General features: G+C 40.2%; 2 protein-coding genes across 13 annotated transcripts; both read right to left on the minus strand.

The window, feature by feature from the left end:
* Positions 1-14,356: 14,356 nt before the first annotated feature.
* DISC1 (DISC1 scaffold protein) lies at positions 14,357-218,077 on the minus strand. Of its 10 annotated transcripts, none has more exons than XM_071806308.1 (16): positions 217,949-218,077; positions 197,516-198,253; positions 197,295-197,443; positions 193,498-193,567; positions 156,302-156,452; positions 153,353-153,476; positions 149,133-149,368; positions 133,641-133,695; positions 129,175-129,277; positions 117,127-117,315; positions 61,270-61,330; positions 37,338-37,581; positions 31,579-31,623; positions 21,749-21,906; positions 18,293-20,502; positions 14,357-14,485 (listed from the first exon to the last, which is right to left on the minus strand). In XM_071806308.1, exons 1-15 carry the CDS (start codon positions 218,022-218,024, stop codon positions 20,268-20,270), a joined length of 2,634 nt encoding a protein of 877 aa, XP_071662409.1. In that variant the 5' UTR covers positions 218,025-218,077; the 3' UTR covers positions 14,357-14,485; positions 18,293-20,267. The 10 variants fall into 10 exon arrangements, with proteins under 10 accessions (XP_071662409.1, XP_071662411.1, XP_071662406.1 ...); XM_071806310.1 differs by having other exon boundaries at positions 18,293-18,398; positions 20,450-20,502; positions 197,295-198,253; XM_071806305.1 differs by having other exon boundaries at positions 197,295-198,253.
* Positions 218,078-240,130: 22,053 nt separating this feature from the next.
* On the minus strand, positions 240,131-264,319 carry TSNAX (translin associated factor X). Of its 3 annotated transcripts, none has more exons than XM_065835290.2 (6): positions 264,195-264,319; positions 261,774-261,881; positions 258,610-258,724; positions 256,800-256,930; positions 243,616-243,743; positions 240,131-241,964 (listed from the first exon to the last, which is right to left on the minus strand). In XM_065835290.2, the coding sequence occupies exons 1-6, from the start codon at positions 264,208-264,210 to the stop codon at positions 241,590-241,592; spliced, it is 873 nt and encodes a 290-aa protein (XP_065691362.1). In that variant the 5' UTR covers positions 264,211-264,319; the 3' UTR covers positions 240,131-241,589. The 3 variants fall into 3 exon arrangements, with proteins under 3 accessions (XP_065691362.1, XP_065691363.1, XP_071662418.1); XM_065835291.2 differs by lacking the exon at positions 264,195-264,319 and adding an exon at positions 263,558-264,037; XM_071806317.1 differs by lacking the exon at positions 264,195-264,319 and adding an exon at positions 262,539-263,087.
* Between the last annotated feature and the right edge of the window lie 16,753 nt (positions 264,320-281,072).

The following is a 281,072-nucleotide window of genomic DNA, read 5'->3' on the forward strand; positions in this document are numbered from 1 at the left end:
AACCTTTGAGAATAAACTCACTCCAGACTTATCTATTTGACTTCTAATATTTTTCAGTCTCTGGCTTAGTGCTGGAAGTTCAGGGTCCCATTCCCTGCAGTGGACATCTCAGCTTAGGTTGCTTGCTGGTATTTCACTGTTTGAATCCCAGCTCTTCCTTTTATCTTTGACAAATGCTTGGATATCCCTGACCGCAGCCTTTTAAAAATGTTTTATCTGACATAATTTGCTAATGCCTCTGCCGGGACAGAAGGAGCACTATTTCATATGCTCACCCAAGACTTTAAAAACTACAGAGGCTATTAAGGAGTGTGACTACTTAAATATTCATCTGCAAACAGTACTCAACAGAGGTTGTGGTCAAGCTGAAACACCATGCACATTATTAAATGGTACTGAAAGATAAATACAAAAATCGTCAACCTAAAGGAATCAGGGCATGGGTGGGTTAAAGTATCTGACTCTTCCACCAAGCCATTGAGCATCCTCCATACCTCCTGAACCTGAGGATCCTGGAGACCCTTGTGATGTGAACATCCAACACCTGCAGTACTGAACACTTCATGCTTAACTGGGGAATAGCAGTGAGATAACATCAGCTGATAACTGTAAGCTCATTATTTGTCTGTACTATGTTTTGTGTTACAGAGTTTGCATTACAATGTGGACTGAAAGCAGCCTGTAGAGGTCACATTCCTGTGGGTTCTGCAGCGATAACTTGTTGGACCCTGCATCTATTCAACGTATTTTCTTTAAAGATGTACAGAAACAGGCAAGGCAGATGATTTGTGCTGTGGGGCAACTCACCCTGCAGAGCCTTTCTGAAAAGTTACGTGTTTGTAGGGATCAGTGTTGGGGGAGGAAAAGCATAAAATGCATCTTCCAGCTACTGGGGACAGGGAAATGGCAATATAGTCATGGGGGGTCAGCAGGTCTCACAAGTGCCATTTGGGAAGTGCTGGAACAGCAGTAAATGAATTTTTGAACTTGTGAAGTGCTAACCTGATGTAACTACTTCCTGGTACACAAAGCACTTCAGAAAAAAAAAAAGCTTCAGCATTTGATGCTGCCATCTGCTAGGAGATGGAGACATCTTCATAGTGTCTAACAATGAGGTTTCTCTCAGCAAGGGTTGTGTATTCCTCTTGAAACGTACATGTGCCTTCAGTACCTTCCCCAGGCTGCTCAAAGGCCTTTTGTCAGGCCAAAAGGCAAAAGCAGATCTAGAGCATGGGCAGCCTTTGTCCCAGACACTAGTCAGTAAAGTGCCATTAATTTCTGTGGGACTGGGGTGCATTAATTCTGGTGAGGAGTACGGATGGAGGGGAGAAACAGCTGTACCCACGTAGGCTAACACATCAGGCACCCAGCACAGGGATGCAGGGAGACAACCCTGCCCCACTTGGTTTCACAGAACCGTGGCTGGACCTGTCTAGTGCTTAGCGACCTCCTGACAGCCGCACTTCCTAATTCAGGGTGTAGGGACTGATGAGCGTTAGAGTGAATACTTGTCTGTCAGACCTGGCTTGCTTTAAAATAACCAAATGTTCTCTGTCCTGACAAATTTTAGAAGCACCTTCCCAAGATAAAACATTCCTTCCATTTTAGTCACATGGTCCATTTGCACCAGGCAGAAAATAGTGACTGTTCCTCAATATCACTGCTGATCAGAGAGTTAAGAGAAGTACTGAAACTTCATTAAGAAGTCTGCAATCTGGAAATAGAGAGGAGAGCAATATGGCCTGGGTAGTGGGGGGAAGGTGAGGAGAAATATCATGTTCATGCAGAACATTTGATATTTAAAACTCAGTACCATTTGCAGAGTAAACTGATATCTGTGGTTCAAAACGGCATGTGAAACGCTGCTTTGCCAGCATTCCTGGGGATGTGCATCCTGTTCCCTGGTTCAGTGGGTCTCAACAGAGCTGTAACCTGCTGTCTGCTCACTGTTTGGCACCACCACACGTGACATGGCCACTGAGTCAAAACAGGTCCATGGGTTCTGTGACTCTCACAGAGCTACTTTTAAACTGGCTAAGCATCGTCTGACACAGATGTGGATTTGCCAGAGCCTTCTTACAAAAGATGTCTGATGCATTTGAACTGTGAACTGGCTCAATAGGATGTCTGGGGTGCACAAGTGGAGTGATTTCTGAGTCAGTGCCTTCCTTTGGTCTTGTCATGTCCCCTTGCCTCCCCTGACACAGCACACCCTGTCACCATGTGCACAGCAGCTCTTCAGTATCATGGAGCAGTGCAAAGAGGCAATGTGTGCCCAGCTGTTGTCTGCAGCGACCCTGGTGCAAGAACCACAGCAGTTATGTGTTAAATAACAAACTGTTAACCTAATTTTATCAGCTAATTACTGTGTCAAAATCAGTTAATTAGCCCATGTCATGATGAAAGCAGGGTCCTGGGTGTGCAGATAGGAAGTAGTAGTACAAAGGGGCTGAGAGGTGGGGAAGAAGGAAACAACCCTGTAGATTAATTGGGGATATTGTGCTCTCCAAAGGGGGAACTGCAGGGTCTCCCAGCCAGTACTGGTTCCCTTGCCCTTATCTAGGTAACCTCTGTCCTGATCACTGGAGGAAACATGGTACATTTACCTGTGAGCTGATGTTTGCAGATCTCTACATTCATTTCTTTTGGTTTTAGTGGGTCAGTGGTGGGACAATCTCCCTGGGCCCCTCTTGATGTGAAGCTGATCAGAGTCAGTGGTGGGAACAGTGAGCTCCTCACTCCTGCCTCTGAGTGGGTGGCATGGTGGATTTCTTTGCTGCCTTGGAGTGGGCTGTGGCTTGGCAAGTGCACATTATTCACTTTGTCATCTGGGCTGGAGGATATGCACAGAGTGAGAAAGGTGTCTCCAGTGTGGGCTGCAGAAGAAAAATGAGCAGTAGGTGGAGGAAACCCTTCCAGTAGGAGCTCCCTGTGCAGACCAGGTGAATGGTTGGGCCATCCTTGTTTCTTTGGATTAGCTCCACACTTGGGCACAGGGTTTTGCGCCTTAGTCAGTGAAGGAGACTGTTTGGCTGTTTTACACTAGGTTTGCAAGACTGCAAATTGCCTGAGGGAGAAAAAAAACTACCGTCTTTGGCTTGGTGTAAAGCATGAAACATCCACAAAAAATAGTCCATCAAGAACGGTATTGTTGTTAACTTCAGGTGTGCAAGGACATGGTGGTTCACCCCCTCATGAAGACCAGGGGCTTGTTCTTTTTGTAGGTTTATAGGTTTTTTTTAATTACTATTATTATAAATTTGCATAAAGCAAAGAATGGGAGATACGCCCCTGTTCTGCACTGTCTTGCTGTTGACATAGTGATGCTAGTGACTCGTGGATCAGTGCAGGCAGGCATTGCATATGAATATGTAACCACCTCTGTTGTGATAGGGCTGCTAAAAAGATAGGTCTGTACCCCTTTGTGACTGTCGACTATTTAAAAAGAGAGATGGCTACAGATGGATCCTGTTTTGGAAGAGCAAAGTATTTATTTTTCCTAAATTATCTTTAGCATTGCTGACTTACATTTTATTCTCTTATTGCAGTTAAAAATGAGGACCACATATTTTGTTTTCCTTTTCAAAACTGTTGTGCAGTATCATTACATGAAAATGACTCAAATGCCCTTTACAAAAGGGACTTTGTTTCTGCTGGGGGCAAAATATTCACAATGTTTTTTGGATGAGAGTTGAAATTAAAAATAAATAGTGTTTTCTTTAGCTAATCCAATGATGGCAGTGCTGCTACCTTGAAATGCACAATAGGGCTTGTAAGCTCTCAGAGCCTTACATAGAGGAATGCATAAAATAAGCCATGCTAAATTGTGCCCTTTGATGGGGCCAGCCTCGCATCTCCTGCCTCACTGGATTAAAAGGATCAGACTTGTGTGTAATTTGTAGAAATTCTACAGTGTCTGGCCTGTGTCTGTTTTCTGTTACAAGAAGAGTAAGATCCTATTGCTCTCTGAAAGTTTCACATCGGTCTCTGAGCTAGAGGAGACACGCTTGTACTTTACTTCTGCAATGCCTACCTTCTGGTGCAAAGTTTCAGTAACAAGTGTCCTCATTCCTGTTATTTTATGAGCAAGAAATAGACGAACCAAGAGGACTGTCTTATGCCAGATTCAAAGGGGAGACACACACAAGGACCCCTAGCAGAGTTCAGATGCTGTGGGGTTGTGGTTGCAGACATCAGAGCTCTTTGGCTTGTTGTCACCTTAGGTCAAGCTTTCCTTAAGCAGCTCAGCTGTTATTCAAAAAGGGACAGTAAATTGTTCATTGTGCTTAAATCCTATGCTTGGGTCAGTGCTGCTTCTAAAGATGTAATTCAGAAATGAAATGCACATACTGGCTGCCATGACAAGCATCCTGTGTGAACACTCATGTAATCTCAGGTTTCCCTAACATTTTAAGAGCAGAATTTGGAAGCCATATCGGTGGCATGCCTCTTGCCTCTGTTTTCCCCTAGTATCGCTTTGTTACTCTCCTTGGAGAGCTCTACGTGATCCTGCATGCTGTAATGTTCCTTCCAGCAAAACCTCTTAAAAAATTACTTTGAGTTGTGATTAAAAGTGGCAGGGAACAATTGGCATATCAACAAAACAGTGCAATTTGCTTTCTGGGCTTTTTTTTTGGCCTCTTATTTATGTCTGAAAGCAGTCAGATCGTCTACCAGGGCTAGGAGGGCAGGTGAGTTTTGGTTCAAGACTCAATATTTAGCCTGGAAGCGGATGAGGTGGGAATGTGTGTATTGTGGTACAGAATCATTTCAGCTGGAAGAGACCCTCAGGATAACAGAGTCCTTTTAAACACCTCCAGGGATGGTGACTCCACCACTTCCCTGGGCAGCCTGTTCCAATGCCTGACAACCTTTTCTGTGAAGAATTTTTTCCTAATATCCAATCTAAACCTTCCCTGGCAGAACCTGAGGCCATTTCCTTCAACAGCCATTGATATAAATTCTTATACTGTGTCCCCTGCTAGAGAGGCTGGATTTCTGCAAGGAGAAACTCTGAAGAAGGAGGCAGGGTCTCCAGAGGGCATCAGCAGATTGAAAGAGCAGCTGAAAATCAGTGTCAGGAGCTCAGAAAGCAGCTGAGACTGTGGGAAGTGAAGCTGCTTTGATGGAGTCACCCATATGAGTGGTGCCTGCTGCAACTCAGTCTAGGTCTCTCCCAGGCTGAGATCTGCTCTGGAAAAATGTGATTCCTGCACACAAGCTGTAGTAGAACTTGCTGAGCCCTTCTTTTATCCAAAAATAGCATGGGGGAAATCATTCCACCTCTTGGTGAGACTTGATGTTAGCACCATAACCTGTTGGGCAACAGCTGGAGGTTGAAGTACTGGCATTTAATGTTGTACTTGAGGCTCCTGCTGGGACAACTTGGTCACTCTGGGTGACAAGAGACCTTCTGAGAGAGATTTACGAGACCATATATGGTTGAAATCTTGTCGCCAAGTCATAAGGAAGACTTTAGCTCTAGTAAGTGCTGAATTTTGCAGTTTGTGTAGTCACATGGAGCTTATCTTTTCCTACAGCACATGCTTCATGGAAGATATCTTATGACTATAATTCCTTTTTGCCAACCTAGGGGTTACACAAATCCCTGCCTAACTATAGATGACCATGATGCTTTTTTTTTTTTTTTTTTTTAACCTCAAACCTCCTTGAAGCACTGTAGGCATTTTTCAAAATCAAACTGGTACCCCACAACAGAAGATGTGTAGACTACCCTCAAAAAAGGGTCTGATGAACAGCTTGTGCCAGGGGCACAGTGCATCCTTTCATACAGACTTCCCATAGACTGGCCAGGAGACTTTATTGCCAACAATAAAGAGGCACATGGATTTCATCCTAGCATTAGTGAAGTAAGACTGACTAGAAATTTCAACATGGACAGCCTTGACATCTAGTATGCAATGCCTTTACAGTAAGTATGTTGGTAAAATTTATTAGGGACTTGGATTTACATCCTCAACGTCACTGATGCCCTTAAAAGCCCTCAGGGACAGGGACCTCTGCCCTTTCATCTCCCTTCAGTGAGGATAGTGCTAAGCAGCATTAGTAAATATTTGAGATAGCTAGGAGTTGCCTATCAAGTATGAGAGGTTACCCCCTCTTGCTTCTCTTAATTTCTTCACAACCAATAAGTGAGCTACACAGTAACCACATAAGGATGGATATATTAATTCTAGCTGAGCCTGGAGCACGGAGGTGCAGGAAGCCTGTGATCACACAGCTGAGCTCTGGTAGGGCCAGGTGGAGAACCAGACCATCCTTGACTCTTGAATTTGTGTTGCATGTCCAGGCAGATGAGTTTTCTTTGCCCTTGCAGAGATGGGAAAAATACGTGAACTTGTGTATTACTGCAGCTGATAAGCCTCTGTGAGAGGCTGAGCACAGTAGCTCAGTCATGTGCAGTGCATGGTCACACAGCTCTTCTCCTCCAGGGGCACTACCAGGGCAAGCCCCTGACTGCCCAAATCCTACCTTCTGCTGACTTCTTCAACCAGTGCAACTAAACTTTCCTGTCTATCTGGTGGTGGTTTGTCAGTGTTCTTGCAGTGACAGGAAGGAGACTTGTAGACACTTTGGGTTTGTGGTTAGAGACAAGTGGCTCTGCTCTGTGCCTGGCTGGCCTCAACCTCTGAAAAGGCAGATTTATGTGAGACTCAGCTGATAACAGCTTTCTCTGAGCTGACCTCTGGGGATCCTGAGTCCCTGGCATGCATGCCAGCCTCTCCTGAGCATCAGGCATTCAGCAGGCTTTGACCCAAAGGAGTCAGGATGGAGCATCTAGGCTCTGTTTGTCCCCTCAAACTGTGTGTGTGTGAGGATTCATGTGTGTGTAGAATAGAGACGAGGACTGCTACAATCATCCATGTCTCAGAGCTGAGGTGCCAGCCCATGGCAGAGACAGGATGCTGTGCAAAGAAATCAGAGAGCTGAAATGAAAAGATGACATGCAGTGGGGAAAAAAAAATTTTGAATTCCAGTATGAAGCTTGCTCCTTTCTTCAAAATCTGTGCATTGTTTAGGACACCCATAATCCATATGTTGAAAGGGTGAATGTGGAGCACAGATGGCCGTCGGAGCCTCTACCCAAGGCTGGACTGACAGGAGGGAACAACAAACCCTTGGGAGCTCCTGAGCATAAGACATCAACTAACTTTGCACAGGTCACTGTAGAGGATTGTCCATACACAGGAGTTGGGGTTATTTTCTACTGTTGATTCAAGTCCTGGAGCTAAATACCACCTCCCATAATAAATGGTCTGGTAACCATTAGCAGTTTTAAAGGCAAAACTTGGAGCTTACCAATATCTTTTGTGACAGATAAGCAGTTTCTCTTACCAATTTATAGGGACAGTGAATAAAGAAATCCCTGAATGATTGTTCCCTCTGGCCTCAATATATCTTCTGTGAAGAACTTTTCTAAAGCTTGAGAGCTAAGGCTGTGGAAGAGGAGACATTAACCAGGCCTGGTGATTTATTTATCTTTCAGGAGACAGCATTGCTGCCTCATTTTAATTTTTTTTTTTCCACTACAGATCTTTCTTTTAATAGGATTATTAAGCGTTGACGTTTAAGCAGGCCCAATCAATATTGCATTTCCAATTCAGGATAATAAAAACCAAGCACAGTAGAAAGAAGGAAATAAAGCTGGTGATGCCTTACTGTTCCTATGTCTTAACAAGGGAGTATTACTGTGCTGGAAGAGCTGCTCTGTGTTGCTGCCTTCTGTTCACAACGCTAGGGAGACATTTCAAGGAGAGTTGGGGGTTTGGTACAGCTGCAGCACATATTCACTCAAAGAATTTGGGGCACTTGATGGGAAGACAAAGAAGAAATGTTTCCCGTCAGTATTAATGGAGAAAGACTGGCTTCACTTGCTGCAGCTCATTATAGAAAATTAGCAATGACAAATCACGTATGGCTGTGAGAGCCAGGGTGCTCTTTTCACCTTTTCCTTCTCATTTAATGAAAACAAGGGGCAATAGGTTGATCAAATGCCAACACCACAAGCCAAGACAAGCAGTGCCTGATGGCTGTAGTGCTGCTTGAGATTCTTTGGGGTTGTTTTTCTTTTGCAGAGGATGTTGTGCCTCTTGGGCTGGAACACAGTGTGAGTGCTGTGGTGCTGCCTGAGTTGGCTCCCCAGCCACTGAGCCCTGTTCCAGCATCACCCTGTCCTGCCAGGTGCTGCATTGTGAAATGTGCCCCAGCCTCCTTTTACCTCTCCATCCTGGGAGGGAGGATGTTTGGCTCAAAACCCCTAGGCTCCTGCCTAGTCAGGCTCTAAACTGTTTTGTAATAGCTTCAGTCTTGGCATCCCAGGAAAGATTTACAATAAGCCTTTCCTTAACGTTTGGTTTCACTTGACCTTTTGAGCTAAGGTCAAGATCAGAGAGTAGGTAAATAGGCTTTTCCAGCTTGCAGAACACAGCTGCCCTGTCCTCCAACTCCACCTCTGCAACTAAACAACTGTTTATTAAAACATTTCTTCTGTGTCTTTTTTTTTTTTTTAAAGCCATTAAGGAAAACATCTATATTTAAGGTAAAGCACTGTGTCTGTTCCTTGGTGCTATATGTATCATGTAGGCTGTATGAACCTACATTGTGGTGTTTTCTGAATCAAGCATGTTACATCTGGGATGCAGGAGGGCTTTCTTCAAACAAACAAATCCCAAACTTGCTTTAACTTTGAGGAACAGACTTTCTTGCTGCAACAGTCAATTAGTCTCCCTGCTAGAAATGTCTCATATTTTTGCTGTGAAGGATTCTGGTAGATGAAACAGCCAGTGGGCACTGGAAGTCTTTCCCCAAGTAAACACTAAAGGATATGAATGAGTCCCCCTGTGGTCTTTAGTTGGCTAAGTTACTTCTACTGAGCTTTGCTGGCCTTCTGTTGTAAAGAAGTTAGCTTTTCCTAATCTCCAGTTATTCTTGTGCCTCTTTTCCTGAAACCTTGTCTTCTTTTACTTTGTGGGGACAGTGGAGTTGGCAGTGCATGTGGAGTCTTGTGCCATGTACGGATGGCAATGCCATGTCCCTGCTCTTTGATGTTGCCCATATAAGTGGGGGAAATAGCCTGGTCAACCAGTCAGCTGCTGCTCCGGGAACCCATGTTATTGAAAGTAAAGGAGTATGCTGTGATCCAAACTCATTAGACAACAGCTAAGAACAAATAGGTCTCACTGCTCAACCTTACTGTACTTAAGCCAGGAGAACTTAAACAATCCTGGTCCTTCTAAATTTCAGGTCATGGAGGATGCGTGAGGAACCGCCTGAAAATACACTTTAAAACAAAAACAATAGAAAAAGAAAATGTTAGGTTTCTAGAAAAGCACAGAAACAGTTAGATGGATGTCTCCCTATTGCCCATCACAACCCCCAGGAGCAGAAGAGGTTGGCTTTGGTCTCTCTAACCCTGTCCCTGTGACAGTGACTCCTAGCACAGTCCTGGAGGAGCTCCTACATGCAGAACTGTGCCTGGCTCTGGGCTGCTGCTTCTGGGTCTTCCACTAGAGCTGCTCCTACATGGAAGTGTGAGAGAGGGTGCACAGCTCTAGGTTGTGGGATTGAGCTGATAGACTTAAAATGTCAAGTCAACTCAGCAAAAAAACCCTGGAGTGGCTTCCTTTGGTGTTTCACAGTCTTATTGTCGGAAAAGTAATGAATTTTAAGTTCTTTTCTTCTGCCTTGTAAACTGGCTTGTCACTGTGGAAAGGTCTCTTCAATTTTCCAGTTCTCTGGTGAGATCTATCATGTGTCTTCTAGCTGTGCCCTGATTATTTTAATATTCTCTCTCTTCCTTCACTTAGTATTCCTGTATTGCTGCTTATCATTATAAACTACTTGTTCAACTTTGCAGGCGATCATAAGAACAAATAGCCCAGTGAGTACTGACTTTGTGTGTGTCTTTGACAATGATGTCCCAGCACCCCTTCTTTAAGATAGTGCTCTTCCAGGGAAGAAAACAAGGAGTGACTGAATGCCATGCATGTGAAGATCTCAAACATTTCCTCACTCACTCAGCCCCAGATGTTCTTTTCCCAGGCCTTGCATTCAAGCCTTCATTAGACATTTGAGAGAAATGCTTTACTGTGGTTGCTGCCTTGGCTGTTTTTCAGGTTCAGAAAAAATCTGCTATATTCACAGGCCTCTTTTTTTTTTTTTTTTTTTTCCCTTCCCTCCTTATTTTTAATATCTCTCTAGATACTTGTATTATCTTCCTTAACGGTGTAGAAAAATATCCACATGTATAATAGTTCAGAGTTTCTTTGTACCATGTTAATATCTGACACTTCAAAAAAAAAAAAAAATCTCTTGGTCTCAGTCTTATTTTTAATAGGATACCAAACTGAGAGAATATATGAGGATTATTCTAATCTCACCCTGGAGCTCTCTGCAGCACTACTGCCTATCTGGGACCCATTATTTAACTGCCTTCTCCAGTTCTCTAGAAAATGTGTGCTTATCTTGATTTAACAAATAATGATAGCAAATTCAAGAGCCCAAGCTGTCATGCTTTAGAAAGGATGGATTAGATAATTGATTGCAAAATGAAATATTAGGCTGGAACTAAACACCCTCTGTGTTGTCCCTTCCTTGCTTTCTTTAGTCTCTTGAGACTCTGTATACTCTGTGTGTGTGTGTGTGTGTGTGTGTGTGTTAAACATAACCAACTACTCCTCCTTCAAAGCACATGCAATGGCCTGCTTGAGGTGAACTGCCTCCTGATCTTGCTGCTCTCCTCCAGCTGTCCATTGCATGCATTTTTGAAGCACAACAAAACTGGTGAAGGGTCTGGAGCACAAGCCTTATGAGGAGCATCTGAGGCAGTTCAGGCTGAAGAGAAGGAGGCCGAGGGGAGACCTTATCATTCTCTACAGCTACCAGAAAGGAGGCTGTAGCGAGGTGTGGGTGTTGGTATCTTTTCCAAGGTAACAAGCTATAAGAGGAAATGGCCTAGAGTTGTACCAGGGAAGTTTAGATTGGATATTAGGGAAAAATTATTATTGAAAGGGCTGTGAAGCACTGGAACAGGCTGCCCAGGGAAGTGGTGGTGTCACCATCCCTGGAGGTGTTTAAAAGACATGTAGATGTGGTGCTCAGGGATATGGTTTAGCGGTTTTTGGCTGGACTTGATCTTAAGGAAAGGGGCGTATTTCTGGTGAGACTCATGTTTGCAGATAGTGGGAGACCAGTATACCTGGAGATGGCAAGTCATAGCAAGCACATAGGACACAGCAGGCACTCTCCTACCTGTCATTGTGGCAATGCAGGTGTGTGACAGCATGACTTGGACCTCAGCTACTGCTGTAGCCAGCACACAGTCATACTTCACTTCCCCTGACCTTTCTCCATGGGTGAGGAACTGAGGGAGGCTAGGTAGGAAAGACTTAGTTGCACAGCAAGACTGGCTCAGTCCAGCCAGGACTCAAGTGTGGGTTTACCTGTATCGTTCATGGCATGATATTTCTCTCCCTTTCACCCTGAAAATAGCTACATCTCACTGTGAGACTCTAGTCTTGAATGCATCTTTAGACTGCTTCCAGAAGGCATCACAAAATTTTCTCAAGCAGAGGAACTGCTGTTGTTGACAGCCCATACACATGATTTCTTCATTCCTCTTCTCCCTCCCCATCCACCCCCCTGCACCAGGATGAAACTTATAAAATCTTGTACACTCCACAGAATGCAAACAGACATCGGGCTAGTTAAAAACATACTTCAATTTATTTGAAAGTTTTCTATCCACAGATAAAAGGCAGCTGATACATCATTGCATAGAATACTTTTATTTTCTTTTTAGTATGCTTATTAATCAGCATGTCTGAGAAAAGGAATGATTACTGGCTCTAAGTTCCCACAAAAAACAGTGAAGTTAATGGAATAATAAATTAAAGTAGTAGTAGTCAACATTATGTATAAAATAAATGTTAACAAATACAAATATGACATGAATGATGACTGATTCAGTTTCCCTTTTCCTCAGGAGCTCACTGTCTTATTAGAGTGGTTGCATAAGTTGAGTTTTTATTAAAATGCAGCAGTGCTCTGAATATGAGAAACACAAAAGCTACACAGTTTATTTAATTGAATGGGAATGTCTTGAAGAAATCGTGCTAGTGCGAATGAGAGTGCTCTGCTCCTGCCTATGTGATGGGTGGTTACTGTCCAGGTCGTTGAGCCCCTTGCTGCTGCAAGGATGCATCTTCACACTTCAGCTGTGGCTGATCCTGGCTTTAAGGTACACACAGTGCCCACCCAACTATTTACATTATAAGCACTATGTATTCAAAGGACAAAACTCTGCACACCCCTCAGTGTGTGGGAAAGGAGGGACATGCAACCTTAGTATACTGGCCAGCATCTCTGGGGTGTCCTCATTGTCCTATATAAATGCTCATTACTGGAAATTCAGTGGTGTTAACCCACAAGCAGCTTCTGCTGGTCTTAAGGAAACACCTCTAAGAAAAGTCTATATTGTCAGTGTGCTTTCTTTCCTGTTTACCTGCCCTCACGCAGGTTTCCATGAGTGCTTCTATCTGACAGCCATCTGCAGGCAGCCAGGCTCCCTGTGCCCAGCCAGGGCTTCCCAAGGGAGCCAGCTCTGTGCACAGGCTGCTGCCTGGAGCTGGAGGCACACACCTTGCTCATGTGTCCAGGGGAGCTTTAGAAAGTGCCAAATCCACTATGGGGAGGTAGGTTTTGAACAGGGACTGTCCATCAAAGCCTGGAGGAAGAGAACTGCCAACCAGAGCAGCAGCAGAGCAGGAAGAGACCTGCATTTGAGACTGGGGATGGGAACCAAGTAGCAGAGTCCATGCAAGGTAAAGATCTGAGAGTCTTTACCACAACAAGGGTGCTGACCCATACATTATGTATGGAGAAAAGTCAATCATGTTCTGAATTACAGGGTTGTAATTCTATCCTGAGGATCTGATGACTACAGAAACCAATCCAGATCTGATCCTCTGGTTTGACAACCGTATACTCCTGGATGCAATTATAACCCTGTTGTATGTCTCAGCTGCCTGGCACTTTTTTTTTTCCTCCTCCCTCCTTATGCACTTAATATTGAGGTAGAAGTTTCAACTAGTATTAAAACACACAAAGAAAATGAACATGATGACTTTGAAAAGCTGTGAAAACCTTCACAATGTGGCTATAAAATAAGTAATAGAGATAGCAGAAAAGAGTAATCTTAAAAATGTCAGAAAAATTGTACAAAAAAGTACAGTACTGAGTTGCAATACAGTTTTGTCATCTGCTGGCTTTAAAAATTAAAAAAATTTTTTTTTTTAATTCTCCCTCTGCAATAAAATGACAGAAGCAGAATTTTTTGTGACAAATATATTGGTATCCAAGGCATTAACAGTTTTGAATAATAATCTAAATATAGGTCATTTATATGAGTTGGCTTCAGCTCAACATTGCTTTTATTTCCTATAAAAAAATACATGTTTAAGTATGTGTATATATACACATACACGTCTATTGCAAAAAGTATCTGCATTCCTTCTGAAGTTTATGAGGAAGATCAAAGTAATACAATAGTAGCAATAAACCTTACAAGGAGATTTAAATCACTTATTATTCATACAATATTTAAAAATAATGAACAAAGCTCAAAAATATATAGTATGGGGGGTTTTTGTGCTTTACAACCCCTGTAATACTAAAGCAAGTTTAACTCTTTTCATGTAGGTATTAAAATAGACTACTGCTATTAGTTACTTCCACTGTACTCGATACCACTGTGTAACTGAAGTCCAAATTTCAGTTGAAAGGACTTGGTTAGTTTGAATTTCATCCTATTGATTTAATTATTGTCAGCAATGTGAAAATATATTCAGTGTAAGAAAGCTGCTCAAGCCAAAGGAGGAGGGGATGGGGAAGAAGAGAGCTTATTATTCTTACAGCTATTTTTCAAGAAATACTAGATGTTCCAGGTTTAACACTACATTTTAAAATCAGGCAAAAAAATGCATGAGTAAAGAACACAGATACTGTTTGAGTCTTCAAGGAGAACATTTCACTGACATTAAAGGCAACTTTGCAGACTCACTTGAAATGTATCAATTTGTAATCTACACATTTACAGGGGATGCTCTGCTCTGAAAGCTGTTTCCCAATCTGTGCCAAAGCTTGTGAGGCTGTGTAGAATACTTCTGATGATAGACCTCCAGGCTCTGTTTCTCCATAATTGATTTAGTTATTAGTTATGCAGGGAGAGAAGAGATCCCTGAGGCTTGGTAAAACAGTATTCAGTTGCTAAAAGCAGCCCTTTGTGAATTAATGTCATCCTACCAGCTCTTTCTGCTCATTATTCCTTCACATCTTGTTTTCCTGGACACCAGCTGTCACAGAGGAAGCCTCCAGCCTTTTCTTCTCCTTCTTCCTTGGCTGGCTGAAGTTGCACCAGCACGGTCTGGAGTGTCTCCTTCACCACCTGGATCTCCCTCTGTAGAGACTGTGCAAGCTTTATTAAGGAATAAATCTATAGGTGATTGGCAGTTCCTTTTCTCTTTCCAAGTTATTAAATAAATTCTTGTTCTGCTGCTCACAACAGATGGCCATGGCTATCTAATTGTAGTTTCAATTTCTTTCAAATTGTTTGGATTAAATATTAATACATTTCTCACACTTGCTTTCAAAAAAAAAAAAAAAATCTCCAGGCAAAGTGAAGTTCTCAAGTAGCATTATTAACACTTCAAAAAAGGAAGGGGATGGCATGGCAGACAGTGCTTGGGTGCTGTTCTTGTGGGATGGGAGGAGATGAAGAAATTGCACTATGGAGGCAGCAGCACCAGCCTCGAGTTCCCTCCTGGGTGGAGGGTAGATTTTTTTGAGCCAGAGATGCAGATCTGAGTGGATCAGACCCCTCAGGTGAAGGTACCAGGATAGTGGCCACAGCTCTTGTGACATTAGTGAGCTTGACGATGTGTGCTCTGAAAGGCAGGGTGGGAATCTAGGTAAGCAGCAAAACTAGCTTATAGCAGAGGAAATGTTTCTGCTCTACTTACCTCCAGAAGGCTTTAATCTTAGCTGAATTATCAGTATAACACAGAAAACACAAATATAATGCAACACACAGCTCCACAATGAATACTTTGAACAAGTTGAAAAGCAACACGATAAGCAGCATCAAAGTTGTGCTATCGTGCATTAAAAGGAAAAGGGCCACCAGAAAAATCATCTGATAATTCACTAAAAATACTTCATTAAGAAAGGAGTTTTTCACATTTTATTTGCCATTATCTAGTTCAGGCTTCCTGCGAGGCAACTGGGAAGAAAAAGATGGCAAATGCCTCAGCCTGTTAAGAGACCATCTATTATTTCCCTCCCCCAGCTCTGCAATAACAGAAAGAGGGTGTCAGGTGGTGGCAACAAGATGATGAGGGGTGCAGCAGGGAGCGGACTGGCAGATGAAGATAAGATATGCATGGAGACAGTGGCAACTGTTGAGACATGCACAAGTTTTGAACTGGCCGGGCTTCCTAGGCAGTACAACTTGTTGTTCTGATGACTAGCCTGCCTCTCCTGGAAATAAGCATATTTTGTACTATGGAACACATCAGCCTTTCTTCTGGTAATCTCATGTCAGTGAGACTATCCATTGTTGAATCAAGTGCAAGGACTGGGTGTAGCTCAGTGAGACAACCAACCTTCTTTTCCATGGCTTATACAGAGCACAGCAAGCATGAGAAAAGTCAGACTCTGCGGAAGGTCCAAACCAATGAGTCCAAAGTCTATGTGAACAAGACCTAGGGCCCAACCCATCCACACTCAGGCCTCCAGTACAAGTACGGCTGGAGGGCAAGGACCCCCAAAGGCTAATCCAAGCACGTCAAGGGAGAGAGAAATAAATTAATTTCTAGCAGTAAGTCATCAGATGATGATCTCTGAGAGAGCCAGAAATTCACTTCAAGGGAAATGAAACAGGCTGACACTGAAACAACTGAGTTTCAAAAATCCACCACCCAGGAAGGGTAACACACAAGGACAGGCTTTACGCTTCACAGAGCTCATCCTTTATGAAACATTGTTTTACTTGACCCTGATGTCAATGCAAAGTCAAGAAAAAAAAAAAGGCACCCTCAGGTTATGTGACTGTAAAAAATAAGATGCTACTTTTGAAAAATTGAGACTAGAAAGGACCATGGGGAAGTTACACAAACCACTGCTATTTCAGGCAGTCACAGTTATGCCATTGAAAGCCTTTCAGCTGCTTTTGATTCTGTCATCTGTTCCTCAAAATTTCATATTTCTTTATGTATTTACATGTATTTACTATGATGTCTTTCTTACATTCACCAGGAGTATTCATGCATACTTCTAATTTCTGGACAGCTCTATTAATCTAAAGGGATTCTGTCTCTGATGACCAGTGACAGCAGTATCTTATCCTAGGATCTCAAAGCACTATACAAGGAAAAATTAATTATGCTTTGCATCTTCTCAGAAGAAACATCCTCTCATAAGTGGTACTGGACTGTCCACAACTCTGCAATTTAATCATGATGCTCTACTGAAAACCTAACTAATAAAACAGAAATTCTTTAGTTTATGAACACCATGAAGCCTCTGAAATTTAATTATTTCTTATGCACAGTTTCAGACTACAGGCTGTTTATAATATCCCAAGCAACTACAAAATTCTTTTCAGGTAGAGAGAAAAAGCCCCGTGCTGGACTTGCTCCATTAAGTCCATGTCTTGTACTGTGGAAACCAGAACTGGACCCTGCACTCCAGATGGGACCTCACCAGTGCTGAGTAGAGCAGAAGGATCAGCTCCCTCCACCTGCTGGCAATGCTTTTCTTAATCCAGCTCAGGAGGCTGTTGGCCACCTTTGCCACAAGATGTGTTGCTGGCTCGTGTCCAGCTTTCTGGCCACCATGACCCTCAGGTCCTTCTCTGCAGAGCTGCTTTCCAGCTGTTTGGCCCCCTGTTAGTATATGGATAGAAAAAAAGCAAAACTGAAATGTTTCATAGCCAGTGGATCAGAAATCTTGAAGGCAACAGGGGAGGTTTAGATGGGATATTAGGAAAAAAATTCTTCACAGAAATAATTGTCAGGCATTGGAACAGGCTGCCCAGGGAAGTGGTGGAGTCACCATCCCTGGGGGTGTTTAAAAGTTGTTCAGATGAGGTTCTTAGGGGTGTGGTCTAGTGCTAGAGTTAGGTTATAGTTGGACTTGATGATCCTGAGGGTCTCTTCCATCCAAAATTATTTCTGTAATGGACTGGAGCATCTCCCATATGAGGAGATGCTGAGAGAGCTGGGACTGTTCAACCTGGAGAAGGTTCAGGGGGATCTTACCAATGTGTTTAAATCCCTGAAAAGTGGGAAAGAAAAACAAGGAGCCAGACTGTTCTCACTAGTGTCCACTGACAGAACAAGAAGCAACAAACAAGAATTCCAAAATAGGAAGTTGAATCTCAATAAAAGAAAACAATTTTTTTTTACTGTGAAGGTGGTCAAACACTGGAACATGTTGCTTGGAGAAGTTATGGAGTCTCCATCCTTGGAGATATTTAAAATCTGACTGGACATGGTCCTAAGCAACTTGGTCTAGGTGACTCTGCTTGAGCAGGGAGTCAGATCAGATGATCTCAAGAGGTCACTTCCAACTGAACAGTTATGTGATTGTGTGTGCTATGTGCCAAAGGATAAGCAAAGAGGCAAGACAATTCCCTATCTATTTGGAATGACCTGGGTTTTGGCCTTTTAGAAGAGTGCTCTTGGGAGTGAAGGAAAGACACCAAGTAAATCCCTGCTGCTCCCATATGAGGCCTGCATGTTCTTACAGCAAGAAAGCAAAATGACCTTTGGAAGCCCATCACTTCTTACAAAATACAGGGATGCTCATGATAACGAAACCTGATTAGGATTCTTCCATTCCCCTCACTCCCAATTCCTGCCTACCTCCTTCAGAGCCAGTGTGTTTCTACAAACTATCATAGCACCCCTCCCATGAAAAAAAAATACCCCCTCTCTCCAAAAATACTCAGAAAAAAAAAAAAAAAAACAACAGAACCACCACAACATTTTGAAAAATTGCTCACTTCAGGAATCTGGATATCAGATCTGTCCCTCAATCACTTGTTCCAGCCCAAAAGGGAAGACAAAGAAGCTGCAGTATACGAATGGATATGCACTCACCAACCTTCACCGCGACATGAACAAATAAAACGGTGGAATCCCGTTCTCTCCATGTGATGCACACTGAGAACAGTCCACCCTCCTGCCAACCAAAATAAAACCAAAGAGGATACCGTTGCCTCCTCTCACTCTTGGGGTATCCCAAGATTTCTTACGAGTCCACCCAGAGCGAGATTCCTCAGTGAGGTACAATCCGGACTAAATTCTACATTCCTGATCCTGTCAAAAAACTATGCTGGTATAAAGCAAGACTTGTATGAGAGCCTGACACATGATAAAGGTGAAGGGTTAGCAAAGTGACCTGCTGTGCCTAATGAACATTTAGGCACAAAATTCTGTTCTCAAAATAACTGTTTAAAAAGCCCATTTTAGGGGGAGGAATGGAGATTGCTTTTATAATAATAGTCCAGTCAGGTTTTCTTCCACCAAAAGCATTTCACCAGGAAGAACTATTACACACATTCAAATTGTCTATCAAAATGTAACTGCTAATTAAGAACAAAAATGACTGTGAAATTATAATATAGGCCCCATTTAATTTTTCTGGGAATTCCAGGCCTTTACTGTCAGGAAAGTAACACCTCTCATCAGCTTTAGAGACACCAGAATGAGTCACCGCTTGTCCTTTGGTTTTTCCAATTAATTACGTGGACTGTTTTCATACACTTAACAATGTTTAACCATAATTGAATGTTTTGTGGGTTTATTTGGTTGTACTATATAGAATTATAGGAAATATGTCATAGTGCTACAGAGGAGATCTTCCCTTCCCTCCCCCTCATAGCTTGATGCTTTTTATACAAAAGTGCAGTTTAATATTCGCTGTGAAAAGCCTCAGTAATTAATGAGAATTCCAAGTGGGTCTGTGCCTATACTCAGGACTAAGAAATATAGCTGGATTTCTTCTTTGTTCATGCTGGCATTTACGACAAGCAGCATGGTTGATTTAAGTGTGCTATGCCATCAAAATGTAGAATGAAAAACAATGACATCTGAGATTTTTCTTCTAATACAAACTTAATTATTAATCAGAGCTATGACACACACTAATCACTGGCAAATGGCTCAAGAGCATCAGGAATTTATTTTTCTCAGTGGAGTCTTTAAAAGTCTTTTAATAGTCAGACAACAGGACTAATTTACATCTGTGCAGACCCCAGTTAGACTTTTGACCTAATACAGTTTGTAACATTCATGTGTAAGGCAGTTTTTGGGGGGATGAGAGGAAGGGTGAAAATAACCAGTGAACAAGAGTTTGAAAAAATTATCCTGCATTCATTACAATTTCAGATCTTTAAGCTCCTGCTCCAAGAGTTCTACAGATTTTTAAAGAAGACTGCATCATTATCCAATATTCGGGATAAGAAATTGTTTTACTTAAAGCTAAATAAACTACCATGCAAACAACAGATCTATCTACTAAACATAAATTCTTCTAATTACTTTCACTAATCTCAGTGCTAGTTCCCGCAATATAGAAATGTTACCAATGAGTGAAGGTTTACTTTATAGGCACTGAAAGGTTTTTATTTTTTAAAAAAACCCAAACAAAACAAAAACACCTCAACAAACAAACAAAACCAATCTACAGGTCTATAGCACTGTGGTAGCTATTTTTCTCATCCCTTTTTGAAGTAAAGCGCAGCGATTACATGTACCAGATGGTAACATTTTATGCACATTGATCCGGACTACCTCTGAAATAGCAGCTGAATGTTAATGAAGGGTATCTGAATTCCTGAACTGCTTCTCTGTATGTTCCTATCTTTTAAACATGGTTTCTTATTTTGTGACTGATGGTCTTGCTAGTGCTGGGATATCACACAGTGTGCATTTCTGTGCTTAGATAATGCGAGCTGAATTTCACCAATAGAGGAAATCAGACCTATATCAGACAACTGTGGCTTAGAACCAGACTAAAATACAATTATTCTCAAAGTTTCAATTATCAGACTCCATTTTTTCAACTAACTCTTGCATTTTCAACAGCTACGAAGAAATATGCACTTTCCACAGAAAATACAAATACTACTATTTTACATAGCTGTAGTGTATTTTCTTCAGAAATCAAAAAAGCAGTTTTTCAGCTTATTTCACCTTACCTAGTAAGCTGTAACTGTGATCAGACCTGTCTGCTTGGTTTGAATATGAATATAAGTCCAATGCAAAGAACCCATAACTACAGTGTTCTTCTACTAGGTTCAACGAGAAAAGAAAATTTGAGAGCAAATATACATAAGAGAGGAAGGAAGTAGTTGTTCTGTACTCACATATCCGTATAGCTCTGCAAAGGATGCTCACAAACAGCACCTGGGAATCACAACTGCAACCGAGCACACATGTTGTAAATATAATTAAAAATACTGTAAAATGGACTGTGGTAAATACAAGAAAAAATAATCCTTCTGTACATTGAAATGCTTAGAAAAGAAACATTTGAAGTAGTAACAAATTAGTGACTGGATATGTCCCCTCTGATGCAACCCCCCAGCACCTTCCTCCCCCCCCTCCTTAAAGATTATCATTCTGATACCTTTAAATAAACCAAGAATAAGAATTTTGCAATGAGATCGCATGAGATGCCCAATCACCTAAAACGCAGTGGTATTTCCACGCGCTCCTTTCATTATCCTTTCTCTAAACCCTCTCCTGCAGGACTGCCCACCACTGCTTAGGAGGAACCGAATCCTTCTAGCACCATCATCATCTCAACTCACTTTTAGGTGTCTGTAAGGGCACATCTGCTAATCTCTCCAAACTCAATTTATTCATCTTTCTTTCTTCATTATCCCATTGCCTGCTACTACTTCTCCACTAAAACCTAACCAGCTAAGTACTCTCATCTTCCTCAGCCTTGTTGGTTCTTATTTTTTCCTTTTCTTAAAAGCACAAAATCTCTCTTATGATAAGTTTTCTGTGAAAGTTATGAATGAAAAAATACTCCGTGCTCTTAAATTTTGAAAAAACTGTCCACAGATGTAGGCCCAACAAATGCCTCATGAAGGTTAAGCAATCTTCAGTCAGATATCAAATGACAGATGAGGCACAGAAAGAGATAAGGATGCTGTTCAAGACAATATCTCATCTGGCTGCTTGCACTGGAGTGTCAGAGGTAGATTGCATTGGGTAGGATGACACCTGATGCACCTACTGCTCATTTTTTTAGAAGGAAAAAAACCCAAAATATATGTGGCAATACAAACAGTCTAAGTCAATGACATAGCATTTAATTTAGCTGAATCAGGTTGGAAAAAGCTGGTGCATGGATGCTTGTATCCATGCAGCTTTTGGCCTACTAGGTATTTACTGTAAGAGTATTACAAACAAAAGGATTATAACAACAGAATAAAGGCATTTCAGTGCCTAGTCTCAGTTTACAAAGAACTAATTTCTGTTTAAACCAGTTAAAGCTGGACCAGATGACAGTGAAAACACACTGCAGCAAAACTTGCAACAACAAAAACGCCCACTTCAGCAAGACAATAAATTCTCCCCTTCTTAAGCTATTTAATCTACATTAAGAACTAGTAGTCCACGTGAATCTGAAAGTATTTCACATACATACTTACTTAGATTGATACATATCTATAGCTATATCAAAAAGGATATGAATAACTCCTTCATCAACTCTGCAGGAAGAAGTCTGCAGTTGATCTTCCAGATGCACCAATTTCTCACTTATTGCTTCACATTTTTCTCCCAACTCTGCAGAAAATATGAAGAACTCCTACAGGAAGTTGAAAAAGAGAAGAAAGCATGTTTGCTGCTGACTGCACTCTTCTACATCAAATTTGCATCAAATTAAAGGGAAAATAAAATATTAGTAAGGGGATATGACACTTTGTGGTGCTGAGACATTGCCTGAAAGCAAATTCCCATCAGAGAGACAAAAAGTTGTTACTATATAATAATATGGTGATTTATATAAAATGGAATGAGCTGGTGGTGTCAGTCTATTTCCCAGCAGAAGAGTCATGATCTCAGTTTCAGCGGAGGATTAAAGGGGTGTGAAGACTGAACTGCTCTCCCTCTTCCCTGTTGTCTCACCACAGCAGGGGAGGGAAATCTCACACTGACTACACCATTTAGGTTCCTAAATTTCAAGTTGCTCATATAAATATGATTTACACTTTTAAGCTATTTAAATATTTTAACCAGCATCACTTTTAGTATCTCTTATAAAAACAAAATGTACCTATTTTTTTGAGGAAAAGTCTGGCTAGAATACTTAGGGAGTTTACTCAACTGTTCAGAGAAATGCATTAAAGTCTTAGAGAGTACAAGATGAAAATACACTTTTTTTTACTGTGTTATCATGAAACAAGACTACATTTCAAAACTAGTGCTTCTCCACTTAGAACTTTTGCAGACAAACACTTTTTCTACTTTAAACTGAGTGTTTTAAACCAGTTGCAAGGTCCTTCCCATAAGTTTGTCTGCTTTCGGATATACTGCACAAGGGTAATTTGTGTATTTATATTTTGTATTGAGTACTTCTTCAAGAAAAGACTCAAATAAGCAGCAAATATAAGAGGGGGGAGGGAAAAAAAAATTGTGCAGCACCGAGACAAGCTTTTCCTCTCCCTCCAAAGACATCATAGTGCTGTCTACAAAGAATGACAAGGGTTATCTGTAAATAAAAGATTCTGGTGCCACGATGAAGTTCTGCTGGAGCCATGTTGAAAAAACTAGAGTCACACATCATCTGGAATCCAGAAAAGTGGATTTTCTCTAGACCATAAAGCAAGCTGCACATGTGGCCAGTTTTTCTTGTGTAAAAAACCATTTGGAGTCCTTCGCACTGATCTGTTTCTATAACAGCAACCATCAACGGTTGTTTAAGAGAAATCAAGCCTTCGATCAAAGGCCTTCCAAAGAAATCATGATAATACTTGTTGGAATGCTGCCCATTTTTGGTAAACACATTTACCAGACCTCACAGTCCAAGGTCAGAAGACTTGCTGACACATCCTCTGTTACCGCACAGAGTGCTGATCTTTTTGCTTTCCCAGCTTTTCTGGCAGGCTTGGGTAACTCTGGACCAGCAAGCTGGCTCTGGCTACAAGAAGTTACATTGCAAACACCTGCAGCTTAGTCGCAGAGAAGCACAATGTGAGAACCACCTGGCTGAGTCCCTGGCTCTGTGTAGGAGACCCAAGCAGCCTTCTTCAGAGCCATTACTGAACATCAGAACCTACAGCAGCACTCCATGGAATTTATAGATGTAAAAATGAGCCATTGTTTTTAAAATGAGCACTGGGGAGGATAAAGGTATGCATTCTCCCTATGGCAACTAGGAACGTCCTTCTCTCATGACCAGGGACAGAAAATGAGAAACAAGTCTTCCATCAAGTTGCTAAATCATCATTCAGTACACCAACAGGACTCCGTATCTATTTAAGTAGTGGGATAACCCAGGCAATTTATATCAATAGAAAGTTTTTAGGGAATCGTTCTGTGACACTCATGCAAGAACAGAAGACAGCTGTCTAAAAGAACTTAGGTCTCACGCTAGGAGAGTCAGTAAATTGTAAAAACCTGGTACCATGAAAGCACATCTGGCATGATGACCATCTAGAGTAAGCTCCACCCCGAACCCTGATTTTTCATTAACAGTTAATTACACATAAGAAAATCAGGTTTTCACATGACCATCATCTCAAATGCAAGAAAGACAAGACAAAACCACTCAGTGCTATACAATTATTGAATAGTTAATTTATGAAGAACAGCTTTTCATTAATGCAAAAACTTCCAAGTATTGCTCTGACAAATTTTCAAACCAGACTCTTACTACAGATTGTGTACTTTGACAAAATGTATTAGTCCTGGACAGATCCTGAAGAACTGGTATCATAAAAAGAAGATTCTTGCTCTTACAACACCACCAAGATATCAAATACTTTACTCTGATTCAGTCACTGCTTTTATCAAGAACTATTAGCATATGAGATTTTGATTCACATTCATGCTGCCAAGACATGTTGACATTTCTAGTCCTGGCTTGAAGTCATCTGTTACTACAGACAGCAAATCAAAAAAGCACATGTTATAGTACTCTCCTGAATATGCTCGCCATTAAATATATTTAAATATACAAAGCATTATGAAGATATGCATTACAGGATGTTATCACTTCCTTTTTTGGGATAGTGTTGATGTCAGGAACGTTTATCCAGACAATCGCTCACCCAGTTAGCACTATCGTCAGTTGCTATAAGAGGAGATCCATTTCCTCCACTTTAAAACAGCCCTCATGTTTCCTGTCTTGTATATGCAAATATAAGGAGTTCACTGGGCAGCTAATCTAAATGATAAGCACACTGGCTGGATATGTATAGCACCGCTGTGAAGATCCACAGTGAAAAATCTTTCCCTATTCACTGTGTCTGTGTATGTCCAGGGAAAAACGGGCCCTTCAAACCTACGCCCTCACTGAACTTCAGGTGGGTTGAGAGATGCCAGCAACACAAAAGAGCATTTAGATACCTGGTTGGCAGCAACGGCTCTAATTTGCAAGTGCGGCCTAGCTCTAAGGTGCACAGATCCTGAAAACCCAAGAGAAAAATGTAATGACATTAGAAAATCCACAGTCACAGCACAGCTGGATGACTACACTTATCGCTGGTACTGCTACCTAATCTGATCTCATTTTTGACACCTCCTTTTCCTTTTCAAATAAAACCTTACAGCCAGATAAAGCACCCGAGACTTCAGGTAAGTGCTCGTTCTGTACCAAAGGCATCTCACACAGTGCCTTGCATCGGTACTAACCTGTATTTTGGGGTTCTAAGCTTTAGCTAGTAGCTTCTACCCTGCTGCAATTCCCGGCAAAGACTTCATTGGTCTCACACTAAACATATTTAGAAATAAAAAACTATAGTTTTTAACTCACTGGCTTTAATTTCTTGATCAACTGAATATTTAGATTCCCACTTAACAGAAAAACTCCATTCTCTCATGTGTAAAAAATACAGTGTATTCTTCCCGAATTAACACATTTTGAATACATAATGAATTGTCTAAAAAAAAAGAAATTGTTTACTTTGGAAATAAATGAATAATGAGGACTAAGAAAAAATGTGTGCTTAGAACAGAATTGTTACAACAATATAGGGAGGCAGGAAAATTCAAGTAAAAATCAGATCAAACTTATTTAGGTCTTCCACCACTTGAAACCCATTTAATATTAACACTTAACCCATCATAACTTTAAAGCTATGGTTGCACTGGAGCTTAACTAAAGTATCTCCATAGGGTAGGGGTTATATTCTATTAATCTTAAACTCCTAATATATATTCTGCAGCTTATTTCCTCTAATGCAGAGATAATAGTGTACAGATAAACTATTTTTGCATCTGCATGGCACAGAGCTGCCTTTGTAGTTGAAATAAGAAGTTCCTTCACAGTTTAGAGAAGCAGCATCTCTCAGGAACTTACTTGCAGGCACCACATGAAAAATGCAGGAAGATCATATCTTATAGATTATGATTTTAGAGAACATATATATACAAATATACACTCTTTCTTATTTAGGATTGGAAAAGGGTGGTCAGGCACAGAACTCTAGTTTAACATGAAGAAGAGCAATAGATAGAATTGAAAAAATATACAGTGCTCTCAAAAATATACAAGAATAATTCTAAATATTCAACCAATTCCACAGTTTCTGCCCCCAGACCCTCTTTTGAAAAAAAGTTCAATAACTCAGAGAAGTAGATAGGAAAGATTTCTCCCAGTGCCTTTCATGCCTAGTAACGGCCACTGGTAACATTTTTATTTGACATCTGCTTATGTAGGCAGGGAAAGCGCTGTCAGTGATGCACAAACTACTCAGAACAGGTCCCGGCTGGAAAGGGGCACTTTACACTGATCAACAGCATCTTTGAGAGGAGAGTGGACTCTGCCTCCAGCTCAATAAATTAATAAAATACAACTCATCCAAGCTTGTAGGTTATGTCAATGCTACAAGCTACTGTAAGTCTTATGACTCCTTTGGTTATTGTTGCACTAACAGCACTTCTAGGAGGCAGCCAGGAGAGATTGCAGGAGTCAGGAAAGAGCTGAGATGCAATATTGCTTTATTGATTTTGCTGTGAACAGGCAATGTAGCTGGTTGGGATATTTTTCCCCCCTTTAAATCCTTAAGCAGGTAAAAACAGCTCAAATGTGGGTGTGATTTGTTATTTTTTAAGGTGAAATTCTTCCGTCTTCTCATGCAAAGCAGAATTTCTCGTTTTCTCCCAGAGATGTGAGAGTCTGATGTAAGAAACAGGAAGAACAGACAATGTTCCGGCTGATGCACAGCTGGAGCATGAACACACTGAATTAAGAGCAGAGAGAATGGTTTCCACTTTAGCCTTCTGCATTTCAATTTACTCTTTTACTAGCCACTTCAGTGATCTATGAGCAATAGCTCTGTGACAACATTACTCAAGTTAAACGTTTGATCAGCTTTTCTGGTGCAAACACCTTCCAGGTTCTCTTGGATCTAGTTCGGCAATTTTATACAGAAGAATCAGTATTCTGGTAGCTAGATTAATCTAACTCTATTAGGGATTAGAGTCTCTATTAGAGACTTCCGTGGTTGTACTGAGAAGCAGGATTTCCAGATAGATCCTTAAAATTCATTCTTCCTACAGAGGAACTTTATAAAAAGGAGTTGCCTTACTTCAAACTAGCAATATTATAACCTCAATAAGATACATAAAATAAAAGTCTTAGAAGATCTTCTGGAGAACATCAAAGCCAGATTTGTTTTACCTGTACTAAATCCTCTCTCTCCTATAATAGTTAAAATCATCCAAAATAACAACTACAAAGAGTTGCCCTTACAGATATTTCACATTATGGCACAAGGTCTAGAACTTACTGTTGGCAGAAGTGCTGCATGCTTACCCTCATCCCTTGCAGAAGTCAATGGAAATTGTGAGCACTTGAAACTCCACAAAGTCAGGCCAGGGCATCTCTTAAATAATCTCTAGAAATAAAAGGCAACCATTCATATGTTGGTCCTGGTTGAGCAGATGCTTCATCCACATGCGGGCTAAGTGCATGTGCCCTCAATGAGCTACATGGTGTGGCTACAGTGTGTCCAAAGTGCAGGTGGAAGAAGCATTTGTCCCTCCTCTGAATCCCAGATTTCCTGCCCTGTGTTGCACTGTTCTGGGACAGTGTCACAGATGAGGAGGGCAAAGAGGCCACTGAGATCAGACCTAATCTTTTACTCTGAAAATAATGTGTGTTACTGATGACAAACACCATCCCAGCACCCTGGCAAGGCTCACCAGGAAGCAACCAGGGACCACCAAAGCCCATTCTGACTTGCAGTGTGAACAAGCCCACTATGACTGTCCTCAGCTGGTATCCGTTCACACGGCTCTTAGCAGCTGACTGGGATTTTGTGGTTCTGGTTGCAAGGCAGAGCCTGCTCCAGGGTGAAACTGCCCTTGCAGTGAGCAGGTTTTCCTAAAGCAAACTTTCCTTGCTACAAACTGAGATGGTTACATTTCATTTTACCCTTACAGAGCACACAACAATAACTAATAGTTTTCTTTTTTATAATTATTTTTAAAGTGGTTGAAAACTTTAGCTTTCAACCAGACTAGGACTTTAAAGCTGTTGTTTCTATTCCTTTCCTTCTTTTCTTCCATGTGTTCCTGTCTTATACAGAGTGAGGCATACAGACCACTGCCATGGTCCTCCAGAGGCTTCGACATTCTCAGCTAAGCATAGTAATTATTTCTGTCTTACAACTGACATTCCCATTAATGAGGCTGCAAATGACATTTGCCCTTTCTTGCAACAAGGTAAAAGTAATGAATCCCACTCTATTTGTAGTTCACTATAACCCTAGATTCTGCTTCTGCAGTGGTGTCATCTTAGCTGCTATTTACCATCTGTACACATAAAGACAACTTTTTTCTTTCTTGAATGTAATTTGCACCTGTCTCTTAACATATCCCATCTTATTGATTTCAGGCTATTCTTTCAATCTATCAAGAGCATTTGGAATTCTAATCCTAATTGAAACTATGTTGACTGGCACATAAACTCCTGGCCTACCTCCGTTTCAAAGGCAAATACTAAGTCTGCCTTTTACTGATCCCCTGGGACTTCAAGCTTCCTCTAGTTTTCCAAGAAGCTTGTTAATGGTTTGGAGATTGTTTTTCTTGGCTAATATGCACTCAGAAGAAATTTCATCAGTCTAACCTGACTTGAGTACATCTCACTTGCCTCAGGACGTTTTACTGTGTTTCTCTCTTGCTTCCTTGTAGGGAAGCCTAAGAGCACTAGACATATGGACACAGTTTTTCAGAACAAACAAAAGCAAAGAAAACAAGAAAAAATTATTTCTGCTCTCATTATTTTTTCAATCACCTTTCTTATTAGATGACAAGCTTTCTTTCACCTATCCCTTACATACAGCTTATCCCTGAAGTCCCTTGCACTTCGCATGTCTTTTGCTCAGTGTGTTCAGTGGTCTTGCTGGCTCACTCTTACACTGTGGAGTACCCTTTCAGGCTCATCCTTAAGAACGTTCTTGTCCTTTCCTTTTGAAAATTCTTTTCGGCCACTGAAAAGTCTCTGACATAGTCTGTGTTTGCTCTTTTCTGAACCAAAAGACGATGATGTTGTACTATAAACGTGATGTTTTCTGGAGGGTACCAAAGATCATCCGCTGATTCCTCTTCCAACAGAGTTCGCCACACAGAAACTCACTTGTTGCTTCCCTGATTTTGTTTAGGTGAGTTTTGCTTTCATTGAGGTGATTCCCTGCCTTTTCTCAGAAAAGAAATCAAGGTTATTTCCCAATTATTTTTGCCCTTATCACCTTCCACTTACACACTGCTAGCTTGTTCCATCAGACTGTTTATGTATATTTAGAATACTGCAGCACAACAACACGCTCCTTGGTTTCTCATATGCAACAATTCAGGCATAAAATTTTCCAGACAGCTGTTTGGCAACTGTGACCTACCTCCTCCCCACCATCACACGCTTTTCCCACATTCCCTTTGCTTGAACTGATCCCCTTCCCTCCTCCACAGGAATACTACAACACATGGGAGCATTAAATGACTCATCAAAATTGCAGCCTGATGTTGGCAATTCTTCCCCTCATGTATTTTCCATTACAGCTATGGAGGAGTGTCCTTGGAAAAGCATCTATGCAGGAGTAGAGCTTTCCTCTGCCTTCCAGCACCCTGCTGTGGTCTGTGGGACGGCAGTCTTCCCTTCTGCACCTCTAGTAGACTGAAGAACTTCTCTGAACGCAGACTTCCCGAGTCCGCACTACTGCACTGGCTCATTTAATTAAACTGGGACAATTCCAGTTCCTACTGTGGGAGGATGAGGCTGTTTACTGGCTTATCAATAAAAATTCACAGTGGGCCAGGACTTGGAAAAGAAACAAAAGCATCCAACTGTTTTCCGCTGTCCACACCCTGCTGTGCTAGGAGTCAGCATAGCTGGGTATCATTTATAGGTGGTTCCTAGCATTGTTCACTCCCATCTCTGCTCCCGAGTCGCTAAGATTCAACAATCTGGAACGACTAACAGGGTGCTCTCCTGCAGACAGTGAGGAGACTGACAAGAGTGGATTAGGGGACCAGACCATCAAAGGAACATTTAGGCAAAGCCTTGACATGGTACAGGGCGCTGACAGTTTCATAGTGCTTTTATAGTGCTGTTTACAAGTCAACATCAACTCAGCTGTGGCAGTGTAGCAGAGCCTGGCTTTCTAGCAAATTTCCATTTCCTTTATTTGTATCATTGCTCTCTATTCTCTTTTTGCACCCTTTTTTTTTTCCTCAAAACTTTAAAAGGTCAAAGTTCCTCTGCTCATGAGGCCTCTTAGTGAATACTTGGACAGTGGCAGCCCTCTGCGCCTGGGAGCTCCGACACATTTGTAAACCCAGCACACACGACACACACTACAGGCACATCTGTTAAGCAAAAGAACAACTTTTTCAGTCAAGAGTTGGGCCATATCACAGCTTTCAGTGCATGTTATGCTGGACACAAGCACGTAGTTGTACTCTCATTTGCTTTAGTGCAGATCAGATACAATTCTTAGTTTCCAGCAAACATTCTGCTGTCTTCGCAGCTATCGCTACCAACGTGCCCTCAGTATTTTGCCCTGCTGGCAGTATGTTTTGCTACCTTTATCCTGTGGGACTACCTGCCCCTATTTCATGTTACATATGGACACAAGCACCTACACAGTTTTGCTTTAATTCACAGCAGACTTCACCGATAAGAAAGGCAACTGGCATTTTCTGCACCTTTACTCTCAAGGCTTCCTGTTTTCATTTATGCTGAAATCACATACAGCCAAGCAGTCCACCCTAGGTGTGCTCTTCACATCATAATTTCCTTGTACACAAGGTCAACAATCTGAGTTTGGTCCTATAATTAGATTATCTTTCCTGGAGTGTTCCAGCTGCTCCACAATCTTTGGATTCATTGGTGGGAATCGAAAAAAAAAAAAAAAAAGCCTCATGTGAATAGTTATCCCAAATTGTAATTTTTATTTATTTAATATTTGCTTGGCTGAGCACTTGTCACTTGTTCTTGACAGGTGGCATGTATCCTATTATGAAAGGTGAACTGGGGTTTACTTAGCCATGTAATTAATTTTCTGGCTGGACACAATGCTTGGATACTAAATTTCTTTAATAGTTGCAGCCCAAGGCATACAGATATAAAAATGGACCAGACTGAATCAGCACAGCTCTTAGAACCAGTATAACTCTGCTTACAGATATGTTACCTAAACTCTTAGTTTGTATGTAAGCAGATTTTTCCCATCACTTACTCTCATAAGGAAATGAATCTCACATTATTCAATTACCCTAAACTTTCTTAAATATATAGACTAAGATTTGTCACCTTTTCATTTATGCAAATAGTGCAGAAAGACAAGCATTCAATATTTTTATTCAGGTGAAGCTCCTATTACCCTGTATTCTGCTGCAATATGCCTTTATACTTCAAAAGTAGATTCAAAGGTGTTTTTGGTGGTACACAAAGAAACAAGTAAAGCATTCCATTCCTAAGCATCACTACAGTGCTACAGTGAGGCTGGCTAAATACTACTGGTCCTACTTTTCCCTAACACATTCATTCTGTTGTTGATACATATTAAAGGCACTAGCACAGGATTTAACTATAGGCTTCCTGAAATACACTGCAATTTTGCCATCATGTTTAATGGAAAAAAAAAAAAAAAGAATGGTCCCATGCTGGTTGTGCTTATGTTGCTTTTCTAATTGTTCACACGCTCTCTAGCAATTTTTACCCAAAGGTAATACTATAAAAACAAGTGTCATTAGTTCTGAGACCTGAAAAAGTCTGTACAATATCACCACTTTATGCTATTTAGAAAACACTTACCTCAGATAAATGACCCTCTGCTCCAAATGAAATGTCTTCCATAACCTGTTAGAGATAAATTATTAAGTATACGGTAGATATATGCTATATAAACAGTAAGATTTCAATTCAACTTATAAAAACCATATAGCACATTAAAAAGTTACATAAGCTGAACAATTACATCATTTTGTTTCACATACATGAAACATTTCAATTGCATTTATAATGGAGCAGTGGCAGCCACCCAATATTTAAAGCTAAACTTGAATACATTTTATTAAAGTCTGCCTTTGGCTTCCCAGTTAAAACCCCCAAAGAATACTGCCTCTAGAACTCAAGGACTAACTATAGATTGAAACAAACTTTTCTATCAAGCTCTTACAGCTCTATAAACCATTCAAGAGTCTAAAGAAATTTTTTTGGCACAAACACTGTAAGTGACTTTTGGCATGAGAAATGAGAGACCCCACTGATGTTCTGTATCAGTAACATCTGTTAATTATAGTCAGTTCCTCTCAAAACTTGCTTAATATGTAAAGTCCATAAGAAATTAGCCAACATTTCATTGACTGGCTGAGGAGCAAAGAAATTTACATTAACATTATTGGAAAATCATTAATACTTATCACATGTAACAGTATCGATAATCTTTGAATAAACTGAGATAGGGATATTGCTTTGGTAGGGCAATACTTAGTTGTGCAGGTACGTACATCTATACATAATAAAGTGCAAAATCATTACTTTGCCATAAGATCATTATTATTACTGGGTATTTTTTTCAGTAATCTATCTGAAAAGAGGTTGTTTAGCTTTCTTTTACCTGTAAGATTAGTTTTCTGATTATATTTTTACTGCAAAATATATCTAATCATTAAGCTTACTGAGATGCTACAATCCCTAGGTAGAGTTAGCGCTTTTACCAGTGGATACTACACAACAGTATCACATGCAGCTAAGGTGCATCTTACTGCACAACAACTTGTGTGACTGTACAATGATGATCTGACCATTGTGTACAAACCAGCTGCCTGTTGCTGCAAAAATAGTTTCCAACTTGGATTAATACAAAAAACACTCAAGTGCTGACTTTTCACTGATGCTTAATGCTGACATTTAAAACTAAGATTAAATTTAAAGTTTCCAAATTCTTTGTGAAGCTCTACAAATACAATGTTTAATTAAAACTCAAATGAACGCACAGTTTATTTAGCTTTCTAAAGGCTTAGTCCTTTACACATTGTACGTTTGCTTCCTGGACCACAGGCTATCTCAGTGCACAGTAATGAGTTACAGCCTGCTGACAGAGGCTGTCTTGGGGCTTGCTATTGCCAAATTCTGAAAAACGTTGTGTCATATCCTGTGATGGCTTCTTTTTAATGACAGGCACCACATTAAATATTATTATTTTTTTCATGATTGTCCACTTAATATCACTTAGAACATTCAGTATCTTAAAAGAAGTGAATCAAATGAAGGCTTTGCAATTACAGAACATCTTCCAAACACCAGGGTGCTCTACAAAAGACTCTCAAACATCTCCTTAGATGGCAAAACTGAAGTATGCAGAGGTGAGGAAACACAGCAGCCCTTACTCTAACCCCCACTTTCTGCTTTCTTTTATGATGAAATGTCAGAAATTATCTACAAAGAATTCTGATGGGCTAACTACCAAAAATGCTGACTTAACACTACTGAATTTTTGGTTTTACCTTGTAACTTTAATCACCTCAATTTTCTTGAAATCTAGTAGGTGTTTCTTTCCTTCATAGTGATTAAGAGGGAGCACTGCACAGCATGCCAGATAGCAGAAGAAGAAGAAAAAAGGATAGGTCAGGAACTCAAGACTGCAGGTGCACAAATACTCATGTTCATCAAGATCCTTGGTGTTAGGGAGGTCCCAGCACACACACGTCTCTCTGCTTATTAGTTAGCATCAGTGCTTCAGGTGTTATAAAAGCATTTTGCTTACACATACATTATCAACAAGCAAAAAATAGAGCAAGATTTTATGAGAAGTGGAACAAGCAGGCGTTGATATCTGAAGACAGATGAAATGTTACTATATATTTTAGAAATCACCCAGATATATACGTTACTATGTAATAACGATCATAGCGACTTTCACCTCATTCACACGTCGCCTGAGCAAAATAACTTGCAGTCAGTTTAAAAGTATGGAACATTTCTGGGATGAAAACAAGAACCTATCTCTAATTGTTCAGAGACTTGGGACAAAATCAAAAGAGAAACTAGAACTGCACTGAAGGGGCACCTTAAATTCAGCAAGACAACCACTAGCTGGAGTGTACTTGCTTATACAAAAATTCAAGAATCTATCTCATACGTAACAAACTGACTGTCCGTAACTTTGCTTCAACATTTTAAAAAATACTATAATCTAGTAAGTTATCTGAAATTGAGAGAAGTACATCTTAATTTTTAAGTAACTCAGAGTGTTCTACAGGATGGTTTTTGCTAGCCTCACTTTATGTAGTTCTGACCAAAAAATTAGTAATGATGTTTCAAGAAGCTGAGCTGCAAAAGCATGTGATTGTCTTCACTGGTTAACAGTCAAGTGTTAAAAAGGAAACCTGATTTACTGTTTTATTTTGGGATGCCACAGTCTACCACATAAACAAACGAGGGGAAAAAAAATATTGTACTGCCTTAGAAAACACAGTTATGAAGACTATAAAGTAACTGTTGACAGTTAATAAACCTGTGCTCACACATGACATTAAAATATCTGAACTTTCAAAGAATTTATATGTTACATATTTCATACCAGAACATGTCATATTTTATGATCTAGTGAGGATATTTAATTAAAAATGAAAAACAGCCCCTCTGCAAAGCAGTATCTGAGTATCTAAGTGAAGGGTTCTTTGCATTCATCTATTTTGCTTTTCTTATTATTATGTTTCTTATTTGTTTCTTTGTTTTCTAATGAAGCCTATACAGTAAAATACAGTTATATGCAAGAAAATTGTGTTTATAGCATACATCAATAAAATTGATATCCACTCCACAGTAATCCTTAGCCAGATACAACATGATAAATAACCGGAGAGCTTCATGTCTAGGTATTTCACTGTAAAGTGAATCAATCACCTGGGAATGAAATAAAAGTTCCACAGCATATATGCACAATATGCTATTATTACCCTTTGCTATACTGTTTTAAAGCAGGTAACTCAGTAACCTCTACATACAAAGAACACTCTTTTTTCCTTTTGCTTCAGTGACCAACAGCTGTCTCTAGAAATTCCCCACCGCGGAACAGAGGTGACACAGTTGAAGGGAATAGTCCTTCTAGAAACAAGACAACCACAGCAAGCTACTCCCCTCACAGGAACACCACAGCCTTGTTAAATAATATCAAACCAGGTATTTTTTGCAAATACATGTGTTTCTATCATGTATTCCGACTTTCTGATAAATGGCTACAATAAGGTTCACTACTAATGGATGACAAAGTTTTTTCATGAAAGTCATATGAATGGCTAAATTTAGACTAAAATCCACATCACTTTTTTTTTTTTTTTTGCCACAAACTTTACATTATTTTTAAATAAAAACAAGCAATACCATAAAACAGAGCAAATAAATGCTACAGAAGTGGTTTGTCTTTCAACTAAATCCATTTATAAGTCAAGACATATTCTGTCTTGGACTTCAACACATTCAAAACTAGAAGTTAGCATAATTTGTAAGTCAAGTTTTTTGTTTGTTTTTATATTCTGCTAAGCTACTAGGAGATGTTAGGAAATGTTTTAGCTTCTCTTTGATAATTTAGATACTGCCTGTCACTCGTACTGAGATCCTACTGGCTTTACTACCTAAAGTCTACTTGTTTGGGTAAAACTTCTACACCCCACAACAAGGTAAAAATCCCAGCTCCTGAAAGTATAAAAGCAAGTGGACCAACCCTAATTCCAGAACCAGAATACAGTTTATATTGTGGGGTTTTTTTATGGTTGCAATGGGTTGCAGTCATCACTGATGCACAACTTTGCCTCAATGGTCAAAGCTGCAGCCTGAACTGAAGTCTGAAGCAGAGGAAGGTTAGTTGAGTGAGCTGTGATAAAACAGCTATGCTGCTCAACTCCTTCTGTAAGTTGGAAAACAAATGAACATTCTTACATTAACAAACTGCTGCTTTTTTTCTGTCAAGTTTGTCAGTCCTAGGAGCACTGTGGGAACAGAGACAGAAATACCTCCACAGGTCCTTCACTGATGGGCGTTTTCACATTTATATTTATACGTCAGCTTCTAAATGAATTTTGGCACATTCTCAAAATGGAGTTTATTCAGGATACCAGGATAGGACAGATACGAGGCAAAGGCATTTGTACCACAAAGTTTAAGCACCTAGATGAAGAGTTGAAGTTAGGGGAATAGTCTAAGTTCCCCCTATGGTTGATAGAGCCAGAGAGGAAATGATCAAAAAGCAAGTTCAAAAGGAGGAGCTTAATGAAAGCACTGCAACTATGCTTTCCTCTTCCAAGAAACATATGGACAACCTGCGTGCACCTCTCTCCAGAACCAGAAGTCGCCTCACTTCATTTGCCTAGATGTCATTCCAGGATGGCAATGGCCATTTCCTGGGAAATGATCCAGACTTGCAGGGGTGAAATAGGTCGTCACCTATAGCACAAGTTTCAAGAACACTACAGAAACAGTCACAAACCCCAAACCCTTCAGGGTTTCTCCGCTTCGCTTTTGAAAGGGGAGCACAGCTTTCCACAGCCAACAGAACTCCTCGTATTACTTAGTGGACTCATCAGGAATAAGGAAGAATGAGGGGGGCTGCGGAGGGGGGCAGAATTAAAGCCACAGCTGACTATTAAAAACAAAAAAAATATCTCTAGGAGAGTCAGTCTGTAAACATTTTCCCTAGGAAAAGGCTGCAAGTATTATTGATGCACAGTTTTAAAACATTATTTTACCATCAAGATGAGATTTTGCAATAAGGTAGGGGCCTGCTTTCCACTAAGTTTCAGCCAGTACAAATGGCATCAGCTTTCAGCATAACTCAGTTCAATGGCTCTTAACATCAGGTGCAATTAAGCACATTTTTAATTTTTCTCAACCAAATTCCAAGGTAATAAAACTGACAACTCCTGTTGGATGGTCTTTTCGTCACAATGGTGCTGTTGGGTGATGAAGCTTTTTAACAGCTTGTTTACCTTTGCAATGCAGCTAAAAGATTATTAAGTGACTGTACATTTTTCAAACAAGATGGTATTTCAAAGCAGAACATGAAAACTTTAAAAAAAAAGTCTAATCTTTTAAGCATTGCTATTTATTTCCTCCCTTTCATATTTTTTGGATGCTGGAAGCCTACCAGCATTTGAGCTAGGAAGCCTTTGACCATCTAATGAGGGGAGGAAAACCTAGTCTCTCCTCACTTCAGCTAACATAGATCCAGAACTAAGTCAGCAAAACTAACTCAGACTGAAACTCATCACTGAGATGAGGAACAGCTCATAATTTCTGTCAAATACTTAACTGTTTTTACTTCAGATCCTGATGTACATTCTGTATTCATTGCCTGAATAATTTCCACATTTTAAAAAGACTGATGGTGAAAGGAAAAAGGGTTGAAGAGCTTCTGAGAAGCTAATAAGCTATTTTATTCATATCTCAGATTGGAGGCCAGATGTTAAGTTCATACTTAACTTGCCCTGCTGACCCATCACCCAGCTTCAACTCCTCTCAAAAGCAAAACCAGCAGTATTGCCTGAAACGTAGTTGCGGAATATTTCAGATACCTCTTTTAATTCGCTGTGTTTGGGACAGGGAACAGTCCTCAGCTCTGTGCCCTTTGGAAAGTGGCCTTCTTTTCTTTTTTCAGAATCAGATGGGCCATGAGCAGTCATCTCCATGTCATCCATTTGGTTCTCCTCTTCCTCAAACACACAGCAACTGGTTTCTTTCAGTTGAAACCCTCGGATCAACAACTGACAGGCCTCCAAGTCAGCTTCCCACACTCTTTGGAGCAGCTGGCTCCCGCAGCTGAAATAAAAGCCAAAAGAAAATAAAACTGCAGTTCAGGGAGAATGGTTGCTATTTCAAGTAACTTCAGGGGTGACTGCTTATTATTAGATAGGAAAATAAAAACAACAAAAAAACAACAGCAGCTCAAATACTTCCACAGAGACAACACAAGCTATTTCAAACCGAAAAGCAGTAAAATGATGGCCCTATTACAAAGCTAATGACATAAAAATAACACTTTGTGCTAAGATGTTGCTTCCAACTCTACAGCGCACACTGGCTGTATGTGACCTTCTCCTAATCAGACACAAGTCCAGGGATCTTGCAATCGCAATCAGATTTTTCTTCATGCTATCAGGCCTGTCATCCTAAAAGCAGTCCTGTGGGTTTCCTGAATTTGATGTAGAACATCATGTATGAGCGATCACACTATTTACTGTATTAAATCACCTCTAATTTTTGGAAAACAGGTACACTAAATTTCTTGTTGGACTGAAATGTGCTTGCTTTGACTCTGGTGAATCAAATTAGATTAAACTAAAATACTCTTCCTTTCCTTCAGTCTTACACTTTGAGTGCTGTCCTTATCTCTTATGTGCTTTGTTTTTTCTCGTCTACCTAGTTATCCCACACAAGAAAAAATGAGAAGTATTATGACATCCAAAATACCAATCTTCTTCATACTTTTAATTCATTGATTATCTCTCAGAGATGTCCACAGATACTGCTCCAAAGATCCATCCAACAGATACCTTCACCTGAAGGAAATGGGAATTCTAGGCACACACAGTGTTTCAGAATAAGACACTGCTCATAAGAGATGTGGTGACATCTCCATCTAATACATGTTGTCTCTCAGAAACCGAAAGATTAGATTGCCTGCTAAAATATAGCAAACCAGTGGCAGAGCTTGGGATGGGACTAAGAAGAACTGATTCCCATGGCAATACATGCTTCCAGACAGATTTGAATGCTAATATCTAATAACTGCAATATTTTTTTCAAGGTGCTTTTCAAATTATATCATTTGCTATATAATAGTAAGCAATTATAAGTGAATAAAAGAAGGAAAATTACTATTTGATTTTAACTTTTCTGACTAAATTAAATACCAGCTTATCTTTTATTCTAAATGAAGGATAAAGGGGCTGCACTGCTCACAATGAATTCATTAATCTAACTAAGGTACATTTTTAACTCTACAAATTCTACAAAATGCCAAGCTGTAAAATTCATACAGCAATATTTTGAGACTGAGAGCAAAATTAAGCTTCAGAAGCTGAGCTACTTGGTCTGTGCTTAGAATCACTATATGTTTCTTGAAGGCAGAATGCAGCATGGGGTCCACAAATTGATCTCCCCCAAGGAGTTCAGAGTATCACTAATTAGAAAGAGAAAAAAGTCTTCACTGAATTACACTTCTGTGTTCTATCCAGGTAGCATTTCACTTACCAAGCCAGAAAAATAAAATAACCCCAACTGTTTCTCTACTTGTCATGGTTACACAGTCAGATCATTTCCCTGCAGACATATATAAGGCCACTTAGTTGCTTTTTGAAAAAGTCTGTTTGCAGCTATATATGGCTTATTATTAAAGGCTCAGAAAATACACTAGAGACCTAAATCATGAATTCCAGTGGATAGCTTCTTTTGGTCATTCAATTTAATGAAGAGCTCTATCAAAAAAACTAGGGCAGACATAGTGATGTATGTAGTATTCACAGAGATGATGTATAGCATATTTTAATATAAAAGTACAGTGTAAAGGAGCCTGGGCTGCTGTTATTCAGCCATGACTCAGCTCATTGGTTAACATGCTTTTGATTGCATCTCTAAGTTTCACACCCATTTTAGTCATCAGCAATTAGTGAACATACCACTAATAGCTTGTTTTTATTTTAAGGACATCTTTGCTTTATCATTCTATCTGTAAAACTCTAATACATCTAGAACTAAGACACTAGCGTGTTGCACTGAACTTTTCCCTAGTGAACACCTGTATACTTGTATATTCTGAACATACCCAAGCCCAAGAGACCTCTTAGTATTGTCTTTGTACTATTTTTCAGTATTTTAAAATTCAGTGCCTAGAAGCATTTTTTTAAAAACACTTTCTGAATGAAAATTTATTGAAAGTTGCAAATACCTGACACAGAGACACACAGCAAATAATTTTTTGAAATCATGTTGTCCCCAGCATGCAAAAATCTTTCGCTTTTCTATCAGGTGTAAAATCAAGCTCAATTGAATTTTGGAGTTTGGTTCATTCATATTCAATCCACACTAAAAGTGCATTTGCAGTCTTCATGAAGCCAAAAGTATGTGGATGCCTGTACTGAACCCAGTGTATTTTTTCAGGTATGCAGCTTTTCAAAACGATAGATTTAGATTGGATCAGATTTCATACTATTCTTATACTTAAAAATACTTTATGACATATCAGCCTCTAGGTGTTAGACGCCTGTCTGTACATCACTATCAAAGTGGCATATGTGGCAAGTTCAGTTGAGGTGCAAGGAACAATTTGCTGGGATCCACAACAAATCAGAATCCATCAACCATTTATACAGACCCAGCAAGAGCAAAGAATACCTTAATCACCTACTCATCCTGAGCTTCCAAGTACCAGTGGGCTCATGAGTCTGAAGTGCCAGGTTTTGTAAAAAACACCAGATTACAATGATGGCCCTTTTCTGAGAAAGACATTTAAGTCTACAACAAGCAACAAGAGCTAGGATACACATAAGGATGTTCAGAGAAACACTGAGACAACAGTGGACTGAAGATGGCATGCTAGTAACAGTACCACAGTTCAATTAGTTACATCACTAACTCATTAGTCTAATGACTGTCAAGCACACTGAGGTAGTATCAGAGTGAATGAGCATTTTAAGGACTTGCAGGGGGCCAATGAAACAGGTAAGCGAATACCTAAGATCTCCATCCCTCCATAAAGGAATAATGTAAGAAAGGCAAAAGACGGTAGTATAAAAACATAATGGGCAAGTGATTGATACCAATGTGGTTTAACATCTGTTAATGGAAGTCAGGCTTTTATATATATATATATATAAAAAATAAATAAATAAATATAAGGCTTGTAGTTATGTTTTATGTGAAAGAACAGAGGAAACCAATGGAAAAAAGGCAAACAATGTGAAATGAGGAGAAACACAGAACTGGGGGGTGGGAGGAAAGAAAGAACAGTCATTGCAGTGGTAACAGCACTTTAGATGGATGAGAGTAGGGCAAGGCTGCTTTTGTCAACTCACAGCCAGGTAAACGGATGTTGAAGTAAGTGAGATCCAAGACTCAACCTGAGTAATTTTTTAGCTGGATGGATAGATGGGACAAGGCTTATCTCAAGGACAGTATGCAGAAAGAATCTACAAGAGCAGGTCTAAGTTGACTAGAAGAATGTCTGAGACATCCACAGCAACACAAAAGGACACAGCAGTGAGAATTCTGGATTAGGTCAAGTTGATGATGATTAAAGAGCTGTCAGAGAAACAGAGCTGTTTACGGACAGGAGGAAATGAATGTGGATCAGAATGGTTTATCCTTGAGTTCTCTTCATAAAGTGGCAATTGAAACTGTAATTGCAGAGGCCTTTACCGAGTCTCAAGTAGCTTTCTAGGAAACAACAGCAGAGGCCAGAGTGTACACGGAAACCAGATGATACCTTCAACCTACACGTAACATGAAGAATCCAGCAAGGATTCTCTCTCTCTTCCTTGAAGTCCAAAAAACATTGCTTCTCTGCCTTTTCACAAGATTCCCAGAGATACTAATGGGAGCTCTCTATGTGGCTCTCAGCACAAAATTACTCAAAAGCTATTTTTAGTGCTAACTGGAACACAACTTTCCTATTGAGGGCTCTGCATACATACAAAAGGCACATTCAGTTCCTGAACATTACAGCCTTAATGAAAACATGCCCACATAAAAATAGCAAAAAAAAATTTATATTAAACCCTATTAAAAAAAGTCCCCCGAAATCTCCACAAAAGCAAAACATGGGGAGATGTCGCTGCTTGTAAATCTTATCACCTCTAGTTTCTAGGAATGTCCCTTGGTGAGTGAATTGATGAAAGTGGTTTATAACACCCTCAGGTCAACATTGTGTGTTTGATAGAAGATGTTCCTTATTTTAAGGGAAATCCCTGTAAGAAGCCACATCTTGAAAGCCAAGAGAGTGAGACTGAAGCTAAAAGGCTACAGAGTAAGATATACATTTAGAAACTGGATAAACAAAAGCTAATTTATGAGGGGAGATTAACCTTCACTAAGAAGAAATACTCTAGGAGAGCCACACTAAGGTGCAGAATCAGGAAAGCATGTACTTACCTTTTTCCAATACCTGGCACATGTGTTAACACTGCATTCACTGACCCTAAAGGCAGTTTTCTCTGGCAAGAAAGCAAATGAAATGCAACAAAAATAGTCTGGCAGAAACAACAGGGATTTTCATTAAGACAATTAAAATGACTGGAAAGTTTTGAGGCTTCCAGAAAATGGCAAATGCGAATCAAAAGACTTCGCTTTATATCCCCATTATTTGCTGATCTATTGTACAAACTAGGGAACTTTCTCTATATTTTGTTCACTCAGTTCTATTTATATTTTGCACCACAGGGAAGGAACTAACTCTTCTTACTCTACATTTATTTGTCTTTGTTGCCTTTTCTTGAGGCAACATCCATGCAGTGAACAAAGGAGGCATGTAAAGGAAACTATGGAGTAATAATACTTACAGGAAGGCAGACAACCGTATTACTTTACTGTTAGCAGAAATTCACCCCTCTGATTAGGTTTATCATATTAATTCACAGTCCTGTATTAACAGCCCTTCTTATATTTTACAAGTGTTTACTACTTCAGGAATATGTTTTGCTTCTCTCCTTCACGAAAAACTTTTTCCAGTCTGATCAGTTCTTGATCTTTAACCTTCGCTGTTATATTTGAAGATGCCTACAACCAATCTGTTGAACAAACCAAGGACTGCAATGTTGCTATCAGTGGGTCACACAAGGCTCTAAGGCAAGGGAGGCACATAACCCTGTTTTCCCCATCTGGCTGGTGTGCAATGGCAGATTGCCGAACTTAAAAGAGAGAGGAAAGAAGGTGCAGGAAAAGTGACAAAAAAACCCTGGACCCTGCTCAAATCGCACAACTTTTTTTCTCTTGGCCCATGCACTAGAAAGTCACCTTTTCTAAACATCTGAAACCAAAACCTTTTGGTTTTTTTTTTGTCCAAGTCTCCCTAATCCTATAAACCCCAGGTCCCTTCATACAACCCCAATTTCACAATTCAGTTCCTTGCATTGTGTCTCTTCTCTCCAATCTCCTCAGGAACTGAAAACCTCATGAACTGACTTCATGTTGTTCCCATCATGTGGCTGTCCTCCAGTGCAGGGAACTTTTTTCCTAGTCCATTATTTCAAAGCTCATTAACAGCACTTGTTTGCTGTTGAGCTCTATTATTGTACTTCTCCATGCAAAAACAGGACCCACTCCCAGAACGTCAGGAGACTCCAGGCTCCCCTGTCAGATGACAACCTGCCCTAACACCTACCTTGGAGACTAGCCAGAACCCCTAGGCAAAGTAGCTTGTAGTGCTTTTCTCTTGCACAACAAATTCGCTTCTCTGACCTTGCCTTCTCCCTTATAAAACATACAATAATATCTAGAAAAAAAAAAAAGAAGTAGTTGACTCTCTTTTAATGTGATGTCTGACCTACTGGAGGATACTCTGGACCAGAACCACCAAAGCCCAAGAAAGCAATCCCCACCTAACTTCTCAACTACTACATCTTCACCTAAAAATTTTGCTCTTGGATGACTTTTCTAACATCTGAACCTTATGAGCCGCAGACAAGACCTCTGCACAACAGTCCTATCCAAAAGACATCCAGCACATCCAGATGGGACATGACAGTGCAACACGGAGATCTGGATGTTATTTTCAAGCAGCTGGAAGAACAGGTTACAGCGGTGGCTCTACTTTTTACAGCATCTCGGGAGCAGAGGCAAACACGCAGAAAGAGACAAATTTGAGGAAACAGGTGAACAGAGCACCCAGCCCAGCCCTCAGTGTGGTGGTGGCTATGCTGTCCTCCTCTCCTCTATTCAGGGAGGTAGCAGGGCAGAGTATACCTGAAGGTGCAGAAGGCAGAGTACCCGGAGCCAGGTCTCCTGGGTCTTTGTTGAGTGATCTAACCTCTATGACATTGCTAGGGAACACCCACCACAGTCTTTTAAGTTATGTTGGGATTAGGGGCTATCACTTCTTGGCTTTACAAGCAAAAACAAGAGCAACAGTTCAATTCCTTCCTTGCCAACATTTGCCAGATTTCAGATGAGTCCTAGTGGAGAACCCCAAATACAAGCAGACACCTGCTCATCTGAGATATTTAACACTATAGACATCCTAGACCCGGTATAAAAACATTGACAGAGTGGAGCTGAAGTGTAACAAAACCCCTTTGAAAGGAGAAATGCCACGCTGGAATACAACCACTGAAACGCTGCACAATCTCCTTCAGGCTGCCGCTGCCAGCTGCATAGACCTTGCTGCATTGGCAGCTCTCCTCGTCCCTCTCTGAGCTGTCACTCCAGGGAGAGTGTACTTCTGCAGGTCTGGCTGCAGGGACGAACTCCACACATCTTTATACTGCTTTCAGTTGAAAACTTTTTTCTTTCCTGTCTCTATTTTCTCCCCCTTGCTCTCTGCTGTTACCTAGCAGGTTATGCTGCCATTTTATTACTTGTGGTAGCTCCAGGTAGTGTCTTCAGATGAAGATCCTATGAAAGACAGTGCACAGAATAAGCACGTGCTGCACTATAGAATTAACTAGCTGAGAGCATCTAAATGACACATTATGATTATATGTATTATGTTCTATTTGTAAACTATTTTAATTGTATTGTTTTATCCTTTCATGAAGGACTTCACAGTATGTGAAGATGGATGTATGTGAAGATGTACATACATAAAGGAAATAAACCTTTCTAACTTGTACAAATACTTTGCTTTTAACATAATGGTAGTGACATTGAAGCAAAATCAACGCACCATTTAGATATTATATATTTCACAGTGCTACAAAACAAGGGACAGAGTTTTCAAATGTGCATACCAAATTCTCAAAGCAGGGTAAGCGATGAGGAGCTGTGAGTGTAGGCAGTTTCCTACTTTGGATTTGTCACTGAATGATTCCTATCAGCAGCTGAGATGCACTATTGAGAATACAGTCTTTAGTGCATTTACTTTGCTGGAAGCAAACCACTGCTCAGGACCAACTGCAAGTGGTTCTCTAGTTCCATAGGTTTTGATTTAATGAAGCATTATGCTTTGTAGCAGTAACTGTATGTTAACAAAGTCATGAAACAGATGTAAGTTGTACCCTCGCCCGTAAATCCCACTCTACCTCACCCTAAAGAAAATCTAAATAATATATAATGTGTCAAAATATTTCTCATATGAAGAATCATTACATCCTCGCATTAATATTTTATATCAGGTTTGAGAATTTTGTACATATGCATAATAAGATCACACCACCAATTCTATAAATAGTATAATTAAGTAAAAATGTATAAATGCATTCTATTGTGATGGATGGATTCTAAGATTTCTAAGGAATTTTCTGACACCTTTCAAACTGCTATTAGCTTGAACTGACTTAAAATAACATTTCTTAAAACATTCTTTCCCATTAAGACATTGACATTTTTTATAAAAATAAACTAATAACAACAAATAAGAAATATTAATAATATTAATATAAAAATACATGGCCTCTCACAGTGACCCCAGTAAAGAGAAAAGCAAATATCTGCCAGTATTTTCTGCCAAATCATGTTTTTAAAAAAATATGCTTATCAACCACACTCATTATCCACAACTTAGTCCAATCAATAAAACATTACCTACTGCATCCAGGATACCAAAGGATTATAATCTAAACTGAAATCTAAAAACAATCCGCTAAGAATCATGACATCTTTCTATTGCCCACAGGAAAAAACAAACAAACAAACAACAACTTGATATTAGCATCTTAAGGCTAGAACTACCACCTTGTAGTTTATGTGAAACGTACATGGTTTATGTCTGCTTTTTCTTTCCTGAAAAGCCTGTTCAAAACAAGGAGAAAGAACAATTTCTATACTGCTTAAAACCAATAATGGATGTTTGATTAATGTTATTAAAAAACAAGATACCACACAATACCAAACAATATTTTTTTCGTTTTCTCTTCAATCCTCCAGCCTTTTATTTTACCCAGCACAAAACTTTAATCATGGCCTGTCATCTTTCTATCAATACTCAATGTCACTGTGTTATACTTAAATTATCTCCACTGGAAACACGAAATGATAGACTGCTGCAGTTGATGGGTTTCACTTTGATTCTCAATGCAAGGTGGATGCGGGAATGGGACCGACATGTCGAATGCAGGAAATTAAGTAATTTACAAGGGAAGAGGGAAGGCACCTTGTAGTAAGAATTTACTACTCAATTTTGTCCCTACATCTAGTGTACAATTTATTTTTACTATATTGCCTAATCTATAATGTAAAAATTTACTACATGCTTTGAGGGCTATTTATTTCTCTTTATAAAAATGAATGGTGTAATGTTCCTCTGCCCCTACCTCCACTGAAACTTCTATTATAAATGATCTATTCTAAGAGTAAAAAAATTAACTTTGATAGATGAGGAGAAAGCTACAAGGGAATTCTTCTTATTAAGCAGTCCACATAAAGCCAGCTTCTCAACTCCAGTTTATCATTCACCTCATTCATAATCTGATAAAGCACTTTCAAGTTTGCTACTAACTCTGATAACTCAGTCTGCATCCTGCTTGCCTTTGGCTCCTGCAATAACTGCAGAGCCCCACAATGACATTAAATAGTTGGGTTGTTTTCTTTTCTTTTGACTGGATGGGAATTGCTGTAATAAGATGATTTTTTTTTTCCCACTATTTAATATTTGATCTCAAACCAGATTTAAAGGAGAGGCATTAGGCCATGATTTTGGAAAGCATGCATCTCAGGATCTATGTATTCATCTAAGCTGGGTTCAAACAGTTGAGCTGCTGCACAAGCCTAAATACTTTCATGAGCTTGAATCCCGCAAAGGATCCAACATCTCGTGATTTCCACTGAAACTGAAGCAACTCAGCAGCTTTCAAAGTCACAATCAGTTCTAATCCAGGAAAATACATTTGTTTCCAAAAAGTACACCACTGGAAGAAAGCACAGCATTTGCACTGAGGCAACATTCTCAGCTGCCACACATCAGCACTGTTACAACAGCAGCAATAGCTATTTATACCAAGAGACGAATGTGTTCTTATCTCAAAGCAATTAAAATAATGAGACTGATCTCTTATTGTTCATTACAGTCTCTGACCAAAAGTGTAAGGAAGCACACAGAAGAAATTTACAATTCTCCTATCATTTTTATTCACCTCCGTTCTCCAATATAAAATTTGTTTATAATATATTCCCCTCTCTGAAAGGATAACAGATTTAGACTTTCAGTGTCAAGTGAGTCTGAGAATGTGAATCATTGTATGTACTACTGACTGAGCAGGAACTAAGCACACATAACAATTAAAAACAACAGGACAAAGAAATGCCATTTTAGAAGAGATACAATATGGAGAGATTATTTGTTGCCATCCTGTGGGAATGTACCTTGAAATTCAACCTTTGTAACCAGGAAGACACACCTGGAAAAATTAGAGTGTTGGCCAAATACTGATGTCAATAGCTGTATGCTTACGGAGTTCCTCTGAAATGTCCGCGGGCATGATATGGTCTGTTGTAGCTGCAGGGTCAAAAGATCAGAAGCCAAATCCTGTTCTGGCTCAAAAAGAGCATGAGAGAAAGGGCGAGGTCTACAGATCCTCCCTGGTTGGGCTCTGTCAGCTACAACAAATTCTGTGCTGCTGCTGACAGCACACTTTAAATTGCCAAGGCCTGCGTGTCTTCCCAAACTGGCAGAGTATGTTCCCAGCAGTAAGTACATTAAGTAATGAATGCTTCCACATGTGAGTGGGAAGGATTGTCACAGTTGCATGCAAGATAGAGCTCTCCTACATCTTCATACTCACGCTATGCAGGTGGTGATATTTTTTTTCTACTTTTGTTTGTTGGTTTGTTTTTTTTTTTTTATTTTAACTTTAATTTTCTACTTGTTTAATTATCATTATGCTAGTCAGGACTTTGTGCAAAGTATTGTCCACATAGAGGACAGGAGGATTTAGCAGCACTGCTGGACAGCAGGCAGATGACATCCTCATCTTCCTTGATTCTTCTGCACCCATTACTACTATTGATGGCAATCCTGCACAAGAGAGATGACAAAGCTTCTGAAAAATGCACAAACTGGTCTCAAGTCTTGTCTTCAGGGACACAATCAAAAACAGTAGCAGTAGGAAAATACACATACACCTCTGAACAATTTTCTTGCCAAGTTCAGAAGGGATCAAGTCTTTCTCACTACCTACATTCACCTAAATGTAGCCATCAAGGGGACTTGGTAAGAGAGCAAAAGCTTAATGCCACAGACACAGATGTGACAAACGGCTTTGTGCATCCCTCCATCTCCTGACACCGTCATATCTCCACAACTAAGGCAGATTGAGGTTTGCATGAATTCATCTCACAGAGAATACAATAGCAGGGCAGAGATGGGCAAACAGAAGCACTTTGAAGAGTTTACAGCCATGATGCACTCACCCTTTTCTCCATAAAAATGAAAGACTTGGAGAAGTCCCATGAAATTACTGGAAACAGTCTTCTGCTTAAACAGACACCTTTTTAATAAATTTTCAAACTCAGTCCCCAGTATCTGCAAATAATGCTAGCACCCCCTGTTATTCATTTTCTCCATTATCTGGATAAGATGATGAAACCACTGTCCTTTAGCTTGACAGAGTATCCAAAGGTAACACATCGGCAGCTATAGCACACTGCACATGCATCCTTATGTTGATGGTCTTGAACCTTATCTTCAAACATCCTCTGAAAATCCCAGGATTAGGTCTGTGGCTGAACAATCTTTCTGAAGCACAATGGAGCTGTGAGATAGAAATAACTCACAGCCAAAGCATTTTTGCATAGGAAATGGAAAACTAGTAAAAGCAAATCACAAAAGCTCATTGTGTCAACCTTCCCTTCATTAATGAAAACATACCTTAGCATAGATACCTACAAAAAATTTTGTATAGCCCTCCAGGTGAAAAAGTCATGCAGCCTACTCTCAGGGAAGAGGAAGCCAGTGTGACTGACGTCAGCCATATTAGACACTCACCATTCACAAAATGGGATCCTCTGCACCAGGGCTGTCAAACTCATTTTCACCAGGGGCCACATCAGCCTCGCAGCTGTCTTCAAAGGGCTGAATGTAATCTTAAGACTGTATAAATGTGACTACTCCTACATTCATACAGTCCTAAAATTACATTTGGCCCTTTGAAGGCAACCACAAGGCTGATGTGGCCCACGGTGAAAATGAGTTTGACATCCCTGCTCTACACATTCACAAGTATCACTGATTAAACAAAAAAGTTAATGAATATGAATTTCAAACGCATAATAAAATTCCTGTAATTCAATCAAATAGAAAGAGATGAAAACAGGGAAGAGCACAAGTTATTAAAAAAAAAAAAAAAATATATATATATATATATATGTAAAAACATTACTTCTGTTCCAAAACTGGGAAATCTCAGCACACCAAGGCAGCAATGTGATGTAGAATTACTTATTCTTGATGAGGCAAGAGTTTGCAGCAGAGAGGACTACCATGACGTTAATGAGTTTGGGCAAAGTGTTGAACATGAGCTTTGCAGGCATGACTGAGCAGCACCAGGACAATGCAGCATAAGGATAGGGAATACAGAATAAAAGAAGATCCTAACAAAACTACACAATCACTAACAAGCTAGAGAGGACGTGAACTTTCAGCGCATTTTCTATTGGAAGGGCAACATTTTCTGGTTTTGGAAGGAGGGACACGGCCTTGCCCTCTGATGATTTTTGCTAGGCCAAGTATCAAAGCAATGGAAGACAAAGAGCCTGGAGGGAAGAGGGGGAGGTGAGCAAGCTTTTCCATGAATAAACCGCAAAATCCCCTGTCACCTTGTCTTTGCCAATGCTGGACACTAACGACTGAAGTTAATTCAGTCATAGCCTGCATGAAACCTGAATTAATATGGACAAATACTAAAGGCTGTGTAACCATGTGCTTTGCTTTTTCTAAAGCTTTAAGAGACTGTCCCCAAATTTGACCTCCTTTTTTTTTTCTTTCCCTAAAAAGATCTAGTTCAATGCTAAGATTAGATTTAAAAATAACAGAACTCTCCCCTACTTCTCATAAAACAGTACAGTCATGTGCTACAGTCCCCCCACCTCCCAATTAAAAAGAAAAAAAAAGAAACGAATACTTGTAACCAAGGCAAAAAGACAAAAAAAGACAAGACAACAACAATTGCTAAGCTTGGTATTCTTGTGCCATTCTTCACTTCTTTATGCCTCATATAGAAGCCAAACAGTCTCTACAAAATGTTCTGGGCACAATGTATACCAAATATACACTGGTTTAATACTAACTGTCCACTAGAACATAAAATGGAAAGGTAATTTTTGTGTTATGCTACCTGAGCCCTGGCAACTATTGGACTGAAAAGCCTCCCCATTATATCCTTCCCTTTCTTCAAAAATCTCCTTCAGCAAAAAGATGATTCCTTAGGAAATGAAACAAAGTCCTCCGCCCCTTGCAGCACGTACTGATTTTAACAGTGCAGACTCAGAAGACCCTTGCCACTGCCAGAAAAGATGTTTGGTGTTTTGTGGTGTTTGTGTGTTTGTTTTTTGTTGTTCGGGGATTGTTTGTTTTTGTTTGTTGGTTTGGTTTTGGCTTTGTTTTGTTTTGTTTTTTTTGTTTGTTTTTATATTTTCTCACCTGGTGGAACAAGCAGATTGCGTTATTTACCCTCCTCCATTTTTACTGCTTGTGCAATGTGCATTTCATCTATAAACTGGTAAAAATATTAGTTCTGTCAGTGCTGAAAAACACAAGGTACAGGTTGGGAACCCAAAGTTGCATCCTCATGTGAGCCATGAGTTTGTCTATCGAAGGCACATGGCACCAGATCACCCTGAAGATGAAAGGCATATTATGCTGCAGAGACATGATTACAAACTCAAATCTGCTGCACTTCTAGAGGAATTATTTCAGTTACTAGCCCCTCTGGGCATGAGCTACACTTTCCACATCCAGAAACAAAAATAGCAAAGATTCTCCCCTTTCCTCCAGACACAGCTAATCTAGGCTAATCCATTTCCATGAAGACACACCATCAAATTTATTGTGAGATTTTTTAAATTTACTGAGAACTTACAAGATACTATACCCTATCGGGACACTGCAGATATTTTCAAATATACTGCAAGTGATTGTTGAGACAATAAAAAAAATTAATGACAACCTGCATTGTGGTCATGCAGTCTAAGCTATCTTGAAAAATAATCTCCTGTGTTTAAAAGGAGAGAAAGGTCCTCTATGAATCAAGTGCTTTCTTATATTATTACTATCCAACCACCCCCATGACAAACAAAGAAGAGACAGACAAAAATAGGTGCGCTACGGAATAAAGTTGGGAATGAAAGAAAGAAGGGAAGAATAAATTTACAAAGTGGAAATAAGACACATGGAAGGAAAGCAGAGAAGCCACAATAAAGGACAAGACCAAGAGGAGAATCAGAAAGCCCCTTTTCTAAGAATGCTAACTTCAAGACAGGACAATTAAAGAACAACAAACAAGAAAGCACACAAGTATTAAAAGCAGTGGAAAAAAATAGAGTAAAAAAGGATAGTTAAGTTTTTCTTATTTGTTTATTGGATTCACCATTGTGAAAACTAAATTTCTAAAACTATGAAAAAAAGAGGATGGATCTCCCAAACAAGGCTGGGCCAATACAGCAACCAAAATAATCACCTGTAATTTATTAACTAGCACACTTAGTGCTTGGCTTTTCATTACTCACAGCTCCTTTTATTAATGAATATTTTTAGCAAGTGAACTTTCCCTCGCTAAAATAGTACTAAAAGAAAAGATCAGTGGGATAGTTAAAAAAAAGCTTGAACACTATTTTCTGAGTGTTGAGTGGGAGCAACTCTGCATATACATGCTGGTTTTGCCATTTCTTCCCTCCCCTACAGAAATCTATTTAAAATGCTATTTTTGTTCACAAGTTTATTTTCTCGTTACCAGTTACACAGCTGAAGTGATAATCCTTCAATTCATGATATCATAACCTTTCCGCAGCAAAGTAAGTGCTATGACATAAGTTGCTGTTTTCAGGCTGGAAAAGAATATCAGGAAAACATGAGCCTTTAAGAGACAATACTCCTGTTTTCCTGACAGTGTCTCTCACATAGACTGAAGAATAAGGTTAACTGCAACAAAGCAAATGTATTGTTCACAACAAAGAGAACTGATTCTCTAAAGTGAAGTCTTTGATCGTCCCCATGTGGGTTTGGTGACACTGTAATGCTTTTTGAACATTACTGAACCCAGACAAGTTTTTTGTTGGCAGTGGTGGTTGAAAGCTGTCTGGGAACCCATCGCATGGTAAAACTACACAAAATGTTCAAAAGAGACTGTTGTACTTTAAAAAACAGCAAACCACAGTTGTGGCAGAATGCCTTCAGATGTCACAGAAGTGTGTAAAAATTCCTTCCTGTTTTGTGAATCTGCAAGTTATTTACCATGTTCACTTTCAGTGGCATCAACTTCTAACCATGTTCCCACTTTTCAGTATCTAAGATAATGACTCAGGGCCTGGTGCTGCAGCCCTTTGTTGCAAGGGCAGGCAACCCAAGTGATCACACTGATATCCAAGGGTACTTTTTCAGGGAGATAAGGATCATTCGTAAGCAACAGCTTGAAGTCACAGGCAAATAACACATTTGGGGAAACTATCCCTATAGAATCAATACTATGTTAAAATATATATATATCCCATACAAATAGAAACAGAAGTCATAACCACATGAGAAAGGGGCTTATGCATCCACAAGGACACCCAGCCCTTTTGGTGCATTCTAAGACCATCTTAGACCAGCTTTATCCTTCAGTGTGCTGTGTTATTGAGAACATTCATACCCAACTCTGCTCCCAAAAACATTTCTGAAAATTAGTATGCTATGAAGGAGACCTGAGACACATGTTAAGTAAACTAACAGGACAAATAATAGGGAAGAGAATAACTGTTTTAAGATGGTTCATTTTCAAGTAAACTGGAATGTGGTGTAGTGGCAATTAATCCTGACTTGTCCTATGGCATGGAACTCACAGGACACTGGAGGTCTTGCCTGAAGGAACGGAGCTCGGTGAAGACTACACATTCAAATGCATTAAAAACAGCGTCTGCCTGAGAAAACCACAGATTTCAAATGCAGAATGCATGCATGTGTGCACTAGTAGCCTGAGCAACCATGTTGCAGCCACAACTGTTCTGAACTAGTCAAGTAACATTTGATTGAAACCCTTAAAAAAAAAATAATCACAGATGTGCAAAACCAGGTAAAACACACCTTGGGCTTGACTTCTGTTTTTTCAGTAAATACAAGTTGTCCTAGATACACACAATCCCCTTCACACTTCAGAGAGCAAGGAGCCGTGCAGATGAGCCCACCTTACATCAGGGTAAGACTCCACTACATTTCTTGGACCGTGCATCCATGACTTGAATAAAAGCCACCATTAACATGAAAACAAACACTGTTGAACAGAAAATGAACCAAGACAGTGAAAGAGAGTCAATTAAAGAAGAAAGGTTTTGCATGCATTTGCAGAGTTACCAGGTGCTGTATCATTCACCAATGGCAAAGCATAGTCATTGCAACAATTAAATCTCACTAGCAGGCATGTTTATTCATTTCTCCATTCTTGCAGAATAACACAGAAAATAGCTCAATAAAACACCTTTGTGTAATCATCACCAGTTATTCTTGAACAGTATTATTTCCCCAAAATAATTTCATGATTCCTATCTGGGAATTAGAAAAAACAACTAAAAAGCCCCAGTTTTGTGATGAATGGAAGTCACACCATAATCTTTTGGGGCCTGGAGAACAGCACAATCACATTAAATTCCCTCAGCTCAAGAAATGTCATCTTTACATCAGCTGGTACAAAAAAATTGTTTCCAGCCTGAGGCAGTTATGATAAGGGATTTAGAAGCCATCACCATGTGGGCCATGAGATATAAAAAAATGCATCACCGCATATAAAGTGTCTGCTGCTCACAATTTCACAGCTAATGTTCTCACAGCTGTGTATGACTTAGACCAGCTGGGAAGAAGAAAGGGACTAAATGAGTCACTAGAAGGATCTAGTATTTTCTCTAACCTGCATTTAACATTCCTGCAGCAGAACTGTTGGTAAGCAAAAGAAGATCAGATCATTATGCAGCAAGGCACAGGGCTGCGTGGTCTTTTGGAACTGTAGTAGAAAACACATAATCTTGGGGGGAGGTAGGGAAAAATGGCATTTCAGTCCTACCTGTGCGCTTCTAACATATTAGCAGCAGCTGAAATGTGCAACTTTGGAGGTTCACGGGTTACACAAAGTTACCGCAGGCCACCTGGCACTCCCAAGCACGCTTGCGCTGCTGCGCATACCAGAGGGGAAAGCTTTTGGAAAGCCTTGCTCAGCATCCTGAGCACAGCAGTTCTCCTCTAGCAGACATCAGGCTTTTTACACAACGACATCAAGGACACTCACAGCTCAAGATGAGGTTTTACCCTTACACAGGGTAAGAGTCTGCAGATGACCACAGAGGGGCTTTGTCATTAAAATGTTCGCTATTTGCAAGGTTGTACTTGTAGGTTTGGATACCACAGGCTGCTCTTCAACAGCACAGTGTCAGACTTCAAACAGGGCTCTGGGTGGGTGCAGGAGGCTAAAAAGCTCCAACAGGGATCTCCTCTCCCTGCAGAAAATCATTACAGTCCCAAGAAATGTTTAAATGCCTAATTGTTTAATTAGTGATGAAAGCAGCTCCTTCTGTGGCTTCTGCTGCCTTAGGGTTCAATTCTCCATGACAGGTCTGGATCTTACATTCCGCGTGTGTGCAGAAGGATGAATGACGGTCCCAAGATCTTTGGTTTCTCCTGACATTTTATTTGCTCTCTGCCTCCTTTCCTCTCAACATGTATTTTCATTTGTGAGATGCTCCTTCATTGTATATCGTACCTATTATTAATTGCTCCAGCTATGGTTCAGGCATCACTTTCATGTTAATATGCAGTACCAATCAGGAAGTATTTGGTATGCCAAAAACCTCAGTTCTTAGGGCAAATGTCAAATCATTCACAGTATACAAGAAAGAAATCTTCAGATGACACTCTCTTTTAACAATTCCACCACATTTACTCCATCTGCCTGAGAATGCAAACTTTCACAGATGATCAGTTTCTAATAAGTTTCACAAGGGCAATGTATTCCAAATATGTTTCTGTGGATATCTACCAGATGGACACTTGAAAATAAAAAATAAAAGCATTGTTATTTCATCCTAAATCTCATTAAGCTGATTTGTACCATTAAATGAATCTTAGTTTTCTTTAGTATGAAGAAACCTAAAAAAAGAAAATGTACAGAAATAAAAGCTTTTTTTTTTTTTTAAATAAAATGACTTATTTCCCTCTACTACCGCAAGAATAGAATAGCAGTTTCTCCAAACGTAAGATTGATCTGAAAGCACCAAAACGTTTTGCTGCATATTTCAGCAATGGGACCAAATTCCTGGTTTTGCACAACGCTTTGTAAGATAACTGTATTTACTTTGGAACATTTTCTGCAAGGGCAATGGTCTGAAAGATAATTTTTTTTTTAATTTTACCTTGTTCCACACATTTGTTTTCATTTCTCCAGCTATCAAATACAGTTCTCACACAGATCAATCTTTCTATGCACATGCATTCTCACAAAATTCTCTGCAACGGAAGGGAAATAGACTGAAGCCAGGACAGGGCGCATGTAAAATGTGTCAGACACACAATTGCTCATATCACACGTCCTTCTCTGAGATATGTGAGAGTTTGCAAATAACTCAGATGATGATGACTTTTCATGCAGAAATTCATATGAATGCTTTCTTACCCATTTATAAGGCAGGTGATTTTTTTCATATTTTCAAAAACAAGTGAATATTTACAAACCTCAAGTCTAGACTTGGATTCCCACATCTAAGGACCTAAACAGATGTAACTTCACAGTATCACAGTATGTTTGGGATTGGAAGGGACCTCAAAAGATCATCTAGTCCAATCCCCCTGCTGGAGCAGGAACGCCTAGGTGAGGTCGCACAGGAAGGTGTCCAGGCGGGCTTTGAATGTCTCCAGGGAAGGAGACTCCACAACTTCCCTGGGTAGCCTGTTCCAGTGCTCTGTTACCTTCACTGAGAAGAAGTTCTTTCTCAAATTTAAGTGGAACCTCTTGTGTTCCAGCTTGATCCCATTGCCCCTTGTCTTATCATTGTTTGCCACTGAGAAGAGCCTGACTCCATCCTCGTGGCACTCACCCTTTATATATTTATAAACATTAATAAGGTCACCCCTCAGTCTCCTCTTCTCCAAACTAAAGAGCCCCAGCTCCCTCAGCCTTTCTTCATAAGGGAGATGCGCCACTCCCTTAATCATCTTTGTTGCCCTACGCTGGACCCTCTCCAGCAGTTCCCTGTCCTTCTTGAACTGAGGGGCCCAGAACTGGACACAATATTCCAGATGGGGTCTCACCATGGCGGAGTAGAGGGGAAGGAGGACCTCTCTCGATCTACTGACCACCCCCCTTGTAATACACCCAAGGATGCCATTGGCCTTCCTGGCCACAAGGGCACAGTGCTGGCTCATGGTCATCCTGTTGTCCACCAGGACCCCCAGGTCCCTTTCCCCTACACTGCTCTCTAATAGGTCATTCCCCAACCTATACTGGAACTTGGGATTGTTCCTGCCCAGATGCAGGACTCTACACTTTCCCTTGTTAAATTCCATCAGGTTATCCCCCGCCCAACTCTCCAGCCTGTCCAGGTCTCGCTGGATGGCAGCACAGCCTTCTGGCGTGTCAGCCACTCCTCCCAGCTTAGTGTCATCAGCAAACTTGCTGATAGTACACTCAATTCCCTCGTCTAAATCATTAATGAATATATTGAATAATATTGGCCCCAGTACTGACCCCTGAGGCACTCCACTAGATACTGGCCTCCAACTGGACTCCGCACCATTGACCACCACTCTCTGGCTTCTCTCTTTAAGCCAGTTTGCAACCCACCTCACTACTCTATTGTCTAGACCACACCTCCTCAATTTAGCTGTGAGGATGCTGTGAGGGACTGTGTCAAAGGCTTTACTGAAGTCAAGGTAGACCACATCCACCGCTCTGCCATCATCCATCCACCTTGTTACATTCTCATAAAAGGCTATGAGGTTGGTCAAGCATGACTTACCCTTGGTAAAGCCATGCTGACTGCCCCTAATGACCCTCTTATCCCTGATGTGCCTTGAGATGACACCAAGGATAAGCTGTTCCATTACTTTCCCAGGGACAGAGGTGAGGCTGACCGGTCTATAATTACCCGGGTCCTCCTTCTTGCCCTTTTTAAAGACTGGAGTGACATTTGCTTTCCTCCAATCCTCGGGCAACTCTCCCGTTTCCCAAGACTTGGCAAAAATGATGGATAGCGGTCTAGCAATGACTTCAGCCAGCTCCCTCAGCACCCGCGGATGCATCCCATCTGGACCCATGGATTTATGGTACTCTCTCTCCATCTCCATTGATTTCAAAGGTGTTTATTGGTATCCCACACATTGTGTAAAATGTGGTCAGTTTTATTTAAGTAGTGATTTAGGAGCAGAACTCAGTGGTTCTTGAAAGAGCTGGATCGTTGAAGCCCACTTTAGTCATGGTAATGATATAAAGCCCCAACAGAACCTTCACTTGGAGCCAAAAGCAGTGAGATGAAGAAATGCACTTTCTGTGGAAGAACAAGGATCCCACCAGAGGATGCTCAGCTGACTTTTAGTGATCTAGATCAGACAGCTATAGTAAACTTCTCCCGTACAATCCTTACTAAATGGCTCAAGTGATGAGCTGAAGTTATTTAAGCAAAACTTCTTGCATTTCAGATATTCAGAGACAGATGTGTTCACTGAACACAGTTTCATTATCTTGACTCTGACCCCTCTGCACATCTGTTTACTAAAAAATGGTAAGTGATTTGCAAGGTCTACCATGGAAGCGATGGCAATGGTATTTACACCCTCAAAAGAGCAGCTAGTGAATTAATGTGCAAATTCTAGTAGTGGCTTGATGCATATTAGTGACTGGAAAAGAGACAGCCTGCAGGATTATTGAACATGCTATTTATTCTTTTCTTGAAGGATACTGTTCTCAACAGCTGTCAATCCACTACTCAGAATACAAGCTATATTTTAAAACGATAAAACAATGCTGAGTAATCTGTAAACTTAATGGGTGGTTAGCCTGCTTTGGGGTGAAATTATTAGAAAGTGAACATATTTCCTTCTTTTGTCAATGCATATTTTCCCCTTTTATTCTGTAGATGCCAGGCTATTAAAAAGAGTACTGTTCTTAAACTAAGAGATTAACATTCTATTAAGCTACTTGAGAACAGCAGCATTTTGTAGGCTCCAGTCAAAAGTACTGCAGTTGTTTGGATTTTTGTTTGTTTGTTTTTTGTTGTTGCTGTTGTTTTTAAATCACAAGAGGAATATATTCCAAACTTCAGATAAACAAAAGATAAAAGGGAAGGGGGGGAACATTTTAATTTATAAAATTGATACTTTTAAACTTTAATCTTCATTAAATCTGTTTTGGTCTGAGTTTTTTTCATTAATTCTCTCCTATTAGGAAAGTGGTCAAAAATTATATTTTCGACAGTTTTACATTATTTTGAAGCTATATCTTAAATCAAAGGGTTTTCAATCCAGGACGTTTCCATTTGAAACATTACGTAGCAAAATGATACGTTTCATCTGTAGAAAAACTTAGAAGCTTATTTGAACTCACACTGTACAGACATGATCCTCTACTGGTGTCAAAGGCATCCAAAAAAGAGCACTTATGTGCCAGATGCAAATTCTACCTCTGTCTACAATGTAAACTTGAAACTTATTCTTTAAGCTTTGCTTAGAGAGTCTTTCTTTAGGTTACAATATATATAAAGAAGCAATCTGACCATCCGTATGAAGACCTAAAAAAAAAAAAAAAAAGAGTCTCTCAAGCTTCTTGTCTAAGGCGAGGGGAGGTCTCTTGTGCTCTTGCTTACTTTTTTTAATTACTCCAGCTGTAAAGCAGGAATAGTGAATTAATTAAAGTCCAAAGAATCTTTAAAAAAACAAGCATCTATAACCACTTTATTAGCATAAATATAAAAAGATCATAAAGATGTAGTATTTTAGAGAAGAATTTCTGGTAAAAACATTAGAGATTTTCTCTTCCCACAATATTAAAAGACATTCTTAGCCCTTTATTACTTGGGATAAGCTATTTTTAGAATAATACCACTTGTACATATTGGAAAACTGTCACTGGTTCAGGACTGAATCTTCGCCATCTGGAGGCTTGGCCAGCACTGTGGTGGGTTTTTTGTGGAGTTCTTTGCTGGGTTTATTTAGTGAGTTTTAGGGAGTTTTGTTGTTGTTTTTAATTCTTAAGGGCTGGAAGGGAAACTTTAGAAGCTTGGGAGCACTGCCACAGTTTGTTGGAGACAGAGAAGCTGATGGCAAGCTCTGAAGTACAAGTCAGAAGCACCAGTACAGCTGCAACGATGTACTCGGACTTCATACATTTGTGTCCTCAGCAAAAGCTGGGAAGACCCCAACAGCAAAACTTTGAAGCCTGTAGCCTGGTTGCAATGGAGAACATAGACCAAAACAGGTACAGGTCTGTGCGGTACTGAGAAAGGCAACCCTTGGCATGGAAAAGCAACAAATTATACTACAATATTCGACAACTCTTAAATATGCTAAGAGAAGCTTGAAATGGTCAACTACTTGTTCATTAAAAAATGCTTCCAAAATATAAAGCAGTGCCAAACAGAGGGTTAAACTTTTAATTATTCCTCTGAAATGATACTCCCCAAAGAAGCATGATGAATACCAGCAATTCAACATGGAAATTTCTCCCACAAATGGAACAAAGAGGGGAAAAAAGCATGCTGCAAGTTCATTAACAACACCTATCAAGACACATAAAAATGTGGTGCAATTAAAAAAAAGATGCAGAAAAGTTGGGGTAGAAACCCAAAAATTATATATAAAGACATAAAATAAATCAAACCACAACTGCAAATTCTATTTGATAAATTCTCAGAAGGAGGAAAAAATGTCTAATCAGATTCTCTAATTTAGTTGTTTCTGGAAGTCTGATATGTTAGTTAAATCCATATAGCCCAGAAGCACCAATACAAGTTGTTATATCTTTTATTTTTTTTAAAAAAGAGTACGATTTACAGAGCAAGTTCCTAAGACTTGTCTTACACTTATGGATTGGAGTGTGTTATTAAGAGAGGGATTAGGCAGGACACAGAAACACAGCTTATTCTTTCGAGGTCTGTTTGCATCACTTCTCATTCAGCTCTGAGCTACTTCTAAATTAAAAGTTATGCAAAATAAACAGGTCTATATTCAAAACTATGAGCAAAACTAAAAGATCTAGAACCCTCTCTTTACCAATACAACAAAAAATAATAAGGGCAGCAAGTTTCTTAATTATACCGGCTTCATGATAGAAATGGAAGTGATGCTAATTTGGTGGGTTGCATTTTATTAAGACACAAACTCCAATTACTGTCTATGAAAGCTTTCTTCCATATAAATATACTTGTCCAAGGCAAAGTCCCACTACCACAGAAGATTCCATTACAACAGCACTGCAACATTTGCTAACCAAGTCTCAAAGAGCAGCCTAAATTTTGAGGGGTGATCTTCACACAAAGAACGCTACAAGTGTTAGCTTTTTTTTTTTCTGAAAAAAAAAAAGGGGGGGGGGGCGGCATAAAAATAAGTATATTCTTCATTCAGTTCTTAAAATATCTCCATTGTTGTCTTCGTTTCTATTTGCTTTCCACAATTCCCCAAAGTGGTGTTCTTTCAAAACTGCTATATAAAGAGTCACTACATGTTAAAAGATACCCAGAATTCTGGTAAGGGATCCCTTGGCTCTGCTCAGTTAGGTTTTGCATAGGAACAGATGGGCAATTTTTCAACCAGCTTTCACATCCCCGATACTTCAGGGCTTCCGGGTGTTCAAGAGCTCACATCATGGATTCCCGCACCTGCAGCTGGAGTGATGCACAGCAGCCGCCCACACCATCCCTGTGCTCTGGCCGTAACAAGGCTGCTCCAGAGCCCTCCGACACATGACAGAACACAGCAATTCCTTCTCTTACCAGCATCCATGGGCAGGCTGGTGGCAAAGCTGCCATAGCCATGAACAGAGATCTTAACAATCACACTGACAGGATTTCCAAATTGGAATTGGTTTTAGTGTTATTTTAATGCAGGTTCCAAAGCATTCCCTAGCACTTGAATGCATGTCAGTACTGCATTAAAAAGCATTTTTAAGCTTTAAAAGGTTACCGTGGCATCATCCTTACCTATGTAGTTTATCCTCCAGCAACTCCATGTACTTTTCAGCATTTTCTTTTATGCTGGTTACTGCAAAATAAAAGTCAAAGTTAGGTAGTGGCATAACTTTACAGTTTTCTTGGTTTATTGGTTTGGGGCCTTTTTCTTTTTCGTGCGTGTGTGTTTTAGGGTGGTTTTTTTTGTTTGTTCGTTTTGTTTTGTTTTTAACCAACTTATCTCTTACCCACAAATTTTACATATATCAGTTAAAATGAGAATTCCATTAATCTTTTCCACAATCACAGTGTGGGTGTCTTCTCCCTTTTTTTCTTGAACGTGTATTGTATGTGTATTACATTAATATATCTTGGTCATGCCAGAAAAATGGTGAGACTAACAAAGCCAGAGTTTGTAGAAGTTTCCTCTTGACAAAAACAAACAAACAAACAAATGAAAACAAAACAAAAAACCACCAAACAAACAAAACTGCAGACACCCGGAAAACCTACACAGCTAGGTCCTCTCCTTTACCTTCAGGAGAAGCACACAAGTAAGTCTAATTCTTCAGTCCTCTAAAATATTATGAATCTTGTATCAAACTTCTGATAGAACTGAAACACTACGGAATGGGAAGAATTGCCACTCAATCTTGTTATGAAATTTGGGTTGTTTTTTTGTGGTTTAGTATTTTAGAGATTTCTGTTCAGACCTCAATATTGCCTGTATATGAGTCCCTACCACTTCTTCACTCAGAAGAAACTCCGATCAACTACTTACCATAACACACAATAATAAACCCATTATTTTGGATGACCCTTGGTTCTCCGTCATGGGTATGAATGGGGGAAAAGGTAAATCCCCTCCAGGAAAACAGAGGTTTTTAGAGGATAATAATTTTCATATTATGATTTTTTTTTTTGCCTCCCTAACATCTGCTTGCCAACTCCAAGTCTAGTAGGACTGTCAATCAGTTGCTCACCTTTAAACTCTTAACTCGTCGTACACCAATTAAATATATATTATATATGGAGATCCATTCTACAGAGCAGTACTGGTTTTATGGGCAAAGCTTGCTGCATGGATAAAGCACCCTCTGAGTTTACCCATTCATCTCCCCCTATCTTTCCTACAATACAACACCTCCAAGCACAGCTTGCAAATATCTAGTCCTTCATGTATTTCTCTCTTTTGTCTTTTAGTTTTTGTATTTTTTTTTTTCATTCACAAAGTAGAACATCACACACAAAAGCCTAATCTGAAAACTCAGAGATAAGCAAATCAGCTGTGCACAGCAGTTCACTAACTGAAGCCACTCAGGTAATGCCATTAGCAGCAAGCACCAGGGCCAATGCAACATGGACTGTCTGCAGAAGATGGTGGTCACCTGGTCACACAGCAGCCACACATCACTGAAGTGGTCTGCATCCCAATAGCAAATAAAGGACACATTTTGCAAAGCTAATTCACTTTTTGTTTTTGTTGTTGTTGTTTATTTTATGAGAGAGTTTATCAGCTTAGCAAAAAAAAACCAAACAAACCAACCCACCACCACAATCCTAGTACTCCAGAAAGCACCACAATTTTATGCATAACATCTTTGATCCATGTTCACCATCGGACCAGGTTCTGCAATGCAACATCTTGAGCCAGCAGGATTCTGGAAGACTGCATTGGACATAGACAACTGCATTTATTTATACATTCCCAGAACCATCTCACCACTAGAAGAGCGCTGGTGAATGTTACGCAAAAGGTTGTATAAGGATTTTTGCAATGGCACTGGAGAATGGAGAAGTTTCTTTAGCTTGTAGCAGTTTTATAACAACTACTGGGCTTAGCAGAAGTTCCCAGTTTCTTCACCTTGCTTTTATTCCTACGCTTCCTGCCAAACTGTGGAGAGCCTGCAAGACTGCAAGTCTTCCTTTAATGACACACTACAGTTTTATATAAACTACCCACTTTTTCCAAACTCCCTGCCCGTCAATCCCTAATGTGCTTCAGGCTTTGATAGTGGAGAGTTAAAGGTGCACGGCTGCTGTACTTCCCCTTCTCCTGCCACTGTCATAATGTCCCTCAGCATAAGCTGTTACAACTCAGGGGCTTATTCTTTCAGATAATAAAGTCAGCAGATATTAATTTTTGGAGAGGGATAACAAGAGGCGGAGAATCTGTTTCACACTCACTTTGTTTCTAACCGATATAGTGACTTCTTATGTTACATGAAAGATAAACCTTTCTTTCAATTTCTCCTGCTGGGCTTGTCACTTTTTAATTGGGTATGATCTAATAGAATAATTCGCACTTTCACAGTTCCGTCCTGCCCCTACATGCAATTCTACAATGCCCTTGAAGCACACAGCTTAATACATCAGCATTATTCAATGGACAAGAATATACCACTAGCCAAAAGTAGGTCAGTAGAAAGCTAACACTCATTTGGAAATCACCTCACATCACAAAACTCTACTCTCTCCTGTCAAATGTTTTAACTACATTAAAAGACATGCAAACTTTGCTGCTTAAAGAGAAGGTACCCAGTCTAGCTTTGTCTCCCTGCCACCTTCTACATGTAATTGGAAGAGCTCTGACATGAAGATTTTGCTGGAAGGAAAATACTGCTTAAAAATTTGATAGAGGTTATTTTCCTCGTAACAAACTGCAAGGAGCACTGCAAGAAATACACAAATGCTTTCAGCCTTTTAGATTATCCATTTGAAATAGAAAGCAAGCAACAAATTAGCAGATTTTTTGTTCTAATTTAATGAATCTATTGACCCTCACTTCAAAGCAAAAGAATGCAAACAGGAAGCTCTGCAGGCCTTCAATCTTGCTAAGAAAGTACTAAACGACAGATTAAAAAAATTATGAGATTCTTTTCTGCATAAACATGCCTTTTTTTTTTACGTTTAAGTAAGTGGGATTGTTTTTTCATCACTTCTTTGGTGATTTACATGCTTAGGTCATATTGGCCTTGAGGGGAGCTATTAAAATAAAAAAGTATAAATACTCATGGAAGATCAGACACCAGGGTATTTGCTAAGATTAAAAATAGACTTTTCTGGTGAAAACTCAATTGAAGAAAAGTGATTCAGCATTTCTTTCTCTTATTTTATCATATATTTTTCTTCCTGATTTCAGCAGCAAAGTCTAGTCTTGGAAGCAGTCCTGGTCAGAAAGAGCTGAAGGGCAGCAGTGAGCTCCTCCTCTAGCAGCTGCATAAATCTCTTCCAGTAATTAATGTATACAGAGTTCTTTCAAAATAACATCACTTGTTTTCCACCTGAAAGCAGTCCCACTGGAGTGATGCTATTTCTCTTACTTACAAACATTATTTGAGCCAGCACATAAAGGTGTATCGTCATTTTTATCCTTCAGTCTTGGCCCTCAGAAATTGAAATTACAAAGACCTATGGGCCATGACATATGCTTTGCATTCTGTCATCAATATTTTCAAAATCTTTCTAAAACTGAATACCTGATTGGAGAAACCTTGAACCCAGTGTCCATATGGAAGCTCCAGATGTGGATGCTTGGCACCTCAGAAGAACAGAAATTGAATTAGGTGCCTGAAAATATAGGCAGTCGTATCACTGAAGTTTGTAAATGCCAGCCTACAGCTAGACGTCTTGAGTCCCAGAGATACAAAGCCCAAAGTTAATTTTTTGCCTTTCATTCTAAAAGGCATTATTTCTTTTCTAACTCTTCCAGCCTGCTTCCCTCCAGTCCCCGCCTCCCCCCCCCTTTTTTTTTCCCCTTCTTTTTGGTAGTAAATAGTGACACATATTTTGACACAAAATTAAACATTTGAACAGCTGCAATGGCTGCTAGCAGATCTAGACCCAGCATGAAAAGAACGGTAAGATAGTACCTGACTGCATGACAAACCGGAAGCCTACACACCTAGTCTCTCTGATCCACAAGCATTACACTCCTTCTCAAACACTTTATTAGTCAGGTAGAGCAAAAGTCCCACTGCTTTCAATGAAAACTTTGCCTGACTTAAAGATCTGGGATGAGATTTGGCTCTTAAGAAAAGACTGACAGAACAGTGACAGGGCAAGCAACCTATTTTCTTTTAATGTACAAATTATTATTAATGCTACGAGAGAAGTGAAAGCAGAACATGCTTATTTGAAATTATCTGATCTTTTCTGTCATGGAAGATGTGCTGCATTAATGTGTGACATTGTCTGAAAAACTATGGAAAGGCTTTAATATATTTAAAGGTTAACTTGAAAAGACAGTCAAACTTCAGAGATGACATCTCAGCTACTCAACTACACGTCAAGATGATTTATCAAGCCCCAGTAACAAGATTTTGGATCACAGAATGGCAAGGATTTTTGCATCTTGCAGACAGTGGGGAAAAACTCAAAGAAGCAGCTCTGCGTAAAGAACAACAGCCTCTCTGCAGTGCATTATTCCCAGGGAACTCAAGTAAAAAGAACAGAAAAGGCCAGGATTAAAGTGAGGCAAATAGGTGGCTCAATAAAGGTGTGCAAATAGTCCAAAAAAGCTAACATTATGGGCCAAGTCAATCAACCAAATTCTATTCTGGTTTACTGACTGTCTTCCAGTAATGAAGTAAATACCAAGATACATATTCACTACCTGTCTCTTTCAGCAGTTGTGGTTTGTTCTAGGGAATGTGCTAATCCTCAAAATATCATTACAGAACTGCACAAAATTAAAAAAAAAAAAAGACACCAGAGAGGAGGTGGCCAAAATTTAGGAGGAGACTAAATGGATTGGCTATTCTGTGAATAGGAAGACTACACAAAGAACTGTGAAGACAAAAATTGGTACCGAACATGATGAAATTAAAGACCCACATTTAAAGATGTAACCCAGTCTAACTCAACGGAGTTGGAGATACTATCTGCCAAATAGGAGATGATTCCATAACACAAACACAAGGTTTTTTTCCTCCTGCTGGAAACATCTGGGTCTGGCAAATAGAATATGGTCCTGCCACAGCAAAGCAAAGCTGTTCTTGGCGGTGACATGCCACCAGCAGGGAGCTCAAGCACAGCATTTCTGCTGGGACTGCGCTGTGTGAATGCAGCAGGGCTGCACTGTGCAGGGCTGCCAGACAAGCCTTGGTCCCTCTGCACAGAGGAGAGTATGCAGCAACCACTGGGTAATCAGGTAATGTTGATCTTATCATAATATCATCCCATAAGAGGACGGGGGCTCTCAGAGGGATGCACCATGTTGCATCTTGTCTGTATGAATATTTCCACCACTGGCTTCTGTTGCCTCTCCAGCGCTAGACAGTCAACTGCTCTGATACCATAGGGCAGCTCTTCTGATATATAGAAAGAAAGAATTGAAGGATCTAGCTTTAGCATCACTGTCTTAAAATATTTTGCTTACTCTTACATTTAAAACCTTAAAGCATGGTGCCAGCTTCCACTTCACACCATCAATCTATGTAAAAATACGAGAATAAAAATATACAAAAAGTAATAAAGAAAAACAAATCTGGCAGAACACAAGACAACATAGCGTTTTCCCACATTTGCTGCACTGAAACAGGAAAAGAGGAAAAGTACGGAGTGAACAATTCATCTTCCTCAGGAAGTTCCCTTTGTGGCTGTTGACACAAACGGTCCACTGTTAACTTTCTCTCAAATTCGTGGGTACATCCTGAACAGGAGGAAGAGTACAGTTGAGCCTCCAGACATGCTGGGAGTGGGTGGCCACTGGAGGACCCAAGACAACCAGCTTGCTTTCTTTAGGAAACCCCAGAAAGGCCAAGTACCAGCTCATTTGGAGAGACAGCACTGTTCAACACACAGCAGAAGCAGGCAATGAACATGCTCCATCTGCTTGTCTCTTTGCCTCAACGTATTTACAGCTGGCTTGATTTGCAGGCTTTGGTGCAAAAATGAGCCTGCAATGAGTCAAGTGGGACCCTGCCTTTGATGTAAAAAATTAAAAGCTAAACATATAAAGTATATGGAAATTACTGATTTCAACAGAGAGGCCACGTCCTGCCCTTGGGTTAGATGTCAGGCCAGATATAAGGCATAGAAAATCTCAGTGTGAACGGAAGTTTGACACAGAAATAAAAACCAGAAAACTAGATCTTAAAAAAGAGAAATGACAGGAAGTGCCAGCAGCTCTGCCTCTAACAACTTACAATTCTGTCTCTCTGGGCATGGCATAAAAGGTTTGCAGAGCAGAAGAGGAGGGTGGGGGGAACCACCCTGCATAAAACAGCAAATCTGAAAACAGACATTCCCAGAATTTACCTCTTGAACCTTCTTCATTGTACGTGGTACCTTTCATCCAAAGAGACAGGTGACCCTTCAAGATCTGTGATGACAAAATTGCCTATATTGAAGGAATTATGCCACCCTGACAGGGTTTCTAAGCTTCTTTCAGATTTCTTTAAAATCTGGTGTGCCAGACACACAGCTACATGAAGGACACAGCAGGGGGAAGGAGGCAAATTGCTTTATAAGTACTTTCAATAAATAATATACCTTTAAAAAAAATCAGCTGAAATGTTATGAATTGTTTTATTATGCAATATTAAAGCAAGCACATCACTTCTGAATTAAAGGGGCTGGAGGTGAAATGTTGTCCCAGCAGTGACCAGAACACTGAAGTTAGATGACAACAGATGTGCCTCAACACTTTAAAGGGCTACATAAAGTGTAGGAAAGGTTATAAAGTGATTAGTTCAAGACCACCCACGTGTCCAGCCATGGGTCTGGAGCAGGCTCCAGGCTTTCCAACTTAACATTCTCTCCTGCTCATACCACCTCTGCAGTAACCACAGGCCAGGTGCAGACCCCCTACCACAGGTTTGGTTACTTTTCCACAAATTACTCAAAAGCTACAAATGCTGTGTTTGGGGATCACCAAAAGGAGCTTTAAATTGGCTGCAGATCTGGAGAAAACCATTACTGCCTCTTCACTGTGCTTGGCACCAGACGGCGATGCTCTCAGTGCTGGGGAAGCTGCACTCAACCCCGAACCCAAACTATCCCTCTGCTTTGCACTGCTGACAAAGAAGCCACCTTCTCCCAGAAAGGTTTTCTCCATTACAGACAGGTTTCACTTTGTTTAAAATTAGTTGAGACATGAAACCATGTGCATTTTTTAACTCCAGCATGACTGCACAGCACCATTTCTGGAACGATGCTGAAGTTGCAACTGAACTATTCTATTCTATTTGCACTGAGAACATCCGCAGGGGCAGAAAGCTCCTGAATTCTCCTATGGACAATGTGAGGATTGAGTTTTACTCTTCCATCCCATCACACAGATAGGACCCTCCTAACAGTTTTACTAGCTTCTACAGCTGCCCAAGTGAGTGTTTACCTGAAACAATCATTTATCAATGCACCTTAGCGCTGAAAGTATCATACCCTCTCCAAAAAACATGAGGAAAGTTTCCCTTCCCTTTCCATTCCTATTTCCCTTCCATTCTCCACTGAGCAATTTGGGAGAAATGAAGGGGAAGGCAGAGCTGGGGAGAGAGCAATCTCCTTATATTTTCTTCACATTTTCTCTTACCTGGTTTCCCTCTCTGCCTGTTTGCAACCTATTACTTCAATCCTCTGCTGACCAGCTGTTCATCCAGACTGCTCCAATTCTTTTTTCTCATTTCTCCTCACAAAGCAAAGCCTGAACATCAAGGGGAGCCATGTGTCCAGCTCACCCTCTGTGGATTGTCAGCAGTCACAAGAGATCATCTGGAATCCATTACACAAACTAACATGGCAACCAGACACGATATGTGCATAGGCACCAAGAGAGTTCAAACTTGTGACTTGAACTGCCACAACGTTTTCCTGAAAGTAAGATTTATTTTAACACCGTTAGATAAAACAAAAAGGCCCAGAATGAGCCATTTATGCAGCTATCCAAGACAAACAACAGAGAACAATTAGGCTTTATGCAGAGGCTAAGCTCCATGACAATAACTGACACCACCTAATGCCTACATTATGAAAAGCAGAAACTGTTCAAACTATTTTTTTTTTGGTCTCAGGAGACAAACTATAAGACAAGTGAAATCATCATTGAGTTTTTGGCTTATGGCTAATAGGGATGATCCATAGACCATAGGACGTATGTCACAACCGTTCAACATCAAGGCTTCTAAAACATACAGTAGTTGGTGTAAGATCTCCCATAGCAGATGTTCAGCTGAACTCTCAGTATTCAGTATTACACCTAATGTTTTAGTCCCTGAATTGCAATAAAAAAATTTTATTAAATGAGGAACCCACTTTGGCTTTTTAATTTAAGGTCACAAAGGAAAGATGGTTAAAGATTTCTTTGAATTACCCTAACACCCTCAGAATTGTTTTTTTCAAAAGGACTCTGCAAAATTTCACGCTAGTCTTAATACAGCTAATTACCTTCTCTCCAGCTCAACATGTTTGCTAGTCAGGATATACAAATTAGCAAGAGCTCAGGCACCTACAGAGAGACAGCCCTCAGCCAGAGGATAAAACACACTTTGTACTTCAACAAATACAATTATTTAATGCAGAAGATATTTATGCTCAAAACTTCTTTATGGAACAAAAATGCAGCACTGGAGCACAGCCAAAAAAACCCAAAACAAAACCCAAAACAAAAACCACACCAAAACAAAAGAAAAAACAACAACAAAACCAAAGCAAACAAAAAACCCAAAACAAAAAAAACCAATTGAACAACAACAAAAAATTGTTCCCAAATGCTCTCATAGAATTTGGCTAATAAAACAGATGAAAGGGAAAGTCGAATACAACTATAAGTGCCTTGAAAAGCAACGAAGAAAAAAAAGTAGTAAAAGAAGGCCAGAGTTACCACCGACAAAGAAAAACACTTATCTTCACTCCAGTAGAACAAATGGCTGCTAAGACATCAGTCCTTCAGATTATTTTAAGGAAAGCAAAGTAGAGCTCAAAGGTAGATACTGAAGGTTAGAAGTAATACAAATTGCAATAGCAACAAGAAAGGACTATTCAGCACTGCAAGCTATTTTTTAACAACCTTGAAATGACATCAAATAAAGCAGTGACTTCCTGTACCAAAGCTTACAAACGATAACTGCAAATAGCACTAACTTGCATTTTTGCACTGCTGTTCTCTCCAAGGATCTAGACCAGGTTTTCAAACTACAGAGAAACAGCAATTTCTTTTTTGAAAAATAGCTGACAATGAGCAGTGATACAGAGAAGCAAAGTGCCCCACATAGTCTGATACACTGCAGTTTTCAGAAACCCCCTATGAATTATTTGGCCACTGTTGGCTATACCAGGCATCTTGTCTGCAAAGCAATTACAGGCTTCTAAACAGGAAAAAACGTGAAGCTGCCCAGCAGAGGGGCCACACAGAGCCTGTTCTGTAGCCATTCCAGGCACAAGGATTAAAGCAGACAGCCTTAATATATCTATTTCCTTAATCCTTAATAATCTTTGCCCTGGCCTCCTCCTCCTGGTGTTACACAACCTGCACACAACTGCTTCTGAGTTTCATTAAACCCATCAGTAATATTTGGCTCGATTTGACATATCAATGTAAACATGACGCTTTTGACCAGGAACATGCAGTGACACCTTAAAAGGCTCTCTGTTACTAACATACAAAGCTGGAGCAGGGATTTACAAAAGGTAACTGGGAAAATTACAGCAGCTGAGCAAAACAGATGTAGCTACAGGAATGTATATGCATTAAGTGCTCATATTAATCCCAAGCGCCCAAAAGGGCAGAGCCACAGACAACAAGTGCGCGCTGTTGAGTGGACAGACTTTTTTTGAACTGCTTTCAAGACGGGATCATTAATTTAAATTGGCTGACTTAAAAACATTGCTCACGCTACAAAATCTTTGTTAGCTTTCTTATTAGCTCTCCAGTGCAAAACTCTACCACACTAGAGCACTTGAAAGAAACATAAGGCATAAGACTTCATATAATATGATAAAGTACATTTTATAAATAAGTTGCACACATCACTTCCAACTGCACAATAAACAAGTGATTCCAAGTACATTCCAATAGAAGAAAAAACCTACTACGCTGCAGATGACCATGCAGTTTCCACCTATGCTACTCTGTATTTCATGTATTTTTTTCCTTGATAACCTCTTCTGTCACCAGAGCCAGACAGAAATCTGCATCTTCCCCTTATCTGGATAAACTATAAAATACGTGAGCTCCCTGCAACCACTTTTTTGGAAGGGGGGGGGGGGAGGGGGGAAGGAAAAAAAAAAAAGAAAAAAAAGATACTTATTTCATACTTTGCTTAGAGAGATGATGAAAAAAAGCAACCTTATTACTAATTCAGAATCTCTTTCTAGACTGAAGTAGACAGTTACAGCATCAATAGAAAATCTTTTATGTGAATTAAACTCTAAGACCTCTATTTGAGTAATGTACATAAAGGAAGGGAATTAAAGACCTTGCCCTTCACATGGAGTCTCAGCATTGCTATATTGTAAGTAGGATGAGTGTATTCATTCTTCAAAGCTGCAAAAGGCTTTAATGCAGTGGCTTCTTTAAAAAAAATCCACTGAAAATAACCATGTCTGATGCAGCTGACACTTTTTCTTGACTTTAGACTATGACTTTCTTTTTTGTACATTTTGTCTGCCATATTACCCCAGCTTTCTCCTTCTGTGATTCCTAAGTCTACATTGTTTGTGTCTCATTTTCTCGTCCATTCTTCTTTTTTCTTTCCAGTCCTCTGCCTTTCAAATTTATCTTTTTTCAGTTCTTGTCAGATTTACTCTTTCACTTAAGCTGTAAATCATTCATTACCACAGGGAATTTTACTTCTGGTTTTGCTCTCCATATCAAACTTCCAGTGCTTAAGTTCCTGGCAGAAAATAAAACTTTTAGCACAATCTGATAAGGACTCCCAGGTCGATACTTTGCGGATATTTTACTGGTCATTCTGGTAATGTTGAAATAACTTCCCAGTGACTCTTCCTACAGTAGCTTAATTTAACATTTTCTAATACCAAATGTTCTTTAGGTATGAATTCACATGCTTAGTTGATCTAATCTTCCTGACCCAAACTATTTTTCAAGTGGTACCTGAAAAGTTTTAAGATATTAAGTTTTGAAGACATAAGCTAGAAGTCCAACTCTGGTAAAAGTCAAGGTCCAAATCTCCAGGATATCCCAAAACCCATAGCAAAAGCATCACCAGTATTATGAGGCTGCTCCAATACATACAAAATTAGGATTTTAACTCCTCTCTCAACCTTCTCATCTCACAAGGGTGCAAGAGCAGCAATAGCTCTTACTTTTTCTGGCCAGTCTCAGGAGAAATCCATCCCTTCTTCAAACAACATCCAGCCATTTCTCATCTCTCCTCCATGGAAAAGGTGACCAGGTAGATGGAATTGTCTGCAAGCCACCAGCTGGACCACAAAAAGTTTGGGCTGTGATGCCTAGGGAATGAAATTTTCCACCAGTCTCACAGCCTGAACACAGAGAGGATGACTTGGGTTTCCTGCTCAGTATCTGGTCTAATCATTGGGCAGTGAACAGCGTAAGAGAGACACTTTGCCCAGGAACAGACTGGATTGGTTCCAGAAAGAGAAGTGGATAGAGTCAAATAGGTTAGAAAAAAAAAGTCATAATGAAGAGCAGGTTGTAAAGTGCTGCTGAAAGAACAGAGCCCAAGGGGAACTCCATTGGTCTGAGCTGGTCTGCAGCTGATGAGCATATTGCAGGCCACTTTCTAGGGCACTCTGTTCAAATCTGAGTAGAGCCAAGTGCTACAGAGCACCAGATTGGACAACATTTTTTCAGTTGAGCTGCCGCTTCTTTGCTTGGCTGACTGTCAGTTGGACAGAGTGGTTTGCCTGTCTTCCACCCCCTCCTCCCCTGCTCAACTGAATTTTAAAGGCTGGGCCAAAACATCCACAAGTGGACTTGGAAGTTTATGCAGAGTTGAGAAACATCCAACAGTTTTCTGAACTTTAAGGTCTCCCATAGATTTTGCTCCTTACACTAGTTCACATTATAGCAATGAGAAATGCTCACACAGCAATGCTTCTACAGCACCGGAATGCAAGCACTGTTTGTGCATTTTAGCCGTGGAACTTCCAGTGATATCAGTAAGAGTCACACAGCTAAATCCCCAAGCAACACTTTTGGAAAATGACTTATATTTAAAGGAGGATTAGAAGAAAATACTTCTTATACCATTTTCCATGTAACATTATCAGTCTTAAATTCAGAGAAATATGGAATCATTGGGGGGAAATACATGATTCACTGGGTATCAGTTTTTCCACCCAATTAGGCTGGGCAGCTATGCCGAGTGTTTAACACATACCCATGTTTCCCTCTCCCTTTCCACAGGGTGTATATATTAAACACAAGTTAAGACTTCTGGGTTTTCATCTTTGTTGATTTTACATTCCTTTTGGGATTTAAAGTACTATTTTGTTTAATTATTTTTTCCTGTACTCATCCACAGTATTGAATGACAGCAATAATGAGCTCAGAATCATTGTACAAATCCCAGTAGGAACTATTCATAGTTTGCTAATAGGACATTATATTTGCATTACCAAGTTCAGTTCAAAGCACGTTGTGTAAATTAGCTCTGAGGGTTACTACCACAAATCTAAAAACAGAACATCAGGTCAATTATCACAGCTCTAAAGCACATTAGTTTGGGTGAAAACATAAGGGGTATGATTAAAATTCTAGGAAATCCTCTCCCTTCTTGGGCTAAGTACCTCTTAAAAGAAGTTTGGCTTTGCTTGTGGGAGAGACCAGAATGCCTCAGCTCACAGCAGTGTGGTCTGATGCCAGCGACCTTGATGCCTGATAAGCAAAATAAGCCTGTTCTAAAGAGAGGGCAAAATTAACCTGCAGGAGTGTGGAAACCCTCAGAAACCCACAGAGACACTTTCTTCCCCATCCAATTTAAAAGAACAGGTGAGTATGAGAAAGACTTGGAGGATCTGGGAAATTAACACAGAATATATTGCTTACATGAAAATGCAACTAATGCAGAAAAGCTATTTAGTTTCTACCATAGAGATAAACCAAGCACAACAAAGCCCACAGTCGCAGACCAAAAAGTCATAGTTTCATAATGATGAGAGAAGGCCCACAAGAAATTAAGATAAGAAGTTCCCAGAACAAGTACTGTAGGACACTACTTAACTTTCGGGCAAACTGCATGAATATGTATATGTATGTGTATATGGAGATATATATATATATATATATAGGCACACAACTATGGAAGTAGTTAATGAACTTCATAAACTTGAGAGACCACAAACAGCATCTTTGGATCAAACTGCTAGAACGGAAGCATATAGATGCTAGAGGAAAAGGGGTATCCTAATGGCGTTCTACCTCAGGACTACAACTCTGATGAAGCCAAAGTATATCACATAAAAGAAAAGGCCAAAGGATATTATTTTAGTCAAGTCAGTTGATTGGTCTAAACTCTCTAGTCAAGTCAGGTCAGTCTTATCAAGCCATGAAGTAAGCACAGTACAGGGGCTACATCTCTGCCCAGCCAAAGATGATCTTTAAGATTCATTCCTTGGATCATTTTGAATAATAGTTAACTTCTGAAATTTTAGCTAAACAACTGCCTTATAAAACTGCTAATTCTGTAAATTACTAACTCATAGTAGATCATTATTCTCTGCAGAAACATACTTGAAATAACAGCTAGGCGACTTCAAAAATTATATAATCTTAAAACAAATTATGGTATTTCAGTTGACGCAAAAAGAAATCATTCAACGGACAGGGTTCATAGTCAACTGCATGAGAATGGTTGTTCCTCATACACTACGATGGATATAGATGTGACACAGAGGAGGATTTCATCATTAATATTTATAATTCTTTTCTTTGTACCACATATATACCTGTTTTGCAACTGCCTAATGGATCTCTAGGGGCGAACTCAGCAAAGCTTCTGACAAGGCCTGAAAAGAATGACTGTGATAGACACAGAACCAGGTAGAACCATATTAAAAAAAAAAAAAAAAAAAAAAAGAAATATTGGAAAGTTAATTCAGATGTCTGAATCAAGTTCCTCTGTGAAATGCTTCCAGGTATGTGAACATGAGTGGTTAAATATGTGTAACCTCATTGTGGATAAAGTGGTGAGAATGAAAAGATCTGCCTGTGTGGGACACTGGGCATGCTTTTTGAGAGAAAACATCACAGAAATACGTAACAGATTCCACCCTACCTGCAATGCAAACTGACCTGTGAAACAGAAAATAGGCTTTTAGTGAATTATAAATAGCTGGCAAGGACTTATGAATACTCATCTGGGCAAAAAATGTTTTATATGGAAGACAGTAACACATGAAAGATCAGAAACCATTGAAAGAAAATGAATATATTGTCAGAACACAAACAAACAAAATGCATATTTCAGAAAGTAAGCATTATAAGATGCTTACTATTGCATGAAAACTGAACAGCAAAACCAGATGAGCTAGAGTGCCCAGCAAAGTAAAAGCTATTTGGTATAAGAAGTGCTTCTGGAACCAGGTAGAGTAACATCAATCAATAGACTGCTTATTATATCTACCTACTTAGCAGCACAGGAAGGCTCACATTAGCCTTAGAAGGATTAGATTACAAGCACAAATGAATTTACAGAGGTAGAGAAGCAACATATTACTGCAATATTCAATAGGATCTACTGTGAAGAAAATTCTGCCTTTAAAGGACTATTCAGCTGAATTTGAATTCTCCAAATTTTGTATAACCAACTCAAAAACCGCCCCCCCCAAAAAAACCACAAACAAACCCAAACCAAACCAAAAAACACCTGTCATTCTGCATCCCAGCAGAAACATTCATTAGAAGTTTCTCTTTAACATATACAGATGCACAAATGTGTGGGAATTTGTGTCAGACTTGTCTTCAAGATGCATCCACTCAGGGTTAGGGCAAGTATCGAGGGGAAAAAAGCTTCTCTGCTTTCTCTGTGTTTCACAATAAGATTGTCAGTCTGCTATCACTTCCCTGACAAGTGGTCTATCTACTACTTCTTAATTGTGCATTATTCCAGTTTTCAGCATTTTTAAAACTAAATTACCCAAAGAGAAAGGAGATGTCCAGAGGGGAACCATTCTCTAAGAAAATGCATTGGAGTAGCAGCAATTAAATACTCACTTTCTAAAAACCTGTGAGGCAGAATTGCTTAATAATGATTCATTTCCAATGATCCCAGAGAACCTCAGATTTTTTTCTAATAGCTTCATTCTCCTTGGTCTTCCCTAGAAGATATTTAAACAGGGTACAACACTGCAGTCAGCAGCAGGAAGCGAGCACAGCTTCACTAAAACTGGAAGTGGAACATGTCAGCAAAGGAAAATATATCTGTCTTACCCTGATTTCTGCAATTACATCTTTGCACCAAATATATTCTTGTGGGAAGCTCTTTGACATTTAGACAGCTATGATTCTTTGAAGAGTATTAACATATTTTTGTTTTCATAAATTGTTTTAACACAGTTCTGAACACTTGTTCTCCCACCAAATTGGATGATCTGAACAGTTATTGGCCAGGCGAACTGGTCAAATAGACAACAGGAGGCCAGGTATGGTCATTTTGGAAAACTCTGACACTTCTACTCATACTGCCTGCAGTTATGATCTCTTCCTTCTGGGCTACTCAACAATTTCTTAAAATCCACTCTCAATGGTTTGAGGAGCTCTTCTCAAAACTTTTTCCATCCTGCTTTCATTTACTACCACAGTCATCCATTTTCTATTTGGAAAACAGCAATTTCTCATTCATAAAGATTCAGGACCAGGAGCATCCTACGCAGCAGACACCCTAGGGGACAGTCTCCAGCTCAGAGCACCCTGGCGGGACTCAAGCCCTACAGAGAGTCAACAGTGCCACCTTCTGCCCCAAACTCCTGGGGCACACCAGCCCTCTGCAATCAGCCTGGCATGCAAGGAATTATCCAGATTCCAACAGCCGGGCAGACTTGCCCAGCTCGTACAGTGCAAGGAGGAGTGGAGTGGAGAAGCAGACAAAATGAAAGAGAATGGAAGGAAACCCTTGCAAAAGGGCTTCGGTCACCCACCATAAAAATCACCTTGTAATCTAGAAAGACTCATCTTTGATTATCTCCTGACTTCTTTAGCTAAGAAATTAGCAACCAAGGCATTAAATGACACTGGATTTCTTGTATGTGATTTGTACTGTCTTGAGAATGCATCCATTTTGAAAGGTGTTAATGTAACCTGTTTTCTACTAGAGCATGGGAAATACAACATAGATATAACTCATTTCATCTCTAACAAAAAGTCCTTATCTTGCACGGTGTCAATTATTTGAAGAATATCTGGTGTTTTGACCTAAACTGTCCAAGAAACACAGTTTCAGTGTTAACTTATCACGCATCTTTTATTTAGAGCGATTTCTAGGAAAAGAATGCTCAAGTACATTTTTATGACGAACTTCTGTGTTCCTTGAGGGCACCTTCATCCTGAGAAACAGCACAATAATGCAAAGGTTCTTTAGGCAGAGGAAAAACATATAGGCACCCTAATAGGTTATAAATCCTTCCCACAAGCTTCTGCTGTTTTTTTAAGACTCTTAAATTATCTCTGGTGCTATTGATTGGGTAATCACAGCATTCCAGATGTGGAGGAAAGGACCAGATGGACAACAAAAAAAAATAAATCCTTCACTGTTCAAAAAAGTCTATTTCAGGAAAAAAATTCTTACAAAAAAAGCACAGAGGCAGCAATGTACTTTGGCCACTGCGATGGGAATTCTAGTTGATAGGAACCACAACTATTTCAGATCAAGGAGCTTTGGAGTAGTGTCAGCTTGTATGTCTTACTGCATTTAAGGGCAAATCTCAGCTTTTTCTAAGTGTGATTTATCCTCTACAGCTGGTGAAACAAAGCGAGGATTCCCATTTTTGCTCAAAACAATGAGGGGGTGAAACTTCTTCTGGACTGGCTATGACAATTAATAGAAAACCCCTTTGGGAATTATCTCCTGGCAAAAAGAGAGCAGCTCTCAGGTTACTCAGTGTTCTGCCCAGGATCAGATGATCCCTACTCAGGAGTTTTCGGACAATGTCTGCATCTTATCTCCTCCACAAGGAAGTTCCTACACCAGGGAACTGCTCAGCGTCCCACCTTTAAATGAGCACCATTCGCTGCCAGATCCCAAAAAGTAAGTGATGTTCTTCAAGGAGAGAACTGTTTTGTCATTTCACAGTTACCCGAACAGATCTAGAAAGGTATGGGCACTGTGTGAGGAGACGGGAGCTGAATCCAAGCGTTCAACTGCTCAGTTTGTTGCTCCAAACTGCACACTGCTTCAACAGACCCACAACCTAAGCCTATCAAACACAAAACCAAAATTAAGGCAATTTCTGGTGTTACACTTCTAAAAGCATCACTGAGGTGAAACCAAATTCCACCCCTCAGCTGTAAAAAGGGATATGCTGCATCCTGCCAACATACATTTTCACCACAGGTGATGAGTAAGATAATCATGTCACTTGAAGGACCAGAATGATTCAGAAGCTTAGTGGGGATGTCCTCAATACCAGAAACAGCCTGTGTTCATGGAGACTGCATTCCAGCCTCCTGCACAGGGATATCCCACCTCTCCCCAAAGGAGATCTGAGACATGCCTACAGTTTGTGGAGGGCAGGGCAACCCAAGGTAGTGGATCTGTTGACAGACTGTGACTGACAATTCCTACCAAGGGGGCCCTCTACCTCACCTCAAAGAGAGACTGTAACTTACAGAGGTCAAACCAGAAAGTTAATCTGCTGGTACATATCACAGAAACAAGCTCTCACTCCTCTCATCCTCTCAGCATGGCTCTGCTTCTGACCTGCTTTTTTCCTTATTTTTTTTCCACTTCCATTCACTCTTCTTCAAAAAGACTTAACAAAGGTGTGTCGCCTATCTGCAGTCACAGTATTAAGTATGCACATAAACGGCCTATGTTCCTGTAGCATTAGTGTCAACATTCACCTTAACCCATAAAGCACATGCAGGACATTTGCACCTAATGTGGGCTGACAGGGAAGGAGGCACGACAGGGCATATCACAGCACAGGAACTGCTGCAGAGAGAGGGGTTAGGAGGTACCAGGGCGCTTCATTTTGAATCTGATGCACAGCTGTTAGAAAAGAAGGGGAAAACAGCAAAACAGAAATGGGAAGATCCCTTGGCACAAAAGAACGTTCCCTGTTTGTTCTGCATGGACATTAAGGTCTCTGGATCTTCAAAATAAGAGCCAATATAAATAATTTCAGCAAAATCCTCTTTTAGCTTCATTACTTAATATGCTTCCAGTTCAAACCACTATCCCCTCACAAACTTAACTGGTCAATACACACAAAGGTCCATCTCAGTATGAACAGCTTTTTCTAGTGCCGCATCAGCACAACTCATCACAGGCAAGTTATTTTCCATAGGGCATAACAGGGAACATTCAATCCAAGCACAAGTCAAACGATATTTCAATTCAATGCTGTTGTTTAGATTTCTTTTTATTGCTATCATTTTTCACATTTCCCTTTGTAATTTTAATGGAAATTCTTCCCCCTCCCCTGCACAACGTTTTCAGACTTTGTAGCAGACCTAATCAAAAAAAAACAGAGATCCCTAAAAAAAAAAAAAAAAAAAACACAAAAAAAACCACAAAAAAACAACCAGCCTTAAGAATCAATGCAACACAAAACACAAAGACGAGAGGAGATCCACCTTAGCAGAAGCATCCTCATAACTGACATCTTAAAAACACCAAAATCTCTCTCAAAAAAACCCCCACAAATCAAGTTTCAGATATAAGTTTCAAACAGTTCTATGTTATCTGGGTGTGATATCCATTATAAGAGATAGAAAGCCCCTTCCTTCCAGAGAAGGCGTGTGCACACTTGGAGAAATGAAGAAAAACAAAAATCACCCATCCCATTACTCACCCTGATGTTCATTTTTAGAAAGTCTAGTTACTAATTCTCTCACTGATGGTCTTCTGCTTTTAATCCTTTTTTCTGGTCATCTGCTGAGATCAGCACCTCTCAGCAATTCCAGCTCTTGAGGAACAAAACTACAGCTCCAAGACCTCCCTTTAATTGTTTATCCTGAGCAATTAAACCTTTTCTCCAATAATAACAGATTTTGAGTTCAACAACCATCCATAGCATTCAGTGATGTTACTAAAGTTCTGCTTCAAAGTATCAGCATACTGCATAAAAATAATGACCATTAAAGGTAGCATGCACTTAAAATTGTTAACCGGAACAAGGAGCAAAACTCTGAATTTCTAAGGAAATAAAATCTTTTCATTCCAGGATTTAAAAGGAGTGTCTCATCACTTCCATGAAGATTGTATGAGATTTGACATAGAGAACACCAGAACAAATTACCAATGGGATGAGGCACTGCAGATTGAATCAGAGTTCAAATAGAGAGTGCTCACAGTACTGCCACTGGAAGGGAAAAAAAGAAAGAAAAAAAAAAAAAGAGAGAGAAGCAAAAAATCTCTTTGCCTCAATCACAGCTCCTTTGTCCACCTACATAAAACTCCCAGACCGAGTCTGGAAGCCTACTGCTTCAACTCCTGATGAGCATTCATGGTGCACAGTGGGTGGTTGGCACAAGAAGATGTAACAAGGATAGAGAGAGGGGTCAGAGGGTTGAATCCTCTTAATAACAACCTTTATGGAAGGGGAAGTCAAATACAAAGTGTACAAGTGCTGGGGCTCAACTGGGATACACAGAATGGGCTCAAATGAGGTAGCAAAGCTATGACAATAGTCTTCTTGTATAATACCCTTAACGCTATACTCATGCAACTAATCATAGATGGATTTATGTTTATAATAATTTTACGTAGAAAGTCACAATTTTCTTTACTGAACAACACAGTTTTCTGACTAAACTTAAAAATGTATGTATAACTGTCAGTAGTGTTAATATATTTTTGAAAGAACAGCACTATTTTATTAATACTACCTTTACTTTTTACGGATTTGCTTTAAATTAAGCAATAAACCACAAAACATGAAGATAAAATTATGCTAGTGCAGTTCAAATAGAAATTATTTTCCATTTAAATGCTTTGGAAGCATCTGGAAAAAGCACAAAACAAAGAAAAAAATTCAGGTCAAGCGGGGATAACTTCATCCTTACTAATAAACAAGCCTTTACACATATTGCCTCAGAATGTGTTCTATCTAGTTAACACAAACAACTTTGATATGGGAATTAGGGACAAAAAACAGTGCTTGCTAATCTCATGATTGTTTTCAGTTGAGCTAGACTAAAAACTGTGATGGGTATTTTCAAAACACTACCATCCACTTGTAGAAAACATATCAATTTCCATCTCAAAATATTCATAAAGTTGAACTTAAGCAAGAGGATTTGATAAAGCTTGTTGGAGACCACATTTTAAAGAAAAATGTTTTTAGAGTACAGACACACACAAATAATATCACAGTAATGATTTAAAAGCAAGGCAGCTTCAAAGAAGCCAGATTACTTTTCAAGAAAATAAGTTTATCAATCAGGTTTTCTCTTCCTAATCAAGTCATTCACTATTCTGGACACTATTAACAGAGCAATTCAGCTTAGCAGTAGAGATGCATTAATCTGAATTAAATATTTTTGTGAGTTCAAATCAGCTCATCTGGACTCAGAACACAGGAAAGAGCTTCCGAAAAAGAAACTTAATCAATCTGAAGACACCACTTGAGGCATTTCTGGTTTTAAGGAAATGATAACTGCCTCTATATTGTCCAAGAGCCATGAGATTGGGATAAGCATGGTACTAACCCACATGCTTTCTGACTGCACAGGTAATGTTGACCCCATTTGACCTTAAGATTTCTGGCTGGAGATGGCAGCATCAAAAAATTGAATTTGCCTCTTTGTAACAGACTGATCATGACAACAAGACAATGTGGAAGAGAGAATACACATCTCACAGAGCTTAACTGTCTCACTAGCCTGCAATCTGAGGCTGAGGTGAGCTGGTTGGTTTTGCTGACCTCAGATGTGCAAACTGCTCTAAGCACTGTCGGTACCTGCTGCTCTCAAACCTTCAGCAGCCAGAGATTAACAGATCACTGTGGTACATTCACATGTAGGGCACAGGAAAAAGAAAAGGAGAGGCCTGACTTAATGTACCTCTGCAAGGCAAAGAAACTGAATGAAATGTGACAGTATCTGCTACATTTAGTGAGGAACCACCTGGCTTGACACAGGTTTTTATAACATATCTGTGATTGCCCCTGCACTGCTGCACGACATCCACCACCCCACAGCTGGATCTGTTTCGAGATGAAAAAGAGAGAGAGAAGAAAAGCCAAAACTGGTATTAGAACAAACCTAAGACACAAGAACACTTTCTGGGACATATGGGTAATGACTGACGTATTCCTACTATTTGTCCAACCACCCCTTCACAAGGAGCTCACTCTGTTAAGAAGTCTACAATTGAGTTGCAGAGAGAGTCTTATCCATCCTTACAGATGAGGGGGAACTTTGGGGTGGGGTGAACCTCAGCTGCTTTCCCTCACTGTCTGCCAACTTTCCCAAGGAGCCAACTGTACTGTCAGTGCACCTCAACATCCAACAAAGTCAAACCAGTGTCAGAACAGAAAAATGTGGACATGCACAGGTGGTGCATCATCAGGAGGTAGAGAGCAGCAGAAACTACTCTTGGCAGCGTGTTCTGGAGAAATGCAATCAGACCAGTGAAGTCACAGAAAGTTTACGAGTTTACTAGTAGCAAGTGTTATGGGAAAATGAGAGGAGAAAGGATCTTGCAGAAAGAGGACCAACCCAGCCATGAGATGAGGCCAAGCAGCACAAACCAGTCACCTGGTGGAGCAGAAGGAGACCAAAGAAGCAAAGAGAATAATAACAAGAGCTTTATTTTTGCAGTCACAGTTGTGACTGCAAATTGTTAGGGCAGCATAGTGCTTTAAATCATTGGCATAATATTGTGTATCAAGTGTTCTTGTTCTCCAATCATAACATTTAGAGATGAATCAGAGTTGGTTTTAATGCTGCCCTTTAATACCTGCAAGAAAATGCTGCACTTTTACAAAGTAAAAAAAAAAATACATCCTGACAGATTAAAAGATGGAATAAACAAAACCAGGCAGCATATAGATGAAATCTTTTTGTTGTAAAACATTGGTTGCCTGGAAAACTGTACAACTGTATTTTTTAAATATAAATTCAAAGTCAATATCATAAGAAAATCAGAATTTCCAGTTCACTGTTTCAGAGCCCTCAGAATCCTCTAGTATTAGCCAAGAGACAAATTGTGAGCTCTTTCTTGCCATGTTACAGAAAAGAAATTAATGCAGTTTTGAACCATTCACTGTAGACTATAAAAAAATCTAAGTAGACAGTAATACTAAACAAAATAAACTCACCAATATTAGCATGCAACACCTTGGAGCTAAGCAAAGACCTTCCTCCTGCAACTGATCCTAACACTAAAATGAACTGTCTCCACTTATTGGTGTGTGAAGATGCCGGGAAGGTTTTTACCTACACTCTACACTTCCCAGTTATTCAATTCTTCTGCATCCTCATATTGGCTGAAGGAGATCTAATTAGTACAAAATTCAAATCCATTTCTTTGTAATTATACAGTTCATAAAATTCGTTGCTTTCAGGCACATTTTTACACAGGCACAAGTGAAGTGCCATCACTTCATCTTCCTTACAGCTCTTTTTCCTTAGTTACAGTTGTGAAATTGCTCACCAAGCTACAAAAATTACATTTCCACTAAATTCTAAGACAATTCTGATTTCTTCTGGAAAAGAGCTCTACAGTTTTAGTCCAGTTATAATAATTATTATGCAAATCTCTCAACTCTGCATGGTTACTCAGCCTTAGAACTCATTACAGATTCATTAGAAACACAGTTGCTCCATCTTCTCTTTCAGATACTTTGAAATTTAATAATTACTATGAACTAGGGGATAACGCCGCAATATGAACATTATATTCATCACAAAGCTTTTGTGCTGGTGCACACGATTCTTTCATGCTTAATTTGTTATTAATCATACTTTAGCTTACAGTCACTGTTATGTTTTTTAAAAAAACACTGAAAAAAATTCTTATTTGAAAAAACAGCCTGTATCATCTTCCAAGTATTCCCACACTGCTCACACATTTTACCACAAATATTAAGAGAGATAGGTAAAAATGAATTACTCATTACGGACAATGGAGTGTCAGACAACAATTTTATTTTTTTAAATGGAATATGGAAAAGTTCAGAAGACAGGAAGGCAACTGTGGGTTAGGACATGAGGACACACAGCTTGAAAGGGGCAATATCAGGAACTGTGGTAGTTACTTCTCCCAGGAGTACAGATGCTGAAGTGGGAGAAGCAACCAGGCTACAAGACAGAGAGGATGAAACACAACACTAGAACATTGTGCCTTGATCTATGGAGGCAAGCATTATGTACCAACCTAGAGAAACAGGAAGCACCTTCAACATATTTAAGCTCAAAAGTAAACTGCAAAGACATCTCAAAATATAAAAAAAAGGTCATAAATAATGTGCTTTGATACTGGCGAAGTTCCAAGCTTCATTATTTTTTAGGTTATTACTATTAGCATTATTGCATACATCAATAGTTAAATCTCAAAGGTAAATAAGGAGTGATTCTAAGAATCATATTCTTTACTTCACTGTCACCAGGGCAGGTAAATACCATGGTGGGCTTCACCTACCACATAGTTTGAATCCCCACAATAGCTTCATCCATTACAATCCCTTTTGTTGTTCCAGATAAATGAAGAAGATATCACAGAAGGTACTAAAAACCATTATCAGAGCAAACTGGAGAAGAACAAAAGCAACTATGGCAAGTTCACTGCTGATGGTGACCCAAGCTTGGAGATTATATAATGAACTTCTGCAAAACTTCACAGCCAGGCTGTTTTTCAAGCAATACAAATATGCTGAAGACTGGGGAAAAAAAAAGAAAGGAAGAGGAAGGAAAATAGGGTGATTCATTCAGCACTTTTTGTGTGAAATAAATGGCCTATACTTGTTCACTGAAGGATAACTCAAAATGCATCTATACCAAGCTGCACAAAGCGAGAGTGAAAGCACTACCACTGTTGTCTAAGAGTGACAGAATTAAGAATGAAAATAAAGCAATTAAAAACAAACAAAACCAAACAAATAAACAAAACTAGATATACATACATATGAGAAGATATTCTCTCTTTTTTTTTGTGGCAAAAAGGAGGGAGGGTCTGCATAAAATTGTTTTGTGCATGATTGATACGTTCATACCCATCCCAAAAGTAGTTCGCTCAGTAACATAGTGAAGCATGGGTTTGCATTAACAATTGAATTCTAACCTCCTCCTCCTCTAATTTCCCCAAAGAGATTTGATAAAGCAACTTGATCTGAAATACACCATCTAGAACAATGACTAAAAAGGGCACACTAAAAATAAACTAAAATTGCAGTGCAGAGACTGATCTGACCATTAAATGTAAAGCATGAGAAGATAATTGATACATCCATTTTGAAGTGATAGCAAAGCAGTCGCCAGCGTATTAGAAGTCACTTGATTGCCCAACTACTGTAACATAAAAAGACCTATCAGATGTTAAAAAACATTTCATTGAGATCTCCCTGACATTGGTGTTCTTCAGGAGCGACTGCTCTGAACATACTTCCTTAAGTCATGTATTGAGTAGTTAAAACTAGCAGCACAAGTCTTCAAGCCATAGTTGTTGGGAAAAAATTGTGGGGAAAAAATCAAGTATGAATCCCTCTTTCATAAAATCTAATGTTAGACTACAGTGTTTAACAGGAAGCTTGATCAGTTTAGAAACAGTCTCCTACAGATCATGACAGCTATTCTTTCAAGAGATGACTTTGCAAGGCCTGATTTTTTATTTCTTATGGCATTAACTGACTGCAGTTGTTCATTTACCTTCTGAAGTTGCCATCCTTCACTAATAATGGTATTGATATTTCCACCACAACACTCTTCAGTATCACAGACTGGAATTCAGCAAGGATCCGCAAACTTCATCAGAACCATAAGTTCCGTTTTGCCACAAACCTCATTTAAGTTATCAAAAATAAAAGAATTACACAGTTTGCCTCCTATGGATCACTACAAAATCATTACATGACAATTCAAATGGTACAATAATAATGGAGAAAGGAAAAAAAATAATTACATGCTAACTTTTGATACAATGCTAACAAACTTTTCAAACTTAGAAAGCTTCTGTAATATCAGTTGTCATCATCCTGAAAAGTGATGTTGTAATTATCTCAAATCCCAGAAGTCCCTGCTCCTTAATTATAAGAACCATCTGCTTGCCCAGAGGAACAAACGGGAAAGGAGGGAGAGGAAGGGACTGGTACTGCAATGGACCCTCAAAGTCATTCCAACCAACAGTGTTGAAAAATGTTATTCAAAGGGGCAGGAGTGAAATGCAGTAATTAAAAGGAATTAAAACCAAGCTTAAGATTTTCCACGGGATGCTTCATTTTCATTTTAAATGACATAGATACTAGGGAGTCTAACCTCCACTAACATCCAGAGAGATATCCAAAAGTGCCAAAACTGTTCACTGTATATGACTTCAGCTTCCAAATCCTACTGGACCTTTTGAAAGCCATGACCTCTTTGCTCAGTCGCTAATATGCTTTTGTAAGACATCCTAAACCAGACAAAATTCTTCTCAGAACTGGAGAGATGTGGTTGTGATTAAGACAAACCTCTGCCTCTCCCCCTTTCTCTCTCTACCTCCACCACTATAGCTAAGGTTTTTTGGCAACTGCTTTTATTGAGAATATGGTGACTTTAATTCCTGAGAGAAGTAAAAGCAAGCCTTGTGCAGTATACCCCGATAACAAAGTCCTGCGTCTTATATTAAAACTGCCCTCTTTGCAGGAGATGTTTTTCTACATTATAATTTATTCCATAATGTCTGCAGTAATTTGTAGATAGGATATTAGAGCAGTTACATAAGAAATTTAACACTATCTTAACAAAAACGACAGACAGCTCTGACTCACAGTTGGCAAGAATGGAATAGATTCAAAAGTAATTTACCAATCCTTTGTACTGTAAGTTTTGACAACGTTTCAGCAGAGATTAACTGGCAAAGGTTTTGCTTTAAAAACAAACTTGAAAAATATTTTCAAGAAAAAGTCTAGGCGAAACTAATTTTTTGCAAATATATTCTCTATGTTATTACTTTTTGTTTCTAGCATTTGATGTTTTAAAAACATGTAGGTGTTAAACTGGAAGTAATTAAGGACTTATGAAAACTGTAGCATTGAAACCTTGCAGAAAGCCTTCTAAGCAAGTGATTTGACACAATACACTCTTTGGTCTATCTAACCAAGAGGAGCCATTTCATAGCAAAATATAAAGGATTCATTTCAAACATATTCATCTCTGCTAAAATGTAACCTACTCCACAAGCTCTCTGAGGACACAGAACATATCATCCTGGTAATTTGTTGGTGGTCTAAACTACTCAACACGCCTCCAAGTTCACCAGCTTTTGAGTTCCACCATCAGCTAAAGTCTCCTGGGTTTAGTGTTCCTGTTTTGCCAAGAGCACGATGCTCAATATCTATCTCAGGTGTCAGTCTAGTCAAAATGTTCCACTGCTCATCAAAGAGGAAAACGAGATCACCAGGAAATATTATTGCGTATCTACTTGGTGGGAGACAAGGAGGACTCGTAGTAACTTAGGTTCCCTTTCCTTCCCTGGCAGTCTCGATATTCTTGAATAAAGTGAAACCTGTCAGTGTCTATCCCTCCAGCTGATAAGAGAGATTAAATACTGCCTATACGTTCCAGGACAATCAGATTTGCTTGGGGTTTTGGGGGAAAAAAAAAAAAAAAAAAAAATCACTTTGTCCTGTCTTCAGGACAAGGCTCCAGGCTATTAACTCAAATGGAAAGAAACATTTTCCCTGAAGGTCTGGGCTAAATACCGAAGCTCTGAAGAGACACAAGGCTGAGGCCTCATCACTCTCCTTAACCTTTCTTACTGTCTAGCTCCAAGCAATTGCTGCAGATCCCTGTCCAAGGCACTAATCCTCCCCAAGCACTGTATAGGATGCCCATACACATGACAGGATGCTGTATCATACATTGGAGGCTCTAGCATCTAGAAGCCAGTGCCCTGCCTTGCAGTATACAGTTCCTTCAGATCAAGTCCTCCGTATCTTACTGAAGACCAGTTGGAAACGCTACATTAGGTTGTCTGTGAGAGACATTAAGAGAGCATTTGCCTGGCACACACACACAAGGGGAAGTCAGACTAAACAATATAACAGTCTCTCCTGGCCTCAGCCCCGTGTAAAAGGATCTTTATCTCAGAGGGGCTGAGAGACTAATTAATTTGTGCTTTAAAAATCTCTTCAGAAACTTGGAAGAATGATACTACCCTGCTTGCAAATCATTCATTGTTCCTGGTTAATTTAATTCAGACTCATTTTCCCTTAGCATGTATCAGTGTATCCCCCAGTAAGCACAGAAGTAGAAGGCACTTTGCAGTCAAGGCTGATGATTACATATGTTACTTCAACACATTGTTTTTATATTCTTTATACACTAGGCTGATTGAAAAGCTAAGAAATAAATTAAAACTTTAGACTGTAATGAGGCAAGCAGTTTTGCCTTTTGTTCCTCTCTGTTGTCCTCAACATGCTGTAAGGTTAGGAACAATACATGCCCATTCATCTGTGGTAGATTATGATCACCTATAACAAAAAGATAACTAGGTATAGCTGGCAGGCTTAATTTCCTTTCATATTGCCAGGAGATCCAAGCTTGCCCCAAATTAGTGGAATATGAAACTTTGGGAGCCTCATACCATGCCTTCTACTCAAAACCAGGATCTGCCTCCAACTAGGTACTCAAGGGAGGGTACTAAACACTGAAGAACAACAACAATACTGGGATACTAATCCAGGTGCCCTGAACAAATGAACCCAAAGCCGTGCTGAACAAGGACCATGGCCTACCAGTGTGGGGACCGGTCAGACACTCTACACCAACACTTTTGTGCTGAAGTGAAAGGTACGAGAACAATTTATCCTGCCAGTCATGCAAGACGACAGGCGTTGCACAGGAACACAACGATCAAAATTACAAATCCCACTGCATCAAATACACAACTTGAGAGCAGGCAAAACTACCATGTTGTTCTCTGGGACAGTTTTAATCTTGGATTATAACTAGAACAAAGCCTGGTTTTAAATCAGTCCTAATCCACACTTCTATTTCTTAGCTCATCTTCAAAAGACATGATTCTCTTTAGATAGTAATCATTAAAACATGTTCATCCACAACCAAATCATGCTGTATGCCAGAATATATACTGTATGTTCTAAAAGCACATGACATAAACACTACAGTTATAATCTACCAAAGTTAAATCTTTATTATCTTCATACTTATTTTATTAGAAAAGAGTCAGCTAAGTTTCCATAGTGATCTTAATATTTATACCAAACTCAGCTCAAATGAAAAGTGAGTCCTTTTTAAAATGCATACAAGAACACTGCAGAACAGTGTTAATTCACTAAATAAATTACTTTCAGTGACTTGAGTACATATGGAATGCAAAATTATATTTTAAATTGACCAAAAGGAAACATTGCCTCCAATCAGAAAACAGACACAACCAGTTCTGGGTCCCAAATCCTTCTAAGATCACAGCCCTGAGTGTCCACACATAGCTTTTATTTGCACATTAGAAGACGGAAAACAAGTTTGTTACTAGTTTAACGCAGCCAGTTCCTCAGTGTTCAACAGACCAGCCACAAAACTGAATCAGTCAAACAAACTGAAAGAGAAAACGATTTCGCAGCTCCTGCAGGAGAGGCAAGAAAGATAAGGCGCTGTCAAAAAGTTCAGTTTTTCAAACAAACTCAGATCACAGGTGCTTGGATTCCAAATTCCCTTTCAGATCAGCGGCTGCACTTTCCTGTTAAAATTTTAACTTCTGTGCATGAGAAGCTAAAAATGAAAATGAAAAATGTATTTAAAACATCATAGCAAGCTTAGTGCCTTACTGCTTCATACATAATAATATCAAATCCAATTTCAGACCACTTCTTTTCAGCTTTGGTTCTAAATCCACCCTGGTTTATTGGCGGGGGGTCTGTAGCTGGTGGCTGGGTTCAGTGGCCTGATGTGACGCTGGGCTGCCCAGCGCAGAGGCCTGGGGGACACTGCTAGGACAGCCTGCTTTTCCCCAGCCTCCTCTTCCTCCCCATCACTCTGTACCTTCTGCTACACTGTGGATACAGACCGCAGCTGCAATTCCCTCAATGCAGCTTAGAATAATAAGGGTTTATGGCAGGAGCACTCTTCCCTTTATCCTTCCCAAGGCCTCACATCCTGACTGCAACTCCCCACCCTTTCCAGTGTAAGGGTTTATTTATTTTTAATCATCAAACAAATAAGGCACACCTACAGAGAGCTGGTTCTAGCTGCCACTTCCCCGGGGACATCTCCACCACCAATATATTCAATTTGGTGTTAATAAACCATAATGAGTCAGCAGAAATCACTCGTATCCCAGTCATTTCCCCCCTGAGGCTGCCAGCAGATGTTCAAAGGAGAGACCAGCAGCAGGGCACTGCCAGTCATCTCACAATCTTAACCTCCCTTGTCTGTTCAGCTTTCAACTGTCTGCGTTATAAAGAGGGGATAAAAGAAACAAATCTTTTCTGTGAATATAGTTCAGTCCTGCAGAGATAAAAGTCTAGACAATTCCATTCACACTTGCATGGAAAAAACATACATAATGCGGTTTTATCACCTAAAATGATATAAAGCCATTGTCATCTGAATCAATTGGTCTCCTGTTTGCTACACAATATAGCACAGTAAAGCTCAGGGGGGTTTGTCCACGTTTACAGATGCATCAATTCCCAGAGCAGGGAGCTGAAAGTCCCTCTCCACAAAGCTCTGGTGCAGGCACATATGAAATATTGCATTCAGCTCTGGACACCTCATTACTAGAAAGATAACACATTAAAGAGTTATTAGAGAAGCAACAAAAATGATAAGTGGAGACTGAAGAGATTGATTATATCAAGACATTGAAAGTTAACAGCATGAAGGCTGGCTAAAGAACAACCTTCCAGGGGACACAGTAACAGCCTGTAAATATTTGGAGGATATGTATGCCAACAAGGAAAATGAATTATTTAGGTTGGCAAAAACTAGATACAATTACAAATAACAAGATGAAATTAAGAAAGGTCTAACTCTCAAGAAAAAAAAAGAAGGGCAATAGAAGGCAGGCTTTGAGAAGTCTATCGCCTGGATGACTTAATGGGTCTTTTGTATCTCTGCCTCCTGTAACTCCATGATAATAATGATGGAGCGAAAGAAAGGACTCAAAGTATGAAATCCAATTAATTCTTTGCCAGTAGGCAAACCATCTTTATCAGATATTTTGGCTTAGCAATAAGATTAAGCTTGGCATGATAGATCCTACCTGTCAGTTATTCAGATGTAGCTTTTTGTAAAGTCTTTGGGGAAGCCAGGAGTATTTTTTTTACTTTCATTAAAACACAAACTACATCCATCAAAGAAGGAAGTTATATTAAAAAGATCTGTGGCATTTTCAGACTAATCTGTGCATTTGACCAGTGCCATATTTAGCATTATCTAATCTGTTTTGTGCATCTAACAGACTGCAAACCCTTTGGGGCAGAAATCCTATCCTCCCCTTTCTTTATATTACACAGCACTGAGTGTGTTGACAGCACTCAATGAATAATAGCTAGTTCCAAGGGAGAGAAGAAGTCCGTGCTAGCACACACTGTGCAGTGTTATTTTCAAGGGATGAACTCTTACATTAGTAATGGAGCTGGGAGTCTTCACATACATTCCAGTAGAAGAATAATTCCTGCTTCTCTCAGGAAGAAAAATAACTTCACAAACACAGAAAATGCATCAGAACACGCAAAAAGATCTATTATGTGTGTAGGCATGGAAATTGGCAGGAAGTAGTGACAAAGAGGATGAAAATTATTTAGAAAAGGAAGACAATAAATACTGAAACTAAAATTTAGCATTCACAAGGAAGGACCCTATTTAAAGACACATACAGACAATTTGCATGCATTGTGATATCATCTTTAAAAACACACTCAGGCACCACTTCTCAAATAACAACAATTCATCACTAGTGGTACATTTAAAACAAGCTGTACCAGTGTACTTCGCTATTTCCCAAGCAAATGTGTCATCCAGAGATCACACTATTGACACTACTTTGGTTCATGCAAAACTCTTGTAGAAGCAGGTCCTGTCAGAGGAGCCAGCAAGTCTGCTCTCCATTTTATTATCTGCCAGAGATAATTTTTGAAAGACCACATAGGGGCATACATAGTTACATATTTATATGTTGCCCTTTAAGGTGTTCTAAATCAAAACATAACAAGCCACAGACTATAAGATCATTGGGTGCAAGTTATTGCTGGCAGCCCGCATAGCACACCTGGATACTACTCTGACAAACTCCTTTGAATATTTAATATTTCATCCACATACTCATATATTACAGATTTCTCATGGTTATAAATTCAAGTTTGGGATCACATACCACTAACTACTCTCTATCATTTTCAACATTTGCTTTTGTGCAAAGATGCTGCCTGTGCTGCTTAGGCGAACTTTCTTCTGAGAGGCAATGCCAGTGCCAAATGAAATACTGATGGCCAAGGAAGGGACAAGTTTTAGGGACATGTTTTGTTTTTTAAATGATCCTACTTAAGTTTATGAAGCATCTGTTGTATACTGCTCCCTGTATGCTAAATAGATGTTCAGGGAAGTAATTTACATTAGGTAGTACAGTGAGAGAGATGAACACTCCTACCTCATTTACCACAGCCTGCAAACAGTGTGTACATTTATAGAGCTGCTAACTTCAGAAACATTTGCACTGTAGCTTCTCTTTCCAAGGATAACATTAGCTAGAAGAATTTAAAATACATATTCAGAAAATTGCATTTCTCTGGCTCAGTTTTGGAATTCTTAATACTAGATCAAATGAATCCCAGGTCTTGATGGAAAACTTGGAGATTTTTCTTTTTATAGAAATTTATTTTTCCTGACAAATTTTCATTTAGTATGACAAATACACCTTTAAAATATATTGCAAGGCTTTATTGAGATGGAATAATACATTTTTTACTCATTTTTCATTAAGCAATTAATGATCCAAGATTAAAAAAAAAAAAAAAAACTGTCTGAAAATATATTTGAAGGAATATATAGAGAATAAGATGTAAATCTAATTTTTATAATCACTTGTGTTATTAAACAGCCTAAATATTAGTCCAAGTCAATGGGACTTCACCACTTGGGATTATTTACTCCACTGAACAAGCCAAGCAAAGGGAGACTCTCAAGACACACAATACCAGCTTCAATGTCCCAGCTGTCAAGCAGCACAAGCAGGCAAATATGGTAAATAAATTTTTTTCTGAGCTCCTAAAAGTCAGGGACAAAACCAAACAAAATGACAGATAGAATTTGTAATACTGGTGAGAAACAAGATCTAAATAAAGAAGGATAGGAAAAATTTTGCCATCTCAAGTAAGTTTAAGTATTTTTAATAGTAGTTGTCCAGTATTGGTTAGAAATCCATTCTACACTGCTATATGCCTGCCAGAAAAATCAGAAACCCAACTGAAGACGAACAGCTTCTAACCTTACATTCAGTTTTGTCAAACCTAATTGAATTTTTCACAGAGCCCTGCAACTGACTTAAGACATTTGTGGTAACAGCCACTCAGAAAGTTGCACAGTAGCTGATTTTCTAAATAATTTAGACTAAAAGGAGAATTTAAAATAATTTTGGAAGCACAGCTTTAAATATTTACCTACACCACTGTTACTTTTGGGAGGCTTATTTTTTTTTAAATTTCCTTGCTTTTTAAAATATTTTTTAGGTTGCCTTAAATATAAGCCAGTTGCACTGAAACCAAGTAATTTTAGCATACTGCTACCACAGCGACAAGTAAGGGTGTAACCGCAATGAATTCCACCAAACAAATCTGAGATTGAGACTGCATTGGAAAGCCCATCCTTGCAAGATTCCCAAAGCAATTTTTTGTTTCTTTATTCAGAAATCAGTTAAAGCCCCAAAGAAAATAATCAGTTTCTGAGTGAGTTGATTATCAGGAGAAAGAAGGGACAAAACAATGCAGGGAGGGAAGATGGGTGAAAAGAGAAGTGGCAGCAATTACATAAGGTATTAGATACTACAGACAACATACAAATGAAAAGTTCTCCCTGTGAAGGCCAATATTATTTTGTTCCTTTCAATTCACAACCTTTTGGACTTAAACAAGGAAACTGAACGTTAGTTGGGGCTCTCTGGTTTGGAGCTCAAGTGAGAGCCCCACTCCCACTACACTGGATCTCTCTGAAAACCATCATGCAACAGCTGCATCAAACATGAAGACAATTTTATCCTGAGAAAATCTAAACCAAAACCTACTTGTTCTGCTGTTAATATATACATGTTCTAGCCAAAAAAAAAAAAAAAAAAATAGAAGACAATTCAGAGACAAAGGGAAACTAATGAGCTTCACACAATGGCTGCAAAGCTCCACTAACACTACCGTTTTGACAGCCCCTGCTGCCCTTGGCACACAGTTTAGCCCTTCCGAGTTCGGAGCTATCACACCATCTTCATGATTAAAGTGACAAAAAGCCAAAAATTACTTAATGTTTCATGGAGTCCCCTGCAATGAATGCTAACAAGCATTTTTCCACAAGATTTTGCAGCCCCTCAAACTTATCATGAAGATCAAAACATTATTTTTAGCTTGACTATAACTTTACAACTTAATATCTTGTATGCACATACTATGTTACACGCTAAGGACAGTTTATAAGACACATTAGTTATCAAACAAACTCTGGACACTCCATAAACTCGTCTCCAAAAGCAGTTTTGTCATAAAATCTTTCAAGAGGAGAAGTTTAATTATATTGTGAATTCAAACGACCTCTGTAAATAGTTTCACAGCTTTAACGTCATCCATGCCTGACAGCAAAAGCAGTAATACAACTCCTGCAACGATCTTTCTAAATCTCGACACAAAACCAACCATTTGAGCAAACTACGGAGGAGTGGTGTTGTCTTCACAGCAGCTTCACAGGAACTTGCTTTGCATCCTGGTCCTGAGTAATCAAACCCACCTGAAACTGGGACAGTAACACAGTAACCTGCTTACTAAGAGTTTTCACAAGAGACTAGCAACATCTTTTGTATTAGTATCACCCTCTAACATTTCTATCTCATTCATACACAACTCCCTCATTTCACCCCGGTACTAGAAGTTTCCATCATCTCCATGCAAATCCATAGCCAAGTATTTCAGAGGGTCATGCTGTAATTAAGGGTTGATTTTTTTTCTAAACTGATTTTCACAAATTGTTTTCAGTTGTGCTCACAGCATAATGTTTAAAATTGAGATACAGAAGGATAAATCCTGGTTTCTATGATCCTGGTAGAAATCTTGTTGTTTGTCACAGGTTCATAGGCACACCCTGCTGAAGTACCCGCTGCTGCATGAATAATTGCAATCTGAACAGACAAAACTATTTGCATATATACAGTCAGGGATGTGGATATACGCTTTCCAGTAGCCACACATAATAACACAAATTTAGGTTCATATTCCTACCGTTGTCCTGTCTTGGCATGAGCTGGAGACATAGGGCACAGCAGGGTAGGCACACCGAACAAACTAGATTAACTGTACACATGCACATATATCAAACAAGTACACTTACAGTGGCCTTTTAAGGACAATCACCTAAATTAATGTAATTCCACCTAGGTAATCTTTCTGGATGGAAGACAAAGATGTGTTCCAGCATACGCAAACCAAACAAATTGTACTGAGCATAACAGAGCTGTACTCAAAGCTGATCAGAGAAAAAGGCTTGATGAGAAGTCCATTATAAAGGAGATTTAAATAACTCATGACATGTCACACAAATCCATGGCAAAATAAATTGCTGACTGCAAGGCTCTGGGTTCAAAAAACACAAAGGCTCTAGATCCTGCCCACCGTTTCAAAATTCTCTTATACAATATTTACAGGATAGTTGGGTGATGATGTCTTAATTTTCAAGAGCTATCTTCATTATTTCCTTAGATGTCATTTTAATTGTGCATAAAAGGGGTTCAGAAACTTGCATTCATTAAAACTGTCCACATTCCATCTTATAGCAGGTGTTCTTCTCCAAAGAAAAACAAAAGAGAAATCCAGAGAGCAATGCAATACAACTGCAAGTCCAATGGCAGGTTTTCCTGTCTTCCATGCAATAAAATTAATAAAGTGAACTCATAAAAAAAAAGAAGAAAAATAAATCTCAGTATAGTCAACTATGAAATTCACATTTTCCTCTTATTCCTAAACAAATGGCTCAACACTAGCACTGAAAGAAAAATGGCTGCAAAACTAAACATAACAAATAATATTCTGAAACAGTAATTAATCTGCAACATTTGTATTGATTCTCACAGATAATAATATCTCCCGCTAAAACATATTTCATGTTGTCTTCAGTCCATTGATCAGGAGTGTTTTATAAATGTTTTGATCAGTCTGATGAGGCTTTTAGCTACACATGCTCATCCTGCAATTTTGCTGAGTTCCAAAAACATGCAGGCAGTGCATGGTAAGTAAAGAATCCATATTTTTATTATGGGCTGTTTCCTTCTATAGATCCACTTCCTCGCTAAGAACATGCTACACTAGATTTATCAGCAACAATCAGCTGTGTGTCTTCTCTAATACAAGAGAGTAACTACTGAAAACAAAGGGTTTTCCCAACACATTTTACTTATTTGGCAAATTACTGATATTTTTAGGTTCCTGTTGATACAGATCCAGATATGTTTTCATCTTAGCACACTGCCACTGAGTTCCAGTTGAGACTGATGGATAATACATTAACTTTCACCGACATAGTAAGTCTGACACTATATCAACATGGTATGATGCATGGGCATATCAAGATACAGGTGAGTAATAACACTCATGAAAACTGGAATTGCACTTATAACACAGATCCTAAAATCCCAAGTTTTTTATTAAGGTAAGTAGTCAAGAGACAGACACTTGATGGCTATTAAAATCATTAAAAACATACGTCATCTTAATAGATTACAAATATGTTAAATGTGATACTCTAAAGTCAGTGTATATATCTACCACAACATGAGTATTAGTACTCTCAGCATCCCCCTGATCCCATTTCACTACTCCAATAAACCTAAATCCTGACTCTTAGGGAACAAGACTAAGAGAGAATTCAAGCAACATGTTTACAATGCAGTGCTAGTTCTCACATGCAATTCTCATCAAGGTATTAAATACCATGATAGGTTGAGCTGTAGCAGTAGGAAAGTGGACAATAACCAACAACTCAGTTTATCTAGACTACCAACAACTCAGAAATCTGCTGAGAGTAGATCCATCCTGAAGATGAAAATCAAGACATAGAAGGGCAATTAGCATTTACCCGAATTAGCATAAGCAATTACCTGAAGCAGTTGGCTGTCCTTCTGAAACTAAGCATGGTTGTTATGAACCAAAAAAACTCTTAGCAAGCCCCAATCCCACAAGCAACAAAGGAAAATGGTGCTTCTACCTCTGCCACTAAAAATTAACATGGACAAAAAGCTAAGTTTATGTATACAGCAGCTACACAGAAACAAATCTCCAGCAGTTTCAACGCACCCACTTGTTTCCTCCCTGTACTGACACTTGAGGAGATTTGTCCTCTATGAAAAAGCACTTTATGCAGCTCAATCACTCATTACCACACAGACATTTCAAAATTTGGCTTCATTACATTGCAGCATCACCAGCACTGACCAGGGATAATAATTCAGTTTCAAAGCAAAATTCTGATATTTTGAGGCTAGGTCAGACAATGCCCAGACTCGTCTGGTCACTGTCTCAAGAAACATTAATTCTCTCAAAGTGTCTGTTTACAAGCAACAAAGTGAATCCATCCACCCCAGGAAACCCGGTGCAGAGACAAAGGGGGGTGAGAGGCTCAGCATGACCTCTCTGCTCCTCCACCACCTCATTCTGTGCAGAAATCAGTATCCAAGATCACTCTTAAATCAAGCCACACACAGACCTGCACATGGATATCCCATTTCTGAGACCACTGTATTTACTATCTGGTTTTGCATCCTTTACCTGAGGAAGTTTTAGTCAGAAGTCTCAGCAAAACATTCTGTGATGCTCCAACAAATTAAAAAACCTTAGCAAAATTTTTACAAAATGTCTTCTCACTAGTTCTACCTATTATATAGTCTGTACTGTGCACTTTTCCATGCAGCATCTGAAACAAAAGATGCTTCACACTTCTCAGTATCCTATTTCAGAACTGGTATATAGGAAATGCACAATATCATTATTTCATCATGCAGCAGTAAAGTAGCATGAAATACATGTGTGGTGTAGTATGCTCCCTCTGTGCTCCTCTGATAATATTAAGAGTTTATTATTAGTGCGATTAACAAGGTTCAGCTCAGCTGTATCACTTCAGCAGCAGACACGAGGGCTGTGAGCATACCTGTTTGCGACACTTTCCCATCCAACTACATAAGTTGTTTTTTTCCTCTTGGAATTAACTCTTCACCTGTAAATGCAACTTGAATAAAGTTTGTGAAGCATCCTCCTCCATGTGAAACGGCTCCAGCTCTTCCATACTGCACTATTGCTTTAAAAATTTACCATCAGGAAGGGTGCTGACATAATGTCCTAATTTAAATAGTTATTTTTCTCCTTGTTAAATTCTCAAGTGTTTTGAATACAGCACCAGGGTATAATAGAATGCGAATAAGTAATGAAAGATAAAGAAGTGGATTTAAATAAAATATCCTCTATTACCATTCGTAATTCTTATCTATTGTTAAGACGACAGCCATCTGGAATATTACAGCAAGGTGCACTTTAAAGAAGAACCCAGACAGAACAAAATGCAATTCATAACAGAATAACAATTTAAAATCAGGTTTTAAGAGGCTGCCTGGCCACCAAGAAATACTGCAACTGTGCCGATTTATCTTATTCCAGCGTGCCTTTTGCTGGAGGCGAGGCTGGTGATCCAAAATAGAGGTTAGGACTCTGCAGGAAGCTGCTGGGGGGGTCTCCAGCAAGAGGGGGTGTCTGGCGAGCGGGGCTCCCCTGTCGCTGCCCACTCGCGCTGTGCGACGCGCGTCTCTCTCGGCAATGCTGCCCTCTCGTGCTGCCGGCACGGCAGAGGAGGCTCTCGGCCCCTGAAAAGGCGAGCATTACTTTAATTGCAGATTAATTACAGCTTCTCACCAAGGTCAAAGGGAGGCAGTATAAAGGGTATTACGTAGAAAACACATAATGTTTAAAAGCTTTTTTTTTTTAATGTAAAATTTGACATTTGCTGCCTTAATGAGCACAGAGCTTGCCTCAGTGTAAAAACCCTGCAGCAAGGCATCTCTCCCATGTACGAATACAGTGACCCTTTAACCCACACGCCAAACAAAATTCACCAAACATGAAGCTTTTCTCTAAATTAAATAATTCTTGAAAATACTTTTTTTAATTGAAATTAATTCTTTCCCAAATGAGACTGGCCAATAATTTTACACTACCTGTAATTATATTTATGTGATATTTGTGAGAACATCAAACTTTTAAATGGATCAAATTCAGAAGTAATAGAAACAGCAGTGCAGAGTGGCTGTTGAGTGCAAGCAATAAATCATATAAATTGCATAATTACAATTTCCCACAGCTCCAGAAGACAGTTTGCACTAAGAAAAACAATGAATGATAAAGCAGGATGAGTTTTATAACCCCTAAAAGGAGAAAGCTCTAGTGTGGTAGTTGGGACACAGAGGTTATAGCACAGTCCCTCCTCCAGAGCACATTCAGCTACTGAGGACCCATCACCCTCCTCCAGCCCGGCCCCTGTGTCCTGTGGGTCACTAGAGAGGTGGTTTCAGTCCTAGACAAAATAGGAATTGAATCCAGATACTGCACACTAGAATAGTGCCTTAAACATTGTGCCACTGATCTCTCACATCTTCTTTAAGGGGGGCCGGGGGGGAATAATTGACCTGATCCTGGAGGTTTGCAAAGGGAGAAGACTTAAGCTTTGCTTTTGGTCAAAGGAAACATTTCATGCATTACTACATAAAGAGCTTCTTCTCATTTGCAATACCCTTTTCTTCAAATCTCCCCTGTCCCTGCTGAAATTCTTCCATTGAAGCTTTTTTTTTTTCCTCCCCTCCTTCAATTTTCCAGTTCATTAGACAAAATGAAAAATAAATTATTTGCTGTATCCAAATCACAGCTGCCCCCTCAGGACAACGGAGGAACAGCCCCTTCCCTTTTTCTTCTTCATTGCAGCTGATTTACTACCTGTCACAACAGAGCTGAGCCGGTACCGCACCCTGCCAGGCAGCGAAGTGCCTTCCCGGTGCTCTCCGATAACGCATGCAAAGCAAGCAGCAAAACAAGAACTGGCATAAGGCTTCTCATAATACCTAGTTAAGCTGGCATAGCTGATGATACAAGACTCCAGTGAATGCTACAACAGTTTAACTTAATGTTACTTTCTCTCTGCTAGCAAATTGCTCCCGTTTTCCAACCAATTTACAGCCCACATACCTACTCTGCTGTTATAATAGTTTACAGTAGATCAGATTTGCCTCTGTTTGCTGAAGCAATAACTTTCAGCAACGGAGGCAGCAAGAACATATTTCAATCTAATAAAATAAATGATGGCAGATTAAGCTCTCTTTTAAAGAATGCCTTATCGAAACCTGCAGAGACTCTGATTTCATAGAAGCAGGGTGGGGGGGGTGGTTGCTGAAGATGAGAAGAGTTAAAAAGCTTACTGTCACTCACACATAGCGTGCCAAAATAACAAAAATAATGTGTGAAGAAAGCAATCACCTACAATAGGAACGGGGAACAAAACTAAATGAGTTTTGCCAGCACTAGTGACCTTGAACTGTTAGACAGTCACATAACTTTTCCTACCAACCTCTTATTACAGTTACTCTTGGATAGCAACTGTTCTATTACTGTTCTATTACTGAGGCTATTCCTTGAAGAATATACTATGTACTGAAGCAGAATTCTTCATTAAAAAATCATTTTAGGTAGGTTGTTTCCAGAAATGAATCTTTTTGCCTTTTAAAACTTTACAGCTAATGTAATTTCCAGAAATATCTTGGGTGTACAAGTTTATGACTAGTTCTACTGTTCAGTAGCAAAACAGCACAGAGGAAATGAAGACAGACAGACAGAAAGATAGACAGAACGAATAATTCCAAACCCAAGTCATCTTGGGCTCCCTGATGCTTAACGCAGGAGAAATACTCCTCTGTGGGATCACACTCTGCCTCGACAGCCTAGTACTTCATCACAGTTCAAAATGGTCCTTTTTACCAAAAGAACCAAAGAGAACCTGGAATACTCTGCTGAAGGAAACACACATTTGTGATGTGCAATGGCACAACTAAGTCAGGGTTACCCAGCCTCAAAACCCTTTAAATACCACTTCAAACAGGGAAATATGGGCATGGTAAAAAAAATAGCAGGTTTGTGACAAGGAAACCATACAACAGTGCATGTCCACCTGAGAGCTGCACAGCGTTGTCTCTAGCCTGGCCATCACCAACAAGAGCAGACCACCTGACACAAAGGGAGAGCAGTATTTTGAGTGAAGGCATTTTGTCACAGCATTCACCCTTCCTGGGACAGGAAAAGGACCTGGCAAATACTTATTCGAACAGAGACAGGTCGTCTCCTGCTTTGACAATTTCGGATATGGTGCTGCTGGGAGCAGGGAGTGAAATACTGTGCATTAGATTCTGCTGGCTTACACTGCACAAACAGTCATATACAACCTACAGAAATTCCTTGAGATAGCAAGGAAAAGGTATGTACACAAGAGAAAGAAGCAGAAATAGTTTCCCATTTGGCTTAGTCTCTTACATTAAACTTGTAGGCTGGAAAAATACTTGTCAGCAAGTACTGGCAATTTTTAGAGCAACCACCTAAAAACCAAGTCCACAAATCATGAAATTAGAATGAAGAATCTTTCTGTAATTCATGTTTGCTACATGTGGATTGAAACAAGGGACCAGCCTGCTGTGTTGTTTTGGTGTTTGTTTTTTTTTAAAGTAGTTAAGTATCAAATGTGGAAAGCTCAGTTAAAATGGGGAAAAATAAAGATAACAAAATTAATGAATATAATAGAAAACAAAGTTAAAAGTAAAGTCTATCCATGCAGCTTTCTTCAGGAACCACTTGCATCAGAAAAATTGTTAGACATGAGAGAATAGCATAATAAATTAAATGAAATTATTTTGCACATACACAGATACAAAGAAAAAGACTACAGAAAACACAAAAGGCTTGAACAGAGATGAGGAAAGATAAAAGAAAAATAAAGGAAGAATACACGTCAACTGGACTTAGAAAGTTGATGGCTTACAATGAAAGTAAACATACAACAAAGGTAGGAAGAACAATTAAGAAAAAAGGAACCGTTGTAAGCAATACAATGCCTAGATTTTAGAGGTTAAAACTTTCTTCTGCCGAAAAGATGCATGGTATTTATCAGAGATGGAGAAGTATTAAAGTACAGGCTTTACAAAAAAAGCTCAGTGCTAGAAAGGGCGTATAAAATAAACTTAGGAATAGCAAATACAACAGACTCTGGGGGTTCAGAACGTTGAAAACAACTCCCCAGACCCAAGAGAATTTTAAAAGACATAGATTTTCTTACTACTTTATATTCCTTTGAAAGGCATAAAGGATGGCTGGTACCCTACTTAGGGGGATGTTACAGAAGCAGAACTAGCTAATAAATGTATACCCTGATGGTTCTCAGCTGCAGTTCAGTATTGTAGAGCTATGACAAAGTAAGTGTTCTAACACATGAAAAGATCCCAGTGTCCTGATACTTTATCCTGCAAAACTGAACACATCTTCCATTTAGATCAGAAAATATTGGTTTTCAAGGTTTTCAATGCTCTACACTTTTAGAGGGTTCTGTGTTTTCCTGCCACCTCCATTTCCCTACCCGACCCACTCATACACTACATAAGTAACCTCAGTAGGGGTCACCATGAAAGGCAAAATGCAAGCAGGGTAAGAATGAGATAACACCTACATACTGGGCCTTTGAGGAATTAAGCAAATCAGAGAAGACTTTGACATGGCAGCTTCTTTTAAAAATATATAAATCAGGTAGAGAGAGTGGTCTTGGTGAATTGTGCACTGCCCTAGAAAAGGTGTGAAATTGCGCTTCATGTCATTAGGTGCTCTGATGAGCAGAACTCCAATGAATTATTGAACTGTAAGAAAACAATTTCATATGACGTAAGCTGGACAAGAAAATAAACTACACAGAGACTGAAAAAAGTATCAGGAGCTAGTAAATTAAAAATGAAAGAAAAAAGGGGGAAGGAAGAGAACTAGGAGTTACTCCAGACCCCAGTGAATTATATAACTAATAGAAAATTTTAATAACATGCTGCATTGGGCTTCATTCATCTAAAAATTTCCAAAATAAGAATAGCTTCTCTAGTTATTATACTGATAAAACAACAGTTCCAGAATGCAGGTCTAACAGGGACCATTGCATTTACTGATCGTGGCCATCTGCAAAATACAGGCAGTAAGATATCTCCAAATTCATTCCAGATGGAACTAGATGGATGTTCCTGGGAATTTACAAAAATCTTAGTAAATCTTTACAAAAATCCCTGGCAAAAGCTAGCTGTCCTGTCAGTTAAAAGGTGAATGGCTCATTTTTTAACCTAAAGTTGTCAAGCTTCAATTGCTAGCCATTAGAAGTGATCACTCCTATTTTTGTCATCATAAAGATCTCTCTACCACCAAGCTCTGGTCTCTGAGCAGGCAGTTGCAGACTGTCATCAGTGATCTCAGGCTTCTGCTCATTAAGCTCAGCAGACACACAAGCACCTCGGGCCTTCCATGATACAGCCTGTCTCCCAGGCCTCTCATCTCCCATAACTGCTCTACTAATTCTCTTTGATTTTTGAAAGTATTGACTCCATTCCATCATCGATCACCACCTGTGATGTTCCAAAAGATAAAAAACAGAAGTATTTTTAAAAAAACTACAAGTTCTATATTTTGTTCACATTAGGAAAACAGCTACTCACAATGAAGAAAAGAAAAAAGCAACTATCTAAAATGTTTTCCTTCTTCCAACTGCTGTACAAACCAATTTGGTGATCAGTTCAAATATGCACACATTTGACACAAGACAAACTCCAAGCAATGGAGAATGCTCTTAACTACCTGAACAAAGGTACAATACTGTCTCAGGTTGCCATGATGGCACAGCAATGAGGGCAACTGGTTTTAACCAGCCTCATTGACAAAAAGTATTCAGATACAGGAGCTTTATTTTTCAATTTCCTCTGGTCTGTAACCCCTACTGCAGACAGATTGTAGGCAAAATCCTTTTGTCTGCTGGCCAATTTGCTCATAAAGTATCTTCAGGCTTCACTGAAACACCATCCATCCATTCTTCTGTGGGCTGGTGAAAGACTAAAGTCAAATACCCACAGAAACTGCTGAAATCTTTGTTCAGAAGCAGAAAAGTTGTGTCCCTCTCCAGTTTTGCTGTTTTCAAATTTTTCCAAGATTCTCATTACTTAGCACATACACAGAAAATAAACGGAGAAAAAAAGAAATCAGCTAACAAATTTTCACACCTATGCCTTTCTAATTTCAAAAGGTGCTAAGAAGGACAACACAACATCAGATAGTTCAGCCAGTGTCTAAGGCTTATTTGAATGACATCTCTTCCACTGCAATAATATCCTGCCATCTGAGAATGTGGCTTCACAACCACTTCATGAGCTGCTGAACGATGGTACTTTACACTGGTACTTACATAGCTTTTTTCATAGGTAATGGACAGAAGGAATAAACTTTATAACAGGTTTTTAACATTTTTCTGCTGGGATGTGCAAATTTATATTTTGATCACTAGATGAAAATTAACAAGAACATTTACACATCCACAAGATTGTATACTGGAAACCAGAAAATACAAGAGCAATACATTTCATTCATGTTTTTCTTCTGTGGCGCTAACAAGAATGAAAGCTGCAGGTGACTGTTGGAAATGCCACATTGCAAATGCTTTGATGTGTAAAGAAAACTATTTTCCTCCTAACTACAGGGAAACGCTGTGCTAAAATAAAAATATATTGCAAAAGGCAAAGTGCTATGAGCTCACTGAACTAAAAATCAAAGTAATTAGCTTTCAGCTTAAAAACTACAAAATAAAATATCTGTTTCTTCTTTAACAGGAGAGGCCTACCAGCTGCAAAATCTATCATTTGGTGATAAAACTGAAGGACTTCCTAATTAAAATAATTTCTGACCAATTAATGGTCTTCCGTATGCAGACAGCACTTCCCTCAAAGAGGATCCACATCCAAGCAGTTCAGATCAGAAATGGATGCTGCAGTTTCAATATAGCAGAATGACAGAGGTAAAACCTTGAACTCTGCTGAAACTGGGGGCAAACCTCTTGTACCAATGGACCAGAATTTCTGGCTCCATGCATTTTCAAAATTATCTGTCAAAGAAAATATTCAAAATCAAGAACACAAGAGATCTGCAATTCCTGCTGTTTTCTGCAGGATTTACCCTTTTCCAAAGGTTCTTCAAGCCTCCAGGAGATATGGCTGGTGCCTATTTGCTTTTCTCTGTCATGGAGCACAGATAATTTTTCTCTGTACAATGCTTTAGAACACAGGAACTGGGAAAAAGTTAATAGGGAAAATGTTACAGTGTCTGTGATCTAGATATAGGTTTGTTTATCTGCACAAAAATACACATAGTTTCAGCCTGTCATTTCCAGTTCACATTGTTAATTATATTTCAATACACCTCACTAGATAAGTGGTTTAATCCGGACGAAAGCATATAAAGGTTATAATCCAAATTATGCAATGTGTCTTCCAGCTGATAATTCCAACAGGTAATGGACTGTTTAATCTTATGCAGCTTAGCAAATATTGCCTGTTTATCTTTACCCAAGCCTTCAACATGCACATCAAACAAAACATATCTTCCACAAATATGATGACTGAATCGTCTTTTCATTTTTCATTATTCAAAGTTTTAATTATATTCTATCTAATACAATATTTTTGTATAAAGAAATAAACCAGGGTTCAAACACAACAACGAGTAGACCTTCGAATACCCAGTTTGATGTGTTTCTTACATGATCTCTACCTATCAGTTGAAATTTGGCAGGTAATCAGAAATAATACTAATCACTGCTGCACACGGACCACAGATTCTGGGCAATAATAGGTGACAAAATGCCTGGTCTTAAGCACAAGAGATGGTAGCAGCAGGCTGCAGCAGAAGTGTTGAGTCTGCTGAGCATGGACCTTACAACGTAATTGCAACAGAAGAAGTTGTTCCCTCCACTCCTCAAACAAAGGAACTGGGGCACAAAACAACAGAAACATGAGCAAACTCTCTCTGTTCCTGCTCCAGTGAGAAGAGAAATCAAAATGAAGGATACAGAGTTCCAGTTCCTGATCCCAGGCATTAGTAATTCCTTGGTTTTCTGCATTTTACTCCACTTTGCCTTCAGGGACAGAAGGAGGAAGAAAATTCTTGCACGGAATCTTTCAGTGCATGAATGGGGAATATAAGGTACTTAACTCTGCTTTAAATCATGAGATTTCCACTGTCTCAGAGCAATCAGGATGTAATGGATAAAAAGTAAAAAAAAAAAAAAAGCTTAAAGAAAAAACCCAAGAACTGTAAATGTATTTTCATAGAACAAATAATCTCTACTTCCATTTAAATTCTCTGTACTTCCACTTTTGTATCTTGGTAGAAGTTGTGCATTGGAAGAGGTGTTCTACTGTAAAGCCCTCTAGGATAATGTATGCAGGATTCAAATAATTTGGGGGACAAAAATCAGATGTTCTAGAAAGTACTACAATTTCAGTGGTCTTATTCTGGTTTTATTATCAGATATTATACCTCCTCTGTGTTTCAATAAATATTTTCCATCACTCCAGATTTGGTTATACTTCTGCATATCTGTGGGTATAAAGTCTGCAGCAGGCTTGCAAGCCTATGGTGATTCAAGTAACAAACTATACAGCAGACAGTAATTTCATTCCTTTTAAGTATATAATTACTAAGCAAAAAGTCAGTCGAGAATGATAATGCCACTATTTTACAATATCTTTCTTACAGAAACCTTCGTTTAGCTTGTATCTTTACTACTGTATTTGCACACACCTGAAAGAAAACTGTCAAGCAATAACAAAAAGAAAGGACAGAAGGATCTAACTGCTCTGCATCTGACAATCAACAGGAACAAAAACTGAAAAAAGAACAACTGTATTTCATGAGGGACATCTTGTACTACAAATAGAATGCTATCCCAGAGGTTTCTTTTGCTTAGATGTTCATATTCCTAGATGCTGTATCTGAATACCACCAGTCAATATCAAAGCAAAAATAAAAGGTAATGTCTCAGAAAATTATCTGACTTTTCATTCAGCCACCGAGGTGACTTTACCATCAACATAATCTGTACCATCAACAATTCTGTACAAACTGCATGCTTCTATGCAAGCACAGAATTAGACTTGTACACTGGAACTCAAGAACACCACCAAAGCTCTTCAATAAAAAACTTTTAGGCGGAAATGTAAGGTTTTGAATCAAAATACATACATCTGAAAAAATACCTGTAACTAAAAAGTTAAACAATATCTTCACTCTCTGGTTCTGCTGCAATACAATGCTGTTCTGGTACACTGGGTTTACATCAGTGATCCCAGGTGATCCAAAACGACATTTTTTTGCTTATAGCAAAAAAAAAAGAAAGAAAAATCAAAACAAACAAACAAACCCCACAAAAAAAACCCCCACCACTAAAATGCAAAACATGAATGTAAAATGTACTATTTTTATCTTCATTCTGCAGAGAGTTTGAATCTTTGGAAAGATAACTGCCTGACTGGTCTCAATGAAGTGCTACTTGAAAACAAACTGACACTATTCCTTAAATATCCTATCCTACACTCTTCCTCGAAAGAAAGTAAATGAGGCAAAGCATCCTAAAGAGTCCTTTTGCACATTTTTGGGACCTGAAAATAGCATGCCATGTTAACATAACTCAAATAATGTCAAAAAAATGACAACAAAAAAACCCACCAAAACAAAACTAAAAAAACAACAAGAACAAACACAACCACCTCTGCTGTATGGCACTGAAAATCAAAACTAAAATTAATATAACTTTAAGTACAGAAACCTGTGAATGCTAGGCCAACTGTTCACTGACTTTTTCAATAAAACTTCACAGTTTTAAGAGGTCAAATACTGTTTGCATACTTACAACCTCTTAGTGTTTCAGGATCAAGTTATCCAATACATGCTGTAATCCCATCTAACAGGTCCTGGAGCAAATGCATACAGTCAATATCTATACGAAATAGCAAAACAAACAGAACCACAAAACCAATTACCCAAGTATCTCAGTTACCTCATCTGTGAGACAAGGAAAAGCAGCATTTTCTTCGAAAAGTAATTCAGTCCTATCTGTTTAATGTAACTATGTATGTCAGCAGTTTTCTTGGTCATCTTCTGAGCATCACACCACCCTCAGACAGGTTCCACCTTTCGGCCTGCCTCTGAGCAGCTCCAGTCAGACACAACTTCATTTCTCTGCCATAACTGGAATTCTCTTAATGCAAGATCTAGAAACAGTAGCTGTACACCATCAAGAAAAAAAGTGCTTCACAATGAAATAACATGAAGTTCAGTAGCATGACAGTTCTATTTGCTCAAACTCAAGAAGCAGCAAACCTTAAAGAGTGTTTCTTGGTCGTCACTGGGACTAAGTGCCATGCTAAAGAAGCTAGAATTGCATACAGGAACATGTTCTATCTGTCTGATGAGCACAAGACACTTCATTTTTTCTTTCTTTTTAATCCTAGTTTTCTGGCATCTTAGCATCTCATTTCTTCTGAAACTAGCTACGGCAATTTAAAAAAATAGTGAAAGCTCAGTCTGAGCCTAGTATCACAGAAGATGCAGCTGCAGAGTTAAAATCTAATGAAGAATGATTAAAACTGGTGGTATACACTTTTAAATTTATTCCAAATTCACTCATCTGTGTTGCTTCATATTTATCCTGATGCAGCTCAATTCGGTGAAGCAGTTGAACTAAAAAGTGGAGTAATGCAGAAACCTGGAGCAGAAATAGCAAATCAGGAACAATGTGATATCACACACACCCCAAAAGTTTAATGCACGGTGTATGTAGCTGGCCATAGCATTTCAGATGTGAAGGAAAAAGTTGCCTGGAATACTACCAGAACCTTCTGCCTGATTGTTTCTATGTATTATACAGCAGTCTGTGTGTTGCGTGACAGGGTTGAGGTTGCACATCTCATTGCACCAGAAGGCTACTCAGCAGAACTTTTAGTCATCAGATTGAACTTCCGTGATTCCAACAGAGCCACTCTGTATTTCTGTGCACTACAGCTTCGGAAACCTTGATTTATTTACTGCTTATCCTAGTTAAAGATGAGACCACCATTTTCCCTAAAGAGAGCCTGCATAAAACTTCAGACCAAGCTCTGTTTCTTGCACCTGGTAGGTAACCACCTCTATGACTGCAAAACCAGTACCGGGTCATTTCAGGAGTTATTATTCTGTATGTAATTAGGTCATAGTGCTGTCTACAAAGAAGGAGTATTAAACAGGTATATAAAACATTTCAGTAAAGTTCATACTATAAGATCTCAGAAGAAAGAGACAGAAGAGAAGTTCACCTTTGAGCATCAACAGAGAAACGGCCTGATCAAAAGACCCCCACAGATATTGGTGGGCTTTGAACCAAGCTGCTGTGTCAGTTCCAAGTTGCCTGAACACATATTTCATATTTCCTGCATTACAGATATTTGCATCTAATTATACAGAATGGCCAGATTAAATTTAATACCTCCATTGCACTTATATAAACTAAACCTCTATCCTCCATGTGAAAATTATAAAGTATTTTACATATTTAAATGAACAACAGCAGAGAAGATGACCTTTATAATCATCATTATAAGAAACACAATTACAAGTGATTCAAGACATATGGAAAACTTAATTATGCTAAACCAGACTGTTTTCCAATATTTTCAATCCTGACAAGAATTGATGTCTAAAATGAAAATTCATTACATGTTTTAGTTATAGGAAATGCTTACCAGAACTTAGACTTTATGTGTTACTAAATACTACAGAGAATATTTACCAAAAAAGGTAATTCCATAACACAAAAACCCCTCAACTACTTACAATTAAATATTATTTAACAGAGATGTTATTAAAAAATGAGTTTACATATTTTATATAGATTTTGTGGAAGCATGGCACAGAACAGCAATTCAAAATGCAGTGACTACCACTAGAGAATTGTAAGACCAAGAGATGTATATGGGTGTACTTAACTTGAAAGATTCCAAGTGCTTCAAAAATGACCCAAGAACATGAGAATCAGGCTCACAATCAATGAAATGCAGACAAGCACACAATACACATAATAGTACAAGTCCAAGCAAATGCAGAAATACCAATTTTTCAAATGAAACAGCAGAGAGAATACTGATGAGCAGAGCGCAATTACTCATGCTACATTTGGCCATGACAGCACAAAAGGAGCTCTGCAAGGTTGGGTTTCTTGGTGGTTTTTTTGTTGTTGTTATTTTTTCCTTTCCTTTTCTTACATTGTTCTGGCTTCACAAGCTGCCTGACAGCAGGCAGAGCGCTACTTTGGAGCATCAGTTGAACGTCAGCTCAGAATAAAGGATGCGTTCAGCTGCAGTGCCAGCCCCATTCCTGCGTCTCCTCCAAGGGTTTTATACTTTCTCTGAAAGCTAAATAGAGTGAACGCTGGCTAAATCTGACAAGATCACTCTTCAAGTAGTGATGACGTTAGACATCAGCAATAAGCCGTTCCATTTCGCCACTCCCCTAAATGGCAACAAGCCTTTCATATAGGTGTGACATGGGGAACGTAATGACCTCGCACAAATTAGAAGGGGATACACAATGAGACTCTGAACAGCTTCTTCGTTGTGGAAGCCCATCTGTTACATGCTATGTGGTTCTCCTTTAATGATTTATTTGATTGCTTCTGTTTAAAAGGTTCAGCTTTTCAGTTAAGATTCAGATAATCACTCAGATGCAGGATGAACTGTGGAAACAATATGGAAAACATGTTTGGTGCAAAAATAAACAGCACCGAAGAAAAAAAGTTAAAATCACCACTACCCCCCCCAAAAAAAAAGGGGGAGGAAAACCCTCAAAAACACAGTAAAGCAAAACATGGCATCATTTTTATCACGTCATAGGCAGATACCATATTGATAATTTAAGACATAATTAAATGTGGTATAAAGTTTCTAATAATCTTTAGACATTTTCAAGAAGCATTACAAAAATCAATTAGGAAGATAAATAGAGAAGCTTCTGTGTAACAGCTATTGTTCAAATTTAAACTTAAAAAAAAGGCTTTCCCAGTGGGAAGCACATTGTATGTGCTTCTGTTGTAAGACTTCTAATGTTGAATCTATCAAAACAAAAATGTGTTTTTAAAAGATAAAAAACAATGCTTCACAGTAAATGGTCATAAACAGTTTGATATATCACATCTCATACAATTGTATATGAAGCACAGAAGCTGCTTTTCATAAATATTTCAGTATGCAAAACCAGTATTACTTCAAGCAGCACCACTAGTGGTTTTTCTGCTGTCCACATGATATTAAGCTTCAGACTAATTAATTACATCCTCTGTAATGGCCAAATATGTAGCTTTTTGAACAATGACTGTAAAAACACTAGGGGAATTTATGTTATTCTTCAAAGTACATTCTGAATATATTTTATTCTTAAGTAGTTAAGTGAAACATATTTTTTCTAAAAAGGCAAATTTTAAAAAATGGACTTAGGTTTCTCTTCCGTCAGAGGACAAAAAGCTATGAGATATTCTGTGCAAGCATGCAGAGTATGTGTATTGAAGAGAAAAACTGAGTGTGAAAAAAAATTCCAGCTTCCTAAGAAACCCTTCTGCTACATTTAATCCATTATTTAATAAATATGTCTCTTCAATTCCAGAAAGCTTCACTCTACAAAGCCATCTGATAAGAGCTTTAGGACTTAACAAGCAACTTCTAAGACAATAAAACTCAATGATGTCAATGAGAGTTGAGCAGTAGAAACTAAAGCATCAGCCTCCAAACAATAGTTTTAAAAAGGGAGTTAAAAAGCTATTTTGATATTCAGGTAACCTTTATTTTATATTTCCTCTAGAAATTAATTCAGTGTAGAAATTGTACTTAAGATGACTTGGCAAGTACAACCCAGTAATTAGATTGCAAAATACAGTCCTCCCCAGTTTTGTGCGTGCATACATCATTTACCAGGAGACACTCTCCCAAAAGTGTAATAGGGGCAGAAAATGGCTGAGTGCTGCCAGGAAAGAAATTCAGCAAATGAGGCAGGAAAACCTGCCCATCAGTATTGGTAATGAGGAAACCGAGACAAGAGTGTGGGTTTCATTTGCAGCCTTGGGTTACAAATGCCAATCAACCCAAGCCAGGATTTATAAGTGTAATCCAGCAGCTTGGCAGACAGGCATGTAATTAAGCTTCACTTGTCTGGAACATGAGTTTGGTTGTTTTGGGCTGCAAAGTAGTTCTCTGCCTTGCTGTAACAGAACCTTCTGACTTTATAAGGCAGGTCTGCTCAACAGTAAAGCTCAAGACCTTCAGCGATTTTCCCGGAACCATTATGTCTTCGGCTACAGAAATACTTGCAGTCTAGAAGAATGTAAAGCTCACACAAAATATATCACTTGATCTCAAATCTGTTTATTGCAAGTGACTAGGTTCAATCCTGATTGATTCTAGAGCATGAGTTGGGAAACAGTTTCACCACCATTTCAGGTAAAATTGCATGACCTCTGAGTCTCTGGCTTTTCTATCTATAAAATGGCAATAACTGCTGGTCACTTCTGTAGAACTGTTCTGACGCCCTCATAAGAAACTTATCATCTAAAGGGCAAATTAGTACTATTCATCCTAAAATGGTAATACATTGCGTTACTTGTTGATGCTCCCATTATCCAACGGGAAAAACTTATTTTTGAGAATCTCTAGAAATATGAAAGGATTTTTGCCAAATCTCCTTTATAGGGAGCATTGATAGCTCTCAGCACAGTAAGCCAAGCCTGATTTTTGCACTACATCTGCAATATCTTTTATACTTGGGCAGCTGGCACAAAGTGAGAAAATTCATTAACATGCTAATGATGTGTCCTATTTAAAATTCCAGCTCTGATTATTGTGTGATTAAGTCTCTTCCCTTGACGTCTGCTTCCTTATATCTACATTACTGTGAGAAATCAACAATTATAAATGAAGTAAAAAAAATAATAATAGGTGACCAATCTATACACAAAAGACAAACATACAAATATTCTAGCATTTCCATTTTTTTTGTTTAATGTTTTCTAGACAAAGCAGTATTATCTTCAGTTATTAATAAAAAAAAACCTCAGAATAAGTTTTCAAAAAGTTCACAGGCACAAAATGTTACAACAGTTCAAGGACCAGATGATGGAGAAATAGCAATGTGTAGGAATGTCTGTGCACAAGGTACTATATTCTAAAAAAATGCAGGGCAAGTATAAGATGCTGGAAACAATACAAAAGCAAGAATTAGATGAGACAACAGCACCAGTCAATCTGATTACCTTTCCTGAAGAAAAATTAAGCAGCTCCTTTCTACAGTGAAAGACATTTAAACCATTGACTTATTTAGACTAGCATAAGCCTTCAAAAATGAGAAGACTATTTCCTCTGCATTACTTTCAATAACCTATATTTAGTTTACAGACAGATACCTATTTCATGAAGAGTTGAGCCAAAGTATAACACAACTGAATCACAGGTACATCCCAACCACATGCCAGGACACAGATCAGCCAGTCTAACCCCTATTATTTTTGCTGTTTAAATTAGCATGGCTAATTTGGCCTGAAGGGCTCCCTAATGAACACTGGGCAGACAGCTAGTAACAAGGCCAGAAGACAGTAACATCTTCAGCTAGTAGAGTTAGATGGAGAAAGGATTTCTCTCCCTGGCTCACAGCTACAGAGGGAGAAGCCAGACTAACCAAGAACAGCTGCACCAAGCCATGGTACCAACCACTCACGCTGATTTTACCCATGGCACAGAGCAGCTCAGCCCATGCTACACTACCAGTACAAGGAACAGAAGCATCTGAGGAATCATTTTCCTGCCAGACTATACTCTCCAAAAAAAAATTACATTGTCACAAAACAAATGGGTCAACACAACCTCCATCACAGGCCCCCCACCCCTGTGGCATCCCTCATGCTGATGCTGGTGCTCCCACCGCACACTGGTGGGTCTCATGGGTACACTAATGCTCAGCTCACATCAAGCTTCTGGTCAGCACTGAGATGGCATTTGGGATGGGGCAGGAACAAAAGGAAAAGGTAAAACTGCCCTTCTCACCAGGAACACAGATTTTACTAGTGTAAATGAACCACAAAACCTGAGGCCAGGCAGTAAGTCAGCTTGGCTACCCCAACTCAAATCACACCTTTCACAGTGCAGACAAAGTCAATACGATTACCTCCAGTTCTTTTAAACAACAGCAAAACCAAACAGTAACAAAATCAAATTCCAATTGTTTATGCTTTATTCTCCAAACATAAGAGTACGGTACAAAATAACAACTGGTTCCTAAAAGTGGATGCCATTTTCAAGGCACAATCTATATGCTATTTTCCAGAGCATATCAGAAGGCTTATATTCAGTTAAATGCATTGGTACTAAACTCATGCTAGCGTTCTCAAACCTAAGTGAGTTTCTATTTGTTAAAGGAGAAAATGGTGCAGATCACATACAAGGGGAGTAGGGATGATGAAAAGAGAAAAATCTCAGATTCCATTTTGTGTATCTCTGACTGGTGCGTGCTTGACAGAGTTTTATTTTACACATGGATAAATTTCTCCTTATGCCTACAGAATTACACTAAATTAAAAGAAGAATCCACACAGTAAACACTCAGTGTTTTGCAATTTACTGTCATAAATTGTAGGACAGGAGAGGTCAAACCAAGAAGACGTCTCATTACAGCTAGATAAATGTAAAGGGGAAAAAGGAGAGTCTAGGAACTGCTACCAATTCTGTTGCTTCAGCAACAGTCTTGCACAGGTTTTGGTTAAAATCCTACTGAAGAAAAACACAAATGAGAAGTGCATGTATATTATAGGAAGTTAAATTGTCCTAGAAACAAAGCAGCAACAAAATGGACAGATTAGGTCAGAGCCCTCTTCAATTCAATTGTAAATCGAAGCAATGAGGATGTGTTACCCGATGTGGGTTTGAATCACATGGCTTAGGTAACAGTGCACCACTCTGAGGAATCATTTCTTAAAATTTTTAACCACCTAGTAGGTAAGAAAGTTCTTATCTAGTAGAGTGTGTGTTTATGTATTGCTCTATTCATCTTTAAAGTATTGTCTTAGATGTATTCCATTGCCTACAAAACCTTTTGTTTCTAAAATAGCTCTTGCCTTTCCACTTGCCTATGAAGAAACTTCATAAATTCTTAAAACAGAGGCACTTTCCTCTCTTCAACCAACCTACTGTTCATAAGATCCTGAAAAAGCAAAGACATTTCAAACCCTAGAGCAGGGGTGTCAAACTCATTTTCACCAGAGATCACATCAGTCTTGTGGTTGCCTTCAAAGGGCCGAATGTAACTTTAGGACTATTTATACAGTCCTCAAATTACATTTATACAGTCCTAAAATTACATTCGGCCCTTTGAAGGCAACCACGAGGCTGATGTGGCCCCCCGTGAAAATTAGTTTGACACCCTGGCCCTAGAGCTTTAAAATAGCACTCAGATTTATACTTAGCTGTTTAGAGGTAACTATAGTAACTGTGCATTTGTAGTCAATTAAGTGTTACTCAGCCTTTTCATTTAATCAAGCAGCAAGGCCACCTTATCTGTTTAAATTCAGGAGGGGGTAAAGAGGACGAAAGAATAAGCCAAGTCTAGCAATGACTTTGCTATTTTTCCATTTGTCAGTAGCTTTCCCAGTAATTACAGAGAACTTCCCCAATTCCACTGTGACACTACAACCCAAGCACACTGTTCATAGTTACATGTGAATTGAGCTTGGCAGGCTGCTTAAACCCCAACTCAAAACATATATTTACAAAGAGAACCCTTGCCTTCAGAACATGCTGCCCATGCACCTCATACACTCAGACCCATCATCATATATGTTACATATATACACTAAATATTTAGCTATATACTAAACATGTTCATATTGTCACAACCAACCACATCTACTGCTTCCACATGAAAGACTACATACATTTCTCTGTATGTGAATTCAGGCACAGCATCATCATCGCTATTACAAAAACAGGCTTAGAAAAAGAAAGCTTTTGAGAATGGGGCTAAGATAGATTCCAAAAAGCTGTATATTGTTGGGATACCCCATCTACCCCTGAGTCCCTCCCACCTCCAGTGGAAAGAGCCGACAGCATGTTGCTTACCCAGGTCCTGGCCAAACCTTCCTCAGAAAAATCAGTATGCTTTGTGAAATGCAGGAAGGTTCATCAAAGCCAGTAGACTTTTAAGAGCTCATGACTGAGCAAAAGCTGTAACAGCCTGAGAACTACTTACCAAAGGCAGCCTCTCCTTGTTCAAGTTCTTGTTTCAGTCTGGTGTAATCCTCTTTAATTCTCTCTAATTTTCGGACATTTCTGACACTCAGGAGCAACAGTTCTTTGAGAAGTCCTTCCAGCCCCTCCTTCTCTGACGTTAATGACCTTATTTCTTCTGTGAGATCCTTTGCAGTACCAAAATTACTTCCTGCATGTTTTGTGGGGGCAGGGAGAAGAGAGAAAAAAGAGACAATGAAGCAGACACTTGCAACACCAGTAGGTTACACAGCAAACAAAGGAAATTAAGCAACCATTCTTCCCAACAGCAACTGAAAGATCAATATGGAGGGGGATGAAAAAAATGCTTTGCAAGCATTCATTTCATTAATATACTATAAAAAGAATCATAATTGTAGCAGATTTAACCTTATACACACAGAAACAGTCTTGTTACATTATTGATACAATTCACATTTTTGGAGAAAACCTGTTTCTAAGGGTCCACACTTCAGAAAATGTCATTACTGTAATTCATTGATCGTTGCTGTGTGAACTGTCAGACCATTTCCTTGTTTTGGAGGACACCTCAACTCACAGTCTCTTGAAATAGATGCTATCAATCTGCTAGATCCTCAAGTATTTCCTGCTTGAACAAAGCAACACTATGCTGTTGTTCATAACAAGCACCAGAAGGTAGTTTATAAATGACACGTTGCATTTCTTAAATGGCATGCACCCCATACAAAGACTATTAGGCAATGTTCTTCTGAGAAAATGTATTTAGAAGTCACAACTTTCCACTTCTGGCTCTCCCTGACGTATGAAATCTCAGGGACAGAGAGAATACCTCAGCATCACTGGCCCACACTGCTCTGGAGTTTTTAAAAATGTTTGGCCCCTTTGGACAGAGATCCAGAGTCAAAAGTTAATTCCCAAGCAGTTTACAGTGTAGCCTAGTAACATTTGCCCATTTAACCTTTCTGCAAACCCCTTTTTAAGAAGCTGGAGAACACTCCCTTACTGCACAAAGAAGTCTTAAGTATAAAGAGATGATGACAAATGCTCAGCTATGAAATTATTTTTAAATAGCAGTAGAATAACAATTATAATGCTACATTTATACTGCTGTACCTGCGTCTTTTCAATGATTCAGCTACTTGGATGGGGTGGGAAAAAGAAAAAAACACACCACACACACACAACACTACAAACCCCCCACCATCAATCTAAAAGATACTTACAAATAATTTCCATGTCAATTTGCTCAATACAAGTCACAAGATCTCTAGCGCAAGATTTAAACTCTATCATCATCCTAATTTAGCAAAAATTTGGTGGTATGATCTAATAATTAAACTCATCTAGTAAGTAAAGGCACTCAGAAAATGTAGGTTTGAAGGAAATATTAATGTAAAGTTCATTCAGTCACACATATGTCTCGTCAGCTTCTGAAGTATGTGCAATGACTTTAGACTCCTGAAATAAATTTTAATACCACCAGCATTACTCAGATATAAAGGTGTCCTCTGGCTTTTGCTTCAGAAATATAATAAACTGTTGCTTATACGCAACAGGTCAATTTAAAAGTTTATTTTAGAACATTAAGACATAATACAAAACATCAAATCCACAGAGTTTCCTAAGTTGTGGCATTGCATCCTTTTTTATCTGGTGTCTCAAAAGCGTTGGTCACAAAGTCTTGAACAGGACTGGTTTGGTTGTTGCTCAGTTCCTTCAGGACAGGGGAGCAAGAACGGGCCACAAGTATTTACACTCGTTGTCACACAGCAAAGCCCCACTGGATGCTGGGAGCAGCTCCATCCATGGGAGTGTAAGAGCAAACAGGAGCACTTCCCACACAGAATCATCACCACCCTTCTGGAGGAAAAGTTCTGCTGCACACCCCAGGGGCTGGTTGAGGACAGGTGTCTGCCTACAGGAGACTGCACTTCCTGTATCAAATAAATCAGGTTTAAAGACTGAACATTGCTAAGTTGGGTAGCCTTGTGTTTTTGGGGGGCTTTTTTTTAATTTTGTTTTGTTTTGTTTGTTTGTTTTTAATTTAGCCCCAAGGCTATGGTAGCTTCAGTCAACCCCTTTTCCTTACTTAAAGCTGACTTTTTTTGAACTCTTAAAAAGAGACAACTCCCCTATTTCTAATCCTCAGCTAATACGCTGTTTGCCAGTTCCCTCTTACAAAGAATTATACAATTAAATAACCATTAATATGCTTTACAAATAGTAGGATCTTACAGCTTACCAGTGAATTTATTGGAAACAACAGCAAAAATTTTATTTTCTTCATCTGTCACACATTTCCCAAAGGGTAAAAAACAGCAACAAGATAAGCAAGATTAAATCACTGGGAAAATGGTAGACATTCAGATGCTTCTAAGGCAACAAGACTTAGATTAAACAGTGCACTTTTACTTCAGCTGAACTCATCCCAAGCACCAACACACAAGAGCCTTAATAAAACATGAAGGCAAGAGATTCTTTATTAGAATCTGGAGCCTGCTCTTACATTTCACAAGACAGCAAGGAAAAAGCTATGATATCACACATGAAAGTTTTATATATATTGAACGGATCTTAAGTCCCAGAAGTGAAGTTTATATCAAATGGAGGCTATGAAGAAATGGCATCAGATACATGCCCAAAAGGCAAAACTGCCTGATGCAGCTTCCCCTGACAGCAGAAATGTCTGGAAGTCTGCAGTGAAAATTCATGTACAAACAGTATATACAAACTCTTGCACCACAAGTGCCAGCAGTGAGCTTCTGACCTCAATCACAGCAACCAAAATAACTACTTTCTAAATGCCATAAGAAAGTTGGTTTTAAAATTAATATATAATCTCTAGCTGCCAGCATTAAAAAACATGCCCTTCTGGGGTTTTTTGTTTATTAACAGACAAAGTCACATTGGATGCTGTAGAAACATTCTGAAGACACGTGTCAAAATATTTTATTCTGCTGATATTCTGAAAATGTTAAAATTCCTCTTTTTGAGGATAAAATAATTATTTTGTCTAAGTAAACACTGTAACTGTTACTTTGTCGACCACTCAGAGCTATGTTTTCTTTAGCCATACCGCTGGGAGAGTTCTAGTTGGGTGACATTAGATATTAATACATGACGTCAGTTCTATCTCTTCCCAGAAAACTCAAAAATCACTGAAGCTCACTCAGAAAATCCATACAAAGACAACAAAACTAAGAAATTAATAGTCTAAGACCAAAGTTGATCTCCTGGTCTAAATCAAGTCATGAGACAGGGATTCTATGAAGGGGTCTGAAGGGTGAAATAACACTTCTCCCATCCTCCTCCCTGACTCCCAATGATGCAAAGTGGTACACCAAATGGGGAAACCCACAAGTTCAGAAAACTGTTTATAAGCATCCAGGCAAGAAAGTCTATTGCTCTGTTAGAACGTTACATCTATTCTGTCTCAACTTGAATAAATACATGGAATCAACAGTGCTTGAATAAAATCAGGGGGAGAGGAAGAAGAATCACATGAGGTAAAGTTGAGTTTATAACAAAAACTGAAACAGTTCACAGGAACTTGGCCAAACTGATTATACTTGTACAACACTGAAAAGTCATATTTGCACTTTCCAGCTGATTTGAAGTATCCAGTGCTCTGAACAGGCTAAATAACATGCTTGCAGTACACTGCCCTAAGGAGCTGAGCGTGTGTACTTAACTCTGAGGAGCTGAACCTTACTGCTACTTCAAAAGGCAGCAAAAAACCACACAGTTTAAACTTCCTCCCTAATCTTGCCCTCTGGGGCTCTCTGCTTGTGTGCATGCTTCATAACCTGCTCCCTACAGATAGTGACGTTAGGTAAGCTCCAACAGCTTGATATGAAGGCAAAAAGTACCAGCCAAATTAAACAAAACAACCCAAATTGAAAAATCAAATTAAAAATTATCCCGAGGTACAAAGCAGTTATATAATTGCTTTTATTCATCATAAACATAAATAGTATATTTACCTTATTCTCCTCTCTTCCCAAAATTTTACTTGTATGGCTAAACACTACAGCTAAATAGTGCTCTGCATATCAAGCGTATTTGCTATGTACATAAGTTACATTCCACAAACTCATCTCCATTATAACAGCTCATGGTCAGATTTTACTATATTGGGCATATTGTTACCCATTTAGTAGCCTATCCTGGTTTTGTTAAAAACAAGACCAGTTTCACTTTTAGTGATTTTTTCTTTCAGCTAAGTTCTTCTTAGTAACTGCACTTTTCTGAAGTTGGATACATGTTTTGGTAGACATAGTAATGGAATGCAAGGTCACTGATAAAATGCACATCCTGTGAGCAAGAAGGAGCAAACTGAACAGGTGACTAAACCTGACCAACTAAGTATTCCATCCCATCCATGTGATACTTCATATAAAAGGGGGAGATCACGAGGGTCTCACTCTCTCTTCAACTATGGACGGCATCTGGGAAGGACCGTGTGTGCTGTCCCCGAGACTTGAGGCCGAGGGACAGACCCTGCATCCTTGAATCCAGTTCTAGTTTGCTGCAGAGTCCAACGCAGGACTTCCAGGTGCCTGCCCTGCAGTTACTGGAGCAGTGCTGAGCTTTGCTGGGGAATTCAAGATTGGTTTTGTATATTTTGTATTATTTTCTCTATTTTATTAGTAGCATTAGTAAAACATTTTTAACTTTTTCCAACTTGCAAGTCCTCTCTCTCTCTTTGCCCTCCTATTGCCTTGCCTTAGTGGGAAGGTGTGGGCTGAGAGAGGGGGAAAGGGTTAACAAAGCAGTATTTTGATACCATTTGGCAGCAACAAATGCCTACAAATATGGTTTGAAATCCATCCCATTTTGTAAAAAACAAAAAATGTGTTGTTATTTAAGCTTTGTTAAATATTTCCCCTTCAAAATATAAGACAAAGCTAATGGCTCACAACTTTTTTACTCCCACTTTTTCTCATATTTATGCTAGAAATCACACATCCTTATAGTTTTCATTATCCATACTTGAAGCAGAGAGGTACATCTCACACTTACTGAAACTATGTTCATTGTAGTACAAGCCAAAGGGCAATTTTTGCCTAACAGTAAAGCATACATACTTGGCTTGCACATTAGCTTGAATGCAGGAAAAAACAGACAGGTCATCATTTATCATTATCTATAAGTTAATTCTTCACAGACTAACACTACCTTTAATAATACATAAGAAAGTGAAAATTTACATTTTAGCTTAGAGCATTTGCCACCATGGTATTTATCAATGGCACTGGAATTCAAGGCTGAAAATCCTCCACTCTGCAATAAATTAGAATACAAACTGATCGCAACACCAGAAAATAAATTGAAGAGAATAAATATCATTCAGCTGCTCACAAAAAGCTAAAAATGACAGAAATGTAAAATTTTGGAAGGACTGCCAGTGTGTTTGCATCTCTGAAAAAAACAAATAGCAAATGAGGGACAGTCTACCATCTCCTGAAACATTTTACAGAATTTCAGCATATTTGAATCGCAATTATTGCTTTTAAGCAATAACAGGTGCCAACACTTTTATGAAGCATAATGCAAGTGAATGACTGATGTGATCCTGAAAGGAATTCTCTGCCACAGAAAGTCTCTTGTACCCAGATTGAATCAGTCATCACAGAGCAACCCAGGAATCAAAAAAAAAAAAAAAAAAGGGGGGGGGGGGGTAGGTGAAATAAGGGCAAAAAACCCCCGAACAGTAACAACAATTTAAATCAGTAATAAAAGCTCAAAGGCTCAAGTGAAAATTATCATTGAGACAAGGAAAAAAAAAAACCACTGAAGAAAAAGGCAGAGGCTTAGAAGATGGCAATTCAGCTATACTGAGAGCACAACCTGTTCCAAGGAGCAATAGCTACTGGGTGACTGTTGGGCCCCCAGATGCTGTCAAGTGCCTGCACTGTAGATGACAAGTACAGTCTGGGAGCACATTAGTCCCAGCAATTTCCTATGTGCATTGGCCAATAAATGGTTGTTACAAGTTATGTATAATTCTCCTTCCACGTGGTAAAGAATGCCCAACTGGAAAGTGACTCCCAGGCTCAAGGGTCACCCAACAGCACCGACACATATGCCAACTGGCTTCCCTACATAGTCACTTTTTCCCTTCCTTATAGCTCCCATTTACCTTATGCCTTTCAGTCTCTGGTTCTCTGACATCTCCCCGCCTCCTGCCTTTTTCTCCACTCACTACCGCTACCAGTGATGAGGAGGGGTATGCAGAGGGTAGGGAAGCACCCCAGACCTGATCTCCATGATCTTGAGGGATGCATGAAATCATCACCCCATTTTTTACCAACAAAGCTAGGAAAGAAAACCAGAGGAGGATCAGGAAGAGAAATACTCATGCTGTCTAGGTTTAGACACCAAAAGTGCATGCACTGAGGTTCAGACGTTTGTCACCTTGGCTCCCTGGACAGTCAGTGAAAAGGTGGACATCACTCTCCCCTTCCACAGATTGCACAGGGGTTTTATTATGTCCCTGCCAGACCAGAGCACAGCTTTTCCAAGGGGCAAGAGCACCTTCCCTTCACAGCTCTCTCCATCTAACATTTCTCCTTTGAGCACAAAACCCCAGATAAAGAACTGCCAAAGAGATTACTTGACCCTCTCTCCCACTCCAGGAATGGTCTAGGTATGGGGAGAAGATGAGTAAGTTGTTACATGACTGACTGACTGCTGCAAACAAAGCAATGATTTTCTGCTGTCTGGTCACACACCATGCTGAAGCTTCAGCTACAACAAATTATCCTTGAAGTTCGCTGAAAGCCAGTAACATCCAGCAGTCTTATTCGGAAATGAGATAAAAAGACACATCGCATAGCTGTCTGCAGCCTGCATGACTGTTTGGAGGTTGGTTTGCAGGGGCTCACTGGCATTATTTTTAAAATGAGTTAATAGGCTTGCTAAAAAGCACATCACTTGCAGCAATACGTTGTAGTAAATTTTACTTCACAGAGTGACTTTTGTGGGAAGACACCCCAATACACAGCATTATATGCTGGAACCAGACATTGCGATACAGGCATGAAGAAGAATTAATCTCATTATGCCTCTGAGCCATCAACCCAGACTGTTGCTGAAAACAAGAATCTGAAAGTGGAGAAGCAGCCATGTCATCTGACAAGACACAAGCCTCTATCAGATCCAATTTATCACAAACTAAGGCTTCATAAGAAGGCACAAAGAGGCACTGGTGTTTTTGCCTCTAAGACCAGCCGAGTTCTCCAACTGTTACCAAACAACAGTACTCAGATGCAGAAAAGATTTTTTAAAAAAATTAAAAACAAACAAGCAAGCCAGAAGCACCATTCCGTTCCAATGAAAGGCAAATTACAAGTTCCGTGTAGCATGTCTGGGGAAGATCTCAACATCATGTCAAGACCTTTATGCCCATACAAATTTCTCCATGAAATGACAGAATACAGCACAGGTACCTTCCACCCCAACTGCTCTGACCCTTCTCCATCAGTCTCATTCCCAACAGGAACGCATAGCACCAACACTGGAAGGCTGGAGTCTTTTTGTTTACAGTTGCTTTCTGAGCCTGCGGAACTTGCCCTAACTCAGCATCAACGAGGAGGCAAAGAGACAGCAGTCCCAGCATCAAATGTTGTGAAAATACACTATCTAGTATTTATGTCATGCTATTTATAAACTACAATTCTAGACTGACAGAAGGACAAAACCCTTTTCATTGTACTGCTGGAAATCATTCTGCAAGAGCATTTTCAATCAGCTGCCATTTCCAGGTATCTAATGAAACAGAGATAGAGCTAATTTTAGGACACTAACACAGGACCTCTTACTGGTCTTACTGGTGTAGACATTTTTAAGATCAGAATTTAATTTTTTTTAACTACTTCCAACTCACATCATTCCAACTCCTGTGTTTGGATCTAATTTGTATTTGCAAAGACATAAGGAAAGTTAATGACATGCATCTCATAGACAAGTACATAATGAATTCAGTTTTTCATTCATGTCTGCTTAGCTCCCTGCTAGTCACTTTCTGGCTTCTAGTCCCACGCTACCACGCATTCTCAAGAGGAAAAAAAATCATATAGAGTATATTAAGACACTGTAAAATATATCAACCAACTTCTTTCATTCAAGAGACAGACAAAATGATGGCTAAAAATTCATTTTAGTTTACATCCTCCCTCCTATTCTCAAATTATTTTCTTACTAAGGAAAAACGAGAAACACACCTTTTCTCACATATGACTTGCTCTCATGCAAAACAGCCTAAAGTAGGAAAATAAATTTTAATAACATTTCTAAAGTCACATTCACACTTGTTTACATATTGTCCCTATTTGAATTTTCTTACTGGCTTAGGACTATTTCATTTTCAATTTACTGCCCCAAAAAATTTCATGCTGAATAGACATACGATGCTAAGAGAGAGACCAGAGTATCATGTACTGCCACGTTCTTCCCATAACTGATGAAAAAAAATGTATAAACATGTTAAGAGCTACTGTAAGAAGCAACTGTTATAATACTCCCATGTAGGTTTCTGAGCACTGACATTAAGGCGTTTTGTTTTAATAAAAATCTAGTAGATGCTAAACCATAAGATTTCATTGATAAGTATTTACAAATGTGTATGTCAACAGTAACATCTCATGCAATCAGGAGAAGTTGTTAGCTACAATTAGGTAAAGCTACTGACTTAAAAACCGTGAACAATATAATAAGACTCTACTAATTACGTTTGGAGAAAAATTCTAGACTAGCATCTCAGGAGTATTAACTGCAAGTTATTTATCACAACAAGCAAATGTCAATCAGAAGGAAGGGAGCTGTTGATATAAAGGATCTCAATTGTAACTGTTGACAGAAATACCTCTTGCACATTTAAGTACAGGCTTCTCTTTTTTTTTTTTTTTTCCATGTGAAATCTCACTTGGATTTAATTAATCTATTGTATTTATTCTATGAACTTCAACAATCCAAAGATTCTCAAACCTTCCTTCTTTCTGCTCCAAATTTAATTTTACACCTCTTCCAAGGAAGAAGTAATAGTGAGGAGAGACATTTACACATACAGGATCACCTCTTATGCCTTTACAGTATTGTTTATTATACAATCTTAAAATCCAAGGTATTGTGTTGACAGGACTAATAGAATTGCTTTGCTTACAATGCATTTACTGTGGCATTGTCCTCTCAAAAAAAAAGACCAGCTATATTCTTCCAATTTATGATGCAAACACAATGTGTTTGAAATAGAAAGTACAGTTCGCATAAAAGATTAATGCTGTCTGAAGCTGTCAAGGTAGCCACTAAAGGCTGAGGTATGTATGATGCTTTCCAAGTCATCACATTATTAAGTCATCACATGTGAGCTCTGAAACTAATGCATCACTCAATAACTATATTCTTAAACTCATCTAACTTAACTTTCGGGATGCATGAATCCAGATGTGTGCAACTGCATTCAGTTACCTTTTTGCTATGACGTTGTTCCAAAATCACTTAACTCTGTCTGTTTCCTCAAGGAAAATGCTACATTAAACCAAAATGATGCAACATCTGTTTAGACAAAAACAGTTGTTCTTGGTATCCATCAGTACAGCTGTATGAGGAAATTGTTTGAATGAATGATCTAACTGCTATGGAAAAATAAAAAGCAGAAATAACAGATATTTATCCCTGCGTGCTGCTTCCAGACTAAATTAAAACCTCCAACTATGACCACCAAACTTTATTCTACCTGCATATTTCTATATACACTATCATTTCCTCTGAACTTCATGCTATTCTGAGGTTGTCCTTAAATAATTTTATATTACCAAATTGAAGATTCTCTCACCTACTAATGATTTCATATATCCAGGCTGTTGACTAACATACTGTTAGCTGCCTGACAGTTCAGGGATTACAAGAATACAGTATCTTGCTTAAATTTTAACCAGTATTTAAAAGGTTAAGACCCACTTTTTAATTAAGCCTTATTTAAGAGGTATCATTAATTTATGCCTAACACAGGAATATACAGACACCGAATGCTTCAGCCTTCTCTATATTATCCACTGCTCACTGTTTCCACACTGTTAAGTAAAATACAAAGCTATTTTTATCACCTCCTTTCTCTTCGGCATATACCAAGTCTTTTCTTCCTGACTTGTTTCTCTGCTAGGTGCAATTCATTCTGCATCCTAGCTTTTCTGATTTTATCTCTTCATGCTCCAAAACTAAAAATATTTCCATTTTCTCTTTTTTTTTTCTTTTTTTCTTTACTTTCAGGTCTTTAGAGAGCTATTTTTTTATTATTAAATTTCCCCTGTATCCTCTGATACTACTTTGCATTTAACATAGATGAGTGCCATCACATCATCTAAATGCATCCTTTTCTTACAATGACATAAAGAAATTACAGTATCCACTGTCACTAAATTACCTTTTGTCCTTGAATTTCAACCAGTTTCCTCCAGAATTTGCCTTAGTAACAATGTAGGATTGTACCATTCAGAATCATTAAAATTCCCTGAAGTACAAGTTTTTCAGAGTAAGAATAAAAAAAAGAAAATAATGCTTATCTGTACTAAGAAACAGCACTGTTACTTAAAAAGTATAGAAAAGCAATCATAGTCACAGTACCGTGAAAACAGTTTATAGAAACATCAGCATTAAGTTGTCTTTTGAATTCATTCCTGAAACAAGGAACTTCTTTTTAAGAGCTAACAAGTATAAAATATTGTTCTGAATGTTCTGGAAATAGTCCTCAAGTTGTCATTTACTCTCTCAAAGTGTCAGACTGAGTTACATCTTTTCTGGCCAACTGCTTCCTGCTGGCAGTGTGAAACAGTTGCACATCCAGTTTATGGGCTATTTTGTTCCCAAGAAAGTCATAAAATGGTTGGGGAAAACTTTGACCCCGTTTCTGAAAGTGAGAAAATTACTTACATTCAAACAGCCCACGGGCAGAGACGGGTGATTGCTCAGCTCACCTCTTGCAGGTGGACACAAAGAAACAGAGAGGGTTTCCATTTCGAAAAGGTGTTATGAGAAGTAAGGAAATTGAGCGTGCTCAGCAGCAATACAAGATTTGATCCGTAATTTCCTTTAGGATTTTGCTCGAGCTTGATGTATTCCATTTCTGGCAAGCAAACCATGTGACATGGCGTGAGGTTTCATTTTAAAATAATTCATGTGTTCTGGTACCAGATTCTTGTATCTAATTGAGAAGGTAAATCACCAACGGATAGCTACAACATGTCACCTTGATGTATTAAAAACTCTCTAGCCTTTCTTTTCTTGGTGTAACACTGGAAAATTCCTTGCATCCAAGTCCACACTCCCTCCTATTCAGCTTCTTCTCTGATACAGGTGTCCAGCAAGGAGACACCTAATTACACATCTGCAAATAATCTGCTGAATTAGAAAACCCACCTCTTCAAACTTAAGAGGCAGAACTGTGCTTTACCTTTTTTCTTAGTGAGCAGTGCAGTAATCCCAACTAAGTGGCATGTAAAGCTGTTATGTATCAGACTCTAATCACATTTCAGTGTTTTACTGGTTGTAAATAACATGCACGAGTGCTCCAAGGACCAAATTGCTCTTTTGCCATCAACATTAGTTGTTTAACGATCTGAACAGCAGAAGCTGCCAATTATTGTAGTCCATTTGAGAGTGTCATTTAAAGCCACACTTCTAATTGTTATACCTTTGTTATAAATTTATGCTCTTAGCTATAGAGCTCTAGACATATAACTTGTAAGGTCCAGGAAGAGCTACTGACACTTATTTACCAACTTCACCTATGGAAAAACATAGTATTCCTTTCATGTTTACTGCCTACCACACAGCATCCACTTGTCAGTAGTTCCCAACTATGGAGTGGGGCCTGAAGGACCTTACACAAGATACAACACAGCCCTGTTCTGCTGAACTTGCCGTGACTTCAAGGGATCAACACAAATGCACATCAGTGACTTTTCCTAGGAAGTTTCAGCCGTGACAGGGTCAACGAGTGCTCTGACAGACCACTTGTCAATGTCAGTCCTTCTCATCACTTCAAACTTACCTGAAACAGCCAGCATTTTGGCTTCAAGTAGAGCTGGTAGTTGCGTCTCGATATCACTCACTTTCCTCCTTAAAGTACTGCAGAGTTTCTGACTTGTGCAAACCTAGATTGAGGCAGACAGCCATGATACATATAATTCAGTTATGTAAAAGTATAAGGTAACTTAAATGGGGCTGCAAATGTTCTTGCTTTACAGACATGACATAACATCCTACAGCCAGGTAAAGAAGCTTAATAAAAAATTATGTCTCTACAGAAATACCGAATATGCATCAAAATTTCCAGGCTTTGCCACACATTCTATTGTAATAGGGAATGGTATTAGCATTAGCTACCTGCATGAGTGAAGAAGTTTCACTACTAGATACTGAGGCTGCACATAGAAGAAGAAAGGCCATCTAACAAATTCTGTATGATTTCAGCATTATTAGTGATGCCTAGAGCGGAGCGTAAATAAGTCAATGTTTGGAGTTTTAGATGCCATAACACAGAATATACAGCAATTTTTCTACAAAATATACCATGCTGTACATCTTAACTGAAAAAAAAAAAAAAAAAAAAAGGCAAAAGGCAAAGGCAAAGGCAACAAACAAGGCTATACCAGCTCAATACTGTACTTATTTCACCACACAGCTGATGGGGCATCAGGTTTCTGACTTTCTCTCTCTTTTTTATCTTTTTACCTGGAATTTCCTTCAGCAACAAATCAGTACTAGTATTAATAACATGGTGAGAGACAGAAAAAAAAAGAAAGGAAGTTCAACTGTTTCTGTACTTTACATTTACTGTACACTACCCACCTCAGAAGGACTTTATAGAGCATATACAATTCATACAACTCCCACTTACAAAAAAGATGTTGGTTCTTACTCCACATTTGTGAAGGAAAGCAAAATGAACAAACAAAAAATCCTCACCAAGCTACGGCAAACCACTTGTTCTGAAGGTAGACACCAAACACTTGCTTAAAATTGTAGCTGACACTTGAGAAAACATTGCACTCATTGGAACCAAGAGTAAAGCAATAATCAAGAGAAGCACAGGCCAGTTGTGAAGAGATGAAATGTGAAACGAAATCTCCAGAAGAAAGTTTTCCTGCTCTCCTTGACTTTTTCCACACCTCCCCCTCAAAAATAAGTGTATATACCATGCTTATTAACAGAAGCATAGCTATCACTTCACTTTTTAAGAGCAAAAGCCTTACAGCTGTAATGGCTTATCTGTTTGTACAATTAAATTATAATAATTCAGATATGACACTAACTGTAAATCCTTTTAAATGGATAATATCCTCTTGTTTTAGCTGCGAGCATCTGTTAGCCATAAATGGGTCATATCTTTTTCTTGAGTCAACAGAACTATCCTTCAAGCAGTAACTGTTACTATCTAAAGACTTTAGAGTCTTTCTATTAATTTAAAAACACATATATCTCATCACTTCTGCACCTACTATAATTTTTCAGTTCTCAGATATTTCACTTTGTTTCAGTATCCCCTAAGCAACTTGCCTACTAATTCACTTAAAATGTTTTAAAAAATCCAAACCTGTCAGAGGTGAATAAACGTACCTAGAGAACCCAAAGGCCATTTCAGTCTCACATCTCTAAAATAAATCTGAAAGTTTTTAATGACTTCTTTTGAAGCAGCGCTCTCTCTTTAGGGGTACTGAATGGCTCAGTGAATTGCAATTAGATGGGGTCTCTTTCAGCTCCAGGAAAACTGCATGAATATATCCCATGCTGGTAGTAACTTAAAGTCATTACCACTAGACAGCTGTTTGGCAATTATGCAAAATAAGCTGGGAGGTTTAATCAGTTTCTAGTGAACACTGTCCACTTCGTAAGCACGACTGTCAGAATGGAGCTCGCTGATGCTCTTTATTAATAGACCACATGCAAGGATCAGAGGCCAAAAGGCAGTTCCTCTGACTTGAAGCTGATTCTTCTGGAACATTAGATAAGTGTGTTACAGAGTCTCCACTTGTATCTGTGTCACATGTATTCTGTAGGTAAATGAACCACATTAATCTTCAGAACTATCATATGGCATAGTTCGACAAAACTAAATGAGCAACTGGGAGAGGCAAATAGTGTAACATCCTCTAAACTAATAGCAATGCTTCTACATTACATCAGTTCTACTCTACAAGCTCCAATTCTGCCAATTTTTTCCTAATTATTTTACCTTAATAACAGTTACTGTTATTCATTACAGTAGCTTATTAAGCCACTAAGGAAAGGTTATTTTTTAGCTAACAAGGATGATGAGCATTCACAAAGCCAGTCTCCTCCTTTGCTCCCAGGGAATGTGCCATCCTCCCCTGACCAGTCTGACTGCCAGCGCCTGTGCCTCTGGCCCAGCAGGGTTTCTTTCGCAGACTTTAAAAAAAAAAGAAAAAAAAAAAATAGTTTTGTTTAGGAATATACCTTACAAATCTGTGTTCAGACGCAAAGAAGTCTATCTGAAAACAGTAGGATGCTGGTTAGCAAAGATATAAGGAATCAAGATGAAAAGCAGCAAAACATCAAAAGCAAATTTGCCCATTGTCATCGTCTTCCATCTCTCCAGCATATAAAGTTGATCTAAGGGAGCAGAAACAGGGACAAGGACACCAACTAACGCACTGAAATTCACTCTTCCTCCAACCACCTCAAGAAAAAAGAGTTCTAAGTAGCCTTCACATCTCTTTACAACAGTAACTTGGAAAACCCAGAAATTCTCTTTACGGCGCCTGAAGAAAAGGGCAGCACACCTGGATCTCCCATACAGTGCAATCCTGCCATTAGTAAAAGCACTTCTTAATTTCTGAAGGAAGAAGGTGGCTAAGGGAGATTGTTCCCTTCATTAACAGGTAAATCTCAGCTTTTGCAGCCTCAGATGAAAACAACACAGATGAGGCAGAAAAGGCCATATAAATACTAGTGGCACATGGGTAAAGAAAATACCTTTGACAAACTAGCGTCTTCCCCACAAAACAAAGAGCTTTAAAAGACCAGCTCTATTCAGTTTGAGAAGAAAATTATAGGATGAGATGATCTGAATAAGTAAAATAATAAATTATTTGGAGGAGTATTATTACATGCTTCATATTTATCTTCTCCAATAAATAAAAGCCATAACATAGGAATGGAATAAAATTAAAATAATATTTTATCTATTGAATATTTAAAGAAAAAAATTGGCTGTGGAATTCTAACTTGCAGACTTCTCAATTGTTACCCAGTGTTTCAGCTCTTACTGAAAAAATGTCTAGATACTATGGTTATAAAATAAAACTCCAAGAGGCACACATTTTCAGAGCAGAGGGTAAAATCTGTAACTTATGTTTTAGCTTGCAGATAGCTTGAAACAACACAGCACTCTGAGGTACCAGATGTCTCATTCGTTTTAGTAGATGAGTAGTAGGTCAGTTACAATATTTTCCTTGATGCTTTTTTGGTAGTAATTTAAATATACAGGAAGGAACATCATACTATAATAGTCTACCGTAATTTTTCAAAGATGGTGCATAAGCAAGGAATAGAGGAGAATGAGCTCAAAATAAAGCAGAAGAGAGAAGAACGGAGAGGTATTGAGACACAGTCTTTAAATGGTATTTTTAACAGTGCATGCTAAAAGTGTTGATCCACATGACTTAGAAGACGACAAAGGATAAAATTTTCACTAATTTTGGTGAGTGCTGTTAGAAAAAGAACATGAAAAATGAACTAATTTCAGAGTATAAATTCATTACTGATCAAAACCCAGAAATGTCTACCATGCCCTGTTCCACGTAGACTTATATGAATTAGCTACAATAAACAGGCCTTTTTCTAGACCACTCCTGAAGCAAAAATGCTTTGTGGCTCACTGAGTAATTCTGAAATAAAAAAAGAAAATTTGGTAGTTTCTTTCTTGGAAGGAGGCCATGAGAAATAAGAAAATTAAAAGGAAAAGTATTAACATCTCTGGTTAGAAATAAAACGTATGCCAAATATGCCACATCAATTTTCTTCATATTTTGAAGTGAAATGAGAATTAGATTGCTAGTTCATTATTAGTGAAAGGGTGGAGAAAAGAGGTACTTCATTTATTCTCTTCCTTCACAACAACGAAGCCAGTCAGCTAGGAAAGTAAGAGGCTCTGTATTGAGAGTGAAAACATTCAGCCTTGACCAGAATTCGATTTCATTATATGAGGCTAAGGAGTCTGTTCCTAAACGGAAACCGGTGAGAAGAACGACCACTAGTAAACACAAGCCGAGAAACAACAGATTACTCAATCTGCTTCCTTAAGCAAAATTTATGTGGCCTGTCCAAATATAAGTTGGAGTAGGTTTTTTCAGAGTGTATGCTTAAAAATATTTACACGCAAAATCTGTTCAGAAGAAACACCACAAAACCAATTTTCTAAAACATAGACAATCTATTCAGATGCAAGCTATCATCTGCTTCTCTAAATATCCTGAATAATAATTCTGTACTTACTTTGGCAGTAGTCTCTTTAATGGAAGTGCTGAACGATTGTTCTTTTTCCTGAAGGCTAGAAGGGATTAAAATAAAACAAAGTTGACCTTCTCTGCTTTGCTCATCATGGTCTGCTACACAAGACACATTTTCACATGGAAGCATACAGGCTTTAAGATGACTCATAGTAACACAAAAGAGCCAATACCAATATAAAATCTGTATATTTGGTTTCACTGTTGCTTGTGACTAACCAATATTTCTTCCACCCAACTTCTACCCACTTAATCCTCCATGTTTGCAAAATGGTTTGTACACTAGCTTTACAGTTCTTAACTAATGAGTTTATACACATTTTACTTACCATCTGAAACACAATTATGATCATTTGTGTAACTATAATATCTTACAAGTTCTCAGCAGCATCCAGGACCAGTGCCTTCCTGTGCTACCGTCCAAACACCTGACACAGAGGCATTTCTGACACAAACAGTTGCAGTTAACTATGCTCTTATAACCCAGCTTCCAACCCTGCCAGGAAAAGTTCAAACAGCTATCACTTGCTCTCACAATAATTTTATATGAAATATCACTACTCTGTTTAGTTTAATAGAAACCTGCAAAATATTTGTACCAAATTGATTCAACAGTGCGCTGAAAATGAAGCATCGTCAATGCTTATACAAACAAATCCAAGGTTTTCTTCCATATATAAAAACAGGTAGGTTTACTACTTTGATATTAGCAAACCTAATGTAAACCTGTGCCTTTGGTGCTTATAAATAAATTCACAAGTTAATTTTTAACATAAAGTCCAAAAATCCAAGTAAAATCATTAGGAATATTGAGTTTATTTTTGCAACTTTAATACTTCCCTCCCTCTTACTTTGCAGGCATACACTTTTATACAGTGTTCATCTACTCTATCACAAGCTATTTTCTTTTCCACAAGAAAAGAAAATCGCTTCAATTCAGCGTACGTGACAGTCAGCACCCCCAACCAGCAGCATTTCAATGCTTCCTTTTAGCTGCATTGTAAAAATTGTACTTCAAGACCTACCACTGATGTTCTTCCCAAATAAAGAACTACCAATTTATTTCTGAGCTTTTCTTTAGTGTTCAGCACTGAAGTGTCCAAACATTTCAGAAACATCATTGGATTTATTTCAATGATAATTCTCGCAAGATATGGCAGCATTGTGTTCATTTTACAGCTGGCAGAAACACAAGTCACTGTTATTCAGGAGGCATGTTACAACTGAGTGCCCGTTTTGACATGTGCACAGTCCCTGCTCCCTGTCTCTGTGCATCCATTTTTTTTTTTTTTGAGAACTCGCTCCTCCCTATTTTCCAAGCATGGAAACTTACTAAGTCCTGTTTCAAGAGTCAGCACATATGTAAGTCTGAACCTCAAAGCAGTGTTGAACTCGCACTCAGCTACTGACCACCTAGAGCAAGGCTGGTTGGGGCACCTCGCCTGGCTGCACAGAGGCACGAGACAGCCTCAGAGGCAGAATTCAGCTATATCACTTAATCACATTAATGAGACAGCTATTTGCATTGCTTTCCCTAACCCCCTGCTTCATGGTGCACACACCTTTGCAGTTCACAGCCCAGCAAGGCCAGCCACCTCATTACCACCAGAACACAAGGGCGTCCCTCCAGCTCCAGATGAGGCAGACCCCTCAGAAATAGCTCATGATAGCGTAAGTCAATGCCTGCGTAAGGCAACAAACAGAAATACAGCTGGCTAGCTACATAAAAGTGGTTTAACAACATTTTCCACATAGCAGTCTCCAATTTCTCCCTTTTCTACAATAATATATGGGCAAAACACAAAACATTACATGTGTAATGATGCCATTATCAGCTCCCTGCCTGCCTCTGGGCATGCCAGAGGGAATGAACTATTTAGCCATTTCTTTTCTCAGGAGCTGGAGCTCTCAGTGACTTTCAGCATCTCCCGCAATTGGCATTTGAGCTGGTCAGGTTATGTAAAAAGGAGCTGGGATTTGTGTACAGATGTCACCAGGGAGCAGCAAGGCTGCAGTGTGCAATTGAATGAATAATGAGTGACTGACCCAATTGTTCTGTAACTGCCTTATAAAATTCAACTCTAAAGACCCGGGCCATAATAAAATGTAAAGTGCAGTTATAGCCAGAAGAACAACAGTATAAAGATGGCACCTCTATTTAATAAATCTCTTCCATGTGCCTTTCCTCTTATCTGTTTATTTTCCTCACAGAAATCCCACCCCCCAGGTTCATAGATGTTTGACTCCTCTGGAGAATTCACATAGCTAACAGAGATATACATTTTTAATTTTTTAGATCAAAACAGCACTACAAAGACCCAGTTGTAGAGTCCATATTGCTAAGAAGGATGCACAAGCATACGTGGGCTTTCAGATCCAGGTGCTGAGCAAGAAAAATACCATTTTTGTGCCCAGTTTTCCTTTCTATGAGCATCTATTGAGTCACTGAAAAATAAGGAATTGCACACTGACATTCCAGTGACAACAGAACTATAGTTTTAACAGAATTATGTATTAATCTGTCACATATCAAAAAGGATATAATTAGTAAATCATCATTTTGCCTCAAGCTAAAGATAGTCACATTAACCACAGACTTGAATCTAAAGAACCCTTTTGTTACAGTTACAGCACTCATGCAGACTCTTACAAGTGTATTTGTATTATTTACGGTATGAATTTCACAGTAGTATCCCGTTTTGGATTCTTGTTAGCCTTCAGAGCGATACTATAGAAATCCCTTATCTCTTTTAGAGATTATCCCATGATACAATTCACATGCAGGAATCAAAACTGTGTAGAAGCCAGCCACATTCACCAAGAGAAGAGCTTTTAACTACATTTAATCCTGGGTCATTTTCTTCTACCATAAACCACCATCACAGAGAAGCACCTCACCAGCTTTCCAATTAACTGACAAGCTAATGACTCACAAGAGAAACCAAGCAGTCAATACAGATTCATTCTACCAACAAAGGGCTTTAACAGCAATGATCTTAACATGTGACTTGAACCAGAAACAGTATTTTTTTTACCACCACCCTGGAGCATAATATTTCATTTTAAGAGGGTTACTCTGTCTGCTTAAAAGTTGCTTTACTTATTACTACCAGGAAATATGGCTTTAAAAGGAGCTCCTTGGAATAACACTAAATTCTTGCTTAGGAAGATGTCCATAGTTTTGACTCATTGTTATTCTTCTCTGGCAGAAGAGCTAATCAAGAATTTGACTGGTTGCCTTCACAGTCTCTGCAATCTATTACGGGGACCATTTAGAAGTTATTCCTGGAATTCAATATAATCTAACTCCCATCACAGAGAAAGCAAAGTTCTTGACCCAGCTGAAGGAAGGACTAGAATAAGACAGGAATTCAATTAACGCCGATTTAACCGACCAAATGTAGGAAAATAAAGGGTTTTAACACTTGCAGAACTGACAGCAATCTATACATCATGTGTAATTTCTTCAATCACACAGATAGCCATGTAGGCCTATCATTTAAATGGCTTGCAATGGATTTACACATAGTAGGATTCATAATGAGGAGAGAAGAAAAGGAATGTAGACTCGTATATGTGCTAGAACAGGAAAGTAGGAGCTGAGGAATTACCATTTCTGGATGATGAATGAAGTAATACTTTGGCAAAACATGGACTTCAGCTGGAGAACTGCAGGAGGACGTGGGAATTCTGCATGTTCGGGAGCTGAGGCTGACTCGGCATGTAATAATAGACTATGGGAAAAAATTTAAGATCCAAATACTTCAAGCAAGCCAGTGCCTTTTAGGTATCTCATTTTTGTGAGCATAAATAGGTACTGAGTATGCTGAATTGTAATAACACAGTTGGATCCTGCTGAAACAATGATGCTCATAATCAGGAATGATGTGCTGGCAAAATAAAGAAAGCCAATTCAGTGCAACAGAGGACAGAAGGAAGACTGGGAATTGAATGGTCTGGTTCACACATTCCTCACTCTGTCACAGGCTTCCCAATGACCACAGAGGACATAAAGTGTCATGACATAATAGATAATGTTTAAAAAGGCTTTTAAAGAATATTCTGAGAAGTTATGATCTACATGCAGGAATTACAGATGCTATGGAAGTGGCTTTGTTCAGAGGAAGGCTGACTAGCACAATACTGGGAAGAATGGCTTTCTACTACAGGAAAGCATGTTTCTGAATGGCTTTCCTTCCATTTTGCTAGTATACTTCCCTTTGCATACCAGGCTATTGTGTATTTATGTTTTGCTTCCTAAGAAAAAATTCAAAGAATGAAAATGGGCAAAAGGCAAGCCATGCTGTTCTCTACATTCAAGTTATATAAATACACATACTGCTTAAATAGAAACAGTTCCTGTATTAATGACAAAATATATATACAGTGACAAAAAAAAAAGTAATCAGAATGTAATTTCCATAACTGCAAAATAGAACATACATGTGTGCTACAAGTGTAAAATAAATAAATAAATTCTGTACTGGAAATTCTTATTTTCATACAGAAACTGAGCAGCCATCTCTAATCTCTTCCTGAAGAGACCAAAAGACAAAAGGATGACCTTTAACAGCAAATATTCTTCCTTACGTTGTTGTCACCTAAAAGATTATTCTAGATCCTGTTATTTCACTGCCTGTCCACACCAAAATATAGTACTTAAACAAAAAACACCTTCATTTCTTTAAAACTAAGCACAGGTCAGATCAATTAAAATTATCCACATTTGAATTTTTAATTCAAGAACAATGGCCAAGAAGCCTATGCTCAGATTGTACACATATGCCAAAGCACGACGGGTTGAACTGTCAGTTCATATGGATTTGTATTCCCTCCTAGATAAAATGATTAAAGAGTATTTTCTTGGCTATCAGCAAATTTAAACAGTTTGCAGTATGTCTGAATTTGGCCCAGAGTAACGAGACTGCCTGCAATGGATAAGCTCATTCTAATGGTCACAGTTTGCACAGAGCATGACTTCTATAACTTGAAGGCTCCTAACATGATTCCTTCCCTGATTTTGAAGTTACAAGAAGCTGTACTCTCTTAGAAGATGAAAATACTTAAATCAAGCCCTACACTTGTAATCTTGCTTTTAACAGTAAACAGAAGCTGACCTTCCAAAAGAGCCTTTGTCCAGTCCTTTGCAAAAGAAATCAGAAGTGCAACTCAGGGAGCATTTGCTGTAAACATCTGCTACAGTCAACATCAAGGCAAAAATCCAACAAAAGTCCACCAGAAATCTTAAGTCTAGGAACTTCACTGGGCCTTTAAGGAAGAAATCCAAAATACAAACTCAAATCAAACAATCAATGGCTTTCTTGTACTTTTACAGTTCCTTTGATGTGCATATCTCAGAGAGCTTTGAAGACAAGTCAGGAAAGAAAAGCTTTCGAACAAAACTATACTTAACAAGGTGCAGCCTTAAGCCAGACACTTACAACTAAGGCTAAAATAAAAAATAAGAAAACATACTTGGACCTAAAGTTTTCTTGAGTCAAATCAAGAGGTTCATTATTTAGAGATACCATGTGCAGTTCTTTTACCAGGAAAAAACCTACAAGGGTGGTGGTATTGGTCCTACACTTCTACTCAGTTAAGAATGTTCAGAGCTAGGTTGCACTTAGTGCACTGAGGTGACACAGTACTTTTTGTCTTCTTTTTAAAGTCTCCACCAAAAAGTTCGATTCTACCTAATAAAATGAGACATTGGATAACAAGGTTTTCATTCAATGTGATCTATTCATAAGCCTGGTCGAGCGACATATCTGGGTATTACCATAACAGGAAAGGAATTTTTCAGTCAAGCACATAAATTCCTTTTCATCTTTGTGCAAGGATGCATGGGATTTTCAACAACAGTATTTTCACAGTTGCATATCTCCATGTTGGGAAGCAAAATCATCCTCTAAACATAAGTCAAGGTTTTCCAGACAAATCCTAATTTTTCCTTAGATAATGCAGCCCACAGAAAACTTCTGTAAGACAACAGAGCTGGTTAAAAAATGATAAAAACACAAAATTTCTGTTGAACTCACGTGGTGAAAATCCAATTTCTCTGTCTAAACCTGTCATTGTTCCTGAGGCGTGGACTTTGACACTAACAGAAAGAGAGAAAGGTTTTGTTTAATTCACCCTGAAAATGAAATTTGTAGTAGTTGCAAGGACTAGTCACCTGAATTAGAAGTAGAATGCAGTGTCACCTTGGAAAGTTTCCAACCTCAAAAATTAATCTAATCTGAGACAAAAATTATCAAGAGATGTACTTTAAGGTACAGGAGCATTGGACCTTCTGCACATTTCGATCTACTGAGTTCTCCAAGCAATATGAATAAGAACCCAAAATTATGTACCTGGTTCTGAAACACCAGAGAGATTATTTTGCTCCAGCAATTTGCTTTTCTTCTAGCTATCATTTGCAGAGCACTATTTCTTCATTGTTGCTTTATGTCAAGGATGGCTTCAATACATGTGCTCCCCCACCACTCAGCATTTATCAAGAGGCAGAACTACAAGTATACTTTTTCCCAACGTCTTTGTATGACCTCAGCTTACCAAAAAGGTCTCCCATTGACTCACGGATTGCTAGGTGACTGCACTTGTCTTTGTTGACTCTCAAAGAGTTATACCCGGACTATGTGGACTACAATAGCTCATCATCCTGCCAAGAAGCTCTTACATACGCAAGAACTCCTACCTGAGACGACCCTTATTGCCTGCAGTGCTGCCAGACACGAGCCCCAGTTATGAGTGGTTTGCAGAAAAATCAGGGCATTAGATGACATTTCACAATTTTTTGTAAGAATGATTAATAAGATTTTTTTTTTTTTTTTTTTTTTAATGCTCGCGATAGGAGGACTGAAGCAGCACCTCAGTCTGTGTAGTAAGGGCTGGGTTTTTTTTTCAGATAAAAATCACTCCAACAGAAACTTGAAGATGCTGCTAGCATCTTTAATAATGAATTCAAGTTGAATTTTCATTGTCAGGTATTGAGAAATCTTCTGCTCCTATAACATACCATTCAGACAAATGAACTGGCTGCCTGTTTCAACCAACCATTTGCATTATGCTGTATTTCCTACTGCTCTTGCATCAGCTGCTGCTGTAGAGTGGTTGTGGCAATTATTGCTCCAGATGCTACCTGAAACAGGAGCATCAGACTGAAAACAAAGGCACAATCAAACAGCTCTCTGCAGTAGCAGTTTGTCGCATCCAAACGCTGTGCCCAGATTTTCTGATGTGTTAAGAGATCCCCATTCTTCTGCTACATCTGTCTGGAGTGCCCAAAAACTAAAGCTTGCTCACAGCATCTGCAATTATTCTCCTAACAGCCATTGTACTACACTGACCAAAAGGGTCTGCCCCTGGATATCGTTGATAGTTGTTTCTCTTTATTATATACAAATGAATTCAGTATCACACAATGATTGGGACAGCTGGTCATTTTTCCCCTAAACAGAAATAAATCTCATTGTGTGCATACCCAGAGGAATCAGGACAAATATGGCCTAGATTTCATAGGCTGCTACATCCCACTGGGTGCTGTTTAGGCAGGCAGTAGGAACCAGATGCTCAGCTGGGAAAACCAGATTCCTCATTACCATGCACACGCGAGCACTCAGGCAGATAGTTCTCATCTTTGTGCTGTGACTTTTTCCTTCTATAATGCTCCTTGAAAAGACAAAAAACTGCCTCCAAGATTGCTCAAAAGTATTTCAGGTTACTAGCAGTGGCTCTGTCCTCCACATTGTAAGACTTGCTCTCTCCTTTCCCTGCTGTGTTTCCACCCTCTCCTGTTCTTCCCAAGAAAAGCCAGTGCCCGAGGTGCAGAGCCAGATTTCGCAGAAGCTCTTCTTCCCCCCTTCAACAGGGGGTTCCCACCAGCCCCAATAGGATCAGAGACACTATGAACTGCCAAGTCACAGAATAAAGGACTCAGCTCAGACACAGGCAACTCAATCAAAAAGTGCTCTGACACACTTTGAAACTCTGGCAGTTCTTCCCCAATAACCTTTGCACCTTTGCAAGAAGTAAATTCAGTTCATGTGCTAAAACACATTGTACAGCATGACAGGATTTCAGTAGACAGTTTCCTCTAGAGTTGCTCCAACAAGTGAAAAACAAAGAAAACCCAGATAAACAAAACCACTTGCCCAAGGAGTCTACCCTTCAATCCTAGAGAGAACAAAGGAACAAAATTAATCCTAGGTAGACAAAACAGAGAGGAAGACACCTATCTATCTACAAAAAGAAAGCTGAGCCTCCTAATCGGTCAGATCACAAAGGAAGAGACAGACCTCTCCTTTCACCTGACTTGCCTTAGCCTCTCACAAAAGCTTGCAGCCAACTTCTTTGACAAAGCTGAGACAATGACCTCCTCAAAACACAAACCTGGCCATGGGATTAGCTGAAAAATGAGACAATTTTATTAGCAAAGCTCAGGTTGGGTTATGACATTTGACACAAAATCTGAAGTTTCCCTCAAGAAGCCCCGTGTGGCGGAGGAAGCTGGCTGTGCAGCCAGTCACTCTGAGGGCAGGAGGGCTGGGGAATTTGCAGGGCAGAGCCCTCCCCAGGTGCTGAGGAACAAACTCTCTGGCTCTGCTCCTCTGCTGCAAGCCCACTGCTGCAAGGTTGGTGAAGCTATACCATGCAGAATAAAATGGATCAATGGATCACTAAACAAAAGAACTACAACTGAAAAAAAATAAGGCACCGTATCATCTTCTGTATACCTAGCTCTAGTAGCAGCAGTAGTATTGGCTGTATTTTAACCCCATAATTGTATTTTGGTTCATCTCTTGTAGCACGGAGACATGTTTCCTAACACGGTTTTAAAAATCTGTGTTAAGCTTTTTAAAGAAAAAAAAAAAATCAGAGCAGCATGAAAGAGCTCTAAGTCAAGGCAGTAAGGCAAATGCTGGTCCAACTCATAACACAGCATAGGAGCCTCTCGTTAAAATATTCAGGAAGATCTTTTTAAAAGTTTAAATTATTTTGCCTCTAACCTACCTACCAACATCAGCTTCTACTTGTAATTGTGAAAAATGCAGTTGTGATTCGTGCTAAGATGTTTAATGTTTACAGATACAACCAAATGAGGCACAGACTCTGACTCTGGAAAAAGGAAAAAAGGTGTTTAAGTTCTATGTAAAAAGTTAGGAAACTTGTTTATGAAATTATATTGATAGAGCGAACTAACGTTTTAAGGGTTAAGCAACTGCATAATAAGGGCCTACTAACAAGCTAACACTTTAAGTCACATAATTAATATCTAGTTTAGAGCTGTATGTAACCAATTGTGCTAAGAAAAAAGCAGGACTTCGTCGAATGCCGAGATAAGAAGTTTTACAGCACCAGCTGCAACCTTGAGGAGACAAGATAGCCAAGATTTACAGCAAAAAGGGGGCGCCAGTCTGGTTTCAGTTGACTTGGCAGCTTGGGTTCCAGCCAATTCATCATAATGAGCCAAAGGTAAAAAATTCACTGTGATGAAGCTGAAGAAGCCTTCATCCAAAGACCCTCAAAGACCCCTCCTCAAAATCACCAAGTGACACTGCGCAGACGCCACAGGGGAGGGTCAGGGAGGAGACTATGGAAATGGTTATCTAAGACTCATTTTAATAAGAAGCAGGGAAAGGTTATGAATATGTACAGGCATTCCTGGGGTTATTGTGAATATGTAATACCTTACTGTATTTAAGCACACTTCTTATTGTTAAAAGGTGTGCGTGTTGAGCGGAGCGAATCCCCCGCGCACCCAGCGCTGTTTTGCTTATGCTCTAATGAACACGTGTTTAAGGAATACAATTAAGGAATTGGATTAAACATTGTTTATCCATAGAAAAAGCGTAAGGTATTTATTTCACAATTAAGTACTACTAAGGTTGTGAAATCAGGAAAAAGTGCAGACAGCAGAAAATCTCCCAACAACCCAAATACCCAAGAAGTAAACTCAGAAGGTAAAGACTCCCAGAGTATCTGATCTGGCATTAAAAGTACAGTTCAGTTCTCTGCTCTCTCACACACAGGCCCAGCAAAAATCAGGAACATCAGCAGCCTGGGCACTGTAGTAGAAATTTATTGATGCTATAAAGCCATTTCACCCATCTGCTCTTTGTGCTATCCTTTTATTTCTAGAGGATATTTTTGATAAGTACGCATTTTCATGGAAATAGCCAAAGAAAACCTCAAACGATGTATTTTAAAAGGTCTTTCCTGGATAGACGGCATGGTATGTAGCAAACAACAGATATCTTCTTGAAAGAATAGGGTGCAATTTGTTTTGCTGCTTCTAAATACAATTCTTTAAAGCTAAGATTTTTGTTGAAAGGCTGATGTGAATAAATAAGGCTGCATTTGCACTTCTTCAGTAATTTCACATGGTTTGCTAACTGCTAATTTGACTAGAAATTTCATGTGGACATATAATTTGAAGGACAACTGAAGATGTACAAATCAGTCTCTCCTAATGACAGTACATGACAGCCCATTCTGAATGGCACTTTTCCTAAGTTTATATGTGAAACTATATATTAGTATTTTTTTCCAATTTTTCCTAAATAAACCAACTTCTCTAAAAAAAGTAACACCTCTATTTGCTTTAAAATGCTTTGGCCTCAACTGAAGTTGCTGAATGCTTTCAGTATATTCCAACTAATAAGGTTTTCAACCCCATGAGCATTTGTATTTCACTTTCAATTAATCCTTGTTACATGAGCTCCAGGCATCACTAAAGCAGAGTCAACTGGTTGCATAAAGCTTCAAGTTCAGTTCCTTGCACCACTGGCCATGACAGCACTATAATAACTAATATAAAAGAATAGAGAATTTCCCTATCTTCAGAAGAACCCCCACACCCACTGTGGAACAAATTCTTACTGATTAAAAATTGTTCCATGGGAAGAGTGGAAGAAGAGGTGGAGTATTCAATCTCTTTCAACCAGCATTCAGTTCTCAGACAATAGTACAGACAGAACTGTGCAATTTATTTTAAGGATGATATGCTGTACAGTCACATGCATACGTAGATAGAGATAAAACCAAAAGAGAAAATGCTAAGCGAAACTGAATATGAACAGAAGTATAACAGACTTCCGCAGTTTTCATTGTGAAATGAAAATAAACATAAAAGGAAACAACAGGTACTGAAAAGAATAAGTCGAATAATTAACACAGTCTTATTTTATAATCAGAAGAATCAAGCTACGCTAGTTAAAAACATATCCCTGAAATGGTGTCCTCTTCAGTAGGGGATAAGGCAATTATATATTTTGTTATCTTTTGCAGTCTCCGGAGAAAGTATTTCACACTGAAACACTGAGACCTATTTTACTCTGATTTCAATATGCCACGTTTAGTTAAAACACAGACATGTCGTGAGGCACACAACACCAGCTGCTCTCACCTTTTAAACACATCTCCATGCAACCTCAATGCAAGCAAACTGAGCTTTTCCATTGCATTTTCCTCATTTTATAATAATGATAACATCCTTCAGTTTACCAAGAATGAGTAGGCCCGTCCGGATAAGCAAAATGACCACATTCTGTGATCTCAACCTCCATGAGAATACAATATCAAAACACAAGCTAGCCTATCTGTTTGCACATGAATAGGCCAGGTTTTAACCTCAGTTTCCAACAGCCCTAAAGAAAGGGTCCAGGGCAACATTTCTCAGTTCTTCAAATTTAAAACATACTATAATTACTGACAAAAGTTTTTTGTTTTCAAAAAGACCACCACATACCAAAGATAAATAAAACACAGGGTTATTAATCTTCCTGAAAATAACAATGTTTGACAAGAAAAATAAGCTTAGAAACAATGCTCAGCCCAGTGTTACACTGACTTGCTCTCTTGCTTCTGCATACTTCTATCTAGGCAATTATTCTTCATTTAAGATGTCCTCTCATGTTCCCTGAAGTTTGCTTTAATAAGTTGTTATTTAATAGCATTTAGACCAAGAAAAGCAAAATAATTTGTATTTTATCGCGAGCTGCAAGCCACTCAATATGATTCATTATAGCACAGATTGTCTTAGGATATGCTTCGCATCAGCCATGTTGTTCCAGTGCTGAATGCAATTCATGTACCCAAATAAATAATTATGCAAAAGCACATTATAGCAGTACTTTACTAACTTGCACAATACAGTTAGAATAAATACACAGTATCTTGCAATCCAATACGCAGTATTTTGCAATCCAATACCCAGAAGCTTGTCATTTACAGCCCACCAATAATGAACGACTTTCTACATAAGCACCGATCTTTAGTGTATATGCATGAGTAATAACTTCATTTCTCAAACAGACACCCTTTAGAAGACTTATTTTTTTTTTCTCTGCAATAACTCATAAAGTGTACGTTTCCAGAAAAATCTCTTTCACAATAAATATCCCTAGACCTTGGAATTTAAAACTAATATGCTGAACTGGCTTCATCAAGTATTTTGAGCTGTTACCTCATTGTACAATTGCCTTTCACAAGAAGTACTGATTTAGGATAAGCCAATGCAAGTTGCAACAAGGGAAATTCTGACTAGATAAGAGACAAAGCATTTCACAGCAAGAGTGGTGACATGCAGGATGCCTAGCAAGACTCAAAATCTCCATCTTTGGAGATATGCAAAACTCAGACAGATAATGCCCTGAGCAACCTGATCTCACTTGGAAATTGTGGCTCTGCTTTGAGCAGGGTTTTGACAAGATTACCTCCTAAATTATTCTATAATTGTGGTGGGACAATAGGAAGTATATACACACCAGATGTCTTACTATCTGCTTTCTGCTTTGTCATCTTACAGAAAGATAGAACAGAACATGACTGGATGCAGATGTAAGATCACTGTACGTAAGGTATGATGGACTGCACAGCTTGAAAAGGAAGACACCCACCACTCTGTTCAGTTTAACAGCAACCTTAATTTGCATTGTTAATTAACCACAACCATTGTAGAAGGATATTATTCCCCTCAGCCCTTCTGGATATATAGCCTGCCCTCAAAGCAAGAAGTGGCATGGAACCCATGCTGAAAATGTGCCTGCTGACCGTCACACAAGCATAGTTCTGGGGATGCTTTCAGCCACCCAAAGCAGCAAGTGGTTTGAGGGGAAGAGATTTGAGAACTAAAGGCAAGAAAGAGGGCAGATGATAAAGTCAAGTGGTTGAGTCACACAGCTGGACTGGAGATTTCAGTCTGTGCTCCCAAGGCAGCTTGTGCATTTTTTCAATAGAGCAGCACGCACAGCATATACAAACTTGGGCAGATTCTGAATGGGATTTGCCAGACCAAGAAGCCACATCATGTAGAGAGAACACCTACAAGGTGTTTTTAATTCAGAAAGAGACATCATCTCCTGCAGGGAGAAGTTGCTGAATAGGCAGTGGTACCTTGCTGTTTTGAAAGGCTGCATCAGCCAGCCTGTGAGATGTTCCTACCAGCTCACTTTGCTTTTAAGTTAGGAAGAGAAGGAAAAAAAAATAAAATTACATTAAAAAAATCTAGCACTTCATCAATGGACAATTGCCAACTCTCTCAACAACTGTGACCACCAGGTCTCCCTCTCATGTCAGCTGAGTGCTATAACTATTAATCCTCTCCACTTTCATTCTTCCTGCATCTGATCTCCTCTTGCCTGTAGTCTTCTGGCCTTTTCACAGATTTCTGCTTTTGCATTCCTGTATACATTTAGGCCCGGCTTAAGAACTGTGATGGAGCATACTCCCTCGCCAGGACATTGAAATCCTTGGCAGGTAAGAGCTCACTCTGAGACTGTAGGTTCAGATCCAGACAGGCTTCAGATGACCTAAACGTAGAGATTGCACATCCTGAACCAAGAACTCTAGCCACCACATGACCATGCCGTAGGTGGGCTTCTACACCATTGCCATTAATTCTGGTCAGAAAAGGTTTTGGGATTTGATAAGAGCACACAACTATAAACTGACACAGGAGATATAAACTGTTCCCGAAGACTGTCACAGATGGCTGCTTAAGTGTGCTTACTTGTGCAGCCCAAAACAGCATTTATTTGTCCCCACTTGCAACAGGGGAACTGCAGCTACAGTGAAGAAAGCGTAAGCACTGGATCATGGGCCCTGGTGACATAAAGTCGATCAACAAACAAAACTAAAACAGGAAAGTTCCATTCAATGCATCTTTTAAAAATGAACAGAAAGAAATTAATTCTAAATCTTCATGAAAGTTCTGAACCCAGTTCAAATAATAAATGCCTGTATTCCCTCAATTGATTGTGTTATTCATGGTGCTGATGAGTGAAGAAATGGGAGCAAGCTCCTCCAGAGTCAATACTAATTTAACTCACCTTTAAAAAAATTCCAGAAAAGTGCAACTCAAATGTTGCATCAGCAATGTGAGAGAGAAAAAAAAAAATCTGAATATTCGTTAGTAAGCAAATCCAAAACTAAGAGAAAACTCAAATCAAAGCACAAGTTCTCAGACAGACTGCTTGAGACCTTTTATTCCTCAATCACAGAAACACAGGTGTAAGATACTATTAAAACAAACTAAACTTAATTTCTATAACCTTATTTAAAATTTTAAACAAACCTCAAAAGAGAGGAAAATGTCCTCTATGAAAGGTTCTGCTGACTTTGAAAAATGTGTGTACATTAGCACACATGAGCACCAGTTTCTCATGAATGTTAATATAACCAGACTAAATCCAATAAACATGAAAGAGAAAAAAATGTAAGCAACATAGTCATTGCTTATCTGGAAGAAATGCAAGTTAGGACAAAGAGGAATTTTATTTTGTTCTGGTGACACAGCAGCAGTAGCACTTTCAACATTCCATCATGAACGTCCCATTGACTGTCAGTACAGCTCAGGCCCTGAAGCACTTCTACTGCTTTTGTAAATAAAAATGCAGTTATTTCCAAAAGGTTACCAAAAGTAGCTACTTTTTCATTTAAAGGAACCATATGCTGTGCATTTAACTGTAGGTGTCCCAAAAGTCTCCACACTGTATCCCTTCCTCTGCTACCTCAAGTCCACTGACTCATCACATTGGACTTTATTACAACCGGAAGTTCACTGAAGCAAGAAGCATTTCCAATATTTATTTGGATGGTGCCTGGTACACACTTTCAGGTTGTGAGAAAAATGTTGTAATTACTGTTTTACTAAGATGGGGAAAAAATTCCACCAGTTAACAAGAAATAATTGAAACTGATGATAGGTATGAACAGCTGATAGATACGTGTTGTTTCTCTAGGTGGCTTTTTACCATTAGAACTATAAAGTGCAAGACCTTCAAATAACTTCAAAGTCTTCCTTCCTGAGTAAGTATATTAATATTAGAACTTCATCTGTTCTTAGAAAATTTTAAAGTGTCTGAATCCAGCTAATTAGCTGGCACAATTACATAGAAAACTATTGACAGTCAGTTCAACAGTACACTGGGAAAATACAAGACTCTACGTCACTGACAACATATTGAAATTTCGATACCTCTTTATTGTCCCTGGAAGATCCAGACTGAATGGAATTTGGTCAGAGGATGCTAAAGTGTCATCCACAGCCTTGCTTATTTCCTGCAGTTCTCTCAGAGAAATGCAGCCAAGTAAAGCTGTCAGTTCACACTCTTGTGACTGAATAAGCCTGTCTTGTTCTTCAATTTCTCTTCTTAGCTGTTGATCTTTTGCTTCTAATATGGCCAGTCTCGCTCGGAGGTCTTCAATTTCTTTCTGCAGAGAACAGAAAATGGAGTTTACTCTGAACCCTGTTAGATAAACGCCCCGTCCCTAGAAAAATGCAGTACAAGTTTCAGAAGTGGCATGAATTAAGGTTGTCCAATTTAGCACAACGTAAAATGAGAAGACATTATTTTGCTGACACACAAAAATTCTTAGGTTTGTTGTATTTAGAAACTAGTGCTTCCACAGTCAGAAACTCCCCACCTCCATTTGAACACCACATTTCAGGTTCCTTTTCCAACACCAACTCTCAGCCACCTTTTACCTTTAAAACACATGGGTATTTCCCAAGTCAAAAACTTCCCCCTTGCCCTCAACTCCCCCCCCGCCCCAAGGAAAAAAAAAAAAAAAAAAACCACCACACCAAAAAAACACCACCACAGTCAACAATGACAGCAAACACTCTTGTTACAGACTGGCAGCTGAATTGATCAACCAGCTAATGTCCCTGCAATGGTTCCTCTAGGTTTCCAACCCAACATCTGGCACAGGATGCAAGTGGTGAATCACTGACTGTCTGGCCAGTCCTTTTGATTATTAATATCTAATTTTAATTAAAAGCACAAAATCCTTCCCTTGACTTAAAATAACCAGAGCTTCAACCTCAGTTGCAGTCATCTTGCCAGAGGTTCAAAGCCTATGCATTCAAATACTGATGTTTCTTTCAAAAGCATTTTCTACTTTTTAGTTGAAAACTCAACAGATACCTTGCACCCAAGGAATAAGCACCTCATGAAGGAGTCTAGGTTGCAGAGTTAATAAAACTATTTAATATACTGCCCTTGGCTCATTTGTCCCAGAACTTGAAAAATGAGTTTAAAAAAAGAAAAAAAGAAAGAAAACGAACACAAAACAAAACAAACAAAAAAAAACCTAAAGGAGAACTACTTGCTATCAAAGTAGTTGAATGCCATACTGGAGAATTTGATTCTACATTTTTTACAGTGTCAACGTTTAAAGCATATTTTGAGCCACATATTGAATGTTTACCATTTTCCATACAACCAACAGGAGAGGTCTGTCACATACTATCTATAGACTCTCAACAGAAATCATAGCATATAATTCCATGCTCTGACCACATTCAGTCCAGCTAAAAATAAAAATTTATTTTAAAATAATAATAATAAAACCACACACACACCTTTTTCATGTAAATAACTAGGCATTACAAAACTGACATTGGACCATTAGGCATGACCATATTGCTTTTTAGGGTAATTCACTGCTTCACCCTCTATCTGTTAAACGGCAATAAGAATATCACTTCACCCAAAGTGATGTTATGGAGATAAAATTAAATGGTTTTGAATCACTCAGATGCCATGTTGATTAATGCTGTAAAAAGAGCCCACTCGTAAATTAATAAATCTACATTCAAAAGAGGGTTTGAGTGGCATATGGTAAAAGAGTTCTGGGGCCGAATAACGAGTAATTAAGATTAAAATGGTATTCTGAATAGCTGAACAAGCATTTTCCATCTTCAGCAATGTAGGAGACAGAGATCCAGGAAAAAAAAAAAAAAAAAGGCATGCTCATACAATTAAAGATTCTCATAAAACATACATACTATGCACAGAGAAGTGACTTCACCACTTCTTTGCTTTTTGAGTGCTTCACTTTGAAACATTAACATTTTTTTAATGTTCTTACTGTAATTTAAGTTTACTTCACTAATGCTCATTTTGTTAACAAACATTTTCAGGTTTGCTGCACCACAACAAGCTCCCTGAGCATCACTTGAAAAAAGAAACGGTCCTTGCATGTTGAAAGGTTGACTGGCTGAAAATTTTCAACTTGTATTAGAACTGTGCACTACATTCGTCAAATATTTTCCTCCTTTTTCGGTTTTAGATTTAGTGACAAGAGAACAGAGTGGCCCGTGTTTCAACCCACAGGCATTTGCCAAGGACAGAAAGGTCAGCAGGCCAAAAACATCGGTTTTGTTTCTTTCAATCTCAAATTAGGCTTTTAGTAGGCACAAAGGACAATTCTGTCTCTGTATTACTGGTTTGGGAACACTGCCAAAATCTTAATAGGCCCTACTTAATACAAAGACCTTCATATTCTGTGAAAATGTAGTAATTGCAATCACTGCAATAAAGGAACCTACATGGGAACAGAAAGGGAGATGAACAGAATTTGGTTTTATAAACACACTTTTAGTACTGAAATGTTTTTGCAACATAAATAGATAGCAGAAGCACACAATCTGCTTTCATAGAGACAAATCTGTTCTGCTCAGGAATAGTTCACAAGTATTCTTGGGAGAATGGAAATTTTAGTCAGTAAACTGGAATTCTCCCGCATTCTTCTCCAGAAATGCCAAGAAGCCTTTAATGTACTCTTGGTCAGCCTCCAGGGACAGATTAAAAGGACTTAAAGTCTTAGCGTGGAGCAACATTTGATATTCAGCTCACTAAACATAAGCTGGAGTCTTATTCTGTGGATTTGAGTTTAAGCTGAGATTTCTAACACAATGGCAAATCAAGTACTGATTGTAAACCTCCAGCTTCACTTATGGGCTAGTGTTCTCCTGGAAGCATAGATTGCAGTAGAAACATTAATAAGGTAAATTTTACATACTGTCACAGGCTCTCAAATCCCTCAAGACAAACGTGGAACCAACAGGAGAGAGAGTAGAAGGACAATAAAAGTCAGTGAAGGGCTGAGGAAAAAAGAAGTCATAACAATTACTTCAGATCACGTGAGATTTTGGGCAGGAGCAATCCTTAAGAGATGCTGGAAACCACCAAACATTAGAGGTGAGGCTTCTCCAGAAGCTCGAATTCATGACAATTTTGATCAAATGCTCATGAATTTCGTGTTTGTACAATGATGTGTTTAATTTGTCTTTAGTATAACTACATGGAAATAAAGATTCACCTGGAGCACATATAAGATCATTAACTGGCTTGGAGTCTTAAGTACAGAAGTTTTCACGTGAACATCCTGAGGTGACTGGCTGGATGTCTAGGTTATCAAAGTAGTTTTCTGAACACTGAATGTCGAACTACACTATGTCTCCTCTTAAATGTTGATGAAATAAATCTAAACAATACAAAGGCAATGTCTAGGATATAAAAGACATTTCTTCACCTAAGTAAGATTTTGCAATGGCCATTTAAGATGCTTTTCTGTATTTCTTTCTGGGTTTTATAGATACATTTCTGTGTACACAAACACAGAGATGATTATACTATCAGATCCACCAAAGGAAGAAAAGTATCAAAAATAATGAGATTTCAAGGCAAGACCACAAAAGAAGAAAACCAGACCTATTAGCTCTCCAAGGTGTCATATTGCTAAATGTGATCATCCAGGCTGAAAGCGAGGTGGAACAAAGACTTGTACTAGACAGTAAACTGAGATTTTCGAAGGACAGTGAAAAGAAAGAGCTAAATTTTGCTTAAAAGGCTCACAGATTTCAAGTTGGAGAGAAGCCATCTTAGAAACATTCCATTTGCCAAATTACCACATTGTGACATCACGTGTCACTGTACAGTTATTGTTGGCAAATGCTGACTGCTCCATGATGATTCCTTCATCCTTATGAAATGCATCAATCATCTTTCAGGAACAAAAGCTGGGAAATCATGTATTTCTAGTCAATTCTAACCAGAAATGGAGGAAAACCTTTTGTCTTTGAATCAAAACTTCTGAAGAGCAGCAAAATATTCAAATGGCAAATTAGAACATAAAGAGCACACTTAAAAAGATAATGAGGGAAGTTAAAAGCACAAACACAAGCCACTGAGCCTCCCAGTTCTGCTCCTCTGTAATGAGATTAACACAACTCCTGTGGCTGCCATCTCCAATCATCACTTAGATTATCAACTGGACTACAGCCAAGGCTATAATTGCTGCACAGAAGCAAAGTCACTATTAGAATAAATTTATTTAATTCTGTGTGACAGCTTACAAGCTTTCCCCCCACAGCACTGTTTTTCATAGGCAACTTTGCAGTCCTGTTACCTGCAACCATTTCTTTTCTTGAAAAAGCTGGTTTCGCTTCGTGGCTGAAACCTGCATTCTCTCCTGGAAAGCGGATCTCAAAAGTTTATGTTCGTTTTCATGCCAAAGCTGTGTTTCTTCATGTCTAACCGTTTGGAGGGAAAACAACAACAACAACAACAAAAAAGTTAAAAATCAGAATTATCACTGAGTATCAATGTCTCAAAGATTAGGCAGATCAGAATGGTACAATGTTACCTTAAGAGTCATAACACTCCATCACCAGAATGATTACATGATTACATTGTAAACGAATACAGTTAGAGAACAAGAGATTTTTCCTTGGCATATCTTCCTCTATTACTTCAAACATTTACACTGTTTTTGCAACACGCTGAAGAAGGAAAAAGGAAAACTTGTACAGCTTCAGGCTTTCCCCAGATTCTTCATATTTCAGAAATTTATCCATCACTGCCTTGAAAGAGACAAAACTAAGGCATGTCATTTCTAGCAATACAGGAAAGAAAAGAAAAAAAAAAAAAAAAATCACTCTCAGACAGAAGTTTAGAAATTTGCCAAAGCCATGTTTGCAGCTTCTGTCAGCTTTAAGAGATTACATTTAGAGATCATCTGGAGTGTTTGCTCCACAATGCCAAATCTTACTTCACCCTTGCATAGTGAGTTCTGTCCAAATCACAGTCAGTGGGATTCCTCACAGTGGTCGGTACAACCCTCAGCTGTAAATCTCTGCATGATTGGACCCCAAGGTAATCAGTGCATTACATTAAGTGTGAAGTCTATAATCAGCCTCTCAAAATGCACCTGCAAACAATGCAAACTGATTTTGTCCTGCACGTTTCTGCATAAGGGCATGTGAGCTTACAAGGCCAACTGCATTTCTGTCCATCTCTAGAGACAAGTTAGTGCATTTCCACATAAAGGGTACCGATGCTATTCAATATCTTATTTTAAAAAAACACTGTCTCAAACAAAGCATGTGTTTGAACCATGATTTCCCACTGTAATCTTGCAAAGCAAACACGTCCATACCACGTACAAAACATGCATCACAAGTCTGGTTTAGGCATGATTAATCACACAATTATGATCTCCATGCACAGCTGTTTAACAAGTGTGTAGAACAAGAGGTTCCCATCTCTTCTGCGGGACCATCAGAAGCCAGACATGCTTTACTCCCTCTGTGGGCTTAAGAATGTACTGAGAAAGCAAAATAAATCCTGGCACTAAAATAGATAGCATTAATACTCAAACACTTTTCATTTAAAAAGTTCTTAATTTGCAAAAAGATGCAACAGGTTTAACTACAGTAAAACTGCAATGATTTGGTCTTCTGTGGCTAGTCTGATTATATTTTTAACTTTCCAGGTCAAAAAAGAAATCTTGGGTATATTGGGTTTTTTCCTGATTCAAAATGAAAATAAAAACTGAAGCCTACAAGTTTCCTTTGAAGAAGTGGTCATGTTTTCCACCCTGTACTGCTTAAAAATACTATTGGAACAAAAAGATTTTAAACATCCGTTGAAGACCAAGTGTAACCTTTTGCTGCATCAAGAAGAGAGTCAAACCATAGTCAAAGCAGTGTGAAAAGCTACAAGAATCAAGTAAGAAAGAGAATGGGTGTCACAACAACAACAGTCAAAGTCAAGCTCAAAAAAGGAGTGTGCACAAGACAGAAAAATGAAGAAGATATTCATCTGACCCTGAAGAATGGCACCGCTCTCAGATCTGTGCAAAGAGAAGAGTTACAGATATAATCATCCAAAGGACAGGAACCTTTCACAAATGTATGTATTATATGAGACATATATTTTATATATGAAAATACATTATATATACATAAAGCAGACTGTATTTCAAGGATGCTTTAGTGACATAGTTTCTACAACACTAAGACAACACCATCCCTAAAACCAAAATCTTTATTACAAATTAATGCATAGATCAAATGTGTGTTAATGACAAAACACAGAATGTTGTAATCTTTAAGGAACAATAAAACAGCCTCTTAGAGCCTCAGAAGGTAGAGGAAATAGCTCTGAAGAAGTTCAGTTTGTTTTAAACCTGCGTCATTACTAAATACTACAAATAGAGGCTAAAATACCCTTAAAAGTCTCAAATTTCACAATAAAATCCTATTGTCTGTACTGATTTTATATAATTTTCATGTCTGTCAAAAATTACACCCAAATGTACACTGCATCCTTGACATGTACAAGGTGCCAGAAAATAAAAGGTTTTTCCTTCTTTCATTTGTGCTATTGTATTTGAGAATAGCTTCCAATACCTGCGAAGAATTCTTACTTCTAACAACGTTAACCAGTGACACAGCTGAAGACAAACCTAGAAGTAGGGACAAGTTTTGCTTCCTAAGCTAACTACCTCCCTTGGGTCATCCAACACATCTTGCATTCCCCCAATCTTTGAAGATTTTAATCCCTTCAAGAAAAGGCTGAGAATTTATTTTTGTTACTTTGTACAGCACTGAGCACATTACTGCCCCCCAACAAACAATGCGTAAAAGGAAGCTCCAAAAGATCTATTCATATAAAAAAAAGAATCTGCTTTTAGTTTATATTTAACCATCCTTTCATTGCCTGAAAAGGAGCATTAGAATTAACTCCATGGGGAACTGTTGCTCAAGCTGCCTTGCTGTTGTATGCTCAAGCTGCCGTGTCAAGGATTCAGTCTCATTCCCAGTCAACATCAGTGAGAAAAGTTCCATTTAATTCACCAGTTCATCACAATGTTTTTTAGGGCAATTCTGAAAGAACTGAAGAAAGAAAAAAAGGGGGGGCGAGAGGGGGTTTCCATAAACAAGCTCCACACTGATATATTAGAAGGTCCTTAAAACTCTTATTAAAATTGTTCAAAATTTATTCTTAAATTGTATTCTGCATTTTGAGGAAAACATAAACATCATTTTACATAATAAGAAATCAATAAACTTACCGATGCTCAGCAGCCCAGTGCAATGCTGCTTGAACTTGGGTAATAAACCTATGCAAAAAGCTGTTAACTGAAGGATGCCTTGAAGGAAGCTGAAATTTTAAAGAATTCTTCTCTTTCTCCAGTTCTTCCAGTTTCCGTCTAAATTTATCAGCTAGAAAATAAAACAAAAGTTACTTAAATGACAAAAAGGTTCCATTTTACCTGAAGAAGAAAAAAGGTCAATCAACAAGAAGTCAAATCCACCTCAGAGACAGTTGTTCCCCTTTTGATAAAATATATGTCTGTTTTGCTCAATGATGAAGTACTAAGACTACAATGGAAACTATCAGATAACCAGGATGTTAAGCTACTTTCTTCTATGACAAGGACAAAGCTGCAGGCTTCACAGCATTTTCAGAGTTTTAATTTGGTGAGGTTCCGAAGAACTGGCTCAAAGTTCATTTGTGCTGTATTCCTAGAGTAACAGCTTTGAAAAGAAAAGCTAAGAAAACACGTACTCTTCACAGCTCCAGTTTTACGATAATCTTAGATGGTAGTTAGACACTTAAAGTTTGACATTTTAAAAAACTTCATTGTAATTAGCTCAAGAAATGAAGAATCACAGACGACATCTCAGCAATATATTTCAGCAGAAAAATCCATGTGCAATTATAGTAATTAAACAGTTCTCTCATTCCAGGCTCTCCTGAATTAAGCTTACTTTATCATCCAACAAAATTATTTACTTTCAACTTCAAAATATAACAACTGTCCTAAAGAGATTGCTTTGACTCTATCATAGCTATAGATTTCTTAAACACTTTTCTGTATAAATCAGTTGTTATTATTTTGCTGTTCCTCTGTAGAAAACAAAGGAATGCAGTTCCAATTACAAAACATTATTTCCAGTACGTATATTCTCCATAGTGCCAGTATACTGGCAAAATCACATAAATGACAGATAAGAAGTCTGGCTGGTCCAAGACAGAATACCTTCTATCAATACATGACTGAAATCAGAGAGTTTTGAGCTAGCCAACAAATGGAAAACCTTCACAGTTCAGTACTTTCCTCATGACCTTGCTGTCTACAATTTTGCATGATTAGTGTTCCTTTCCTTCTAACATTTTCAATACAACATGTTACCATCAGAATAACATCCATCTGTGTCGTCTTTTCCCTGCTTATTTTCTTTCTTTATTGTCAAAGAGGTTTTAAGAAAACAGGTTGTTTACATTTGCCAGTTTAGTGAATTTATTCATTTTTACAATAATCTATCAATAGTATTGATCTCCCTTCTGCTTTTGTGAGGACGGGGTAGAATGAAGACACAGAATGTACTAGATCTTCTCACTAGGCGAGCAGATCCTTCCAAGGTAGTTAAACTCATTTTGTTGTTGTTAAGTATTAGGGCACAAAACGTTGCCAGAAGGCTCTAGCTGAAATGATTACCACCCAAGTTACTGTAGGGTCCAGGCCTTGCCCCAGTAGCCACATATACACATGCATGTACTCTTCCTGCAAAGGAGAAACACTTTCTCAGCAGTGTAGGTGAACCACATCTGCAAGGAGTTTCTCAGGGACCACAGCTGAACAGATGTATCCTATCCCTGTCACCACAAGGAAATTAGAATTTGGGCCCAGATGAGACTTCCAAACCCATACTTTGACCAGAAAAAACATATCAGAATTCACATTTCTTGTGGAATTTCGAACACAACCATCAAAAAATACCACTGTTATAACAGAAGACTGAGGGTCGGATTGTGATCAATGGCCACTGAATGACAAAACACATGGAAACCCCTCCTTTTACTCAAACCATTCACTCTCAGGCTTCCTGCATTACCCAAGCAGGAGTTGTGGCAATTCTCTACAGCCATTCAACAAGGTTGTCATTGTTCTCTGACATAATTATGCTCTCTCTGTGTTTGTGTGTCCAGTTGTTTCACTGTTCCAGTCTTACTCATCCTGGCCCTAGAAACGGGCTATTTTGAGAAGAAAAGCAGATGAGGGGATCCACGTGCCAACTTCAGTCTCTCTCTCATTAATTTTTGGCTGCATCCTGCTTTCTGCATTCCAGTCTACACAGAATTCAATTAGTTTCTACTAACAGACGTTTCTAAATAATTTGTTTCACTGGCATTTTATAAATACTATTGCTGGCCATATCTGCTCGTCATCTCTCAGCACTAAATGATGGTTTGCCCTTTCAGCATTGTGGTTAGGGGCTACGTCTCAAGACACTCGACCACCACCGAGCTGAACACTGCAGCACTTGGTTTTCACATTCGTCTCCTGGAAAGGAGACCACTTGGTTTGACCTGGCTGATGTCTACAGTGCATGGAGAGACTTAATGCACCTCAGTGCCAGCTGCAGAGGAGGGAACCAGGCAAATAAGGCTCATCTCAGTCCAGCTTTCAGTGCTGCAACTCAAGAGAGATCTGGACCAAGCAGAGGTAATGGAAATGATTGCAAGTCAAGAAAACAGGGCACATTAAAAAGACAGCTATAAGCAGGGTGACTCGATCCAGTGGAGACAGAGACTGAGGGGAGTAACTTCCAGTACTGTTACATATCAGGAAGGTGCAAAGAAAGCAGTAATACAACACTTTTCACCTCTCCTCAGAAATTGAGTCCTCAGTAACAAACCTGATCTGCAGCAAAGGAGACGAGGAAAAACATGAGAGACAGAAAAGCACTAAATGCTTGAGACAGCCAGCACATTATTTCACATTATTTCAACCTTCACAGGATCCCAGAGCTCATTGACAGACTGAGACACTAAAAGAAACCACACATCATCTGATACCTCCCTCCATCACACACAAAGGCTTAATACTTGTGTTCCTCTGCCCATATTTCACTTCAAAATAAGACACTTAACGCAAAAGACACTTACATGCAAAAAGCAATCCCCCATTTGATGAAGTTCTTAAATGAAAGAACTTTAATGTACTCAATACCTACTCTTTTACAGACAAGCATTTGGAACCAAGTTTAATTCTCTTTACCAGCCCTTTATTTCACTTTATTTTGTTGCTACCAGACACCAAGAGTCAACTCTTAAATTATCCTCCATCTCAACCTGTTACTGTCTGGTGCACTTCGGACATCCCACTCAGTTTAAAGTCAACCTAGGGTACAGGCCTGGAAGATGCTGACTAACTGCTGTTCTCAAGTAAATTGACAGCAGTTGGAGAACGGCACTGTGTCCAAAGATCACATTTTGTAATAGCTTTGAGCAAGGGTAGCCATTTCCATAATTTTTAATTGATCATATGAGAACATCTGGCTACCCCTCTACCTTTTACATATTTTGATAGTGGTTTTATTCCTTTGAAGAGAGTAGTTTTGTATGCTTAGCAAAGATGCTGCTACCAATTTTGTAAGAACTGAAAAGTCCCAGCTTCAGATCTGAAGACCTGTGTTCTAGCAGTCTGTCTCCAACTGCACACAGCAGCAGGCCTTTAAATAACTAAGAACCAAGGTGTGAGATGCTTGTTTACCTTGATACTGCTCCTGAACCTTTGACTCTGATGTTTGTCAACTGAAAGACTTCCTAAGCAAGACACTAGTCCTAGATCACCTCACTGCTTGGGGAGGGGGCAGTGGGAACAGGGAAATCACCAACTGGTGGACATCTATCCACCAGAAACTTACCTTTTCTCAGACTACCTATGCTTCTGGTCTCCAAAATATACTATGACCGAGAACTTCAAAATGGAATTATGAATTACAAATGTACCCCATCTGGTAATTTTAAACCTGAAGTCTGATGATCTTATGAGGTGTTTCTTTTTTTTTATTTCTGTAAATAAAACAAAATATTCCTTCTTCACATGCCCTGCACATTAATAACTTAGACATTGCCATGTTCACATTGTATCATTCATTTGCCAGGACAGACAGACTTGCATTAGCTAAAGCAATGCTACAAAGGCTAGAATGCAAGCAGTCTAATGCAGAGCTTGAATACGTGACTAAAATACAGCTGGAGAACAGACTAGTAAGCAAGGTGTCTACAGCCCAATTACTAGCATTGGCCTCCTGCAAAATTGCTTGCAGGAGAACACGTAGACCAATTAATACACAAATTTGACATGTAAAGACAGGTACTGTGATCAGAAATGAAGGCACTACAAGCAACCAGAGTATGCATGTGCTCTTAATTAAGAATAAAATAATTCAGCATTTAACAGTATCAAAGAAATACACAGTAGAAGATATTCCTTGCAAGTCCTAACACACCAGTTATGTGTAAAAGGGAGCTGCAAATTACATTTGGGCAGTCGAACAGCTAGCCCTTACCATGTGCTGCCTGGTCAGTGGTACTGAGCAAAACCTTTTCTGCCTTCCATTCAGCCCTGCATATGGAAACCAACAAGATAAACCCAGTTCAGAGTACAACTGGACACCCAAGCAAGGTCCATGGACTCCAAGACTGCTCCACGATGCAAAAACAAGTAGGGTAAATGGGACAACTGGGAGATTCCCTTCAAAGGCTCTCACACCTCATCTGAACTAAAATGCTGTTTGAGCCAGGGTAGGTGGAATGCTTCCAGCAGTCAGTGGAAAAGTAGCTCCTGGAAATGCCAGCAGAGGCTAAAGCTTTCCAGACAAGGCTATAACCCCCTGGTTACCACAGCCAGATGTTCATGTTCAGTTCATAAAAGGTTAGAGTGTAATGGCTCCTGGAGAAAAACAAAAATTGAATTACTCTGCTTACCCAGCACTTAATTTTTTCCATTCCAACCAAAAGGCAACTTTGTGAAATCCAGCACTCCAGCTGTGCTCCTGAACTACCACTACAACCTAGAGGAACAGCTGAGCCAATCAGACTCCTGGCTGCTGAACACCCTTTGGAGTCGGAAGCAACTGCTACAGAATTCACCTCAAAGCAGGACAGCCAAGATCTGTAGAGTGCTACAACTCCATAATTCTTTGTTTTGTGTGCATCCCTCAGCTATTTGGTACGCTTAGTATAGCTGACAAACCATTCTAACCCCTGCTTTACCCTGCCTAAATACTAGAACAATGTTTGCCTCTGATTCTGGTGCTATTTAAATTTAAAAGACTAGTAACCTGAAGAGTACAAGAGAATAGGTCTCCTGCATTCCCAGCCAGACTCAAGGCATCAGAGTAGCCAAAACATGCGATGATGACCTGATGTCACATTTAATGCCACAAGGTTCCTCTGCTGCAGGCAACATCAGCTGTCTACCATCTCTCCACTCTTTTTCCTACCCTAGCAATGAGAGACCAGGTAGGGGAGGAAAGCGAAGGAAATCTGGTATGTGACTGAAATAGACCCTGCAAGAGAAGCAACAGAGAATAGTGTCTGAAGGATTTCTTGCAAGGACTGCTGAAGCAGGTGCTCTGCCTCCCAGCAAACTCTGCATTTTCCCCCACCAGTCCGTATCAGGTACAAGATGGGAAATTGCTGCATCCTTTAAACATATCTAACATTTCAGGATTGAAGGTACTGAATGTCAGTGTTACAGCAGAGTTAGGAGGTCTGAAAGGTTTCAAAAATACAAGAACAAATACATTTCAGCTGTTATACTTCTTACAAAAGGAGCATTACACATTGGCAGATATTGATTTTCCTCCTCTAATTCATATTGAATTTGAGAGCATTTGTTTAGGCTTTGAACAAAAAGCTAAATTCTGAGAAGTTTCACAGATGCTTCCCCCAAAGTACAACACCAATTTTCCGACCTAGTTTATATTTTAACACTGTACAGTCTGTGCTACATATGAAATTTCTTCCCAGAAGGGCACCAGTGCAAGCCTAGTGTAGACTTTCACCATAAATTTGATCAGTGCCTCTATTTCATAGAACATCCACAGCAGCAACACCACTGACAGATTGTCACTCAGATCTGTGACATGTTTACTGTCCCTCAGTAATAACAGTTAAATGGAGACATGATTTATGACTACAAGCCATAGGAGTCAGTAGGTTTTGTGAAGGTGTAGGTACAGTTACTTTCAACATCAGCAGGAAGATTATTAAGGACCCACAAAGCCAGAAAGGTTCTTCTAGCACGCTTCTGGGAATGGAGTGGGGCGAGAGCCCAGTGGGAAATGTCAGAGTCCTGACTTGAGTGATTCATCTGTTAAGTTACTTGACCAGTGTTAGAAAAATTTTGCTCTCCCGTGTTTCTTTCTCATTATCACCTGACAATGATGTAGGCTGAACTATTCTCACAGCTGTTCTTCCTGGGCTGAGTTTGAGGCACATCAGGACTATCTGGATAAACCCACACTAAATTTCCTGTAACATGACTATCTCCTGTAACATGACTGTCCTGCAAGCAAAGTAGTTATTATTTGCCACTATCAACTCACAGAGCAGCCTCCAGTTGTCCTACATCAATAGATTTACAATCAACAAAACAAATGACAGTCAAAATGATAAATGGAGAGAATGCAGTATCAGATATGCACTCTGGGTAAAAATGATGTACAATAATTTTAGTGTACCAGAAACAGCTTAATTGCCACTGCTTTTAATCAGATGCTTCCAAAAAACATTGAGTTTTTATAGTATTTTTAATAGCAAAGTCTTTGAAAGTAAGAGTTTCATAAGTAATTTACATTACAGCATAAACTAGCCACATCCACAATCTTCCAAATGCTGGAGTAATGACTTTTGTTTTAAAGTGCCTGACATGCTTAAAAGTTGCTGAAATATTGCGCTGTTTTCTGTGTGTGGCAATGCCTTACTCATCTTTGTAACTGCACTAAAATAAATGTACAATTCTATACAGTGTGTTGCCATACAGTCCTTATTTTCAGATTTGCTGCTTTTGTAAATTCCTTTGAACAGCACATGGCTTTAAATGCATAGGGACTTTTGGAGACATAATTTCTGTTTTAGTCAAGTCACAATACAAAACAAACAGTGCCCTGTTGACTGCTTGCTTTTCATATTCTTCCATAAATATCAAATTTCCAATGAAACTACTAAGATGCCTACATTTCTAGTACGACTTCACAGTAAAAATAAATTACAATAACATTGAAAGATATATTAAAGAGAAAAACAAGCTGATTGCTGGTGCACTTTCTTTGATATCAACGTTATTTTGTAAGCAGTGCTGACAGTACTATCACTACATATGAAATTGTACAGAAAAAAGAAAAACATGTACTGCTGATTCCAGGCTGAATCTGCATTTTTTTAAAAGTAAGGCTATGCAGCACAATGGCATAGATCCCTATTCTGAATTAAATTCCACTCTTAAAAAGATCCCTCAAGACAAGGAAGCTAGCAGAAATCAATGCAGAGCTCCTTGGCTTGCAATACAGTTTCTTATTTATTGGAGACAGAGAAAGAGCTTTGGTAAAGGTTTCCAATCAGCACAGTTCACATACATGAACAACTGACAGATATATATTAATGTTGACGGAGGACAATTCAATCCCAGTTCACTGTGTCCTTTTCCTCGCTCCAGGAATCTCTAAGCCAACATCTGCCCTTCTTCACTGCCTCTGAATAAATGCCATGGGTTGATTAGAAGACAGGCCAGTCAATTAACAGTAAAATGATGCAATACTCTACAACTAATTGCATTGTATTGCGAGATACCAGTTGTTTCTATAAAGCAAGTTCTTAAATAGTCTGACAAAACATTAATAAATCTGATGGACTACATCTGGGATTTTATAGCCAGGATTTTATTACTAGAAACACAGTCAGATTATGTTGGTTTTATTTTGGTTTGGTTTTTGTTGTTTTTGTTGGGTTTTTTTGTTGTTGTTGTTGTTGTTTTTTTGGGGTTTTTTTGTTTTTTTTTTTTACTAGACATTATTTAAGCACATATTGTGAATCTAAAGTGTTTTGTTTCAGCTGTCAAACAAAGAAAACACTCCTTTGCTATTGCCTAACCTGAACATATTGAGAATACCATCCTAAAGCACACCATTTGAAAGATTTATATATATATACACACACACACATATACATCTACTATAGAAGTCAAAGTTTTCCACAAAGATTTATCTTCATACTTTTAAAAGCCATGCTGTAAAAATACACAACAAAGCAGCACAAAGTGGAGACTAGGAAACATCAACGAGTAGGTTTAGAGTTACTTTACGTTGAAGTTTTAGAGAAAATAACACAGATTTTAAAGCATGGTGTTTATTAAATTGTGGGATGTTCCCTGAGGAATAGAATATGTGAAGAAATCAGCTTGTAGCTCTGCTTAAGCCACCAGCTACAGATCAGCACAACAAAAATGCAACTAGACAACATTATCTTCCTTTTGTGGCAAGGCACACTGATGAAAAAGTATCAATTATTCTTTCTTATAGAATAGATATTACATGCAGAGAATTATAACAAGAATATAAATACATGTGCACAACCCTAAACTGATTGCTTCGAAAACTGCAGTGGGGAACTCTGCAAGCAAACTTGAAGCTTTGCTCGAGAAACAAAAGGTGAGAGAAAAGATAAAGGAAGTCTTTGTGGTAACTGGGCTGAAAACAGTACATTCATTCATTATGGATGAGTACCTGGATGCCAGAATTCTGCTTTTGGTTAAATAAATAAATATATATTTTTTCCCCTTGCTCCCTGCATTACCCGTCCTGAGTTCCAACAATAGTGCTCTATGTTTTCTTGTATTCCAGGTTTCCGCTCTCATATTTAGTAGCCTACATAATCTCAAATACATACATCTAATTTCCTCTCTCATTATTCCTTCCTTAACCCCAATGCTCTTCAAGAATTAAAATTCCACCATTAAATGAAGCCGATATTCTTCCCGAGCACTCTGGATCAGTAGACGTAAAACACAAAACTTGAACTGGTAAAGATGCCAGCTTAGTTGAGCCTAGCCACATTTCCAAATTCTATCATTCATCATTGTTCTAGCACTCAGAAGTTACACTGTTCTACTTTACACCAAAAAGGCCATATTCTAAGAAAGCAAGCAATAACGGAGAACAGTTTACCATGTTCCTAATTTGTTCTCAGACTATTTTGCCTGCTGCAAGTCAAAATCCAATCACAAATTTTAAAATTTCATAGAATCATAGAATGGTTTGGAAGGGATCTTCAAAGATCTAGTCCAATCCCCCTGCAATCAGCAGGGACATCTTCAACCAGATCAGGTTGCTCAGAGCCACATCCAACCACCTCTTGAATGTCTTCAGGGATGGGGCATCTACCACCTCTCTGGGAAACCTGTTCCAGCGTTTGACCACCATCATTGTAAACCATTCCTTCTTTACATCTAGTCAGATCCAGTAATTTTCACCAGATCAAGGAATCTGAATTCAATACCAAAGAAAACCATTTAAACACTGAATGGTTGCTGACTGGTGACTTACTTCCCACCTTTCCCTTTGAACCTGGCCTCACAAACCAATGCCCTCTTCTTGACAACTCACAATCACCCTGAAACCCTTAAACACCAGTTTCTCCCCCCTCTTTTTCTCTGCCCCTTCATCCTCTTGCCTACCCACACCCTCCACCTCAGACGAATGTTAGAATAAAGTTAACTTTTGCTGGGGCACAGAGACACAAGGCCACACAAAATAAAGTTTTTCAGTTATTTGACCTACACTTGCTTTATTTGGTTTACATATGCAAATACTAAGCTCTTGCCTGTTTCCTAACTACCATCTTCAACATCACTTTCCCAAGACTGCTTTTGGTACCAAAACTTATACGGGGCAAACACAAAACAATTTAAATAATCTGGGGCAGTGACAACTGTAGTTGGATGCTGCAACTCTGGAAGGAAAAAAAAAAAAAAAGTCAAATGTAAAAGCTGTAAACCCTTTTCTTTCCCCCCCCGGAAACTTTATCTCATGCATACTTTGTCCAATTAACCTCCAACCCCCCAATTTCAAATATTCAATATTTACTGACATTCCCAAAGTAGCAGCAAATTCTGTAAAAAGTTCGGTGCATTTGTGGGGTTCAGAGCACTACGCAAAATAAACCTCTGTAGACATGGCTTCTCAAGCTGAACTGGAACAAAGCCGCATTTCACTGCAGCAGCCTCTGAAGACACACCTCCTCTACTATCACGTCAGCAGCTTGGCAGTGGTGTAACATATTGCACCACAAGGCATCACCTTCTGCCAGAGCACTGCCCTGAAACAAGACCTCTTCCCCTCCCTACACACGTGTTACAGCCCTCACACTAACACCTTACTGCCATGAATTGTTCTGCTCTGTGAAAATGAGACCACTGTCCCTTAACTGTCACAGAATCCCAAGCAGTCTTCACCTCTAAATATTTTCTAAGTCTTCCAAAACAGACTCCTACCCATTATGTTGCCAAGTGGTTATGTTTTCAGAAGTAGCACAGATAGCTAGCTGTCTACCAGCAGAGGTCCCAGGTACCCCTTCCTCAGACAATGACTCTGTACTGGAAGTGATATAATTTCACAGACTACTGTTCATTTAGACCCATTTAAAAACTAAAAAACAACCAGCCCAGCAGGTTCTTATTCTAAAAATTACTTTGGTTTGCTGAGCTATTTCCCCTTCCACAGCCTGCAAGCCTGTTATGGAAGATGAGCAGATACAACATGCTTTCACTGAAACAGTAGCTGTGTGTTGTGCATGTGAGGAACAAAGCCTTGAAAAACTCAGACTTCCAGCACAGCACAGTAATTTATAAGTGATCCAGTCCATACAGTAGGACAATAGGTTGGAAAACAGAGCTGGTGACTCAGGGGCACCATCCATCTGTATACATATCAACGCATCACAGTAGCAGTGGTGTAAACGTACCCACTGCATTCAATGTGTTATTGAGCCTTCCAAGACACAATGAAGGTGGCAATTTTGAGAGGCTTAATGACAGATTTGCCCACAGGGTGAACAAGTACAAAGCAGGCAGCCACCCACACTATGTACAGTGTGGTCAGATACAGCAGTAACACTTAGAAGGCTCACTCAAAAGCCCAATGTCCTACAGTCTTCTAAGAGTATCTAAAAATTCTGTGTTTTCCCATCCTCACACATCCACCAGCACTTGTACAGATTTTTTTGTGGAATTATCAACAGTTTAAGAGTATTATAGGAAGAAAAGCATCACTAAAGAGTTCTTTGATTTCCCTGTAGGGAGCTCACGAAACAATCTATCCATCTGCTCTACATTAGAAAGACTGAACACATGAAAGGAATTATTGTACAATACCTCACCAACATAGGTTTGTTTTCCTTATTGCTGGAACCCATAAGGCTCTCAAAACACTGAATGCTATCCAAAACATCACAGGAACCTGCAAGTTGCAAGCATAATGTTGAAGGAGAGGGAGGGAAGGAGAGGGAGGGAAGGAGAGGGAGGGAAGGAGAGGGAGGGAAGGAGAGGGAGGGAAGGAGAGGGAGGGAAGGAGAGGGAGGGAAGGAGAGGGAGGGAAGGAGAGGGAGGGAAGGAGAGGGAGGGAAGGAGAGGGAGGGAAGGAGAGGGAGGGAAGGAGAGGGAGGGAAGGAGAGGGAGGGAAGGAGAGGGAGGGAAGGAGAGGGAGGGAAGGAGAGGGAGGGAAGGAGAGGGAGGGAAGGAGAGGGAGGGAAGGAGAGGGAGGGAAGGAGAGGGAGGGAAGGAGAGGGAGGGAAGGAGAGGGAGGGAAGGAGAGGGAGGGAAGGAGAGGGAGGGAAGGAGAGGGAGGGAAGGAGAGGGAGGGAAGGAGAGGGAGGGAAGGAGAGGGAGGGAAGGAGAGGGAGGGAAGGAGAGGGAGGGAAGGAGAGGGAGGGAAGGAGAGGGAGGGAAGGAGAGGGAGGGAAGGAGAGGGAGGGAAGGAGAGGGAGGGAAGGAGAGGGAGGGAAGGAGAGGGAGGGAAGGAGAGGGAGGGAAGGAGAGGGAGGGAAGGAGAGGGAGGGAAGGAGAGGGAGGGAAGGAGAGGGAGGGAAGGAGAGGGAGGGAAGGAGAGGGAGGGAAGGAGAGGGAGGGAAGGAGAGGGAGGGAAGGAGAGGGAGGGAAGGAGAGGGAGGGAAGGAGAGGGAGGGAAGGAGAGGGAGGGAAGGAGAGGGAGGGAAGGAGAGGGAGGGAAGGAGAGGGAGGGAAGGAGAGGGAGGGAAGGAGAGGGAGGGAAGGAGAGGGAGGGAAGGAGAGGGAGGGAAGGAGAGGGAGGGAAGGAGAGGGAGGGAAGGAGAGGGAGGGAAGGAGAGGGAGGGAAGGAGAGGGAGGGAAGGAGAGGGAGGGAAGGAGAGGGAGGGAAGGAGAGGGAGGGAAGGAGAGGGAGGGAAGGAGAGGGAGGGAAGGAGAGGGAGGGAAGGAGAGGGAGGGAAGGAGAGGGAGGGAAGGAGAGGGAGGGAAGGAGAGGGAGGGAAGGAGAGGGAGGGAAGGAGAGGGAGGGAAGGAGAGGGAGGGAAGGAGAGGGAGGGAAGGAGAGGGAGGGAAGGAGAGGGAGGGAAGGAGAGGGAGGGAAGGAGAGGGAGGGAAGGAGAGGGAGGGAAGGAGAGGGAGGGAAAGAGAAAAAAGAGAAAAAGAAAAAAGAAAAAGAAAAAAGAGAAAAAGAAAAAGAAAAAAGAGAAAAAGAAAAAAGAGAAAAAGAGAAAAAGAAAAAAAAATAAAAAGAAGAAAAAAGAAACCAAACACACAAACACAAGAGTAGTTACAGGCATAATCAAGACAGCACATCTAGAAAGAGTAACTTCCTTAGTCCACAGTTTCTTTTGATGCATTTACACAGACACACATTTCCAGGAGAAAAAAAAAAAAGAAGAAAAAAAAAGTAGAGGTACACAGCTTCATGGAAATGGTTCTGCTCATTGCTGTGCCAGGTAGTCACAGGCTGCCTATTTTCTCATGAGCACCAATTCTACACTGCTGCATTACACAGTCTCAAATGAATAACCCCATTTCTTTCAGCTTCTAGATCCTCTGTCTGTAAAAATGTAGATAGGACAATTGCACTATAGGGGCCTCATTAGGCTTAATTAACACCTGTGTGAGAACTTCAGATAAAAGGATTGCTGTAATTACACAATCTGAACTGCTTCTTGCATAAGAAACCTTGTACTATCTCTTTCATAATTTGACCTTTTCTTAAGAGTTAGTGCCCTTTTGTTCTTTTATAGGACTCCATTCTCTATAAAAGAGTATTGCCTCCTGCAGTTGCCTCTTAATATTCTAATTTCAAAATGCAGATAAAGCCCAGCCTTTCTTTCCTATTTTGAACAAAAGGGACCCTGGAGTTTTGGGAGGGAGAAGTGGGGGTGTTGGTTTGTTTTGGGGTTTGTTTGTTTTGTGGGTTTTTTGTTATGTTTTTTGTTTGTTTTAAATGATCATTCCCCTACTGTCCTCCCTTTCACACAAGCTTTACTTTTTTTCAGTGTTTTGATGTCCTGTTCATGCTGGCTCTGCAGCTGTCCCCACTGCCCCAGCACAGAGCTCCTGAAAGGGTTTCAGGCACAAGAACTACCCCCCAAGAACACAGGGCAGGGCTGCTCAGGAGGATCTCAGCAGAGGTCACCAGGAAGAAAACTGAAAGTCTCTTTAGGTAAGTTCCACGGTCCTTTAACTCCACTGGGGTGGACACAGTTATGAATGGACAACATCCCATCAACTACCAAATGCAGTCAAGAGGCCGCGCCAGATTGCAGTCACATCAGAGGAGCAGAGCCCAGCCAACACCAGCCGCTGCAAAGAAGCCCGATCTCCTCCAGCACACACATCCACAGATGAGCCTCTCACACGTCCAACCTGAGCGAAGCTCAGCAGTGCCAAGGCACCTTCACTAGCCTCCTTGTTTCATGCTATTGCACTTGGAAATTTTAAATACAGGCTCAGTGCCTCCTTCCAGCCTGAGCCCATGAAGTTCCATTGCCTCCAGCAGCCTCTGCACCTGCTCATCAGAGCCCCTCAGCCTGGAAATTAAAGCTGCCAGACCAGTATCTGTGCTGACAGAGAGCCAGCTGAGAAGCAGAGCCAGGAGAAAAGGGGAAAGAAGAGCAGAGTCACACTCTGATGGGACTTGGCATGCAGGGGCAAAGGCAGGAGTACCTGCTGGAAACAGAGTTCGAGGAAAGAGGTTTGGCTATTGCCACAGTCTCCCAAAGAGGTTCAAAAAAGCAAGTGCTCTGGAAAGGATGAAGAATTTGCCATTTTAATATGAACCCACATGCAAAATAAAGGACCCTCTTCCAAGTGTGATCCTGTTGCAGGCCCCAGAATTGCCGCTCACCAGATGCGGGTTCTGCTTGCAGCCTTGCAGCTGAGCTTTCTATGCATCTGTAAGCATGTTAAAATAATGCATTAAAGGCTCCTCTCTTCCCTTAGCATGCATTAGCCACACATGACCACACTGCCAAAAATATTATTAGCATTGTTTTACAATAACTAATCTCTACCTTCTTCAAGAGTTATAGTTAAACAGTATCACTACAATAGTGAATCCTGCTATGAATTTCACTCTATGGCAGTACACCCACAACACCTCAATAGTTGTACACAAATATTAAGTGGTTTTACCATAGCAAGATAAATGTTTCCATCCAGCCTCTCACCTTGATTCTGTCCAGCAGCATCCTCTGTTACTGATATTGTTTGAGCAGTATGTCTTTGAAATAAGGAGTAAAGATTAATGTTTCTAAACAGCAACATCTACATTTTTTCCAAATACCTCCTGCAAATGCAACAGAAGATAGCTGCATTCCCCTCCCACACCCATTCAGCTCCTTTTTACTCTACCTCAGCTGGGCAGCTTGAGAAGAACTGTGGAAAAATATGTAGATCAGACAGATGGTATTTGCTGCTCTTTTATCAGTCCTGCTGCTCAATAGTTTCAAAAAGCCATGATGATTCATTATTTGAATAGTCTCAGATGGATCCTGGGTTCCACTACAATTTCGTCTCATCCATCGTGTAAGTGGAATTAGTTTACTTACAGGAAGTACCAGACCCTTCAACCAGGGCAGAAAGAGGATTATAACAAGTTTTTTGCTTTTAAATTTCTCCTCCAAAAAGTACAAACCCCTCCTGTTTTATTTCAACAGATCCGCAGTTCAGCTCTCCTCTGCACTTCCCAACAGGAACAGTAGGGTACAGACAACCTACCTCTCCTTTACGGTCCTCCTTACACTATCTATCCTCACCCTATGGCATGCTCATAGCTCCCCATTTGTCCCCACATCCAGAACTTCTCTCTTCCCACAATTGTATGTGACCAATATTTCTTTAATATATAAATAAATAACCAAATAAACTACATTTCTAATGTATATATACATACACGAGGAGATGTTTTCCTTGTTGTATATTGAATACTCTTTATCTGACTTTCATTCCTCTTCCTTTTATGAACAGAGGTGATTAAGACAAGAAGCAAGGTTAAAATACAGAAAAATATCATTATTTGGTTACAAAACAAAGGAAAGAGTTAAAAAATTAAGTCTGACTGAAATATTACTGTTTGATGACTTGTTTTACTAGAATCGCTGTTAATCAGTGTTCAAATTGCAATTTAGGCACTGGTCATTTCTAAGCAAGTTGTTCCTTAGTGACAGAGGATATGCAAATATCTTCTATCGTGTTATTTACTAGAAGCTACACTTTTCAACACATATCTTCTTCCAAGCAATAAGCTCCTGTCAAGTTAGTGTTCCATCAAATCTGCCAATTGCAACTCATTTGGTGCTACAGGACAAGCCGACACATCGCATAAAGGTCAAGTGGAAAAATGTCCCTTCCACTACATCAGTGTCATAAATTGGTAAAGGTCACTCCATCCAATAATTGCTATTACAAAAAATAACTTTGTTGTAATCTACATGATAGAGGAAAAAAAAAAAAGCAGTTCAAATCCTTCAATTTTTCCATGACAAACTAACATTACTGTCATTTTCTTGTAGCCTATACAGTCTAATGAGAACAGCTTAACCTACAGGCTCTATAGCGTTCACAAGTACATCTCTTACAATACACAAAGTTACACGAGGACAACTTTTCTGTAAAAACATGAAAATTAAGATGTTGACATTTAATTACATTAACACCTTACAACTCTGAAGCTCCAATCATGATAGTAGCTCAATGGGCTTTAGAGTCTTTAACTGAAACTCCAAAAACTGTTGGTTCGGGTTTATGTTGTTTTTTCTTTTGTTTTCTTTTTTTCAGTTCCCTATTCCTGTATAATTCATTCTCTCTCATAAAAGCTTTTTTCTGCTTCTCCAGAAAGTATCACTCTACCATTTGGAACATCACAGCATGCTGTGAAATGTAAAATTAATGTATACAAATACAGAAGTTAGCATTAAGCCGCTTCAAAGCTGGAGCTGAAATCCTAAGGCTAAGTGAGCAACTACCCAACTTACAGACTCGTGACCCTCATCACCCGAGGAAACCTGGTTTGTGTTGCACAATGATGGAAGAGAAGGGGAGGGAAGATATCCAGGTTCACCTCATCTCACTACAGTAATCCAAAAGCAGTTCTTATACAACTCAGTGTACTCTCAGTTTCCATTATTAATGAAAGATTAAAAATTGAACACTAGCACATAGGATTCAGAACTTGTATCATCAAAACAAGTTTGGAAGAAATTTTGCAGTTATTGGGAAGTGTAGCAGAAAGAGTTTCAAAGCAAAAAAAGCCAAAGACCTCTCTCAGCATAGTGTGCAATCAATGCACTGACTGTAAGCACTGGGCTTCTGGACTTGCTGCAAACTTTCCCAGACACCAGATGAACATAACCAAAAACTGTATGCACCCTAGGCAAGCTTTAGATTAAATCAAGAAGAAATAACTTTTGTTTCTTTAACAAAAAGTTAACAAGAGACAGTAGTGACTCTGTCCCTAAGATACAGAATAAATATTAACTACCCAAATATCTCCAGAACGAGGCTAATACAAATTTTAACCACCAACATTAATAACAGAACCAGGTCAACAAGTACTGTAAGAGATACCGTACAGGTATTTGAAGCCACATACCACTCTTTCAAACCATTATTGAAGATAATGGCACAGCATAGTAACACACAGCTCCCTTCATAGGTTTTCACTTCCACAGGGAAGGGGAGGCTGGAAGACGGCCAAAGGATGGGGTGGCATTCTTCACAGACCTCTTCACTGCCACTTCAGCTGCCACATGCAAGAATGGGAGTGACGTTTGTTTTACCCTCTGGCACATTTCCTAAGTGTGACAAATCCAACTAGTTATTCAAAGATACTCAATAACAACACTATCGAGAACTTAGCCATAATGTAATTGTAGGTTTCTTCAGTGACAAGGACTATAAACAATGGCAGTCTTGCAATGTTAGGTTGCAAGCAGCTGCAGTAAAGCACATCCAGAAGAAGACAAAATTAGTCTCAAATATCTTTGTTTTCTAGCTGTTCGGTAAAGAACAGAAAAGATCATTTTAAAGTCTTTTACTTTTAAGTTAACAAAGCACTGTGTTTGACTAATGCCCCTTGAGATACGGATGCTTTAAATGTAACTGTGTTAATGCAATACAATATATTCCCCCCATTCTGGAGAATGCTATTTATGTCTACTTGAAAACTTCCTCAAACAAATGTATTACTGTGTAAATAAAATTTGGTCTTGGACAGCTGTCTCCTACCTGAAGAAATGAAAGCTTAAAAATCCATACTTGATAATCAAAATATAAAAAATCTGATATCCACTGAAGTCCGTGGGATCTTCAAGCGTGCAGGATATTTGCAGGTTAGAGTGAGTATATGAGCCTAAATTGGGGAAGAAAAACGTTTGATTTTTTTTTTTTTTTAATAAAGGAATACAAAGAAAAATGTACAGATAATACCTTATACTTTTCTAAGCACAATGCAGCAGCATGTAAGTACATACAACACAAGATAGGCGTATTACACCAGCAAACGAAACAGAAACAGTCTTGAAGTGACAAGAATTGCCAGGTTAGATCAGATGCGGGTCCATCCAGCACAGGATCCTGCTTGCAGCAGTGCTGACTGGATGTTTCAACATTTCAAAGGATGGAGAGAAAGTCTTGGGGGGCAGCCTGCCAGCCTCTGGAACGCTGCACATGTTTCGGTGCTGGGAAATCCTATAGATCTCTTCAGCAAGCTCCAGGACTTACCAGGCTGCCATACCTGATACTTAATGCAAATATGCTATGATGAATGTTAAACAATAAATCCCCAAATAAAATTCCACTGTGCTGAGTTTAAAAAACCTTTTCCAGAAATACTTCTTGAAACAAATTCAAGCAGAAGGTGCAATCATGTATAATAATGCATCAAATACATGAAAGAGTACAATAAAAAAATGCAAATTATTTGCATAAAGTTTTAAAGAAAGTAAAAGTCTGAATGTTATTCTTTCAGAAAACTCCTACAGAATATTTTTCTCTGTACAACTACCTTGTCTCCTACATTATAACCCTGTTAATGAGCTTCACTGATGATCAAAAGCCTTTTTTTTATTAGCTTCTACAGAGGTTCTCCATGAGACTGCTAAATTTGCACTAGCATCATTCTAATTTATATTCATCTTCTTCTTCCACTGTTATTAGACAAAAGAATTAACATAAAACTCCCAAAAAGTTTGAAATAAAATTATTTGTAAGTAGCAAAACCATATCTTCTCCAATTGAGACATTCATGGTCATTCCATCCAGTTTCACAAATCTTCCTTTGAAAACTCAACAAACCATCATTTGTACTAACCCAACTCTCTAAATCACTTATTTTCAGATAAAAGGATCAAGATATTTAGCGATTAAGATATTCTCTAGCACTACAGCTTCTTCTTCTCTCCTAGCTTAGCTTTATTTCCATCACATATAAACAAGTCTTTGGCTTATTTACCTAAATCCACCAACAATGAGCCCTAGCTGTGAAATGAGTACAGATTTCCTCAAATTCTGGCAAAAAGGACTGAAAGGGGATTAAAAGCTTTTTGGCAGCTGGCCACGAAGCTCTCATCAGGGCAGGGTGTGACACCCCCCCAATGTGGTTAGAGCAAGGCATGATTCCAGCTGAACCCCAGACCCGGAGGCTGCCAGCACGCCTGACATCGCCTCCCGACTAAGGATGCAATCAGACCACCAGCAGCTTTGGCTCCAGGCAGGGCCTCGGAACAGAAGAACAAGAGATGTGTGTGAGCTTCAGAAGCCCGGTCAGCACAGATGTCCCACAATAGGTTAATATGGGTGCTCTGCTCCCAGTACCAAAGGTAGCCTGGGAATTTCCTGGAGATACTGGGGGAAGAAAAGTGACTGCATGGGATTTATAGAAACAGAGAAGGAGGAGGGAAAGAAAGAAGCAGTGATGCAAATCATTAAGAAGGTGCAAATGTTGCCAGCTGCAGTAGAAGGTATGGCAGAAAACACAAAAGTCAGTGATGGCAAGCAGTGGGCAGAGAGATTTCAAGGAATGTGATCTGAGGTGAGAGGTTAGGCTGGGAAATTAAAGAAAGCATAAAGAAAGCTAGAAGAAAAGTAGAGTATTTGAGGCTAAACATTTCATGCATACTCCATCATCTCTTGGCAAAACAAGAGAGCAAAAATTACACAGTTCAAAGTAAATATTTGCTGGGAAAAAAACACAAAACAAAACAAAACTAAAAAAACCAAACAAACAAAAAAACACCAAACAAACAAAAAACCCACCACACACAAAAACAGTCCCACTGTTCTTCTAAAATGGGAAGCTCTAACAAGCCCAAGGACAAAAGGTACAGGTAAAGAGCAAGCCAGAAGTACAGCACTGCTCTCTCACTCCTAGGACAAACCAGGACAGTGAAGGGGTAACTTTAAACCAGCCTCTTCCCATTACACCTTCCTGACAGAATTATTCTCCTTCAATCGCACATGGAAGTCAGAAGCCTCAAGAAGGGGCAGGGAATTTGGTTAGGAACTGAGGATGGCCTTGCAGAATCTGACCCAAACCATTCACAGCCAGCAGAAACACAACACACAGAAACACACACCACCATCATCCAAATAACTTTTACTAGCTTCCAGAGGGCACAGATTGAAACCACCAGTATCTGATTCTGATGCAAGCAGGTACATTGTGTGAGGCTGCCTTCCATACTAAAGAGCACAGTGGCTTGACCTCCAGCTCCTTTCATACACACACTACTGTTCCTCAGGCTCCTGGGGCATTGCTGCAAATAAAGGAATGCAGGAAAACATCGCCTGAGAAGAAAAGGTCAATAGTTTTCCAGTCTGGTGAAAATTAACTCATTGAGATAAGGGGACAAGGAAGATGCACCTCGGCACCATGCCCCCATCTTGACTTCAAGATTACAAGGAGAGAGCAGAGTGATTGCTTTGCACCAGCTTTGAGCCTTCAGCCCAGAGGACAGTTTTGCAGCACATTGATAGTACCCACTACCACCTTCAGGGCATCACAATTAGCAGGTGAGAAGCAAATTCAAGCCCTCCTCACCAGGTGACAGGCAGAAACAGCAGCAGCACAGGCTAACAATGTCTGCTGGGTGAATAAATACATAAGAAGGGCACAGGATAGAAAGAACCTGGAACTCAGCAGAGGACATAAAAGACACTTGCCAACCACCTTCCTAAAACATAAAGTGGAGGACAGAGAAGTTACTTCTAGGAAATATCCTAATGTTGTAAGATGAGGGCACGGGAACAGAGAACATAAAAGCAGTAGACATGGGAAAGCAAGCTTCTTGAATTCCTCATATCTTCTTGTGCATGGAGGATGCATTCTTCTTCCTGCACAAATTCCATGCCTGATAGCCTGGAAATCTTCCTTTATAAAACAGCACCTGCTGGGGCTGAATTTGCACAATAGGAACCCTGACAGCTCCCCATGGCCAAAGTTCAAGCAGCAAAGAAAAACCGTTTGTTAGCCCTTTTGCCAGAAAGGAACCCCAAGCAGTGTATTTCTCAACAATACAATTGAAAAACCCCCAAGGACAAATCCACCCAGGAACAGCAGTTCTGACAGATTCGTATTTCTCACTGGGGCTACCCTGGTAATTAACACTCCGTTTTCATTATGGTCATTCCCACAGATTTCAGCAGCAAGCAGCTGCCTATGCTTAGAAGCAGCTGAGCAATAAGGAATAGGCTGCTTAAATATTGATTGAAAAACAAGCATGGCAAGAGTATTACCTGCACAAAGGACATGCACAGGCAGTATGGCACTGAAGACATCATAATTCTGCTAAACACATCCCAAATCCGCTTCTCAAACAGCGTCCTCACTAATAGGAAGAAGCAGGACAGTCATGAATTTTGTGAGAGTTGGCAGTGATGAAATACTCATTCAACTTTTTGACCTTACTCTGAGCTGCCAAGAAGAACATTCTCTGACTAGAAATATGCATTGCCACAGCTTCATCCTAACCTTCAAAAGAAATCCGCAGCAGTTAGTTAATCTTAGCTGAGCAGAATACTAACATCAAGGAAGATCCAGCCTCTCTGTATCTCTCTTCTGCAAGTTGGTTTGGGCTGTTGCTTTAAAACCCTTTACATGGAAAGGGCAACTGGTATTTTTCATGACCTTTAGCTGGCCCTGGTATCTTCTGTCTACTCGCTTGGAAGCTGAGATGATAGGTTTGTGCGCTGTACATCACTTCAAAAAAAGACCTCCAACTGTCAAGAGTCAATTGGCCTGCAGATGAAAATTGGAAAAAAAAAAAAAAATCTAGTATTTCACACTGTTTTCTTGATTTTTCCAAAGGTTATCCAGTTTACTTTGGTATAGGTAGCCTTTCTGGTTGCCTACCAGGGCTCTGTAAATGCTTTCTTTTCTTTCCCAAGGGTACTTCAAGAAATTCTGTGCCACAGGTAACAGTAATATTTCTTTTGGGTAGGCACTGGAAATATTAGGTATTTGGTAATTTTAGGCAGACACACAGTGTATCTTTGTAGTGGATGGGGGAAAAGAAACTAAGATCATATAAAAAAAAGTATAAAAAGTCACTCCTTAGAACTCAGAGGCATCGACTACACATGCCTGAACCACCAACCATCCAAACAACAGTCCTTTAGATCTTCCTACAGACAAAGAAATATGAACCCCACAGGCATCTGGCTTACATGAAAGAAACTTAAAAACCCATCTATTTTGGCTACGAACACCCCAGCTTCTAAGATCCCTGCTTCAGCAGCAGGGCAGATACACAAGCCACTGACCTGCCTCCATCTGCTACAGAAAGAAGTAACTTCGGTAAGCACAGAGAAGGCCAAGCAGCATGCTGAACTCTGGAGCAGGGAAGTGGGAACACAAAAGTTCACTTTTCTAATAGAAATACAGTAAACGCTGCTGCTTAGGTAAGGGACAGCCAGGAAAGCTTTCAGAAGCAAAGAGTGTAAGTTTCTCTGAAGGACAAATTTGCCATGCCTCCTAACCTCTGAAATAATAATTAATTTTGTAGTCAACCATTCAGTTCTTTATCAGTTGCTCTTAACAGCACTCACTCTGAACGACAATTAGAGGCACTTAGCAAGGAAGTTTCTATTAAACAATTATACCCTGTGCAATTAAAGCAGCAAAGAAAGGGTTTCTAGACAAATTAAAGCAGGCACACCATGCAAGGCAGAGTTGGCCTCTAACTCTGGAGAGACAGGAGACACAATGCTGTTGCTTGCATATAAAGGAGGCCAGGAAATGTGGCTGGCACCACTAATATTAATAGCATAGTCCCTATAGGAGCATACATGAACATACAAGAAACCTCTCGCCACAGAGATGCTGAAGTCAAAGTTCAAGTTTGCATCCTTAAAGCTACAAGCCAGGGGATTCTTGTTCATCAGAACCAGCCCTGCTGCATAACCCTTACATGTCCTACGCCTTCTGTAGACATCACATAACTGAGCTCCAACTTAGATAGGAACAGAATTCTTTTGTTCCCCTCATCTGAGTTAAAGTAGCACTTTTTCTGACACTTTGAATAAGCAAAAAAAACCCCTTTGTTTCACATTTGTTGACAAAACAAATAATTTTTTTCCTGCATTCAACAAATAAGTGTGCCACAAGAGAAGAGAGGAAGTCAAATATAGCTCAGCTGCTTTGCTGCCCACACTGTTTCCAAGTAACTCCCATCTGTTTACACTGGGGAGGCATTAGCTGTTCACACACAGACATGCAGCCTTGCCTTCTCCTTGCCTGATTTAAAAGGAAACGGCTTTTTTCCTTCTCCCCCCACCCCAGCTCTGAGAAGTAATGGCAATGAAATAGATTTGCTGAGCATGTGAGGCTGCCCCTAAATATTCAGATTGAATAGGTCAGTCAATACACCACCTATAGGCAAGCAGAGCCCATGTATTCTGAAAGCAGGAGGAGGGAAGAGACAAAATACCTCTTGTATACAAAACAGGCAGGTTCAACCAACAAGCAAAGTGGCATATAGATGAAAAAAAATAAGACATTTGATAATAGCACAAATAGAGTGCATGGGAAATGAAGATTATTTGTTCCTCTGTCAGATTTCTCTCCTTATTTGGAACTGCATGATTGTTTTTGAAAGTGTCCAAAAGAAGAAATGTAAGAGTCATTTAAATGAAATAACACCATCCTGTGTATTCCTTGTTACAAGTCCTGGGAGTTACACTGGGGGAAAAGCATCCAAGACAGGAAATATAAAACAGCACAAAACTCAGAAGACTTATCTACAGGGAGAGATGAACAGACTTGTGACTGAAGAATAACTAATATCAGAAAGCTACTCCAGCAGCAGTGCTTCTGCAGGCACAGTGCTCTGAAACAGAATTGAATTTTAATTCTGAATAATTCTACTTCAGAATTTTTTTTTCCCCCGAAGTATTTATCATTCTTTCTCCTTCTCACCATATTCAGTGTTTCTTAACCTTGGAAGACCTTATCATTTTACACAACATTATGAAAAATTTTAATTTTTTTTAATGCTAGTACATCTTGACTCTTCTAACCCTAGGTCCTGCAAAACAGGTGACGAAGCATAACTGGAATCTGTTTGTTCAGAACTCCTCACTATTTTCATTCTTGCTATTAGCTAGATGACACCAGAATAACCAGTTGTTAAAGCCTCCCATGACTAGGGTGATTTCAGCTCTTGCTCACAAATATTTTCTCCAGCAAGAGAAGGTCACGATTAAAATATTTCAAACCAACACCTCTGCACTTCAATATGTATTGGTGTTTGATTTTAATTGCTGCTGTGCACTTAAAAGAGCTGAGCTTTTCTGGTTTATTACTTTTGTTTGTTCTTTGAAAGGACAGGACAGCAGATTCTCTATGAAATTGGGCAAAGCGTGACATTCAGCCTATGAATATAGAAGATACTTCTCATACACACTTGGAGAAGGTCAGGATCAGTGTAGTACCCTTAAGTCACCAGAGCTTAAACCTGTAAACATAAGACCTCCATAGAATTAAAAACACACTATTGAGCTTTCTGCTTCCAGTTCAACAGTCTGACTCTTGCTCAGATTAAGGATTGAGAAATTGTTCCCCTTGAATGGTATTTGATAGGTGAGGATTTTTCTGCAATAAACCCCACTGGTAGGCTTTGCACTACATTATAGTGTAAAGCAAGGACCTTTTCTCTCTTTATTTCTGTGTGGTCATCACTAAAAGAGTGATTTAATTTCAGCTGACTGCTACTGAGAAAGTTCTCGCTGTTACTCAGGCTTCAGACTGAAAAGCACACAGCTTCAACTGAGAGCAGAACAGCAGCCAAAAGTCATTCCACTTCAACACCAGAATATTTGGCAGCACTAGGAGTCGCCCAGGCCCTTGAGACTGAGCAGGTGATGGTCAAAACACAAAAAGAAAGAAAAAAACCATATTTAGTAAAACATTTGAATGTCATTTTGGGGGCAGAACCATAGCCTCAGCTATTTGAGCTCTAACAAATAGAAAAGCACATACATCACAGTTTCTGTAGGCTTGATCCAATGCAGTCTTGGAGCTCCATGAATTTTTCTTTGCTTCTACAAAATCCAGTTGTGCTGATGATTTCCTACAACCCACCTTCATCCCACCCCTTCCTGAACCCTACCTGGAATAACTCTTAATATAGACCTCATTTAGAGATGGAAATAAATTGACACCCCAATCGAGTACTGATCTATACATATAGTTCTTCACTCAACCTCTAGATTTAAAGTTAATGCTAAACAACGCTTCCTGGCTAGAGAATTTCCTCCCCTCCTGTAATCATAAGAGATGTTCAAATCCTGCCATCTCCTCCAGTGCACACATGTTCACAGACATATAGCTCTCACCTAGGACCGCCCCCTGCCTCTTTTCTAACAAGGGTCTTGATGCTCAAATCTACCACAAGTTTGCTGAATGCCAGGTCCAACCAAAGCACAACCAAACAGCTCAATGCAGTAGCATAGCCAACACACACAGACTGAGAAGACTGTGAATTGACAGACCAGTGGTTTGTATCGTTATTCAGAAGAAACCAAACATGGTTTATGCTGTACCACAAGAGCCTCTGCCATTTCTCTCCATTATTTTAAATCATTCCATCAGCAATGATTTCATATCCTACTCCACAAGCTGCCATAAGTTGCACAAATGAAGTGGCTGTGGTGAGCAGACAATAAAGCAATTTCTTCCCTAAGACTTGATGTAATGGAGAGGGGAATGCATGCAGGGACTTAACACAGTTGAAGTGCACAGGGACTGTATACATGATGTGGAAGAGAAGAGATGCACAGTGGTAACAGCAGTATGGTCAGCTGAAAGAAATGCTGCCTTTTCAGAAAGGATTATCATTCTTAAAGCTCTCACCTGAGACTAAAGGTTTCTGCAATTCGTCTACTCAAAGTGTTCATGTTTCCTCTTTCCTAACCGTTACATTTTCATGACCTTTCTAAAACAATTCAGAATAAAGCCAATTAAGAGTGAAGGACAGAAAAGGGCAGTGGCTGGGCAGGCACAAAGTCTCACAGCTGAAGCAGGAAAGAACTCTCAGAAGAGCAATCCGTTCCAGAAAGCAAGCAGCTCCTCCACCTGATGAGGGTGACAGTCCTTTCTGCATCTCTGTCTGCCATATTATCTACATTGTCCCTGTAAATTTACACTGTATTTCATAAGCCCTCATTATAGTCGTTTTAATGGGGATTAAAAAACCCCACTTTTTCCTATCCATCACATTGCTAAATTACATACTGTTTGGGAATACATCCTCAGTGGATAACACTCTATGTACTTACATTTAAGAAAGTTGCTTTGCAGTTTTCTGAAAAACATAATTACATATTAGTGAAATTCTTATCACAAACCACAAATACAGAAAAACCACACGTGAAGAGAGGAAAGTTTAGTATTTTCATATTTCATCAATGAAACCACCAGTAACATGAGAGGATTTCATATGCATTTGGCAATGAGAAAAATGCACTTAGAGGTTGTATTGTTTGCGGAAGGCAGGTCTTTTAAACATAGGCTTTCCTTTATAACTATTAAATCTCTTGAGATTAAAAAGAATTAATCCAAAACCAGATAAAGCATAATTCAGTTCAAGAATTAGACTGATATTCACACCCCTACTCATATGCCTTTTTCTGATGCCACAACTCATTTCAAAATATGTACAATTCTCGAAGTGACAGATCGTCAGTGTGACTGCATGGCTGATCTTCACCCCGTAAAGAAAACTAAAAATGAAAAAGTCACACACTGTGCGCTATCACCTCTTCCATCTGTGCCTTCCAAAGAAATCCCACAGCCTGAAGGATGTACTCTTCATCTACAGGTGGCTTTTATTTTTTTTTTCAGAATTAAGTGGTCTTAATTCTACAGAGCTACTTTATTTAAAAAAAAAAAAAAAAACAACAAACTTTTCCAAAACATCTGCTGGTCAAAACCAAAACTGAAATTGCTTCCCTGGTACTTGATACACCTTAGAACTTTGTACACAACTGCAAAACAAACAGTTTAATAATAATAATAATCCATCCAGAAGTCTCTCAAAACAATCCTCTCTTTAATTCCAGCAGCATTTCTTTTGTTGCTATTGGCATGCACAACAAGAAATTCCAAACGACTTTCTACTGAATTTCCAGTTTTCTAATACATAATGACAATTTATTTTTCATAAAAATAAACCTTTTCTAGTTGAGAATTGTAGTTATCTATGCATTCTCTTGGTTATGCAGATGTAATGAAGCAGGTAAATCTTATAACTTGCTTATTATCAATTGCTATTCCAAGACAGTCAGAATTGTTTCCCCTTCTGAATTACTTACTCCAGATTCACCTGTTAGCTCATAGAAATATTTAATTTTTTTTTTTCATTTGAAGAACACATTGTATATGCATATATTGATTCTACCTCACTTTGCCTGCTGCATTTAAGCAGTAACAGAAAAAGAGCTGCACTAGCTCATCTTTGCTATCCTCTTTTGGACCTGATGACTACAGATGACCACATCATTTTTGAGATGCAGCGACCACAACCGTATGCACAAAGTATAATTGTGGCAAAACAGAACCTCAGTTTTGTCCCGTTACTCTACTAACACAACCAGTTTTTACAACTACTGCAAAGTATCAATCTGACATTTTTAGAGAAGCAACTGTCATATTTTCATCATGAAGTCTCAATGGTAAGCACTAAGTCCGCCATTTTGTAACACAAAGCTAGAACTAGTTTTTCTCCCCCACATACATCACAATACCACAACATTGCTTACAATGCATTTTACCATGACACCATGAAATAGGTAGCACAAGGCTTGTCCTGCTAACTGGTCAGCTAAGGCAACTAGTTAAGTTAGAACAATATGACTTACTTCAATGCACACAAGCCCTTCCTCAAACTGGGATGTCCAAAAACTTATCTAATTATGGTTAAACTCCTAAAGACATTGCCCCTATCAACAAACCTTGTCTGGAAGTCATAATGGCCCTGCAAAATACCACCCCAAGAAATCAGTTCACTTAACTCCAGAGAGTGAACACCCATGTCTACAAATATAGACTCATTTTACCTGACTAATTCACAACACAACAGGAAGAAAAATAATAAAAAGTTTCCCACATCATCCTTTGCACAATTTAAATCCTAAATCTAAGAAAAGGAAGTTACAAAACCCATCTATTCAAGAATGCTTATTAAGTAGACAAGTTATGTTGTTATGCACATCAAATTCAAGCCTCTGTCTCCTGTGTGCTTTCACTTAGCATGCCTCACACATACTGGTTTTTCTGGACACACCAGTTGGTACCTCCTTTCAACATGCCTTTTGAAAGTTTGTTCAGGTAGAGGTAAAAACTGGAAACAAGAATGTCTGAAATTTAGATTCTGTAATTCTAGATCATAGGTCAGCTCCACCTATTCCAAGTTTAGGGTTAGGCATCAAGACAGCATGGAAATATTTCAGGTAAAGCACACAATGGAAAAAAAAGAAATCCAATAGAGACACACCCATTTATAAGCAGGTCTTCTTGCTGATAACATTATCCCAGGTTCCTTAGTTTGCAACACTATTCCTAACACTTGGGTGCAATGCAACAGATGCTTTGTATGGCACGACAGCACATACAAACTCAGCCTGGTTTTGCTCTTTATCCCCGCTGACACAGTTCCTCAAGAAGTTGAATGAATCCTGGACAGCTTCTACCAACTCAAATATTACAGTCTGTCCTCCAAGATGCTACTTTTTTAGTGAAATGTCACTAGCAGGGAGACATACAGAGGCACTCTGGAATGCCAGAGGCATGTATAAATTAACTGCCACAAGTAAATCAGATTAATAGTACATTCTGCAATTGAAGAGGCTGTACATCTTTTTTTTTTCATTTGGTCCCACTACCACATCTGAATTATGCCTCTGATACACAGCACATCATTTTGCTTTTTGTTCAATTCTGCCTTACATTAAAGTAAATCAAATCAATGAATTGGATTGGTTTTTCATGCTTTAAAAAAATCTCAGTGAGTGGGGAGATGTCCCAATCACTTCCCACTCTTCAAATCAAAATCTACTAGGAATCCTGACTAGTATTAGACTGGCAAGATGGTATCAATAGCAGACATTTAAAACTCACATTACCTGGCATCAGTTTGGAAGCTCCCACTGTCAACATTTCCTTCGGACTTGGTAGCATTTTGTCCAAAGCACATTATTGTATGAGTACTAAGAATTTGAAATTTCTCCTCTTCACCTTTTTGATTAACGCTCATAGTTATAACCCTGTCACTGTCCCAAGAGGACTAAAGACATCCATAAACCAGCACTTTTTACTACTTTTACTTTCCATGGAGTGAAGATAAGAAAGGAACACACAAAGCTTGCATATGCTGAGCGCAGGGAAGCATCAGAGAGGGTAGACGTGCCCACGGTACTGTGGACATAACCAGTGTGGGCAACTGGGTCTGGGCATGTGGACAGGAGGGAAATCTCAGGAGAAAGGAGAAGTTAATTGACTTGCGGCAATGCTACTTTGCAGAGGAGTTCAACAAGCAATGGAAGGTCTGCAGAGGTCTTCAATAAAAGCATCCTATTAAGGAATTCAACCAGACACCACCCAGCAATCAGCAAGGAGCGTTATCAGTTCTCCATAGAGGATTCATGCTGGAAGTCTTTCATATTTGCTTTCAAATAATAGTCACAGTCCTTTGGCATATATTTTAATTCCAGATTACACAGAAGTTACATTACCATGCCATCTAGAAGTTTCTGTCCATGTTCAGTCATCTATTAAGTAGACAATAATTAAAAAGAACAGGTGCATCCCCCACTCCCTTAAAATATTTATATAGTAAGGATAAGACAACAGCAACACAAACAGTTTCTAGTTGTTAGTTGAATTAATAGTCATCCAGTGGTCACATTGCAAATACAGACAATTTTCTTATCTGGAGTTCGTATTTCTAAAAAGCAAAGGAAATTAAGTCTGTCCTGAATATAAAATTGGGCTGCATGATTTTGCAAGTGCAAAGCAAGCAGATGGGCTGGGTAGCAGGAGAGCCATGTCACTCACTCAGTGGGTACTGTCCAGATAGCACATCAACACTTCTCCCAAGTTACACCCATCAGAACTCTATGCTTCAAACTGCAAATCAGCAAGCAAGCTCTTAAATTACCCATAACTGCTTTTTTTGTTCAGATTTTTCATTGCTTGTTTGTTTGTAAAAGACTAGCCAGGCTGTCTGGGAACAGCTTGGCTGCATCATGGATTGAGAAATAGAGCCGAGCTACAAGAGGAGGGGTAGCCCGCAGTGTCAGTTTTAGACAGCAGATGGCCAGGAGTATAGAAAGCTTCCAAGTACACGGTGTGCCAAAACTTCAACAATTTTCTTTTTGTCAAGCAGCTTCCAGAAACACAAGATGTAGCTGAACCTCTTCACGCTGGCCAAGATTTAAATAAATAAGAGAGCATAGTAGAATCCCACAAAATACAACCACTTCCTAAAAATATTTAGGCTGTACAGTCTAAGTGAGACACGGCATGACTACAGTAGCTTCTCTTCAATATTGGCTAAGGAATTAAAGACGCAGAAAACATGACTGCATTTTCAATGTGTGGGCATAAGCAGAACAACAGCAAGACCCTGGTGTACTTCAAAGACACCCTCTGATGTGATGGAAACTGAACAACAGAGCCAAAATGAGGGTTCACACCAAAAACTCTTTCAAGAAGTTGCTGAAGATACATGTGCTACATATGTAATACATGGGAGGCGAAAGTACCAGAAATGGCTACCAGGCCTCCCTCAAGCAAACACTGGCTATTACTATATTATTTTAGTATTAAAAAAAAAGTCTAAGAGTTTTCCAGTTGTCTACCAGACAGTAAGATATGGAATTTCAGACCTTTAAATTGTGCCTGGCTCAACTCCTGTCCCAAGTTTGTGATTTAAAAATAAAAACAAATAAAAAAAAAAAAAATAAAGGAAGAAAACCAACTACCACAAACAATAGCATGACAAAAGGAAAGAGCAATGTTGTTAGTGCTGCTAGTAGACAGAAGCCAAGACCAAGCATTTGAATGAGAGCATCCTGGTCTACGGTTTCAGCTAGCACCAAACAATAAATAGACACAGACAAAAAGACTTCGCTTTTCATTTCATACTGGTGTCTTAAACAGAGAAACCCAGACAAGGTGGAAGAGTTGCAAGGCTTGTGCTGCTTCTGCTTTGTTGCAAGGAAAATTAAGTCCAATTTATTCTTCACATAAGCACTTGCTTTCCTTAACCACTCAAACCCTTTTGTGGAGGTTATTTGAGTTTGTCAGAGAGAGACAGGATAAACAAGATCCATGCAAAGAAGATTTGGGGTTGAGAATCTGTATAAGCCGTTCCCCCTCATTCTCTTAATAGCTTTACTGGAAAGTTATAGAAAAGAAAAATGAAACCTGAAAAGACTTACCCACAGATTTCAGGAAGCTTCTACAAGCTTCTGACCAAATAAGGCTCTGACAGTACAGCACAACAGAAAGACCCTATTTGGCCCATCCATACCCAACTCGTTTCCAACTCAATGGCCTGCAACTGCAAGTTACAAGCTCCCAGTTAAGTCTCCTGTGTCCCAAAAGCTCTGCTCTGCCCCATCACCTTTTATTTAATCAGCAGCCTCAGCTATTGAGCTCCATTCAACATACAGCTAGGTTTAGGGATTTTAATTCCACACATCCACAATGTCCCAAAACAAGTACAATCCAAAGTAACACATTCATTGAGAGTTATTTCCAGATACAGCTTCTCCCTCAAATTCACTGTCATTCCTCAGAAAGAAGTTGACTTGCATTCATTTCTGTGTCCTAAGTCATCTATCAAGCAAGCACTTTTGTTCAAAAGAATAGAAGTACAGTAAAGCAGGGATTCTATTCAACTCTTATCTGCAAATAGGTCTTCCAGAAAAAAAAAAAAATTAAAAAGCAGCAACAAAAACAAAAAAAACACACCACACACCACCATGAACAAAACAATACCACCAACACCCACCTTGGAGACCAAATGATTTCAGATGTTTAAGAGCTATGACCAGAAATAACACTTTAAACCAGAAAAAAACACTTTTTCAGTTTAAACTGCAAAAATAAAATTTGAAAGATGAAATAACTGTATGTCTGGCCAGGAGTTTGAGGTTATTGCATAATTCAACATTTGTGAGTACCACAGACCTCCCTCTGAATATCATTTAACAAATGACATTTTCAACTCAGATATTAATTAACACTATATTATTTTTTCTCTCTGCAGTTGTCTTAAAACAAATAGCTGGTTCAGGCAAGCAACAGCATCTCTTCTAGTGCACATGTACAGAAGCCTAACAGCTAAAAAGTCTTTCTTTTCCTTTCTTAGACTTCTGATTAATGGAAAATGTGTGAAATGAGACTCCTCAACTCCTACACAGCATAGGGTTCTGTCCTTAATGCCCTGCAGATCCTGAGACATGGAAAGGTCAGTTGGTAAGGAAGAGGTCTCAAATAGCACAAGCAAATTAAAAAAAACAACATAAAACCACTATTTTTCTGCAGAGCACACAATACACAAGCCTATAACAGCTCAACAACTCATGTAGCTCAAGCTTTGAGACCTCAGCTAAAATAATCGAAGGCTCACGTGACATTAAATATATCTACAGCATGAATTTTCACTGCCAACATAGGATAAGTTTTGCCATGACAAGCATAAATGTTTCTGTATTCTAGCTGCCATACTGGACTGATGAGCAGTTGCTCTGATCTACTCAGTGACCTTCACTTGAGAACCCTAACTCCGAATGTAACCTGATCACACAGGGAAGTTACTATTCCCTACCAGCTGCAAGCAGTGAATCTGTACAGTCACGTTCCTGCATACAGGAATTAAAAACAAAAAAAAAAAGGAAACAAAACACCAGCAACACACCAAAACACACCACAGTAGTTCTGCAGATACGTTTCTCAGTAACAAGAGGGCATGTGAACTAGTAGTGGAGTTCAGCAGCATGACCCAGCGCTGACACTTAGTTACCAATCTATTTGCCCCGTGCACCAGGTAAGACTGAGGAGTTCAAGAAGCAAAGAACTGGAAAAGGCTTTCTAAACATTCGGGTAATAGATTTGTACTAAGCAGAATACACTTGCTTCCACTGCAAGCACAACTCCCACAAACACAGAAATATGCTGCCTTTTTTTTCCCCTCCTGTATTGTGTGTACCAGTGTGTTTAACCTTGGAGCTGTCAAGCTCCATCATGAAAAATGAGCCATGACAACACTCCAAATGATCCTTGGAAAACAGACCAATTTTTACTATATGCTATGCAAGGCAAAACACTGTTATCATATTCCCATGGTACTGTACCTGCTTTGAAAATATACAGTAATGTGGCCATCAAGAGGAGACCACAAGTAAATACAGAAAAATAAGCTACTTCCCAATATTCCATCACCTACAAAACCAGAATGAGCAATAAAATATGTCACATCCTAATGGATCCTATTTAAAATTAAACCAGGACTGAGGAGGAGATTTGTCTCACTGAATATGCATTGGACACAAATATCTTGCAGTGAAGGTGCATTTGAAACAACCCACGGCTGCCTCAGTGGCACCTTGCAGCACTGTGCTCGCTCGGTGAGCTCCTGCAGATGGGCAGGCACATGGGACAGGAGGGCAGCCTCTGTCCCGAGTGAATAAGAATACCCCCCTTCATACATACGGCCCTGCCAGAACTTAAGTAAAAAACTGTAGTTGTTTGAATGACTGATTGAAGCTCCTCTACAGCAACACACTAACCACACTAGGGCTGGTGTTCAAGAAGGCACAGCACAGATAAACAAGCAATGGCAAAAGCCATTTCTGCTGTGCTCCACCCAAGCTTGAGGGGAGCAGAAAGATGGAACAAACAGAGTCATCTGAAGAAAGGAAAAACTGGGAAGAAACAAGCTGAAGATTTAAACAGGCATTCACTTCTCTCCTAAACAACAATAGAGGGCTCTCACTCCAAATAGCCCTTAAAAAAAAAGTCATCACCTGTTCAGGAAAGAAATGCTAATTCATTAGCATGCACTTGGATAACATACATGTTCTCTAACAGATCCAAGCAGCAAGCATGTGTTCTGTGCTTCTGCCAAAGGAAAAAACAAATATATCCTTATTCCTGACCTGTTTGCAGCAAGGTATTTGTCCATGACTTTGTAGTGGGAAAAACTTACCTTTATTTCTGTGTCATTTCTTTGTCTCGTCACAACCAAAACCACAGTGTATCATTTTCCGTTCTCTGTAGGGGCACCACTTTACTTACACTTCAGTTTCGAAAGCTACTATAGGCCATGGGAGCTTTCAAAAAGCTCCGGAGAACAGGAAAGTAGCAATGTTAGGGAGCTGATGCTTGCTTTTCCTTAAATTGTCACATTTGCAGTGTCAGACAGCAGAAACTAGTCCTGAGCACTTTGAGGAGTGTTAAGTGCTAACACATCTATCTCCCTCTCACAGAACTGCTGTTAAAAACCAAGCCCTCTCCTGCAAGACTAGATGGCTCTTAAAGAGCTGAGGTCAGAAAGTCTCTTGAGTTCTTGTCTGTGGCTGAAGCTGGAGAAGAGCCTCTACCAATGAAGCAATAATATAGTTACACACAATAACGTATTTATTGACAATTTAGTTTTGCACTCAGGGGTATAGCCACCCACACACCTGCTCTCCTTCCCTTATGTCTTACACGTTCAGGGCACTTTGCAGCTACTCACATTACACTAGACCTCCCCTTCCCCTGCAGCACACTCAAATCAGCCAGACTCACGCTACCGCCACACACAGCACTACCACAATCTCTGGTTCCAAATAGCTCTGCTCTTAACAGAGAACTAGCTTTGTACTCAAAGAAGTCCCCCAAACTACAGGGACAATTTTCTTTTTACCGTTATAGTTAAAACGTTCTCAGCCCTTCACGTACACCATGTCGGTTTCTCCCACTCCCTGATAATCTATTTCCATTTACAACCCACATCACAGCTCTGCACATTTAGCAACTCTATTCCCTGCTAGCAATTTTTGGCAATAAGATCCGTTTAAAGAAAGCTAATTAGAAATTTCACTTGGACAGAAGTTGGCACTGGACCAATCTGTGAGTTCTTTAGTAAGCTTTCAAACTTCACACCATGCAAGACTTTGTTCTCCACCAGGAGCAGTGATGTAGCTCTAAAAGCAAAGGTGGAAAGCTTGACACTGCAAGATGGGACGGAAGGTCACAACTCTGCTTGCAGCAGTGCACCTTCTCCATTTGAGTATTTCCCTTGAGATATTCTGCTCATGTTTCACAAAAAAAAAAAAAAAACACCAAACACACCACCACACCACAAAACACAACAAACACCACCACACACAAACACTAAGCCAGTTCATATATGAGCAAAACAATGAAAATTAATTACAAAAAAATACTGGCTGACATTTGTATCACAAGAGGAACAAAGACCAGTATGACAAAAAGTGGGTCAAGGACTCAAAAATGAGGAATTGATGAAATTAAGGATCCATGGTCACTTGTGTACATGGAACATGGCATTTTCTGAGAACATTTGTGTGAAGATAGAGTTCCAGTTTTCAAAGGGATGGAGGAACTCAAGGCAAAGTTTCTCAAGCACCTCAGTATCTAGTCCCATATCAGGACAAATGCTTTCTGTCTGTATATGCCAGACTTAGCACAGAAAACAGCAATCCTACCTGTGGATGCTGCTCTCCACCTCTGTACTGTTGCCACTTCTGCTCTCTGCAAGCTGTGCCCACAACACCTGGTGAATTCACATTTCAGCGAGACCATTTTCCTGAGAGGAATTAATGCAAGACTGCAAACTGGCCTCCATGCTACCTGCCTGATAACTAGGTGTGGAAACTGAAAAGAGTAGTTGATAAAACGATGATCAACAGAAAGATGGTCCTTTTTTGAAGACACAAGATTAGCACTCAGGAAAACTACACAGGAGCTTTCTGTGCAAGGTTAGACAAGTCACCATTTTCTGCTGCGGCCAGTGACTACATGGCATCGCATGCAGATGTCACACCTGATAGCATAAAATACTGCTGTCGGAGTGGCTGGCTGCCCAGAGAATCCCAGCTGGAATCTGTGAGAACCACAGGCACTGAGTAAACAGCTGTCGGGAAGTCTCCAACTGAGAACTCAACCCACAGGCACTTAAAGAAGAGCTATGAATGTTGCACATGTAAAACACACATATCAATAATGTCTATTTGACAGAGATTAAACTCATGAATATGTACAACATCCTCAGCTCTTCACATACCTAAAGGTTTTCCCCATTGGGAAATGCCACACTAAATATATGACTTACGACACTAGCAGTCTTTTGTCCTACATATAGGCAGGCCTCTAAGAGGCCAACAAAACCACTCTTGCAAAAGGTTACAGATCTACTACCTAGACACTATTAAAACACATTTTCATAATCTTGGGGGACACCTTTGGGAGTAGAGAAACACAGCCATGGTGCATCTGCAAAGTTTCACACATAAATTTTGAAAGGCAAACCACAAGTCTGACCACTCTCCAACCCCTAAAAGATGAGAATAAAAAGTAGAAGGAAATGAACGACTTTCACCAGCCTTATTCTCTGAAGCAACCACACAGATTTTGCTGAAACCTTTGCAGAGCTTCCCAACCAAAGATCAATCTAGCAGGAAGAATTTAATCTAGAACCTCAAGATTATCAAAATATCAGTATATGAACACAGACTACTATAAGAAGAAACAATAAGAAACCTGAGATCTGTGTTAATAGATGCTCTAATTACTAATGAGCACACATACAGAGCTTATCAGAAGTGCCCAGGCATTTGAAAGGAAATACAGATATTTGCCAGTAGCTGTATCACCATCATATTCTGTATCTGGTTTTGATTCAACTCAGTGGACATCAAGTTAATCCCACAGGACAATATCATTCACTTTCATAATAGCTACTGACCTCCTTTATGTGTTTGAGCCATGCTGTAGTGTTATGACTAAATGTGGTAAGTAACAAAGCATACTGTCAGTAGCCAGTGCCTGTCCTTTCTCCCTTCAAAGCTTTCATTCATTTCTGCATTTTTTAAAGTCATGCTGCTTCAAAACAGCTGATCCAGATGGTGGATATTCAGATTTCAACCTTTCCACATGGTAATGTGGCTCAAGAAAATAAAAAACTGTTGTTACCTACTGCTGACCTACTTTTTTCTTTAATTTGTTTCCTGCTATACAACAGAATAAACAATACAGTTCATTGAACTGTCTTCCACATCTGACCATTGCTACATAGCAAATATGAAATAAAATTAGTAGATGAAGGAGGGAGAAAATTAAAAAAAAAAGCAGCATGATCCAGTGGGAAGTAGGGGGGAGCATCTCTCACCTCTATCATAGTCATCTTCCTCTATCGCTTTTTCTTGAAGCCTCTGTAGCTGGAAGATTAAGGATTTTATCTATGCAAAGAGAAAAAAAAAGGTCCTTATTATGAAGTTGCATTTAAACCTATTTAGACTAGGATGATATAAATTTAATGGATTATGACATCACTAGAATGGCCCAATTTTGAGAGTTAGGCCCAACATTTAAGTGGACAAACTGATTTGGAAATCAGCTGAACTGCAGTTATGTGAGCCAAGCATGACTCTAGTCCAAACATGTACAGAGAACAACAAAAAATATTTATTGAAAAGCAAAAGAGATCATGTGATAATTGGATATTTTTCACCCTTTGAAGAAATCAAAGTAAGGATTATTAAAGGATTCTGTCAGCATAACATCTACTCCTAATCATATTGTACTCAACAGTGTGTTCTTGAGCCCATTCTAACAATTTTTTGCCTATATGAGTTTTGCACAGAACAAACAGAGAATTTCCATATGCAAACCACTTTTTCTTCTCTAAGTAAAAAAAAGAAATGCAGTATGAATATTTTGGAACAGGTATGTTCATGTTATGGCACAGAAAGCTGTGTTCACATGCAGCCAATGAAATGTCATTAAAATATAATTTAGGCTCATCTACATAACATTGATGTTTGCATTTTCAGAAATGTTCACATTGCAAATGCTAGATGGGGAAAAAAAGCAAAATACCAAAAACACCTATACCACATAGAGCATGCCCTTTCACACCCAAAAAGAAACTTATCATAATGAAGTTTTATTTCAAAAGTCACCGCTTCTCTTTGTTAACACGATGGGCCCGGACCAAAGTTCTGAATTTACTTGAAATTCATAAGGCCAGCTGTGCATTCAAAAGCCATTAAAAGTTCTTACTGTTAGAAGAATTTAATTAGAAGGTTGTCAGTCCTCTCCCCTTTGCCATGCCAGCCACAGCCTAACACAGCTAAAGCTACAAGAATGAAAATTGTTTTCTTATTATATTTATACATGACCTCTACCAAACGAGCTAATGTCAACACTGAAAAATGTAAGCCTAGAAAAAGAAGCAGCATATATTCCCAGAGGGTGGTGGAGCACTGGAACAGGCTCCCCAGGGAGGTGTCACAGCCCCAAGCTCGACATTGTTCAAGAAGAGACTGGACAACACCCTCAGACACATGGTGTGAACTGTGAAGTTGTCATATGCAGGGACAGGAGTTGGACTCGATGATCCTTGTGGGTCCCTTTCAACTGCTATCCAAAGCCTGAAAGTACTTGGGAAAGCATTTTCCAACACAAGGAAATCCATACTTTAGACATCCTGCATTTACATAAATTTCCCTCCTCCCTGAAACTCTTTCATATTTAAATCCCTATATTTAAACTCTCAATTGCGTGAAGAAAAATAGCTACAGCCAGTCAACAACTTAATAGAAACACTCTATCGTGACTACACAATCAACACACAAATTAGACAAGAAATTTAAATTAATGGTATCCCTTCTAAATATGGTATGTGAAAGTGGACTAGTCAGAAATGCACTATACAAATAAAGCCAGGAAAGAATTTTTTAAAATGCTTAATTAATAATAGGCTATAGGATGCCCTAGAGGAAAAACAAAAGCAAACAAACAGAAACATTGTATATATTCTCTTTCTCTCAAGGCTTCATTTTATTTTTCACATCTTGGAAGTCCAACCTTCTTTCTCTGAAGCTGGTGAGGAACATGTAACATACTGAAGGGAGGAGCTCTGAATCTTCATAGTAAATTATGTTCTGTATTTTACGCCATACTTTTGATAGAATTTTAAAGAAGCCTGCAGTAGGAATAGTTCAAATGACACTTTTTTCATATATTTGATGTGTAACAGCCATCTGTACCGAGAATACAGCTTTGCTGCTGTTTGCAGTGTTTATCCCATCACGCACTCAGTGGCAGGTGAATCAAAGTCTGTTTGGGTACCACAGCCCAGGCATGCCCACGGCAAACCAACTGATGCTGTCACAGTAAAGTGCTTTCTCTTTGCAGGCTGACAAGATGTTTGGAGCTCAACTAATCATAGTTGCTGTAGTGTGGCATGTCTTATATCTGTACCATGTGATGACTACTTATCTTTTTCCATGCTTATTTAAAAAAAAAAAAAAATAACAACTTCAGTATTGTCTCCTTTTCTTGACTACAGATGCCTTTGTTCCTTTCTGAAAAGTTTGAGTCTTGCTCATTATCATTACAACAGGAAGGTGCTTCAAATTAAACATACACAACTGGCTAACCAAGGGCAAAGACATCAGAGGGCACAAATCCCCAATTCTCCATTCAGTGAATTAATGAATACAAAATTTAAAGATAGCAACGTTCCTTTCGTGTCTATCAAATAAGACATAAAATTAATTTCCTATTTTGATTATATTATATATTCCTAAATTTGCAGCAAATTAATTTCCCAAACCATCCCAGACTACGGGCACATTGTCACTCTAGGCATGAGGCCAAAGAAACTGTTCCACATCAATGCATGGGAAGTCTGTAAATAAGATAATCTAGTGTGAGTCCTACAAGCATCCTCTATGAAAATAAGTATTAGAGAGCATCATAAGCCTGGTCAGATATCACAGAGAGCAAAGTAAGAATTAAAGTTTCTTGACATTCTGTCTTATCCAGACAGAAGGTTGTGCAAAGCCTCCCCAGAGCAGTTTGTTTGACCAGGTCTAAAGACAATATAGTGCATCTCAACAGGTACATCTGAGCTGAGAAATCACAAGAATCTGGGTTTCTGAAAGGCAGCCCAGAAACTCAGGACACTAGTGAGACACACACGAGAAAAACGAACAAATAAACAAACAAACAAACAAAACACACACACAAACACACCCACCCACAAAACCGCTGCACCAGAAAAAACCCGCCACCTGCTTAGTACACCTTGAGCAAATTTGTGAAATCTATCATGTCTGCATTAATCTCTGGATTGTTGCTTCCCGCATGCACAACAGGCACACTCAGAATGGCTTCCCTCTAATGCTCACTGCACCATGCCAAAAACTGAATTAAGAAAAAAAAAAAAAAGCATAACTGATCCTTCTTAAAGTTTCCACCCTTCTCCCATGAAGAACACAGTGAATGAGACTGCCTGTATATATGGTAGGTATACATGTGGGTAAACACACGTGCAAAAAGACAGACTCCTGATTCAACAGCCCGGTACTCCTCTGAGGTAGAAGTAAAAACCAAAAGATTCAATTCCCAGTTTGAGTTAGAACAGAGACTTGACGTCCATTTTTCTTCATGCAGGGAGAGCACCCATCTATTAGAGTACAGACTACTTTCATACAGGTGCCTCACTGCAAGAAATCTTTGGCTAAACTTAGACATTTCCAATTACAAAGTTTAGTGTTGTTAGGTCATGGTGCTTCAAGAAAAGAGTTCTTACCACCCCTTAATTTTGTACTACATATACTCCAAACTGCAGACAAAACAGCTACCTGTGAAAGAAAATGGTATTGTTGAATTCAGAAACTGATGTGCGACATATTAAAAATCAGAGGATCACAGTTTCAGTAAAACACAGGAATCAAGTATTGCAACATCATCACCTTTTTTTTAAAGAATCAAAAAGAAAAAAAAAAAACAGTTCTCTTATTTTTATCATGCAGACTGCTACCGTAAACCTCTATGAACAAATGCTGCAAAATCCATTAATATTCCAACTCCTACACCAACTTTGACTTTGGCTCTATAAATACAAATGTTTTGAGGGTCAGGGGGAGGAATCAAAGATGAAGCGACATTACTAACCTTTAATGCACTGCGATTACCAAGCAGGCAGTCCTGTAGCACTGGTTCATATTTCTTCATCAAAGTATCCCAGCGATGGTCACTAACAGTAAAGCTACTTTCATAGCCTGAAGTGACAGAAGAGCCAGCAGATGCTGCATCCGAGGAATCTGTAGAATATGAGAATGTTGCATCTGTATCCGAGAGAGAAACAGTCTCAGTTTCATATTCCAAATCCTCACCAGGCCTGGAGAAGCAATGCAAAGCTCCCAAGTGCTCAAGAGTTTGCACCATCTCTTCTGGCTTCTGTGGATTTCCTGAAGTGCTGGGATGCAGAGCATACTCGGCTTCCTCGACAGTTGACTTGCCTTGAGCATCACTTACTGCAGAGGCCGAGTCCAGGGAGAGTTGTATGAAGCTGAAACTCGAACTAAAACTATCGTGTGCACCAACAGAACGAGAAACCACGTCTCTGGTTTGATATTCACAGTTGTTTTTCACTTCTGTCTGATTCGAAGCATACATGTTTGTGGGCTCGCTCACTTGAGCACCGTGGCTTTTCTGCCATGTACAGCACACAGCAGAAACATCTCCTTTGCTTGCTGCTGCAGCAGGATAAACCTCAATCGCCGTGTTTTCTGACCATGGACTCTTACAACATGAAACACTTTTGCAGTGCCCTGGTGTATTTCCAGTAGCAGCCAATGCTGTTACCCTCTTAGCAGGAACGACAGAACTATTTGCAACTGAACTACTGTGTAAGAATTCAAAGTTATTTTGGCACTGTCTGCATAGAGAGCAGTTCTGAAAGTCACCACAATGCTGCCTGCCATGGCTGAGCTCTTCTGGGCTGAATGGCTTGCAGGCACTCAGGGAATGAAACTCTGCCTGTCGCTGAGCTTCTGGCCTCATATATCCAGGTCTTTTTGCCAGTTTCTTTTTACGAAGAGAGCCTGCAGGCATTAAATGCTCCTGACCATCTGGAGGAGAGGGAGAGAAAAAAGTCATTAAAGTGGTTCTGCAGTTTTCTAGGCTTAACATATCCTAGCATCTGAAAATAATTATTTCAGGAATTTCAAACAGTGAATCAGTTTCCACTTCAACAAAGCAAAGACACCGACCATCCTGCAGGTAGAGGAGAAAAGTTGTTGCCAGAGAACACTGTGTGCATTCATTCACTTTCTAAAGAGCTTGCACTGCTTTTAAGTGAACTCGTTAACATAGTCACATCCATCAGGACACAAACCTGGGTATGATGAATCGTATCATGTTCTCTATTCACAGCAACTCCCTGAACTACTTCATTCTTAATTTGCTTAGCAGCACACTAAAGCACAGACCTTGTTCAAGTCTCTCTGATTCAAATTATTTTCAGATTTACAAACACATCTAGGATAGGACTAAATCTGAATCAAAAAGATAAGAATGATAATTGCAAATAGATTTTGCACATAATCTGTTGTTGCTCATGGCCAGTGTCTTGTGTTCATATACATGTTTTATTAATACCAGCAAGAAGTGTTTCAGATTCTGCTTCCAGAACAGATGCAACCCTGTAACAGTCTGTGGCTGCATATGTCAGTCTAACGAGATTGTAAGTTTTCATTAAGATTTACTGTACTACTTGATGTCCAAAATGTAAAGTTAAAGTCCTGCATGCAGTACCATCAGTCCTAGAAAACAAAAGCCACTATATGTTTGCTAACATTACTGCAGTATTAATATCATTAAGAAAGGGCCTCTCCTCAATAGGTCAATTTCTCCATATACACCTTACTTACACAGATGAAAAGACAAATTTGCTGCTTGCAGAGCAAAATAGAAAGAACCAAGATAAACAAACAAACAAACAAAAAAGATAAATAATATTAAAAGTCGGAGATTAAAATATGGTATCTTGTCTTTGTTTTCTGTGTATTTCTATAAAAAGAAATTACGGGTGAAAGAGTACGTGGTGACTACTTTCAGTTTCTTATGGATTCACTGCTAACCAAAAGATATTCCATTCTTCTGTCCTGTACAGAATCAATGAGAATGCAAGCTCTGCACCATCATCCATTTTGTAACACAAAAACATATTGACCAGGCCTATTTGCCAGAATCTCCCTTCCAAGGAATTTCGTGACCAGTTGAATTATGCCCTCAATTAGCTGCCCTCTACTCACTGAACAGAATCAAATGCCAGAATCTCAGGTGGTAGAAATACTCTGATCACCTGCACAGACCTCTTTGAGAAACACGAGTTTCTGGGGGAAAAAAAATTACATGCAATATATTTAATATTCATCTCTAATCACAACCCTTTGACCACTTTTACCTTGACAGATGTGTATATAATCTAAACATCTCAGCAACTCCTAACCCAGGTCTTGTACACACCTCCCTAGAACGACATCCTATTCAAACATTTAAGCACTAGACCTGAAACTTCCCAGGAGACTTTTCCCAACATTTCCTATATCTTCTCCAAATAACCTTCAACAGAAGCAATTTATACTTTTTCCACACACTACAGTAATGTCACATCTCGCCATGGGACTGCAGTTATGTTTCTGTACTTTGCTTCCCATCATCATAGATTAGAATACCCCAGCTCTCCCTTACGTTCTCTTTTGTCAGAGGAAAAAGCATCAGAGAAATCAGAAATAAAAAAGGTCATGGAGTCCATCACCCTGTCTGCTATAAAAAGACAGTGAAATGTTGTACTGGGAACAATTTAATAGAAGTCTTAACAAGTGGGAATCACTCTTGAAGTAAAGGAATAAAAATTGAACAAAATGTTCTTTAGAATTTAATTCTTTTAGTTTATATACAAAATAACAGCCTAAATTTGCCTTCAGCAGAAATCAGTCATGTAGAAAAAAAGTCATTCTAAGACTGGATATACTTTATTGCCATTTACAAAGGCTTGTCAGAGGCCTCATCTGTAAAAATGGAAAAGGTTCTCTGGTTTAATTAAAATCAGTTTAAAACTGATCTCACTAAATCACTATGAATTTCAAAAACAGACAGATAATTACAGCTCTTTAAACACCACATTTAAACTAAGCTATTGTAAGTAAGGTTTAAATTTGCAGAAGTGCTAGATATTTACACCAAGCAAACCAGATGCAATTCTAAAAATTACTGGGGTCACAGTGGTACAATTCCAGTATCCTCAACTAGCCCACATCCTGAACAAGAACGACACACCTCTCCACGCTTGCAGGAAACCCTCCAGACCAGTTTACCATCCAGCTCCTTTACATAGTCCTGGCTGCCTCCTGGTGAGCTCAGCAGCACAAGCCCCTCACCTGGCTACCAGAGGGGCATCACAAGCCCAAACTGTACCCATGACCATAGTCAGAGCCACAAGTTGTTCAGAGCATGCTATGAGGAAAAGCAGGCAGGTCCTTAGTGCCAGCGTAGCTGCTCCTGAGCACAAGGCAGAGAAGGAGAAGATGGACACAGAGCCTGGGGAGGATGGACAGACAGAGAGCTGGGAGCGGCATCTCAACACGAACACTCATGCCTTCCCCAAAGGATACAGCAGGGAGGAGGCGGCCGCAGCCAGAGCCCTGTCTCCAGCCAGTGGGCAGTCACAGCACTCTTAGCCATCAGAACATCCAGCCAGCATGGTACCGTGGCTTCGGGTTCAATGTTGGCATGTCATTTACCCTTCTTTCATGTTGCTTTTCTGAAGTTCAGGATAATTTCAGTTGTTTATCATCATATATCTGAAATTTACTTACAAGGACTTTGTTTTTTCGCATAGCCTTCCAACCACAGCTCGCTTTGTCTGCACATCAGATACAGAAACTACAGTGAACCAATTCAGCTAGCTCGTTAAAAAAAGACAGGCCTCAATTTTTTCCTCATAATTCCCTCAGTTTCAAGCACGTCAAATAACTGATGGCAATTAACTACAAGATTATCAAAATGGTATCTTGGAACACTGTGAAACAACTGAAGGTAATTAAAAGAAAACTACATTATAGTGTGTCATGCATTGCATGAGACAAGCACTCAGAAAAAGAGAAAGGTCACAAATGGAAGAAGGTCCTTTCAATTGCAATATTACAAATCAATTTTTAAAAACATGTTATAATCCTAGAAGATTATACAATATATATTCTAACATTATGTGAAAATTGCTTCAAATCCAAATTGTGAAAGCCCAAAAATAACTTAATTATAACAACTCTTTCATCATAACAATCTTTCCGGATGGCAAATGTTTCATAAAGACTAACAACTCTGAGTCATAGAGCGGGGTGGGGGGAATAGTGGGGAAGAAGAGTTTATTGCTCTGAAGCAAGGCATGACCAGCAATGCTGCCCATGTCTTAGTTGCACCAATAAGATGAAAGAGGGAGACATGAAGCCAAAGAGCATTTCCCACTGATGGAAAGAGCACATTTTCTTGTACCCAGCCTAATGCTAAAGGAGAGCAGAACAGTAATCTAATTTATTTTACATAATCAGTCTTTGTTTTTAGGCACAAAAATGGCAGTTCAGTTTTTTGATCAAATGCTCTAGTAGCATCTGTAGATGGACAGGCATAACTACCTTACATTTTTGTAAAGTCCACAAGGATTTTATAGATCAGCACAGACACTCTGAAGTGATTACTTCCCCGCCCCTGCTTTAAACACATAATGCAAAATCCTTGCAAGCTCATTAAGTTCTCCCTGAAAGTAACTGAGAAATCATACAGGCAGTTTTAAAAAGAGCTCAACTATCTGAATATGCCTATATTACACAGTGTTGTTTTTTATTAGAATAACAAATCCACCTTCAGAGTATTTTGGGTGGTGAGTGTGACGCGGAAGAAAAGATACTTGGTCATATTCAAAGTCAACTATCAAAGTACTGCTCCGAGCAATTTCTGTAGTGCTGCTTCTATTAAGGAAGCCTTAAACACCTGCATTAAACTGTACATAAACAAAGTAGGTGAGATGAAAATATTTACTGTTTACAGAGACACACAAGCGTTTAACATATCAGTAACAAAACCAAATAATTCTCAGGGAGATTAATCAACCTGACATAACAATAACCATTACTGCTCAGGTCCTACATCAAAAATACGTAAAATGTTGCAGGTTCCTAATTAGTTATATTTTTACTCATTTGCTGAATTTTGAGGATACTACAAAATATTCAAAATAAGACAGCCCTGATCTCAATGCAGCCTATGTTAAAACAAACCAGCACCATCTCTTTACACAAGTCAGCTTTCAAATAAAGTTATTTTTAAATACATATTTTTATAACTCTTCAAATGCAAATGTTTCATTCAGGTTTCTCATTTTACCTACTGAATGTTGACTACACTTTGATTTACCTAACCTACAGAAGAAAAGCACTGGCTGAGCTACATAATATATGATACCATTTACCAATTATTTCCTCACCATGGGTTCCTATGATTTCTAGGATCGCAGGCTGGCTTCACTTATTCAGTTGTTAAATTTCCAAGATGTCACATACAAAATATTCTCTGAAGTCATTAAACACATGTCAGTTTCTATTCTCCATAAAAAAAAATAAAATCACACACAGACACACCACACCACCACAACCTTCAAGGAGCTGACATTTTATATGTCAGAGTAGGCTTCTTTAGCCAGTGTTTAAATTAACATATTTTTATTGACACACTCCCATAATGCATCTGTCATTGTGTTGTTACATTTGAGCCACTCAACTCCTTAATGCAACAACTTATTTTAAGCCATTTGATGAAATCACAGTACCTCTAGAGAGAGTTAGAATCACATTAGCCAATAACAGTTTTAATACATCCATCAACGTTTTTTCCCCTCAAGAAAAAGAACAAAAGTGTGTTAAACCTCACTTTGCCTAAACACCAAGAAAAAAAAAACCCACCACATTAAAAAGTAAGCAGGTAAATATCAAAACAGTTCTTGTATCAGTAACAATAACCTATTTAGTCAGGGAATAAAAGAAACACCCCTTTCCTTAATTACATATTACAATTGTGTGCGATACTGGTAATACTTTAAAACACGCCTGTGCCCATCAGTATTCAACAGTGCATTGACTTCGCACACAAGCGGGCTTTTTTCTCAAGCAAGTGCCTTGTTGAATCAGGGCCTAAGCACCTCAATGTGACAAAAAGAACAGAAATACGCCTTTCTGACCTTTTTAAATTTAAAAATACAGTAACTACCCAGCCTGCGAAAGCACGCAGTTGCTCTGTGAAGGTCTCCTTGATAACCAACCAACACCCTATGGCTGGCAGCCTGAGACCCAACGCATTCCTTCAGCCTGAATGAAAATTACACCACCCAACTTCTCCACTGCAGTGTTACAAGAAAACTCAGTTTTGTTGAGCAGAAAAACGAGTGGCCATATTTACTCTGGAACAGCCAAGTGACTCCTTGCTGTCTCAGGAAAACAAGACCACGTAGATAGCACAATAATGTGAAAAAAAATTATGTCTGCATTTTTTTTTCTCCTCCCGCCCCCCAACAAGCTCCTATTACAGAAGTCCCCTTTCCCCACCAACACCAAAAAAAAAAAAAAAAAAAAAAAAAAAAAGAGAGAAAAAAAGCCAGGGAAGCCCAAGACTTTTGCAATAAACTTCAAAATAATCCTGTTACGGACACTCCTCACATACCTCATTCTCCAGCTGTTACCACATCTCTCATTCAAAATCCATCTCTGGTTGACAAGCCTTGGCCCCAGGTGTCTCCCAATCTCCTTATACAGCTCACTCATATATTTCACCCAACCCACTGCTATCAGCCTAGGAGAGCTGGAACTGCCCAAATCACATAATCAACTACCTGACCAAAGCTGCTTTTTCAGACTCCCCAGTCATTGCTTCCCCTTCACGCATCTCTGCAATCCAACCCCTGCACCACTGATGGACAACCAAATACCCTGGGCAGAACGCAAGCCAGTACCAGCACTGTGTACCTTCAGCACAACCAATAACAGAACACACTTCACTTCTCCACAATATCCAACCCCAACCTACTTTACACCCATCAGCATAATTATTTTTTAATTTATAGCTAAATAATTGAGAATAATTTATCCATTTTCCAAAAAGGCACGGAGACATTGAAGTTGCAAGTCTACAGAGAACACTCAGAATAGAGAATGAAAGCTTGCTTCACGAGTTCTGTTTTGTGGTTGGTTGGTTGGTTTTTGTTGATTTTTTTTTAGGGGGTTGGTTTGTTTGGTTGGGGGGGGTTGTAGTTTTAAGGTTATTGCTGTTTAGTTTGGGTTTGTTTTGTTTTTGTGAATTTATTTGTTGTTTGTTTGTTGTTAGGTTTGTCCTTAGTTTTCTTCATGGGTAGAAAAAACAAACAAATACCAAAAAAAACCCACAAACAACTCTTGTTCCCACTTGACTGGAAAGCTGGAAAGTCTGTATAGGCAGTCCACACAAATGTCTCAAGTAGAGACAAAGCTCTGGTTCCTACAGTCAAGATCTGAAAACAGCTTTAAATATTACACATAAATAGGGGAGTAAGGATTTTGCATAGAAACTGTGAAGTTTGGTTAGGTCCTAAATTAATTTGCAACTAACACTTAATGTGCTTGCAGTCATATCTCCTAAAAGTGTTTCACCAAACATGTATGTAATTATAAAACTAGTACACAGCAGTCCTTTTCAAGAATGGTCTATTTAACACACCACACTTCTCTTTCATCACTCTGTCTATGGAGTGACAGTGTGGATTCCCACTACTTCTGCTCAGTCAGATCATCTACAGCAAAACTCTAATATAAAACTCATCAGGGGGCAGGAAAGACAGGAATTTAAAAAAAAAAAAAAAAAGAAGAGAGAGTGAAGTGTGAGAGCACATTGACAGCAGTCAATTTCTAATTCAACCACAGTTTGAGTGCTCCAGCTTGGAGATTTGAATTTTTAATTTCACCAAGAGAGTGGGTTCCAAATTAAGCATCTGATGCACAGTCAGTCTGAAATCAGAATTGAGTTTACTGAAATAGAAAGTAATTTTCTCTTAACAGCTCAGTAGTGATCACACATAATGAAAATAGAACAACATGGCAGTTCCTATATTGCCAAGGGTGAGGAGTCAGAATGCTCTGAGCTTTACAATTTAATATCGAAGTCCCAGGACAAATGCTCCTCCTTTGCCTGCTGAAGGAATCTTACCTTACAGCCCCAGCTGGGCTGTCAGGATGTGATGTCAATGCTGCCTAGACAACAATGGAGATGAAATGGAGCTCCAGACATCAGGAAACCTGAGCAATAACTTCTCACAGAAAGCACAGCACCTCAAGATGCAGCTTAAATATGGGATACTGCAAAAGCCAGACACGTACACAAACTGCAGTTACAGCAACGCGTGGGACACTTGTAGCAAGTAGGCAGCAAACAAGTAGCACGGGTCCCTCACTCCAGTTCCCTTGAAAAGAAAATCTCAGGGCTTTGCACCAACCCCCGCAACTCTTCATCCTCCCACAGAACTTCTGTACTCTTTGCAGCAGCAATTGTGTGGATTGTGCTTTTGCTGGCTGACAATAAACCGACACTCTGAGCGGCGAGATAAAGATTCTCAGCTGGACCCGCACTGACACAAGCTGCAGCACTGCTCTCCAATCCTCAACAGCTACACAGACAACTTCAGTTAACAGAAGTCCATGCTAACAGCCAGCAGATTACTCAGCATCATCAGTCCGCAGATGGTATAGCCTGCAAGGGGTCAGCCTTTGTGCTCCAGCAAGCCAAGTGCAGTTCCCTTAGAGACCTACACTGGTAAGTAGCAAAGATGCACATGATGTCCCTTCTAAGATGCTCAGTGACAATGTGCCTCAACTGTTACAACTCTTACTCAAGCCTGTAGATAGACAAAACAGAAGTTGGAAATTTGTTTTACTGGGCCTGAGAACATAGAAGTGAAGATACCAGCTATAAGCTTTTCCTCTACCATGAAAGAGAAAAGCAGATTGTTAGGTGAAATTATGAGATTATCTTATGAACAAACTGTGGAAGAATCAGATTTTGCTGAAACTGCAGCAGAATACTAACTACAGGCACAAACACCTCTCTTCTCCCACAAATCACTGCTCCTTCTAAATAAGGTTAGACAGAAGTCACTCCACCTAGAGCAAATTAGATATCTTAAAAAAGGAAAAAAAAAAAAAAAAACCACACCCAATAATAACAACAAATTAACATTCCAGGAAAGAATACAGTTTCTCTCTAGAAGGTAACTGCAGTAAATTACAGATTTTGGCAGATGTGCCACCACAGAGCGACGATGGTAATCAACATGAAGGATGAGAAGACCTCCACAAAAGTCTGGAGAGCACTCAAAGGCAGCACCCACCAGTGACAGACGGCTTGCAAGCTGTAACTCCCCAGATAAGAGCCCAGGCATTAGAGGCCAAACTTAGTATTTCCTACCCATGTCACCAGGTACTGTAGGACTGCTGCCTCTGTAACAGACTACTGGAGTGACAACTCAGACAAGATCTGAGCTGTCTCCACACAGATTTGAAAGCCATGCCCACCAGTAGCAGACAAGGATCAGGGGATACAGTCAAGCAGCAGCCAGCCAAACCCCATGCTGATGAAGCACACCACCAACACTGACAGATCTACTTTGATTGTCACTCGGTTTTGCGTGCATTCAACTCTGCCAATACCAATGCTGCACATGCTTTCCACTGCAGCCATCAAACCCTGTCTTCCACCAACTTCCATTGCATTTATCTTCTTGGCCCCCAAGTAGTTCTCAAAAACCAATGGCAAAACAGACGGTTGAACCGGAAATCTTTCCAATTGCTGCTCTGGACCTTTGACTGAACTCTACGTGGGTCACACTTAACACTGCACATTCTGGAGTGATAACCATCCACAAAGCTCCAAAACAATGCCCAAAGCCAGAGAGAGGTGCTGGCTTCACTCATTCCCTTTGAGACCACCACAATGAAGATGCTCTTGTAATATCTTCATTCCCCAAGACTGTAAATCACTGCTATTCATGTCTAGGAAATCAAGACAATTACCTGCCACAATTTACTCTGACAGTCTCCCCAGGCTAACATATATTAACTAATAATACAGATTACACTTATTAACATATGCCTATGACAAAAGCATAGATTTTTGCCAGAGGTTTTTTAAACTTATTTCTGTCACATGCTATTTGTAATTCACTTAAGTATTCCAACCTAAGTACAAGGCCACAGGATCTGCCACCTTTTATTGACCTTTACCTGTCTGCTCTTATTACCCAAGTAAATTAAAGCACAGCATTAACCTTTAAAGAACTTGTACCCTTTCATGAGATAGCTTGCACATAGTTCTTGAGCACCAACGACTCCAAGTGATACTGTAATGAAGCAAAGTCTTAAGCAAAACAAGTTAAAAAATAATGAGAAGTAAACATAAATCAGACTGACCTTTCAAAAATGTTCTCTATATAAAAAGAAGATTGTCTTGAATAAGCTAATGAAACAGTTTTTCAGGTCAACATATTCCGGATTCAGCTTAGCATTTTAAATGGATTAAAAAAAGGTGCAGGTTGTACCATATAGTGTTAAACACCTGAAAAGACCTGTCTTGGTAACAAACAGCTTGGTAGAGGAAAACTCTGAGTGTCCTTCAAATTGTTTTCCAGAATAAATATAGACAGTTAACTCCTTATTTCCATATTTCCAATACTTTTTTTTTTTTTTTTCCAAGTTATTACTTGCTTTAGAAAACCTGAATTCAGAATCCAGGATTAGCAGGGTCACAGGTGAGGTAGCTCACATTTGTCTGCCCCTTTCAGTTGCCTGGGTCAGACCTCTTGGCAGTATTAGGGTTGTAGCAGTGGGGACTTCCCCTGCTTCTTTCAGGTTCACACACAGTACTACTGACAAGTATTAATATTAAAAAGCAGCAGACAGAACTGCTGCAGCTTCCTTTCTAGGAAAGCAAAGTGGTTTTTCATAGACATTTGACCTCATCAGTCCTGAGGTACAGTAGTAATCTGATGCATTAGGTTGTGGTTAAAACAGACCACGTGAGAAGCTGCATGACCTACCCACATTGCAAAGCACACCCAAGAGAGAACTAAGGACTTGTACAGGACTCCTGACAGATAACTAGGAAAAAAGGATTTTCACTATAAGAATACACAGAAGGCTTTGCACCATTAGAACGCCTGTCTTCATTGAAAATATTGGAGATTTAAAAAACAGCATTTAGACATAGTTTTACCTTAATATTCTCAAAACTATCAAACCTTGGAGTCATGGGTCCCCTCCAAGGCAGATTCTGCAATAATGCTATTTCATGTGGGATTCTGTACAGTGAAATTTCATTGGAAACTTCAAGTATAACTTAAATTTGTAACAGGTGTAACAGAAATTGGAAGCAAATAGAAACATCGTATTTAGGTAACTCCTTAACTTAACTAACATGACTCAAGCCTGCCTACATTTTTGTACTCAAAATCTAAGTAAGTCTATACTAATCTATATATCTGATACATGAAAGTATACTTCTAAAATATCTGTGTCAAGTAAGTCCAGAATGATACTCCATAGACAGAAAGAGATCTTTGATTAACTCCTTTAATTCCCAAGTAAAACAACGCTGCCTTTAAGCTGGAAGTCTTTTAAATCCTCTGCTGACTAGTAAAAGGAAAACTCACACGATTTTGAAAGGACTTGCAAAAGCTTCACAACCTAAAAAGCATCTTCTCCCTCCAGCTCTCAGAGACTAAGAACATCTTGCATGAACAGCCTTACAAAAACAAAGAGGTGCCAGTAAAACTGTGAAAGATACTGAGAAGACACATGGATTTTCATTTCTGTACAATAAAAGTGTCATAGTGCTTTAATGAACAAAAACATGAAATGTCTTAAACATAAATTACCTTCAAGTCAGAGCTATAAGCAAGGGCTGCTGTACCAGAGAAAGACATGAAGACAGAACTAAGGATATCTTTAAGGTTAGAATGCCCTCTTTGGGTATAAAGATATATTTGCAGCAACAGTAAATTTCAGCAAACCCAGTGCTATTTGATGCTATAAGAAGGAAAGTAAAGAATGCCAAGTGTGGTACTCTAAAACTTAAAAAGATGTTACAAATGGCACCTGATTACCCTCTAATAGCAAGATCGTTGCTGAGAGGTGACAGATGAATAGTAAGGATAACAGCAATCTACACACAGGAGCCCACGGCGGGGAGGAGGAGAAAGAAATGGGCATAACTTAAAACAAGAGGGGTTCAGACTAGATACAAAGAAACAATTTTTCACCCTGAGGGCAGCCAGGCAGTGGAACAGGCTGCCCAGAGAGGCTGTGCCATCCTTGGATGTTTCCAAGACCCAACAGGATAAAGCCCTGAGCAACCTCGTCCAACTTCAGTCAGCCCTGCTTTGAGCAGGGACCTCCTGAGGTATCCTCCAACACAAACTATCCTATCATACATCTAAGCTTTACATACAAGTGTCAGGATTTGCAGCATTCTATTTGTTATCTCTACATGCAACAAAAGTTCAAGAGTTTCATCTGTGAAGACGTATCCAACATTGCAAGAAAGCAATTTATCCAATTTAACTCCACAAAGGGGTCACAACAATAGTTTTGTCACATCCTGGAAGCTGGGAACAGTTGACTTTCTATTAACAAAATTAAGAATAAAATCCAGTACTTGAAATAAATAGGTTCTCAACCAGTGTTTAAGCATCCAGCATCCACACATACACAGAGAGAAAACGCAAGCTTCAATGATGGTCAGTGCCTTAAGGAAGATACAGACAATATGGCATAACATAGGAAACCCCTGATGCTCCACAGCAACACTCCTTTCGTAGTTAGCTGGTGATTAAATGATGCTCATGAGCACCACTTAAATGTCACTTTGATCTACTGCAGTTATTTCATAAAATGTTTATTACTGAGGCTTTTTTTATTGGCTAAACAAACATTGGAGGGCACTTATCTCAAGACGCTATTCAGTTTGGTATATTAAAAATTATTTTGATACCTTTTCCTAGGATGTTTGCCAATTGGAGGACAAGATGGAGCCATCTGCCAGACTGTAACTGTCTGAAGACACTTTTGAAGACATAATCCTTGAAACGGTGCCAGGGGCATTACACACACACACATATAAAAATCTAACATCATCTCTGAACAGCTGCAACAAAACCTGCCTCTCACACAGACTTCCTGGCAAAGGTAGGAGAAAGACCACCTCTGCCCAGGGAATACCACCTCTACACCACCCAGTCTGCTACACGGAATTCATTAGAACACCCTTAGGCTGTCCTCTGTATTGTCCTTACCTTGTATTAGTATTTCTTTTACTCCCTATTTAGCACTCTACAATGTAATACTCCTTTTTAAACTCCTCTCATATTTTATATCATGATTTGCAAGTCATTAGAGATCATTTTTAGGCAGCTAACTTAGAACAACTGCTCCTAAGCAAAGACCTGAAATAAAGACAACAACCCTGTGTACTTCCCATATAGCCTGCACTGAACAATCATACTGGCTGCTCAATATTAAAACCACAGCTGCTCTACATTCACTATGGCCACACTTGGGACCTAGGCTTCCACCTTAATGCCCAGGCAAGGCACACAGAGTTTCCCTAAGACCTGGCAGCACAGAAAGCACTAACATTAAGAAGTTTGTGTGTCCAGATCCAGCAGAAAGGTCTGGACCCTCATCAAGAAATTCAGTTCCACACCAAGCTCACATGAAACACAACAGAAGTGTTGTTACACACCATTATCATGAGTTAAAACAACGCTAAGTTATTCTAAAATTATATTAGATTAATTTGGAAGGTGAATGGCATAAATATACCCAGTCCATTCAACCCAGCAAAGATTAAAAACCTTACCAGCCACACTCTAAGGAATAAACAGAAGGCCCTGAACAAGAACAAGGCAAGCCAGCGAATTTCACAAAGGATGATCAGAAGTCCTATGGACTGTCCTTCCCAAAACAGTAACACTGGATATTAGTTCCCAATGCTACCTCATAAAGGAAAAGACAACAATTGTACCTCTAAAAAACTAAGCATTACAAATATACTCCAGACAGACAAAGAACACCTCTTTGACTAACACAAAATTGTTTCTTACTTGTCAATGGAGTAGACAACGCCATGGAAAATTCTGTCATTGACAAAAGCTGGTGTTGTAGACAGAAGATGTCCTAACTGCTAAAAGAACAAACACCCTACTGCTAGTGCTCACTGCATACAAGGGAAGAAGCAGGACCTGGTCTTTTCTGACCTTACAGCAATCCAAGACCCCTTGACCAGGATTTCCACACACATCCCCACACCTGCCCCTCGTCTTTATTCTCACAGGAAGCGGCCAGCCATCATCGCTGCACAGCTCAGAGAGAACCATTAACTGCAGCAACCCTTCCCATGACCACATCTGTACAAGACCCTGGCAGACCACAAGCATGGGAACGCTACAGCAGGAATACCAGTTGATTATTAACTAGTTTGGGCACAAAACCACACAGAGAATCAGCTGCACTGCTGCTGCACTCCAGGCAACGGCGACCAGGCCCTTTTCACATTATTTCAGTAAGGGTCTCCTCAGGGTTTTCACTGCTCCAAACAGATAAAAATCTACTGGTCTCCCAAAGAAGGGCTCTGGCAGGACACAAGCAAAGTTTCAGCACGGTATCCTGTCAAAAAGGTGCTGCTCACCACAGTGGCAACATAGCCTGGGATTGTCCAGGGTGTCCATGAGCATCTCATGCCCCTGATGATCCACACCACTGCTGATGTACAGATGTTGGCATCCCTTCTGTGTCACTTCCACTGGGGACACGGCAACCAAAAATATGTTTAAATTAATGCAATCTTGCTACAGCAACGTAAGACACCACCAAATTCAGCAGCTGTCTGTCCTGCCCTCATGAGATTGGTGTGCCTGTCGCTCTTCAAGAACAGAGCTGGGAATGCAACACATCCACAGCTCAGCTCCTGGTAATCACAGCCCGAGCTATCAGTGCAAATACTGACAGGTTAATGCACTCAATCAATGTGAACAGCCAAACTCCACTAAACAGCTGTGCTGCCCATTCCCCCACCACCTGGGTCTCCATGGGTCATTAGCAACAGGAAGCACCTGGACATTAGCCCACTGCATAAAATTCAACCTCATCCCTGCCTCAGTAACCATCCCTGGCCAAAACCCTAATGGAGAAGAAAAAGCTCTTATCCCCAAAGCTATGCTCTTCAACAACACAGGAAAACAAGGCCTTCCTGATATGATCAGATTAGCCCTTGCAACAAGAAGTCAGATATTTTACAGGGCTGAGGCTGCCTGGATTTACCACACTGAACAGGCTCGGTGATGTTCCTTCCTTGGAACCTCAGTGTGTTTCCATGAAGTAAAACATTTGTGCATGTGAAAAGGGGAACAACCAGGCCACAAGAATTAGATAAGCATAATATAAGAAAAAACCCTGTGGCTGTAGGCATTTGGCTTTGCAAGTAGTCTCCACCAGCACCATTCCACGTGTCTCTGTATCTGCAGTAGTGATAATCCATAAAATGAAGCTAATGTGTCAGTGGAAAGGATGCTTACCAGGATGCTTTATCATTAAAGATAGGAAACAAAATATTTTCAGTAGATCACTAAAACAGCAAGAAAGCAGCTTACTAGCAGGAAAAAAAAAACAAAACAAAACAAAACTGTCCTACTTCCCAAGCTCTCTGAAGACTTCGTGGCTTTCCAAAAACAAAATAAAAAGACCCTAAAAATGGTTTCCTTCAATGCTCAAAACATACTTGTCAGACCCAAAAGCCTGACTGCCAATTTAAACTCAAAGTGCTGCCAGATAGATGAACTGAGCTAGGGACTACTCTTCTCACCCCATCAATCAGCAAAGTCACGAAGCCATTGTCAAACTTCATCTTCTGCAAGTGCCTTGAAAACATTGCTATCATTTGATTCTAATTTTCCATTATTATTATGCAGAATTTAGCAAGGTCTTGAAAAGCTACAATGACACCACATGCCTCACCTTACACAGATGTGGGGACTTGCAAAACAATTCAGCAAATCTAACGATATCAACTCACAGGTCCTGCCTCTCCCACAGATACCAATCCATTCACTCTTCCTCAGTTTTACAATGCTCACTATAAACCTTTTGACTTTTCGCTCCACAGATTGCCTCAAAGTTGCTCTACTAAGAGATTTTTCTCTGTAAGAGTTTCCTGCTCCATTGACCTCTCAGCCCAGCAAAAGAAACCTTCCCACTAGGGTCCACTAAACCCCTTCAAACAACCAACTCTTCTGCCATTACAGAGAAAAAGGAAAGTTCACACACATCACATTCCTTCTGCTCTTAGTTTTAAGCAGCCACTTCTTCCACAAAGCTGGGAGACTTTATCACCTGAGCATACATTCACTGTGTTTAGCAAATTACTGTTACATTTGCAATTCTGACTTAGGTGCTGTTTGATCCAATCTATAAATACAGGTAACACATACACCTTTGAAACAAAAGGAGTTGGCTAAGCACTACTAACAAAATGCATTTTCCACTTTCCATAACTAATTCTGAATACACAGCTGTTTACGTAGCTGTGCTGGTTTGACTGAAAACGGGTTAATTTTTTTTCTGCAGTTAGAAACCTTTCCTTTTCATAGCTAGCATGCTCATTATTTGGACTTAGTTTGAGAACAAGCAGATAACACCCCAGTACAGACCTAATGCTTTTAATTGCTCTGGTCTGAGAGGCAAGGACATTCTGAGCACCTTGCTTACAGGTGTCATGGAAGGGGGAGCAGAGATGGGGCAGAGCTTGACTGACATCCAGACTGGATGAGAGTATTCCATCCCATTGGCCTCATGCTGATTATTTAAGTATGGAGCCTTCTGGTTTTGGCTCTTCTGAGCCACGAAGTTCAGTCGGGATGTTTAGCCCGTCCTTTTGCCATTTTGCAGAGGCCTCTGGGCTTCTCTGCCGTTTTCCTCTCTTCTCTCTCTTTGGGATCAACTTCTGGGACCAGACTGTTTCCTGGGACTGGCTGCTCAGCATGTTTGTGAGGAATTACCTTGAGTATCTTTTATTTCTATTTTATATGCATGTTTACTAGTAGCGTATTAGTATTTTGTTATTTTATTAAACTGTGTTTATCTCAATCCAAGTTTCTACCTTCCCTTTTGATTCCCTCCCCTGTTTGGGGAGGGCGAGGAGAGGGTGAGTGAGTGGCTATCGTGGTTGTATTACTAGCTTGGGTTAAACCACAACAGCAGTAAATATTTTTTTTATATTTTTTTTTTTACATTTGTTGTTGTTACAAATAAACATATTGATAGAACAAAAAATGAGAAGAGTAACTAGAAAAGTTACTTTGACACCAGTGTCACACAGTTAACACACCTATTTGTAAGGCAGCAAGACAGGCAGGAAAGGGAGGCAGGAGGGTGTGGGAAAGAATACGAAGTGCCACCAATCATACTCCTTAGGCAGTAGGGTCCTTATTACACAGAGAATAAGAGATGTGCTGGAAGGAAGTGTGGCTATAAGATGAAGGAGCATCTGAAACAGAGAGAGCAGCATTGTACATTATGTACAAAGCGGAGGCAAAATCCAAATTCTGCATGCCCCAAAGGAATTGCACCGAACAAACGCCACTTGAGGCAGGCACATGATCTCACCGCTCTGTCTGCAGACTTCAGATTAGTCATTAAGCCACTTTACTTTCTCGGCATCAATAAACAGGGAAGTAACTCCACATCAATAGCTAATTCAATTTCCATACAGAAACTCATGTTTAACGAACAAAGTATGTCAATAGTGGATCTCAGCTTCTACAGCAGCAGCAGGGGCGGCTAGGAGGCTCAGTAATGAAACATTTAACCCCAAAAGCATTTTGAGCGAACAGTTAATGGAACGTGTGCATATACTAAAAGAGGAGGAAGAGGGGGGAGGAAATTAAATGGAGTGTTAAACAGTTAACATTACACAAATTTAAATAAACACCTCCACGTAAGGATACTACCACACTTAACACAGGCACAGTAGCCTTTGTTCAGTGCCAGAGGGCCAAGTTTTTCCTCATGTGACTGCTGATTTACAAAGGACACATTCATCCCAAATACATCAGGGTTTTGCAGCAGTCTTCCTTCAAGGATATTGAATAGTATTACAACATACCCCAGGCTCAATCCTAATCTAAGTGACACAGCATGAAAGGGCTGCTCTCTGGAAAAAAGATACAAGATGCTAAGGAAGAACCTGGAAATCACTATGGCAACCCCACAGGTTCCTTTTGGTTCACCTTTGAGGCCCACACTCCAAGGGAGATAAGAAAACCCCTTTCCAAAGGAGTCATTTATACGTATTATGGCTGAAACAAGAAAACACTGCAGCCTGTCTGCAGCTCAATTAGAAAGAAGGTTTGCTCAAGGAAACCCAACACTAAAATGAAAAAAATTGTAACTCCTGAGGAACACTCAGAAGGTGTTACACACTCCACTAAATCTCATTTGAAAGGTCAGGTGGTTCAGTAGCTGTCGGAGGCCCAAGCTATGGTTAGCAAAAAAAGCCTAACCGAGTGTGCCTAATTTGTGAACAAAGTCAGAATTAACCTTTAGGGTTTTCGCTTTTGTGTGTAGAAAACATTGTTTGCAGTGCTCTCTGTCTTCCTGTTTGTCACAATTAATTTATCCTGGTGCTAATAAATCCTCTTTTCTTACACAGTCCCACTACAATTCCAGCAGCAGCAGCTTAGGCCCAAACTTTTGACTTCACTTCACTGATAAGAACAAAGGCTGATTTATCTAAATTTAAAGAGGGAGGATGCCAGCAGCAACACAATGCTTGCCTCTGACCACTCTAAAGAGTGCTGCTGCACCGTAATCATCACTATCATGTATGAGAACAGATTATTTTCACTGCCCAGTCTCAAAGAACTATACAGAAAATTAGTAAGTTTGATAGTATAAGCACTGAGAAGCAAGAAAAAAAAATGCATTGTTGGATGTGCTCTTAATCTCAAGCGTACAAACCACTATTCATAAGCATTTGAATGTTCATTTACACTCCCTTGACCCACCATGACCACAACATTTTAAGTAACTACAAACCTCTAAACTCAGGTTTTTTTCTTTTTAAAGCAAATATTTATTTAAAACATCCCTAACTTTCAGCTTCATAAGTGCCTAAAAGTCCTACCAACAATAAAAATCTACCATAACTTCAACTGGAAAACCACTGTCAATGCATTCCTAGAATGAGCCACAACTCTAGCAACATAAAGGCAGTTTAGTATTTACACAAGGGAAGTTTAACTTCTCCCATTTTCATGAGTTACTCTAAGACCAATTGCAGATCAGCAAGTAAATAAACGCAAAAGGACAAAACCAGAGATAATGCATCCCACCATACTTTATTTATTTGAAAACTCTAATTTAATTACCAGTAGCGCTTGCAGCTGTATGTTCTGCAGCATATTTTGTAAAAACCTTTATTATAAAAGCACTTCACTTCAGAGCTCTTAAATCACTATCCAGAAGCACAGCACAAAGTTACTCAAGCACTTGTACACAAAGATTAGCCTGGATTACCACAACATGAATGAGCTGTATTCTATTGAAACGTTGGCAAGGACAACTGAAGTGTTTGCAAGAAGTCTTGCTGGACTAATGGGGCTCAGAGAACCACGTATCCAAAAAAACCCAAAAGGCAGGGGACGCACCTGGTGAGCAACATGTCTTTCTTCTCCAGCTCTCCTGCAAAAGGTGAAGTGTTTTTTTTCCACACTTCCCCCACAGCACCAGCCTTTCACCAGCACCAGTGCTGGTAACAGGGATAGCCTAACTCAGGCCATCAAGTTTCTGATTGTTGCTGCTCTGAGGAAGGAGGGCAGCTCATCCACATTACAGGTCATGGTTGTTTAAAACTCAGCTATTCATAGAAGTATATACACACAGCCTCTCTATTAAGATAGCAATTTCCTTTTTCTTCCTTTGAACCAAGTTTAGAGATATTATATGAGTGACTTTTCTAAGAGTAGCCTTACTTCCCTCTTTGCAGTTGGTTATTTAAAAAAATTTTTAAAAAGTACATGTTTGCATCACTATAACTGCTTCCACACTGGCAGAGGCCCAACTAGACGATTTTTTGAGTTTAAAAAAATAATGTTATTTCAATGTTGTAACATGGCTTCCTAGACTACCTTTACTGTGAAATAAATGCTAACATCATTGGGTACTTAAAAACTTAAAACCCCAAAACTTTCAGAGTGGGAAATGAAAAATCCCTTTTTTTTCCCCACCTAAAAGGCCTAAACTCCCCCACATTCAACCATTCAACACGACTCCCCGTACCAAGTGCTCCCAGCCCTCCTCGCCTGAAGGCAGCGTCCAACCGCGCCGCCCGGCCCCTTCAGCCGGGAGAATCGCTGCCGCCCCCGGCGCCGCTGGGGCTCAGCCTCGCTCCCCAATGCACCGTGCCCGTTCACGGGCTTCACTCGGCGCGTCGCACCCGTTTTCTCTCTCCGAGCGGACACTTGCCCCGCCGGGCCGGCGGCGTGGGGGGAAGGGGGGGGGAAGGAGGGGGAAGGGGGGGGGAAGGAGAGGGAGGGGCGGCAACCGTTGCCCCCTCTCCCTCCCTCTCCTTCCCCCCACGCCGCCGGCCCGGCCCACCTCCCTCTCAGCAGCTGCCGGGCCCCCAGGCCGCCCACCGCTCACCTGAACTCGCCGCATCCGCCCCGCAGCCGCGGCGCCGCCTGTCGGTACCACCCAGCCGGGGCTGCGGCCACCACATCCCGGGCACCCTCCTCCCCGCCGCCGGGACGGAAAGCGGCGGTGGCGCCGGCCACTCCCAGCCAGGGGCGGGTCGCAGGCGGCTCGACCGCCCCGGGGAGGGAGAGGACCGCGGGCGGGCCCGGCGGTGCAGGGTGTTGCGGGTGGTGTCAGGGCTGTCGTCAGCGCCGTGCACAGGCCCGGAGAGCGAGGGTCGTAGAGGATCCTGAGCTGGAAGGAACCCACAAAGGTTATCAAGTCCAACTCCTGTCTCTGCATATAACAACCCCACAGTTCACAGAATCACAGAATGTTAGGGATTGGAAGGGACCTCAAAAGATCATCTAGTCCAATCCCCCTGCTGGAGCAGGAACACTTAGATGAGGCTACACAGGAATGTGTCCAGGCGGGTTTTGAATGTCTCCAGAGAAGGAGACTCCAACACCTCCCTGGGCAGCCTGGGCCAGGCTCTGCCACCCTCACTGTGAAAAAGTTTCTTCTCATATTTAAGTGGAACCTCCTGTGTTCCAGTTTGTATCCATTGCCCCTTGTCCTATCATTGTCTCCATCCTCGTGACACTCACCCTTTACATATTTATAAACATTAATGAGGTCACCCCCCAGTCTCCTCCAAGCTACAGACCCAAATCCCTCAGCCTTTCCTCATAAGGGAGATGCTCCACTCCCGTAATCATCTCTGTGGCTCTTCACACCATGTGTCTGAGGGCGTTGTCCAGTCTCTTCTTGAACACTGTGAGGCTTGGGACTGTGACACCTCCCTGGGGAGCCTGCTCCAGTGCTCCACCACCCTTTGGGTGAAGAACCTTTTCCTAGTGTCCAACCTAAACCTCCTCTGGCGTATCTTCCTGCCATTCCCTTGGGTTCTATCAGATCTTCTAGGTCAAGGCAGGTTGCTGCACATGCAGTGGTATCAAGTTGTACAGTTTCTGTTCCCCCAGGTTTGCAGGGCACCAGTGTTAGAAGACAAGGTGACTGCGGACCCTTCTCTGGCACTGCTTTATGTGTCAGAAACTTGCTGATTTCGGCAAGGCATGCATACAATTAGATAGTGTGGTATGCATTGGCTTTCTGTAGCTTAAATGTGGAACCAATCTCTGCTAAGTATGTATTTTCATTACTTTTGTATGGCTTCACCTCTCTTGATGTCAAACACAGAGCTTTTTCATTTTGTTGCAAGGTGCTATTGTTTATATAATATATATGTATGGTTTTTGTTTGGGATAGAAGCAATTTTCTTCGAAGCAGCTCATGTGGTGCCACATTTTGGATTTGTGACCAAAAGAGTGTTGACAACACATGGATGTTTTAGTTGCTGCTGAGCACTGCTTGCACAAGCTCAATGCCTCTAAGTCTTTTCTGCTTCTCACACTGCCCTGCCAGCAAGTGGGCTGGGGTGGAACACAGCCAGGACAGCTGGCCCCAACAAACCAAAGGGATATCCCACACCATATGACATCATGCTTCAGTACATAAAGCTGGGGCAAGAAGAAGGAACAGGGAATATTTGGAGTTACAGCATTTGTCCTACCAAGTAACCACTACCCATGAGGGAGCCTGGCTTTCCTGGAGATGGCTGAACACCTGCCTGCCAATGGGAAATAGTCAATTAATTCTTTATTTTGCTTTGCTTGTGCACACAGATTTTGCTTTAGCTGTTAAACTGCCTACCTCAATCCAAAAGTTTTCTCTCTTCTACCTTTCTGATTTTCTCCCCTATCCCACCATGGGGGATTGAGCGAGCTGCTGCATGGTGCCTAGCTGCCTACCAAAGTTAACCCATAACAATATACAGTAAATCATTTCAAGTCCTTTTTCTAAGATCACTGTACATTTCCAGAGGCTGTCCCCTTGAACTTACATATCATTACAACAATGTGAATTTATGCTAAAATCCCCTCACCTATTTTGTGTTGTAGATAATTGTAGTCCCACTTAATTTCCAATGTGTCATCTCCTCTCTAGTTAACACAAGTGTCACCTTTTGCTATCCCTAGTAATTTTCTGCTCAGTTTTACTTCTATAGATAGCCATAGTTACGAGTTTTATATAAGTTTATGACTGTCCACTGACTACAGCATTTTGTCAACTTTGCTAAAGTAGCACCTGCTTCAGTCGTGGATCATCATATCCTTTATATTAGCCATGTACATGAAATCAGTGTTTTTCAAGATGACCTCCATCTATCCTATTCTTCAAAAATTCTTCTAACTTCTCAGATGCAGCAAATGTTATTGTAAGTTAAAAATACTATCCTGTGCACAGGAAAGTTTTTGTAACAATCAGAAAAGTTGCTAAAAAAAGGCCCAGGTTTATCTAATAACTGACAGATTACTGATATTGTGGGGTTTCAGTCCATTTATTAAGACACACAGGACATGCTAAGGGAGTTTTGACCTCATGTTCCAGTCTGTGCCCTTCCTGACTTGTGAGAGAAGATAGCGAGCAGCTGTGCTTCACAAGCTAAAAATAGCCACGCATCCTTCTCCTTCTTCCTTCAGCCCTGCTGTAGTGTGTCTGATGCAGATGATGTCAGTGCTAGCTCCCATCAGTCAGAGGGAAGCTTGTTCTCAGAAGGCAGCTGCACTGGTGCAAACAAAGGGCCCATCTAGCACAGCCCTGCCTACCTCTGGGACCTGGGGCAGTTGCCTCAGCAAGAGCAGGAACAAGGCAGCACACACACTGCTTCCCCTTTGCACTCTCCCACCCTCTGTCAGTTGTCACACTGTTGGAAAAGGGTTGGAAGGAGATGGCAGAGAGTTTCTACAGAGGACTTTAAGCATACCTGTAGAAAAAAAGTGCAAGAAGAAGACAGTTCTGAAGCAAGTGTTAGTAGTGGTAGGTGAGAATAGTATTCTTTGTTGTTAATGTTTTTTGAATTGTGCCCTTCATAGAAGGTTTGATCCTATTGACATGGTGAGACATCCAAAGCTTATGAAGAGATCTACCAACCTTCAGTTTGCCCTTATGCACTTTTGGACACTAGTTAGGAAGTAGAGTAAGATGGATGGTATAAGAAATTACAGATAAGAATAAACTTTAAAATGAATATTATATGGCTATCTTCTATTCTAGATCAGGCAGGAGGGAGTTGGAGTGTTTTGCTCCTTCTTCATGTCAAGTTTTCAGTATGATGGCATATACAGCCACAGCTGCCAAAAGAAATGGTCTTGCCTGTTCCCTCCACGGCTTCTCCAGTTGTGCTTTCCTTCCCTTTCTGCAAGCTACTGTCTGCTTTGTGCTGGCAAGAGCATTTATCTGGCTCTACAGTAAAGTGGAAACAGATGTGGATTTAAACTTTTTTTTTTTTCCACCAAAAACCTTTCTCCTACTGAAAGCAACCATCAAACTATAGCATTACACGCCACATCAGAAATCCCACCAGATTTTAACAATTCTCCCTGTGTACCCAAGACAGTGCCGCAGCCTCTTTCCATCTCAAATGACTTCCTGAGCCCTTGTGTCAGCTCAAAATTGCCTCCTCTTTTTTCCACTCCTCATCTTGGCCTTCTCTGCTTCCCATTGTCTACACATGGCTGCTTCTTTGTGTGGTACCTTCATTTCCAATTGACATGAGTGTCTGAGAGCTCCCCCGTGCACCTGCTGCCATCATGAACAGATTTCCTGTAGCTCTGTCCATTATGACCTCCGGTTCATCTCATAGCTCAGCTGCAAACTCTGCTTTTCTTCTTCTTGCATTCATCTTTGTTTTTCACTCTCTACTCCATCACTGCTGCACCAGAGACCTTTTCTACTTCAGTAGTAAATAACGTATTCACCAAAACATGCTGCTGAAGGGAAGCCAACTCTACTTGCAAATTCAAGTCAAATTCAGGAAAAAAAAAGGTTACGCTTAGCATAAAAATGAGGAAAGCCCAGAACATGTTAGACTTATTTATTTTGATCTCTCCAGGATCAAGGCATCTTGGTCTTTTTAAGCTAGGCTTACATGTGGCACTGCAGTGTTTATCACAGAGCAGAGGAGTGAATCACCATCATGCTCATGTCCTCAAGTTCTAATACAGATTTTCTCAAGCTATTCTCATCATCTCTCCTTCACTTCAAAAACCATTCACATGGCACTTTTCGAAGCACAGCTTCAGCACAGACTAGGGAAGCTGCAGTGAGGTGGGTGGCCAGGAAGGGGTGGCTGGGGCAGAGCAGCAGCATGGGCTGGCACAGACCAGAGTCAGGTGGAGGCTGTGCCCATGGGGAGGTAGGGCACCCAGCCAAGCTGCTGTATCTCACCAGAAGACTCAGGACAAGGTCTGACGATAACCACGGCTGCCCAGGAGGCTGGCAGACAGCAGCTCAAGTCAGTGGTTTGCTGTGGCCACAGGCTCCTGCTCCCCACGTTGCTGCCCTCTGCATAAGCCAGAACCTGCCCAATACTTTTCCATTGCCTGGTCCTGCTGGAGCCACAACCCCTGAGCTGCTTCTTTTTCCCCTGTGCACCCTCACGGCTCAGCACACCACCTTTTCTTTTCCCTCAATAACATCTTTTGCAGGGAAAACTAACACTTTCTTCCACTATTCCTTCATTTCACTTTAAATGTCCAAAACCAGAAGAGCTCATTTCATTTTCAGTAGTGAAATTCACCCCCAAATGATTGTTTTTCATCAAAGAAACAATAAAAGTGAGGGCATTATGCTTAATTTTCAAAGAACTTTAAGCATTTATATATAGTATATATATATACACATACATATTTAGCTCATCCACAAAACCGAAGCGGAACTGTTTTGCACAGCTTTAACATTATTTCATATACTATCACACCCTATCCAAAACGAGATGTTCTTAAATTGATTGTGCTTTATGTAACTCCATGGATACTTACAATAACTCTGGAACATGCTTTGTGGTGTGATTAGTATAAAGGTAATCTTCATAATAGATAAGGAAATAACAGAAATAAAAGAAACATGAGTCCTTGTCCCAGTTGTTAAACCACAGAACTCCTAGAGACTTCAGCTAAGCCAGGACTTTGTTAAAAAAAATTAAATAACTTTTTAAAACAAACTCATGCAAATCTGAAAGAAATTGATGGGACTCTAATGTGATTGTTGTTACATTTCACTTTCCAGAATCATATGTTTTGTTGTTTATCTAGGGCTGTAATGGAGCAGCTGGTTGACTTTACTGGCATCATTTTTTGATCTTATTCTGAAGACAGTGACTTAACTGGTGACATGGCAGACTTCAAAATAAGAGTAAAGCTGATAGCTTATTACCACTTGGCTTAAAATATTTATAGTATTAAGAATCATATATTATAGATAATTCAGTGGATATACAACTCAACAGTTAAGCCTTTGGATGCTTATTTTGACTGAATACTTACCTGTACACTTAAATTTGTTCAAGAAAAGAATTTGTTTCCCTAGAGACACCCGATGACCAACAAACAAGCTAAGGATTCATAATGCCATTCTTCACAGTTTAAAAATGTATTTTAGGGACCTTTACTCATAGTAGTATGGACCAGCTTTAATTCTAAGTCAGCAGATCAACTAAGAACAAAACTAGCATAGATGAAAGCAGGAGCACTGGTAGTTTAAAAAAAGCAGAATAAGCATACTTTTCTCAGAAACTATCATTTTTACCATACTAAACCCCCCAAATCCCAAATTGCCTCAAATTTATTTGTCTTACACTCTTCAGTATCTAATGCTTATCACGAATTGGGATTTAAACATTACGGTACAGCCACTAAGTAAACAACCATTTCTGCATTTATCTTTTTATGTCTGTATACAGAATTATTTTCTATTGAACTGTCACTACTGTCTTGGGTTTTTTTCCACAGCATGTGTATGCTTGAGTATGAACTTGTCATTATTTGGCTGTAGCATTCATTTCAACAGACCTTACCCCTTTAACTTGTCATCTTACCCATAAGATGATCATTGTATACATACATTGTATACATCCACTTTCCCGTAGGCATTGCATGGATCACATAGAGGGGAAGGCTTGGGCTGTCACAGTGACTCTGGCACAGAGTCCTTCACAAACCCCTCATGCCTTCATGGAGATGTGGCAATAGCTTGTCCCTTCCTGCAGCCCTGGGACATGGTGGCTCTTGCTGGCTTTCCCACACTTCTGGAAGTCCCCGGCTAATTGCATGAGTGCTATCAAATGACCTGGTGGTGTTGTGATGCAGGAGAAAACACTGGCTGAGGCGTGATCCTGTGACTTGCCCACAGCTGGTCAACATGGCTGCCATGCCTGAAGGAACAGCAGGTGCCGAGAAAGCAAGTGCCCTGGGCTGTACAGAGCCCCTCAGAACTGCTGTTAAAAGTGCAAATACGTAAAGCAACTCAAGACACATGTTCTCTGCCAGACGCGGAACTGGATGCCAGGAATCCAATGGGTGCTAGAGCAGGACTGCAGTCTGGAGACTGAAACCCCAGTGCTTTGGGTCCTCCAGCTGGAGTATGCGGTCTGGCTTCAAATCCAACTTGATCCCTGTATGTCTGTGCTGAGTCTGTTCTTGGAGTTTACATCAGCAAGGGCAGGTTATCCTCTGCATATACCTATGTTAGCAGGAGGATTTTGCTGCTCTGTTAAAACAACTCTTCTGTTACCTGCAGAGCTTGCAGAGCAGCTGAGCAACTTGCTGACAGGGGAAGACTGAGGCGCTGGGTACGGGCAGTCCACACCATGCCCTAGCTCTGAGCTTGTGGCTGTCCAGCAGCCTCAATGATGCAAGACTGAGCAAGTCCTTGAGAGTTTATTTCATCCTTCCCTCTGCCCAAAGGAGGAGTAACAGATCCAGCATCTAATATGCTGTAAATGACTGTGTTTAGGCAACTGAATCCCACCCTGGGGATTTACTCAATAGGAGTGTTTATACCCTGGGTGATGAAGGCTGGTATCTTCTTCCTTTGAATAAACTAAAGTGAACTCCACAACAGCTGATGAAAGGCTTTTTTTTCCAGTTCTCAGATTATTTCTGTAACTCTTTCATGTGCCGGCAGGAAATTCTTCAGTGCTCTTTTTCAGTGGGAAACGTATTCCAGCAATGGTTTCATGTAGGGCTTGTGATTCCTACCCACTTCTCACCAATTGTGTATCTAAAGACAGCCAACACCTTTTCTCCCATCACGCTAGGAGCTCCTTACCCTCTGTAAGTACAGCCTGCATTTCTGCTTTTTATGTACCTAATCCAGCTAGATATCTTAGGACCATACTAAGACATCACTTGCCTGGATGGGCTCTCTCCTGAGCAATCCTGGCCAATCTAAGTGACTCTTCTTTTCATCGCTTGCCACCTGCCTAGTGTTTGCACTATCCAATTTCTTAGCAGAAATCTTATGTTTACTCTCAGGTCTTGATAAAAACGTTGTCTTGATTAAAAAAGCAGTAAGTCTTGTATTGCTCCATGCAGACTTCACTACAATAACTCCCATTCCTTAAAAGTTCTCCTTGGACAACAGTACCTTTTAAGTCCACCAGGTCCCACACCATTTAATATTTCGATTTTACATGGTTCTACATTTTCTTTTTTTTAAAAATCAGGATGTTATGTGATACTTGTTCAAATAACTGACAGAAAACGCTTATGTTTATGATGGCCCATATCCACCAAACTTGTGCTCTCATCAAAGATGAATAGTGAGTCTCAGGCCTGACAAGGCTTGTTTTCATTGATGCCTTCCATGCTTCAGCATCTTCAGTTCACAACTGTTTGCTCTTTACCAGTAATTAAATTGTTTTTGGTGAATTTGCCCAGAGCAGAGGTTATAAGCTGACCTGCCTAGAGTTCTCCATTCAGGCTAGTCTCCTGTATTGAGAAGGATCCTGTCATTAGCACAGCTTGACCTTCTGGGGTTGCGCCAGGACCCAAGAGTCACCTAATCCAAACACTGGCAGAGGCTTCTTTGGCCAAGGCCTGTGACTGGGGTGGGAGCAGGCAACTCAGGCCAAGTATTCATTATGTCCTCCCAAATAACCAAAGGACTCCAGTCCTGAGATACCTTCATAAAGCCCAGGTCCCAACCTCCTGCTTTCTTGTTCTCTGTCATCAGAAGCAGATGGAACAGCTACATCGAGTGCTGAGCCTGGCCCGTCACTAAGATTTTTCTCTGCATAAGATTTCTAAAACATACCCTTACTGGTCTTCTTAATTATTGATTTCATATCCTCACTACTGCAGTGCTTGCCTGAGAATGTGCAGATGGGCAATGTAGCAGGCATCTGGGCCTTTCTGAGGCAATAGGAAAAAACATACACTCTGACCATTACACACCTTGTTTGTTCACAGGTATTTTTCTGATTTCGCTAAACCAAGAGCCAGTCTTCCTAGTGGCACTGTTGTTTCTGCCTGATAAGAATGATAAAGGAAATATTTCCCTAGTCGGTGATACAAACCACACGTAACAATTCTGGGAAACCTGGTTGTCAAAAATAGATTTACTTTTTAAGAAATAAACTATATGAATTAAAAATCATCTTAATTTTATTCTCCAGTTCAGGAAATGCCATGAGATGATACAAAGATTTTGATTTGTTAATGCCTGGAAAGAGGAAGGCTGGTTCCATTTCAGAGACCATCAGATAATACCTTTGCCAGAGGATGTTATTGCAGTTTTAGGCTAAATATATAATACAAATAACCTGTCTTCTGCTGCTGCTGCACAAAAAAAATATCCACTGGCTGGAAGCAATTATTGTGAGATAATACATGGAAGTTTGCCAGCTAGGCTTGTTAGGTTTTCTAACTCCACATTTATGATTTACATTAGTACATAGCACTATCTCTTCACACAGCCAAGGCTCTATTGCTCTATTTATGAACCTACTTTATGTATCAGTGGTAAAATTATAGGGCTGAAGTAAACCATGCAGTGAACTAATCTAAACCAAATCCCTAGAAGAGATTCATTTCTATTCCGGAAATACGTGTCACCATTAAATGGACCGCATTCAATATAAGTGAATTATTATTCCAATTATTTGGCCAGCTTTACAACTTGCCAGTGGCTCAATGCCAGTATTTTACTTATCAGGCTAATAAAAATTTGATTATCAAAGCCACCAGGTCAGTTGCAAACAGAATGGCATTCGGGGTGCAGAGAGCGAGACCGCCACAACAGCCACCTTGGTCAGACACAAGGCCAAGGAATTACATTTTTCTGTTACATCATGTCTTGTGTCAGTAATAAAATTAACCAAAAATATTCCCAAGAGCTATCTGAGCCAAAGAACATGTGGATGTGGAACCAGTTTTCCCTCCACCACTGACCTGCAGAGAAGGATTAAGTGTGGGAAACAATGTCCTGCTGAGCCTGTCCTGGGGACAAGGAACCTTCATGGGGAGAACAGGAAAGCCACTGACAAAATCTTGCAGGCAGATTGTAGGACCAGATTTCTACATAGAAAATAGACCTTTACCATGTAACAGCTTGTCAGTAACCTCAATGTACAATACAGTCTACCTATGGAGAAACTCTGGGAGTGTTGTTATAATGTTGCCTGTATTATCTTGATCTGATCACAGAGAACTGGAAAAATCTCTTTGGGGACAAACGTCTGGATGGAGATAAGGCTGCATTTGGAGTTTATAGTTCCTGTGTGGCTTGCTACTGAAAAGGCTAAACATGGCTCCAATCAAAATGTTAAAGTCGGCCCCTGGGAGACATTTTTCCAGTGAAACTAAAGCCGTGGAAACTGCAGATGCGTGCTTTAAAATGTTCAGGTGGGAATGAAAGTCTTGCTTCCCTTTTCACTTTTATTTCCTTATTCCTTGCATGAAATTTATATTTAGACCAAAAAGGGAAGAGGAACAAAAATGCTCACTTGGCTTATTGAAGTCAGACCAAATACTTTGTCTGTAGGGCAGAGCTGGGACTCTGGGATGGCTGCAAGCTGTCACAAGGTTCTGTCAGTAAATCCGCCACTGCGTGTGTTGCAGGTGCGACTCATGCTGACTGTTGGGGCATGGGCAGAAGTCTGGCAGGGCAACGTTGCTTAGAGGGCAGATGCTCTGATTTGTGCTCCCTGGCATGTGCCAAAACACTGTGCAAAAGCAGAATTTGAACTAAACAAATGTTGGCCCTCAATTCAAAGCTCATATTCATCTGTCTTATAGATGAACGGTGACAGGAGGTCAGCCTTCACAAAGTCTTTCAACACCCTTACAGACTGAGTCACCTGATTGAGGCTCCTGTCTCTCCCCAGTGACTATAGAGGGAGCCAAGGAAGGTCATCATCCTCAGCAGAGCACCCTGAGCTGTGGGAGATGACTCTGAGCCATACAAATGGCCATGCAAATAGACCTGCTGTGATTCAGCCCTTCAGAAAACGATCAGAAAGCGAGAAAGTGAGGCATACAGTTTGGCAGAAAGCAAGAGGGAAAAGCAAGAGAAACAGGGAAACTAAAGAGGAAAAGGAGAAGAAATTAGAAGAAATGAAGATGAGTGGTAAGAGGAAAAGCAACCGCCAAAGGGAAACAACAGAGAGACTAAGGAGGAAAATCTGTCTGTGAGATCAATCAGAGGGAAGTCAAAAGCAGCCAAGCAAGAAGCCTAAACATCATGTGGAGAAGCCCTTGTCCCCAAACCCTGGCAAAGGAGCAGCTGCTGCCTGTGGTCACAGGAGCCACTGGCTCAGGCACCCAGGGGGTGGAGGGAGCCCTGTGTGAAGGACACTGCAGCTTGCTCCGTCTAGGTCTCTCCTGGCAACAGTCCCTCCTGCCATCCATGTTAACAGCAGAAATTTAGCACTTGGGTATCAGAAGCTGGAGAATGAAATTTTCTTTTCATCATGACAAGCATGCAGCACTGTTTAGAGGACACAGGGCAGGGCTACCAGTGCATGGTATCAGCAGGAAGAATTTCTCAGTTTTCTGTTTTCATTCTCTTTTAGATGTGAAAAAGTTGGCAAATTATTCAGGGCTTTTTCCTAGCTCTGCTATCTAAATTACCACAGCATGACCAAGGCAAGGTAAGCACAGCGAAGCCTCCAAACGCATTCTGTAGGTGCTGGGAATCTCTGGAAACACTTTTGGTGTAATTGTTAAACAACTTTTGTACCTACTAAGCACTTGGAAAGTTACACAAATGTGTATGCTGTGCAAATCCAGTGATTAAAAATAACTTACTAGTTCATAACAGTAAATATACTGCTGACTGGCAAAGTTATATACATTTAATAGAAAAAAATGTGGGAGACATTAGCCAGTATAATTGCTTTAATAGAGTCTATGACATGCAGTGGAGTTTTTACAAGTACACACACATGTACACACACAGAAGATAGCAAATTAGAAATAAAGCTCTAGTAGAGCCAAACCGCAACTTAGACTATTAAGACTATTGATGAAAGGACTACACTTGTAGCCGGATTATGAAATACTGTAAAATGTAGGATTATGAAGTACTGTAAAATGTAGTGAGATGCCTTTTCTCTTCGAGAAACCCTCCTGATCACCACTTAATACTGTGAGGAGGTGCTGCCTGAAGAGTGAGCCAGCACATCTGGGACGCGAGCATCCAGGCTGTGGTTGCACAGCACTGCAGTAGAACATGCTGCAGAGCTACAAGCAGAGGCTGAGGGAGAGAGAAAGGAAATTCTCACAATTGCCTGTTTCCCTGAGCCGCATTAGGCAACTGAGTGATCACAGGCCACAGCTGAACTACACGAGTGAGTCACGGAGTTCAAAACAAGAGCATCCACTAATTGTTTCATGGAAGAGGCTTGGGGAAGTCTGAAGAAGGATTTTGTAGGATATTCTTTTACTCGTGAACTTTGGAGTCTTTTGTAGCAAAGCCAGCTATTCTGATGTGAGAGTTTATTATATATAGCCCAAGGAGGGCTGTGTTCCAGGGCAGGGCATCCCTCATGGGCAGTGTTTTTTGCTGTGAGCCTGGAACAGCTTTGAGGCTGCCCAGAAAGAGCTCTCAGACACCACTGCCTGGCAGACGGGAGGAGGGGACAAATGGCCTTACCCCCAGTCTAGCTGTCCCATCAGTTCTGTGCAAATGTTTTGGTCAGTTAGGTTAAGATTTGTTCACCTACATTTCAGACGTGCCAGGCAAGATTATGATACTGTAAATATTATTTGACAAATATCTCTAGCCTCAAGTCTCTGAACTTGGACAAGATGTCTCAATGATCAGCCCCCAAGTCTTGTTCAGTGGGGCTGTGGAGCCAGATACAAGATGAGGAAGAGCTTCTGGTGGAGGTTTACTTACTAGGGGCTGTATGTGACACCCTGGGTAATGAGTGGGAATGAACAGGGGTGTGGGAGTGATGTGGATCCAGCGCCCTGCTTTGCCACAGTCTGTATCCTTATCCTAAACACATAGTGGACTGTCAGCTCCCTTTCCCTCACAAAAGAAAAATCCATCAGCGCTCCTGTGACGCTGATACACCCTGGTCATGGGAACTGAGGATGCACGTGAGAGGGACGAGCGCAGTCTCAGGCCCAAGGGTTGCACAAATGGCTGGAACACGCTGCAGGTTAGAAGGAGAGATGAAAGGGCATTTGTCCACTGGCAGATCGCTCTGGCAAGGGGGTCAGTGAAGATGGAGATGGCTTCCACAGTGCTTATTGCTACAGGGTTTCCAGCAAACTGCAAGTTTATGGCTGTGGGGCTGGCTCTGTGGCTGTGCTTTTGCCCTTCCCTACTCCTTACTGACCACCACCCCCAGCAAGCTGCTGCGGTTGCGTCACACACAACCTGCTTGCTTTTACAGTGCTTCCCTTGATCTCTTTGGCCTACATCTTGGACAAAGAATTGGTTTGTTACTCCTTCTGGGCAACCCAGCTGCTCCAGAAATGATCTAACCCCTGATTTGCCTGATTTGTGTCTTGTCCCTCTTCCACAGCTTCAACTCTATTGGTGCTCTGGGTTATTGGGATCCAATTTCCAGCATCCAGGACTGCAGAAAACAGTCCAGGATCCAATATGTGCTAGTGGTACAGAAACCTCTTTGCCAAAAAATTTATCTTAGCACACACTGGGTTACCGTGTACTCATTTCTCTAGGTAACTGAGATTCTTGGTCTCCAATCATTGTCATGTTGGCAGCCCTGAGCTTTTCTTTCCTCCTGTTCTCTCTGTTATCTGAGGCATGGACCTGCCTGTCCTAGATCCCTAGAAAGGGATCACAGCCTACCTGCTGTACTGTTGTTTTCTGAGCTAAGGCTTATTCAGTATCTCAGTAGACTTCCTTGCAAATCAAAGATAACCAAGTTTCAGTGACTCATTGGTCTGGAGTCATGTTCTTTTCAAATTGCAGTCCCAATCTGGAGACAAAAACATCAACAGAGAAAGCAGATTAATCAAAATGGGATTTGCAGTTTGATAGAGAAAAGATCTGTGAAGGTAGATGCACTTGGCAGAAGCTCAGTCCAGAAGCAGGCAGGAAAGACTTCATGCAGGTACAGTGGTTTCTTCCCATTGAGATTATATGGGCATGAAAGATTTAATGACAAAAGGTTGATCTCACCCTTCCTCTTTTCTGAGTAAAGAAATTAAACAGTGGCTGCTTCTGGACCTGTCCTCCTCTCAGGTCTCACTTGTGGGGAAAGGTCCCTGCTGTTGGCAAGAGCTGGGTTCATTTGCATTTTTCTTCTATCTGAATTTTTATAAAAAATGAAGACAAACTTTTTTTCCATTGCCAAAAATGTGAGAAAATTAGCAGGCTGGGAAGGTCAACAAAAATTAGAAAATCTTGCCAAAAAGTGGAAATTTTCCATATTTTATACTCGGATTTAATCCAAAATCCATTTGGAGGAGAAGTACTTGCCAAATTATTATCAGAAAACTGAGAGTTAGCAAGACATGTGCCAGGATTCAGAAGGAGCCCAAGTTAGTGTCAAATGATCACATTTGGGGACCATTTACTAGAGTAGTAACACTTACCGTCATATTTAAAACAGCAGCTTGGTCTCAGCTATATAAAAAAAACGTCATTGCATCAATGCCAAGTCATTAGCTTACAAAGCTCCAGGCCCTGTCTACACACAAACCTGCCATCAGTTTAACTAAAATCGCTATTTAATCCATTTAGAGCAATCAGCACAACCCTCTTTTTTGGGTAACCAAATTAACTTAAATCAGTACAAGCCTGTTAGAAGCAGAGACAAACAATTTAAGGACATGGACATCAAAACCTGCATTAGCTCAAGCAGGGTGAGTTTTATGGCGAGGCGAGAGCTCAGGCCAAGCCTGGGGGATGCTGCGATGGTCCAATTTGGGCTGTGGAGCCATGCCTGAAGGACGTCCAGCAGTAGCTTTGTGTTGAGATGCCCAAGAGGTCTCTCCTGGGTGTTGCTACATGTATAGTCTGGATCCCTACTGCTTTGCGGGGCTGTGCCCTGATGTGTTTAGGAGCTGCGGCCACCCTCAACCTGTCCCCTTCCCAGCCCCAAACCCTGTGTGAGAAACCTGACTGGTTTGTTGGGGGAGCTTGAGGTGAAAGCCATAAGACATAGCTGGCTCTGGTAGGAAGTGTTTGCCTTCGATGACCCAGGAATCCTTGTTTAAACTCTGTTCTCCTGTGCTGAAACATGCTTTTGAAAGCAGAAGTACGGCCACAGCAACATGCCAGTGTCCTCCCTCCCCACGTTTGTGGCTGCCTCCACACACACAGGCCGCTCAGGAGCCCTCCCGCATCCCCTTTCTGTGAAGAAGAAGGAAGACACCAGCGGTGGCAGCTGGCCCCAAGCTCAGACTGTTTCCCGGGGGGTGTAGGGCCCTGTTGGCTCTCACTGTGCTCAGCCCCTGTGGGAGGTGCCCCGCTGTGCAGCATGACCTGCGTGGGGCAAGAGCAAAGCGCCCGGAGGGGCAACCCTCCAGCCAAAAGCAGGGCTTATCTGAGAGGAGCCTGGGCCCAAAAGTGCTCAGGGGCTTATTCAGCCCCATTTGGTTTGTCGAGTTAGTAACCTGCAGTGGCTCTCATGCTCTCTGAGTGCTCGTCCAGGCCTCCTTAAGCCCGCTTCAGCTTTTGGCACACACAGCATTCATGGGTGAGGGGTTCCCCAGATGTCCATCCACTGCGCTAGGCACCAGATCGTGGCTTTGGCCAGCTGCGGTTGATGGCATCTAATTTTCTTCTTTTGGCATAGACAGTGAGTAGTTGCTCCATACCCACCTTCTTTATGGCACACATAACTCTGTAGACCTCTATTACACCCTCTCTAAAGTCATTTTTTCCAGGCTGAAGGATTCCAGTTCACTGGAGTTACATAGCTCCCTTTCACAGAGGAACTATTCCCTACCCTTGGTCATCCTTTCTGCCCTTCTCTGGACCTTTTTCAGTTAGGCTATACCCTTTTTGAGATAAGAGATCAAAGTCACACTCAACAGCAGGTGACCCAGCAATTCATATGGTGACATTTATACAGCATGCCCTTATCTTTATTTTTAGCCCTTTCCCAATAATTCCTAACATTTGACTGGTGTTTTTGCTTGTTGACGAGCATTGAGTTAATCTTTTCATGGAAAAAATCCCAATATTTCGATCTCGAAGACAGTATGCAGAGATTATTTTTCCCCATATGTATCACTCCGCATCTACCTATGCTCAATCTGTTTCCCCATCCAGTCACTCTGCAGTCTCATAATGCTTTTCTGCGTTGTTTCGGTCAACTGTCGTCTTTACTACAGTGAGTATCTCATCACAAGGAAACTTGCTCACCTCCTTTTCTACATCTTAATGGGTACGCTTCATGTGTGGAGAGGGAAGTGCATAGAAAATAAGGCAAAAATATGAGTACATAGTCATATACCAGTTATTCTATTTTCAGGTGCTGCATCAACAAATCCCTGTGGTAACAGCCTGCAGCAAAATGTGATTCCCAAAAGCAAAGACCAGAATAAGAAAATAAGCAGGGCCACAGACGGGCCAAGGAAGGACTGCCGAGGTGTGGAGACAGCTTCGTAGCTGCCTATCTCCACGCTTTCCTGCTGCCCAGAGGATGCACCAAGTTCAGCTCAGAGGTTCTGATGACTTCAGGGAGAGCTTTGACCTAAGGCAGAACTGCAGGATGTAGCTGCTGAGTTTCAGCAGGAGAGGGATACCACTAACTTCCCCAGCAGAGCTAGAGATTTCTGAGTGTTTTTACTGAAGACACCAGCTGGAATCTCACCTGAGTTCATCCAAAAGACTAAGAGGACTCCAACTCTCTCCTGCCTTTATGCACAGTGCAGGTTGGGTCCTATACATTCACAGGTTCATATGAAATCTTGTTTTTTGATATGTCATGGCAGAAAAAGACGGAAATCCCTCAAACCTGCGATCTTCCACAGGCAAAGGAACTGCTCTAAAACAAACTAGTGTCTCCTTCCTCCTGTGGCTGTAAGCCAGAGAGCTGTTTACATTAATGGGGTATCTGGCCCCCAGCTACATTACAAAAAGCCAAAGATGCTCAGATATGACTGTGACAACATAATGTAAAACAGGGCTCATTTTGTATTGCAGAGTGCCTGGGTAGTGATAGATGTCTGCAGCCACGGGTCCAGGCACACCAGTCTTGCCGGATCGTTTCCCTTGCACCAGCCCACCACCCTGGAGGAGGATGTTGGGACAAGCAGGAACTGTAGGAACAGGGCGTAGGAACAGGAGATTTGTACTGTTTAATGGCTTTCAGTCCCAGGGTGGGCATCCTGGAGAAGGTATCCAATGAAGAATGTAGGAGAAGGACCCTTAAATTACCCTTGAATGGCCTTTAGAAGAATAAATAAATCTTCATGGTGACAGTGCCACCATTTCTAAGTCTCTTGATGCAATTTTATAATATAAGCAATTTTTATCAGTGCCTTTCCACTGGGGCAATCCAAGTAACAGCCCTGGTTGAGTTAATCCCTTTAAAAGCCCACTGCAGTGTTTCATCACCCCTCTGCTGTGCTGCGTGCCAGGTCTCTCCTGGCTCAGGGCACCCCTGAGCTGCAGCACAGAGCAAGGGAGAGCTGATGGACCAGGAACATGAGAGGGACTGACTCACCTTGAGCATCAAATGGGCAACGTCCCAGCACTGAAACACCAACCTCAGCCCCACTCTGCTCACAGAGCGCAGCACAGCCGCTTCTTTTATGCTACAGACATAAAGTCTCGTGAGTTTGAAGCGTCTTGTGCTTTCAACCTGAGGGCTTTCTGTAGCAACCACAGTCGTGGCAGGGATGTACACAGGCACATTCACACATGCAGAAGTGTTTGATTTTATACCAGGAATTCTACAGTTGAAAAAGGCTTGCATTTTCTTGTATGGGTAGCACGATTATAACATAAACCAAGGAATTGAGGGCTCCAGTCTACAAATCCTTATTAGCACGGGTACTCCTTGAAAGTACTAGTTCAAATAAGAGTATTTGTGTAATTCACAAGTCTGCAAGAACATGTCTACTCAAAGTTTCTCATGGCTTTTTGTCTTCAAACCACCATACACACATATGACAAGATATAGAAGAAATGTATGCTATTCCCTGGTGTTCCCAAATTTCCAAATACTAGAAGGTGCTGAGTATAATTGATTACTATCAGAGGCCTACCTAAGTCTAAAAAGAAAGCATACACCACATGACAAATTGTGTTTATAAGAACTTAAAGAGAAAACAGCAACTTGTCACTCAAAACTCCGAAAACTTTGAGTATTTCTGGAGCTGGACAGTAGGTGGCAGAACAAATACACATTCTCTGATAACTGATGAATAGGAATACTTTTGCTAAGAAGACAGGCCCAGAGAAATTAAAGTAAAACGTATATCGAAAAGAAATTGAAAATTTATAGCTGCCCTACTTTTCCTGATCAGTTCGTGTAATGCACAGGCCCTGTTAAGGTTGGCTTTAAACCTTTTATGTTATTTACAACAAGCGTTATGTTTAGTCACAAACTCAGGTCTCTTGCCACAAATCCCCCTGGCTCCTTTCCCCATACAACACATTTTTAAAGCAGGAGCCAGGCAAACTCTACCATAACATTTAATAGACCATTAAAGTTTTTGCAGAGAGGTAAAAATCTCAAATGAGCCCAAGTGATGTAGGAACACCATGGTGTAACTGCAAATCGCCAGGACTCTGCACAGGTAGCTCAAATTAAGAAATAAGAATCTAAATTATTTGCTAATTATTGCTGTGCTCCTATAAAGCAACATTAATAGCACATTGACTGGGAGCCACCGTGGGTACAGGCTGAACTGAAAAGCCTGGAAAAAAGCTCTGGATAGGAGGCAAATGAAAGGTTTGGCACCATGAGGTGTCAGCACGCATCTGGCCCAGCTGCCCACTGCCCACCCCACCAGGGCACATCTCACACATCTCAGTAAAAGGGGAAAGGATTTCAGAAACTGGTTCCATGGAGAAAAAGGGATTTTATTAAGGCCTCCAGAGAGCAGAAGGAGCTCAGGTTCACAGCAGTGAAAGCTGGGCTGGAGGTTGAAAGAGGTGAGTCCAACTCCAGCTCCTGAGTGATTTTCGGTGTGACCTTACACTGCTTCAGCCTTTTCACTTTCCCTCACAGCCCTGGCATCTCCTGTCCATCACCTTCCCTTTAGGTATGAGGTACACAGCACAAAACATACCTACCAACAGTCCTTGCTGGAAGGAGACAAACCACCACCCCTGGAAATGAAGCTGTCACAGCTTCACAATATTCCTATGACATACAAACACTCAAGACTGTCTATTCAAGTGCATCTTTCAGCCCTTTGGTTCCTGTCCCCAAATATGCAAATGTTCATTTTAACAAAAATGGGAGCAATTTCCAGATCATTTTTGTCAGCTCTTCTAGCTGGAGATGTGAGAGGAGAGGACCTTGAGGAAGAATTGAATATAACAGGAGTGGTAGGACCCTTCTGGATTCAAATGGACTTGCAAGCCTGCAGGAAAGCATAGGGCTGTGGGAGAAGCGCCCAAAGACAGATGATGCCACGTGAAATCTACACTGCATCAGTAGCTGAGAAATAGTTCTTGATGGGCTCCAGAAGTCATCTGACCTGTTGTGGCAGCAGATGAGCAGAGCCTCCACAACAGCCTCTTTCTTTGGGAGGACCAAACATCTGCATGGCATAAAATACCATTAGAAAAAAAGAGGATGAACTCACATGTCACTGGTCTGCAAAACCCAATAGCAGAGGCTCAGAGTTCAGCCATTGGGTGGCTGGAGTCACCAGAGCAGGGATGCCCAGCCTGGGGGAGGAGCTGAGAAAGGAGCCATCACATCACTTTTGGCCAGTGTTCAGGGATGCACCAACTGGCTCCAGAAGTCATAGGCAAGTCTCTTCTGCTACATCTGCAAATAGGCCTCTCAAAGGGGTAATGGGTCAGGTAAAAAGAGGTAGAGTTGGTGGGAAGTAATACTCCTCAAAGACAACCTTCCTCAGAACTGAAGAAGAAACTTCTTTCATGTTTGTAGGCAATTTACCTCAGCTCATGATGATTGCAAACCTCAGAATAACTAAGGTTTGCTCACCTGCAAAGGCAACACAAGATCTGCCCACCCATCCATCCTGACACACGGCACCACAGCTGCCGTAGGACACGTACACCAGGCCTTCTGAGGGCAGGAGTACCAGACCTCTCCCCTCACTGCCAGAGCATTCCTTCCAAATTTGGAGGTGCAAGTAGACAAACTTACCTAGGAAACCAACTGATTCCTCTTCCTGCATGGAGATGTCTTACCCTAGGATGCCAGCTAAACATGGAAAGGATCAAACCGTGGGATGGACCTGGGCAATGGCTCAAAAGAATGGTACAGCCTAAGAAAGGATAAGAAAGGGAAGAAACAGAGAGGGGGCTGAAGGAGCAATGACGGCAAAATGGACACATAAACAGCACAGAAGGGGAAAACAGTGGTCACCGTAAGCATTTCTTTATGTTAAAAGCTATATCTAACCATGTTTCTGATGGCTGCACATGGTGGTAGTTCACACACCAAGGACTGCGGCCACCAGTTTGGGAGTGAAGGGAACGTGCATGGGAAGTTGGGTGGTGTGGGAACTCATAGCTTGTTGCTGATTTGTAACAGCACAGCTGGAAGCCTGCAAACGCTGCTCTGTCCAGGACTCGCAGGTTCTCAGCTGCCCAGAAAATCAGTTCAGTGTATTTACAAACCAAGGACAGATGCTTTGGGGACCTTGTGGTCATTTAAAATTTGGTTTCTACAGTCAGCTCCCAGTCCCTTTATAGCTGAGTCACCTGGTTTTGAAGTGTTGTTTCCAAGTTCTTGCAGGGCTCTTCCTGTCCCACGTCCTCCCCAGTCTCAGCCTACTCACATGTGCACCCTGCAGCTCAGCCCGCTCTTCCTCCATGCTGTCCCACTCCTCGCCACTCTTCCCCCCTTTGTCTCTACCTCACTTCCTTCCATTTTGCCTCTCCACTGCCTTTGCCCTTCCCAACTAACCCTTTACTGCCATACCCCAGGTCTTCTGAAGTTTTGACAAGTTTCTTTTCCAGAATGGGGACCAGTATACCAACCTACTGACACACACAGTCTTCTGGTAAAAATCCTGTCCTCCCCTCATTGCTTCATCTCCCCCCCCTTTCTACTATCTTCCTTTTGTTTGTCTTGGCTACTCTTTTGCCTGCTCTTAAATTGCACAGTCTTGGAGGGCAGTGCCAGAATCCGGTCCATAGAATTCCAAAAGGCACCTAACAGCCTAAATATTATAATAAGGTTCTATTTTAACTTTTTTGCTTTTCGTTTTCAATAAACTCACTGAAATTCCAAGTAAGCAGAACTCTTAAGTAGACAGACATACGTGTCCTGTCAACAGGAAGTTTCTCTTGCATAACGTCTCTGGCAGTTCTGGAAAGCTACATGCAATTGGGTTTATTTTCCTCACTGCAAATTAACAGTCAGGACAAAAGTGAACCCATCAAGAAAAAAAATTTCTGAGAAAGGATATTCTAGAAAAGCAGATGATTTTTAGCACACAGAGCTGCCCTCGTGAAACATCTGCTATGACGTAGTCCTGTTCTGGCCACAGACCAAACATATCAATAGCTCCACAGAGTAATGGGATAAGAAATGGGAAAACTGCCACTGCTTGTTTAGCAGTTTGTTTTGCTGATAAATGTCTGTCACTTTTCAAATAGCTACAGTGTAATTGTTTTTTGGGGAAAATATTTCCCTGAGCAGGAGGTTTGCAGGCCATTAGCTATTTCCCATCTGTGTCAGTGTTTTAATACACCACATATGCACTTTGCTCCCTATTAGAAATTCTTCACAGCTTTTGATTATGGGCAAGAAGCCTCAAGTTTAGAAATCGTGTCTGTCATTAAAAAGTCTTCTCTAGCCTCACAGAAAATTTAAATCTAAAAATCATTAGAATGAATATGTATTCTTTGAAAGAATTGCTAAAGACTGCTGGAAAAGGACACTTCTTAGCTGTAATTTTAAAAATAATGAATGACTGTATCAAAGCAGCAGCAGTTTGACTGAAGCTGTGGCTACTGTGTGCTCGCTCCGTGGCTCAGAGGCAGAACGTCACTTGGCCAAGCACCGCCACGTAGTGGAGTTCATCTCATCCCTTTTCAAACTGTGCCATTTTTAAAATTCCACCAGATAGCTGCTGGGACAAGAGGCAGACCTCTGCTTAATTTTACACAATACCTCCAGTAATTATCTGTTTTTGCTTCACACACATACACTCAATGTGCAATTACTTGCAGTAAATTTAGCTGTGCCAAATACACTCTTACCTGCGTCAACTGAAATGCTAGATGCATATGTTTCTGGGAGAAAATCAAAACCAAACCATTCTTTATTAACAAGTATCCTTCTCCTTTTTTTATCCCTCCTCCCCTCAGAGAAAAAAAAAAAAAAAGAAAAAAAGCAGAGAGAAAACAAGGAGATATGTAAAAAAGTGGGTACGGTTGCAGATTTATTCCAGTGATAAACTTGTTTCAGCATCTGAATCCTTTGCATTTTTTAAATTCAAGATGATCACACAAAGTTTCTATTCTAACTAGTTTTTAGGCTTCACAGAATAAAGTTAGGGAGAAAAAAAAAAGAGATTCAGGATTATAAAGTGCCCCTCAAAGTATGAATTTAGGAACAGAGTGAAATTTCCAAGTCAAGTACTGCACAGTGGGAAACTCACAGCATTATCTGCTGCTGGGACTGACAGGCAAAAGGACCAACGTACAGGCAGTGACTGCTTTTCAGAATTTATTGTAAAAAATAGTATTAAACAATAGGAAAAAAGCCACTCCTTTTTCAACCCACCACATATTGCTTTCTGTGGAAACAACGGAAAAGTGTGACAGAACTGTATTTACCCATTCCTGTCCATATATCAGATAATCCCAGCTACTCAGGACATGCTCATGGGAAAAATATTGGCAGTATCACAGCATATGGAAGTGGAAATAAAAAACATGCAGTATTTTCAATTGCAGTTGGGAGGCCTATTTCCTGGAGTCTAAAGACCATGTTGTTTTATCTGTTTTCCTTTAGCAAAATGTACATTATCAGAGTTTCATAACTTCAGACACCAGCAGAAAGCCCTGATTTTTTGCCAATAGTGACATACCCACCTCAAAGATAAACATGGAAGTCAGAATGTCTGCCTTTTTTCTGTTTGCAATTTCCTTTCCATAGGAACATGCACATGATATAGTTCCTGCAAACAGCTATTCAAAGCTTGGCTAGCCCTTTTTCACTTATACCAGTTCAATCCCACTGGAGGTCCTCAGGGCAGCACAAACAACAGAGAACACTGTTCCAACCCCACACTGCACTTGTTTTGGCCAAAAACTGCTTGTCCTAACACCAAATTGTTCATGTTAAACATACTTGGTAGGTCCTGTGCTTTTGTCTACAAACAGAAAGATGTCAGATTCTGCATTAAACTGTATCACAAAAAATGTAAACCAATACACTCCACAGCTCTTTTCTGTGTGTATGGATTTTCTAGCTCAAGTCAAAACTGCGAAGTCCCAGTGTTAACTTGAACAGAGCTCAATTTAAGTGGAGCCCCAAAACAATGAGTCTGCAGTACTATTCACCTGGTGCAATTAGCTTAATTATCTAGTAGTGAAAAGTTGACTTAGCTTCAGTTTCATGCCCAAAAGCATAAATCAGACAAAACTTAAGTTGCATGGCACCTTTGAGATCACCTCAGTTTCAAGTCAAGGGATGGACTTACACATATATAGGAGCATTGTTTTAGGTATGACATGAGTATAGAACCCAAATATTCAGAAAACAGGGGGCAGCAGAAATCTGTGGATAATGCTAAATAACAGTACCTAACGATATTTTTTTCCACTGCTGTGCTTGCTGAAAACTGATAACAGCAACCACAACAGTTTGAGGTGACTCTCACAACTGACAGTCACCAGTGTAGAGTGCAATGGAAATTTTGGTCATTCTGAAAGAAAATACAATGGAGCAATACAGGAAATTCCATAGCAAGGGGACACAGTCAAACATTTGTTCTCTTGCACATCATAAAAAGTATTTTTGGTTACAAATTACCGCTGCAAACAACCTTCTCATAGATAAAACTAAAAATGTCTCTACCTAAAAAGCTTTGAGAAGGGTCAAAACCCCACAAACCACAACAAAAAGCTTTCTCTAAGTCCTCTTCCCTTCTGAGTTGCAACAGTCTTCTCAAGAAAGACCCTCTTCTTGGTCAATCAATTCAGTTTTGGTAGAGAATACATCAGCCAGCATGTGCTTTGGGATTTCAGATCCCCGTACTTTTAACGTGTAGCAGGCATTCTCTACTTTTGCCAGACTCTGTTTCAAGGTATACAGCTTCTTAGATACTTCGTAAGGTCCAGTGTTGCCAATGAAAGTAAAACCATCATAAATCTGACGTAAGAACTGGCTCAGTTCAAAAGGCGTGTCTATGTCACCGTTTCCAACGCTGCTGATGCACAGCCGCATCAGCTCTCCAGTCAGATCAGCCACTCCCAGCAGGTAATCTACGGGTGTCACCTTCAGGCTGCAAGTGTGTGGTTGTTTATCGTGGGAATTGGAGGTCTGAGGATGGAACAGAACAAAATCCAGCACAGAAAACTACAAAAAAGCAGTCTATAATGGTTCAAACATACATTAACTTATGTAACATAACTGGTAATTAAAAACACTCTGGAAAACTGAATTGCACGGCACATCCACACAGTCTGATATCAGAAGTACTAATCTCCTTCCAGCATACTAGAAGTTATGAAAGCATCATTTCCACTTGAGATGTGATTTCCATTCTAGCAAGCATGACAAACATACCCTGCTTCTACTATCACTATTTGCAAACAGAATTATCATGTCTTTGTACCAACATTTAGTTGCAGTTGTGGGTGGGGTTTTCTAGGCTGACAGATCTCAGTCTAAGACATTTAAATTTTCCCTAAACAGTCTGTCCAAAGCTACCAAAGCAAACAAGAATCAAAAAGAGTCTGCATTATGAAAACAAATCACATTTTGTAACAGCGTCTTGAATTTCGAAACATATCTTCTACAAGAAGCTGATAAATATAGTTCTCAGACCCATTTTATATCAACTGAACTCATTAATATGGCCAAATAAATACTTATTGAAGAAAACTCATCACAAAGTTACAGGTTTGCTCCTATATCCAAGTATCCAATACTTTTTCTTGCCAAAATACTGGTACCTTGGGAGACAATATAGGTTTCTTTCTGTTCTCTTGTTCCCATAACATGCTAGCCACCCAAATTCACAAATGTGGTCAGAGGCATTTATGCAGGAGCTATCAACTTCACAATTTGTTAAAACAAGTATGCCACAATGGTACAATTTGCTCTGGGAAGAACAAACGAACTTACGCTAAAATCTTGGCTTCTTTGCAAATATCTTAGCAAGAGGATGAAGAAATAATAAAAAGTGCTTTACAGCAGAATCTCTTCAACAGAAGTAGACTTGGTAATTCATCTAAAGGAGTAGCACATGGTCTGCATGTGTGTTTATGTACATTACTAAAAATTGCCTTTTGTCCCCTGTAAACAATCAAACTGTGCCCAGTTTACTGTGGTCAGTGGCAGCAGTTTGTCCCTATGCAAATAAGTTCTATTTAAGGCAGGATAGGAGTAAGAGCAAGTCAAGAAACAGCAGATACGGTATCAGGGCTAAGGCGTGAGGGGACACAAACTCGTCCTCTGAAGGGAGGCATCATGATTGACTCCAGGAAAGTAAAAATGGTCAAGCTAAGACATATGCAATGCATTTTAACAGAAGCTGAATACTGTGCCTGCTGTTCAGCAAGATTTAATTCATGGAGTTCATCCTGCTTTGAATTCATTTGTCTCACCCAACTTTTGCTACATCACTATACACCAATAGGACTTACAGGCAGTCCCAGCCACCAAAAATCCCTCCTCCACATTTGTTTGCTAGTATTTCACTGCCCTGGATCTTTCCCCTTACCAGGAGTTCAGTTTGCTCTGAATAAAAAGGATGTGAAATTTATAAACTTGTATCCCACGGATTTAGTTTACTACTTGTCAGAATAAAAAGCATGTTTTGAACCAGTGAGTCAAAGCCCAGACAGACATCTAATACCATTCCACTAACTGGCCTTATTTAATCAGATGCTAAAAATGTAACTAAGCCTACTCATTGCATTTCCATCCCAGAAAGATGTTTGTCACATGAGAAAAGAAAAACTTTTACCATGTTTGTTGTTTCTTCTCTGTCTTCTGCTGTAAATATTAGTTGTTTGTTGATCTCTTCAACACTAATCAAAGATCGTGTTTTGATAAAATATTGAAATGAGACCGCCTCAACATACTCTTGAAGCCCTGCAAAAATAGCAGAAGAATTAAGCTAATGATTTGAACTTTCCAGCAATGATCCATGCTCACAACTATTTTTTTTAGAAATCTTTTAAGTGAGACTATTTTAAGGTTACTAGCAAAAAGTAAAAACTAAGATAATCCAAAAATAGCACTGAAGAATCATTTAATATAGCGCGCTTCTCAAGTACAGAAACCAGACCAAGAACACAGCAAATAAACATTCTCAGGTTTTTACTCCAACTGTACTTTTTATTCAGAACTTTTTGTAATATCAGTATAAAGTTTCTCTCAGAAAATTATCGAACAGTAGCTCCTCATAACGTCCCTCATGGGTTCACTTTGGGACCAGTACTGTTTAATATCTTCATCAATGACACAGATATTGGGATTGAGTGCACCCTTTGCAAGTTTGTGGATGACACCAAGCTGAGTGATGCAGTTGACACACCAGAGGGACAGGATGCCATCCAGAGAGACCTGGACAAGCTCAAGAAGTGAGCTCAAGAGGTTCAACAAGGCCAAGTGCAAGGTCGGGCACCTGGGTCAGAGGAACCCCCAGTATCAATACAGGCTAGGGGTTAAAGGGGTTGAGAGCAGCCCTGTGGAGAACGACTTGAGCGTACTGGTGGATGAAAGATGGGACATGACCCAGCAATGTGCACTTGCAGCCCAGAAGGCCAATCGTATCCTGGGCTGCAGCAAAAGCAACACGGCCAGAAGGTCGAGGGAGGTGATTCTGCCCCTCTGCTCTGCTCTGGTGAGATCCCAGCTGAGTTCTGCATCCAGCTCTGGAGCCCTCAGCACAGGAAAGACATGGGCCTGTTGGAGAGGGTCCAGAGGAGGCCACAAAGATGATGAGAGGGATGGAATACCTCTGCTGTGAGGACAGGCTGAGAGAGTTGGGGTTGCTCAGCCTGGAGAAGGCTCCAGGGAGACCTTATTGCGGTCTTTCAGTACCTAAAGGAGGCCTATAAGAAAGATGGGAACAGACTTTTTAGTAGGGCCTGTACCGATAAGACAAAGGGTCATGGTTTTAAACTAACGGAGGTAAGATTTAGACCTGATCTAGTTGAAGATGTCCCTGCTCATTGCAGGAGGTTGGACTAGATGATCTTTCAACGTCTCTTCCAACACAAACTATTCTGTGATTCTATGATAATGGAGCTTTTAAAATACAATATTTGTACGATTGGAGTGCAGATTACTATTCTACACATTGACAAAGACACAAGACTCAATGCAGAGAAACAGACTGCAAACAAATCAAAAGCAAGGGAGGTAGCTCACCTATCAAAAAAACACACATAAAGAAAACTAAATTTGCTTGGTTTATCTTACCAGCAACAGTAGATGCTCATTTAAAACTGAATTTCCTGCTTCTCTATTTTGTGGGAGTTAGTGAAAAGGTTCCTTTAAACATGCAGGGCAGGTGAAAAGCATCTGTTATGTTATTACAAATTCAGACCAAAAAAAAAAAATCAACCAGACAGGGCTGTGATGTCCAACTGAACAACAGCTCTGTCTGAAAGAACATAAGCTCTAAAAACAAGGCATGTAAGGGAATAAAGGAGTTGGCGTGCTCGCAAGGAATTAAAAGATGAGATAATAAACGTAGATTTGTATGCCATCTGCAGCCACCTGCCACAATTACCTCTCACTACCTACTTAGCACATAGTGATTTTCTGTATGCATTATAGCAAAGGTGAGATCTAAAAAAGAGTTTGAATGTTCAGACAGCGATTTCACAGCTTCTGTCAGTTTTTCCTTACATGCAGAGAGGAGATTCAGGGAAAGTGTGTGGGAAAAGTTCATAAGCCGAAAGCTGAAGCTCACACTCTTGGTAGGGAAAAGAAAAAAAAAAAAAAAACACCACAAAAAAACAAACCTGGAACAACCATCCATGGCAGGACCATACTGAAATTTTTGAAGACAAAAAAACAAAGCATGTGCGCATCTGAGCTATGGACAGAGAAAGCACCAAAGGAGGATGTTAAAGGAACTGACTGTAATGTGGCAGGGATGGCTCCAGCAGAGCCATTCTGAACCATTTTAAAGGGATGGTTTCATTTCAAGAGAAGCAAAGAGGTGACAGTGCCATATCATGCTGCAAGAGGGCCAGGATTAGACAATATTTTTTCCACTGAGCAAAGTGAGAAAATGTGGAGGTGGCCAAGGGTATCAGAAGTAGAATCCTGGTTCTGTTAAAATAATCTTGAAATCCTCAACTGACTTCTACACGGCCAGAACCTCAGCCTACAGAGATATGGAGGAAGCAGCAAATTCAGACTTCATCTGGATTAAAGGAAGTCTAAATCAAAGAGAACATAAATTTAAATAACAGATGAGGGTGGAAATATCCCAGAAAAAATAGAGGTAACTTCAAGGGAAAATATAATTGTAGGCAATTTTCCACATTGTGATCACAAAAATGTGATGAGTGATCTGCATTTTTTCCTTTTGAATATGTATTTACAAGGTGAGTGGAGGCCACTCAGAAAAGCAATTCAGCCTGCACTCTCTATGCTTCTTTACAGCAGCACTGGGAAAAGCAGGATAAACATCCAGCAACCAAAGCCACACTCAGTACTGTTGTTCACAAACCAGAACACACACAGGGAACTGCGAGGCCAATTAAATACAATAATTTAATCAACTACATTCAGGTAAAGCATGCCGGGCACAAGCAATGGAAGAATACTAGATAAAAGCTACTCAGGATCTTCTAAGACAAATAACTCCAGAAGTTGCAGAGAGGTAGATTTTATCACCCATTCTTTTCCTTACTTACCCTCTGATGTAACAGTCAGTAATTAATTCATCACAAACTTTGGCTTTTTCTGTGGATAAGTTGCGAGCCACCAGATACAGCAGCACCCAACATTGCAACATCTGTGAGACTGCCTCTCTGCTATCTGAGGAAGAGACTATCACATATGAAGAATCATCTTGCCATTTTCCCAAGTTCTCAGATCAAATCAGTCCTCAAACTTTTCGATAAACAGCTTTCTCGATCAATCATAACTTCCAATTTCAGCTCAGTCCACTTTACTACTTCTCCACACACACTTTGTCCTCTTCCAGGATAAGTGTTTGGTTCCACTGTTCATTTATTTTTATATTTGTTTGGTTTTTATAGACGTACTTATATGTATGTATAGACACACACGTGCATTTTTGCTTCCTCCCACCATCCCACCCTAGCTGACATGTTCCATTCTTCTCCTCACTCCTTCTGTTTAACACCGCCATGTGAATGTTACACACACAGTCTGGTTTGTCATTTAGTGTCATCTTTTCACAGTTGGGGAATCTATCAATCTATCACTATTTAGAAGTAAGCCTTACAAAAGCTCATTCAAAGTTGATACCATTACAAATAGACTGGTAAAAAATCCTGGTTACAACTACTTTGCAAAAATATTCCTATTTGACTTTTTTTTTCTTTCTTTTTAAAGTCCTTCTTCCCGAAGTAGCCATAACGTGACACTTCAGTGACCCAAGACCTTGAAATAAGGTGTTTCCACGTGCAGGTAGAAGGATGTTTAAACATGTTGTGTTTTAGCTTAATGGTAGGACATCCGCTATTTCCAACAAATAATCCCCAAGGTTAAAAACTCCATCCCATTTCACTACAACATCCAACAATACCTTTCCCCTTATGCTCTTGTTTTGGATGTATTCCAAAATCGGCTTATTTATGGATTGAGCTGCCAGTAATGGAACAGTTTGTAAGACTGCCTTTTATGTATTATTTTCTAGTATGCAGACCAAAAATCCCAATTAAAAGCATCGTTATACTTCTACTAGCAGTTCTTAAAATTGTAGATGTAAGGTAACAAAATGTTTAAGTATTTTGATATTTCATTACATTTACTCTATATAAATAGCTTGTACTAGTGACAAGTTACAGTGACCCAGTCTAACAGCTTCCTTCTGTATTTTGAAAATTTATTTTCCACGTGAGAACTAGAAAGCTATACTGAGGTAACTTCTGAGCACATATTAGCTATAAAGGAGGAGATTTTATGCTGAAAGTTTGTGCATTTTTTTTGCCAGCTGTCTCAGCTGATATTCAAGACATCTATCGACATATGCAAGTTCTGAGAAAGAACTGTTAAGCAGTTTCTCTAAGAAATTTAGCAAGAAATCGGGCTTGTTCAAAAACACAGGTAATTCAAGCACTCAATCCAAGAGTGAAATGAATGTCTAAGTGGTAGGAAAAGCTAGTTCTACTTTAAAAAAATGAGTAATTAATAGAAGTTCCTTAATTTCAGGAGTCAAGTTAGGGTAAACAAAATCTAATTCCACCCAAGACATACATGCATGCATGCATGGAAGTTTTAACTCAGAATGACAGATCAAACAAGATATTAAAGTATCTTCCTAAAATTTTGTTTCTGCCATTTCCTCCTTCAAATATCTGTTCAACAGTTAAAAAATGGGTTAAGATGGATTTTGTGTCTCTAGCTCTTAAGGTTAGCAATGCCAACGGTACCCACCATCTTCTCAAATAAGCTGCTTCTCTCCCTATTTCTTCTCAAACTCTTTTTCGTTCTATCCCTTAGTCCTCTTCCTTTCCTCTTGCACTGTATCTTTTTGTCCACAGAGCAGCCTATGCTGATGGGTAGGACAAAAGCAGATGACAACCTGTGTTCTCTTCCCCAGGTCTTGCCCTAAACTGTGCAGCAGGAATCACAGGCCAAGAGCAGCCACTAGAAAGATGGTAGGAAAATATACACAGCGAGTTTCTTCCAGGACCACTACATTAAGTACAGGGCAGGTCATGTCAATCTACTCACTTGCAAATTCACTGCAAAATCAGAACAGCACAGCCACAGTTCTATCTTATCATCGTGTTTAGGCTTGCAAGTAACACTCTGATTAAAAACAAACAAAAAACCCACACACAACACAAACCCAGAAAAAGAAAAAGCAGTCATATTCTTATGGAAATCCCAAACTGAGAAAGCCCAGAGTTAAACTGGAGAGCCCTCACTACTAAGCTCTGCAGAATATGGGAAGGATGGTAGACTTTAAGAACCCACTTCTACAGGCATATTGATCAATGAAAGGGAGAACTGGTCAAATAAGCAAATAATTAATCAGATGCATCAACTAAAACAAGTGCAAGCAATAAAATTTAAAAGTCTAAATACAGATATAAAATAATTTTGCTTTAGAGTCAGCATCCTCTTCAGATGAAACTGACAATTCATGCCTCAACCTTTTCCATTTAAGTTCTCTGCAGACTTGGCAATGATTCCTTAGATTCGCAGGTCTCTTTCCATGCACAAGCGATAAAAACTTACATAATTAAACTAAAACCGAGGCTGTGAAGCAATCCAACTGCTTTACTGATTGTGATCATGAAGTCAAAGGTTCCCTATAACTACAGAAACAAAGACAGGTTACATATTTAATAGGCATGGGTGCCTGTGAGAGTTAAATCATTTCCCCCAAGAGGCACAAAACTGCAAAGAATATTTTAATCTCTCATTGTAGAAAAGAGTTTAATTGAGCCTTTTCATTATTGTTATTAGAAACATATGTACATACGACAAATGCTAGGGTTTTTCTTTTTTTGTAGATGACTTATTGTCGATGAGAAATTCACAAGCTTTCATTTTGCTCCTACTTGAAGTGGATGTACCATAGTTACTTTTGTAACCAAATTATTTGTTCTGAGGGGTGCTGTGTTTTGGGTTTTTTTTGTGGCAACTAATGTTCTACACCAGTTCTTAAAAAACAAACAAAGCACCTAGTCTTGTGAAAAGTGGCCTTCCTGATCTCTCTGACTACCTCCAATTGCCCTGATAATTGATAAAAAGTTTTTAAAGTTAGATGGCAAATTTTACACTACTAACAACCTTGAGGGCAATTGTTCAAGATACCAAAAAAGATATCTCTGACTCAGCCTGGATGCTCAATGATCAAAGAAGGAAGAGCACCTAACACAACACAGCCTCTTCAGTTCAAACCCCAAAGTTCTCCTCAAGATGGTGTTGTTTCCATGCAACAGCCCCAACTCACCAGCACATCTGAAGTATCAGTAGTGGCCATTTATCCTCATAAATATAGATCTGATGAGACAGTAAAAAGGTACATCGCCACCCAGCAACCCCTATTTCTCACCATATGACTGAAAAACAAAACCCTAACCACAATGCCCTATACTAGTTGTTTCCTGCAATGGAGTTCCTCTATGACACATTCTCCTGTGTGATTTTAAACAAACAAAAAAAGTTCATAGATTTTTCTTGGTCTTCTCTCATGTTCCACCTGCACTCGGTTCCTGTAATGGCTGGAGAGATCTGGTCTGTGAATGACTGATCTTAACAGCTGCAGGGTCGAAAAAAAATTCCTGAGCCAGAACACAAGGTCTCCTCCATTTGCAAGCTATGAAATTGAATTGAAAGACAAACAGCATCAGCAGTTCCAGATTCTCATGTAACTGCAGTATTTACCATAATAGTACTGCAGGACTTTAGGACAGTTAGGTCTTAAGGTAGAACTAGGAAAGGACAACCCTCATTTGGCCCCATCCACAGCACACATTTTTAAAAGACTGTATTGTACAGGGCTTCTCTTATGGACTTAGGCTGTCCTCAGCAGCTCCTGCTGAATTTAACCCTAGTTAAAAGGCATGAACCAGAAATGGCCAAAAGGTAGTAAAATTCAACAAGCTGAAGGTATCAAATTTCAAATAAACAACTTGCATGGTGAAGAAAATCAGTTTCACGAAGTTTGTTGGCATACTTGGTGATGGGAGAACACCAGAGAAACACAGAAAGTAACAAAAAGAGAGAAACAAAGAAATTAACAAAATTAGATCTGATAAATATTAGCTTATTCACTGCAAATTCCGTCAATTTTCCCGGTATAATCAGGAAACTTTGTTTCCATTTCTGGCACTTTACCTCTCACCCACAACAGCAAAGAGATGAACTTGAATTCTTCAGTTACATCCTGTTCCTGTGTTACTATGTTTTCCCACCATCTTGCAGAAACCTGATTGCTTCCTTCACGGACAGCTTTCCTTTCAAGTTTTAGGTGTATTCAAGTTTTTTCCTGGGTGAGAAATCTACAATTCATGATACCTTCCTCATGCGGTAAAAAGCTTTTCCTTTGTATCACCAACCTACGATTAAATGTCACTTATTTTTATTGTTGTTTTCAAACTTTCTTAAGAAGAAAAAAGTCCTATTTCTGCTGTTCCTGATGGGCAGTATAGTTCTTTGCCTTGGTATTATTCCAGAAATACACAGGTATTTACAAATACAAAGGTAGCTAGCACAGCTCAAGTATGAGATATTCTTTCCATGTTACGAGTGAAAAAGAATGAAAAAACAGGTAAGACAGAAATCATTACCTAAATAGTTCCTTTAGTTTATATTCTAATCTGAACCCTTCATACAATACCAAAAAACCCCAATGTTACTTAAATAATCAGTAACCTAAATGTGGCCTGCCTGGATGGACCTCACTCATCTCCACAGCATTTCTCAGAGCACCATGTCTGTTGGTCCTACATACTGCCATTAAAAAACAGCATTCTAGCATAATTAAAATATTTTCTTTCCACCCACGCAGACTTAACTGGTTTGGTCCAATTCAGCAATGCAGTTTGTTGCAGTATGATTACACGTTTAATGTGACTCCAAATGGTGTAAGGCAGGGCACAGAAATAAAGCTCCATTATATCATTCTCTCAGAACATAAGCAGTGCCTGCACAAGATAAATTATGTGTTAGACTGCCTCAACACTGAACTTTTACACAGAATTTCCCGCGTCATCATCAGCAGAAGCAGTCACAGAGTGATAGTTTCAACAAGGTGCTGACATTTTACAGCCTCATCATCTAATCCTATTGAGGGCAAGTGCAGACATGATAAAGAGCTAATGAGCTTCTCAGTGCCCATCACTCCACTCACCACTGCTGCTCCCACAGGCACACAGCAAACAGAAAGGTCAGCCAGCAATGCTGAAGTTGCATCTACTCTCAGCACTCTGCTCCATGCTACTGAAGAAGCTCCAGAAGAATTATGGGCTCCTCATTCCATATTTTGTCTTAAGCATGGCTATCGGCTGTGATGATAATATCACATCTACAGTTGATCCTAGCAGAATCTAATGATCTCACTGTAAGGAGCTATGATTTCATTTACCAAAATCATGTTAGCCCATTCAATCCCACCCAATGCCAACCTATCAAGCAACTCATAGTTTCCTTCTGCATTACACAATTTTTGCATTTATGCAGCATAGATTTAGAACAAGCTTAGAAAAATTCCATGAATCCTAACACATTGCAGAGCAGTCTCCTTCTTGTTCTTAAGGCAGGCATGGGTCTTTTCTGTATACTATTGATATTTTCCTTGGTATTTTAGAGCTATATACCCAAACGCACATATATACATAGATAAAATCCTGAAATCGTTCTTCCTCTCCTTCACAAATTCATACAATCTTTTTCAGTCCTTTTCTTGCTCAGCGTCTCACAACTATTTTAAAGCAACAGTACACATTTCCTCACAGGATATATAAGGTATACACTCCTAAGTGGGGCAAAGGAGCAGGAATTCTATATTACAAATAGTAAAGCTTTAAAAATATCAACAAAGCAGAACATTCTAACATAACAAATGAAGAGCTCTACATTAAAAAAAGACTTCATTATTTCAGTATCTCTTTGTTTGCTTGTTTAATCATCCCCTGGGACAATCTGTACTGTTAAGAAATGTGTAGAAAACAGTCATCAGTTTTTGTTGTTGTTCAATTAGTGCTATACTCAGTGTTTGAGCTCATGCAAGTGTCCTTTGGGGAAATGTCCTGCGTGCCATTAGCACTATTCTTAATGAGGGAAAGCATGAAACTCCTTTAGTGCTCTGCCAGAATTGTTTTATCTTCAAGCCAAAAGAACAACTGCTTGGAGTAACCCCAAAAAAAGCATTTAACAATTACAAGTGGCAAACAATATTCCCAAGCATTATACTCATAGTACTCTTCTATTTATAGGCTAACAGCTATTATACTGAATAAAACGTATTAGGCAGCTTTTTTATACAGACAGTCATGATTCCCCAGTCAGGGCTGCTATGATGGTTTCCATTATCAACCCAGTTTCAATCCCTTTTACTCTTTCTGTGAGAGGTAGGGTGGGGAACACGAGGATGTTTCATGTTTGGTTTCAAGACAAAGGAGAATATTTTTAGGAAGTTTGAGGTTAATTGGACATGCTGCTTTTGAGATATGGGACATAGGCGTTTCTTTATTCTTTTTTGAAGAAAAAAAGTTAATGGCTACATTTTTGTTCAGAAAAACCTTTTTAACTAGTTCTCCAGAATTTCTTCAAAATACAAAATCAAAATTGAAAACTAGGTAAAAGGAAGGTCAAGACTTACAGCTCTAGGAAATACATAAAGACAAAAAAATTAGCACTGTTCCTAGCTAAATTAGTTTCAAGAAGGCACACAAGATTTTTCCACTGTGGGAAAAAAAAAAAAAAAGCAAAGGAACAATTAAAGAACACTAGACTTAAAAACAAAACTAAAAGCAACATTCTTAACCCTTATCACTGCTTCCATCCCAATTACAGTTCTTCATAAACAGTGTGGGGGAGGGGAAATAAAGCACTCCCTCTTACAGTTTCTCTTCATCTAACTGTCCCCTCATTCTTCATGTCTCTAGGTTTTTTATTGCAGCTTCACAATTCTGACATCAAGCATCTTCACATCTCTGACACCTCCTTAACGTAGCTTCAGCACAATCAAGATCTACAAGTCTTTAAGCATATTCATTCTTTTTGCCATCCCAATGACTAACTGGAGAGTGGAGAATTTAATGAACAAGGTAAGAATAAACTTCTGGCTAAAAGCTTACATTTCATACTTGTTATACACATGAGCTCATTTAAACAATGCCTAAATGTATTCCCTGTCTTCTCAGTGACACGTATGTTCTAACATGCACCCTCACAAAACATGCTCAATGAATACCAGCTGGCACAAACTCCCCGCAGAGAGAAGCATCATATAGAAGAGCCAGAATTTAAGCAGATGCTGTGGATGGCCTACAGAAATTGAATGAAGGTGACATATTTCAGTCAGATTTTATATACAGTCTTCTTAATGAGGCAAGAACTACCTAATTACAGAAACAATGGGGAGATCTCAGGACTGAGCAGTATTATGCAGCTGATGAGATTCCACTGACTTGGCATTCACTGGTGTCACCGGAACACAAGAAAAAGTTAAAAGTAGAGCCATTACCAGTTTTAACTGTAGAAATGCAACGTGGGGCTGCGTATTTCTTATCTTTTAGGTCTGTCCACAAAACCACAATGGTCAAGCATTTGTTTGAGAGAGAGCATATCTGATTGCTGGAAAGATGGACAGCAGAGCCCACTTCTCCTCCCTCTTATTATTTTGTGTATTAATACCTCTTTGTTGTCCTTTCTTTTTATCTAGAGAGGTCAATAAGATTCATTCTCTTCAGTTGTCTTAAGACTGTAGTAAGAAAATTCTTTAATTCTATGACATCTCACTGAAGTCTCACGCAAGCGTTAGGGATGTGCTGTTGTGCATGTAACTGTGTGCAGTTCTGGGCCCCACAGTTCAGGAAGGATGCAAAGGTCCTTGAATGCATCCAGAGGAGGGAAACAAAGCTGGTGAAAGGGTTGGAAGGACTGCACTGTGAGGAACGGCTGAGGACTTCAGGCTTGTCTAGTTTGGTGAAAAGGAGGCTGAGGGGCGACCTCATTGCTCTCTACAGTTTCATGAGTGGATGTGGAGAGGGAGGTACTGAGCTCTTCTCCCTGGTACCCAGTGATAAGATGCATGGGAATGGTTCAAAGCTGCACCGGGGGAGGTTTAGATTGGACATTCAGAGCCATTTCTTTACCAAGAGGGAAAAGAACACTGTAACAGGCTTCCTAGAGAGGTGGTGGATGCCCCAAGCCTGTCAGTCTTGAAGAAGCATTTGGACAATGCCCTTAATAACATGCTTTACCTTGGTCAGCCGTGAAGTGGTCAGGCAGTTGGACTAGATGATCATTGTAGGTGCCTTCCAACTGAAATGTTCTATTCTACTCTATTCTATTCTATTCATTATGTAGCTGTGGAGACATTGAGTCATCCTACACATGCAGCAGGCCCATAACTTCCTCTGCTAGAGATCTATAGTAATTTGGTCTGCTCTACAATGGACAAATACATCTTAAGTCATTTTAAGAGGCTGACATTTAAAACACTGGGGAAAAATTTTACAAATGCTGAATTGTTTCTAATAGTATATTTTCAGTTGTTTCCTAAAGAGATTATTCAGGTCCATTTTGATATTAACAGATATCTTTAGCAAGTTATGCAGGAGAATCAGTGTTACTGACTGTGTATGAGTATTTACCAAAGACACAAAGCAAACCTGAACAGAATTTTTTTCATTAATTTATTTAATTTCAGGTTTCTATGGCTAGCTTAAGCTTACATATCTTTGATGTAAAAAAAAAAAAAAAAAAATCAAAATCTAACTTTTCAGATTGGAAAATGTGTTTTGTTTTGTTTTGTTTTTTAAACTCAGAGGAGAGAATCTGGAAGTACAAACCTAGCAGCAGGTTTCGTCACTCACTTCATAAAATATGGGTGCACACAGACATTACAGTGTGATAAGTTTCTTTCCATATATCTGCTATGCAGGCATACTCTATTACATCTGAGAGAAATGCAAGCTAATTCCAGGCAAGCCACCCCTTGGTAAAAATAGATGCAGGTATGCCTCTTTGAACTTGCCCACACAAAGCCACATACTAAGAAAACAGACAACTGAGGTGAAGCAGCTGATGCAGCGTAACTGGTCACCCCATAATAATTTTGCTCACACAGCAAGGCTGACAGTTTGTATCATGAGGTCTCAAAGATTCATGAGGTAGCAGATCACAAGTGTCATTGTTCTATAAATTGCATTATATGATTCATATGGGACTACAACCTTCAGGGGTTATTCAGACAGGGTTTACAAGTCTCAATGAAACTTCCAAAAATTTTTGTTCATAAAACCAAATGCAAGGATTTTTGATTTTCAGCTTTATAAGCACTACTTAAAGTGATAATCCAAACACAAATTTCAGCATTTCAAGATACTCATAATATACTTGGACTAGTATTGTTGACAGTTTGAGGTCATCCATAGTGTTGGAGTTTTGAATTCTCTTTCTTTCCATTGCTTCATTACAGTACCAAGCTATAAATAGCAGTAAGACGCACACAAATCCTAAGTTGTCCTAAGAATAACTACTTACATTTAATTTGAACAGCCCAACGCACCACAGATAAGAGGACTATGGAACTTAAGCAGAGCCATTGAAGACTAGCATGGCAAGCTCCTTCAGAAGTGCCAAACTGGGCTTTCACTTATGAGCTGGCTCACCTTAACAAATTTAAGTTTGTGTAAGACATAAGTACAAGTTAACGTGTGCACTATTTGTCTTGTAAACTACACAGATGTACTTACTGCCAGTTTAGCAAACCACCTGAACAAGTATTTCCTGAATAAGGAAAGATATACAGGATTGCAATATGTTTAAAACAAGACTGATAAACGTGAGGCACTTGTATACCATGACCAAGATGTCAAAGAAGCAGATACGTATTTTATTTATATGTTGTCACAAACAAGGCATAACAATTTTAGGTAAGATTCAGATTGTCAGCAAAGTTTCAGCAAAGAAATATGATTTGGCAGCAAGAGTCACAAAAGCATTGGGACTCAGCATCTCAAAGATGTTAGTAAAGGCTGCAGCTTACAGAGATGAGCAGAAAAAGCTGTGACTGAAACAGATATCAACTGATTTAATGCTTGTAGCACAGACAGAACACTGTAGGGCAATAGCCTCTCTAGCACCAGAGCTAACTTTGCTAATGGCAAAGATTAATCTGAGTTCTCATTTATAACCATAGAAATGTGCCAAATTCAGACCTGCGGCATGAAGAGGAGCCATTGCTATGTAAAGAGAAACTGAGCTTACTGCAAAATAGCGTACTTTCCCTATTTTAAAATAATTTACCTGGAGATATAGCCCTGTGGAACTGATACATGTCTTCTCCAATCAGTTCTTGTGCAACTTGCTTAATCTTCCGTCGGACACCATCTAATTTGACTTCAGATTCATTTAGTATTTCTCCCCCATTGGGAGCACTGCAATCATAAAACAGAAACTCAAAGAACAGCTTTCAAAGCATGAGTAAACAGCTAAAAAAGATAACATATTCTCTTTTACTAACTAATACATTTTCCAGAACTTCAGGATATAGCAAAACTGACACCTGAATGAGAAGCACTTTAACTTTCATTTATACCTATTGCAGATTCTGAAATTCTGTAGATTCTTACCATGAAAATAATCAATCAGCCCAATATAGTTCTGGTAGCATGATACTTATTCCAGACTAGAGTTTTAATTATCACTTAAATAAGAACAATGAGAAGCACAGGCAAAGGCTTAAATATATATATACATATATATATTCTGGAAAACTAGCAGTATTTGCAGAAGTCCCTCAACCTCTTAAAAAAAAAATAACAAACAACACACAAAATACTTTGCAACACATTACAGTATTGCAAAATCCAATTCATGATTCTATGATTCTACATACGATATTTTTTATAGGAAGTAATTATGGCCTATGCTATTTTGGAACACCTGAAATATCTGATTCACAACCACAATATATACTTTAGTTAAGCTAATTTCCTTTAAACTTCCCCTCCCCCACCCCAAATAATCTATATGGTATATTAGTTTACAGTCTATTTAAAGAACTACTGATAGACTGATCTTGAGAAAACATTTATAAGCAGTTTTCTGAAAGTAAAGTCACAATAATATCATAGCTAAAAGCAAAGCAGAGGGAAACAAAAATACAGCATGGAAAGCTTCCACTCTCACAAACCCAGGAATGTCTTACAAAACAGGAATCTAAAATTTGGAGTAAAGAGAAGGTTTTTGTTATTCTTTCCTCTACCAGTTCCCAGCTATCTAGCCCTGCAGTGGGAGTAGCTATTTACAGTCAAGGCTGTAGCATTTACTAGAATTATCTCAACGCCTCTTCGCAGAATAAAACCAAGTTAAAAAAAGTGCAACTTCATAATCCCTATTTATAACTGTTACTGCATGGTAACTATAAATAGTTAACTATAAATACTACTACAGCAGAACTGCATTGATAGATAACAAAATAAATTTAGGAAAAGGAACAGGGAGAGCTGTTAAAAATGTATCACAGAAGATCAATGTTCGATACATTCAGCAAACATTTTATACAACAGGCTATGCAAAGTTTCACATTTTCCTGTTATTCTGCTATTTTTTGTGGCTTCCAAAGATTGTCTGAAGGCCTATAAGAAGACAACACATCTAGAAGCTCAGAACCTCACACAAAAGCCTCTTAGGCTGCAGTATGTATTGAAGTAAGCAGAACCTAGGTCACCTCCTCTTTGCATGGATGACCTTGAGTGGGGCTGCAAAAACCAAAATGGGGAAGTAACTGCAGATGCAACCAACCTGAAGGAAGGGTGCACGCTCTTCTCTCCAAGCTTGCTGAAAGCTGGAAAGCGCTCATCTGCTGTTATACTCTACTACTCTGATCCTGTTTAATAAGCCAATAAAATGAACTGAGAAACCTGAACCAGCATCTTTCAATTCTCTAACTGGAGTGTGCATTCATTAACTGCCATCCATCCTAAAGAATGTTTATTGGAAGTTGATTAAATTCTTCCCACCAGAACATTGCAGCTATTAAATACAAACACAGAGAACACTGCAAGGCAGTTTCTAGGTTTCTATGAACACTTTCATGCTCAATGTGACTCACCTGATAAACCTGTGGAGAAGAAATATTGTCCTTTTGCTTTCGATAGTTATATCACGACTGAGCTTCACAAGTCGTTCATACTTATCATGCCTGGTGTCCAGCTCCAGCTGAAATGCTGCAGAGTCAATCATCACAGTAACAAGTATGGTTATCACATGTACACAGCATGAGGCAAGAGCAGAGAGCCTGTGCTACAGAAGCTGCTTTTGGGCCTTCAATACTGCTGTTCAGGAAGCTGAATTAAAATTTCACCCAAATTCAGCAAGGTAAATTAAAAAGTAAAACCCTACAATCATTAGTAAATAGAATTCACCGGTCTCCAAAAAATCCCCAACCAAACACAAAAGGCATTTGACCAAGGCATACACACTGTTAAAAATGCACCAATTAGTAAAAAGAAAGGTTGCATTTCACATCGCAACTAGACTTGGCCAAAAGTCAAGTATATTCATATCCCTAAGAACTAGAAGCACTAATACAAAGCGAGATCAGTTACTTAAAGTAAGATTTCTTTCTTACTGATGTAAATGCTTTCTGCCTAACTGCAATGAACACAGAGACAAGAGGATGTCTGCCTGGTTATGAACAGTATGAATGTTTCACAGATACCATTAACATTTCATAGACCACTGTTCTACTAAATAAACCATTTGCAGATACTTATAAGAAATTCAACACATTTCTTTCATAATTGTCTGAGGTGTTAAAGTGTCTGTGCGAGAAGACAGTGAAAATGAGCTAAGAGGTTACATTTTTAAAGGGTCTGACAAGTGAACATCCTTTAGAAAAGCATAGCAGCTTGCTGGCAAGCAAAGTTTAGATGAAGCTACAAAAGGAACTGTATTTCTCATCGCCTTAATAAAAACTTGGTTCCTCTTATTTTGCTGTGTTCTCCCCAACCTTCCTCTGAAACTCAAAGCTAAGTCACAAATACTCCTACTGATGTTTTAATCATGTCTGATTGGTGTGTTTCTTCCAAATTCTGAGTCAAGTCCACGACTGAGCTATGATCAAGAAGAAATCTTCCCTCAGATCACCATGACTGGATTTGAGGGTGGGTGACTGTTACTTTTCTTCATAGGATGCCATATATGACATTTCTAATGACCATTTACCAGTGTCATCTACCAGGAAATTCACTATTCTGAAGATCTACAATATTAGCAATGACACCATTCTCTTCTGGACAGTTGTGGCTTTGAGACTTTTATGTTAGATTTTAAACCTGTTAGTGATTACTAAGAAGTGGTTTGGACCTGAAGTAAACGAATACAGTAATCTCTAGCCTAAAAGGATGCAAGAAAACATACTGTACTGTTGCCTAAAATTGCAAAGGGTTAGAACTTGCGGGATTCTCCAGGCTAAAACACTGAGACCACACAGCCCTTTCCCTGACACATTCCACTTGAATGTCTATCACTGAAAGCAAAGACTCAGACTCTATTGATTTTGGTTGTGCAGAATCGCAACATTAAAAATCACACTTAATAAATCTTAACCTTACAAACAAAGATGCTCTCCAATCTCTGTATCAGAGCGCTGTCATATTTAAGAAGTATTAAGCAAAAAAAAAAAAATAAAGGTGTAACTGAATACTCCTTGTTTTCTGATTAATCATTATTATAGAAGACATTTTCCTATTAATTTTGCAGAAATCTTTGGTGCCAACAGATAACTACATCAACTCAAGCACGACATTTTTCCAAAGAGATGAAAAAGAGCAAAATGTGTATAACTATTTCATTTTAGACATTATCTTGTTTAGATTCAGGCAACATACACAGAAATAGTGCACCACTCTGGTTCACCTTACACAGCTTTCTCAGTCATAAGCCACCTGGAGCACACCTTTTCTTAACACTTGTGCCTGATGCAGAGACAAAGACCACTAATGTCTTCATCTGGGGCTTATAAGCACTAGTGCAATATACAAAGTGGATCTTTCAAAAGCTCAATAAACTGTGTCCCTTACATCCTTTCTGAAATTAACCAAGTGCTGCTGACTTGATCTCATAACGAAGAAGGGAAACAAGTGTCATTTTCAAATTCAGTTAATGGCAACCTTATGATAAACTAATATGCAGGTAAAACATTGAAGTTGAAAGTACAGTAACATTACTCCATTCAAGTACAAGTGTATGTATGTTATTGAATATAAAAGTTCAGGAGTCAAAGTTAATTATCTGCCAAGCTGATTTACACAGAAAAAAAACCAAACATCTGTTTCAAAGATAGCGAGGAAGTTATATGATGTTGAAGTGACCCTTCATAGCAGCCATTCAGCTCTGACTTCACCCTCCTTAGTTTCATAAAAAATAAGAGGGACAGGGAAACTTTTACACCAACAATTAATCAGTTCCCTGCATCACATCTCCTTCCTTCTTCTGTCAAGGCTTTTTGCTTCTGAAGGTCAACTTTGCCTTGTTAGGGTTTGTCTAATGAGAAAGTTCAATTAAATTTACTGGAGTTTAAATCTGGGTTTGTGCAAAATCCTATGAAAACAATTTGGCTGGAGGGAAGTTTATGCTTGCTTATGCAAAGAAACTGAAATATAGACTAATTTTAAAAAGGGATTAAAACTGAAATGTCTACATACACGTCTATGTTAGTTAGCTAAACACTTATTTTTTAAAAGTCCATGTATAAACACCTATCAACTCACAAATCAATGCACCCAGATTTACATTTAAGTAACTTGGTCATCTATGCACCAGAGCTGAAATCAACAGTTTAGTGCCTTCTCAATACCCCCAAAAGCAGCCATCACCTATTCTTGTCCCTATGGCTTAGATGTTGCATTACACCTCTGCAGATCTTACAGTTTTCTGCCATCAAAGGGCCCAGTCACCCTTTGTCTGGCTGAACACTTACGCAGTTTGCTTTGCATCAGGTTCAGCACAAGCAGGGTGAGGAGGGGGAGCAGGAGGTAGAATAAAAAACCAAGCATGTCATCAGTCAGGTAGAACTATGTGGCATCCCACTCTCTGGACTTTATTGCACAAAAAGCCAAACAACAAGCTCTAAATGTATGAAGCTTGAGTCCAACTAGTTTCCAGTTTATCCCTCAGAGAAAATTGGATTATTTCATCACTACATATTAGTAATTTCCTAGAAACTTCTACACCACTTATTTGTATAATGTGGCATTCCAAATGCTTACTTACATTTAAAAGACACCATCACAGCTGAAGATGGATTAACATTCTCTTTTTCCTCTCTTCTTTGACCATGTGGAAAATTGTCATGCTTTCGTTTTCTGAACCCACCCGATCCTATTAATAGAAGATACACAGAAAAAAATATATATATTTAAAAATAAAGTAGCTTTGCCTGCACATAAGCAGCATCAGAATGCTGTCTTCAGAGCATTCCTGACTGCAGCCACATTTTACAGAATAGAATAAGGCAACTGGATGAACCTTATTACCAACTGACATCATCTTCACATTAGCATGCTACTTTTTCCACTACGTTCCTAGTGGAAATTAGGAAAAAAACCCTACCAATTTCAATGGACTATTATGGTAGGATCCCAAGTCTCTCTCTCTCTCTCTTTTTTTTTTGGTAAGGTCTTCACATCCTTTTATGTTTCCCTTCTCTAAGGCAGGGGTGTCAAATTCATTTTCACCAGCGGCCACATCAGCCTCACGGTTGCCTTCAAAGGAAGGAATGTAATTTTAGGACTGTATAAATGCAACTACTCCTACTCCTGCTGTAAGGGAACAGCTGCAGAGCAATACTTGTGTTAGCAAGGGCCTACAGGATTATTTTCTCCCCTCATTTTTTCGGAAATTATTTTAAATATTCAGCTTGACAGGAGTCATTCAAACTGTATGTTTTTCATTACTGTAATTATTTATGACATGGGTCTTCAGTAATCAGAAAAAGCAGCAAGGTATAGTTCAAGTAGACTACCATTATCCACATACACAAGTTTATCTCCTGTAGCATAGCATCTTCGGTTGTTGTACTCCACCTGTTAACCATTTTCTTTTCACCTCGATATAGCTGTTCAGTTCAACTGGCTTTATATGCCTTATCCTTAGCCTATCTTTTCAAACCCTCACCCAGAATGCATCTCTTTTGGATTGTGTTTTACTACCAACTTGCACTTTGTAATCACAAAATGTTAGGGATTGGAAGAGACCTCAAGAGATCATCTAGTCCAATCCCCCTGCCGAGCAGGAACACTTAGATAAGGCTACACAGGAATGCGTCCAGGCGGGTCTTGAATGTCTCCAGAGAAGGAGACTCCAACACCTCCCTGGGCAGCCTGTTCCAGTGTTCTGTTACCCTTATGTTTCGTCCTTTTGTCCTTCCTTTACCTAGGACTGACTCTTTGTGTCATTCTAATTTCAATCATTTCTTCCTCTCATTACCTCCTTTTTGTGGTAGCTGTATGCTTTGTGTCCCTAACAGAAGTCAAAATTTGGCAAACTGTTCAATACAAGCATACCTTTTTGAATATGTGGAGTTCTCTCAATTTCCTTAACAGAACAAAAGGAAGCTACTTAAAAGTTACAGAAGAGCACTGGATTTTAAAATGTTTCAATTTGATTGTTTATGATCCCAAACCAAAACGAGAAGTGGGCATGGTTACTTTCTAAAAGAGGAAATTGAAAATAATTTTTTCCTTCTTTTCTGTTAGGACATGAGTTCAGGGCTTTGTTTTTCCTGTAGCAGCTGAAAACACTACAAACACAACCCCTGAAATAGTGCAGAGAATTAAGCTCTCTGCAGTATTCCAAAAGTTGGGAACTTCATAATGCACTACAGGAAAAAACAGGCTCTCCTGAAGTGGGGAGGGGGAAGAGAGAAATAGGAAGAGAAGTTCCACCGAATAACCAGCAACTTGAATATCAGAAAACCACAGACTGTGATAACAGTAACTTAGCCCTAATTTTAAAAAAATAATTAAAAAAAAAAATAAAAAAATATATATACATACACACACAAGCCTCCTCGTTGCAAAGCCTACTTTCTGGCTGAAAGCAGATCTGTTTGATCACCCAGGCCAAACAAACACACACGCCGCAAAGCAAGTGCTGCCTTATTAAGTCAGTCACTGCTACAAGCACTTTAGAGGCCTAATGCACACCCAGCTTTTGGCCTGTAACAATCGCTTTTTTACCACCAGGGATGAAGATTTCTAAAGCTACACTCACAGACACCTCCGTAAAGCCCAAATGGGAAGGCGATAACGCCTCTGAAGCCGTGGTCTATCCTGGTGTATGGGCAGTTTAGTAACACAGCCTCACACCCCCACCCTCTCCCAGCTGCAGGGCCTCCCCCTGCTCTGACTCCTCAGCCTGCTCTCCTGTCGGCTCAGGGCCCTGAACCGGCCCCGCGGGCCCACACAGCCGACGGCTGCGGCTGGACCGCCCCTCGGCGGCGGCAGGCGGGGTACGGGCCGCACACCACGGAGGCGCCCGCTCATACCCCTGCGCTACGGGTGGCGGCGGCGGCGCGACCCTCAGGGGGCCGCAGAGCTCGCCTCGCTCCGGCGGGGGGCGCAGCCGCCGGCTCCAGCCGCCGCCGGTAGCGGGGGAGGGAAGAGGGAGAGGCACGCGCGCCGCCGCCGTCACCTTCCTTCCCGCTCATCCCGGTGCCGCCGCCGAGCCAGGCCGCGTGCCCCCGGCAACCTGCTTCCGCCCCGCGCGCTGCCAGGGCCCGCCACGCCGCCTGGCGCCCCCGCCCTACAGGAACCACAGCAGGGCGCCCGCGCGGGTGCCTGATAGCAAGACGCCACGCAGGCGGAGTGCGCTGGCCCGTCGCCCGCGGCGAAGCAGGAGTCGTGCGAAGCTATGGCGGCGCGGAGGATGATATCGGGCCTTGTTGCCCGCGAAATCGAGGTAAAGCCGAGGGCCGAGCTGCTTTCCGAGCAGGCGATCCACGGGCAGCTAGCCTACGGCCTCACCGTGAGGCCCCCCACGCCCGCGGCACGACGGGACATGTAGTGCTGTGTAGGGGACGGTGGCGCTGCGGCCGGTGCGGAAGCCCTGGTGTTACCTGCCCGCCGCCACCGGCCTGCCCGGCCAGCTGAGCGGGGGAAAGGGGCTGCGGCGTTGGTCCCATCACACAGAATCACAGAGTGTTAGGGATTGGAAGGGACCTCGAAAGATCATCTAGTCCAATCCCCCTGCTGGAGCAGGAACACCCAGATGAGGTTACACAGGAAGGTGTCCAGGCGGGTTTTGAATGTCTCCAGAGAAGAAGACTCCACAACCTCCCTGGGCAGCCTGTTCCAGTGTTCTGTTACCCTCACTGTGAAGACGTTTCTTCTCATATCTAAGTGGAACCTCTTGTGTTCCAGTCTGAACCCATTGCCCCTTGTCCTACTGTTGGTTGTCATCAAGAACAGCCTGGCTCCATCCTCCTGACACTCACTCTTTACATATTTATAAACATTAATGAGGTCACCCCTCAGTCTCGTCCAAGCTAAAGAGACCCAGCTCCCTCAGCCTTTTCTCATAAGGGAGATGCTCCACTCCCTTCATCATCTTTGTTGCCCTGCGCTGAACTCTCTCCAGCAGTTCCCTGTCCTTCTTGAACTGAGGGGCCCAGAACTGGACACAATATTCCAGGTGTGGTCTCCCCAGGGCAGAGTAGAAGGGAAGGAGAACCTCTCTCGACCTACTGACCACCCCCCTTCTAATACACCCCAGGATGACATCGGCCCTCCTGGACACAAGGAAACAGTGCTGGCTCATCGCCTCTTCTCAGCCCATATCCGCAGAGCGTCTGTCACATCGCCTTCCCCTCACCCCCCTCCCTCCCGCTCTGTCCCCTTACTGCCTTCTCTCCCTGGCCACATGAGGACCAGGGCGCCTCCCTTCCATGTGAGGTGAATCGGGCACTCAGCAGCCTGGAGCCTCCAGCACCAAGTGGTCTGTTGTTGCCCATAGTGCCCAGACCCACAGGGCCCCGCAGCCCCTGCCACGAGGTGCGGCGGCCCAGGGAGGCCAGAGAGGACAGGAACTGACAGCAAGACAGGACATGGAAACTGGAGACACTTAACTGCACACCGGAAAAATCTGATAGGGAAGCCACCTGACACTCGGAAAATAAATGCGAGAAGCAGCAGATGTAGCTGCTGCCAGAGGGGAGGCAGTGGCTGCGGCAGGAGACTAGAGGTCCCTGGCCTCAGGGCTGGGAGAGAGGGGTGTCAGGGGACTGTGGATTGTTAGTCTGAACTGGTCTGGGACCACCAGCTCCTGAACCCACATTATTTGCATCCTATGTTTTGTTAGGCCTGATAAAAACAGTGTTTCCTCTGCTAGAGATTTAGTGTGAGTGTTCATAGGAGACATCACAGGATTGAGCACAAGGGCGACAGATGTACATGATATCTCTGTGCACACTTGGCACTTCAGTTCTTGCAGTGATGGGCTACAAAATGCATGTTTGCCCTGCTACTTTGTTCATGCTTTTCTTTACTACACACACATCCTGATGTGTTCCTCTAACAGGTTAGAAAAATGGATGAGTGTTGCCAAAATGAAAAGGCTTGCAAATCATCAATCTCATTGCTCTGCTACTAGATTTCATTTTTTGTCGCAGCTGCTGCCTGTTTTAGTAGCTGGATTCCCAAGGAAACAAAGCCCACATGAGTGCAAAGGCAGAGTGCTGACAGCCTTTGTGTGTGGGTGGGTGTGCGTGTGTGTCTGTCCTTCCTCCCCACCCTTAATAATTTTTTAATCTGTCGGTCAATTGGTCAATCTGATTTGACAGAGGGAAAGAGCCTCTAGGAGTGATTATAAACATCCTGACTAGGGAAAAAAATTTGGGTGGAACTTACACCTTATGAGAAACCAGATAAGCCCAGCTGTGAGATGCGAATGCTTCTGAGTGCAGTGTTAGCAGAGCTCAGCCTTTGGGGGTTCTCACAGAGCAGGGACGCCACCCCTGGCTCAGGCCTTTGTGTTTCACAAATAAACAAATACAGCTAATAGCAAACTTGAATATCAGGTGAGTCTGTCAACAGATTGAGGAGGACAATACATCACCTAAGTCAGATAGTAGAGGAGAAAAGCTTTGACGAGGAGCTTTAAACAGTCTGTGGGCAGCCAAGCAGGACTTGCTAAAACCTGGTATTTCCAAATACCTAGAACATGTGACTCTTTTGTGCAGTGTTCAATATTACTCAGAAGCATAACATAAAGTCTCTCTCCAATTTCCTAATCAAAGAGAACAGATGTTAATCACATTTGAAAAACAGAGTACAAAGAGGATCCCGGCAGAACTTCCTTGGGTCTGATCTACATATCGAGTTGTGCAACAGCTTGCTTGCTGCCCTGCCAGCTGCACAGGAGCTTACAGATTTCTATGTAGCAAAATCAGAACATGAAATGATTTATGCCAGTGTTACCACTGCACACATTTAAGCACAGGCTTTTGTTTTAGAAGATGTACAAAACTGCTTTTGGAAACACTTTTTTTTTTTTTTAACTGCTATTTCCTTGTTCTTGGCAGCTATTTGAACAAAAAGCAGAGTGATTTTGGTTATGTTGATGTTGCAGGGTAGTGGAAAGAGTGCTGGCACTCAAATGTTTCCCAGCAGTAGAGAATTTTCAGCTGATTGTAGGGAGTGAAGGTTTGCTCTTTCCCTGATTTCTCTTGGTTTCAGGGACACTCTGCACCTGCCCAGAGACTCTCAACAACTTGCTTGACATCCTGGAAATGTTGTCATGAATAAGAACTGTGGTGTTTGTTTGTGTGTTTGGGTTTTGTGTGTGTGTGTGTTTTTGTATGTGTGTGTTTTTGTTGTTGCGTTTGTTTGTGGTTGGTTTGTTTGGGTTTTTTTCTGAGATAATCCATTTAAATGTGGCAGTGTTAAACTTCTTTTGCAACAGGTTATTTGCAGTATCTTTTCCTTTCTTAAAGCTGGTAATTATACTTTTCCCCCTCCCCTTCCAATTATGTTTTCTTTATGCCTGAAGAGAATGGCACCAGCACCTGCATAAGTGTGGAGGAGGAATAGCAACATTTTGAGGGACTAAACGGTAACAGAAAGGAGGTGCAAGGATTTAGGATAGGGCAAAAAATCCAAACTAATGACAAACCAGTGAGGTTTTCTCAGAGACTCAAGATCACACTGCAATGTTGCATATGGGTTGCATATGATTGCGCTCCAGATCCTAAGACAAGGTTGGCAACTCAGCTTTCATATGGAAAAAAGTGGTTTTTAAGATTCACTGTTGTGAGGACAGAGCATGAGTAGGTGCACCAGATGTGATCTGTGCCTGAGTGGGCAAACCAACTGAAAACAACCACTGTAGGAGGCAGGAACTTCCTCATTCATTTTATCCCTCAGGTCTGCTGCTTTGGGCAATGACCTGCTTTAATAACACTCCTACACAATATTCCTTAGTGAGGCTTTTGCTCTGCTGCAGTGTTGTCAGCAGAAACCACCTTGAAATGATGCTCAAGGGAGTGGAGAATGAATCTTCTCTGGAAAACCAGAGTCTGATACTGACTGAGCGCTGTGAAGGGCAGACACAGGAGTGGTGGCAGGTCCAACTCAAGGACCACACTACTGAAGCTGCTTCAACACCTACAGCTTCAAGTAATGGAGCTGCACAGAGCTAGGGCCCAAGTGATTTGGCAGGCACATGAAATCACCATATCTTCATGCCCTCAGTCATTTCAATGTAGCTCTTTGAAAGCTGTTTAAGGTCCTTGGGTTCACTAGCAGAGCTCACGGTGTGCTCTTCATGGACCTGTATGGCTTGCACAGCTTTAGTGATAAATGCTATCTTTGTGATGCCCTCCCATGTTTAAATACCAAGCCTGGGAATGTCTCCCGAAGCCTCTGCTAAAGCAGTAGCACTATGGACAGTTAGAGCTGGAATTACCTCCACATATCCTTTTGGTTTTCGTTTTATCTCATGACATGACGTACTCTTCGAGCAAGGTTGTGAGGTTGCTGTGGCGACAGAGGGCTTAACCATGGGGCTATCTGTCATACTGAAACACTCACATTAGCCAATATAACTGTGAATGCTTTCAACAAACAATTGAGTGAAGTGAAGTGACAAAAAGCTTGCGAAACGGTCACAGGGGAATTGCATAAACTGGGGTCAGATGTTCAATTCGAGCCTGTTACATGACCAAGGAGTTTTGCAGCTGGTTGACGAAAGGAAGCAGGAGGTCAGCTGTTCTCGAGTTGTTATAACAACAACCTGTTATGTTTCTCAGGCAACGGAGATGCCCATAGTATTTTGGCAGGATGGATTGGGAGGATGATTTCCTCTTTTCCTGGAATAATGTTTGGAAGCTGCAAATGTTTTTCAGCCAGTTGAATCTGGGATTTCTCTTGGAAGTAGCAGGATCCTCCCAAGTACTAATTCACCATGGTGCAGCCTTTGAGTGGATCAGCAGGAAGATTTTGGGAATGCACCATTGATTTAGTCGACTTGTAAATAAGTGAGTGGCAAAGAGAAGGATTGGGAGAACCTAAAGGTTTGCTGCAACATCCATCTGGGAAAAAAAATGAGAGAGATTTATTCCTAATGTTTAGTTTATATCTTCCAAGGGAAAACTGGCAAGTGACCGGCTATGAATAATGTACCCATGGGGAAAGTTTGTTTCTAAACATGAACAGTTAGTGCCTGGCTTATGTCTGGGTGGGTGTGCTGGCTATTTCATAACAATTTAATTCTACTGAGGCAACCACATGAAAGAATTGCTTTGGAGGAATTCAAGGTGAGAATATCTTTATTCTGCATCTATTAATACATCAACACCAACACCCTTAATGCAGTAGAATCAAAGTGCAGAGATTAATGTTTCTCCCCCTCTCTGTGCCTGAGCTCCTTGCAAATTATAACTGAAGTGATACACTCACTCTTTTATATATATATATATATATATATATATCTATTTTTAGTAGATGCTTTGGTTTGGCCCACTTGATTAAATGCTGGGCTTTTCTACCATAGTGGCAGGACATAAAAAAGGTGTGGGCTAATGTTACGGTTTGTTGTAGTTTAGGGAAAGATGCTGATGTAGTAAGAGCTGCAAAGAAAGCAAGTCCAAAACATTTCCTTCAGCTATGTGAGTCACAAAAGTGAGAGAGTCTGACGGTGCAGTTCTCCTCTGAAATGGTATATCCAATCACATAACAGCGGAATCTGCATATTTTTTTTACACCTATATAGGTCTCTGACCCCTACCAACCTTGAAGAGTCTCAGGTGCTCTTCTGTACCTAGGGCCCTCAGTACCCCGTGGATAATCAGTGCCAAATACAGATTCTTCTTCACCCTCTTGGTCTTCTTCAATAATGCAATTTTGAGGTAATGGCTCTTGGCAAAAGAGTTTATCAGATGCATCTGCAGTTAACCCTCTATAAGAAGGAGTCTGAGAATGGTGTTTGTGTCTACACCTGAGAAAGGCAAAATATTACATTATATATGGAAAACCCTCATTCGTGCCCATGTAAATCAGGAATAATTCTGTTTAAATTGGGTACCATTGAGATGACTATCAAGCCTTGAGAATTCCCAAGGTACAGAATATTTTATGTTGTGGTATAGGTAGGGCCAAAAACATAGCAAGGATCAGGTAGTTAGAGAAATGCTTTCCTAACAATTCCCACCAAAAAGTTCTGTTAAAAAGCAGTTAAGGTTGCTCCAGGGCAAAACACACCCACACAAGAAATGACAGGTTAGGGGAACCTTCTTCCCATAAGCTATCGTGTGTGCCTCATATTAACCACTCCCACTGACAGACTCCAAAACCAAACAAGAACCTTCCCTTGTTCTGCAGGATAAAGAAACAAACTGAATACCCATTACTCCTACCCACTTCAGTGCAAAAGCCTCTGGCTTCTGCAACATTAACATTAACAGCTGATGCATGTGTAAAGACTACAGTGACTTGGGGAAAAAAATGGAGATTAACAAGTGCTTCCCTGAGTAGGCACTCTGCTGGTCCTGCTGGTCTCAGGGACCTTTTTTGACTTTGTCAGGCTCTGTCTGCTCTGTGGTTTGACGAGTCCACTTAGTAGACCCCTTCCCCAATGCAGAGCTGAAGAGCCATTTATCCCTTTTTATTAGACTGGAGGATGATCTATTTTATATACTTATACCGGAGCAAATCTGTTTCCCTTGCTCCAAAAATAGCTACATCTACGCCAACTATTTGTGTGAGATGACTTTGAGATTATTTATTCCCAGCTGAGCCAGGAGAGATTTTATGTGAAGGGATTTTGCCACCCACCACTATGGAGATCCTGGGCAGAATGATGATAGCACTAAGTTGTAGTTACGATGAAAGCTTTATTTTTTTTTAGCAGAATTTTATGATCAGAATAGCATAGAATTTTATGATCACAGTAGCACAGAATTATTATAATCATAACCAGTGTACCATAATTTTATAAGTAGCACAGCACAGAATTTATAGCATGGCTTAGCTTAGCTAGACCCTCTGCAAATTGGGTCAAATCTTAATACTTGGGTTGCATTATCCATAAAATAATCATAACCTAGACTTGAAATGCATAAAAGAATATGAGTCATCCAATCCTTGGAGGAAGCAGATGACGGTGGAGGCATCCCTGGCCACCAGGAGATGATGGGTTTTGCCATCCAGCAGCAGTTCTGATCCAAGTTCCACTTATAACAGCTTGATTTTCCAGACAGCACTCTGTGTACTGCCATGTTTCCCTGTTCTGTGACAGGGTCATCACAACCTGGCTGATCAGGTGTCTGGGACTTTCAAGGTCAGTAAGGAAAGGAGCAGTTGGCCCAGCACCCAGGAACCTTGGGGCTGATAGGGAGGGGGGCAAGAAATCTGCCTGGTGCCCAGGACCTTCAAGGCCTTATGACAAGGGGAAAGGGGACTGATACATGGCCAGCTTGGTGATGGAGAATTGCCACTTGCCTTATCAAATGGCTTTAGTTATGCTGACCATATTACCAGGGGTCAGGAGCAGGGATACCAGTTACAGATTTGTGTTGAAGAAGCCTTTGCTTCAAAGTGTGTTGGTGGTCTTCCACCTATCTTCCCACATGGCTTTATACCTTCCCACACCTACCTGCTACTTTCATTCAAGTTTCTTCTGCTCCACAGGGTCATGGTGACCAGTACTGACTAGGTTTCACCTCATTGTTTAAATGCTGATACAGAGCTAGTTCTGCCTTTTTGTACCCAGGTGCTCTAGGAACAATGTCTCGGTATTGCAACAAAAGACTTTATTCTCTACCTCTGTGCCATGAGGGGCCCCACAAGTTTTCTTATACTGTGGAGAAAGGCAAAGATGTGTTAGCCCAGGCACAGAAACCAGGTTTATGTTGGACCGCAGGGGAGGGTAATTCTCTTCCTATACAGAGTTGAATCAAAACAAAGAATTAAAGACAAGTAGATGAAGTACAGTACTGCTACAGACCTTAGTCCATTGAAAATGAGCTGGAGACTTTGTCAAGAGGTATTAGTCTAAGATTGTAATTTTGTGTCATGGGTGATGACCCTGAAGATGTTGAGGGCAGTAAGACTGGAAACCTCCATGCTACTGTACACATGCCAATGCTGTGACCTGGTCATAGTCTGCTACTCGATCATGTATTTCCAAAATTCCGGCCCTCCTCTCCGTGACTGCTGTGCTGTGTGATCAGCTCTGACCAGGAAAAATGAAATCATAATAAAACTGATCATTTTATAGTTCTGTCACAGTGCAAAGGCACTTGAGAGTAAACTAATAAAGGTTTGATATACATTTATATCTTCACATTTTAAAAGTTAGCATGAAGTTTATATTTTCCTGTCCTCCAGGAAAATCTATTTATATCAACAGATCCCAGATAATCAATACTTGTTTAGAAAACTGTAATAACTGAAACATTAATCCTAATGCCTTTTTAATGCTAAATGCCTTTATTAATCACTCCTAAATTTACCATGGGCTATGTAAGAGTAACACACAACATAGAGTAAGCTTGGAGCAGGGGGTATTGCAGGATACCTATACGTGATGTGCACATCTCTACTCACCAGTCTACGTATATGGTATCAAAATGAGTAGAATTTTTTCTCTGTTTCCATGAAAAGTATACATCTCATATGGAAGTCATCTAAGCTTCCCTGTAAGCTCTTTTGGGCACTGTTATTAAAAATACATTACACATACACCTGTACAAGTTGAAATCTTGGAAGAACATGTCTATTTCCCAGAAATCAAAGTGCTTTCAGTGCGGATGCCTGCGGGGGACAGTGATCAGAAAGCAGCCAGAGAGCAACAGGAATGCTGAGATTTCAGAGCCTGTGTGATCACCCACAGCTGTACAAACAGTGCAGCAGAGAAAACAGATTGACCTTGACCATGTTTTGAGAGTGCCAGATAACCAGGTCCTTCAACAAGCCTTGTTTCAACACGAAGAGGAAAGAAACAACGGTGAACGCGAGGAAACACAATAATGACTAAAGTAGCAACATTGCAAGTGAGCAACTTGAACACCTTCAAGAGACTGGTCTGGGATAGAATCACACAGAATCACAGAATGTTAGGGATTGGAAGGGACCTCGAAGGATCATCTAGTCCAATCCCCCTGCTGGAGCAGGAACACCCAGATGAGGTTACACAGGAAGGCGTCCCGGTGGGTTTTGAATGTCTCCAGAGAAGGAGACTCCACAACCTCCCTGGGCAGCCTGTTCCAGTGTTCTGTCACTCTCACTGAGAAGAAGTTTCTTCTCATATTTAAGTGGAACCTCTTGTGTTCCAGTCTGAACCCATTACCCCTTGTCCTATCATTGGTTGTCACCGAGAAGAGCCTGGCTCCATCCTTGTGACACTCACCCTCTATATATTTTTAAACATTAAAGAGGTCACCCCTCAGTCTCCTCTTCTCCAAGCTAAAGAGACCCAGCTCCCTCAGCCTTTCCTCATAAGGGAGATGCTCCACTCCCTTCATCATCTTCGTTGCTCTGCGCTGGACACTCTCAAGCAGTTCCCTGTTCTTCTTGAACTGAGGGGCCCAGAACTGGACACAATATTCCAGATGTGGTCTCACCAGGGCAGAGTAGAGGGGGAGGAGAACCTCTCTCGACCTACTAACCACCCCCCTTCTAATACACCCCAGGATGCCATTGGCCTTCCTGGCCACAAGGGCACAGTGCTGGCTCATGGTCATCCTGCTGTCCACCAGGACCGCCAGGTCCCTTTCCCCTACGCTGCTCTCTAATAGGTCATTCTCCAACTTATACTGGAACCTGGAGTTGTTCCTGCCCAGATGCAATACTCTACACTTGCCCTTGTTATATTTCATTAAATTTTTCCCTGCCCAACTCTCCAGCCTGTCCAGGTCTCGCTGGATGGCAGCACAGCCTTCTGGCGTGTCAGCCACTCCTCCCAGTTTTGTGTCATCAGCAAACTTACTGATAGTGCACTCTATTCGCTTGTCCAAATCATTGATGAATATATTGAACACAGGCCCCAGTACTGATCCCTGAGGCACTCCACTAGATACAGGCCTCCAACTGGACTCTGCCCCATTGACCACGACTCTCTGGCTTCCTCCCTTCAGCCAGTTCCCAGTCCACCTCACTACCTGATCGTCCAGACCGCACTCCCTCAGTTTAGCTGTAAGGATGCTGTGGGAGACTCTGTCAAATGAACTGGTTCATGATGACAGACATGTACATTATGTACCTGACAGCATGAGAAGTGGATCAAACTGGGTATGTGACAGCATTATCTCAAGTACCAGTAGACAGTACCCTTCAAAGCAGGAATTATTGTGCTTTAACTATCCCATAAATACCCATGGCAGTGAAATTTTAGCCTGCTTGCAGGGAATTTGAAATAGAATTTAAGAGGCATAAAGTGTTTTGGTGTACTTCTAAATCCGCAGAACAATGGCTGTCTTTTCCCAGGTTATTAGTGCCTGTATCCTGTACAGAGAGAACATTCGAAGGCCTCACTCTCGCAAGTAATTGCAAGGCTCATCTCACTGACCTCCCCTTCACCCTTTCAAATAGATATTTTCTTTGCTATTTCCTCATGTGAGTGGGGAACACACCCTCCAACACCAGGACCACTTGCAGAAGTGCAAACACTATCTCTACGCCAGCCATCAGCTTCCCCTCTGACTCTTATCTTGGGTTGTGATCCACCAGGATTGTTAAATTGGATGCTTAACCTCAGGGGATCTCTCTCCCGCTGTGGTGGATGAACTACAGTGGATCAGCTAACTGGTAGAGAGCCCGCTAGATGATAGACCCATGAACTACAGAGGCTTGATGCAGGGTGAAAGCTAGAAATGAACTTCCTCCAGAATCTCCCAGAACTTGGAGCAGGGAGGTAATCCTCAGAATGGCCATGGGAAACAGCTTGAGGATTGAAGGAAACTTTAGCTTTGCTGTGCTGGAAAACTGAGTGTTACACAATACTTGTTTTTCTCACCTTGTGAATTCTGCCCTTGCAACGTGCAAATCCTCAGGGATACATGTGTTCACTGCCATCCAGCATCTTGGTAATTAAAAAAGATATATTTGGAGAGCTTGTGAAGAATACCGTGAAGAACATTACTGTAGTTCCAAAATGACAAGTGTTCCCTAAACACGGGAAGGAGGGGCGGGGGGTGGGGAAGGGGGTGAAAGGGAAACAAACACAAAAAAAACCCTAAAAAAACCCAGAACAAAACAAACCAACCAACCAACAACAACATAAAACATGGCAGAAAGGAGATGGAAAAGGATCAGAAGGTGAAGGTCCCTATTCTGTCACTCAGTCACTGAGGGAGGACTCCCCTCCTAGCACAGGAACTATGAAAGTGCCTCCCTGTTAAGGCTTCACCTCTAGCTGCTGCCAGCTTGGCAGGGAAAGCATCTCTCTGATGAAAACAAATTCCTGTGTTCCCCTGACACGGAGTTGCTCCTGCAACACTGCAGCTCTCAAAGAACCTGAACGACTCCAAGGAGAACACTGCATTTACCCTGGCTGGTTTGCTCTCCCCTTTCAAACACTAATTTTATATTCTACAGTCAGCCAAGCAACTCCCTGCAAATTTTACAACACGTTCTCCCCAGAGCCTGAAGGCATAAAGCATTCACACAGTGCACAACCTGAAAACTAAAGTAGAAAGTATGTGAAAACACATAAAGCCTGTATTGAATAAGGTCAGTGAATCTGCATAGACCTTCAGGAGCAAGCACTCATTTGACTGATAAGAGTTAAAAATAGTCCATGTTAAAAGCTGATGAAAGCACAAGTAGGCATAGCATATTATTTAGATCTGTCAGGCAAAAATCCCGTATCTGATTTATGAGAAAGTGTGTGGAACATGTCCTCACCAGATACCTGCCAACTGCGTGTTAAGACCTTTAGAACAAATTTAGAGGAATGAATAATTACAAATTGCGTGTAATGAGTAGCTGGGAAACAGGATAAGATGCAAGATGAGTCTTTCAAAACCAGACCATGGCAAACTAAGCAATTATATTTCTTAGACGTGATAATCCAACCTCTTTGGCAGAGGAAGCACAGCAGGTCTCACCTACTGGACTTCAGTAAAGCATTTGATTCAGTGCCACTGCTTGGGTGATTAAAAGGCAAACTGCAGACGATGGAAATCAGGAGGCAAATTGTAAAGGGGTTGTAAACTGCCTGAAGGGAAGAAGTAATGTTTGAAAGGTGCTGTGCTGGAACAAGGGGGTTCCACAGAGACCAGTCTTAGGGCTTTCAATATTTTTACTGACAGTTTAGATATTAAAAACACAGGAGTGTTGTGAAACATGACTGATGTGTGATGAAACCTGTCAACAGTAGAAAGCTGGAGGGTGTTGCCCATACTCAAGAACTTGTGGATATCACATGCAGAGATCCCTGAGAGATGAAGTTATACAAATAGAGTCAAATGCTGTAGTAAAATTCTAATGGAAAAGAGGTGGAAATTATGCTAATACCATTGTAAAAAAGGCGCTGGAGAAACTTTATTTGGAATATTGTACACAATTCCAGTTAGGTCTATTTTCAGATAGCCCTCAAACTGAAACAGGTGCTGTGAAAACATGTCCAGGAAAATTATGGGGAATGGACAGCCTGTTCTGTGAGATGTGAGGAGAATTTCAACAAAACAAAGGATGAGAGAGCTTACAATTTCTCTCCATAAGCACCGTGGGGGGACAGGAGGGACGATGGCAAACTATTCAACTTGAAGGACAATCTGACTCAGTGCAAACTGGCCATCAACAGACTGAGTCCTGAAATTAGACAAAAGTTCCTAGTCACCAGAGGACTGACCAAGCAGGCTTCCCACAAAGGAAGATGGCAGCAAATGTTGCCAATTTTCATAACGAGGCGTATTTTTTAGTTTCCAAAGAGCCTGTACCACATGGCTGCCTGCAGCAAAGCAGAGCAGGCACAGCACTCCAAGGGATCAATTCCCATCTCTGTCCCCACTCCTGTCCCCAGAGCAGCTGCCGGTGGTGTCCCAGGAAGGCGCTCCTGGAATCTGGTCTTACACAAGCAGGCGTTTCACCGGTTGCACAGACTGGGAGGCAAATCTTTGAACCTCTGTCTCCCAGCCCTTGAGGAAGGTCACTCCCTTTTCTCACAGTGCTGCACAAAACACAAAATCCTCTTCTGTTTCTCTAGCTGCCTCTGGGAATTGCTTAATACTTGCCAGTTTTCCAACAGCACTCTTCATTTTGATGTTAGGCAGTAGTTAAATGGCTCATTTCTCCAGCCCAGGTGCTTGCATCTCCAAGGAACAAGCAGGCTCTGTGGCAGGCAGGTTGCTGAGTCCATCTGTGGCATTTCTGCTCCTGCCAACTCACCGCTCTCTGCCCTTGCCCCAGGGCTGCAGTGTGGTGGCTGTGGTGGCACAAGTGTCTGTGGGGACCTACCAGGGCAAGCACCAGGCCTGGCTGAAACACACGTGCCAGCGCAGTTGCAGGAAGGTGCATGCAGGCTCACGGGGAGAGGAGGAGGAAGAGAAGACATGCAGCCACTGGTGACTGTCCATGTTATGGCTATCCATCCAAAGTGGGGCAGTCGCCTTTGTCACTGGAGGAAAGAAATGTGTATTTTGAAAAGTTTAATATGATCTTTTCTGGACCAACGTACTTTAGAAACAATATATTGACCATAGGGGATGGTCAGGTGCTAAAGCACGTAACAGAAGCACTCTTTCAGATTTACAAACTGCAAAGCCTGGTGGTTGGAAGAAGGGGCACAGGACAGTGTGGATCGGGCAATAGGACTGTGAGCTCTGTCAACCACACCAACACATCTAGAGCACCTCAGAACTTCAAAGCCACTGATCATCTCCTGGGGACTGGCTTTCTCCATGTATTCATAGCGATGAACACTTTCACCTCCACTGCTTTGACATGCCGCTACCCCCCACGCCTTATAAGCTTGAGGCTGACTGCAAGGAAAATGCCCTTTGTCACCTTGGCACTGCTGGCCATGCTGGGTTTAATGACCCACCCGCCTTTTTTTCTTCAGCATGGTACTGGTCTTGCAATGACTGGAGCTTTTCCAAATCCGCCTTGAAGCCACCCCCTCTCTGCTCTCCCTTCTCCTTGCTGGCAGCCGCTTTCTGTGGTCAGAGGAAAGAGTGGGTAACTGCAGGGTGTCCCTCTGCCCTCAGGGAAAGCAGCGTCAGCTGGAAAAGTAAAAGCCGACTCTTCCTTTGCACACATTGGCATCAGGGAGGTGCACTGAATTTGTCCATCTGTGCAGCTCACGTGGATGTCAGCTCTGCTGGCACTGAGGAGCCCACGAACTTTGAGAAGGGGATCTGGCCAGTTTTCATAGAAGGTGTTAACAGGGAACATGCTATGAGCAAGCTTGTGGAAGTCAGGGGATATGGTACAAGGCTGTGTTTTAATTTATCTGTTAGGACAGTACAATCCTGGCCTGAGCCCAGGGTTCCTCTAATGGTGACAGCATTCAGAAGTAAACCTGTTCTTAGGCAGAGTGGACAAACAATTATCCCAATAAAAAGTTCAGGAGGCTATCTTTAGAGCAAAGCTCCAGCACATGGGGAGAAAAGTTGCTATTTCACCAGTTTCTTTATATGTTGGCCCTGATGTCCAAGTCTGGCTGACCTTTCACTACTGTAAAACCTCCAAGGGCTATTTTCATCCTAGTGTGAATCAATGTAGCTTCAGGGTTGGCATCACAGGAGGTTCTTATCTCATGGGGACTGTCCCAGCACAACCTTCCTCCCGAGCCCATCTCTGGGCTGGAGTGAACAGGATCTGCTGTGCATGCTGACTGCTGCTGGCTGTGGCTGCCCCCTAACCAGAGGAATCCTGAGCCGATCATTTAGGATTTCCCCCTTCCCTTCTTTAAGAGTGGCCCCAAACAACTGGCAGTATCTTCCCTTCAGGCAGTGTTTCTGCCGCCCTGCTTCATGGCTGCAGCTGGACTCATCTCAGGTAAGGGCTGTAGCTCATCTTCTGTGGTCAAGATAGAGGGAGGTGCCTGGAGAAAGCAGTGTATCGCTCCTAAAATCTAAACTGCGTCTCTCTCTGAGGGAGCAACCAGGACAACCGTGTTGCTGACACCGATGCTTCATTTAGACCCCTAAAATGAGGTGGGAGTAAATCCACACCCTTCTGCTCCTCAGGCACTGTGTTTCACAAGCAGAAGCATTGTAATTCTGTTTGTTAGTCTCAGCAGCTACATGTTAGGTAGGGTGTTAGATAACGTACATCCTCCCACGTCTGGCAGAGCTCTTTCCCCCAAGTGGCATAAATGGTGGCTTTCGTCTTGCTACACTAGATATTCAGCATTGCTTAGGGCAAAGGATACACATTTTCATATCTGGCCATGATCAATAAACAGTTCCTATCTATGACAACTGCCTGCAACATTTAAGGTTTAGATTTTGTTATGTAATGGTTGCTGAAATGGCTATCTTCTGTAATCAAGAGCCTGAGAGTCTTTCTCAGGAAGATTTTGCATTGCATGATCAACAGCAACCGTAGTCCAGGCCAACTTGATGAAAGGGACAGTTAATCCCAAAGAGCCAAGTATCTGGAATGTGCCCTGCTCTGAGGGGGCATCACTCAGCCACGTGCATACAGCTGCATATGGCTGGTGTCACTGACACTGGTATTTAGCCAGAGGTTGGGAGGCTGGTTCGTTGTTCATTGTTTTTGCTTCTGTTTTGCTTTTTTAAGTAAGAAAAACATCTACAGTTGTTCCACAGGAAAAGAACAAGCAATCTACCCACGTGGAATATCTGCAGTTGTCCTTGTTTCCTCGTTGTTTACTTTCACCTTCTGCTAATGTAAATTGGGTGACAAGATTTTTCCAAATGCCAAATCAGGATAAACAGCAGTTGGGTGCAACAGATGAAGGGGAATAACCAACAGGCTTATAACAAATGAGTAATGTATGCATAGACCAGATTTTGAAATGCATAGAACTTGCAGTATTTTACAAAGCAGGCAAAGCAGGTTAACCCATCTACACAGGCAGACTTCTACAGCTCTATGGTCTCTGTGCTTCACTGCTCACTCCCCTCTTCCCACAGAGGCAGCTACTGCTGGGGCAGCTGGATTGCATGTGAAGCAACTCCTAACCCACTGAAGTTTTCAACCTGACGTGTTAAAACAAACTCCCTCTAACCCAAGCAGGAGAGTGAAAAGAAACTCAAGGCATGATTCTCCATGGAGGTAAAACACCCCAGGTGACACAGCCCTGATACCTGAGCAAGGTCATTTCCATATATGAACAGCAGTGGTTTGCACCTGCTTTGCACAGATGCATGTGCCTACACAGTGCCCAGTGCAGTGAGGGACACTCTGAGTCACGTTCAATGCAAAGTCAGGTCCAAGCTCACCATGTATGAAACACCTGCCAGAAGCCAGCCTGTGAAGCAGGCTTTCCTTGCCATTGATCCCGTGGAGCTGCACACACCCTGGCAATGGAGCAACTACTCTAAAAAGTGTTCCAAAGCTAAGAGGAAACAGAAATGACAGTCAAAGCCAGAGCCATGTGAACCTGCATAGGTGGGCAATATTGTCTATGTTGTCTGAGCACCACTTCCCTGCATGCAAAACATCTGATTGACAAGTGCAAAGGCCTGAATTAAATGAGTTTTAATATGTTACTGTCCTCTTAGGTGAGGTCCAGTCACTGACTGTATGCACTTCCCTAGGCTGCTGCAATATGAAATTGAAAGGGCTGGCATTAATTATAAGTCAAGGTACCAGAACATGCCAAGCCCATGCCTGGTGCTTGCCAGAGGAGACCCAGGAACACTGTGGTTTAGAGCACCTGGTTATGTCTGTCTGGCCAAAGCCATTTCTCTGGGCTCCCCAGCTGAGCTGGCGAAGCTGACTTTTGACACTCCATGGATAAAAGGCCAGGACTGGGACTGGCTTACACGATTCACGGGAAGATGGAAACAGCCAAGCTGGAACAGGGAGCTGGCAGAAGACCTTGGAAAATTGGGTGTGCTGCCCTACTGTGATCAGAGGAGGGGGAAATAGCAGAGATGGGAGA

The sequence above is a fragment of the Patagioenas fasciata genome, chromosome 3 (assembly GCF_037038585.1).
Source record: "Patagioenas fasciata isolate bPatFas1 chromosome 3, bPatFas1.hap1, whole genome shotgun sequence".
NCBI classification, from domain to species: domain Eukaryota; kingdom Metazoa; phylum Chordata; class Aves; order Columbiformes; family Columbidae; genus Patagioenas; species Patagioenas fasciata.

Bases quoted from the DNA above. Each gene is read 5' to 3' on its own strand.
- DISC1 (XM_071806305.1), bottom strand. From the start codon at position 218,024: ATGTGGTGGCCGCAGCCCCGGCTGGGTGGTACCGACAGGCGGCGCCGC. The intron at 193,568-197,294 runs GTTAGTAATGTC...CTCTTTGCATAG, and splicing joins GTAATCGCAGTGCATTAAAG to ATAAAATCCTTAATCTTCCA. The intron at 129,278-133,640 runs GTAAGTACAGAA...GCCTCAATCTAG, and splicing joins TTAAAGAGACTACTGCCAAA to GTTTGCACAAGTCAGAAACT.
- TSNAX (XM_065835290.2), bottom strand. The intron at 258,725-261,773 runs GTAAGTAAGCAT...TTGACTCTGCAG, and splicing joins TGTGATGGTGTCTTTTAAAT to CATTTCAGCTGGAGCTGGAC. The intron at 241,965-243,615 runs GTAAAAGTTTTT...TTCCATCCTCAG, and splicing joins GAGAAGAAACAACAAACATG to ACCTCCAATTCCCACGATAA.